Source organism: Plecotus auritus (genome assembly GCF_963455305.1).
Source record: "Plecotus auritus genome assembly, chromosome: 6".
Classification (NCBI taxonomy): Eukaryota; Metazoa; Chordata; class Mammalia; order Chiroptera; family Vespertilionidae; genus Plecotus; species Plecotus auritus.
In genome coordinates this window covers 110,408,161-110,684,491 of record NC_137773.1, presented here as the reverse complement: position 1 = coordinate 110,684,491, position 276,331 = coordinate 110,408,161, and the positions used below count along the sequence as shown (strand labels likewise).

The 276,331-nt window shown below is 45.0% G+C and overlaps 5 protein-coding genes and 1 pseudogene across 13 annotated transcripts; 2 read left to right on the top strand and 4 right to left on the bottom strand.

Annotated features, from left to right (window-relative positions):
* Positions 1–3,861: 3,861 nt before the first annotated feature.
* SMIM43 (small integral membrane protein 43) lies at positions 3,862–4,050 on the bottom strand (the record flags this gene model as incomplete). The annotated part of the gene is made up of 1 exon (XM_080673987.1): positions 3,862–4,050. The coding sequence occupies one exon, from the start codon at positions 4,048–4,050 to the stop codon at positions 3,862–3,864; it is 189 nt and encodes a 62-aa protein (XP_080530113.1).
* A 36,707-nt stretch (positions 4,051–40,757) lies between these two features.
* Positions 40,758–62,987, top strand: EXOSC9 (exosome component 9). Of its 2 annotated transcripts, none has more exons than XM_080674685.1 (12): positions 40,758–40,932; positions 41,224–41,318; positions 42,322–42,441; positions 42,554–42,656; positions 43,757–43,894; positions 47,237–47,319; positions 48,855–48,987; positions 49,992–50,080; positions 50,676–50,822; positions 52,098–52,282; positions 56,800–56,878; positions 62,874–62,987. In XM_080674685.1, exons 1-12 carry the CDS (start codon positions 40,867–40,869, stop codon positions 62,884–62,886), a joined length of 1,251 nt encoding a protein of 416 aa, XP_080530811.1. In that variant the 5' UTR covers positions 40,758–40,866; the 3' UTR covers positions 62,887–62,987. The 2 variants fall into 2 exon arrangements, with proteins under 2 accessions (XP_080530811.1, XP_080530810.1); XM_080674684.1 differs by lacking the exon at positions 62,874–62,987 and adding an exon at positions 57,164–57,306.
* On the bottom strand, positions 57,415–64,124 carry CCNA2 (cyclin A2). Its single transcript, XM_080674686.1, has 8 exons — positions 63,668–64,124; positions 62,686–62,926; positions 61,182–61,294; positions 60,771–60,994; positions 59,924–60,131; positions 59,240–59,353; positions 58,762–58,895; positions 57,415–58,047 (listed from the first exon to the last, which is right to left on the bottom strand). The coding sequence occupies exons 1-8, from the start codon at positions 63,866–63,868 to the stop codon at positions 57,999–58,001; spliced, it is 1,284 nt and encodes a 427-aa protein (XP_080530812.1). The 5' UTR covers positions 63,869–64,124; the 3' UTR covers positions 57,415–57,998.
* Positions 62,821–119,821, bottom strand: BBS7 (Bardet-Biedl syndrome 7). 2 transcript variants are annotated; one of them, XM_080674676.1, is made up of 20 exons: positions 119,585–119,821; positions 118,082–118,147; positions 114,486–114,548; positions 110,233–110,408; positions 106,216–106,402; positions 102,705–102,777; positions 102,176–102,292; positions 100,053–100,183; positions 92,687–92,771; positions 91,195–91,297; positions 89,802–89,994; positions 86,827–86,901; positions 84,904–84,969; positions 77,338–77,477; positions 75,457–75,621; positions 72,651–72,760; positions 72,431–72,534; positions 72,177–72,300; positions 66,861–66,997; positions 62,821–62,926 (listed from the first exon to the last, which is right to left on the bottom strand). In XM_080674676.1, exons 1-19 carry the CDS (start codon positions 119,618–119,620, stop codon positions 66,864–66,866), a joined length of 2,148 nt encoding a protein of 715 aa, XP_080530802.1. In that variant the 5' UTR covers positions 119,621–119,821; the 3' UTR covers positions 62,821–62,926; positions 66,861–66,863. The 2 variants fall into 2 exon arrangements, with proteins under 2 accessions (XP_080530802.1, XP_080530801.1); XM_080674675.1 differs by lacking the exon at positions 62,821–62,926 and adding an exon at positions 65,118–66,765.
* Positions 119,822–125,700: 5,879 nt separating this feature from the next.
* On the bottom strand, positions 125,701–206,640 carry TRPC3 (transient receptor potential cation channel subfamily C member 3). 6 transcript variants are annotated; one of them, XM_080671916.1, is made up of 13 exons: positions 206,281–206,640; positions 179,369–180,140; positions 172,837–173,025; positions 163,491–163,655; positions 160,624–160,840; positions 153,903–154,136; positions 151,684–151,948; positions 147,679–147,874; positions 146,195–146,404; positions 144,924–144,971; positions 143,231–143,314; positions 129,783–129,858; positions 125,701–127,428 (listed from the first exon to the last, which is right to left on the bottom strand). In XM_080671916.1, exons 1-13 carry the CDS (start codon positions 206,502–206,504, stop codon positions 127,286–127,288), a joined length of 2,823 nt encoding a protein of 940 aa, XP_080528042.1. In that variant the 5' UTR covers positions 206,505–206,640; the 3' UTR covers positions 125,701–127,285. The 6 variants fall into 6 exon arrangements, with proteins under 6 accessions (XP_080528042.1, XP_080528043.1, XP_080528044.1 ...); XM_080671917.1 differs by lacking the exon at positions 144,924–144,971 and having other exon boundaries at positions 163,461–163,655; XM_080671918.1 differs by lacking the exon at positions 144,924–144,971 and having other exon boundaries at positions 129,783–129,855; positions 163,461–163,655.
* An 8,648-nt stretch (positions 206,641–215,288) lies between these two features.
* On the top strand, positions 215,289–224,287 carry LOC308251807 (RNA transcription, translation and transport factor protein-like; annotated as a pseudogene). Its single transcript has 2 exons — positions 215,289–215,318; positions 223,491–224,287. The product of its transcript is annotated as an RNA transcription, translation and transport factor protein-like (transcript).
* Positions 224,288–276,331: the final 52,044 nt, after the last annotated feature.

Below are 276,331 nucleotides of genomic sequence, written 5' to 3'. Positions count from 1 at the left end.
GCTGGAGAGCAGGCCGAGTGCGTCTTCCTGGCGCACGCTCTGAGCAAAGCCTCGGTACTGGGCGCGGTGCTGGCGGTCAAACATTGTGCTCCTTTACAACTTCATTTCATAGCCGGGCACAGACTGTGAGCTGTGCACCCCTGATCCACCATCATCTTCTTCCTTATCAAGGCTCTGGACAGTGTGGCTCAGTGGGTTGGGCACCATCCTGTGCACCGAGAGGTTGCTGGTTCCATCCCCAGTGGGGTGCGTGCAGGAGCAGCCAATCAATGTTCTGCTCTCACATTGATGCTTCTCTCTCGCTCACTCTCCCTCTCCCTAAAAATCAATTTTAAAAATCTTTAAAAAATAAAAATAAATAAAAAAGAGGATTCGGATGTTTGTAGAAGGCAGTTGTATGTCCAGCTACAAAATCACCATTTGTCAGGCAGCTTTGCAGACACCATGGACCCCATCTGGCCGGGAGATGGAAGCAAAGGCTGCTGGGCAGCCGGGAAAGCTTGAAAAGGGAGCCCACGCAGACTGGCGTGTCCATGGGCTTCCTCTGCCTTCTCCCAGGGGCCCAAAGGAAAAGCCAGGGAGGCTCAGGGGCCACCTTGACCTGACGTGTGAGCTGAAGCGATACCGCATGGCCTCTCCCACTCCTCCTTTCAGGGAGACAGACGGAACCAGCTCAGACCAGGGCCTTCGGGACAGCAATCCGCCTTGGCGCCACGAGGAAAGTGAGATCTCCAGCTGCAAGTAAAAGGCACCTCCCTGAAGAATCTGTGCACAGCAGTCCGTGCCAGTGAGTCCAGGCCATGCCACCCAGCTGGAGCTCAGCACAGCATGTGAACTCGACCCACCGCGCCCGCCAGACCAAGCGGAGGAGACCCTCGGCTTATTATGTCAAGTAGCCGCCATGGAGAAAAACGGGCGGAGTTGCAGCTTAGTCCGGCAGGAAGCTTTTTCTGGTGCCCATTGCGTTCTGGTGACTTCCACACAGGTCTGCCCGGCGCACCCAAACGCCTACGCGTAAGATCCTCCCACGCAGACCATTCATGGACCACCGTTTAATGTTTACTTCATTCACTTCGTGTGAACAACATATGAAATGGAAAACTGAGAATGTATTTCACTGACTCAAATGAACAAACAAAAATCAACGCCAAGCTCTGCAACTTGACTTTTTCCCCTTGTGTGCGACACACACACCTGGCGGTGATTCTGAATGATCCCAGAGTTTTAATTGCGGATCTAGCTTCAGTAAGCACCTCAGAGGAGCTGCGAACATTAGAAACAGCCCAGCAGATACTTCCCATGCACACACAGCACCACAGTGCTCTACATGACCCTAGCTGGGCAGTCACGAGGCAGAAAAACAAGCCTTTCCCATGGTCCTAAATGGTTTAAACCAGGGGTGGGCAAACTTTTTGACTCGAGGGCCACAATGGGTTCTTAAACTGGACCGGAGGGCCGGAACAAAAGCATGGATGGAGTGTTTGTGTGAACTAATATAAATTCAAAGTAAAGGAGCGGAGGGGAGAGCAAGAGAACCCTCCGCTTTTTCGGCTCCGCGGGCCGGCTAGAACAGCCGAACGGGCCGGATCCGGCCCGCAAGCCGTAGTTTGCCCACGGCTGGTTTCAACATTCACAATGTTTAAAATTTGGCCACTTAAAACATGTAATGATTGCACGTGTGCAGACCAAGCTGGAAACATGAAAGCCAGGCTGCAGATTCCCACTCACCTACTTCCAGGTTCCCACCCCGCGAGTGAGGCAAGCACGGAGCCCGGCACCGCGCACGGTGCTCCGGCGAATCTTCTCTCTGGCCTGGGAGTCGCACGGCAGCATCAGTCCTGTGCCTGCAGCGGGGCCCACACCTGTAGTCCCGACAAGGACCCACTCCACTGGACAGTGTAGATGTTGCAGGTGTGCAAGTGGTGTCGACGCGAGTGGGCTTCTTTCACGGAGAACTGCAGTTCATTGCACTCACACATCTGGTTATTGGTGAAACACTCAAGGTCACCCTAATAAGATCTGGAGTCATTTCAAACAGCTGGAATGCAGAAACAGTAATGAAATAAGAACACTTGAAATAAAATACTGGCATTACGTACTGATCAAATTATGGCCCACTTCCTTATAACGCAAGAAATTCAACTCCTCTGTTCCAGGTCTTGGCTTAGACTGAGCTGAGGCAAGTGAGTGTGTGAAAGACTGTGAGGCCAGGGCGAGGCCAGGGCGTGGCCAGGGGCAGAGCCGCCAAGGTGTGGACCTCGTGGCGGTCGGAGCTTCCCATGGAGAGTGTACACAGGTAGCAAAAATGTGAGTTCAAAAGTAGTTTAATCAGTCTACGTTGAGTTTTGGAAAAACTATGATTGAAAAAATACTAGGAAAAGGTGGCTCATACGCAGGCGTCAGAGTTTCAAAAGCAAGGCAGGAGACCCCAGCACCCAGCTCTGAGAGCAAAGTGAGGAACCCAGCCTCTCAGAGCATAGGGCCGGCTCCAGGCAGAGAGCGGGTAGATGGGAGCTGAGTAATGAATGAATTCGATTACAAGGAGGGTATAGAGTGGCACAGGGCACAGAGAGAAAGGCAACCAGTCCTTTTGTAGGCAACTACATCAGTAGCACCAGCCGAGAGACAGGTCTAAACTCTCACTCCATCCTGACCTCTCACCTCCACCCTGACCTCTCACCTCCACCCTGACCTCTCACCTCCATCCTGACCTCTCACCTCCATCCTGACCTCTCTCCTCCACCCTGACCTCTCACCTCCATCCTGACCTCTCACCTCCATCCTGACCTCTCACTTTTTTAGACCCTGGTCTTCCACCCTCCTTCCCCGCCCTGCTTACCATTTGTGGAAAACTGGCGGTTCCCACCCTTCTGTGCAGGTTCCCGAGGCACCGGCTGTAACTGAGGCTTGGTCCTGGGCACACCTGCCCAGGGCAGCCGCTTGCCTCTGGATCAAGACTACGTTCGAAGAAAAGGCATCTGTAAGACGAAGTGGTTATTTCCCAAATTAACAATGCCTGGAGGCGCCCAGGGCGCACTGGAGGGAAGGCCACTCCTTCCGCCAAACCTCCCAAATGTCCTGTCCTGCTCCTGAGGGACAGCCTTGCTGCCTGGTCCTTGCTCCGTGGTCCCTCAGTGCACAGACAGCACTCTTTTCTCCAGCCTCCTAGGCAACCCCTGTGCACTCACTGTGCTCAGCCTCCAGATTCTAAACCCACCCGTGGCAACCCCGGGCACCAACGCGCTGGGGGCTAGAACAGGAGTGGGGATTAAGGGGAGGACAGGATTCCCCATAAAACCCGGCCACTGACTCCTCTCTCCCAGCACTGCAGGCCTCACCCCATTTAGCATCCACCAAGCGCACAGACCAGACCATAAAGCAGTGTTGGCGATACTTGAAGTACGACCTGCTTCCTCCTGCCTCCCACCCCCGAAACCACATTCTTTCTCGTAATTTGGATACTTAGATTGACGTTTGATTTTGTTTGGAAATGGATGGACTCAACTACCTGGTTTAGTTTTCCACCCCTTGGGTACAAGCTTCCAGCTGGACCTGGAAGAAGAGCTGGCTCCAAAGGCATCTCTCCCCGCCCCACAAAACGGAAAAGCTCGGTCCATCCCTCAGAACACAGCACCCGCCCAGCCCAGACCGGACCCGCGCACCGAGCCGTCCTGAGCCTGCGCCTCCCGGGGGGAGCGGAGACGCCCGCCCCCTCACCGCCCCCACCCTGCGCTGGAACAGACCTGCCCACGCCGCAGGCGCAGGCCCTGGAACCCAGCAGCCCAGCGCACAGAGTCCGGGGAGACCCGGCGGCGCCCACAGCCCGCAGCCTGGACTCTCCCGCCAGTCCGGCGGCGCAGGTCACATTTCCTGCTCGCGGGGGATGCCACAAGGCTCCCGCAGTGAGAGGCGTCCGGGCTGCAGCGCCCCGGCCGTGCTGGCAGCCGAGTTCATCAGCTGCTTGATGAGCAGGAAGAGCAGGAGGAAAAGTAAGAAGAGCAGGAAGAAGAAGAGCGCCAGGTAAAGCAGGAAGTTGAGCTCCCACTCCATCCTGCAGGCAGGCTCGGCGGGCGCCGTGCACTCCGCCAGGTGCCGCGGGCGGGAGGGGCGCGCCTGGCTCCCCCTCCTGTCTCCTCGGGCCGCGCCGGGAAAGAGCCCACGAGCTGGTGCGATGCCTGCCCGGCTCCCCCAGCAGCAGAGCCTCCCGCCTGCCTCGCTGAGGTCCTCTCCTGAGCTCCTGGGGACGTGCGGACTTCGCGGGAGGGGACACCCGGAGGAGAGGTCCCGACCCAGCCTCCCAGGGTTGCCCAGCTGGTGTTTTGCAATTAACCTTCAGATCCACCCCCAGCACCCGCCCTGGCTCTCCCCGAGGGCGGGAGATGCTGGCAGCAGGGGCGCTCCCCTCTCCCGCCCCCCCGCCCCAGCGCATTCTAGGCACAGCAGAGGCCGTAGAGACACATTAACAGCAAAGCGCCATTTCCAAAGGCATGCTGTACAGAGCTTCCAATGTTGGCTTGAAATTCAGTGTATTTTATGGGAAGCAAAACTAAAACACAACAAACTTAGCGCTCCTTCCAGGCCCTGACGCCTCTCTATCCATGATGGTGGCTCACGGCCCGCAGGGGCCGCTCAGGAAGAAGCCGGCTTACCCTTTGCTGTGTAACCAATCACCCTGAACTTGGTGGCTTAAAACATCAACGCTGGTCACCCCCATTTCTGCGGTAAGAGTTTAGGGGCACTCAGTGGCGATTCTGGCTTGGGGTGTCCCAGGAGGTGACAGATGTCAGCGGGGCCCAGTGGTCTAGAGCCCGAGGGCCCATTCGCAGGACTGGCGAGCAGTGCGGCTGCTGGCGGTTCCCTCGGAGGGCTCCCCCATGGAGGCTTGGGCGCTCTCACCACTGTGCTGCTTCCCCGGAGAAGTCGCCCACGAGACCAGGCAAAAGCTGCGGCTGCTCGGGAAGCCACAGCCTCCCTCCCGCAATGTCAAGTCACACAGCCGCCTGGTCACTGCAGGAGCCAGGCTGGACCCTGGCCATCAAAGCCGCTACCACAACAGTCCTCGCGCCCACTCGGGCCTCCCACCCAACTTCAGCATCATCTGTGAAGATGCAGGGAGGCTCTGGGTGAATTCAGGGAGAAAGGCCCCATGTACACGTCCCGGATTATTTCATGCGCCCCACAGAGGGCAGGGCTCAGGGAAGCAGGGTGGTGGGGAGCAGCTGCCAGCTGGCAGCCTCAGGGCCCCCACTCTCCTCTCAGCCCCACTGTCTGTGGTCCCGTCTGCCCTCTGACTCTCCGTCGCTCCCCTTGTCACACACCTTGCTTACCTTCCCTTGGGTTTGTTGTGAGGATAGAAGGTGAGTGGGAGGTTGAATAAGAACGTGTTTAGCCAGGTAAATGTCAGGTGCTGTTATAATTCTCTTACTGACTACTGTCCAAAACTAGACCCTTCCCCAAGCACCTTACTGTGTGAGGCTGGCACTCTCGCTCGCTCTCTCTCTTTCTCTCTCTGTCTCACACACACACACACACACACACACACGCACACGCACACGCACACGCACGCACAGGCATTACTGCAGTGGTGTACTGGTGCTGGCTCATACATTCCCCACCCCAAAATTTTGCAAGCCATTGTTAAAATATAGCTGTTATTACAAATTAAATCATATAAACTTGCAATTAAATTATGCTAGCAACAAAAGTAATAACTACTCAAAACTCATGAATTCCTAGTTACTGTAGGACACATCACTATCACCTATGGGGTGACCTGCGCTGCTGGAGCGTGTGGCTGAGACGCTGACATGTAATTACTGCACATCTCTCCCCCGTGTTGAGATGCCATGTGAGCAGCTTAAAATCGGCCATCCTGGGGGTGTCTGCCCTGTGGAAACGCACGAATGCTGCAAATCAGCCAGAGCCCGCTGCTGAAGGCTTGCCAGCACGCCACTGCTCACGGCGCTGCGGACGCGTGGAGTCCAGTGCAGGGAGCAGAGCTGGCTGACCTCACTACCCGGGAGGCACACTCCTCACTCTCAGCGCCACTTGTTCCTATGGTGGGGTGACTCCTCCCTTTTATGTAAATCTTGGCAAGAGGACTGGTCCCAGGGACTGTTTTCCATGACCCCTCCGGTACTGGAAACCAAGGGGGCGGTACATCTTTGACCCCCTCCTGACCCAGTGCTGGGAGGAGGACAAGAGGAGCTGCGCCAGAAGCACAGCCATGGTCCTGGGTGCTAGGGCCTGCCGCCTGGCAGCGGGCAGGGCAGGTGATGACTTGGAGGTCAGATGCCTCTGGTGGCAGAGGCCCTCCCAGAGCCAGACCAGTGTAGGAGTGACGGCCGGCTAGGCTGGCGGCCGCCTGCAGGGCATCCTTCGCTCCTGCCCTTTTCTCTTCTGGGAGCTGCCGCTGGTTTCCCAGTGACTCTCAGCAGCAGCAGGCACAGGGCTGGTGGCAGCTGGCACGTGAGCACGCTGACTGATAGAGCACGCTGGCTTGCACACCTCGCACACGGCGAGTGCTCGTCATCAACAAGGTGTTTGGTGGAAAAGAGTGCGCACCAGCCAGTCGGCACACCGCCATCAGACGTCCAGGCCATCTAGGGGTGGAGGTGGAAGTGCAGGCAGGTTAGGCACGGCCCCAGGCCATGCCACTAGTGAGTGGCAGAGTTGGGATGTGAGCCAGGGAGTCTGGCTCCGGAGCCTGCACTCTCAACCCCCCGGAGAGGCGCCTCCAGGGAAAAGCTCCCTTTCTCGTGCGTGACCATCAGATTGATGACCCTATTTTTTCCAACTTGAAAGAACAAACTTCAAGAGACACATACCTTCTGCCTACATACATCTCAGCTCCTTCCTTTGAAATCTTGTGGAATGAGGCTTCGGAGGGGCCGTGTTTGCCGGCAGGATGCTGGGGAGAGAGGCGGAGGTGGTGGTGCCAAGCTCAAGCCCACTTCGGCCTCCTGACCGTGACTTCTCATGCTACCCAGCTACCTGAGCGGCTTAACTAGATTTGTAAATATTAGCTAGTAAACCCTCATCTTCATTCGCAATAGAATTCATATGAAGTAATGTTGCTGTCACGAAAATAACTTATTACATTAGACGCTCCCAATGCTTTTTAGCTTCTGATCATAATTTATGCACCTCATAAGGTGGTCTGAATTTTAGTTTATGTTGTCATAAATGACTCCACAGATATGAGACTCAATCTTTCTCTGCCTAATTATGCACAATAATGGAAATCCATAGAAAAAAATCCCAGGCATTTGAAAGAACAGAAAGAAAGGACAGTCGCTATAGGTAGAGCGTGGCTGGTCCCAGCAGGTGCATGGACTGGGAGGGAGGAGGGAGGTGTCCTTACAGCCCTTACACTGCCCAGAGTGGACCCCACGTACACTCCCACTTGACACAGCAAGCCTCTCCGCCACTCAGTCACACTTCACACATCTTCCAACTCCTCAGTCCCCTCAGGCCTCAGAGACCTGGAGTGTTGCCCGGGCTGTTCCAGGTGCACACTTCTGTAGCGTGTATCAGACCGGGGTTCTCCAGGCCTTTGCCTAGTTTGCCCCCCCCTCCCCCACCCGGCCCGTGACTCCTCACCTCTGGAAGGGACAGGTCTACCATCATAACAAGCATCAAAGCTACATATGAGGATTGATTCGCTGTAGCCACAGAAGGGTGTAAATATGCTCTCTAAAGAGCCTAAAGGCCACCCTAGCTGGTATTGCTCAGTGGGCAGAGCATCGGCCTGCAGACTGAAGGGTCCCCGGTTCGATTCAGGTCAAGGGCACGTACCTCGGTTGCAGGCTTGAGCCCAGCCCTGATCCAGGCACTAGTAGGAGGCAACCAATCGATGTGTCTCTCTCACATTTATGTTTCTCTCTCTCTCCCTCTCCCTTCCACTCTCTCTAAAATCAATGGAAAAAATATCCTCAGTTGGGATTAACAACAACAACAATAATAATAATAAGTCTAAAGGCCTAAGGAGACACCCAGGAGGGCTGTGCAAATCTGCTTCCCAACCCAGGAGGGCACTACCTGGACGCACCTGCAGGAGGCCCCTGCAGGATGGAAGGCGCGTCCCCAAGGCGAGGGTGGGCTAAGAGTGGGAGACCAAAGGAAAAGGTAAGTTCTACAGCTGACTGGATTTGGCCTGAAATGAACCCAAAAGAAATGGAAGAAATAATTTGCACTGTGCTCTGGCCTCAACATGTGTGGCTGACCGTGATTAGTAACACAGGGTTCTTCTATACCTGGACCAAAACGGTCAGATGGTGCTGCTTAGATGGGATGCCCTTTACAGCGGCCACGCACATGCTGGGGACGAGTCTGTACGCTGTGGACGTTTCCAGGCCCTCACAAGCTCCGTCCTGGCAACCTTAGTGGCCCCCGAACGCCCCAGCCATACTATCCAGTTCCTCTGACACCCCATCTCCCTGCTGTTCCCACCCCAAAAACAAATACACCATGTTCATTTTTAGGAGACAAAAGCTGGGCCTCCTTAGAACTGTACCCCCTTTCTCATCCTGTGACCTCCAGTGCCTCTTCTGTACCCCCTTTCTCATCCATGCCCTCCAGCACCTCCTCTGTACCCCCTTTCTCACCCTGTGGCCTCCAGCACCTCCTCTGTACCTGCTTTCTCATCCATGCCCTCCAGCATCTCCTCTGTACCCCCTTTCTCACCCTGTAGCTTCCAGAGCCTCGTCTGTACCCCCTTTCTCACCCTGTGGCCTCCAGAGCCTCCTCTGTACCCCCTTTCTCACCCTGTGGCCTCCAGAGCCTCCTCTGTACCCCCTTTCTCACCCGTGGCCTCCAGAGCCTCCTCTGTACCCCCTTTCTCACCCATGGCCTCTAGAGAAGACTTAGAGAGTCTGGGAATGCTCGCTGCCATAGAGCAGAGAAGTAGGTCACTCTCCCTCAGGGAGCCGTGTAAAGCCCATGAACAGTTACTGTGACCCTCCCACCATGGGGTCTGCTCTCACACCCTCACCTTCTCCCCTCCAGCCTCAAATGAGTGACTTTAGCAGTTATGCAATGCTTCCCAAATGAAATACTCTGTAGGAAATAAGCAAATTCCTATAAAATAAAACCCTAACATGCAAATCAACCAAACAGTGGAATAACAGGTCACTATGATGCACACTGACCACCAGGGGGCAAGATGCTCAATACAGGAGCTGCCCCCTGGTGGTCAGTGCGCTCCCACAGGGGAGCACGGCTCAGGCAGAAGCCGGGCTCACGGCTGGTGAGCGCAGAGCAGCAGCGCTAAGGACCCCGAGGGGTCCTGGACAGCAAGAGGGCGCAGGCTGGGCTGAGGGACCACCCCTGCAGTGCACGAATGTCATGCACCAGGCCTCTAGTGTATGTGATAAGCTGCTTCAATCTCACATAACAACTCAGAAATTCCAGTGAGAAGGGAGGGAGGGAGGGAGGGAGGGAGGAAGGAAAGGAGGGAAACATAAGCAAGAAACTATTTGAGGGGTATGTGGGTGATCTTCCTATGTGGGCAGCCTCTGAACAAAACCCTCTAGACCCTGTCCTTGGTTTAGAATGTCTCAAATCACAACAGAAGATGCCCAAGTCTGTCCAATACTGAAAAAGAAAAATATTAAGTGACAGATGTAGTAATAGTCAAGCACTATTTTTTAAATTAGTCTCTTTCCAGTAAGTTAGCAGGAGGCCGGGCAGATGATGTGGCTCTAGACTTGATCAGCGCTAAGCAGGAGGAGCATCCTCTGTCAGCACCTGCGTTGGCAGTAGCGGCGGCGGAACCAGGAGGGGAGGCGTGGGAGTGACGTGGTCAGCGCGGTGGGCTTGCAGAGGACCTGCACACACGGGGCTAAGTGGACTGCCCCCAGGAAAGGAGCTGGGAACATGGAGGGTTTGTCTGTCACCCATCCTCCCCTAGTGACATGCCAGCTTTAAGATCTGGCGGCCCCAACAATATTCCATCGCATGTATATACTATGTACCACTCGTAAATACCTTTCACTTATTTTGAGTCAAACCAGGGCTTTCCCATAGGATCTACAACAGTAAATAACCTACTTGGCGGTCGTTTTAGGAAGGCACACACATCCCTCCTGCAGAGTTGAAATCTGCTCATAGCAGAAAGACACATGCTATTTAGTACGTGAAACATTCCTCCTCGGGGCTCCTGTATGTAGAGGGGCCAATTCCAGGTGGCCAAGGTATGGGTTTGGTATGATTGCCTCTGCCACATGATCTATTGGGAGCCCACTGTCATGAAATGGTTGGAATCTACAACAGAAACTCCTGCTGAGAGATCTAAGGCCTTTATCATCCACCACAACTCAGCGAATGGCTGCGCCCAGCCCCCCTGACCTCCGCGCCGGCTGTTTGGAAGCCACTCTGAATCGCCCAGGGGTCCTCGGCAACCTCCCCCTGAAGTCCTGCTTCAGAGAAGCTGCAGCTGGGAGAGGCAGTCTCTGCCCACCACCCTCTCCTTGTGCTTCCTTTCAGCGGAGCGCATCAGACATGAACACCAACATGGTCGGCGCCATAGAGGCAACGAGCTCTAACATGTTCCCAAGAATTCCAAGGCTGTGGGCTGTAAACCAGCCGCAAAGGGAGTGCCCGTCATCGACCCACAGGTTGAGAACCGCCAGCAGGGTCGCCTAAGACCATCGGAAAACACAGATATTTACATTACGATTCATAACAGTAGCAAAATTACAGTTATGAAGTAGCAACGAAAATAATTTTATGGTTGGGAGTCACCACAACATGAGGAACTGTATTAAAAGGTCGCGGCATTAAAAAGTTTGAGAACCACTGCTCTAGAGAAAGGACTCCCCAGAGCAGCACTCAGCCACACAGAAGTTCCGGAAGGGAGGCCGGAAGGAGAGTTTAGACCTCAGAGCAAACAAGTGTCCACCAGCTGGTGCTGCTGCTCCACAGGCCCTGCGTCAACGTCGGGTGTTCTCTCCTTTAAACCCTTCTCCCCAACAAAGGTATTACTTCCCTTCTTTTACTTTCTTTTTTAAAAATATATTTTTATTGATTTCAGAGAGGAAGGGAGAGAGAGAGAAAGAGAGAGAGAGAAACATTAATGATGAGAGAGAATCATTGATCGGCTGCCTCCCGCACACCCCACACTAGGGATCAAGCCCACAACCCAGGCATGTGCCCTGACCAGGAATCAACCGTAACCTCCTGGGTCATAAGTCGAAGCTCAACCACTGAGTCACACCAGCCGGGCTCCTTCGCTTTCTTTGTTGTGCAGGAAACCCGAGCCCCAACCTGCACTAGCTTCTACCAGTAGGTTTATCAAATTCTCCCTTAAATTTAATGGACCCACCCACAAGGAATCCTCCTGCTAGCCCAAGAAGACATTTCCCCCTGAGTATTACGTATAACTCCTTGACCTCTCTGAGCAAGCCTGAATCTTTCTAAGTAAGAAAGAAGGCGAGGAGAGCTGCCCTGCTGGTCAGACCTCCCGGTGGGCCGCTGAAGACAGACTTGACGCACAGTGGGCTGCAGGCCCTGGCTGTATTCTCTTCCAGACTAAGTAAAACTCACTGCACAGCCTTAAAACGAAGCTTTCTTCTCCCCCACCACCCTCGGGGAAAGCCTTTGGAACACAGATTGATCTTATCTTAAAGGTTATTCCATCCTAAAGAGACTGAGTGTTTTTGCTATCAAGCACTTGACAATCCATTATTTTATACCTTCCTTAACATCACAATTATTATTTCACGACAGTATTGTAATGCTAGTGCACTTGGTAGCCATGCTTTTTTTCTAATGAGGTCTGCAGATTTCCTCTGCTAAGAAAAAAATGTGACATTGCTTTCAACTTTGACACAAGCAGAATATTAACAACTGTTTGCCCATCATTCCATGATGAACTATTGGTAATCATGTCTGAAAAGTAATTCGTGCATAGTGGCAGTGTGTTTCTGAAGCTATTCTACACACTGTAATTTTTAAAAATAGAATAACATTAAATTGTGAAATAAGCCTTGAAAAGATGTCAAAATTATGCTCTCCAGCTGGTGGAGTATACACAGGATAAAATATCCCTGTTTCTTCAGTGAACTATTACATGAAAAAGGCTTCCTCTAAACCAAGCATGTCAAACTCGTGGCGGCCAGCGGGCTGCATGCCTCCAGCATGTGACCTCAATGATCTCATCTGTGACTCAATGACCTTGTCTGTAATATGAAGGTAATAACAATACCCTCAACATTGGGTTGTTGTGAGGGTAAACAGACCGATACATGTAAAGAGCTCGGAACATTGCCGGCGCTGAATACATGCTAACCACGATGCTTAGTATTATTTCACAACTCAAGGTATCAGCACCTGATGGCGGCGCCGTCCCAGCCCGCCCGCAGCACAGAAACAGCCTCAGGTCCCACTGCTCTGCTGCAGGCTCTTAGCGGGAAGGCTTCCGATAAATCTTGCTCTACGCCTCCTCTGGGTATCGTTCTGGTATTTGTGACAACCAATAGGCATATAATAACTGTTTCTCAAAAACATAATTATGCTTTTCTAATCAAGTGTATATTACATAGGTATAAGTCAATCCAAAATACTGCTTCAGCCCTAGCTGGTTTAGCTCAGTGGATAGAGCCCCGGCCTGAGGACTAAAGGGTCCTGGGTTCGAGTCCCCTCAAGGGCACATGCAGCCCAATCCCCAGTAGAGGGCGTGCAGGAAGCAGCCAATCAATGATTCTCTCTCATCATTGATGTTTCTCTCTCTCCCTCTCCCTTCCTCTCTGAAATCAATAAAAATATTTTTTTAAAAATACTGCTTCACACATATGGTTAGAGAACACACATCTGTTGTGGGAAGCAGGAGAAGGTGCAGTGAAAGACTAAGCCTTGAAGCCTATGCATTAGGTAAGAAGCTACGGGAGAAGTGGAACAGAAACGGAAGTTGAGAGAAAGGAACAACATGAAGTTTCTGAGTGTTGGAGAGGAGCTTGTTTATTGATGTTTTAATGGTTGAGTTCAAGTCACCGTGATCCTTATACCACTGCAGTGATAAAATAGCTTTATTTTAAAGTATAGATACTTGCAATATGCCATAACCACATCCTTTGCTACTATTTAAATTTCTAGTAAAAATTTTTAGATGTCAATTTAAAGCATTTTAAAAGGAATAGTTTTTCCAAAAGCTTTCAGGGTGACTGTGATAAAAAACAACCTGAAGTGCACCCTACAGTGCTTGCTTGTTTTCGCCCCTCCCCCCACCTGCCTCCATCCTTGCCCTTGGTTGGAATCACTTAGCTGCCTGAGGCAGTGTGTGTATGTGAGTGTCTAGAGTTGCAGAGTACAAAGGGTATGTGATATGAACCCAACTATCCCAGTAGTTGCTCTGTAAATGTTTCTTAAAATCAATAGAATTGAATTGAAAATAAAATGTTTAAAATTTAAAACAATGCACATAGGATATACAGAAAGGCTTCTTTCTCTCTGTCTCTCCATTTTCATACATTTACTGCAATGGTGGATATGGGTGGTCTGCTCTCCAAAGAACAGTCCTTGGCCTCACCCTGCTCCCTTTCCTACACCTTCTTTCTAACCAGTGAGCTGCATGAAGGCTGCTCTGTGTTTTCTGTGGATTGGCAGTTTGGCATTGCCAGGAAGCTTCTTGGAAATTAATGATACTAATACTATCTAATAAAGAGGGAATATGCTAATTGACCCTCACACCATCACAACGATGGCAGTGCCCACAGCCAATAAGGAGGGGATATGCTAATTGACTGCCCTGCCCTCAAAGATGGTGGCACCCACAGCCACAAGCTGGCAGCGCCCAGTCCCCTCAGCCCCGTCGGGGCGGCAGGCGGGCCCAGGCGCTCCGCACGCCTGCCTCTGGAGTCCCTCAGCCCCCCAGCTGTCCAGAGCCGGCCCGAGGCACAGGCAAGCCTCGGATGGTGGCTGCCCAGCCGCCCAGGGCCGCCTGAGGCTCAGGTAACCAGGGCCGGCAGAGGCTTGCGCTCCCGGCAGTGGCAGCAGCAGAGGTGTGATGGGGTGTCACCTTCCCCTGATTGCCAGGTCACCTCCTGCCTCTGAGGGCTCCCGGACTATGAGAGGGGACAAGCCAGGCTGAGGGACCCCCCTCCAGTGCATGAATTTTCATGCACCAGGCCTCTAGTGACATATATTTGTGGACCAATGACCAGGGCCCTTTCACCTACATGATCTAATCTGATCCCAAGTACAGTCTTCAGTTTAGGAACACAGTGCTTTCTGCAAAGTGCACAAATTCAATTCCAACAATGCGAGAGACCTGAGTGCAGCTTCCTGAATTGTTCTCAAAGATGAGCTCACTCTAAGTCCAAAGACTCGCTTGGAATTATTTTCAAATTTAATTACATCAAAACTCTTCCTTCAGATACATTTTCTTGTTACATTTCAGAAGACTGGGGGGGGGGGGGGCAGGGAGAGACATAATACGGCAGTGATTTTGGGACGGGTTGGTTTCACTGTTATATGATAAAAATCTTGATCTGGAAAGCATGTTAGTAAAACTATGATGAGAGAGGTCAAATGGCTTGTCTAAGATGAGTCACAGTCAAAACCACATCCAGACTCTTCTCCCACAGCAGCACAGGTTTAAGGTCTGACTGCATATGGACTGTCTCAGGCACCAATAAAACACAAACCCTTGATGTAAACTCTGCATGGCCTACAGCTCTCCCTTTATGCATTAGAGGGAATACCAAGCAGGAAAAGATGCATCCCCACCTGTGAGGACATTTCATATTCCGTGTAAGAAAAGACTGCATTCAGAGATCAAAGAAATAGATAACAATTACCCGGCAGAATGTGGAAAGGGCTACATAGCTTAATACTGTGTGTGTCACGGTGATTTAAGCCAGCAGAATGACATGGGACTGGAAGATAAAACTGAGAGAAAGGCCTTCTGGTCGGTGTCTTGTTATGGGGCAGCCACGAAGGAAGGGCGGCAGGCTGGTGGGCAGAACAAGAAGGCAAAGGGTGGAGCAATGCCTTTGCCAGGAGGGCTGGGGAGTAAGCACCGGAGGTGCGTGAGCCAGGCCATTATGGCAGGTCTGCTACTGCCCGGTCCGCATGGAGGGTGGCAAGCTGTATGAGTGAACTGCAGATAAGGAGCCACATGCTAACTATTGAAATTTTATCCCTCCTGCCGGGAGGCCCTCACTCACATTTAGCCACGTTCTGGCTAAGGGGGCACATCTGCTAGATGGGGCTACTCAATCCGCTTTGGCAAGCCTGAGGTCCCTGGGGTTCTACCAATATATCCCCCTGGGACCCAAGAAATGTCTTCGGCCCTGAAGTCAGCCCAGAGCCTGGCTAGTCGAATGGTGGCTTCTTTGTGTCCAGACTGTCCTGTCAGAGAGGCGAGGAGCCCTGTCCCAGTCTCCAAACCTCCCGTGTGGGCTCAGGGGGCCTGGGCAAAGCCTGCCTTGGCTGCAGTGAAGCTGGTCGCTGAGTGTTGGTGCCCAGTCCTCAGGCACGCCCACCTCACCACATAGTCTCTGAGTGCAGACTCGCCACCACACAGGCCCCCGGTGTGTGTCACATCTCTGCGGGCTTCTCAGGACTCCATTCCCAGCCCTCCTGGGACATGCGCTCTCATCCTCCCCCGTCCCCCCCCCCACCCCCCCACCCCCACCCCCCCGCCGCAAGTCCTCTATTGTATTGGCGGCTCTGCAGGACCTGGCACTCCCAATGCCACTGCCAACACGGTTCTGCTCCCCCAGATGAGGTTTGACACTGGCTCTGCTCCCAAGCTTCCTGCCTCCCTCCAGCTGTCCCGGTTTTGTTCTTTCCAGGCCTGAGACGCCCACAGGGAGGGGAGGAGGAATGCAGCCCCTGCATCCTGCTTCTATCCCTGGGCTCCGCTCCTAGGAACCTGGCAGACCATGTGCTACTGAGCACAGGGCTTGTCCCGTTTTGGCTCTCCAAATGAGCAGTTCCTTAGCTGGTGTCACAAGTCCTGAGCCAAAACAGACCTCATAGCCTAAGGGGACTGGCCCCAGGTGAAGCCACCTCCTGCAGGTCTGCTTTTGTTTAAACTGCTTTTTAGAGAGGAAAGAGAGGAATAGGAAGATAGAAACACTGATGAGAAACATCATAGATGGGCTGCCTCCTGCACGCCCCTACTAGGGATCGAGCCTGAAACACGGGCATGTGCCCTGACCAGGAATCGAACCAGTGACCTCATTGGTTCACAGGTAGACACTCAGCTACTGAGTCACACTGGTCGGGCCAGGGCTGCTTTCTGAGTCCAGATAGACAGGAGCCAGATGATGGAGTCTGCCTCCCCTCTTGCTCCCCCAGTTTGAGTGGCTAGGCGGACTTAGTATTTCTCTGATTTTTATCTACGCCACAGATAGTATTTCCACAAAATTAAGGGGGGAAACTTCTACCACTCAAATACGTTCACTGGTTTAAGTTTTATATAATTCTTTCCTGTGCTTATTGCTATGGATTTCTTTTACACAAAGTTTATCAGCTGCCTTGTAGTACTCTAGGACAAAGCTGAAAGTGTTGCCATTTAAAACCACCAACAGCCCAGCTGGTGTGGTTCAGTGGTTGAGCATCAACGATTCCCAGTCAGGACACAGGCTGGGATTTCTGGCTTGATCCCCAGGAGGGGGCATGCAGGAGGCAGCCAATCAATGATCCTTTCATCATTGATGTTTCTATCTCTCCCTCTCCCTTTCTCTCTCTGAAACTAATCCTATCTAATAAAGAGGGAATATTCAAATTGACCATCACGCCATCACAAAGATGGCAGCACCCACAGCGGAGGCAGGGTTTCTGTAACACAAGATGGCTGCACCTACAGTGGAGGTTGAGTTCCCATAACAAGCCTTAATGAGCAATCAGCAGGGAGCTGAGACTGCGTGGTGCTGGGCCGGGGCAGGGGACCTGAGGCTGTGCCCCCTGCCCAGTGGGGCTTGAAAGGGGACGTCAGGCTGGACTCCCCACCTGGCAGGGCTTGATAGGGGACCTGAGGCTGCGCCCCCTGCCCGGCGGGGCTTGACAAGGGTGGGGCTGGCTGGGGCTGGATCTCGCCCAATGGGGGTGGGGCTGGCTGGGTCTGGGTCTCGTGTGATTTTGAGGCACCGCAGGTGGTCAGGGACTTGACTCTGGGTCCCGCGGCCCGCCCCAGATTCTGACAGGAGGAAGGTTTTCATATACATTTTACTAATTTTCTTTCATGTCTGACACTTCTATTATAGAGAAAGGGCAAATAGCAATATTAAAATATTTCCTCTAATTAATTCCCTTTTAATGTACATGAATTTCATGCACAGGGCCACTAGTAAAAACATAAAAAAAGAAATAACTCCTTTTAAAACATAAAAATATGAAAAAAGACTGTGATGAAGAGAAACCAAGATGGCGGCATAGGTAAACACCTAAACTGCTGCCTCGCACAACAATATCAAAACTACAACTAAAAGACAAAATGGACACCATCCAGAACCACAGGAAAGCTGGCTGAGTGGAAATTCTACAACTGGAAGGAAAGAGGAAAGCACATTGAGAATCCGAGGAGCTGCAAAAGGCTGAGGTACAGAGATGCGTGAGCCTGTGGAGAGGACAGGCAGCTGAGTGCATGGGCGGCTGAGTGCGTGGCTGGCTTTCTAAAGCGGGAGGGAGACAGAAGCTCCCGACTGCACTGAACTCCAGTTCCAGGCGAATTTCTGGGAACCCAAACTCATTCGGGGAGAAACTGGACTGTCAGGAAAAGAGAAAGCACACTGAGACTCAGGGGAGCTGTAGAGGCAGAGGTCCGAAGGCACGCGTGTGCAGAGAGGACTGACTGCTGAGTGCACAGGCGGCTGAATGCGTGGCAGGCTTTCTAAAGGGGGAGGGAGATGGAAGCTCCCGACTGTGCTGTACTCCAATTCCGGGCGAGTTACTGGGAACCCAGACTCATTCGGGGAGAAACTGGACTCTCTGGCAGCGGGCGAAACTCGAGGGCGGCTTTCTCTCAGAGGTGCTTACAGTGATTATCGAGGGACACTGAGACCCAGGGGCCTCATAGGGCAGGGCTGACAGGAAGCCAAGGCTGTCTGCTCTGCCCTGAGACTCTGCCCCATCCAAGCTGAGCACAGAGGCTTTTGCAATTTTGTAAGTCTTGTCCCATAAGGGTGTCTCCAGCACAGAAGTTCTCCCATCATAGACACAGCTGATCCTCACAGCCAATTGGCCTGGAGGTCAATTCCTCCCAGTGACACCAACAACAATCAAGGCTTAACTACAACAAGGCTGTACACACAGTCCACAAAGGGGTGCACCAAGAGTGTCCATCTCAGGTAACTGGGGAGGCTGAGCCACTGGGCCATATAGGACACCTAGCACACAAAGCCACTCTATCAACTCAGGGAAGCATCGAAAATGTGAAGACAAAGAAACAGATCACAAACAAAAGAAATGGAGGAAAGCAAACGACTGGATATGAGTTCAAAACCACGGTTACAAGGTTTTTCAAGAATTTCCTAGAAAAGGCCGATAAATTTAGTGAGACCCTCAAGGATATGAAAAAGGACCAACTAGAAATTAAACATACACTGACTGAAATAAAAAATATTATACAGAGACCTAACAGCAGACTAGAGGAACGCAAGAATCAAGTAAAAGAAGCAAAAACACTCAACTGGAAAAGCAAAAAGCAAAAAGAATCCAAAAATTTGAAGATAGTGTAAGGTGCCTCTGGGACAACTTCAAGCGTACCAACATCCGAATTATGGGGGTGCCAGAAGAAGAGAGAGAGCAAGATACTGAAAACCTATTTGAAGAAATAATGACAGAAAACGTCCCCCACCTGGTGAAAGAAATAGACTTACAAGTCCAGGAAGCGCACAGAACCCCAAACAAAAGGAATCCAAAGAGGACCACACCAAGACACATCATAATTAAAATGCCAAGGGCAAAAGACAAAGAGAGAATATTAAAAGCAGCAAGAGAAAAACAGTTAGTTACCTACAAGGGAGCACCCATACGACTGTCAGCTGATTTCTCAACAGAAACTATGCAGGCCACACGGGAGTGGCAAGAAATATTCAAAGTGATGAATAGCAAGAACCTACAACCAAGATTACTCTACCCAGCAAAGCTATCATTCAGAATTGAAGGGCAGATAAAGAGCTTCACAGATAAGAAAAAGCTAAAGGAGTTCATCACCACCAAACCAGTATTATATGAAATGCTGAAAGGTATTCTTTAAGAAGAGGAAGAAGAAAAAGGTAAAGATAAAAATTATGAACAACAAATACATATCTATCAACAAGTGAATCTAAAAATCAAGTGAATTAAAAATCTGATGAACAGAATAAACTGGTGAATATGATAGGATCAGGGGCATAGAAAGGGAGTGGACTGACAATTCTCAGGGGGAAAGGGGTGTGGGGGGTGCGGGAAGAGACTGGACAAAAATCATACACCTATGGATGAGGACAGTGGCGGGGGGGAGGTAAGGGCAGAGGGTGGGGTGGGAGCCGGGTGGAGGGGAGCTATGGGGGGGAAAAAAGAGGAACAATTGTAATAATCTGAACAATAAAGATTTATTAAATTAAAATATATATATATAAAACCATCAACAGACACATCTTTTCTGTGGAAAGTAGAGTTTCAAACTGCTTTTTGAAACCTGATTACCAAAATATTGACTCTCTTGTGGAAAAACAGGCACTGTGCAGCCTGTGAAATACAGGTTGGATGGCTAAACATGCTGTGGGGCTGTTTGGATTCTGCAAAGTTTCCTAATTCTGAACACTTTTTTCTTTTTTTTAAGTGTGAGCATTTTTTTATTGATTGATTGGAGAGAGAGAGAAACATCGATTTGTTGTTCTACTCATTTATGCATTCATTGGTTGATTCTTGTATGTGCCCTGACTGGGCTCGAACCTGGAACCCTGGCGTAGCAGGATGATGCTCTAATCAGCTGAGCTACGGCCAGGGTTGCACACATTTCCTGATGCGCTGTCAGCAGCAGCCTGGCATGACTGTGCCGATGCTCCAGGTGCCTTGGCTGACTGCGGTGTCCTTCATCTGAGTGCAGATGACAAAACACCACCTGTCCCTCTCAGGAAGGCTCTGATACTATTTTGAATAAAGGAAGGTGGTTTCACTGAAGTTTTACATAATCTATATAATGTTGGCAAAGATTCTGGAAAAGAATTTTGTTGGACAGTTTTCTCATAACAAGGATGTATGGTGAAATGACTTTCTAATTTAGAGACTGGAGTTGTTTGATGATTTGTTTCAGAGAACCTGAGGCTCCAATCCGAAGTCTGTTGTAGTTATGCTACTGGTACTTTTTTGCAAAACATGATTAATGACCTATGTTGTTAGACACAATGTATACTCACGGATCCCCTACCAGAGAGGGGAAAGCACCACATTAATAATTAGCTGAACTTGCCCGGCTGGTGTGGCTCTGTGGTTGAGGGTCGACCTCTGAACCAGGAGGTTGTGGTTCAATTCCTGTTCAGGACACATGCTCGGGTGTGGGCTCAATCCCCAGTGTGAGGCGTGCAGGAGGCAGCTAATCGATGATTCTCATCACTGATGTTTCTATCTCTCCTTCTCCCTTCCTCTCTGAAATCAATTTAAAAAAATATATTTAAATAAATAAATAAATAAATGGCTGAAGTTTGGCAAGTTAACATATTTATCGAAGCATCAAAATCCTCCCCTACTTAGGATTTTTGAAAAAATTAAATGTCTGGAAGCTGCTTTGGACAGTGCCTGGGACGCAGTAGGAATGCAAGGTGACAGTGAAGGTGACTTGGCTAGGCCTGTGGCTGCAGGCAGACGTGCTCATCGTCATCCCATTCCTGCTCGCTCTCATGCGTCAGTGTCACCGAGCACCTGCCCTGTGCGTGGGTAACAGAGAAGCACAGAGATCCTCCCCTGGAGCCTGGAGAGACACAGCCAGGCAAGTGAGCCCACAGTGTCTGCCCTAGATGCCCCACGAGCACCGGGCACTCGGCAGTCTGAGGTCTCAGGAAAGACTCCCTGCTCTCTCTGAGCGCGGGAAGAATGGTTAGGAGTTGGCCAGACAGAAAATGCGGGGAAACGTATTTCAGGCTGGGGGAGAACCCCAAAACATGCCTGGGGATGAGAGAGAACCTGGAGCCTTTGAGTAACTGAAGATTATTCAATGAAGCTGAAGATTAGATGGGGACAGGAGTGTTTACAGATGCGACTGAGAAATCAACAGGGATTGGGTCATACAAGGCCCTGTAAAACAAGGGGTAGAGTTTGTGATTTATCCGAAAAGCCATGGCGAGTCACGGAAGGTTGTACGTAAACAGTGCGGTTAGATTTGTGTTTTAGGAGCATCACACATAATGTGGAAAATGAGTGGAGGTGGCAAGACTGGAGACTGGGAGGCTGACACAATAATGTACACAAAAGATGATGGTGACGTGGATTACGGCCATGGCGATGGGACTGGAGTTAGTAGGTGGCTGAGGGGGTTAGTCAGTGGCCTCCAACTGGACATGGTGATGTATGCGAGGGGGTGTGTGGTGATAAAGCAGTCAGGAATGATGGCCTGGCTGACTGACCACTGGGGTTTCTGTTCACCAGAAGGAACATGAGGAAGAACGAATTTGGGGAGAAAGATAAGAGTGAGTTTGAAATGTCCCCAGAGCATCTGGAGACATCCAGAGTCCAGAAGGGGCCTGGGGTGGTACAGTATATTGGGGAGTAATCAGCACCTAGCTGGTAATTAAAACCATGGAAATGAAAAACCAGGGAGCGATATAAAGAGATACACTTTCTGGATCAGAATCTCATAAAACTGACACTTATGAGATGAACTGAGGAAAAGAGATTCCCAAAAGGGATTGAAAAGGAATGTCCAAACGGAAAACAGAGAGATCAGGGGAATCAGGTCACCAAGTCAAGGGAGAAGAGTATTTCAGGAAGGTCATGAAAGTCACAGGGAAAGTATCTCAAGAAGGCAAATGATATCAAATGATATTTAAAAATCAAGTAAGAGACCCAATTATTGTTTTCAAGAACAAGGAGGTGTAAGCGCATCTAAATTCCACAAACATGCACAGACACACTGACATGCTCACATACATTCACAGCCTTTAATCCTCAAATAACAGGTTAGTGTTCCTCTGAGATTCACCCAGATCTGCTTGCTGTTTTCCTTCTTTCTGCCCACCCTTTACAGCTCACTGCTGCTCACCTGCTGCCCCCACCATGCCAGATGCAAAGAGGAGAGAGAACAGGGGAGGGGCGACTTCGGGTTCTGTGACCTTGGCTAAATCCACTTCAGTGGGACCCAGATTCTACCTGCTGTTCCAAAACCTCCCAGTGGAACGTAAAATTATCATTTTAAATGTAAATTATAGAGACGAAATGCTAACTTGTCCAAATGAAGTTATAAAGTTTAATTCTCATTTCCTAACAACTCAATTGACCTTTGAAAATTTAAGATCATGGACTATGCACTTTAATATTTCAGAACTTTTACTACTAGCTTTGTTTTAGACAACTACACAGAGAGAAAAAATAAAAATATGCATAGCTTAATTTCCTTGTATATTTAAGTGATCAAAAATTACTTATTAAGGCCCTGACCAGTTTGGCTCAGTGGACAGAGCGTCGGCCTGAGGACTGAAAGGTCCCAGTTTGATTCCGGTCAAGGGCATGTACCTTGGTTGCGGGTACATCCCTAGTAGGAGGTGTGCAGGAGGCAGCTGATCGATGTTTCTCTCATTGATGTTTCTAACTCTCTATCCCTCTCCCTCCCTCTTTGTAAAAAATCAATAAAATATATTTTTAAAAAATTACTTAAGGAAAAATGCAGTTGGAAAGGTTTATTGCAAAGAAAATGATGGACCTATTTCAAAGTCCCAGTATAACTCAGAAATGCAAATGTATAAAAGGTCTGATTGGTTAAGGGTTTCAATGTATAAAAATTTTACATTTCATTTTTTTTCTTTTAAAACATATGGTTTAGTTAAAAGAAATAGAACTTACTTGGATAGCAGAAGAACGTGAGATTATGTGACTCATATCCTAGCTAAATTTCTTGTGATGAGTAATCTTATCTTGGATCAACCCCACAATTTGATACAGTTATGGGTTGAAATAGGGGTTTCGAGTTGTATGATTCAAATGCTCTGTGAGTACAATGTAATCAACCCATCTATACTAATAAAAAGGGTAATATGCTAATTAGACTGGAAAGACCAGATGTCTTCCAGACATCCTTCTGGACAAAGCCATGGTGGTGGGGGCTGAGGCAGAGGCAGTTAAGAGTGATCAGGCTGGCAGGGGAGAACAGTTAGGGGCAATCAGGCAGGCAGAGGCAGTTAGGGGTGATCAGGCAGGCAGGCAGAGGTGGTTAGGGGTGATCAGGCAGGCAGGGGAGCAGTTAGGGGCATCAGGCAGGCAGGTGAGCAGTTAGGAGGCAGCGATCCCGGATTGCGAGTTGGACATGCCCCGAGGGGTCCCAGATTGGAGAGGGTGCAAGCTGGGCTGAGGGACCCTCCTTCCTACATGAATTTCATACACCAGGCCTCCAGTTACTTTAATAAAAATCTGAAACTATGCAGACAATTTCTAATGGTCTCCATCACCAGTAATGTGAGCCACGTTCCCATCCCGAAGAGGGCTGGGAGCTTCCCAAGTTCTAAAAATACAAAGATGGAGAAGATGAGCTTCCAGCAAAATCCTCCACCAGCTCCTCACACAGGCGGTCTGTGAGCATTTAGAAATGTAAGAGGTAACCAGCAGGAGCCAGCATGAGTGCAGTACAAACACATTTTGCCAGGTAATCCAATGTCCTATCAGAATAGGTTATTAATAGGTCATTAATGGGCTTACAGGGCTGATGGGATACAGGGACCCTAAAAAGGTGAAAAATAATTGAACTATTTAGCCATGATAGTATGCAGGTATTCTATTTACAATGACATAATTTACTATGACTTTGCGTAGTCAATCATTCAACAAATATTGACTGAGCTCTTACTTTGTGTCTTGCACTATGCTGAGTGCTATAGCCACCTCTTTCAATGTCATTCTGTGAGGCAGAAACTGTTATCAAGAAGCACCAGACAGTATCCATTAGGTCCTGACACTGTCGCTTACACGGCTGTGATGTTGAGAAAGCCACTTGCTCTCTGCGTGTTGCTCAGCTGTAAAATGGGGATGATGAAGATAAACCTACCTTGTATAGGGGTTGTGAAGATTAAATGAGCTGACGCATATAAACATCTTAGAGACTGGCTGGGATGAGTGTCAGCTCTCACAGCTCATGTAGAGAGGTGAGTGATGGCCCCAACACCTCAGGCTCCAGGCCAGGATCCCGCTAACCAGGGCTGTCTAATTTCAAAGCCCCTGCATGATCTCCTACAAAATCACATTTAAAAAAATTAGTGGCATTCTTAGATGACTTCAAAGGACCCACCACTTCATTACACCTTGTGTAATGATGTATGTGATGCCTAATGTGTCTGGAAGCTATGTCTGGCTCCTGTGCTGAAAGTTGCCCAGAGGCCAGGAAAGCAACTTAGGACATTGAGTTTGCAAATCTGAAGGCTACACAGCCCTCACATCTATAAAGGCATGTTGCTCTATCTCTGGAGAGTGACATGTGTTGACCTCACTTAAGAATATTGTCATAGAGCCCTAGCTGGTTTGGCTCAATGGATAGATCGTTGGCCTGCTGGCCTGCGGACTGAAGGGTCCTGGGTTCGATTCTGGTCAAGGGCACATGCCTGGGTTGTGGGCTTGACCCAGTAGTGGGGGTGCAGGAGGCAGCCGATCAATGATTCTCTCTCATCATTGATGTTTCTCTCTCCCTCCCCTGTCCATTCCTCTCTGAAATCAATAAAAATGTATTTTAAAAAAGAGTATTGTAATAGAGGAAACTCAGTAAGAACAGTAGCTAATGTTTATTATTGCTAAATATGGACTGAGGCCTGTTCATTTCTTTCTTTTCAGAGAGGTTTACAACTTGCCCAAGGCCACCCAGCTAGTACACTGCAGAGCTGGAATTTGAACCAAGCCTGGCCTCTTCATCCATGAAATTCCCACTCATGAAACCATGTACAGGTATGAGAAGTATTTGCCAAAGAACCTCAAAAAGTCACCTATTTGTCTCCAGTAACCTTGCTCACAGCCTCGGTGATCACTCTGAATCCTAAAGTCCACTTAATCAATCCTTCATTCCCACTTCCCAGGTTTGCTCATCAGACTGGCTCCTCCCAGATTATGCCGTCTGCACAGTGACCTCCTGCCCCTCTCACCGCCTGGTTTGATTCTCCTCTGTATCGCACATCACAGCCAGGCATCACTCATTGCTTCTCTGCAGATTACTGTACTCCACCGCCTCTATAACATAAGCTTCAAGGCCATTTTGTTTACTGCATTGTCCCAGTGCTTAGCATTATCCCGGCACATAGTGGGTTCACAGAAAATATTTACAAAAGTGACTGGACTCTTACAGATTTTTACTTGTTACACAATGTGATCTTTATCAGTAACATCAGAAACAATAATTAAAGAAAAAGGCCACCATCAGTCATAATATATAATCTCTATTCATTTCAATCTTCCCTTTGGTCCCTGTTTTTAATCAACACTGGTATTTCTTTTTACAGATAAATACTCATAACTGAGATTCCAATATGCATTCTTCCTGTAGATAACGCTATCAGATCAGATTTTTAAAAGTCCATTGCTGAATGGAATTTTGTTTGTTAATGACTTTCAACAAACTGTACTTGCAGGCTTAGTTTGTGGTGTTTTATTTTGTTTTTTTAAAGGAAAAGCAAAGTTGGTCCAGGCTTTTCCATTTGAACGTTAGAAGTCATTTCCCCTGCGTTTTATACTCCCAGAGGTAGAAATTACAGTTCTAGTCCAGCAGTACTCAACTTTAGCAAGATCCTTGAGATACAAATAATGCTTCTTTTTCAGGCAACCTCTTAGAGAACATTTAAAAGTTTCCTGGTCACTAAAGAAAGCACACGTCAGTGTTACCCATCTAGCATTTTATGTGCAACCAATACCTTCCCAAAAATTTTAGCAGCATTCTGATGAATTCAGAGGTTGCAAGAATGCAGATGGAGATTTTCTTTGCACCGACAACACGATGGGAATAGGCCAGTGAAGTGAGAACTCCAGAAATAATGCAGCCCCCGAAGAGCTGGTGTTGGAAACTGCGCTCACTGCCTACTGCTTCTCAGCAGCGAAAACAACAACACATGTACCATCTGTTTCTGAGTCAGGAACCAGGCACAGCGGACGGGTCTGCCTATAGGCCTCTTTGCAGGCCGCAGGTGAAGCTGTCAGCCACCTATGTGACATTGGCTGTATTCAATTCCATTTGGGCTGTGGATCGTGGGCCTCAGTATCTACATGGCTGTTGGCTGAGGGTCACCCTTAGCTCCTTGCCATGTGAAACTTGCTTCATCAAAGCTGGCAAAGGAGAGAATCTTCTAGCAAGATGGAAGTTACATTTTCTTGCACTCTAATGCCAGAGATGTCATCCTCTCAATGTTATCTATTGGTTACAGGCACATCACTCAAAGGGGGAGGATCATAGAGGCCCTGAACACCAGGAGGTGGGAACCAGAGGGCCCAGCTTAGTGGCTGCCTACCACTGACTTCCTTTCTCAGAATAATATCGCATTGCTTGTTAAAGAGGTGGGCCCACCTGACACCAGCGCTGGCCTTGGCTGTCCACTGTGACCTCACCAGAGAGTCTGCATCATTTGGTATCTGCCCACTTCTGCTGAAGCAGCTGCTTCTGAAACAACCTAAGCCTCCTTCCTGGGCACCTTTAGGGCGAGGAAAACAAGGAATAAAGTAACTTGAATAAAGAGCTGATCAGGGATAGAGATGCAGCAACCTGGGCTTTGGGGCTCAAGGAGAATGGCTATGGTTGTACTATTGACACATTCTGTAAGAGTCTCTCAATCCAGAGCCAACAGTACTTTTGCATGTACGATGTCTATTGCTTTTAATAAGAGCTCCATGCCAATCTCACTCCTGCCTGTGTGCAAGCTCTGGGGTCACAAGTGGGCCTCCTGGTCTCTGCATTAATGAGCCCCACTTCATGACTGTACGTCTAATTGTGTGTCAAGTCTCAGGACAAGAAATGGAGATCGGGCACTGTAATAACAGCGACTTTCCTCTCTAAATAGATGTCAATTACAAAGCATTCGAGAGAGGAGGTCGCCATCCTCACCGAGAAAGGAAATGAGCTGGTTCAGTGTTAAGGTGAAGCTCCCATTTATGAGGAGTAGCATAGTGTAGTGGTTATAAATACAGCCTCTTTTTAAAAAATTTTAAATTTAAGTATAGCTGGTATACAATACAGTTATATTCGTTTCAGGTGTATAATATAGTGATTTAACACCTTACAATGTGGTCACCCCACTAATCTAGTAATCATCTGTCCCCATGTAAACTTACCACAATATTATTGACCATATTCCCCTCCCCTGAATTCAGTCCTCTGAGACCGGCTGCCTGGGTACGGGTCCTGCTCCTGTGACTACCGGCTGTATGACCCTCAGCACACTGTTCAGTCTCTCTGTGCCTTGGGTTTTCCCATCCGTAAAATAACAACTCTGCTCACCTCATAGGGCAATTATTAGGATGAATGGTTTACAAGTGCTTAGGTTAGGGCCTGACACACAATAAGGGTTACCTGCATGTTTGTTAAATAAGAGAGTCAGTCTTAGGCGTTCACTTCATGCGACTTCATTTCTGGTCCAGCGTGTAGTCAGCTTGGAAATAGTCATTCCTGTCCACACAACTGGAGCAAAACTGAACAAACTGCAAATAGACAACTTTTCTTAGACCCGTCACAGAAGTGAGGTCACAGGACAAACCACTGGCACAAGATCTGGAAGGTGGCAGGCGGCAGGTACAGAAAACGCAACTCACTAGAGCAAGTCACACACAGAAAGCACTCCATGAACCAGAGGCAGGAAACCAAGCCCAATGGACTAGTGGCTGGAGGTTCAGTGTAGACAAGTCAGTTACAACTCCAGTTGTGGGGGTGGGGGTGCACTCACAGGGTGGCTCCCACATTTCGTGAGCTTTATCTCCAAAAGCCCTATCAGGCTCTCACAGTGAAGATTGGGGGGGGGGGGGGCGGGGGAGCGGGGGGGAAATCTCATGCTCTGGCAATGGGAGGGGAAAACATCCATTTTGACACAGGGACAGAGCATTCCCTTCTTAACGAGATCTGCCCTAAGAGAATCTATTTCACCAGAGCACAGCAGACTGGGGGCTTACCACAGCCTAACCGACCTGGGGGAAGAGGAAGACCCAACTCCATCTATACCCACCCCAACTCCCCCAGACTTCCTGTCTCAGCATAAGGAGCATGGCTGGGGAGACTAAGAACAGCCTGTAAAGGTCACGGACCCAGAACTCAGGCTCACTAAAGGACTGAGAGCAAATCACAGGACTATAGAATAATTCCCTGTCCCCACACCTTACCAACACATCACTAAGGGCCCATGTAACTCCCTTTTATTCTGTACACTAGAGGCCCGATGCATGAAATTCATGTAAGGGTAGGTCTTCCTTCCCCCAGCTGCCGGCTTCGCAGCCCCAGCTTTGCCGGCCCCCTACCTGCACCTGCCTTGGTCTGGCGCTGCCCGTGTCCACAGCCACACACCCCCTCCTGGTTCCCTAGTTCCGCCGAGTCCCCTTTCCACCCCCCCACCCCCGCATCGATTGCCCTGCAGAGGGTGGCCTGGGCCTCCCTCTTTGGGGCAATCACAGAACCCCCCAATCTATCGCCCCACTGGCTGGTAGCCTGGGCCTCCCTCTGCTGGGCGATTGTGGGGCGATGGCGGGGCCCCCCCCCACCAATTGCATCGCACCTGCCTTGGCTGGCCTGGCGCCAGTGCGTGTCATAGCATGGTCGTCTGGACGGTCGTTCTGCTGTTCGGTCAATTTGCATATTATGCTTTTATTATTATAGACTAGAGGCCTAGTGCATGAAATTTGTGCACGGGTGGGGGGATCCTCAGCCCGGCCTGTACCCTCTCTAATATGGGACCCCTCGGGGGATGTCTGACTGCCGGTTTAGGCCCTATGGGATCGGGCCTAAATCGGCAGTCAGACATCCCTCTCACAATCCGGGACCGCTGGCTCCTAACTGCTTGCCTGCCTGCCTGCCTGCCTGCCTGCCTGATTGCCCCCTAACCCTTCTGCCTGCTTGCCTGATCGCCCCTGCCTCTGCCTCCGCCTGTCAGCCTGATAGCCCCTACCTTGCCCCCATGTCGGCCTGATCAACCTAACTTGCCCCCCTGCCTAATTGACCCTAACTTGCTCCCCTGCCAGCCTGATTGCCCCTAACTGCCTCTGCCTCAGCCCCTAGTCTGGCCTCCCTCTGTGGGAGGTGATCTGGCGGATCAGGGGAAGGCACTGCCCCCATTACCCCACTGCTGCTGCCACTGCAGGCCTGAGCCTCAGCCCTTGCCGCACACGGCTGCCTGAACCTCGGCTCTCGCAGCCGCTGCGGCTTTGTCTGGAAGGACGTCCGGAAGATGTCCACTCTAATTAGCATATTACGCTTTTATTATTATAGATGATGCCTGGTTTTCAACAACAAATTTTGAGGCATACTAAAAGACAAAAAATACAGTTAGAAAAGACAGAGCAAACATCAGAACCAGTCTCAGATATGGCAAGAAAGTTGGAATGATCAATCCAGAAATTTTTTAATACAAACATATCCCAGGCAATATTAGGAACAAATCAGACATACTTAAAGAAAACATTTTGTTGTTGATCTGAAACTCATTGCAGCTTAGCATCCTGAGTTTTATCTGGCAGTCTGTTATTTATCTGGCAGTTTCCTGTTGCTGCTGTAACAATGACCACAAATTTAATGGCTCCAGGCACATAACTTTATCACCCTGCAGTTCTGGAGGTCATCACCTAAAATGCGTCGGCAGGGCTAGTTCCTTTTGGAGGTTCTGGGAGAGCATCCACTCCCTGCCTTTCCAGCTTCCAGAGGCTGCTTGTGTTCCTTGGTTCGAGAACCCTTCCTGTCTCCAAAGCCAGTAGCATCGTGTCTTCTCTCCTCCCTGACCTCTGCTTCTGTTGTCACATCCTCACATTTTTCTCTATCCCTGTGACTCTAACTGTACCACCTCCCTACCTCTTGTAATTACATTGGGTCCACTTGGATAATCTTCCCATCTCAAAATCTTCAACCACATCTGCAAAATAATCTTTGCCCTATAGGGTGTTTGTTTTGTTTTAAATCAGTTCCTGGGGTTAGGATGAGGACATCTTTCCGGAGGAGGCATTATTCTGCCTACAACATACCCCATAATAGTTACTTGCATGACAATGAGTTCAGCCCACAATAACACATTCTACTTTTATTATTTATAATTCTATTTAAGATAGGATTTTATTTGTAGAAACTAATTGGCACAGAACTTTTCGGGGATGTACTGTTTAGATACTAAGTCACATAATTTCCTGCAGCTTTTTATCAATGCGCCTGAATCTTCCTTTCACCCATGAGAATAGATCAAAGGTCTTCAGTCATGTGCCTGAGATAGAGCCATTTGCCTAATTTTCTTTGTGTCCAGGGTTACCATTCTACAACCGTCTGAGTACAGAGGAAATCAAAATGTCCCCTGCTGCCAAAACCGGTTTGGCTCAGTGGAAGAGCGTCGGCCTGCGGACTGAAAGGTCCCAGGTTCGATTCCGGTCAAGGGCATATAACTTGGTTGCGGGCACATCCCCAGTGGGAGGTATGCAAGAGGCAGCTGATCGATGTTTCTCTCTCATCGATGTTTCTGACTATCTATCACTCTTCCTTCCTCTCTGTAAAAAATCAATAAAATATATTTAAAAAAAAAAATGTCCCCTGCTTCCCTTCCCCCTCATTTGTTGTATTTATGATAACCTGAATACTGATCATTTTTTGTTCCTCTAAACAACTGATCTTCAACCAATGAGACTCAGCACACCGGTGTGTCGCAAGAATTTTCAAAACAGGCAATACCTGTTTAGTCAGGGGCACCGACCTCTTTTCCCTTAGATTGTCAGATTAAAAAAAAAAAAAAAAATGACAACAGCCAACATAACAATAGCCGTCTGGTATGAATGAACCAAAATTATACCTTATTTTGGTCAGATCGGCAAAAAAAAATATTTTTTGGTGTGCTACAGAATTTTAGTCATTAGTCTATGTGTGCCATGAGATAGAAAAGATTGAAAATCACTGCTCTACACAAACAGAAAAGCTTAGTCATAGGAGATCACATTCCTGAGCATAGCAAGTAAGATAAGAATGAAGGGGGAAGCTCTTTTAACACTCAGTAGAAACGAGACATGAACTAGATAATCTAGGGTTTTAAATATCTATTATATGGCCCTAGCCAGTTTAGCAGAATGGATTCAGGGGTCCTCAAACTACGGCCCGCGGGCCACATGCGGCCCGCCGAGGACATTTATCCGGCCCGCCGGGTGCCGCTGCCTGTCCTGCTTAGCAGCCGACTCGTCCCGGGCCCGCAGTGCTTATAGGAATTTGTTCATAGTTTTTTTTTTAAACTATAATCCTGCCCTCCAACGGTCTGAGGGACAGTGAACTGGCCCCCTGTTTAAAAAGTTTGAGGACCCCTGGCGATAGATAGAGCATTGGCCTGAGGACCAAAGGGTCCTGGGTTCAATTCCAGCCAGGGACATATACCTCAGTTGCAGGCTCCTCTCCTGCCCGGGCCCTCGTCAGGGCGCGTGCAGGAAGCAACCAATCGATGTGTTTCTCTCACATTGATATTTCTGTCTTTCCCTCTTCCACTCTCTCTAAAAATCAATGGAAAAATATCCGTGGGTGAGAATTAAAACACAAACAACAACAAAAAACCCCCACCAAAATGAAGTATCTATTACATGAAGAAAAAATATGGAAGGGAAATATATACTACACCATACTACATCTAATTATCAGTGTTCAACTGTTGTTATCTTGGTCCCAGGGGGCTGCTAAAAGCACATAACCACAGACCGGATGGCTTATAAACAACGGAAATGTATTGCTCACAGTTCTGGATGCTGCAAGTTGGGGACCAGGTTGCCAGCACTGTTGGGGGGGCTCTCCTTGGAGCTGCAGCCTTCAGGTGGTGGCCTCACCTGGCAGAAGAAGGGGCTGGGGAGCTCTGTGGGACCGCCTTCATAACATCACTAATCACACTCATGAGGGCTCCACCCTCACCTCCCTAAGGCCCCACCTTCTCACTCCATCACCTTTGGGGGTTAGGATTTCAGCATATGAATCAGGGGGAACACAAACATTCAGACCATAATAACTGTCAATGTATAAAACCTTTTCACATCTTAATTATGTGGTTTCCAGACTGATGTTCCAGCGCTAGCTATTATCAGGGCTACCAAGCAGGATACCAGGCTTTTCCTTGGCACTCTTATTGGCTTCAAGTCTTCAGAGTTCAGACAGGGTTCTTTAAAACATAATACTCCAGTCAAAGTTTTTGGTCAATAAAACCACTATTGGAAACCGGTCTTACTGAATTTATGCAAAGAAATGTATTGCCATGATTTATTTATTAAGTATTGCCAAATTTCAGAGGAATTATATAAGGAGAAAAAAATATACTGACCTGCTTTAAGATCTTCTGATTTTCCTTGCCAGTCCTTTTATGGACTTTTTAGAGTAAAATATTTTTTAATGTATTATAACCAAACAGTAACTGTCTTTAAATGACAAGAAGAAGTTTAAAATGTGTAACCTCCTTCTAGGATAGCTAATATATGGCCATTAAATATGGTGCTCAGTGTGGGAAACTGGACACTTGCCAGTTACTCCCAAAGACTACTAAAGTCTGTCGACCAACATAGGTCTATAGTAATTGGTGGCAGCTGCATTCAAATCTGTAACAGAATCAAAGGTTAATATAACATACTAGTGGCCTGGTGCATGAAATTTGTGCAGGAGTGGGGGTGGGGGGGAGGGGGTGTCCCTCAGCCCGGCCTGCACCCTCTCCAATCTGGGACCCCTTGGGGGATGTCCGACTGCCTGTGGGATCGGGCCTAAACTGGAAGTCCGACACCCCTCTCGCAATCCAGGACCACTGGCTCCTAACCGCTCACCTGCCTGCCTGCCTGATCGCCCCTAACCACTCTGCCTGCCAACCTGCTTGCCCCCAACTGCCCCCTCACTGCCTTCTCACCCCCAACTGCCCCCCTTGCTGGCCTGATTGCCCCCAACTGTCCCCCCCTCCCCCCGCCGGCTTGCTCGACCCCAACTGCCCCCCCTACCGGCATGCTTGACCCCAACTGACACCCCCCCTGCTGGCCTGATCACCCCCAACATCCCCCCCCGCCAGCCTGCTCGCCCCCAACTGCCCCCCCCCGCTGGCCTGATCACCCCCAACTACCCCCCTGCCAGCCTGTTAGTTGCCTACTGCCTCCCCAGGCAGCCTGCTCGCCCCCCCTACTGCCCCCCCCACCGACCTGCTCGCCCCCAACTGGCCCCCCCTGCTGGCCTGCTCGCCCCCAACTTTCCCCACAGCTGGCCTGATCACCCCCAACTGCCCTCCCCTCCTGGCCTGATTGCCCCTAACTGCCTCTGCCTCAGCTCTGTCACTATGGCTTTGTCTGGGCAGCCGCCACGGAGCCGGCTGGGGCGACCAAGGAAGCCAAGTCTCCCGCCCGCTCTCTGGCTGGCTTGGCTTCCTCAGATACCAAGGAAGTCACACCTCCCACCCGCTCTCCAGCTGGCTCCGTGGCTCTGGCCGGCACCGCCATCTTTGTCACGTCAATTTGCATATTCCCTCCTTATTGGCTGTGGGCGCCGCCATCTTTATCACAAGTGATGGTTAATTTGCATATTACTATTTTATTAGATAGGATTAACATAATGAAGTACAATATTGGCACTGTGGCTACTTAAGGCAGCCAAACTTTTTGCTACCAAACATGAATCATGGTAGAGCTATCAAACATCTCAGGGAGGTGACTAACATCTATTTTTGACCTTCCCACACAAAGCAAAATTGTCCTTGTCTCTCTGGAGTCATGTCCATGAAGACGTAGGTATCATCTATTATACAGTTTTCTGCAGGCCACTGTCAGGGCTGTGTGTGGTGGCCAGTTTTTCTTTCTAGCCACAAATACAGTCTGTCCAATTTCCCTAAAATGTATTCTGGCATGGGAGAAAGTTGTTTTGCTGTACACAGGCAGCTTAACCCCTACACAACCAGGCTTGTACCTCTGCCCAGCAAACTGCAGTCTACAAGTTCAACATGCAGCCTCCAGTCCTCCTAACCCAACGGGGTCTCGGCCAGTCCCTCAGTCAGACTCCTCCTCTCTGGGAGAGTCTGTAAGTCTTGAGCTGCTCTTAGCTCTCTTGTTCAGGGAGAATGCCTTCCCTCCACCCTCTGCAGTTAACCCTGTTTTCCAGTTACAGGGCCTTGCCATCCTTGTCTCTAACCACTGCTTGGCTCCTAGAGGCAAGCCAAACACAGCCAGGGCTACAGAGAGAGACAGTGTCCACATAGCAGTGGTGGCTTGAGCTTTAGACCCTACTATGCCGCCTGTCCTTCTTCCTGGCAGCAACTGTGGCCTCTCCTGCAGTCTCTTGTAGGAATGTTGCAACCATCCCCCTGCCCCCGACCAGGTGTCTTGGCCTACCCCTTGGTCTAAGAGGTTAACTCTCTCCACTTCTCTGGGAGAGTTCAAAGTCCTGAGCCCTCCAACTCAAAGGAGTGTCTTCTCTCCCTTTAACTCCTTGCTGTACCAGAAGTTGCTGCTGAAGTCTTAACCCTTTTAGCACAGTTGCAAATGGGAAACTTTACCAGCTTTATTCCCGGCCACTTTCACAGATCCCAGGGCCCGTTGCTTGTCTCCCTTTAACCAGCAAGCCAAATGCTTAGGGCTTTTATTATGTGTTGTAAAACACTCATAACTTACTGGGCAGCAGCTTGGGTGTCAGGTCACTGCCTGGCATCCCCCATTTTCTCACTTCTGCTTCTCCAGGTGGCTGCAGGCGGCTTGGGTGTGGACAGCAAATGACACTGATTGGATTTTTCCTATTAGTCTTTTTTAGTACTTTGACATAAGTTATTTATCTTTTGTTTAGGGAGGCAGAATGTAAATTATTTACTCTTTCTGGCTTACTGGCCTGTATTATTTAATCAATTTCCTTCTAACATTTCTCTTTTCCTTTTTATCACATACACAACCTTCACAAATTTCGTACTTTCAAATCAGCCTTCAAACCTTCTTTCTATATCCTTCAAAAATGCATAACCATGCCTCAGTCCTTCCATTAAGTATAATTCTTCACTTTTAGAAACCTTAATTTTTCAATGATTACCAAAAAGTAAACAGTCAGCATTTCTTATATTAACATTTATGAACACACCTTAAACACAGTCTTACTTTCAAGAAAATATACCTTCAACAAAGTACAAGAGACCTTCTGTGATAAAACTAAGAGCAGGTAAATTAAAACTTGTCTAGTAAAAACTGCTACATTCTTCCTTATGCAATTTCAAGTATATTGTATTGGTCTAATTTAGTTCAAAAACATTTCTTTTTGAGAGAGAGATTTTTAAAACTTAAACCAGTTATAACATTAAAGATATATCTTAAAGTTCCTTTGCTGAACATTCCAACATAGCCCAAGAAGTACCCAGTAGCCCCGCCCTGCCAGGCTCGGATAATGAGATTTTCTCTATGTGTATTGGAAGGGTTAAAGAGAATAAAACGGGGCAGAGAAAGATTTATTGTACTTTGCAGAAAGCTTGTGGCCTTGAGTCCAGCATAGCTCAGATAAGATACCTGGTAAGAAACCAAGGACAGACCAGACCCCTACGCCAGCAGAGTGGCTTGCAGCAAGCAAAAATCAACAAAAACATATCTCTCCCTGCTTTCCCTGCTGACGCGCCCCCTGCTTCTTTCTGCATTAACCATTTACTCTGTCCTTAACAGGGGAAACAAGGCAAGAGGTCTGAGATCCTGTATATCCAGGCTTTTTACACTTAAGGATACATCCTTCTGTCTGTAACAGGTGCTCTCCCTTCCAGATTTTTCCTTATTTACTCTAAGCCCCCAGAGGATCTCAAATCCTCCTCCTTTACCACTTTTGATCTCTCCGACCATCCCCCTGACCCCCAGCCTAGGGTTCTTCCATCTTAGCAGGCTGAGAGCCCACCACCCTACCCAGCGAATCCCACCGCCACTACCCCATCTCACACCCGCCCCGGAGCAGTTTTTGGCTCTCTTCCTCCCCCAGTCAGAGTGGATGCTGTCCCTAACAGAGACCTACTGTAAATCCATCAGGAAGGGTAGGCAGGTTGCAGGTGTTGGGACCACATGATTCTCTGCTTGCTACAAGGGCTGAAAAAGACAGCCCACAAAGCAGTTAATTATGAAAAGTTAGCAGAAATCACCCAGGAAAATCGTAAAAATCTGGCAGTCTTTTTCTCTCGCCTTACACAGGCCATGAGAAAACGCACCAGTCTTAACCCAACAAGCCTTAGCAGGAGGGAAAAGGGTAGTGGTCTAGCCTTTGTTTAAACTTCTCTGGGTTGCAACCTTTACAAATTTTATACCTTTAAATTAACCTTAGAATTTTAAAATTTTTAACCCAATATACCAAAATCATAAATCAGGGAAGAGCAAATTAAAAGTTCTCTACTGTACAATCGTAGACAGAAATTTCATTAGCTAAGCAGACTAATTCCCTTCATGATAGAGAGCAAGAATGACCTTGATAAAGAATTCTTAGCAGTTGCTTGAGACAGCGGCAGTCTGTCACAGTGTTCAGCCTCATCATACACAATTAGGCTTCCCCCTAAAGCAGGGTTTGCCCTATCTTTATTTTTTTTTTATTTTTTTAAAAATATATTTTATTGATTTTTTACAGAGAGGAAGGAAGAGGGATAGAGAGTTAGAAACATCGATGAAAGAGAAACATCGATCAGCTGCCTCTTGCACACTCCCACTGGGGATGTGCCCGCAACCAAGTTACGTGCCCTTGACCGGAATCGAACCTGGGACCTTTCAGTCCGCAGGCTGACGCTCTATCCACTGAGCCAAACCGGTTTTGGCTGCCCTATCTTTAAATAAATTAAACAACAGAAAGAGATAACAAATACTCTCATGTGTACAGCCAGACAAAGTAGCTTTCGCTTCACACAGGCTCTCACACTTACATTCATACACCAGACAGTCTGAGTTTTGACTTTCACCCACAGAAAGTCCCTGAGGCAAATATTTTGCCTAAGTAGTGTTCAGCTACTATTTTTCTGCCCCTAAAGGCATGCTTGAACTTGGACTGCACTTTAGTAGACACTTACTCAGAGTTTAAACAGTCCACCCGATTCCTGAATGATTTACCTGAGGAAGTTGTATGACTTCCCTGGAAGTTGTAAAGCTCCCCTTCCACTCATTCGGAGTGGGCCTGACTGGGGCCCCTACCTTACCGATTCTGTCGACAGGTCCAGAAGTGTCCGATCACTTTCTCCAGATGCCGTCCAGGTCCTAGGCTGAGGTCCGGGAGTGCCCGGAGTTCCCCAGTTCAATTCTGCTAAATCAGCAGAGCCGGCGCCTCCCGGAGGCCTATCTGGTGTCCCCGGGCCCCAAACCCGGTCCACTCACCAGAGGCCAAAAGGCCAGAGTGGCTGGTTTCTCGAGCAGGGGACCATTAATGTTACAGAAGACTGAGAAAAACAAAGCAATGCTTAGAGAAATGGAGTTACACTTTATTATTATTACACCGGTGGGTTCAGAGAAAAATGCCTTTCAAATTCTGGGCCAACACATGGAGGAAGCTTTCCCTATTTATATGCTTCTCCCAAATATGGGGGTTCCAGACCTTCTGCAGACTTTACAAAGAGCTTTGTGTAAGTTATTATTGTAGCTTGTAACCTTGAGCATAGTAAATAACTAATAGGGAGTAGCATCAGCCCCTTACGTCAGATGGCTAGCCTGCAAGGTCAGACAGCTAACTTTATCTTCCCTATTATTCACTCAAGCTAAAAAGTAACATTAATTTATAGAATAAGGGACTGTCTGAAAAATAACAGAGTTTACTATATAGGACAAGGGGCTATCTAAAAATAGCAAAGAATTTCATTTCATAGATGGAGGATACTATGCTTCAGTATCATCAAACAGGGTTTCTCCATGTGGTGGCAAGATGGCCCCTGACAGTTCCAGACTTGTGTGGTCCTTAGGGTTTATAATTCTAGAAAAGGAAAGACCTGTGCTCTCCAAGAGTTCACATGTCAAGACAGAAGGAGCACTCTGTCTGGCCCTGCCTGGGTGAACAGTTAAAGAGGAGAGAGGGATGGGTGTCATGATTGGTAAGGCCTAGTCATAACCATATCCACGGTTAATAGTGACATGAGGATCACATAGCATCAGAAAAGGGCATTTCTCCAAGAAACAGAAGGCGCTGGTCAAGACAAAGCAACAGATGTCCAATAAAGAGAGATGTGTATTCGAATATTCTTTAGAAAACCAGGTTATGTTTAGACAGATCATCTGGGTTAATATGCTGACTCAAACTGACTCTGTTAAAGAGCAGACTGTACAACATTACCTGAACCTCTTCTCAAACTTCAAAAACTTTTTTCCCCTGAAAGCATGAAACAAAGGTCCCTTTAGTGTTTCAAGTTTCTTACTGAAAACAAGGCTGTAAAGTCAATCTGTTTTCTGATGGTATGCAGATGTGAATGGGGATGGGCTATACACCTTTGGATTAACTTCAACAAGAGGCAAGTGCTGCAGTGTTAAAATTATAACAGTGAAAGTAGGAAAGAACCGTGGAAATTCTACAAAAGTGGAAGGAAAGCCAGGGCAAGGTAATCAAGGGCAATCTCAGGATAGCAAGCTGACATGGCGAACTTGGGCAGTTTCATGGGAAGCCCTGTCAAGCAAAAAAAGGATGGAAACATTTCAATAGCTATTGTGTCCAGAACATTGTATTAGTTGCTGTCATTCTGACCACTTAACACAAAGTAATTATTTTCAACCTAAAGATACAGAAGCTAAAGCTCAGGATTATTTAATTCATCCACAGTCCAGCTGCCTCCCAGGAAAGGATAGACTGTTTCAATAAAGGCCTATTTCATTTTTTAAAATATATATTCTTTTAAAAAATATATATTTGTATTGATTTCAGAGAGGGAGGGAGAGATTGGAACATCAATGATTAGAGAGAATCACTGATCTGCCGCCTCCTGCACGCCCCCTACTGGGGATCAAACCCGAAACCTGGGCATGTGCCTTTGACAGGAATCGAACCCAGGACCCTTCAGTCAGCAGGCTGACGCTCTATCCCTGGCTAGGGTGGCCTATTTCATTTCTGAAGGGAAAGAGAAATTACCTAAGTGTGCACTAAAAGAACCCAAGGGTTTAAATGATGAATTTAGCCAGTTCTGTTGTGAAAATGTAATATAAATAGGAATGCATGTTGTTAAAGAACTTAAATGCCCTGTATCCTGTAATCCCCTCCCTTATTTTGAACATCAATAGAGCATGTGGACATAATTTCTGTGCACTTTCCTCCTCCTTGACAATTCCTGTCTCCAGGCCATGTGGAGCTCATCCTGTCTTGGCTCAGGTTGCTTTTTCTGCTTGAAACACGTTTCCTTTCCTCGAGATCAGTGGTTCTCACCCTTCCTAATGCCGCGACCCTTTAATACAGTTCCTCATGTTGTGGTGACCCCCAACCATAAAATTATTTTCGTTGCTACTTCCTAACTGTAATTTTGCTACTGTTAATGAATCGTAATGTAAATATCTGTGTTTTCCGATGGTCTTAGGCTCTACAGCAGCGGTTCTCAACCTGTGGGTCGCCACCCACAGTTTGAGAACCGCTAGCAGGGTCGCAACAGAACTGGCTAATTAGCCGCTAGGGTCACAGAATAAGCCCATGGCAGAGTCTGAATCTGAGCCCAGGTGGTTGGAGTTCCTACTTATCAATACTGCTTGATGCTGCCTCTCCAAAAAAAGCCCAGTAATTGGCGGCACCGACACACCAAGGTTCCTCTGTGCCCACCAAAGTAAGTCTATGTGTTTAAAATAACTGGAGAGCCCGCCAGTGTGGCTCGAACCATGCACCAGGAGGTATTCGGCTCGACCCCCCAGCAGGGGGCGTGGAGGAGGCAGCCCATCACTGTTGATGTTCTCTCTCAAACCTAGAAAAACATTAAAAACAAACTGAAAAACAGGTAGCAATAATTATAAAAAAAAAACAAACACAAAAACTGGAGAGACTGGAAGACTTAACAGTCAAGGGTAGTTCCGACACCACTGGTTACGAAGGACGTTCTCAGTTCTCATCTCCCTCTCGGGCCTCCGAGGTCCCACCCCAGCGCACCCTCCTTCTCCCCACTCTCCACCTCCGCCCGTTCCTGCGCCGCCTTTGCGGCTCGCTAAACCTCGCGCGCGTTCCAGCGGCCACACCCCGCCTTCCTCACCTTCCTCACCTGTGGGGCGCAGGGACACCTGTCCAGCCTGCCCCGCTAGAACTGAGGAAAGGGTGCGGGGCGAAAGCGCGGCACTGACGTTAATTTCTACGACTGGTGCTTATTTTGGGGCCCTCTCCGCCCCTACACTTTATGAGAAAAGTAGATATTTCCACTCATAGACGTTCAACCTTGGGCTATGGGATTCTCACGGCCACTTCCGCCCGCGCCGTCGTCGCTCTAAGCATGAGCAGTGGCGCCTCCCAGCGTCGGCTTCCGCACGTTCCGCCACCGAGCCAGATGACGCAAGCGCCTGCGCCGCTCTGATGACGTAATACCTGCGCCGCCAGCGAGCGGGACGCGCGTGCCGAGGCTTGGGTTCCCTTTTCCCCACGGATTTTCGCGCCCGTGGGTCCCGCGCCCCGGCAGCATGAAGGAGACGCCGCTTTCAAACTGCGAGCGCCGCTTCCTCCTCCGCGCCATCGAGGAGAGGAAGGTAGACGGCCCCAGGAGCTTCGGGCTGCGTGGGCGCTCGGTGGCACGGCCGCGCGCGGACCTGGCCCTCGCAGGGCCAGGGAACCCCTGGGGGATGTTCCCAGTCTCCCGGGTTTTGTCTCCAGTGGGTTCTTCTCAAGGCTCGAGTTGGCTCCAAACTAAGAAACTACCACTTTTCTTTGGGGGTGGTCAGACTCCCACTTCCCTCCAGGAGCTTAGCCCAGGGCCTGCTCAGAGTAGCTGTTCACTAAATATTGCTGAGGAACTAAACGAGTGAATGTTGTGCTTTCAGCGGCTGGATGGCAGACAAACCTATGATTATAGGAACATCAAGATCTCGTTTGGAACAGATTATGGGTGCTGTATTGTGGAGCTTGGGAAAACAAGGTAACAGCCTTCGCATTAGAAGCTCAGTGGCGGGAAGTTTAAAAGAACGTAATTGACTCAGTTGTTGACCGAGCAGCTAGAAGTCTGGACTGGACTTTGTTTAGCTGCCAAAAATAAATATAGTTCCTTTAATGCAAGATTTATTTTTTATTTATAGTCACACTTAAAATTTTTAACCATAACTATATTTTCTGCCACATGGGTATCATATAGTTCTTGATTGCACCGAGTTTCCTGCACGTCGTGTCAATAAGTAGGTCCTACTTACCTGTTTTTCATGAGTGACATGAGAATTAGGTTTTTGGTTTTTTGTTTGTTTTTTTTCTGGAGTGTTTTTTAAAGGTGTGTATTAGCTTACTAGGGCTGTCATAAAATACCACTACGTGGGTGGCTTAAATGACATAAATGTATTGTCCCACGTTGTGGAGGCCAAAAGTCCAGGATCCAGGTGACAGCAGGGTTGATTTCTCCTGAGACTTTTCTTCTTTGCTACAAATAAATGCATTCTCCCTGTGTCTTAACCCGGATTTTCCTCCGCGTGCCTTCATGGCCCTGGTGTGTCCGAGAATTAGGTTTTTAATATTCATTTGGAAGTTGTGAGGACATTGGTGAGATAATTTTGGTGAACTGGTGCCATAGGAAAATTTCTTTCTTAAGAAATCTCAAGTTTTCAAGGTATCTTGTATGAATAGATACTTATTTTAGAAAAGAGAAGGTAAGGTCATTGATTTTTTTTTTTTTTTTTTTTAAGGATCTGTGGAATAATCAGTATTGTAAATAAGATTTTTTTTTCTTGTATCTCTTTGGGTACACCAATATGTACTTTTTTCCTGTATATATTCTACTACTATACTTTATATGTAATATAAAGCCTCTAATGATGTATCTTGCCGAGTGTCTTATTACTCAGAGTAAGATTGAAACTTAATTAGTATTTGTTTCAGATTTTTTTAATTGGAAAGGAAATGTATTTAGTCAACAGATTTGTACTTTGTCTTTGCAGAGTTCTTGGACAGGTTTCCTGTGAACTTGTTTCTCCAAAACTCAATAGGGCAACTGAAGGTATACTCTTTTTTAACCTTGAGCTCTCTCAGATGGCTGCCCCGGCTTTTGAACCTGGCAGGTATTTAAATCTCCTTCTTAAACTGCTTTCATCAGAGACGAGAGCAGCAGCCAGGTATTGTTCTAATGCCTAGTGTCATATTCATGACATTAGCCCATTCCTATCTTCATAGGCAGTCAGACCTCTTGGTGAAGTTGAATCGTCTCTTGGAAAGATGTCTAAGAAATTCGAAGTGTATAGACACTGAATCTCTCTGTGTTGTTGCTGGTGAAAAGGTGGGGAGTATGCCCAAAATTCTTAGTTAGGATGAATATTGTTGATTCATGGATCCCTGTATCTCTACATTAATTCTCAGAGTTTCACTTAACTTATTTTTATACTGGTTCACTTTAGTTCAAATGTTCCTGGGTGCCACCTCTAGAATTTCGTGTATCTCTTTCTGAAGGGACAAAAAACATTGTGAAAATAGCAACTTGAATTTGTGTAAAAATGTCTTATTCAGAGAACTGGTTTTTCATATATTTTTATTTTCTTATGTTATTTAAATCAGTTGATGGAAGCAGGTAATGTTTTCCTTATTGGATGAAGAACTGAAGAACAGATTCAGTCCTTCATCTGGATAAGGCCACACAGTGAGTCGGTGGCAGGCTGGTATTGAAAATCTTATTATTGTGCATGATGGTATTAGAACTTAATTCTTGATTAGGGTATTTTGACCATCTTCCTTTTTTTTAAATATATCTTTTATTGATTTTAAAGAGGAAGAGAGAGGGAAAGAGAAACACCCATGATGAGATAGAATCATTGATTGGCTGCCTCCTGCATGTCCTCTACTGGGGACCAAGCTGGCAACCCAGGCATGTGCCCTTGACTGGCATCAAACCCCAGACCCTGCAGTCCTCAGCCCAATGCTCTATCCACTGAGCCAAACCAGCTAGGACTTTTGACCATCTTTTTTACTTCAGAAAAGTCCTTGAGCCTTTCCCCATTCCAAGCTTGAATGTGACACTACTTGCATTACTTGTAGGGTTATCATAAATATTGTCAAGTAAAACCTAAGAGGTTGAGGTTTTTGAGTTAGGAGACACAATACAAATATAATTAGGCTTGTTAGGGAAATTTTAGTATTAAATGAAGAATGGTTTGTATATTTTGAGCATATGTTTTACTGTTGTCAAATGACTCAAAGAATGGTGAACTATTGGTATTTCAGATGTTGGTCTGACAACATTTTTCTAAATATAGTTTTGTTGATAACAAGAGAAGAAATAACCCTGTTTTAACAGCAAGAGAAAATTTGGCACATAATGTTACTTTTAAATAGCCACTGGTTGTGATCAGTTAGGATTTATTTTTGTTTTAAATTCACATTCAGGTTTGGCAGATACGTGTGGACCTACATTTATTAAATCATGATGGAAATATTATTGATGCCGCCAGCATTGCAGCCATTGTAGCCTTGTGTCACTTCCGAAGACCTGATGTGTCTGTCCAAGGAGATGAAGTAACACTGGTAAGCTCCCACGATGTGAGCCATGCTCCCCTCTGAATGAGTGAATATCCTTGATGTGCAGGCAACTTGTTGGTCAGGTCTTGTTGTAGATGGAAATTAGTTATATTCTAAAATTTGTTAGCAAGGCAAAAACTGCGTATCGTCAAAATTGTCCTTGAAATCTCTTAAATATCCTATATTAAAGTATCTGTTAGTAAAAGCACACTGTAGCCTGGCTTTCTAGAATAGAACTAGATGACTTCTTTGGATTGAGCATAGGTGAACTAGTTGTTTTACGTTTAGACCATATGTGTGAAAAATACATGAGTCTCAGCACAGTGAGATGCTGTGTTTACTTTGTGGCAGAGTCTCTCAGAAATACCTGTAAGGCTTGTTCTAACTTATTGCTAGGCTCCACCCTCAGAGGAGGATGCGGTAAAACCTAGGACAGTGCACTTCTATCAGCTCCCAGGTGATACTGATGCTGCTGGTGCAAGGACCACATTTTGAAAACCACTGTTGAGTATGTCCATTTTAATTTATGTAAATTACATGCTAGAGTTGTGAAAGTGTATGTGGTGGTAATTTGAGTCCTGGAGTTAGAAAAGCAAACATCAGAGGTCCAGATTCTCTAAGCAGTCATTCATGATGCTGCTCTTAGGCATTAGAGGGGAGCAGATTCTTTAAAGACTTAGAGGTAGGGACAGTAGAGATGTGGTCTTTTAGAGAAGGGAGATGGTATAAAGAAGTAAAAAAAGTGATTAGTAGACAAAAAAAAAAGGTATCAATTAAAAATACTGTAGAGGGGCATTAAAAATGGTGGCAGAGTAAGTGGATGCTGCACAGACATGCTCCCAGGACCAAACTGGAATTACAACTAAAATACAGAATACTTCCTGAATAATCAACAGAAGACTGGCAGGAGAGAACCCTAATACAGGAGAATCGAAAGTGCAGATCGCATAGAGACTGATAGGAGGGACGGAGGTGTGAAAGGGCTGGCAGGGTGCCCAAAGATAGCAACTGAAGTTCCCGAGAGATATCTCAGTTGTTGGGGGTTGCCACAGAGAACTCTGGATCTAATCCCCAAGCTGGTCCCCCCAGCAAAGAGCCACAACTGAGAAGGTAACCACATAACATCTGGCTGTAAAAAGCAGTGGGGTTGCTGTCTGCCAGGGAGTGACGGCTGAAAATTCAGGCACCCTGTTAAAGGGCCAATGCACGAAATTCCCTGTGAAGCCACCCACCTGGTGCTGTGGCAGAGCGGGGCAGAGTGGACTGGAGCTGTGTGAGCAGAAGCCAGGATTGAGAACTCCAGGGTTAGAGCTTAGAAAGCAGACAACCCCCAGTATCCTGTGCTGAGTCATTTCCTCACACAGCGGAAGACATCTTTCCCAGCACACATCTGCCTTGCCTGGGGGAGAAGACAGTGGACACACCTATTGGAAAACACCTTGCCCTGAGGCCACTTAAGAGATTAAAAGTAACAATTAGCCTCCAGGCAGAAGCAACTGCCCCACCCTTTTGAAAAAAACTCGCCACACCTGAGGACAATTGCCTGGGGGCAATTCAAGTCAGAATCCTATCAGTCTGTAGGTAGAGGTGGTCTCTGGAGGTTTTGAGTCTTTGCTTGATCTAATTAGCTAGAATTAGTGTTTGACACTGTCCTGTACTAGAGATTGAGAGGCGTAGAAGATCTACCTAATACATACTTAGTCAGAAACCCAAACGAACAGCCAAAATAAGGAGACAGAGAAACAACCCAATGAACAAGAGAATTCTCCAGAAGAAGCGATAAATGAAGCAGAGATAAGAAATTTATCTGAAACAGAGTTTAGGGTAATGATGGTAAAGATGGTCAACAGCATAAAATATATAGTAACTATGAAAAAAGAACAGTTGGAAATAAAGAATGACATAATACAAATAAAGAACACAATGGAAGGAATACACAGCAAGTTAGGGGAAGCTGAGGATCAAATCAATGAATTAGAAACAGGGTTGAAAAAATCAGAGAACCAAAAAGAAAAAACAATTAAAAAACAGGAGGACAGCTTAAGGGAGCTGTGGGACAATTTGAAACATAACAATATTACAATAACAGGTGTGCCAGAAGAGGCAGAAAGGGAGAATGGGATAGAGAAGGTGTTTGAAGAAATAGTGGTAGAAAACTTTCCTAACATGATAAAAGGAAAAAGCCACACAAGTTCAGGAGCCACAGAGAATCCCAAGCAAGAAGAACCCGATAAACCCATGCCCAGACACATCGTAATTAAAATGCCAAAAATTAAAGACAAAGAATCTTAAAGGCAGAAAGAGAAAAACAAACTGGAGAGTTATTGCTGGTGGTAATACAAAATGGGACAGCCACGATGGAAAAGGTTGGCTGTTTCTTAAAAGTCTAAGTGTAAATGTATAGAGTCCAGAAATTCCATGCCTAGAAATCTACTCAAGAGGAAGGAAAGTGTATGTTCACTCAAAGACTTTCATGTGAATGTTCATAGCATATTTGTAATAGCCCCATACTGGTAATAGTCCAAATGTTTATCACTGGAGAATGGAGAAACAGAATGTGGTCTGTCCATACCATGGACTACAGTTCAGCAGTAAAAAGCACCAACCTGCGGATTCATACTACAGAATGGGTAAAACATGCTAAGCTGAAAGGAGGCGGATGCTAAAGACTAAAAATTGTTTGATTCCACTTATAGGGAATGCCCAGAAAAAGGCGGATTTATAAAGACAGAAAGTAGACCGATGGTTGCTTGGGGCTGGGAGTGAGAATTGACTGCAAACAAGCTCAAGGAAAGTTTCAGGGGGAGGATGGTCATGGAAATGTTAAAAACTGGATTGGGGTGATGGTTACATAACTGTAAATGTATTAAAAATGTACTAAAACGTGAATCCTAGCCTTCCGATGAGTGGACTTATATAAAATATACCTCAATACAGCTTTTTGACAAATGCATAAAGTTTTTTGTTTTTTTTTAAATATATTTTATTGATTTTTTTTTTTTTTTACAGAGAGGAAGGGAGAGGGATAGAGAGTTAGAAACATTGATGAGAGAGAAACATTGATCAGCTGCCTCCTGCACACCCCCTACTGGGGATGTGCCCACAACCAAGGTACAAGCCCTTGACCGGAATCGAACCTGGGACCCTTCAGTCTGCAGGCTGATGCTGTATCCACTGAGCCAAACTGGTTAGGGCCAAATGCATAAAGTTTTAAGGAACATTAGCGACAAAGGCAGATAGATAATAGAAAGTTATTTAAGTACTCATTGAGGATTGAGGGAAGTTCATTTTTTATTTTACTGTGTGATGTACAAGATGATTTTTGTATGTTCTCTTATTTTCAAACAGTACACTCCGGAAGAGCGGGACCCTGTCCCATTGAGCATCCACCACATGCCCATCTGCGTCAGTTTTGCCTTCTTCCAGCAGGGGTGAGTCTCCTCCTCACGTGGGCTGAAGTGAGCAGCGTGGCTGGGAAGTGTGCTGTGGGCAAATAAGCCAACCCTCCCTCAATGCTACAGCAACTCACAGTCCAGAAAGAACTGTGCATTTCTCACTTTAGCCCTGTCTTGTAAAAGCTGTAGTTGGAAAAGAGCTTTCTCCATAGGAGAGACATTTTTCTTTTCATGGTGTATCATAAATTTATGAATTTACTACCACGTGGTAGCAGCTTCTGTTTTCTGGAGGTGTGCAGGTGTTTAGAGAATTGTATGCTCAGCTCTGACTTGGGGAAGTGGGGGGAGAATCAGGATTAACAGAAGCAGGACTTTGGAATACATTCAGGGGCTTCGTTCTAGGATCAGGCATGGGAAATGGTTCTCGCCTGGTAAAGTCGGCTCCTTCAGCTCCCAGTTTCCTCACAACTCCCTGCTGATTCCTCCCACGGCAGCAAACCTGGGGGCCTGGGGTCATGTCCATGCCTTCACATGAAAGCCTGGGCCTTCCTTACATCTTTGTAGAAACCAAGGGAACTATACATATTTTAACAGTTTTATGAATTAAGAACCAGAGGAAAGCTTTCACCTTTCAGTCATTGTAGTGTAGAATTTCATTAGAGGGAAATGGACCAGCAACATCAAGCAGAAAGATGTGAGTCTGCCCTAACCGGTTTGGCTCAGTGGATAGAGTGTCAGCCTGCGGACTGAAGGGTCCCAGGTTTGATTCCGGTTAAAGGCATGTACCTTGGTTGCAGGCACATCCCCATTAGGAGGTGTGCAGGAGGCAGCTGATTGATGTTTCTCTCTCATCGATGTTTCTACCTCTTCTTTTCCCTCTCTGTAAAAAATCAATAAAATATTAAAAAAAAAGAAAGACGTGAATCATATATGTAATTTAAATTTTCCCAGACATTAAAAAGGTAAAAATAGGTAAATTTAATTTATATATATTTAATTTTACTTAATATATCTAAGGTATTACCTTATTTTAATATGTAATCATTATCTTAAATTTGTTCATGAAATACATTTTATTTCTATTAAATCTTCGAACTCCAGTATTGTGCTCTTAGCTTGGACTCACTACATTTGAAAGGCTCAGCGAACAAGTGACTGAGGCTACCATTAGACATACAGAAATAGTGTTTTCTAAATGAGCCATTACCAGAACCTGAAAGACATTCAGAGTACAGGCCATTAAGGAGACTCTAAGATTAACCAAATTATCAAGTTTTTATTAATGAGCCACAAGTTACTTAATCCAAGTGATAGCATTAGATTTTGATTGTATATTATTTAAAAAAAAAACTATTATGAACTTGATTTTACTGTGATAGCTAGCAATATACACATAGCGTTATTTTGGATCCATAAAAACAGAAATTCTCTTGTATCTTTTCCCATTAAAGTGACTCACATTCACAGGCTTAGGCCTTTACTGTGTTGACTTTATTAATGCCATCTTTAAAAAATATCCATTATCTTAAAATTGACATGATTTGTTCAGGTCCATTTAACATTCCTTTCAGAACATTTTTATTGGTGGATCCCAGCGAGCGTGAGGAGCGTGTCATGGATGGCTTGCTGGTGATTGCCGTGAACAAGCACCGAGAGATTTGTACCATCCAGTCCAGCGGTGGGATAATGCTGCTAAATGAGCAGGTTAGTGCTGTGGTTAACATCCCATTTAGAAGCTTTTTCTCATTTTTTTTTTTAACTAAAATCCAACAAGGGCATTTCCAGTGATTCATCCTCGGCTGTGTTGGAATCTGGTTTCAGTACTGTCATCACCCTGTTGATGAGACGAGTTACCTTCCTCTTCCCTGCTGCGCCCATGCATGGCCTCCAGAGTCTAACCTTTCTAGGTAGAGAGACATGGTACTTTCCAGGGAAGAAAGAGGTTCATATTTCTATAAAAAAAAAGTGTCACAGATAGGAGTGAGGTTAAAAGTAAAGTACTTGTAGAATTTGGGTATAATAAGTAGTTCTCAAACCCAGCTCCATATCAGATTCCCACGGACTTTTAGAAAAGAGGCTGCCAGGTACCGGAGGTGCAGGTGCTTGAGCACAGCCTGCTTTGTTGGAGCTCCAGCTCTGCGTTAGACTGACTGGCCTTGGCCAATGATTTCAGATCTTCATGCCTCCACTTCTTCATCTGTAAAATAGGAAGTAAGTTCCTAGTGACACCTTATTGGTAGAAGAATATAAAGGTAAGTAGGCGTGTGACACTGTAGCATACGTTAAGTGTGCAATAAATGTAAGTTTTCTCATCACTGCCATTCCCAGCTCCCTAACTCCAGAGACACATCCATTAGGCGCCGACGCCCGAGAACCTTGCTTTCTGAAAGCTCCAGGGTTGCTCTGTGGCCTGGTGCCGTGGCTCACTCACACAGAGGTAGTCAGTGCACCGAGCATGTGTGTGTCCTGGCCTTTCCTGGGGTCTGTTAGTGCTTCGGGAATGTTTTTGGGTCTGTTTCCTTAATGTGAGAGTCCTTCAAATATTCTAAAACAACTCTCACAACTTGCTTTATTTTATGTCTACATTACATTAGGAAACAAAGGCAGGCTTAAGTTGTAAAGTTAGAAAAGCTAATCTCGTTCTTGATTTTGTTAGAGAAAGCTATTTGGTTTGCTGTCTTTAAATAACAGCTAATTTTTATAAACAGGTTTTGAGATGCAGTAAAATAGCTGGTGTGAAAGTGGCGGAAATCACAGAGCTAATCCAGAAGGCTTTGGAGAATGACCAGAAAGTTCGGTAAGTTTAATTTTGTTAGAACCAAGTGGTCTTTTTATAGTTTTTTCTGTTAAGGATTCTTCTTGCACAGGGGTAACCACACACTTTCCTTATCTGTTAATCTCAGTTGAATATACTAAATGTTTTTTGAAAGTTGATTGAACTGTTTGTTGTATTCCAACTTAAACAATCTGTATTGAAAAGCCACATAATATTTTTCTTTAAAAAAAGTAACATGTTCTTAGGAAAAAGAATCTGGTAACGCAAATTTACTGAAAGGATACACACTGGGTTGATTCCCATCTTCTCCCCATGTGACATTACAAAGGATCTGTAGCCCCGCATCACTGTCTTCTACAATGTGGGAGGTTAATGCCTGCCTGTATGGCTGGTTTGAGGATTAGAAAATAACCTACTTTAAGCCCTTGGCATGTGCCCAGCACATGGTTCAATACATGGTAATTACAGGAACTTGTCTCTTGATAGGCATAATAAATTGGTGAGGATAAGTTAGTCTCACCAAAGGGTAAAATAGTTAACATTTTTTTCTTTTTTGTCTTCTCATTCATCTATCATCCACCCCCGCCCCTTTTCTCCCCCCAAATACCACACACAGGAAAGAAGGTGGAAAGTTTGGCTTTGCAGAGTCTATAGCAAAACAAAGGATCACAGCATTTAAAATGGAAAAGGCCCCTGTTGACACCTCTGACGTCGAGGAGAAAGCAGAAGAAATCCTGGCTGAAGCGGAGCCTCCCCCAGATGTGTATCTTTACTGGTGCTGGGGTTTGCTTTTCCAGTAGCAACAAGATTCATTCCACTGTGGCCTTACTAGGCTGTGGAAGGGGTATATACTGACATTTCTCTGAAACACTGTGCTTTGTTAGAAAAAACATTTAAGATACCAGATAGTGAAGAGTCAGTAAGTTGATGGTCTAATGTCCACCTTCTCTTCAGCTATCCTACAAAATCCAGAAAATTCTCTAAACAAACCAATTTATAACGTTTCATTTTCTTTTGAAAAATTAGTCTTTAATCTCAATGGCACGGTCAACACTACACTATTACACATTGTTCTTGAATTTTTTTTACATTCACCAAATTTATTAGTATCCTATCTAATAAAAGAGTCATATGCAAATTGACCATCACTCCAACACATAAGATGGCTGCCCCCATGTGGTCAAAGATCCTGCCCCCATGTGGACACAACATGGCCGCCACAAGATGGCCAGCAGAGGAGGGCAATTGGGAGGGAGCAGGCCTGCAAGGGAGGGCAGTTGTGGGCGATCAGGCCAGCAGGGGAGGGCAGTTGGGAGGGACCAGGCCTTCAAGGGAGGGCAGTTGGGGGTGATCAAGCCAACAGGTGAGGGTAGTTGGAAGGGACCAGGCCTTTAAGGGAGGGCAGTTGGGGGTGATCAAGCCTGCAGGGGAGGGCAGTTAGGGGTGACCAGGCCTGCAGGGGAGGGCAGTTAGGGGTGATCAAGCCTGCAGGGGAGGGCAGTTAGGGGTGACCAGGCCTGCAGGGGAGGGCAGTTAGGGGCAAACAGGCTGGCAGGGGAGCAGTTAGGCATCAATCAGGCTGTCAGGGGAGTGGTTAGGGGGTGATCAGGCTGGCAGGCAGAAGCGATTAGGGGCAATCAGGAAGGCAGGCAGGTGAGCAGTTGGGAGCCAGCAGTCCTGGATTGTGAGAGGGATGTCCGACTGCCTGTTTAGGCCCAATCCAGTTAGGATCGGGCCTAAACAGGCAGTCGGTCATCCCTCGAGGGGTCCCAGATTGGAGAGGGTGCAGGCTGGGCTGAGGGACACCCCCCGCCCCCCCCCCCCCCCCCCGTGCACGAATTTCGTGCACCGGGCCTCTAGTACAACTGAAATATTCAGAGCCAGTCTCTTGATGTTTCTCACCATTATGTCCATAACAATCTTGAGTTATGTTTTTTCTTCATTGTTCAGCCACCTATAGCATAGCTAGTAAATTTCTTCTCCTAAGACTTTGAGGCACACTTCTGTCTTAAAAAGAAAACTTCCTTTAACTGTTAAGTGTTTCTAAACCTGTGCTCTGGACTCCTGGAACTGCCCAGATTGGAGAAGGAGTAGAGAACTCCTGGGGTGACCTTGAAGACTCTGAGAAGGAAGATGAGGATGAAGGTGGCAGCGATGAAGCCATCATTCTCGACGGAGTGAGGACAGACGTGGGAATGGAAGTTTTCAATACTGGAAGCCAAGGTGGGTGGTACTTTATGGCTTTTAGTATTAGACCAGAGGCCCAATGCACGAAAACCGTGCAAGAGTAGGCCTTCCTTCCCCCAGCTGTTGGCACCAGCTTCCCTCTGGCACCTGGGACCCAGGCTTTGCTCCGGCTGCCGGCAGGCACCCGGGACCTGGGCTTCCCTCTGGCCCTGGCTTTGTCCGGAATGATGTCCAGTCTAATTAGCATATTACCCTTTTAATTATTATAGACTAAAGGCCCGGTGCATGAAAATTCGTGCATTCAGCGGGGGTCCCTCAGCCTGGCCTGTGCCCTCTTGCAGTCCAGGACCTCTCAGGGAACGTCCAACTGATGGTTTAGGCCCGCTCCTCGGGGGATCGGGCCTAAGCTGCTAGTCAGACATCCCTCTGGCAGCCCAGGAGCCCTCAGGAGATGTCTGATTAATGGAGGGAGTGAGCCTAAGCCGTTAGTCAGCTTAGTGCTGCCGTGGAGACAAGAGAGGCTCCTGCCACTGCGCTGGCCAGCCATGAGCCCGGCTTCTGCGCCACATCCCAGGTCAGGGACACAGGCAGGCAGCGTCACATCTCAGGTCAGGGACAGAGGCAGATAGCGTCACATCCCAGGTCAGGGATGGAGACAGATAGCACCATGTCCCAGGTCAGGGACGCAGGCAGGCAGTGTCATGTCCCAGGTCAGGGACGCAGGCAGGCAGTGTCACGTCCCAGGTCAGGGACGCAGGCAGACAGCGTCACGTCCCTGTTCAGGGATGCAGGCAGACAGCGTCACGTCCCTGTTCAGGGATGCAGGCAGACAGCGTCACGTCCCTGTTCAGGGATGCAGGCAGACAGCGTCACGTCCCTGTTCAGGGATGCAGGCAGACAGCGTCACGTCCCTGTTCAGGGATGCAGGCAACAGTGTCACGTCCCAGGTTGGGGATGCAGGCGGGCAGCTTCACCTCAGCACTGGGCGGGGCCACAGGCAGGCAGTGTCACGTCCCAGGTCAGGGACAGGCAGATGGTGTCATGTCCCTGGCCAGGGATGCAAGCAGGCAGCTTCACCTCAGTGCTGGGCGAGACGTTAGGGCTGGGCAGGCCTAGGTGTGCCTCTGCTGGGGGCAGAAGTCCCCGCCCCCGTCCCTGCCCCCCAGCTCCTGTGCGTGTGCAACCTGTTGACTGGTCGTGACTCGGACACCGTTAGGATCAATTAGCATATTACCTCTGTATTATATATAGGATGTCATGTAGACATGTAAATTATATATGTAGTTATATGTGTATAGAATCTGTCCCTATTTATAGATTAAAGTACCACTAAGATACGGATTTATTTTTATATTAGTTCCTGTTTTTAGAGGAACTGAATTTCAACTAAACTATTGAAGCTAACCGCACTATTAACTCCAATTCTTTTCTAAAGGAATATGCTTATGTTTGTGGAGTAGTGGTAGCTCTTTGATATGTAAATGTAGTTGCATTTTTAATGTTTTGTTCTCTTTTCTTTTATGTATATCCATCTGGGCCAGTTTTAGGAGGTTTCTTAAAGATCTTATTCCTGCATGCTAATTTTTCTTTGTAGTTCTTAAGAGTGAAGCATAAAGCCTATAACATTAGTGCGTTCAAATAGAACTTTCTACAGTACCAGAAATGTCCTACATCTACACTGTCTAATATAACAGGTCCACTAGCCACCCACATGCAGCTGTTCAGCACTGAAATGTGGCTTGTGTGACCAAGGAACTGAATTCTAAAGTTTACTTACTTTTTTGTTAATCCTCATCTGAGGATATATTTTCCATTGATTTTTAGAGAGTGGGAGGAAGGGAGGGAGAGAGAGAGAGTGACATAGATGTGAAAGAGACACATTGATTGGTTGATTTTTACACCAGCCCCAACTGGGGCTCAGGATCGAACTTGCAACCCAGGTACATGCCCTTGACCGGGAATAGAACCCTCAACCCTTCAGTGCAAGGGCCAACATTCTAACCACTGACACATCAGCCAGGGCTGAGTTCTAACATTTAATTCTGGCTCCTATTTTGGTACAAAATCCTAGAGTTACCTGGAAAACGTGTAGTCTTAGGTGTTTCTTGCATTCTGAAATACATAGAACTGAAGCAATTGTTTTTACCTATGTGGGTGTTTCATCTTTCAAGAAAGCCAACTTCTTGCTTGGCTACACTAGAAAATAATCACGAGTTGTTTTTTATGTAGTAAAAACAAATCATAGGAAGAATCTAGGCATTAGGTGGGCAGGGAACTAAAGGATGCACTTACAGGGTCTGTGATGCACAGTCTGGCCTGCCTTTGAGGAAGAATTTAGTGCCTGTGAGCATAACTGAGCTTGCTGGGTTTTGTAGAAGAAACATCCCCATTGTTTGGGACCTTTATTCACTTTCCCATGGGTCACTGTTTGGCATCACTCTTCCAGAGCTTGGTCCAGATATTTATTTACTACTAGAGGCCCAGTGCATGAAAACCATACACTCAGTGGGGGGGTCCCTCAGTCGGGCCTGCGCCCTCTTGCAGTCTGGGAGCCCTTAGGGGATGTCCAATTTATGGCTTAGGCCCACCCCCCACAGTTGGACATCTTTAGCGCTGCCGCAGAGGCAGGAGAAGCTCCCACCACCACCTCTGCGCTCGCCAGCCGTGAGCCCGGCTTCTGGCTGAGCGGCATTCCTCATGTGTTGAGCATCTGCCCCCTGGTGGTCAGTGTGTGTCATAATGACCAGTCATTCTGCCATTCGGTCAATTTGCATATTAACCTTTTATTATATAGTATTTACAGCATATAAGCTGCTTCCACAGTGAGACCATGAATGAAGTTTTAGACTTTCCATGTAATTACATATACATCAACCAGTCTTGAATGCTGCATAGAATTCTGTAGTGTTGAATGTTACTAGTTGGTTTAGTTATTCCCTTATTGATATACTGTTTCAGTGCTACAGTGAGCATCCTTTCATATGTCCCTTTATATATTTGTGTACTGTTTTTCTAAGATTAATAAGACTGCTAGAATATTCAATTGCTAGCTTCAAGAGTAATATTTTCAACTGAATAATAAAGTGTACTTAAGCCAGTTGGGAGGACAGAGCAGGTAAAGCCTTTCTAAAGCGTATAAACCAGCCGTGGGCAAACTACAGCCCGTTCAGCTGTTCTATCCGGCCCGCGGAGCCGAAAGAGCGGAGGGTTCTCTTGCTCTCCCCTCCGCTCCTTTACTTTGAATTTATATTAGTTCACACAAACACTCCATCCATGCTTTTGTTCCGGCCCTCCGGTCCAGTTTAAGAACCCATTGTGGCCCTCGAGTCAAAAAGTTTGCCCACCCCTGGTATAAACAAAGTGAGAAACTAACTGAAAATTCAAAACATAAAGACCTAATATACCAACAGCCAACTGGGAAAAGGGATAATCCACATTATGTATGATTAATGAAGGCTCAGGAGAAAACTACAAAGTAATTCTCACATATAAATGGCCAGTTACATATGCCAACCGTGGTAGTAATGAAGGAAATAAATTCAAAGCAAAAAGATGAGAGCATTTTTTGACTGCTGTATTGGGCAATATTAAAAATACTAGCATTGGCAAGGTTGTATGGGAAAATGGGTTCTTCATAGACTATTTCTTGGAATGTAAATTGGAACAATATTTATGGAGAGGTTTGGCAGTATCGTTTGTAATGTATATATACCTTTTGGCCCAACCACTATGTTTCTAGGTATTTCCTTTACACTGTTTATAATAGGGAGAAATGAAAATTTAGATCTCCAAAATTAGCAAATTCTAAAATAAATTGTGGTACCTTTTAGAGTGGCACGAGCACTTTGATGGCATCTTGTTTCCAAATTGGTTCTACAAGATGATATATACACACATATACATATACACCGAGTGGCCAGATTATTATGACCTCTGAACGCATAATAATCTGGCCACTCAGTGTATATAGTATATATATTAGAGGCCTGGTGCATGAATTTGTGCATGGGTGGTGTCCAGCCAGCCTGGCCAGGGGGAGGGGACATGGGCGGTTGACTGGCCTGCCTGCTGGTCGAACTCCTGGTTGAGGGTACAATTTGCATATTAGCCTTTTATCACTGAGTGGCCAGATTATTATACGTTCAAAGATCATAACTTTTCTATTATGAATGTACAAAATGATGATGTAGTTAAAGACATGTTTGGGGAATCAAGCATACAGTTTCAAAGCTCCAAGAAGTTACCTGAGGGAAGGAAAGAACCAAGTAGGCGTGGCAGCCCGCACTCAGAGTAACCCGGGCTCTAGTTGTATGAAATTTTTAGAATTGCTGCTATGGAAACCAATTTGGAAATTTTTAAAGAGATTACAGGCCCACCTCAGAGGGTTTGCTTCCAGACCTTCACAGTACAGCGAGTTACTACTTTAATTTAAAAACAACTTATTGCTCAAAAATGCTAACCATCACCCGAGCCTGTAGGAGAAATAGCCTTTCTGAATACAGTGAAATCAGGTGTGCCTGTACTTACATTGTCTCCTGAACATTTTCTTAAAGAGGCCCCTATCGTGGTGTCAGACAGTGAAGAAGAAGAAACTATCATTTTAGAACCAGACAAGAATCCGAAGAAAATAAGGTAACAGTTTCTTGTTTATTTCTCTGGTTTTATTCTCCTCTTACCTACTGTAAACAAAGAGATGTCTCTTTCTCATTAGAAGTTTATAAACATTAGGACCTAATTCTATAGAATTGTTTGGATGCCTTTCAAAGTCACTATTTTACTGTCATAGTTGGCAAATGTTATATCCTACTGGGAAAAAGGCCTCCTATTTTTGTGATCCAGAAGTTAACAAGCACAGTGGGGTGAATCAGCTTCTAGTACTAGTACTGTTCGTAAACTCTTAATTGACTTTATTCTCAGAACACAGACCATCAGTGCAAAACAAGAAAAAGCACCAAGTAAAACAGCAGTGAAGAAGAGAAGAAAGAAGAAAACTGCTAATTAAAGCTCACATGGTTGTATTTGTGTACAGAACTATTAAAAGGATATTTATTTAAGTGCTAGCAACCTTGAACGTTTTTTATTCACAAATCCATTATAAACTGTAGTCATTTCTTTCGTTTTTACATTATGCACTTAATAAACCTTCTGGAAAACTTAACAGGTTTTAAATAACTGCCACATCAGCCATGTCCAGGTAAACGAGGAGTGGAGAGTACTTTCCTGGTGTGCACCAAGGACCACGACTGGTCAGCAAGTAGATCCACTCCAGACATGCTGGTTATGCGAGCCAGCAAATGGTTGGATGCTCAGGAAAGTGAATGTCAGAACTACTGTCTGTTTTCCCGAAACTATAAGGTAGTTGAAGTCTTTTAAATTTTAGGAGAACCCTTTCCAGTCCCCATAGGAGAAATTAACTTTTCTGTGAAACCCTGAAGTCAAATTTTTACCTCAAATTAAATTTGACTTACAAACTAAGTTTTCCAAATCAATTTATTAATTCTTATTCTTATTATCCTGACAGCTGGCATCATTAATACTTTAACAAAACCACTCATAATCAGCCACATATCTAAGATACGATAGTACATGTACAAAAGATATACAAATTAAAACCATTAAAAAGGAATAGAGACCATAATTTGTACTTGACCATAACTTTTGTATTCAGAAATGATTGTAAATTTAAAACTTTAAAAACTGTACACCATATACGTTGATTTAACTCTTAGAAAACAAAGTCAGTCTCTCACTGTTACACATGTAGTGTCTCTGGTGGGATGAGGAGAGAAACACCATGATACCTGTAAGCAGGGGAAAAAATCCACTTTTAGTCAACATTCATTGAGTGAAGGAATATACTAAGAACTCAAAAGTGCCGTTTCTACCCGAGTAAGCAATGATTACAAAACACATACACACATGCCCCTCCCCTCTTCTCCCTCAAATAGAGGACAGACACATAGCCCTGCCAAGAGAACAGCCCCTAAGGAGGCTGTGCCCAATTCGTGGACCCTTTCATAAAGGTCAAATGTCATGGATCTCGGAACCATAGGACACCCTGGGAAGAGAGCTCCTTTAAATCATGCCCTAGCCCGTTTGGCTCAGTGGATAGAGCGTTGGCCTACAGACTGAAGGGTCACGGGTTCAATTCCAGTTAAGCGCATGTGCCTCAGTCCTGGCCCATGTGGGAGGCAACCAGTTAGTGTGTCTCACATCGATATTTCTCTCCATCTCTCCCTCTCCCTTTAACTTTAAAAACCATGGAAAAAATATCCTCTGGTAAGGATTAACAACACAACAAGGTTTGGCTCAGTGGACAGAGTGTCACTGGTCTGCGGACTGAAGGGCCCTGGGCTCGATTCTGGTAAAGGGCACATGCCTGGATTGTGGGCTCAATCCCCAGTAATGGGTGTGCAGGAGGCGGCCAATCAATGATTCTCATCATTAATGTTTCTCCCTCTCCCTCTGAAATCAATGAAAATATATGAAAAAAAAATTCTAATGTTACATCTTACTTGGAATGTTTGTACTTTTCTCTGATCGACTGCTGCGCATGCTGTGGCGCTCTGAGGTAGGTCTGGTGCAGGTCCAGGAGACAGGGCTTCAGACTCTCCAGGGTGTAGCCAGTCTTCTGTGCCAAGGATTCCGGCTGCAGAGGGAGCAGAACACCGCTGAGTTGATTTCAGGAGCAGACACAAGTTAACAGTTGGCACTGAGCTGGAGTTGTTAAATTTCAGTCCTAACAGCAACTGACAGGTCTACCAGTTTTCTAAGCCAGCATTCCAACGCTTTTATGCTGATTTGGATCTATTTCGACTACTTTCCCTGCAGCAGGTTGGGAGGCAATGCTTTTAGCACACCTTTTAAATCCAAGCAACAACAAAGCTTTCTACCTAACACGCTTAAACTGTGTTAAACAGTTTTCCCAGGTCAGTCAGTTAATGGCACAAGCGGTTAAGTCCCAAGGTATATGTGTGATGATGTAATACATACCCAGCTTTGTCCCGTGACTGTGTAGAGTGCTAGATGAAAGGCCGCTCCGGCAATAACTGATGGCAAATACTTAAGGTAGGGGTCAGCATCTATCAAACTTAACTCTCCCAAAAACTGGAATGAAAAGTAATATGCTTTATGGTCATAAGAGCTCTAGAATTCAAACCTCACATCTCAGCCTTCTGACCTATTTCCCCTGAAGACTGATTGTAGAGCAACCATCAGGAAAAATTCCCATAGCCTCATCTTTTAGATACATTCACTATCTTAAGTGTTTTCCATTCTCTTCCTCTTAATAACTTTTTTAAATCCCCACCCAAGAATATGTTTTTATTGATTTTGTAGAGGAAGGGAGAGAGAAACATCTATGTGAGAGAAACATCAATCGGTTGTGTCCTGGCTAGGAATTGAACCCCCAACCTTTCGGTGTTTTGGTGTACGGGATGAGATCCAAGCACCTGAGACACCCAGCCAGAGCACTTTTAATAATTTGAAAAATAATCTTCTGGTTACCATTTCCCAAGACTTTATTTCTATTATCTTTTGCCAATGGTAGTCTTTCTTCCATACTGCAGCATGAATCTGTCCCTGGAATATTAAATCCCTTGACCAGAGCTGCATAATAAAACTAGGGCTTGTCCCTAATTGTGACCTAACAATCTTGCATCAACAAAATGAACTTACCATCGCTAAACTTTCAACTTTGCAGTTCAAAGGCTGCTGGTGCAGAAAGTACTGGGTGAGGAACTGATTTACAGTTGGTGCCGCTAAGTCAAAAGAAAGGACTTTCAGAACGAGGTGCTCCATTCTCAGAACTTGTTTCTTGGTGTAGGTATCATCTGTAATGTACACAAACTCTGCTACCTCTGGGGGGTATATTTCTTCAAACTTTCTACAAGGAAAAAAGTTTTAAGTAATCAGTCCTAAAAGAGAAGCAAGCATGAATATCCCAATTCTGAAATCCCTCTAGCAGATTGCACAGAACAAATCCAATTGCCCATTTCTGCGGAGACTGGGTAAATGCTAATTAGAAGACCCAGATCAATGAAGGACTTTTAAGATCTTTCTCCCAGTGCAGTCAAAGGAAATAAATGAGAAGCATGAGACTTCTTCCCAAGACAGGAACAATGCTCCCAAGACTTCGCAAGGACACCACGTAACTGAAAATTTAGGAAATTTTCTTAGAAAAATAAACATGTTATATTTCAGTTTTAAAATTTAGTTTTCATGTCTTAATGAGATTTTGCTCATATGCTGGAAAGCACTTTTTAATGGAAGGGACCACACTTTAAAACTTTGTAATCTAGTATTAAAATGTAGCCAGTGTACATGTTCACTCAACAAGGTACACTGGGATCCAGCTCTGGAAAAGTAATGTCCTAAATTAGGCAGGTTTCATCCACACCTGTCACCACTGAGGTAGGCACCGACTCTCTGCCTTGTGTAGTATTGTCACATGTTAAAAATCACATTAGTTCCATGCACAGAAAGGAACTGATCCCTTTTAACCGAACGAACCAAGCTGACTTACGAGGCCAACAGCATAGCAGCAGTGCCCACCAGCTGAAGTTTTCCTCTCAGCACAGACATGGAGGAAAGGAACCTGTCAATGTAGTTCACCGCCAAGTGCAGGGTCTCATTCTGTAGTTTATATTCTTCTCCTACTTCAACTAACCAGTCCACGAGGATGGCCCTCATGCTGTTGTTGATGTCTGGCTGCTTCTTCATGTAGCCCACTTTAGGCTTACATTTAATCTGTTGAGAAAGTCACTTAGCATAGTGTTAATGCAGTTAGATTATTCTACGCTAGCAAAGTATATGCTAGAAACCTAAGTACAGCATTACAGTACTGCACGGGAAGTTAAAAAAGCTCACAAACGCCCTCAATGCCATCTCACCACACTGAGTAAATAACATAGAAAGTGGTCCTGAGAGCCTTTACCTCCATTTCCCTGAGGTATGTGTGAATATCCTCATGGTAGTCTGGGACTTCATTAACACTCACTGGCTTTTCCTCTTCCAACACAATTGACATGTCCATAGCGTGTGGTGACTCTGGGAGAATTCAAAAGCACGATTGAGTTCCTCATTTAATTTTCTTTTTTTATATTTCCATTTATTTCAGAGAGGGAGAGAGATTGGTACATCAATGATGAGAGAATCATTGATTGGATGCCTCCTGCATGCCCCCTACTGGAGATCAGCCTACAACTCGAGCATGTGCCCTTGACAGGAATCGAACCTGGGACCCAAACCGGCTAGGGCCCTCGTTTAATTTTCTATTTAATTGCCAAAAGTGATTGCCCTTGTAGGCGTCCCACACTGCCAAAGCAATTATTTCACTGATGACAAAGTATACAGACTACCTCACTCTGGTTTTAGTACCTGTCCACTTAGCTTTAGAACGAATTTAATTAATAAGAAAAAATGATAGGCCAATCACAGGTATTATGTTAGAGTATCACTCATCTTCCATGAGAGACAGTGGCACGGTGGTTCTATTAGGACAGGATTAAAATCCAAGTTCTAAGATAACACACAGGATTTGCTCTTAAGAATTTGCAGACCCCCAAGTCGGATATATTCAAAGCACAATCTAGGCAATAACTAGAAGCAAGGCCAACACTACGTTTAACAAGTGATTCATCTTTTGCAATTTTAAATTATCTTTTGAAGCAAAGAATATCATCCATTTTTGTTTTCATTTCAAGGTTCACTTTGAGGTTAAAATTTATTGCAAATTTTAAATAAAAACATGTAAATTATTTTAATTCCAAAGGATCACCTCTCACCAACAGAACTAAAAGTGAAATGAGTTTGGATTTAGTGAGCTGTCCAGTGACTCAACAGCCCCAGGTACAGAAGCAGTCCACTGTGGGCACAGCTGCTTAGATCCGCTATAGATTCACTACTCTCCTTACAGGTGGTTACGTACAAATACCTATGGTTCAACCTGACTCACAGGACAGCGTTCTTCTCTGGTGTCAGAGGATGGCTCAGACTGGTTTCACAGAAACAAAATTTTAAAGCCGGAAGAGATGTTAGATATCAGGGCAAGTCAAGCTGCACGCACACACAGCACTCTCTGGAGTGGAATGCACCAAGGGAGTCTTAGGAATGAATAGAACTGAAATCTATTCTCCCAACCCTGGGAACATCTCTAGGGTCAGATTAAAACCAGGGTTTGAGATCTAGTTAAACTGATGAGACTGGCAATGTACTGGAAGGAGCACCCAATTTGCATCTGGGTCTTTTTGTTGGCCACTGGGTCATGTATTAGCTGTGAGGTCTGAGATAAATCACACCCTTTCTAAACTTGTGACATTAAACCAAACTCATTATGTAGAAAGGATAAGATAATGCCTTACAATTCAAAATATCATGAACCCAACCTATTTAATAATTATGATTACATCAATTTGATACAGATGTTCATTAAAACTTACCAAAGCTATCATCCATTGGATAATCAAGAGGTACCAATGGTTTTCTTGGTTCAGGTAAAGCAATAGCTGAATTAAACGCCAGGACATCTTCGCATTCTGTTTCTTTAGATTCGTCTGGGCTCTTCTGAGTCTCTTCTGGTTCATCCACATGAATGGTAAATGCAGGCTGTTTGCTGTTTGCTTTCCAGGGAGGAACAATGACACGCTCATCATTTACAGGAAGATCCTTCAGAGGAGCAACCTAAGAAGAAACCAATAACTGACTTTGAGCTTATTAAATGGAGTGTTGCTTTTTTCCCCTTATGGGTCTCAGCCACCGCTTTTACTCCCAACTACTCCATCAGGAAAAGAAACTTTCTGGGGCAAAATCCAGGCAAGGAAGTTTGGGTAGTCAAGAAAAAGAAGGGATGGTTCAAAGGTTACGTCGTAGGCACGTATACAAAGGTTAGAGAGAGTCATACTGAGTGGAAATATGAAAAATTAATCAAGGCCACAAGAGGAATGGAGAGGCCAAAAGATGACAAGCTTAGGAAAGAGATGGCAAAAACATGTTGGTTCACCACGTTCACCCCGGGGTGGAGCAACAGAGCAAATCCGGTAAAATGGCGGAATTTACCAAAAACACAGTATTTTTATATCCTTTCCTAAAGTAGAGGTAACCTCCTAACTTCCCTCTATGGGGAGGCGGAAGGAGGTCCTAGGGTTTAAAGGCTAAGAGTAAGGCGTGGTGGTGGGCACAGACCACACATGTGGCAGTGCTTGGTTTGACCCCATTATCTGCAGAAAAATAACCCAATAGAGAACAGACAAGCAGCAAACACACAGTGCTGGCCGGGAGTAATGGGAGAAACCTCCCAGTGGCCTCCCAACACGCCAGAAACCAGGGATCGGAGGACCGCAGACCCAGACCTCCCCAAAAGCCCAGCGTGCCCTCTCGCCCCTCTCCCCTGCCTAACCCCTAGCAGAACCACGCTCATTGTACCCGTCGCGTCTTGGGCCTCTGCGGCGGCGCTGGAGCCCGCTGGTTCCCGGCCTTCAGTACCGCCAGCCGGGCCCGGGTCCGGGGCTGCTGGGCGGGAGACGCCTTCTCGGGGTTGATGTTCTCCTGGTCCTCGTGGGGTACCGTCTGCTGCAAGGTGAGCGGCGCCGAGCCCGCCTCGCGGGCCGCAGAGGAGCCCAACATCACTGCTCCCAGGCCGCGGCGGGATCCGCCTGCGGCGCCAAGCAGCGTGCACTCGCTCCCGCCGACCGGCCGCGCCGAGGAACGCTCCCGCCGTGGGCGCCCGCCTCAGCCCAGCCCGCCCGCCCACCCGCCGGGGATGGCCGAGAGCCGAGGAGGCTGCGAAAGCGCAGGCACGGCCGGGGTGGAGAGTCAGGGACACACCGAGAACAAGCGAGCTGCCCGCCGGAGCGGCGACTGTTCAGGCAGTTCAAGTATCCCGCGACTATTGAAATGGGCCAATGACAAGGGCCGCAGCCCGTGACGCCATCCGAGCGACCCGGCGCCGGGGAGTGAAGGCAGCCGCGCCCGCAGAGGAGCAGGGGCGTGGCAGGGTGTGGCTGGAGGGCAGCGCCTGCGCGGGCGGGGGCGGGACCTGCTTTAGGCGGGAGGCAGGGCCTGCTTTAGGCGGACTTTAAACGGAGCCCGCCTGGCTGGCTCCGCGCCCGGCTGCTGCCCGTAGGCCAGTTTAACGTCGGCAATGAGCCGCCGCTGCCTTTGGCCCTGGGGCCTCAGATAGCTTCACGACGTGTTTCCCAAGGTCTAACTGGCCTGGCCCCTCACTGGCCTGCTAGTCTTGGTCAAGTTAGTCTCAGTTTTCCTTATCTGTTACATGTCATACACTTGTCATTAGGGTTAAATTATGTGCACAAGTCATTTAACACGCTCCCGTTGCAGTGGCAGACTATGTCATCTACCATTTAGGTGTTTCTTCAGTCTCAGGCTTTTCATTTTTCCTAATGAAGATGCAATTAATTTGAGGTGCCACCTTGAATGACTGTTGATCTGTATAACAAATAGTAATGTTCTACAAGAAATTCAACTAGACAGCCATTAATTCCCATTTCCCCCCAAGCTGTAACAGCCAATAAAAAGCACCCAATGGCCCTGACCGGTTTGGCTCAGTGGATTGAGAGTCGGCCTGGGGACTCAAGGATCCCAGGTTGGATTCCAGTCAAGGGCATGTACCTTGGTTGCGGGCGCATCCCCAGTGGGGAGCGTGCAAGAGGCAGCTGATTGATGTTTCTCTCTCATCGATGTTTCTGACTCTCTATCCCTCCCCCTTCCTCTCTGTAAAAAAATCAATAAAATCTATTAAAAAGAAAAAAAGCACCCAATGACCTACAGATAACGGTGTTCCATTTAGAAATGAAGGTTGTTTGAATATAATAAAATATATGACCTTATTAAAATAAAACTCTTAGCGATATGTGCCTTTAACAATTTTTCACGTTTAATATACAATAAGGCTCACACATAACAAATATAATGGCATACAATTAAGAAGCATGATTGTTTTCTGACAAATTCATGGATGTGCCCTTCTTAAAAACATAATAGCTTATTTTCCATTATAATCTTTATGCCATTTTAAAGCAACCTTTACAATATTCCCCTCGAATATGAATAAATATGAATTAAGTTTAATAAACAAAATCCCCATAGCCTTAAAGTCTTATTTCCCTTCACACATGATATAAAGGAAATGCGTGGATGCTAGTGCAGGAAACTCGAAGAAGCAATCACTGCTCCTGACTATTCACATGGGTACTCGTTAATTCTACTGGTTACAGAGCGTCACCTTAAGATCACCCCACCCCCTCCATCTGTGCAAGCTCTGCTCATTTCTCTGTCCACACTTTATACCAAACTGAACCTGGTCACAGTGCTCATTATCAAGCAAGAGTGAAATCAGCTGCAAATCAATCTCAACTCCTAGAAAAAATAATTGGTAGGTTATATCCACTGGCTGACAACATACATAATAACCAGGACACCAACCAGGCACCGAAATGTGGGTTCTAGTCCCCAGTTTACAAAATAATAGCATTTCCTCTTCATCACTTAACCTCAGGGAAAATGAGCTTTCTTATATGATTTGAGAATATAACATATGTTGTGAAAGTCAAATGAGTTAACGAATGTAAATACATTCTGAAAAATGTAAAGCAGTTTATACATATACTGTGTGGGAGTAGCTTAAATATTTAAATACAGAGTGGGGCAAAAGTAGGCTTACAGTTGTGAGTATGCAAGTTTATTCTTGTATTATATTTTTAATATATTTTATTGATTTCAGAGATGAAGGGAGGAGAGATAGAAATATCAATAATAAAAGAGAATCATTGATTAACTGCCTCCTGCACACCCCCTACTGGGGATTGAGCCTGAAACCCAGGCATGTGCCCTGAGCCAGAATTAAACCATGACTTCCTGGTTCATAGGTCGACATTCAACCACTGAGTGACAGCGGCGGGGGTCTTGTGTTATTATTTATTATTACAATTTTCCATACGAACAACTGTAAACCTACTTTAGACCACACACTATATAGTTTTATTTTTCAAATATTATTTCTCAGCATAAAATTTAAAACACCACTTGCAAAAGAATTCATTAAAATCCCTTATAATCATTCTACTTGTATTTTAAGAATAAAAATGCTATTTTTAAAAGGTTGCATTCATCAAAAGAAATGAAGAATTACTAAAAAAATCATTTATCTCAAATATTTTTAGATAATACTTAAAGGTATCCTATATAATAACAGCCTAATATGAAAATTATCCCCTGGGCAGTCATTGACTGAGAGTTGGACTGCTCACTATGACGTACACTGACCACCAGGGAGCAGTGTGGTACATGGCAGCCATTGGCGATGCAGCACTGGCAGCGGGTGGCAGTGGAGGTGCTGCCAGCCCTGATGGACCCTGATGACAGCAGGATGGTGGAACAAGCGAGCAGGCGGCACCAGGCCAACGTGGGGTGCCAGGTGGGGCTGCAGGGCACAAGCTAGGGCCCAATCTCCACAGGCCATCCTCAGGGACCCCACCCGTGCACAAATTTTGTGCACTGAGCCTCTAGTTTGAAATAAAGGTATGCACAGTTAGCTTGTAATTTTATTTTAACATTTTCATTTAAAGACACAACGTCTCCAGAACTTTACCTTACTTACATTTCATGCAGCATCAAAGAAAGCAATCAGTGTGTTTTGGTCATAACTGTCCAGAATCTCCAGTAAAAGAGGTACTTTGGTTTTCACATTGGTGCCTTTGAACTTGAACTTATCTATAAAAAGATCGGTGATCATCCCTATAAAGAAAATGTTAATTTCCTGTCATTGATTAGTTCTAATTAATGACACAATATTTAATGAAAGTAAATGATTGCTTGATAATCTATTTCTAATCACCTGAAATTCCATTATTTATAAACAAATCTAAAAGGATTGGTGCTTTAAAAAATACTTATTTTGGAGAGATTTTAAGGCAAGTTTCAAAATATAAATCATTTGGCTAATAACTCTTTTAACAACTGGTTATGGCTATTACTTCAGGTAATCAACTGCTGACCAGTTCTGAAATGCTCTTGGCATATAGGGTGGTTTGCTTTTCACTAAGGCTGACCAGATGACATAGTGTAGAGCAAGCATGTCAAACTCGCAGCCCACAATGAATATTTTTGCGGCCCAGCCAATATAACGGTATGTAAGAAACGTGTTAATAAAAATTTCATAACTTAATTTTTACAATATCCTGTTATACATAATTACTGATAATGAACTACAACGTTTGCTAATGACTGATTACTATAATCATGTTGTATTCACTTCCCTTACGCGCCTTATGCACAGGCACACCATTTCTCTCCACTAATACTAGCAGCGAATATTTTAGCAGCAGATTGCCACGTCATTAGTCTTGTGCTGACTTGTTTGGTGTGAGCAACAGGAAATATTTCACTTTCGAAGAACAAGAAAAATAGGTTTATTTGCGTTACGCTTATTAATTTGTGTAGTTATTCAGTGTCTGGTAAGTTAATGTTCAAGAAAAAATATTAATTGTTATTAAAATGTCCTATTATTTTATGTTAATGTTTACTCATTTATTTCAGCCCTTTGTATTCAGCATGTCTCTATTAAAATAAACCTACGTTTCTATGAAAATTGAAGCTTTTGTTTTTTTTTGTGGCCCACATACACTTACATCTTAGCCTTTGAGTTTGACATGCTTGCTATAGAGATTCGGTTCTCAACAGGTTTATTTAGATTAAAATATTCCACCCTGGCTAGTGTGGTTAAGTGGTTAGAGTATCAGCCTGAGCACCAAAGAGTTGGGGGTTTGATTCCCGGTCAAGGGCATGTACCTGGTTTGCGGGGTTTGCTCCCTGCCCCCAGTTTGAGACTGTGTGGGAGGCAACCAAACTATGATTCCTTCTCTCTCTCTCTCTCTCTCTCTCTCTTCTCTTCCCTCCCTCGCTCCCTCTCTCCCACGTTCTCTGAAAAAGCAGTGGAAAAAATATCCTCCGGCGAGGATTAGCCAAATAAATAAATAAGTAAATAAAATTCCATCTATATGTGGACCATTCTTGGGATTTGACCTAAAGGCAAATATTTCTAGGTTCAAAGATCTGGGCAAATTATTGTACCTTTAAGTTCTCTCATATGTACAACGGGGTTAATTCAAGCTGTCAATCCTTTATCCAAAACCCTAGCTACAAGAGATATTTGAAAATTTTTCAGTTTAGAAAGACAATAAAAGGAATACAGCTTATATGGCGTATAATCCAAGGGGGTAATATCCAAGGGGGTAAACAGAACAACGTTTCTGCAACAAAATACATAAAGAACCACACTAGAGAGAAACCAAGATGGCAGCATAGGTCAACACCTAAACTTGCTGCCTCGCACAACCACTTCAAAACTACAACTAAAAGACAAAACGGACATCATCCAGAACCACAGGAAGGCTGGCCAAGTGGAAATTCTACAACTAGAAGGAAAGAGAAAAGCACACTGAGACTCACAAGAGCTGCGGAAGTAAAGTGCAGAGGTACAGAGGCGCGTGCGCCTGTGGAGAGGGCTGGCAACTGAGTATGCGGCTGACTTTTTCAATCTGCAGGGAGACACAAGCTCCCGACAGCTCTGAACTCCAGTTCCAAGTAAGACTCTGGGGTCCCGGACTCATACGGGGAGAAACTGGACTCTCTGGCAGCGGGCGGAACTTGAGGCCGGCTTTCTCTCAGAGGTGCTTGCAGCAATTACCGGAGGACACTGAGACCCGGGGGCCTCATAGAGCAGGGCTGACAGGAAGCCATTGCTGTTTGCTCCACCCTGAGACTCCGCCCCACCCCAGCTATGTGCAGAGGCTTTTGCATATGAATGGCTGTCCTTTGAAATCTAAAATTACCTAACAAACTGCAGCTGAGTCAGTGAGACCCAGAACATCCAAAAGAAGGCCCAAGGCCCCACAGCAGCTTGCATTGCTTCACAGCTGGGACTCATCTAGGCACCTCCAAACCCCAAACAAAGAAGAGGAATCTGCAGATCTCTCTGTAGCTCCTGCTGGGTGGCCTCAGGCAGAGGCTAAATTAGCACTTCCTTGGAGATCCAAGAACCAGTGTACCCAGGGGTCAGAGTGGGACCATCCAGATTACAACTCCTCAGATCCATAAGGGACACACTCAGGGGCAGACTCAGTGAGCACCAAAGCCCCAATGAAGCAAGTCTTGCCTCAGAAGGGTGTCTCCAGCACAGAAGTTCTCCCAGTGTAGACACAGCTGATCCTCACAGCCAGTTGGCCTGGAGGTCAATTCCTCCCAGTGATACCAACAACAATCAAGGCTTAACTACAAAAAGACTGTGCACACAGCCCACAAAGGAGTGTACCAAGAGTGTCCATCTCAGGTAACTGGGGAGGCTGAGCCACTGGGCCCTATAGGACACCTAGCACACAAAGCCACTCTATCAACTCAGGGAAGCAGGGAAAATGCGGAGACAAAGAAACAGGTCACAGATGAAAGAAATGGAGGAAAGCAAATGACTGGATACAGAAGTTCAAAACCACGGTTATAAGGTTTTTCAAGAATTTTCTCGAAAAGGCTGATAAATTTAGTGAGACCCTCAAGGATATGAAAAAGGACCAACTAGAAATTAAGCATACACTGACTGAAATAAAGAATAATATACAGAGATCCAACAGCAGACTAGAGGATCGCAAGAATCAAGTCAAAGATTTGAAATACAAAGAAGCAAAAAACACCCAACCAGAAAAAAGAATCCAAAAATATGAGGATAGCGTAAGGAGCCTCTGAGACAACTTCAAGCGTACCAACATCCGAATTATGGGGGTGCCAGAAGAAGAGAGAGAGCAAGATACTGAAAACCTATTTGAAGAAATAATGACTGAAAACTTCCCCCACCTGGTGAAAGAAATAGACTTACAAGTCCAGGAAGCGCACAGAACCCCAAACAAAAGGAATCCAAAGAGGACCACACCAAGACACATCATAATTAAAATGCCAAGGGCAAAAGACAAAGAGAGAATATTAAAAGCAGCAAGAGAAAAACAGTTAGTTACCTACAAGGGAGCACCCATACGATTGTCAGCTGATTTCTCAACAGAAACTATGCAGGCCACATGGGAGTGGCAAGAAATATTCAAAGTGATGAAGAGCAAGAACCTACAACCAAGACTACTCTACCAGCAAAGCTATCATTTAGAATTGAAGGGCAGATAAAGAGCTTCACAGATAAGAAAAAGCTGAAGGAGTTCATCACCACCAAACCAGTATTATATGAAATGCTGAAAGGTATTCTTAAAGAAGAGGAAGAAGAAAAAAGTAAAGATAAAAATTATGAACAACAAATACATATCTATCAACAAGTGAATCTAAAAATCAAGTGAATAAAAAATCTGGTGAACAGAATAAACTGGTGAATATAATAGAATCAGGGGCATAGAAAGAGAGTGGACTGACAATCCTTGGGGGAAAATGGGTGTGGGGGGTGCGGAAAGAGACTGGACAAAAATCATACACCTATGGATGAGGACAGTGGGGGGGCGGGGTAAGAGCATGGGGTGCGGTGGGAACCGGATGGCGGGGAGCTATGGGGGGGGGGGGGGGGGAAAGAGGAACAACTGTAATAATCTATACAATAAAGATTTAATAATAATAAAAAAGAACCACACTAAGTGGAATAAAAGAGACTATAAATAACCTCATGCCAGTTTAAGTGAAGTTTTGCCATTACATTAAGTCAGCCCAAGTCACATTTGATGCAAAATTAATTATGAAAAAAGCTTTCTTCTCAAAGCTTCCTGGGTTTTGGAATTTGTGATGAGTGATGTTGGTTCTGCACCATGCATCTGCTAAGTTGCTCTAAGGATGAAAGTTCATGTGTTTGCCATTTAGTAAATACTAAGATATTAGGTCTTATTATTACAGTTTGTGAGCAAGTCTCTTAAATTCATTACGCAGGCTGAAGGGTCAATGTAGACTGATGACACCAATTAACTCTACAGAAGACTTGACATAGTGCAAAAAGCAGGCACTGGGGGCGAGGAGGTTCTGCAGGCTTTGCCACTTCCTACCAATGTGACTGTAAATGCTTTAGTCTCAGACTTCACATTTAAAAATGAAAAAATGGAGATGACATCATCTACCTTGCAATGCTGTGTGAAGGATTAAATATGCCACCTGATTATGAAGATGCTATAGATAAACTGGTGTGCTATGCACAATAGGTCTCAGGTAAAGATGGCAAAACAGAAGTTTTTCTTAAGCTGTTCCTTCCAACCCACTCTCGCTCTCTTTTAATATAATTTGTGAAACACCCAATTTCTACCACCAAAGCAAAATGAGTTTTGGGTTGACATAACACATATATATCCCTTATTAAATTACGGTAAAATTATTAAATGTTGCATGTTGATTTTCACAATAGCAACAAAGCCTGAAAATTACTGGTGTGAATTATAGCCTAAACTATAATGCTTCATAAGTTATATTCATTTCACACCAGGTTCCTTCATATATATAAGTCCACTGCATTAAACTTATTTTACTTCCTAATTTTGCTTGCATTTTATTGAGTAAAAATATTAAATAGTAGGTCCAGCTGGTATGGTCCAGTGGTTGAGTATTAACCCATGAACCAGAAGGTCACGGTTCAATTCCCGGTCAGGGCACCTGCCTAGATTTTGGGCTCGATCCCTAGTTGGGGGTGTGCAGGAGGCAGCAGATCAATGATTCTCTCTCATCATTGGTGTTCCTATCTCTCCCCCTTCTCCCTTCCTCTCTCTGAAATCAATAAAAAATATTTAAAAATATTAAATATTAGAGCAAACTTGACAAAATTAATATTGTAAGCAACAAATTGGCTGTCATAGGTTCATGATTGCTGTAATCTTTGCCTTTCTCCTCTGCCCAGCTTCCCTCAAACAGCCAGAAGCACAGAGATATGGCAAGGTATTCTAAACAGCCCACTAACCATAGAGCCTTTCAAGGTGTGCAGGCTGCTTCTTGTACTCTTCCTGCAGGCGATCTGCCTCTTCTAGAATGCAGCGATACTCTGGTATCAGAAAGTCTGTATTTCCTTCATGAACCTGCAATTCCTTATTTTAAATTAAAAACAGAAGAAACTTAATATTTAAATTCAATCCAGCGTAACTTTAAAGTCTTTACAATTTTAGAAATCCCATTACAACAAAATAGTGATCATGAGTCCAAGACACATACACTTACTTTTAAAGCATCAATTAACTGCACTTTCTTAGCCAAAAGCAACTGGTACTCCAGCTTCGGGTGGATTAGCTCTAGAGTATGCTTAACTGACATTTCATTGATCTCTAGAAGGAGTCGAGCCAGACACAGTTAGAAAGTCATTTTGATTAGAAACATTCTTATTGTAACAACAACCAAAAAATAAAAACAAGAAAAAGATTAATTTTTCTTTCTTTTTTACCGTATGAAATGTTGAGGTTAATTTTCTTTTTTGTAGCTTCTTTAGAGAGCACATCTTTTAGGATGGATATAGTTGAAATGTTGTCAGATTTAAAAACTCCTTCTCCTTTTCTACAAAATTAATATACATTTTTAAAAGGAAAGCTTTAGAAGGAAATACACCCCGTAAATACTTATTTTGTAACTAGTGTTTAGATTTCATTTTATTTCTCTATATATACATCTCATTATTAATAGAAAACATATTTAAATGTGTAAACTTTTACTGTTATATTAATTCAAGTTCTGAACATACTTGTAAAACGTAACAAAAGATGTCAGATATATGTCTCCTAAAGATATGCGAAGTCATAATACGTCCTTCATGTAAAATAGCGTATATGTTTTCACAAATAAAATTCCAATAGCTAACCCTTCATGTATATAAAATAGAGGTACTGTTTTTCTCTGATGTGCTCATGTAAATTACAGCATGACCATACCCTTCATCCTGATGCTGACAGCAAACCTAAGAGTAACAGCTTCTGTGTCAGGCCGGCATCCATCGCGTGTCTTATGGTCCCAGGACCCTTTTCCTTTGGGGGAACCACTCCCTCTCTCTATCACCTTCTCAATCCACAGGACTTCACTGGCACTGGCCTCAAACCCATTTCTGGGACTCCAGGAGGAAGCATTTAGCAGTGTATCCCAGACCACCACCGACCACAGCGGGTCACGGCTCACCAATGGTACTCAATCCTGGGATTTTTTTTTTTACTGGAACAAGTGGGAAAGAGACGCTATGGTAGCTGAGGGCACTGCTGCCACCATGGCTACACAGGACAGCCAAGACGACAGAACAGAGCCGCGCAGCGGAGAGATCCGCCTCTATGACATCAGCGAGGGCGCTGACCCGCGACCTGAGCCCAGGACTGCGCCCTCTGACGTTACAGGCGCTGGGAATGCCGTTTACTAGGTTAAGCCGTTTGTGCTGGTTCTATTTTCTGATGACCAAATATTTCCGTTTCCTAACTAACATCTACCATTTTTCATGCATTCAATGTGCCTTTTGGTTTGGCTTTCATACACACAAATAGTTTATATTGACTAGTTAGAGGCAAATACCGATTTCTTTCTTTTAGAAAGATGACTAAAACATGCACACAATTTTGATCCCAATTATAGTTTAGAAATCATGAGACTTTTCACTGGTCTTTAATTCTAACTGATGGTACTTACTATTAAACACACAGTACCTGACACTGGGGGTGACTTACATGGCTTGTTTTCTTTTAATCACCACAATTCAATGAATCTGTGCTACTATTGCCACTCCTCAGAAGAGAAAACTACAGGTCAACGAGTGAAGTAATCTAGCCTATAGAGCCGAGTCACACCCAGTAGGGCCGCTTCCTCCACACATATGCACTTTACTTAGATGCCTGAAAACATTTATTGAGAACCTCTATGTTCAAAGCCATGTGTTAGGCACTTGGAGGACTCAGACGAAAATAATTAAGAAATAGACTCTGGCCCTGGCTGGGCAGCTCAGTTGGTTAGAGCATTGTCCTGATACTCTAAGGTTGAGGTTCGATCCTGGTCAGGGCACATACAAGAATCAACCAATGAATGTATAAATAAGTGGAACAACAAATCAATCTTTCTCTCTCTCTCTCTCTCTCTCACTCCCTCTCTCTCTCTTCCTCCCTCACTTCTCCCCTCCCTCTCTGAAATCAAAATACAAAAATTAAAAAAAAGAAATAGACTCTGCCCATGAGGAGCTTATAGTCCAATTTAGAGATACAAGCTTACATAAAAACATTATTATATACTTCAAATAAATAACAATAAATACCTAAGGAAGGTAAAAATAAAATGCCATGAGAATAGAGAAGAGAATCAAGAAAAACCTGAAAATGTAGCTATGAGTTGGGCCTTGAAGAATAAGTAGTGTTTGACTGGTAAGGGGAGAATATTAAAGGACACAGTGTGGTAAAGAGCAAAGATATGCTATTACACAAATATACACTCTGCTTGCTTCGGCAGCACATATACCAAAAATATGCGCTATGCCAGGGCACGTGGAATTGTCAGCTATTCCTGAAGCGTGAGGTTCACTGTAGTACTTCAAACAGGAGTCATTCATTGCTCCAGGTTTGGACACATGAGATGCTGGAAGGTACAGTGAAACAGGTCCGAGGACTGATCCTAAAACCAATTAGATTTCTGGAGAGCTCCAGGTCCCAAAAGGCTGCGTTCTGAGGTAACACGATGTGTGTGTTCCCGGCTGTTTCCAGAATTAGCATGCTAAAGCTCAGCTAGGAGGCAGAATAGTTCAAGAATCTGCTTAGGAAAAGAATCCCTAAGAGACAGAGACAAGGAGAGGAGAAGCCACCCAGTCCCCTCCAAATAAAAATCTTTATTCAATCATTTAAAAAAATTCAAAATTCATTAATTCTGCTTGTTTTTCAATAGATTCTCTTGAATAGTATAGGTTTCAAATCTATTATTTACAAATTGTTCCTGCTTTAAAACAAAGAAAATGTAGAAGCTCATTTATATCAAAACACTTGTGGGCTGGCTGGCTTAGCTCAGTGGTTGAGTGTTGATCCACGCACCAAAAGGTCACTGGTTCTGTTCCTGGTCAGGGCACATGCCTGGGTTTCCAGCTTCATCCCCAGTACGGGGCGTGCAGAAGGCAGCCAATCAATGATTCTCTCATCGTTGATGTTTCTCTCTCTCCCTCTCCCTTCCTCTCTCTAAAAATCAATTAAAAAAACATACTTAAGCACCCTACACACGTGTGAACCAGTAACGAGATGTATTACCTGTAGGTGCTTTCCAGCTGTGTGTCCAGGAAGGTGTTCTGGAAATAAAATGTCACACATTCTCCGGCTGGAGGTTTCTCGGGAACTTCAGGAAGGCAAAACACCACCCAGGAGTGAACTTCCGCAAAACTGAACTGGCCCGTTAAAGTCAGTGTGTTCATCGGTCTGTAATTCACAGCGGAGGGACACATTTGTGTGTGGAAGTGTATTTGATATACACAAAACATTATAAACAGAATTTTGAAGTAACAGCTAAACAAATATAAATTTGTTTATATTTGTTTAATTTTTCTCAGATTAATTTTACCCATCAGATAAATGAACATTCTGATTTCATGGAAGAGAGAAGGAATATCTATACCTCTGCTTTTACCAGTCAGGGGACACAAGTAGCTTGTTTTTATTATAACATCTTTACAAATAAAATCCAGTTTACCCAGGCATATTTCATTTTTTAAAAGTTCACCTAATACTCCTACTGTACAAACTACCAAAACATACAAGAATCTCCTTATGGAAATAATGAGGTCATGTGACAGCACAGGACTGGGCTTCTGAGTTAGACGAACAAGGGCTTGAAACCTGCTCCACGGCCTACCAGCTGCAGGCCACGGGGCAGGGAGGGGTCAATACCTTCTATCTTGCAGGGATGTGGAAGGGTCAGAGGAATTCTAAGAAGATACAGAATTAAGAAACCTAAAACTAGAAGAGATTTTAAGATCATCCAGGCCACCGTCTCATTTGCAGATAAGAAAACTAAAGCCCAGAGAGATCATGTTATGTCCCCAAAGTCACACAGGAATGAGACAAGATTCGAACCTGGTCTCTCGCTTCTCTGTGTGCTGCTCTTTGCAGCACGCCATGCCACCACCATCCACAACTTTGACTTTGAAGCAGGGAGACATACCCAAAAGAATCTCTCCTCTTTTAATGTTCTAAAAGAAATCCTTAGGAACATTTCTCCTTACATCTTATTTAAACTACCTACCTTTACCATTACAAGCTGCAATAGGAAAGACATGGGCGGTGGTCTCACATTATAGCTGTTTCTTATGTCAGCAAGTTACTTCCTTCCCAAGCATCCCAGTCTCATTTGTAAAATGGAGACATTTCCACCTGACTTGCTGTACGACTTAAACGATACCTAAGCCCCTACACAATGCATGGTGCAGGGCAAGTATTCAATAACTCATTTCTTTCCCTTCTCCCTCGTTTAAGCCATGTCTCTCATCTTCAGGAAGTGAAAAACTACAAACAGGAGGATGCTTAAATTATAGGGGAAGTGGGAAATAGCAGATTATCGCAGTCAATGGCTTGAGTATTTCCTGAGGTGGAACAGAGAGGAAATAGAATGTTTGAGGCTCACGCACCAAGGGCCTGTTCACAGGAAATGCAAAAGCGAAACAGTGACTCTGCTGGTCGTGGGATGGCAGTCCATGCGAAAAAGGAAGTCCAGCTCCAGCCAGCCTCCGAAAGTAGACAGGGACCCTAACATCAGTAGGAATACCAATCCATAGCCTTAAATGAAAATGGGCACATATCTACCAGAATTTACACCATAAAAATTAAAGGCAGGTTGCCCTGGCTGGTGTGGCTCAGTTGGTTGAGCGCCGTCCCATGCACAGATACGTCACCGGTTCAATTCCCAATTCAGGACACACACCCAGGTTGCATGTTCAATCCCTGGTTGGGGCGCATGTGGGAGGTAAAAGATGGATGTTGCTCTCTCACATTGATCTCTTTCTCTCTCCTTTCTTCCCTCTCACTCTCCCTTCCTTTCTCTCCAAAACATCAATAAAAACATATTTTTAAAAAATTATAGGAAAGTTTATCTACATCATGTAATATCCTAAAAGTGAACTGCTCCTGCCTTGGTCCTACCTGTCACGATCGATACAGTGGGTTCTCTGATGGAGTGAAAGGGGTTTGATAAGGTACTGGCGGACCTGACAGGTTTTGGGTTGAATTCTTGGAGTCACGTATGCTTGAAGTGTGCCATACTGGCCTTCAATTGAGCGAATCTGATTCAACACAGAAGAGGAGAGAAAATAAGAATAACCCAGCAACGTAAGCATTATCTTTAAAATGGTCAACACAAGTACTCAAGTACGTAGGCCTTCATCTCTTCTGTAATATTTTGAAGAAAATAGTGACATTCTAATAAATAGCTACTTTTTATCACTAGAGTAAAGGAAGATTTTGGTAGGGGAAAATAAAATTAACCCATCTATAGAAGCTGTTCCCACCACGTTTTCAAGTCATCTGTCTATACCATTCCAAAAAACATACATTGTCACATACTACCCTAGTACATTTAAAAGCACTATCTATAGCCCTAGTCAGTTTGGCTCAGTGGATAGAGCGTCAGCCTGTGGACTGAAGGATCCCGGGTTCAGTTCCAGTCAAGGGCACATCCTGGTTTCGGGCTGGATCCCCAGCAGGAGGCAGCCAATCAATGATTCTCTCTCATCACTGATGTTTCTATCTCTCTCTCCCTCTCCATTATGTTCTGAAATCAATAAAAATGTATTAAAACAGAACAAAACAAAAAACACCATATACTATATTTTATAAGATTCACATAAAAATGGTTAGAATTTAGACATTTTTGTTGAAGGGATGAGTGAGTTTTTCAAATAATGAAAACTTACATGGACTATCTCATTTTATCAGAAATGGGGGAACTATAGCATAAAGCAGCTGTTATAAAATCTACTGACAGCCCTAACTGGTTTGGCTCAGTGGATAGAGCATCGGCCTGCAGACTGAAGGGTCCCAGGTCCGAGTTCAGTCAAGGGCACATGCCCAGTAGGGGGCGTACATGAGGAAGCCAATCAATGATTCTCTCATCATTAATGTTTCTAACTCTCCTTTCCTCTCTGAAATCAATAAGAATATATATATATTTTAAAATCTACTAACAGAAAAGAACTTAACTCTTGACTTTCTATGAAAATAGCAGACTCATAATCTATTATGACATATTTATTTATTTAATTTTTAATAAATCTTTATTGTTCAGATTATTACAATTGTTCCTCTTTTAACCCCACATAGCTTCCCTCCACCCGGTTCCCACCCCACCCTCTGCCCTTTACCCCCCCTCACACTGTCCTCATCCATAGGTGTACGATTTTTGTCCAGTCTCTTGCCACACCCCCCATACCCCTTTCCTCCTGAGAATTGTCAGTCCACTCCCTTTCTATGGCCCTGATTCTATTATATTCACCAGTTTATTCTGTTCGTCAGATATTTTATTCACTTGATTTTTAGATTCACTTGTTGATAGATATGTATTTGTTGTTCATAATTTTTATCCTTACCTTTTTCTTCTTCTTCCTCTTCTTAAAGAATACCTTTCAGCATTTCATATAATACTGGTTTGGCGGTGAAAACTCCTTTAGCTTTTTCTTTGCTGTGAAGCTCTTTATCTGCCCTTCAATTCTGAATGATAGCTTTGCTGGGTAGAGTAATCTTGGTTGTAGGTTCTTGCTGTTCATCACTTTGAATATTTCTTGCCACTCCCGTGTGGCCTGCATAGTTTCTGTTGAGAAATCAGCTGACAATCGTATGGGTGCTCCCTTGTAGGTAACTGTTTTTCTCTTGCTGCTTTTAATATTCTCTCTTTGTCTTTTGCCCTTGGCATTTTAATTATGATGTGTCTTGGTGTGGTCCTCTTTGGATTCCTTTTGTTTGGGGTTCTGTGCGCTTCCTGGACTTGTAAGTCTATTTCTTTCACCAGGTGGGGGACGTTTTCTGTCATTATTTCTTCAAATAGGTTTTCAGTATCTTGCTCTCTCTTCTTCTGGCATCCCCATAATTCGGATGTTGGTACGCTTAAAGTTGTCCCAGAGGCTCCTTACACTATCTTAATATTTTTGGATTCTCTTTTCTTTTTGCTTTTCCAGTTGGGTGTTTTTTGCTTCTTTGTATTTCAAATCTTTGACTTGATTCTTGCGATCCTCTAGTCTGCTGTTGGATCTCTGTATATTATTCTTTATTTCAGTCAGTGTATGCTTAATTTCTAGTTAGTTCTTTTTCATATCCTCGAGGGTCTCACTAAATTTATCGGCCTTTTCTAGAAAATTCTTGAAAAACTTTATAACCGTGGTTTTGAACTTCTATATCAGTCATTTGCTTTCCTCCATTTCTTTCATTTGTGACTGTTTCTTTGTCTCCGCATTTTCCCTGCTTCCCGGAGTTGACAGAGTGGCTTTGTGTGCTAGGTGTCCTATATGGCCCAGTGGCTCAGCCTCTCCAGTTACCTGAGGTGGACACTCTTGTGGGCTGTGTGCACAGTCTTTTTGTAGTTAAGCCTTGATTGTTGTTGGTATCACTGGGAGGAATTGACCTCCAGGCCAACTGGCTGTGAGGATCAGCTGTGTCTACACTGGGAGAACTTCTGTGCTGGAGACACCCTTCTGAGGCAAGACTTGCTTCATTGGGGCTTTGGTGCTCACTGAGTCTGCCCCCTGAGTGTGTCCCTTATGGATCTGAGGAGTTGTAATCTGGATGGTCCCACTCTGACCCCTGGGTACACTGGCTCTTGGATCTCCAAGGAGGTGTTAATTTAGCCTCTGCCTGAGGCAACCCAGCAGGAGCTACGGAGAGATCTGCAGATTCCTCTTCTTTGTTTGTGGTTTGGAGGTGCCTAGATGAGGCCCAGCTGTGAAGCAATGCAAGCTCCTGTGGGGTCTTGGGCCTTCTTTTGGATGTCCTGGGTCTCACTGACTCAGCTGCAGTTTGTTAGGTAATTTTAGATTTCAAAGGACCAGGCCATTCATATACAAAAGCCTCTGCACTCAGCTTGGATGGGGCGGAGTCTCAGGATGGAGCAAACAGCAATGGCTTCATGGGGCGGGATCTCAGGGCGGAGCAAACAGCAATGGCTTCCCGTCAGCCCTGTGCTAAGAGGTCCCTGGGTCTCAGTGTCCTGCGGTAATTGCTGCAAGCACCTCTGAGAGAAAGCCGGCCTCAAGTTTTGCCCGCTGCCAGACAGTCCAGTTTCTCCCCGTATGAGTCTGGGTCCCCAGAGTGTTGCCTGGGACTGGAGTTCAGAGCAGTTGGGAGCTTCTGTCTCCCTCCCGCTTGAAAAAGCCAGCCACATACTCAGTTGCCATCCCTCTCCACATGCGCGCTTCAGGACCTCTGCTTTCCGCAGCTCCTGTGCGTCTCAGTGTGCTTTTCTCTTTCCTTCTAGTTGTAGAATTTCCACTCAGCCAGCCTTCCTGTGGTTCTGGATGATGTCTTTTAGTTGTAGTTTTGAAATTGTTGTGCGAGGCAGCAGTTCAGGTGTTTACCTATGCCACTATCTTGGTTTCTCTCTTTATTTTGACATATTTAGATTAGGAAATTCTTTTGAGCTATTTTGAATGTGGCTGGTGGGCTATCCTGGGAATTTAAAACTGGTTAACAGAAGACATTAATTCAGTGAACTAAGACCTAATCTCAGAAGAGGTGGAGAGCTGCCCAGTTCTCCCTCCTGCCCCCTCAGCTCCTCTCAGCTGAAATCCATGTCCTGTGTGGTACTCCCTCTTGTATTACAAAGGTGGCTTCTCTAATCTGATATTTTAACTCACACTTTTCCTGGAATGTGAGGGGGGAAAAAAAATCAATGTTTTCCCTGAATGGGAAAATTAAATACAAGTTTAAAGCAAGATTTTTTTGCAAACGTTACACTACAAATATTGCTCTCAATGGGAAGACAGAAAAGATAAAAGGAAAAGAAATAATGAATGAAGAAAATAAAAATTATGATAAAGCTATATTTTAGGTTTTTTTTTCTTTCTTTTTTTTAAATATGGAACAATTCACGAATTTGTGGGTCATCCTTGCACAGGGGCCATGCTAATCTTTTCTGTATCGTTCCCATTTTAGTGTATGTGCTGCTGAAGCGAGCACTAGGGTTTCTTTATAAAGGATAAGGGTACACATAATCTTAAAGAGGAAGCTGCACATAACTTTTCCACAATAAAAGGTCATAATGCTTTCTCTGGTTACATAATTCATATTCCTTATTTTAAATATCCTAATGATCAAGAAAGATGATCATTATTGCTATTTTGGTAGCCATCCTTTCATATCTCTCTATACAGATGTAGAAAAACAAATATATAATTCCACATAAATTCTATTTATATAATAAACATCTTTGTTTTTACTTTTAACAATCACATTTTCCCCTTATCGCTGCCTGTCCTCATACCGTCTTCACCTCCCTGCCTTCCCCCACTGTGGAACCTGTCAAACAAGACAGGTGAGTTTCTTACACACCTTTCTTCATATTTATTCATTATAATAAACATATATACATATTCAGAGGTTTCATCTGCGGTATGTGTTTTTCAGGAATCTGCTCCATGTTACCAGGAATACATCGACTCACTATCAAAGCTGTGTAATATTCTTTGGAATGAAAAGTAGCTATTTAACCCACCATTAAATTATCAAGTGTCCATTTTGGTTCCACTTTTCTGCCTCTACAAATGATGCTGCAATTACACTTCCGTGTGTACAACACTGTGATCCTATTGCTGTGAAACTGATTCCTCCAAATGAGTGACTGTAACACTTGTCCTTTTCCTCATCCCTGCCACCTGGTGATGTTGCTCTGTACAATTTTTTGCCAACCTGTCAGATAAGCAGAAACTGTTTTTTGGTTATTTCAATTTGAATTTCCCTAATAATGAGGTAGGACATTTTGATCCCCTCTTCTGTGAATTGACTATCCATATCCTTTGCCTATTTTCCTTATTCGGTAGTCCTTTTAAAAAAAAAATATATTTTTTTATTGATTTCAGAGAGGAAGGGAGAGGGAGAGAGAGAGAAACATCAATGATGAGAGAGGATCATGGATTGGCTGCCTCCTGCACGCCCCCCACTGGGGATCCAGCCCTGACTGGGAATGGAGCCGGGATCTCCTGGTTTATAAGTCGAACGCCCACATCAGCCAGGCTTGGTAGTCTTTTTATAACAACTTACAGGCAGTCTTTATATTTTATTGATATTCACCCATTACCTGGAAGACAAGTACATTTCCTTTTTTAAATAACTAGGTACTTAATTCATCTAAATATTTTTATATATGACATAAGTAGCTGCTTAATTTTCTTCCAGATGAATGCTAATTGTGCTAACACCTATTTTTTTTTAAAAAAATAGTAAGTTAGTGAATCTTTTCTCTACATACAAATGTCACACATTACATTTCCATAAATGTGTGCTGGGGTCTATTCCTAGACCATATTTTGTTGGATGGCCTATTTATTTAGGCCTTATAAATACCCTGCAATAGCAGGCATCTTATCATAGTTACACAGTATGTTTTACCACATGGCAGGATAAGTCCCACCTTTTCTTCTTTCTCAGTTCTCTTGCCTCTTTCAGGCATTTATTCTTTTTTTTTTTTAAAAAATATATTTTATTGATATTTTTACAGAGAGGAAGGGAGAGGGATAGAAAGCTAGAAACATCGATGAGAGAGAAACATCGATCAGCTGCCTCCTGCACACCCCCCACTGGGGATGTGCCCGCAGCCAAGGTACATGCCCTTGACCGGAATCGAACCCGGGACCCTTCAGTCCGCAGGCCGACGCTCTATCCACTGAGCCAAACCGGTTTCGGCCAGGCATTTATTCTTTTCTCTGAACTACAAAAATTTTTGTACCCAATTTGAAAAAATAACATAGCTTTTTAATATTTTATTAGGCCTACTTCCAAATGTATTGGCACCATCTTGCTCAGTAAAAATGTAACTTAAAATGTTTAATTAGGTCACATAAAATATGCTTAAATATATTCCTTTAGTAATAAACTTATTCCAGTTTTCAACTTTTCTTTTGAAATACACGAAAGGGGACTTAATGTAGACTAAAATAAATAGTTTAGAAAAGAATTTTGTTTAACTGAAACTTCCTTAACTCTATGTAAAAAAATTGTGTAGCAGCATCTCTCTTGAAAAAAACACTCAGAAGATCCGCAACACCAGAAAAACATTATTGTTCTCCTTAACTTTTAGATCATAAATGTATCAAAAATAAAAAAAATTAAATCTCACATTATAAATTAAATAACTAAAATAGATTTATGTACTAAAATCAATATTTAATTATAGAAGTAATTATGTTGCTAAAATACTTTAAAATATTTTCTCTAGAATAAATAGTAATAAATTATATCACTGGAATGGAACCAGAAAAATCCAGGTAGTAGGAAAATATAGATACCTCAACAACCAAATGACCTGACCTGGCCAGTTTGGTTCAGTGGTAGAGCGTCAGCCTGTGGCCTGAAGGGTCATGGTTTTGATTCAGGTCAAGGGCACGTAACTTGGTTGCAGGCTCGGTCCTTGGCCCTGGTCAGGGCACGTGTGGGAGGTAACCAATCAATGTCTCTCACATCAATGTTTCTCTCTCTGTCTCTCCCCCACCCTTCCATTCTCTCTAAAAAAATCAATGAAAAAAAATCCTTGGGAACAAAAATCATCCCAGCCAAGTGGCTCAGTTGGTTGGAGTGTTGTCCTGTGCACCGAAAGATTGCTGGTTGGATTCCTGGTCAGGGCACATACCTAGGTTGCCAGTTCAAACACCAGTCAGGGCTCATATGGGAGGCAACAGATGGATGTTTCTCTCTCTCCCTTCCCCTCTCTAAAATCTATAAAACACAGCCTCAGTTGAGGATTAAGAAGAAGTTAGTGAAATCTGAACAGTAAATATTTGATGACATCTAGGAATTACTGTAAATTTTTCTTAGTTTATGTTTTCTTGTGGTTATGTGTTTTTTTTAAAATATATTTTTATTGATTTCAGAAAGGAAGAGAGGAGAGACAGAAACATCAATGATGAGAGAGAATCATTGATCGGTTGCCTCCTGCACGCCCTCCACCGGGGATCACACCCACAACCCGGGCATGTGCCCTTGACCGGAATCGACACGGGACCCTTCAGTCCGCAGGCTGACGCTCTATCCACTGAGTCAAACCAGCTAGGGCCTGTGGTTATGTTTTTAAAATAAGAGTTATCTTTTAAACATATGTACCAAAATATTTATTTACAAGTGAAATGATAAAATATCCTTCAAAATATTTGCTTCAAAATGATTTGGAATGGAGAGTGAGAGGATAAACAAGATTACTGTGAATGGAACACTGCGGGAGCTGGAGTCCTTACGTTTACATGTTTGAAACTTTCCGTAAGAGAAAATTAGAAAACAAATGTCCAATTGCAGGAAATTAAGGACTGGTAACTTCAGAGAAGATGCTTGGTTAAGTGATACCAGCAGAGATAGTGGTCTGGGCTGAATTAAAACCTAAGAGATTATTCAAATGTCATTACTCAAAAATGACTCATTTCAGGGAGAAATTTAATGCAAAGAAATGATATCTTATGTTATACCAGTATAAAAAACAAAGTTCTGACTTTCAAGTAAAGGTAACTTCAAACACTTTACCTTGAGCTCCAGCCTTGTGGTATTTGCCTGGCACCGGTAAGTGGCGAGAAGGAAGTTGTCGCTGAACTGGGTAGAATTCAAAATTAAGGAAAAGGATGAATCCTTGTTTTTAACAGAATAAACAGCATCAGTAATGGTTACCATTTGCTGAGCACCTCTCATTTGGGTGGCACTGTGCTAAAGGCTTTTTGCTTATTCCTATGCAGTAAGTTTTACAGATGAAGAAACTGAGGCATGAGGGGTTGGGTTAATTTCCCAAAAGCCGGTAAGTAATAAAATTGGAATTCAAATTCATGTCTTTTAAGACTCTAAAGCTCATGCTCTTTCCATCTTGAATATCTACAATAACATTTAAAAATATTGTTTTCTAAAAATTTAATGGATAGTAAAAACTCCTAATGTTTATATTATAAACACAAAGACATCAATGTTTGGAATGTCTTTGATTTTCACAAATACTTACAGAAGACTGAGAATATCTCATCTCTGTATTTCCACCAATGGCTTACTGTAGGAATTCAATGTTTGCTGAATTAAATTGCAGAGGTAACTTCAAGTATTATAACTTCTTGAAATTAAATATTAAACGACTAAAAGAGCATAAAATAAGACTGGCCATATGTTGAAGTTGGTGATGAGTACATGAAGATAATTCTACTATTCTACTTTGGTATGTACTTGAAATCCCCACAGTAAGGTTTTTATAAAGCTATCATGCCTGAAAGTAGGTTTTAAATTAGTATAAAATACTCATTTCCAAGAATCCAGCAGTGATGTAAATAATGTTACTCTTTCACAGTAAATTACGAATGAAAGATCTTACGTTTATATTAACTTGATTTTGAAAATGATGATAAAAATGTAGGCCCTGATGTTTTATGTTATAATTTGCAAACAGGGATGACAAGCCATATATAACACAATACAACCATTATAAAATTTCTTATCAAGAAAAAAAGCTTTATGTTATATTGAAAATTATTCCCTAATATAGCTATCAACTTTGTTCTTTATCTATTGTTCTTATTCCTCCCTTTTGTAAATGTATAACCACATGCCCGCTGCGGCCCCGTCTGTTGCTCAGGCTGCTGGGCACGCAGCCATGGCAGCCCTTGCTTCCCTCCCTCCTCCTCAGGAGCACACCCACTCTGAGGCTGCTCCCCAAGGGCACAGTACGTCCAGAAGCTCCAACACAATCTCATCCCTGGTACTTTGCACCAGGGATGCTCGATGTGCTCGATAAATGTCTGCTGAATGAACATTAAGCAAGATTCAACAAGCCCAGAAAAGGCGAGGAAGAGCTGGCAGAAGGGACTGATCACGTTCAAATGTAGCAATGTGTAAGACTATATCGCATTTTCAAGAAATGTCGAGCACTTCAGCGTGGCAGAAATAATGTGCATGGAAGGAAGGTCGCAGCTGTGAGACAAGTGGGAGATGGAATCAGAGCTGCATCCTGGAGGAATCTAGCTCACATGCCACAGGAAACAAGGAAGCTCTGACAGGTTTAGAATGACACGGTGATGTCTGTGTTTTAGGAAGAGCTGTCTGGTGACAGTGCACAGCACAGCTGGAAGCGAGGGCCATCCTGGCGATAGAGAAAGGGGATGAGGGAGTGGTTCAAGCAAGCACGGGGTGGACTGGACAGCTGAGAGCAGTGGAAGGAAGCAGAGCGGGGCAGGACAGCCGGGAAGGACTGGCAGGAACTAATTGGATTTCATGGGTCAGAGAAGGGAAGGATCTAGGACAGCCGGGTTTCTGGATTATCTGAGGATAAAGAAAGAGCAGAAGCAGATTTTGAGGGGAAGGTTATGAAATGAGAAACTGATGAAGAAATACAGAACCCTAATGGAGTTTGTAGGCTTTATTCAAAATAACAAAGTAGAAATGAAATCGTCTGAAGAATTCTTTATTTTCACTCACCTCAGAATCACAGCTGCTGAAGCTGACAACAGCAGAATTTTTGTCCACATCAAGCAAATCTATTGGAACATCACTCTACAGACATTAAAAAAAAAGGTTCAGATGAAAAATTAAAACTTGTTTTCAAAACCCATTTTCTTTTAAGGGTTTCCTTATGTTCATCTTTAAAGTTGAGAGTATGAATTCTCTTAATTTACATTTGACTAGAGGCTCAGTGCATGAAATTCATGCTCTGGGGTGGGGGGAGCATCCCTCAGCACAGACTGCGTCCTCTTGAAGTCCAGGAGCCCTCGGGGGAGCCCTCCAGGAGCCCTTAGGCAGGGAGAGGGCCTAAGCTGTCAGTCGGACACCCTTACCACTGCCACGGAGGTGGGAGAGGCTCCCTCCACCGCAGCTGTGCTCGCCAGCCATGAGCCCTACTTCTGGCTCAGTGGCACTCCCCCTGTGGGAGAGCACTGACCACCAGGGGGCAGCTCCTGCATTGAGCGTCTGCCCCTGGTGGTCAGTGCACATCATAGCGATAGGGGAGGGCAGTGGGAGGCGACCAGGCATGCAGGCACTGTTCGGTCAATTTGCATATTAGCCTTTTATTATATAGGATAATATGTTCTTCTAGAAAATAAGTAGAGAATAATAATAGAGAATAAGTATTATTATGACCCATTTTTTTCTAATTTGGAATATCAGAAGTCATAGAATATCACCTCACTCTCCCCTTATAAGTATAATCTTCCTGTCTATTTCTGTCAGTGCTAAAAATGTTACCATAGGCTGCAAATAATCACATGGCCATTCTGACTATATCAGTTCATTTTTATTGATTTTAACCTCAGCTGTAACACAGACAGGAGAGAATTTTTGTTCTCCTCTGGAAAGGTAGTTTCTTTTTATTATTTTATTTTTCAATTACAGTATATATTCCGTATTATTTAGTATGAGCTTTAGGTGTACAGCACAGTGGTTAGACAATCATATAAGGTACAAAGTGTTCCCCCCAATATTCCCAGTACCCACCTGGCATGCCACATAATTACAATATTATTGACTATACTACAGGCCCAGTGCCCGAAATTCGTGCACAGGGCAGGGGGACCCTCAGCCCAGCCTGCACCCTCTTGCAATCCGGGAGCGCTGGCTCCTAATTGCTCTCCTGCCTGCCTGCGTGATTGCCCTTAACCGCCTCTGCCTTGGCCCCCACTGCCACAGCTTCGTCAGGAAGGACGTCTGGAAGGTCATTCAGCTGTCTGGGCTAATTAGCATATTCCACTTTTATTATTATAGATTCCCTATGCTGTGCTTTATATCCTGTGACTATTTTGTGACTACCAGTCTGTACTTCTCATCCGCTGCTTCCCCATCCAGCCCCTGCAGGCAGTCTCGAGGCTGATGCCTGCGCTGTGCTCTGTGTATGTGGTTCCCGAGTTGTTCCAGGTGGCAGTCCTGAGTTAGAGTTAGGAGAGATTTCTGCCTTTACGTTTTGATTAATAATCTGATCTCTCATCCACATCTTTTTAAAGCTTATGTACTTCCTCCCCTTAGTCTTTTCTCATTTTCTGATGGGTTTTCTATCATTTCCTTGTTTTCCATTCTTTGTACTATCATCCTTTTCACTCCAACTAAAGAAATAATCCTATATATATAAAAAAGAGGTAATGTGCAAATTGACCATCACTCCAATGCACAAGATGACCACCCCCATGTGGTCAAAGATGGCCGCCCCCATGTGGACACAAGATGGCCACCACAAGATGGCCAGCAGGGGAGGGCAGTTGTAGGCAATCAGGCCAGCAGGGGAGGGCAGTTGGGAGGGACCAGGCCTACAAGGGAGGGCAGTTGGGGGTGATCAGGCCTGCTAGGGAGGGCAGTTAGGGGTGACTGGGCTGGCAGAGGAGGGCAGTTAAGGGCAACCAGGCCTGCAGGGGAGGGAAGTTGGGGGGACCAGGCCTGCAGGGAAGGGCAGTTGGGGGGGACCAGGCCTGCAGGATAGGGCAGTTGGGGGCAACCAGGCCTGCAGGGGAGGGCAGTTAGGGGTGACCAGGCCTGCAGGGGAGGGCGGTTGGGAGTGACCAGGCCTGCAGGGGGGACCAGGCTTGCAGGGGAGGGCAATTGGGGGTGACTGGGCAGGCAGGGGAGGGCAGTTAGGGGCAACCAGGCTGGCAAGGGAGGGCAGTTAGGGGCAACCAGACCTGTAGGGAAGGGCAGTTGGGGGCGACCAGGCCTTCAGGGAAGGACAGTTATGGCGAGCAGGCTAGCAGGGAAGGACAGTTAGGGGCGACCAGGCCTGCAGGGGAGGGCAGTTAGGGGTAATTGGGCCAGCAGGAGAGCAGTTCAGCATTGATCAGGCTGGCAGGGGAGTGCTTAGGGGGTGATCAGGCTGGCAGGCAGTAGCAGTTAGGGGCAATCAGGCAGGCGAGCAGCTGGGAGCCAGCAGTGCTGGATTGTGAGAGGGATCCCAGATTGGAGAGGGTGCAGGCTGGGCTGAGGGACACATACCCCTCCCCCCATGTACGAATTTCATGCACTGGGCCTCTAGTTAAATATAATGAAGAATGAAGTTGTACATTATTATCCCTACATTTCACCTTTGGGATTATGTTCTTTGCCTACTGACCTCCCTAAGAACTGGTAATGCAAGCTGTACTGCAGGCTATTTATTTCAATATTTGAAGTTTAAAGGTTCTAATAAGGGCATTAAACACTGGAGTTTTCTAAGTTGCATCTCTATTACGATTCTCTTAAAGGTTAGCCAAAGTATAAAATCCTTGATGTCCTTTCTGACTCATCCTCAAACTTAAGTGCATCAGTCTTTTGTTTAATATGCATAGGATAAATAAAGTAAAGCTATAATTTTGTTAATTTATGAGCAAACTGATAATCTAATAGAAGACTAAAATAAGCCTTTAAAAGTACTATCTAAACTAAATACAATATTTAAAAGACCAACATTTACATTACAGGTTAGACATTTTGCTTACCTGTATTAAGACATTGTCTATAGCAGTCTGCACCTCCAAGATAAGGCTGTAGCTGGCATCGTCTTTATTTAATGTAAACTTGTCATTTATGCTAAAGGAAGGGACTGCTGATTTTGCTTTGCTTGACTGCGAAGACTGTTGATACTTCTCTCTTTCCTGTGTTACTTTAACCTGAAGTTGCTCCAACTCAGTCCTAGAGGAAAACAGATACAACTCTGTCACCTGTAAGTGTAAATATTTGAGGTCCTTAAAATGTTTATCAAAATTTGAGACATTTACTTCTGCAAAATGGATTTTTTTAAGCCTCACCTCAGGACCTATTTAGATAGAGGAACGAGGAGAGGAACTTCGAGAGAGAGAGAGGAGAAGAATGAGAGAGAAAAATCGATGCACCCTAACCAAGGATAGAAACTACAATCTTTTTGGTGTACGGGATGACACTCCAACCAACTGAGCCACCCAGACGGGGTGGCGAATGGATTTTTATTGATTGAGCTAGAACTGTAACACTAATAGGAACAAAATTTTTGCTTATAGGACTGACTAAACAATTCCATATTATTTATCTCTAATCTAAAAATTAAAACATCTACTCAGTCCCACACGAGCAACATAAATACAAAGCTTTAAGTATCAAGGAAGGCTGCAGATAGCCAATGCTCACACACCAACCTGGTCATGGTACCTACAGCACCAATCGGAGGAGAACCTGACTGTCCGGGCACAGGAACACATCAGACGTGAGAAGAAGAAACCAGTGAACATACACCTTTCAGTAAGACATCAGGGGAGACAGACAAAATAAGAAGGAGGCTGCAGAGTTCTAACATTTGGGGACCACAAGGGTGATCATGAAGCGTGGAGCAGCACACACTCGGTCCAGTACTGGAGAGGATGCTGGGACTGAACTGCATGGGCAGTGCTGGCAGTTGCTCCTGTTGAACTGAATGGGTTACAAAGCAATCCCTGGGTCTAAGGAAGTCAACATTATTCATTTCCACTAAGAAAACTTATAAGCCAGAGTTAGAGATTCAGAAAGGCCCGCAGGAGCAGTGAGCATTAGATGAGTGAGAGCAGAGCCATCTGTGTTAGCTGCTTTAATGCCTATAAAAAAACAAAACATGACGACTACCTATCACCACACAAACAATATACTTCTCTAAGAAGAAGCCAATATACAATACAGCACACAAAAAGTTTATTTCTAACTCCAAAATACTAATCAGCATTTACTGCTAATTTTCTCAAACTGATAAACTTTCATTTAAAAAAGTGATAAATTACTGTGTAATTCCTTCCAATATAATATGCTGCATCTATAAGTAACAAAAACAACAACCATTGCACACTTCATGAAATGAAAACTAAAAAGGCAAACAAAATGCAACGTTACCGTAAAGAGGAAAGTTTGTTCTGCATCTCCTGGTTAAGCCTGAGCTCTTCGCCCGGCCCGCTTTCCTTGTGCGCAGGCTCTGTAGTCAGCCCCGTAACCCAGCCTGCAGGGATGGATTGCAACCGGGCACCATGAGTACTGCAAGGGCTAAAGAAACCCAGTCCACTGCCCCGTCCACCAACATCAACCTCACTCCACGACATATTCCCCTTCAAAAACCCAAACTAAACAAGAACTAAGAGAAATTAAGCTGGAAAATATTCAAACCACAAGGAAATTACTTAAGCATTTTGTGATACCTTTTTTGCTTTGCCTGAAATACTATCAAACTATGATTGAGGAGATCTTTCACTTAATTTACAGTTTTAGTTTTCAAGTATGAAATAAGTCAACACATTCTAACAAATGCAAAATAGCTGATGAATAAGAATCGTTTTTCAAAAATTATTTTCATGTTGTTAAACTCTTGTATAACATTGTGAGAATGTAAAAATGACCTAGTCAAAAGCAAGCAAGATTTTATAACAAATGTGTATTTCTTATATTAATGTATATTAAATAATAAAACATACACTAAATTTCTTTTTAAACCAAAGAATATTATTCAACTTTCAAAGATACTAGTGATATGCCAAACATTCTTTTTAAAAAATATATATTTTTATTGATTTTAGAGAGGATGGGAGATGGGGAGAGAGATAGAAATATCAATGATGAGAATCACTAATCGGCTGCCTCCTGCACGCCCCACACCAGGAATTGAGCCCACAACCCAGGCATGTGCCTTGACTGGGAATCGAACCATGATCTCCTGATTCATAGCTCAAAACTCAAACACTGAGCCACACTGGCCAGGCTTAAAAAGTATTATTTAAATATTAACTGTTTTATAAATCAACTAGAGGCCCGGTACATGAATTCGCACATGGGTGGGGTCCCTCAGCATGGCTGGCAATCGGGGCCAATCGGGGCCATCTCTCCTAGTCCTGATTGGGGCGAATTGGAGCCGGCTGGCTGGGAGGAGGGACCGCGGGAGGTTGGCCAGCGCAGGAGGTTGGAGTGAACTGACCACCAGGGGGCAGCTCCTGTGTTGAGGGTCTGCCCCTTGGTGGTCAGTGCGCGTCATAACGACCAGCTAACCAGTTATTCAGTTGACCAGTCATAACGGTCACTTAGGCTTTTATATATATAGATATACCCTTATTTTTTAACCAATAATTTTTTTAATACTATAGATAGGATTGACTTACTATTTGGGATAAAGAACACACAGTACAATACAGAGATTATATATTATAGAATTGTACACCCAAAATCTATATAATTTTATTAACCGGTGTCACCTCAATAAATTCAATAAAAAAAGTAAAAAATATGTTAAAAAAAGGGACTTATTAATAACACATTAAAAAACAGGTGTCAAAAGCAATTAATTACATTTATATTTTTATTATCCATTCTTCCTTCAATTGCCTATTACCCTTTACCTTACCTGAATATGTGGATACTACGATTTCGTCATAGCCATCTTTCCCCACACAACCTCCCTGGATAGATGTGACACTTTCAGACAGCGCCTAAAAGAAATTTAAGATCAAGCACTTCCTTAGTAACTAAACATTTCACAGATATGTTACAAAACATTCCACATATGTTTACTGAACACTCAGTACATGTAGACACTGAGATTGGAAAGGCAAAAACCCTGCACAAATGTCAGAAAATTCCAGTGTTGTTTTGTTGTTGTTGTTGTTAATCCTCACCCAAAGATATTCTATTGATTTATTTTTTTCTTTTTAGAGAATGGGGGTGAGAGGGGGGGAGAGAAAGAGAGAGAGAGAGAGAGAGAGAGAGAGAGAGAGAGAGATCTCTTGGTTGCCTTCCAAACACACCCAACCAGGGGGCCAGGAACCTGGGCAGGGAATGAACCTGCGACCCAGGTACACGCCCTTGACGGGAACTTGAACCCAAGACCCTTTGGTGCATTGGCCAACCACTGACCCACACTGGCTAGGGCAAATTCCAGTGTTTTTAAATTTGAGGAAAGATTGAAATGACTCACATATTTGCATGTACCACTCAACTACAATAGTCATCTAATGAGCAAATATCATTTATTAATATAAAAAATAGTTTTAAAAATTGCATAAGCAAAAATCTCAAAACATGTGTAGCCTATTATCTGAATACCATAGATCCTATCTCATGTGTTTTCTCCAAATAGCTTTTTATTTTTATTTTTTTTAAATAAATCTTTATTGTTCAGATTATTACAGGTGTTCCTCTTTTTTTCCCCCTAGCTCCCCTCCACCTGATTCCCCACCCCACCCCATGCCCTTACCCCCAGCCACTGTCTTCATCCATAGGTGTAAGCTTTTTGTCCAGTCTCTTCCCGCAACCCTCACACCCCCTCCCCCCTGAGAATTGTCAGTCCACTCCCTTTCTATGTCCCTGATTCTATTATATTCACCAATCCATTCTGTTCTTCAGATTTTTTTATTCACTTGATTTTTAGATTTACTTGTTGGTAGGTATGTATTTGATGTCATATTGTTGTTCATAATTTTTATCTTTACCTTTTTCTTCTTCTTCCTCTTCTTAAAGAACACCCTTCAGCATTTCATGTAATCCTGGTTTGGTGGTGATGAACTCCTTTAGCTTTTTCTTGTCTGTGAAGCTCTTTATCTGACCTTCAACTCTGAATGATAGCTTTGCTGGGTAGAGTAATCTTGGTTGTAGGTTCTTGCTGTCCATCACTTTGAATATTTCTTGCCACTCCCTTCTGGCCTGCATAGTTTCTGCCGAGAAATCAGCTGATAGTCGTATGGGTGCTCCCTTGTAGGTAACTAACCGTTTTTCTCTTGCTGCTTTCAAGATTCTCTCTTTGTCTTTTGCCCTTGGCATTTTAATTATGATGTGTCTTGGTGTGGTCCTCTTTGGATTCCTCTTGTATGGGGTTCTGTGTGCTTCCTGAACTTGTAAGTCTATTTCTTTCACCAGGTAGGGAAAGTTTTCTGTCATTATTTCTTCTAATAGGTTTTCAATATTTTGCTCTTTCTCTTCTTCTGGCACCCCAAAAATTCGGATGTTGGTACGCTTAAAGTTGTCCCAGAGGCTCCTTACACTATCTTCATATTTTTGGATTTTTTCTTTTTGTTTTTCTGGTTGGGTGTTTTTTGTTTCCTCATATTTCAGCTCTTTGGTTTGATTCTTGGGGTACGTTGATCTACAGTTGAGTTTCTGTATATTCTTTATTTCAGACAGTGTATGCTTAATTTCTGACTGGTCCTTTTCCATTTTTTTGGCATTCTCATTAAGGTCCTTGAAGGTCTCACTAAGCTCCTCGGAGGTCTCACCAAGTTTCTCGGCGGTTTTTAGAAGATTCTTGAGTAACCTTATAAATGTGGTTCTGAACTCTATGTCATCCAGTAGTTTGCTTTCCTCCATTTCTCTCATTCGTGACATGTTTCTTTGTCTCCGCATTTTGCTGCTTCCTTATGTTGATGGAGTGGCTTTGCGTGGTAGGTGACCTATAGGGGCCAAGTAGCTCAGCCTCCCCAATCACCTGAGGTGGATGCCTTTGGTACACCCCTTTGTGGGCTGCGTGCAAAGTCTTGGTGTAGTTAAGCCTTGATTGCTGTTGGTACACTGGGAGGAATTGACCTCCAGGCCAATTGGCTGTGAGGACCCGCTGTGTCTATTATGGAAGAACTGCTGCACTGGAGACACGCTTATGGTGCAGGACTTGTTTCAGTGGGGCTTTGGTGCTCACTGAGTCTGCCTCTTGAATGTATCACTTATGGATGTGAGGAGTTGAAATCTGGTGTCTCACACTGACCACTAGGTACACTGGCTTCTGGATCTCCAATGTGGTGCAGGTCAGCTACTGTCTGAGGCCACCCAGCAGGAGCTACAGCAAGAACTACAGTTTTCTCCTCTTTGCTTGGAGTTTGGAGGTTTTGGAGCTGTCTGACCTGGGCTGCAAGTTTGCTAGGTTAAGCTGCGATAGGGCAGGCCATTCATATGCTAAAGCCGCTGCTTGGAGCTTGGGTGGGTTCGTAGATTGTGCAGGGCGGGGTCTCAGGGCGTGACTAGGCTAGGGCGTGGCAAACAGCGATGGCTGCCAGTAAGCCGGCTCTGCGTCTCCCACCGTGTCCCCACGTCCTGCGCCGCAGCACAATAAACAATTGTTCCTGCGCACAGCCCTGCAAGCAAGCCTCCCTCACTTTCCGACTGTCCTGCGCCGCAGCACAATAAACAATTGTTCCTGCGCACAGCCCTGCAAGCAAGCCTCCCTCACTTTCCGACCCCACGGCCGACAGTCCAGCTTCTCCCTGTAGGAGTTTGGGTCCCCCGCGTCTCCCCAGAAACGAGTTCGGAGTAATCGGGAGCTTATCTCCCTTTGGGTTGAAAACAGCAGCGCTTTCAGTCACCTGTCGCCAGCCCCATTCCTGCGTCTCCGTACCTCAGCTTTTCAGCACTTGTGCACCCCTCAATGCTGTTTGCTCTTTCCTTCTAGTTGTAGAACTTCCACTCAGCCAGCTTTCCCGTGGTTCTGGGTGATAGACGTTCTGTCTTTTAGTTGTAGTTTTGAAATTGTTGTGCGAGGCAGCAGTTTAGGTGCTTACCTATGCTGCCATCTTGGTTTCTCTCCCCAAATAGCTTTTTAGATGAATAAAAAAGATGATGGAATAGATGCAACCTTTGGGGAATTTGCTACTATGGAGAGAAAGCAAGCTTTTCTGAAAGTTCAGGGTTTACATCTTTTTAAAGCAATACCTACTTTCCCAAACTTTCTGATAATAATCACTTGGATGAGTCAACTAGCAATCTGTATTTTTAACCAGCACTCTAGGTCAGTAGCTTTTTAAAAAGAAACTTTTTATTTATTAATTTTAGAGAGAGAGGAAGGGGGGAGACAGAGAGAAGAGTGATTTGTTGTTCCACTTATTTATGCATTCATTGGTTGCTTCTCATATGTGCCCTGACCAGGAATCGAACCCGCAACCTTGGTGTATCGGGACGATGCTCTAACCAGCTGAACTACCCAGCCAGGGCTAAGTGAATAGCTTTTAAGCTGTTTGAAAGCAAGCAATGTGTTTTATATTGCAATCTAGAATACATTCACACATGAAAATATACAGCAACAGATATAACTTAAAAGGTTTGTGTTGCACTCTGATATATTCTAATCTATTCTAATTAATTTAAAAAATGTTTTAGCAGCCCTGCTGGCGTGGCTCAGTGGTTGAGCCTTGACCTATATGAACCAGGAGATCACGGTTCGATTCCCGGTCAGGGCACATGCCTGGGTTGCGTACATGATCCTCAGTGGGGGGCGTACAGGAGGCACCTGATCAATGATTCTCTCTCATCATTGATGTTTCTATCTCACCTTCTCTCTTCCTCTTTGAAATCAATAAAAATATGTATTACATAAATAAATTTTTTAAAAAATGCTAGCGACTGCAGGGAGAAAGGGGGATGGCAGGAGGTGGAGGAAGGTCTAGGTGGGATAAATGGTGATGGCTGGAGACTTGACATGGGGTTGTGAAATTTAACCAGTGTCACCCAAATAAATTCAATATAAAAGGCAAAAAAATAAAATCCAAAAATAAATATATACCCAATTTTTAGTGGTTTTTTTTTTAAGTTAGTTTTCTTCACCCTCCCTATAAGAGCTATCCTGCAAATTAGGCGTTTCTTAGCCTTTCTTGAGACTAATTTCCTGAGACCTGAGAAAGTCAAGTTACAAAGGCTTGATTACAAGTTTGCATAAATTTAGGTTCACAGGTGCATTTTATTTATTTATTTATTATTTTAAAATACATTTTTAAGATTTCAGAGAGGAAGAGAGGGGAGAGAGAGATAGAAATATCAATTATGAGAGAGAATCATTGATCGACTGTCTCCTGCACGCCCCCTATTGGGGATTGAGCCCACCCTGGGCATGTGCCCTTGACTGGAATCAAACTCTAGACCCTTCAGTCTGCAGGCCGATGCTCTATCCACTGAGCCAAACCAGCTAGGGCCACAGGTACATTTTAAACAAGTAGATCTCGCACACAATAGAAGTCTCCAAAACTTTTTGCTCATGTTCCCACTAAAGTAATTCTGAAAAAAAACTATGCACCCCCACTTCCCATACATATTTAAGTTGCCTTTTAGAGTTTTCATTACAACTTTAAATAGTTACAAAGAAAGTAATTTTTAGAAGTTTTAAAGATTATCATTTTAAAATACAACTGTCATCCTTTAATCAAATCCAATGAATCTAAATACCAGAACTTTATATACACAATCACTGACTTAAAAAATGGAGAAATAAATCCTTCTTTAACAGCTGGAAATTTTACATTATTCCTTTTTCTCCTTGAACCCTTATTTTCATTCCATTTCCATCATATATATTTATCTTTTTGTTGTTGTTGTTAATCCTCACCTGAGGATACTTTTTCCACTGATTTTTAGAGAGAGTGGAAGGGAGGGAGGAAGGGATGAGAGAGAGGGAGACAGAGAGAGAAACTTTATGTGAGAGAGATATACCAATTGTTGCCTCCTGCCCTTGCTCCCACAGGGCAGGGATCAAACTTGCAACCCAGGTAAAATGTGCTCTTGACCCTGAATCAAACCCGAGATCCTTTGGTCCCTTGGCCAATGCTCTAAATACTGAGCAAACCGGCCCCGGACACATATATTTATCTTAATGAAACATAGTCATATGCTTGAAATTCTTTTATACTTCTTGCAACCAAGAAAAATAAATCGAAATGTTTTATCTTTTGTGATCATAAAACTCTAAGCATTAGAAATTTCTATCATTATAATTAGTATTACGTAATTGATTGAAATGAATATACAAGATTTAGTAAATAATAGTTGATACAAAAGCAAAATTCTATAGGAAATGTATCTCATGAGATGAATAAAATATTTTTTCTTCCAAATTACTCATATAGCACAATGAAAATTATTTACATAATAGTGGCCTGGTGCACGAAATTTGTGCATGGGGAGAGGGGGTCCCTCAGCCCAGCCTGCACCCTCTCCAATTGGCGACATCTCTCTTGCAATCTGGGACCACTGGCTCCTAACTGCTCATCTGCCTGCCTGATCGCCCCTAACTGCCTCTGCCTGCCTGCCTGATCACCCCTAACTGCTCTCCCCTGTTGGCCTGATTGCCCCTAACTGCCTCTGCCTGCCTGATTGCCCCTAACTGCCCTCCCCTGCTGGCCTGATCTCACCCCTAACTGCCTTTGCCTCAGCCCCCACCACCATGGCTTTGTCTGGAAAGAAGTCGGACGTCCAGAAGATGGCCAGTCAACCCGGTCTAATTAGCATATTATCCTTTTATTAGTATAGATAGATTATATAGGATAAGATCACTTAAATGGCGGGGGGGGGGGAAGCTTTTTTCAGCAGGAGGAGATGCTCTTAGAAGACAAAAATACATAATCCCTATATCTGGACTGATAGCCAGCCATATGCATTATACTGCCAAATTGGTCATTAAAAAATTGAACCGTTTTCTTACACCTTACACCAAACAGCTGTTGCCCTTAAAACACCTCCTCAGCTCTCACCTTAGGTTCTGCCTTTGCAGTTCACCCAGATTTGGTTCTGATTGGTCAGTTTCTATGCTAGTTAGCATCAAAAGCTCCGCCTCCTAGGCAGCCATTGGCTCCTCGCAGTTCACCCAGATTTGGTTCTGATTGGTCGGTTTCTATGCCAGTCAGTGTCTCCGGGCCTATCTCCGGGCCTGATCAAAGAGGCGGGGCTGATCAGCAGCTGCCCCAGGCTGCTGGGCAGCAGGCTGAACTGCTGACCTCTCGGAGAGAGAGAGAGGCACAGCTGCTGTTAAGGCCCAGAGAGAGAGAGAGAGGCAAGAGCTGATCAGCAGCTGCCTCGGAGGTTGCGGATCAGACCCTGCTTCTCTCTCTGGGCCTCACCAGCAGCCATGCCTCACTCTTTCTTCGGGCCTCACCAGCAGCCGCCCATCCCCACCTCTCTCTCTCTCCGAGAGGTCAGCAGTTCAGCCTGCTTGCCAGTCCCTGCCCACCCGAGCCTGCTGCGCACGCAGCCTGGCGTTCGGTTGTCCCTTCCGTCGTTTTGGACATTACAGACCCTGGCTCTTTATATATAGAGATGGCTAGAATAAGACTGGATTCAACATCAGCTCTGGTCCTATTTTTCATTTTCATAGATATAAGCACTAATTAACCTTAGTCACATAAAGATGCTGATGAGAATAAAATAAATTTTGTTATGGAAAGTTTAATTATTTAAACATCTTCCAAGTTACATACCTAAAATCACCAGAATGCTTCTCCATGCGACTCTGTACCCTGGGATAAACAAGCTTAATGACATGTAAAATTTGTGAACTAAAAATTACTCTTACCTAGTCGTCCTTCTTACACAGTGGAGCCTTGGGTAGACCTAAGGGAAAGGGCTACTCTTCCCTCTCTGCTGAAGGATAATTTTACATTGTTCTAACAACCTGGAGCTTCCTCCTGAAACCTCACTGCTTTACAACAACAGTCTCATTTACATTACCCAAACATGTTACTCCCGTAATCTATTTTGCATTATAAAAACTAAGGCAAAATATTTAATACTTAGATATACAATATTTAGAAACCAAATGGAAGAGTAATTTATTACTCAGCTTGAAGGTAACACAGGAGTAGTCTAGAGATTTTGTAGCATCAAAGCAGCAATATTTTTAAAGCAGCAATATTTTAAGCCAAACACAAGATTTTAATATATTTCATTTAATAAAACCCAACTATCACAGTCATGTCTTTAATTAGTTATTTGACTAGTAAGAGGCATATAGTCTTTAACAATGAACTTACTTGATCAAAGCGCAGAACAGGCTCATTTGCATTATTAAAACTGTACACTTCCACCATTCCGTCATCTCTCCCAACAAGTAAATCTTTAACCCCATCACCCATAATGTCAAAGCTGTCAACACACAAAATACCTTTAAAAATGAAAAGAGAAGTTATTAATAATACCAATATTATAGTTAAGTTTATGCCAAGTAAGAATTAAAAAGTAGAATGGAGAAAAAAACACTAAATAACTGAGCATAATCAGTTACCCATCCTTTTCTTTTCTCTGCATTTGTCTATTTCTAAGGCTTTAAATATAGTTTACAGGGCAATGGCACCCCAATTTCCACCTCCAGCTCTGGCCTCTCTCCAGAGCTCCAGACTTACATAGCAAAGTCCCTCCTCAGCATCTTCTCCGAGACATCATTTGCACCTCAAACTTACCAAGCTCCCGACAAAACTCTCCTGGCACCCCCTTTCTCACATGTCAATAATAATGCTTTCTCTAGTCTCTCCTCATCTCGGTCTGATACCACCTAGTTGCTCAGGCCAAAAATCTAGACTACATCTCTAATTCTTCTCTTTTTTCTCACTTCCACAACAAACACATTAGCAAATTCTATTAACTCTACCTACAACTTTCCATTTGCAACTACCATTAGCCTAGTCCAGGCTACTGTATCTCGAGCCTAGACCAGGAGAAATTATAACAACTGCAACAATAATTTCCAAGCTGACTTCCGTGCTTCCAATTTTCACCTGCTTCCTTCAAAATCCATTCTCCATGGAGGGTTTTTTGTTTGACTTCCCACTGCACTTAGATTAAAATTCAAACCTTTTCCAAGACTCACAAAGACCTACATAATTTGGCCATTCCCTACCTCTCTGATTTCATCTTAAGCCATGCTAAGGCGTGTAGTCACACTGGTCTTCCGAATGCTTTTCAAATGAACCACGTTTACCTCTGCCTCAAGTCTTCTGACCAACTCCTTCTCTTATCAATCAGATCTGAGCTCAAATTTCACCTTTTATAAGACACCTTCCATGACCACCCACTCAGTCTAAAAGAAGCCCTTCTCCTCGCCAAAACCTGTTTGGCTCAGTGGATAGAGCGTTGGCCTGCGACTGAAGGGTCCCAGGTTCGATTCCGGTCAGGGGCATGTGCCTTGGTTGCGGGCACATCCCCAGTAGGAGGTGTGCAGGAGGCAGCTGATGGATGTTTCTCTCTCATCGATGTTTCTAACTCTCTATCCCTCTTCCTTCCTCTCTGTAAAAAATCAATAAAATATATTTAAAAAAAATAAAAATAAAATAAAAGAAGCCCTCCTCCTTCTACCCATCATCATTCCCTGTTATATTTTCTTCAGGTGACTACTTGAAGCTATCTTATTTATTTATCCTTTGTCTCCCCTAACAAGTGTTTGTTGAAGGAATAAATACATGAATGAACGATGCTGTCCTTATCAATAGCCATCTCACTACCTACCAAATCTGACATAAGTTACCCTTAGAATGTATATATTCCTGAGAAAACAGGAATAGTTCCCTCAGCCACTGCACTTCTTCCTTGCTTCAAACCAAGTACTCCATAATTCTAATTTATTCCCTACACCAAACAATGCAAAGTGGATTTGAGCATAGAATGACCTTATAGATGAACACTAGCCCATAAGAGCCAATCCATTCCAAATTACAATTTTCATGTCTTATTTTTTATTTTTATTTTAAATATATTTTATTGATTTTTACAGAGAGGAAGGGAGAGGGATAGAGAGTTAGAAACATCGATGAGAGAGAAACATTAATCAGCTGCCTCTCGCATACCCCCTACTGGGGATGTGCCCGCAACCAAGGTACATGCCCTTGACTGGAATCGAACCTGGAATCCTTCAGTCCGCAGGCCGATGCTCTATCCACTGAGCCAAACCAGTTAGAGCAGCATGTCTTATTTTTAACAAATTATACCAAAAATATGATAAACCCAATAAACAAATAGTAAATACAGCTGAGGTAGTTCTGTGAATTGCCAAGTCTGCTATATACATACTCTGAATGAATAAAAGAGAATGAACTATATAATCTAGGATACTTTATTCAATAATTACCAAAATTCCAGAATCTGAACGACATAAAAAACATACCTCCCCTCTTTTTCTCATTTTGAATTTCCCACTTGTGTGTTGGCATGGGTGGAGTGATCTGAACGAGCCCAAGTTTTCCATCTGATGTTCCAAACAAAATGTCTTCTCCAGAGTCACCTAGTCACAGTTAAAGCCAACATATGCTTACCCCACAACTCATCTCTTTAAAATTAAAATATTTTCACATATATTGACTTTCAGGTAAAAATCTCATTTAAAAACTTATATATAAAGACATAAAATTTAATTTAGTAAGATGGTTATACACTCACATAATTGTATAACCATTAGAGGTAAGACTCTTCCTTATCTAATTTTAAGATGTGAACACTCAAAATTAAGTTCAATAACCCATTACTGTTAGTGGCTGGCAAGATGTCAGATAACAACCATCTCAGTTCCAGTTCATGCTCCTTCCACAAGTTCCCATTTTCACTTTATATATGGTTAAATGATTAAGAACCTGAAATATCTTGATTTCACATAAAGCACTCTCTTATCTGATTGTGAAAAATGAAATGCTGATTACCGCCATTTCCATTGTGTAGAGCTAAGACAGTAGGTGGGCCAGAAACTTCAATTTCAAACATCACATCTGATCCCTGAAGGAGAAAAAGTATTTTAAAACAAACAGAATACAATTTTTTAAGAAAATTTTTTTCTTTATTTTAAATCTTCATCTGAGGGTATGTTCTTTTTTTAAAATTGATTTTTAGAGAGAGTCAGGGAGAGAGAAAGAAACATTAACTAGTTCCCTCTCATACGCACATGACCAGGGATCAAACCAGCAACCTAGGTATGTGACCTGATCTGGAATTGAACCCGCAACCTTTTGGTGTACGGGATGACACTCTAACCAACTAAGCCACCTGGCCAGGGCCAGAATACAAATTTAAAACAATATAAGCACTCAGAGATAACATCAATACTCATAATGAACTCTGGAATAAAACTGCAGAAAAAATTAGGTTGCTAATATTTACTTGCATGTTAGCAATTTTGCATGTGTTAATTCATTTTATTTTATTTTTTAAGTATTTTTTTGTTGTTGTTATTTCAAAGAAGGGAGAGGGAGAGAGAGATAGAAACATCAATGATGAGAGAGAATCACTGATTGGCTGCCTCCTACACGCCCCCTAGTGGGGATTGAGCCAGCCTCTTGGGCATATGCCCTGACTGGGAATCAAATGGTGACCTCCTGGTTCATTTTAAAATAAAATATAAAGTGTAAAGATCAAGAAGATAAATATTTAAAATATCCTCCACTTTCAATGCTTTTCATTTTAACTCCTCTGTTTGTCTGAAAATCTGACACTGGTCAGTTTTCCTAACAAAACTACCCAGGAACATTTTGCTTCTGTCCTTTAACAAAGAGCACATTCAAACGTGTGGACAGGCCTGAAGTTACTTCCTAGGAAAAGTTCTGGCCTTGCCTTTGGGTATGTCCAAAATCCGTCCAGTGAGAGGCAGGAGGACCTGCTATTCAGATAAGGAAACAAGTTAGGTCCTTTTGTCTTTTTTTCCATTTTGCCACTTGTAATGCTTTTATTTAGTGCATAGTATTTGTGAAACTGTAAAGAATGAGGCCGAAGTACTCATACTCACATGGAAAGAACATCTATGATAAATCACTCAATGACAAGAACTTGCAAAATTAGAGTAAAAAGTTTAAATACATTTAGAATATACAAGAGAGCCATATGCTTTATTTTTTATTTTAAATTAGAGGCCCTTAGCCTGGCCTGTGGGATCGGGCCAAAACCACCTCTCTGACATCCCCCGAGGGGTCCCGGATTGTGAGAGGGTGCAGGCCAGGCCGAGGGACCCTACCAGTGCACGATTGGGGCCAGGGAGGGACGTGGGAGGTTGGCCAGCCGGGAAGGGACCGCGGGAGGGCTCCAGGGCATGTCTGGCCCATGTTGCTCAGTCCCAATTGGCTGGACCCCGGCAGTAAGCTAACCTACCAGTCAGAGCGCCTGCCCCCTGGTGGTCAGTGCACATCATAGCGACTGGTCAACTGTCTAACCCAGGGGTGGGCAAACTTTTTGACTCGAGGGCCACAATGGGTTCTTAAACTGGACCGGAGGGCCAGAACAAAAGCATGGATGGAGTGTTTGTGTGAACTAATATAAATTCAAAGTAAAGGAGCGGAGGGGAGAGCAAGAGAACCCTCCGCTCTTTCGGCTCCGCGGGCCGGATAGAACAGCCGAACGGGCCGGATCCGGCCCGCGGGCCGTAGTTTGCCCACGGCTGGTCTAACCCCTGGTGGTCAGTGCATGTCATAGTGAGCGGTTGAGTGGCCTTAGCATATCATTAGCATATTAAGCTTTGATTGGTTGAATGGATGACCAGACACTTAGCATATTAGGCTTTTATTATATAGGATAACATTAAAAAATTTACAGACATCTATATATCCTATATAATAAAAGGCTAATATGCAAATCGACCAAGTAGCGGAATGACAAGTCGCTATGAGGTGCACTGACCACTAGGGGGCAGATGCTCAACGCAGGAGCTGTCCCTTGGTGGTCAGTGGAGTGCCACTCAGCCAAAAGTCAGACATCCCCCAAGAGCCCCTGAACTGCCAGAGGGCGCAGGAACCCCCCTCCCCTGAGTGTACAAATTTCGTGCATCAGGCCTCTAGTAACTATATAAACACAAAAGGTACTCTGGCGCAGCAGCCGCCTAGCAAGGCAGACGGGGAGCAGGGAGAAGAGGGAAGACTACACCTTTTTGCTTTCCATAAACCCCTGGGGATTTTTTTCCCTCTCCAATAAGCATATGGAGCTCTTCTTATAAACAGAGCAGAATCCTAGAATTCAGCCACATCAGTCTCTAATTGAGTGCCAGCCAGCTCCTAAAAAGCCTATTCAAACAACTCCTATCTGGGAGCACGGCGAGGGAGAAATGAATCTCTCTGGTCTCTAGAATGACCTTCAACACTACTTTAATTCACCTTAGGGAAAAATAAAACCTCACAGAACCACTGGATTTCCCTTTCATAAAAGGGCTGGTGTCAAGAAATGGCCATCTGGCTATGAAATCCCAGGGGTGGCCCGGAATAAACAGCTCGACTTTCATTCAACTGCTCTATCATCCGCCTGTTTCTGAACCAATTAATCCACCTGTTACATGTTATTTGCACTTAAACTTTATTTTATGGGTCCCGGTGTGTGTATTTTATTGAAAAGTTACTTTCTTTTCTAAAAAATATTTTTATTGATTTTTAGAGAGAGAGAAATGGAGAAGGAGTGAGAAAGAGAAACATCAGTGTGAGAGCAGCTGCTACCTCCTAAGGGGGATCGAGCCTACAACCTGGGCATGTGCACTGACCCAGAATCGAACCAGCAACCTTTCAGTGCATGGGACGATGCCCAACCAACGAGGCCACATCGGCCAGGGTTGAAAAGTTCCTTTCAAGAAGACACAGTTGACATGGTTATAACAGTTATTACTAGTAACAATGGCCTTAAGCAGTTGTTTTAGCCAATTATGGCTTTTAATTTTTCCCTCTATCACTCACTCATCTAACCAATATTTACTGAGTGCTTATTCTGTTCCACATACTGTCATAAACAGTAGATAAACTCAGATGATGCAACCCTGATCTCAATATCCCCTGTTAAAGCCCAAGAACCTCTCCCCAAACCAATTTCCTCCTTTAATTTTATTTGTTAAGAGAGGGGAGAGTGATGAAAAAGGAAAAGAAAAACTGGGAAGGTTTTTTATAGTTAAGGAACCCCATTCTGACTATATTAGCTCAATGCGGGGGGGTGGGGGGTGGGGGGGGAGGGAGCGGGAAATTACCCTTTTTTCCATATATGCCTCTCTAAAAACTTGCCAAAGATCTGAACACATTTGCCTTAAGTAAACAAAATTAGTTATAAATTAGAACATTTTTTAAAAATTTCCAGATATAATTTTAATTAGGACATTTAAAATGGTAGTAACCACTAAAATAATTTATCTTTAGTAGATATTATTTATCAATAGTCATTTATCTAATAATGAAAAATTATAAAGATGCAAATAGCAACCTGTAACACTCGAAGAAGTCTGTCCTGGCAGGCCAACACCGGTGTAATGTGAGGTAGTCTCTCCACGGGAAGGCAGATGACATCATTGATTTTGTCCCCAGAAAGGTAATAATGTTGGTCTTTGCAGTCACAATAATGGCTGTAGATATAACTCGCACTGAGAAAGAGGTCTGAGCCAGATATGTGCCTGAGAACAATAAAAGTACTTTAAAACATCCATATTTTTAAAAATAAGCATAAAAAACTATTTTTTTTGCACATGTAAAAATAAACGCTTATTTATACAGTGTTACTATCATTTTATCACAAACTTAAACAGGTTTTTTCATCTCTCCTCACTTAATTTCTAGCTTTTTGGTATAACACTGATTTTGAAAACTGAAAACAAAGACAAGATAATGATAATCATCTATATCTGAAGATAAATAATGTGTCAAAAAGTAACTGGTTTTGAATGCATACTATGTGCTAAGCACTGCCCTAAGTGATTTACACGTATTAGCTCAATCCTCAGACTGTGTAAACTAACGACCATTACCATCCCTTTTCACAGGTGAATAATAAAGTGTTAAGTAACTTGCCTCATGGTGCACAACTAGTAGACAGTGGAGTGGATTGCAATGCATCTCAGGTAGTTTTTAACTCTAGCATTAGCTTTCTTACTACAACACTGTATTGCCTAGAAAAGGCTATTTGAAATGAATCTACTTTAAATGATAACAGTGGGAAAAATGCCTTCATCAGAATTTTATCTTGAAAAAAGAAATGAAACAAGTGCATTTCAAACTACATTTACTACAATTTAGGCAATAAACACAACTATGTTCTAAATTGCAAGAATCCAGTTTTCAGTGGAGGAGCTGAAGTTTTTTGAAAAAATGTATAGACTAGTGTGTATCTTCCACTTCTATTACCATGCGATCATAAAGAGGTTACTGAGGTTTTTAAAAATTATTTTTAAAATATATATTTTTATTGATTTCAGAGAGGAAGGAGAGGGAGAGAGAGATACAGAAACATCAATGATGAGAGAGAGTCAATGATCGGCTGCCTCCCGCACGCCTCCTCCTGGGGATTGGGCCCACAACCCAGGCATGTGCCCTCGACAGGAATTAAACCTGGGACCCTTCAGTCTGCAGGCTGATGCTCTATCCACTGAGCCAAACCAGTTAGGGCTACAGAGGTTTTACTTGAAGGATTCACCTATTCACCTCTAAGGTGTACTTAAAATTTTTGATACTAAGATTATTCCTTATTCTATAATGATCCTCATTGATTTCCTCTTCTTTAATTTATTGCTCAGGTGGCCTTACTTTGTGACGCTGCATATCATTCCTATCCACCTAATGAACTTCCACATCTTTCTTTATTTGAAATTTCATTTTGAAATCCATCTGCATTATATTTGCATTACATTGTCCAAAGTGCTACTTGGCAATCGCTATTGTTGACAAAGTGAGGTACATGGAAACGTTAAGCCAGGAAGCATGTGGGAGTGGTAACCAATTTTATAGGTGTCAATTTCCTTATTGAATATTTTTAAGTTATAACTTTGTTTTCTTATGAAATCTTATAAAAATGTGGATTTTCAGGTAATTTTTCAAAAATTAAGTAAACAGCCTTTTCACCCACCTCTGCCACTCCAGTAAAAACAGTTTAAAAACTAGACTCCTAGCCCTGGCCAGTGTGGCTCAATGGTTGAGTGTCAGCCCATGGACTGAAGGGTCCCGGGATCTATTCCAGTCAGGGGCACGTACCTCGGATGCAGGTTCAATCGCAGGCCTGGTCAGGGTGTGTGCAGAAGGCAACCAATTAATGTGTCTCTCTCCTATCGATGTTTCTCTCTCTGTCTCTCCCCTCCCTTCTACTCTCTCTAAAAAAGAAATGCCTGGCTGGTGTGGCTCAGTGGTTGAGTGTGGACCTATGAACCAGGAAGTCATGGTTCGATTCCTGGTCAGGGCACATGCACAGGTTGCAGGCTCAATCCCCAGTAGGAAGTGTGCAGGAGGCAGCCGATCAATGATTGTCTCTCATCATTGATGTTTCTCTCCCTCCTTTTCTCTTCCTCTCTGAAACCAATAAAAATATATTTTAAAAAATAAAAACTAGACTCCTTATTGCAAAATAGTCATGGGTATATAAAGTACAGCATAGGGAATGTAGTCAGTAATGTTGTAAGAACTATGCATGGTCCCAGGTGGGCATTGGAAATATTGGGGGAGCACTCTGTAAAGTATATAACTGTCTAACCACTATGATATACACCTGAAAGGAATACAAAATAACATTAAATGTAAACTGTAATTGAAAGATAAAATTAAAACACCACCAGACTCCTTATCACCCCAACTCTGTCCACATACCTTTTTTTAAAATATATTTTTATTGATTTCAGAGAGGAAGGGAGAGGGAGAGAGAGAAACATCAATGATGAGAGAGATTATTGATTGGCTGCCTCCTGCATCCCCCCTCCCCACAATGGGGGTTGAGCCTGTAACCTGGGCATGTGCCCTTGATCGAAATCAAACTCAGGACCCATAAGTCCACAGGTGGACACTCTACCCACTGAACCAAACCAGAGAGGGCTCCACATACCTTTTTAAATGTGGAGGTATGTTAATAATTACTGTATTACTTTGATTGTAGTATTTCACGATCTTCATTGGCCATGTCTATCTACAAAAGCATTTCAAAAGTATTATATTTTTGCTAAAGCACTGAAGTACTTCCACTTGTCATTGTTTACTTCTTATCTAAGCTCAAGTTCTCCAGCCCTGAAGTCAGGGCATGCGCGTGCATGGAACAGAGCTGTGCATACACAGAACTCTGGACTGAATCAGTACTTTTTAAACTGAGGTCTGGCTGCTTACACATCGTGGCTGCATCAGATTCAGATGAAGAACTGTTTTCTTTTAACCTACTCCTAATAATTCTGATTCTGCAGGTACAACATAGGACAAGGAATCTCTCTTTTTAAGATATTTAATAAATTAATTAAAATATATTTTAAAAATTAATTTCAGAGAGGAAAGGAGAGGGAGAGAGACAGAAACATCAATGATGAGAGAGAATCATTGATTGGCTGCCTCCTGCATGCCCCCTAGTGGGGATCGAGCTGCAATCTAGGCAACGGGGACATGTGCTTGATGAAAATTGAACCCTGACCTCCTAGTTCATAGGTCAAAGCTCAAGCACTGGGCCATGCCCGCCAGGCAAGGAATCTATTGATTCAAGCTTCTAGGGGCTTCTCCTAAGCAGCAGGTTTGAGAAACAGTAGATGAGATGAATTTAAAGCCTTTCCAAGATTCCAAATCTAAAGTTTTAACTGCATCAGGAAACCACTGAAAGAGCTATTTGTCACTTAGAGTCTTACCTGATTCACCTGAAATTATACCCTATTGGTAGTCATCAACTTTGACGGCTAGCCTTCTAAGAAAATGATGCTAACTTGAAACTGGAACTAGCAGAGACAGCAAAGAAACAGAAACTTAAATATCTAGAGATTTCTTCCACTTTTTTCTTTTATCCCTTGATTATAAATCATAACTGAGTCAACCAGTCAAAATTAAATGTAGTTCAGCTAGCATGGCTCAGTGGTTGAGCATCGACCTATGAACCAGGAGGTCACAGTTTGATTCTCGGTCAGGGCACATACCTGGGTTGCAGACTCGATCCCCAGTGTGGGGCATGCAGGAGGCAGCCGATCAATGATACTTTCTCATCATTGATGTTTCTATCTCTCTCCCTCACCCTCCATTTCTGAAATCAATAAAATATATTAAAAGAAAATAGAATAAATGTATAAATACTATAAAAGCCTTAACAAGAAAACATTTCAATAACCCATTGATTTTATATTGATTTAAGATTAAATTTAATTTCCGAATAAATAAAATACCTTTAGTCAAATTTATTTCCCAGAAAACCTGTTATGATATGATACTTAATCAAATGTTTGTCACCTTTCCAAAATGTTAAAAATGTAAAAATAAATATTAAAAAAGAGAGTAAACATACATAGCTTTAATGCTTTCAGTGAGGTTTGTTTCAAAAGAAAGGAACTGTTTTCCTCTTTTTGTGAAGCCTCGAATCTCAGATCCTGCAGCAACAAAAATTTTTTCTTGGGGTGTGTTAAGAATGCCTCCTAGCTCCAGTCTTGCGATCTTCTGCCCTGGTAAAGTCTTGAACACTGCCTGCAGGAATCATTGGGGTGAAATTAAGTAGACAAAGTTACTAAAAGCATTTTCCTTTACTGTAAAAATGCTGGGATTTTAAATTTACAAAAATAGTATAGTTCTACTATATAGAAATACTATTAGATACAAATGATTTTATTTCAGTAGGTCTTCTGGTTTTTTTGCTAAATACCTTGAAATTTTGGAATACTTTTCCCACACATATTTCAGTGACATCATTAAAATCTAAACCCTTGCAACTCAAAGTAGAGCTCACTGAACAGTGGCATTCCATCACTACTTTGTAAAAAGTGCAGAATCTTAGGCCCAACCCCGATCTACAGAATGAGAATCTGCATTTTCACAAGATTCCCCACCTGGTTCCAATGGCATGCTGTTACACTGAATCTTCTTTTTAAAATGAACCTCTCCTAGTTTCTTCAAAATTTTTATAAATGTCAGTAGTATAAATAACTACATACTTTACTGGAAACCTTAACTTATTACTTCTCTATTAAATGGGAAACAACAGAGGAGAAACCAAGATGGTGGCATAGGTAAACACCTGAACAGCTGCCTTGCATAACAATTTCAAAACTACAACTAAAAGACAAAACAGACATCATCCAGAACCACAGGAAGGCTGGCTGAGTGGAAATTCTACAACTAGAAGGAAAGAGAAAAGCACACTGAGACTCACAGGAGCTGCAGAAGGCAGAGGTACGGGAGGGGCTCGCGCAGAGAGGGCTGGCAACTGAGTACACAGCTGGCTTTCACAATTGGGAGGGAGACAAAAGCTACCAACTGCTCTGAACTCCAGTTCCGGGTGAGACTCTGGGGACCCAGACTCATACGGGGAGAAACTGTACGGTCTGGCAGCGGGCGGAACTCGAGGGCGGCTTTCTCTCAGAGGTGCTTGCAGTGATTACTGCGGGACACTGAGACCCAGGGGCCTCTTAGGGCAGGGCTGATGGGAAGCCATTGCTGTTTGCTCCACCCTGAGATCCTGCCCCACGAAGCCATTGCTGTTTGCTCCACTCTGAGACTCCACCCCATCCAAGCTGAGTATAGAGGCTTTTGCATATGAATGGCCTGGTCCTTTGAAAACTAAAATTACCTAACAAACTGCAGCTGAGTCAGTGAGACCCAGAACATCCAAAAGAAGGCCCAAGGCCCCACAGCAGCTTGCATTGCTTCATAGCTGGGCCTCATCTGGGCACCTCCAAACCCAAACAAAGAAGAGGAATCTGCAGCTCTCTCCGTAGCTCCTGCTGGGTGGCCTCAGGAAGAGGCTAAATTAGCACCTCCTTGGAGATCCAAGAGCCAGTGTACCCAGGGGTCAGAGTGGGACCATCCAGATTACAACTCCTCAGATCCATAGGGACACACTCAGGGGGCAGACTCAGTGAGCACCAAAGCCCCAATGAAGCAAGTCTTGCCTCAGAAGGGTGTCTCCAGCACAGAAGTTCTCCCATCTTAGACACAGCTTATCCTCACAGCCAATTGGCCTGGAGGTCAATTCCTCCCAGTGATACCAACAACAATCAAGGCTTAACTACAACAAGAGTGTGCACACAGCCCACAAAGGGGTGCACCAAGAGTGTCCATCTCAGGTATCTGGGGAGGCTGAGCCACTGGGCCCTATAGGACACCTAGCACACAAAGCCACTCTATCAACTCAGGGAAGCAGCCAAAATGTGGAGTAAAGAAACAGGTCACAAATGAAAGAAATGGAGGAAAGCAAACGACTGGATATGGAGTTCAAAACCACGGTTATAAGGTTTTTCAAGAATTTCTAGAAAAGGCCGATAAATTTAGCTAGCCCCTCAAGGATATGAAAAAGGACCAACTAGAAATTAAGCATACACTGACTGAAATAAAGAATAATATACAGAGATCCAACAGCAGACTAAAGGATCACAAGAATCAACTCAAAGATTTGAAATACAAAGAAGCAAAAAACACCCAACCGGAAAAGCAAAAAGAAAAAAGAATCCAAAAATTTGAAGATAGTGTAAGGAGCCTCTGGGACAACCTCAAGCGTACCAACATCCGAATTATGGGGGTGCCAGAAGAAGAGAGAGAGCAAGATACTGAAAACATATTTGAAGAAATAATGACAGAAAACATCCCCCACCTGGTGAAAGAAATAGACTTACAAGTCCAGGAAGCGCACAGAACCCCAAACAAAAGGAATCCAAAGAGGACCACACCAAGACACATCATAATTAAAATGCCAAGGGCAAAAGACAAAGAGAGAATATTAAAAGCAGCAAGAGAAAAACAGTTAGTTACCTACAAGGGAGTACCCATACAACTGTCAGCTGATTTCTCAACAGAAACTATGCAGGCCAGACGGGAGTGGCAAGAAATATTCAAAGTGATGAACAGCAAGAACCTACAACCAAGATTACTCTACCCAGCAAAGCTATCATTCAGAATTGAAGGGCAGATAAAGAGCTTCACAGAAAAGAAAAAGTTAAAGGAGTTCATCACCGCCAAACCAGTATTATATAAAATGCTGAAAGGTATTCTTTAAGAAGAGGAAGAAGAAAAAGGTAAAGATAAAAATTATGAACAACAAATACATATCTATCAACAAGTGAATCTAAAAATCGAGTGAATAAAAAATCTGATGTACAGAATAAACTGGTGAATATAATAGAATGAGGGGCATAGAAAGGGAGTGGACTGACAATTCTCAGGGGGAAAGGAGTGTGGGGGGTGCAGGAAGAGACTGGACAAAAATCGTACACCTATGGATGAGGACAGTGGGGGTTGGGGGGATAAGGGCAGAGGGTGGGGTGGGAACCGGGTGGAGGGGAGCTATGGGAACGGGGAGTAAAGAGGAACAATTGTAATAATCTGAACAATATTTATTAAAAAATAAATAAATAAATAAATAAATAAATGGGAAACAACATTGGTAAAAATGTCTTCCTTATTTTCCATTTTATTACTGGCAGCAGATTCTTTCTTCTGTTACTTTAAAATATATGAGACAATGCCCTAGCAGGTTTGGCTCAGTAGATAGAGCGTCGGCCTACAGACCGAAGGGTCCCAGGTTCAATTCCGATCAGGGTATGTACCTAGGTTGTAGGCTCCTCCCTGGCCAGGGCCCTGGTCAGGGCAAGTTTAGGAGGCAACCAATTGATGTGTTTCTCTCACATTGGTATTTCTCTCTGTCTTTCCCTCTCTCTTCCACTCTTTCTAAAAAATCAATGGAAAAATATCCTCAGGTGAGGATTTAAAAAAATAATAATAAAAATAAAATATCTGAGAGTTTATATGAATAATGGAAATATTAATTTTCTGATAGTTTTCACTTTCTTTATCTTTTTGTAAATCCCATATAAAGTATAATGAATATCAGACTTCCCATCACAAACCCATTACTTGTAAATTATGATCTGTGGATATGATGTTGTAATAACCACTTCCTTGATTAGGTTACATGAAGTGGCAAAGGTGATGAACAGTCACCTCCATTTACACTATGTTATGTAAGCCTGCATCTTAGAGACTTGGAAGGTTTTCCTGCTGGTCCGAGCAGGAGGTCACAATGCTGTGAGAGGGCCTGGGAGAGCATCACACAGCAAGGAACTGTGGGGCCTCCAGAAGCTGAGACCCACCCTGGCTTACAGACAGCAATAAAGTGGGGGCCTCAGTCCTAGGTCCAACAGCAAGGAACTAAATTCTGCCAAAAACCCTGAGTTTAGAAACAGGATTTTGAGCTCTGGGAAGGAATAGGGCCTGGCTGACATCTCCATTGCAGCCATGTGAAATTTTGAGCCCAGACTCCTGACCCAGAGAAACTGTGAGATAATAAATGTGTGTTGTTTTAAACCCCTAAGTTTGCGGTAATTTGCTACTCGGCACACAAAACTAATAAATCACCGTAGGCTACCAAAGGTGTTTTACAAATAGCTGGCAAATGACTCTTGTGCTATCTGTAGCCTCGTACTTCATATAACTATTTCCCTCACAACCCATTTTTTCATTGAATTTTAGAAAATTTTTAACCTAGGATTATTCAATAAGTGGTGTGTTTCTCTTTTAGAAATTCCTGTTTTCCCCTAAAAATGCTGTACATACCACTGCTTCTCCTTTCTTCATGCCAAAGCACAAAACTACCCCTTCATGATCTCCAATAACCACCTGTAATAGATTGAAGAGAATCTACAATTACTATTATTATACCCTATTAACTATATATGGAGAAAACAATATTCTCAATATATAAATTGTGATTTTAAAAGCAGAAATCAGAAAATCTAGGACACCCCCTCAAAAATTAATCCTCCAAAGAATTATAGAAAAGGCTAACTAGAAGGCCATGGAGAGTGGTTATGAAAGGAGGTGGTCTTATGTTCTGTTCCTACAATGTAAAAGCACAAGAAAATAGGGACAGAGATGTCAGGGAGGTCATTTCTTTTTTTTCTTAACTGAAGCATAAGAACATTTTAAGATTAATTTTCAAAACATTACCCAATAAAGCGGTGACTCACTGATTTGATATTTTTTAAACTTGTTTAATGGAAAACTTTTAACATATGCAAATGTACACAGAATAACATAATGAATTCCCATGTATCCATCACCCAGCTTTAACAATGATCAATTATCCAATGTGGCCAATGAATTACTCTGAAATAAATAGAAAGGGAGATTTTAACATCTCTTTCTCAGCAATTGATCAAGAAGACAAAAGAAATAGATTAGAAAAACAATTACTTTTGATCTAATATATAAGCATCCTATATAGTAAAACCCTAATTGCAAATTGACCGAACAGTGGAATGACCTGTGGAACGACCGGTTGCTATGACATGCACTGACCACCAGGGGGCAGACGCTCAACACAGGAGCTGCCCCCAGCCTGCAGGCCCTGACCAGCAGCAGGGGGAATAGGGCCGGCGACCGGGCGGCGCCAGGCCAGCCAAGGCGGGTGTGAGCAGGGGCCCTGATCACACCGCTGGTCGCCCCACTGATCAACTCTGATCACCAGCCAGGCCTAGGAACCCTACCCGTGCATGAATTTCATGCACTGGGCTTCTAGTCGATTTATATATGTAGGAGTGTGTATGTGTATGTATGTGTGTGTGTGTGTGTGTGTGTGTGTGTGTGTGTGTGTGTATGTAAATAAATAAGTCACTCATCCCAAGAATCAAAGTATAAATGTTCTTTTCAAGCACAAAATTGGCCTACTATTAGGATGTAAAACAAGTCTCAAATATAGCAACGTTTATATTGTGCAGACTTGGTTCTTAGGCCACTGATTCTTAACTTTCTACAGGGGATCACAAACCCCTTTGTGTATTTGATGAAAATGTGGACTTTTTCCCTAGAGCAATGAGCATTCACAAATAATTATGTTCACATTTTCAGATTCATGGATCTTTGAAAAGATGAAAAAACACATAGTTAAGGTTTTGATTTTTTGACAATACACTACTCAATAATTTGTACAACAATCTATTACAGGGATTCCCAAAGTGGGTTCCTAGACACATGGAAGTCAACAAGAACCTTTTAGGGAATCTGCCCAGTCAACACATTTTTCTAAGAAAGACTTTATTTTCCTTTTTAATTAGGTTGATATTTGCAATAATGATACAGAACTGGTGGGCAAAGTTAACGGTATCTGACAAGAAATAAAAAACAATGACACCAAACAATATCAGTAACCTGTAATCTTCATCATCAAATGAGAGTTAAGGGGAAAACAATCTAGTTTCATGTAAGAATGTCCTTGATGAAGCAATAAAAATAACTAATCTTATTAAATCTTGACCCTTGAATACATGCCTTTTTAATATTTAGTGTGAAAAAAATAGGAAGTGTGCATTAAACACGTCTGCTGTATACCCAAAAAGCACTTGTATCATTGTTTGAGTGATGAGTGACACTATCCATTTTTTTCAAGAAACAACATTTTTAACTATGTAAGAATAACCAGCAACTGTTGTTATTAACACACGAGTATTTCATGGACTTAAAAAAAAAACCTGACGGAAGTGAGCTTATTATTTCAAAGGAAAACCACTGACAGTATTTGCTAATATGGTGAAGTTTGAGCTTTCAAGTGAAAATCAGTATTTTAGAAAACTTGTATCTGCCACTGTGAGACTGACAGCTTCAAAATTCTTAACTTTTCTGATGAAACCAGCAACACTAATAAATGCGACATGTTGTGTGTTTTTTAACTGATTTTGAGAGAGAGAGGAAGGAGAGAGAGAGAAGCATTGACCAGCTGTGAACCGGGGACCTTGGGTACAGGCAACGCTCAACCAACTAAACCACACCGGCCAGGGACAAATGTGATATGTTTGATATTCTATAATAAAACTAGAGGCCCAGTGCACGAAATTCATGCATGGGGGGTGTGTCCCTCAGCCTAGCCTGCACCCTCTTCAATCTGGAACCCCTGGAGGGATGTCCGACTGCCTGTTTAGGCCCTATGCCAGTAGGATCAGGCCTAAACGGGCAGTCGAACATCCCTCTCACAATATAGGACTGCTGGCTCCCAACTGCTCATCTGCCTGCCTTCCTAATTGCCCCTAACTGCCCGGAGTCTGATCACCCCCTAACCACTCCCCTGACAGCCTGATTGATGCCTAACTGCCCTCCCTTGCAGGCCTGGTCACCCCTAACTGCCCTCCCCTGCAGGCCTGGTCTCCGCCCCCCCAACTGCTCTCCCCTGAAGGCCTGGTCCCTCCCAACTGCCCTCTCCTGCTGGCCATCTTGTAGTGGCCATTTTGTGTCCACCTGGGGGCAGCCATCTTGTGTGTTGGGGTGATGGTCAATTTACATATTACTTTTTTATTAGATAGGATGTGTTGCCCTGGCAGACACATACACAATCTGGTACACACAAGTATACACATATATTATTTCCAGAAAAACAGAATACGATTTTAATAAGTTTGCTTATACTATTTATTAATTGTGCATAATCTATATAGATAAATGTTAATATGCTAAGTGTCCGACTGACCAACCGGCCGCTATGACACGCACTGACCACCAGGGGGCAGACACTCAATGCAGGAGCTGCAGTGACTTGGCAGCAGCAGTTCTCGGGTGACGCACCCTGAAACCAGAGAGGAGGGAGCCTGATTCTTTGTGGGGCCGCACAATCCCACCTTCGGCCATGGGTTATGTTGTTGCTGGGGCACTGTTGCCCCAAATCTGGTTTACTGCACACTTGCGTTTGCATTCCACACCCTGTACAACAGCAACTTTGCAGAGTGCCCTCTTGCACTCTGGGACCCCTTGGGGGATGTTGGAGAGCCGGTTTTGGCCTGATCCCCGCAGGCCAGGCCAAGGGACCCCACCTGCAGGAGGGACCCCTGCTCACTCTGCAGATGCTGGGGAGGGACTGCAGGAGGTTGGCTTCAGGGCGTGTCTGGCCCATCTCACCCAGTCCCGCCCCACCGGCCACCTTCTAATTAATTTCCTTTCAATGTGCACGAATCCATGCACTGGGTCACTAGTAAGCTTATAATGTTCTAGAAAATGACTGTTTGTAAATGTCACTTGGTATTTCAACCTGTGTTCTAATCTAAAGAACTTCATTGCCATTTTCACATTAGCATTGTAAAAAGAACAGCTTACCACTAAGGAAGGAAACACAAACCTCTCTGCTGCTGCAGCTAAGGAGATGTGCAGAAATCGCATCTCTACAGTACCTTTTGTGTAGCACTGCCTCTGGAGGCCGGAAGCAGCTTCATGGTCTTTTGAGATGTCACTCCCACCTGGAAACACAGCAGCACCCAGTGAATGTTCTCTCAACCGTCCTCTAAGTCACTACATCAGAAATTAGCAGGACCAGCAGATGCAAATCACAGTGAGTTTTACTTTTCACTGCAATGACTAGTGATACAAAGTAATTATTACTATCAGTGATGTACTTGTTACCTAATAAAATATGTCACAAAAGTCAGAAGACAGGAAATAACCCCCAAACAATAAAATTTACCTTTGTCAAAATTTATGCTGTCAAGCCAAAAAAAAATTTTTTTTGTGACCTTACTGACAAGCTACTTCATGAAAAAATATTTCTAGAAGCCTTCTTTTACAAGTTCATACAGTTGTTAAAGAGTTTTTTTTTTTTTAAAGGAATTTAAAAATCTTGATTGGACAGAATAATTATTAAAAAGACAACAAAGAAGATTTTTGCTAAAACACCAAATATCCTGATGGCAATGATGTCCAATAAAACTGATGCTGAAGATGGTTTTACAAAAGGTACAGAAGAGGAAAAATGGCTTGTTCCCCGGGGGAACTGTCACCAGAGGTGCACTGAGAGCTAGGGGAGGAGGACCAGAGTCAACTTGGAGAAAACAACCAATCCAGAAAGAATTCCCAGGCAGTGTAAATCTATAATGTTATTCTGCATGCCAGGGAGTGGTATTACAGTTTAAAAGCATGTACTTGGATTTGGACTTTGAAACATAAATCTAGGAAGGGACGTGAAGGACGGCAGGAGGGAGGTGGGACTGGAGGCTGGGAGCCCAATCCGAAGGCTGTTTCAAGTACCCGAGCAACGGAGGAGGCGGGGGCGGCGGGGGCAATGGAGATGAGAAATGGGACCTATTCAAGGGACGTTTAATTTAGATGAGCAAAGCAGGACGCGGTGACAGCGGGAGACGGGCGAGAGCCGGTGGGGAGCGCTCAGCATAACCCCCTGGCAGGTGACCTGCCACACGTGCACCGCCGGCCTGACGGGCTGGCCGAGCCGCAGGACGTGGAGCAGACGAGGGAACGCAGACGGCGCCAAGGCTGTTTCTGCAGCAACTGCCTCTTCCGAGCCCCGGGACCCTCATCCATCACAGGACCATTCAGAATGTCCATGGGGATTCGGTACTTGTTGGCTGCGGTCAGGTCGGACGGGCCCGGCTTACAGTAAGAAATAGGGGCGCTCCGGGGAGGGTACGGGGAGACAGGGACTCAGGGTCAGAGGGATCGGGGGTCGCGTCGGAGCCCTTGGCGCCAGCTTCCTTCCCAGGCGCCGTGGACCGTCGCGGACGAGCCGGAGCTGCCCGGGAGGAGGGCGACCAGAGGGCGGGCAGCTCCCCGCCCCGCATTCGCCACCGGCCCCGCTCCCGCGCACCGAAGTCAGTGGAGGACCGACCGCGGCCTCCGGGGAGCTGGGCCCACCGCACGGCGCCGCCCCGCCCCCTCGGGTTTACCTGTACATAATCCGCTCGGTGCAAATGCAGATCCATGACGGCGGCAGGGACGCGCCGGGCAGCGCCGGGCCGGGATCGGACGGACAGAGATGCCAGAACCCAGGCCTCCGAGGGGAAACTGCTCAACAGCTCAACTCGAGTCCCTCGGAGGGGTGACCCCAGCCCAGTGGCCGCAGTGGGGGGATGCAATCGCGGGCCTCAGGGCAACGGCGTCCGGTGTGACGTCAACACGTTCATGCGAGTGGGTCACCAACGAAAGGAAAGCCACGCCCCTTTCCCAACCTCTCCAATCAGAGGAGAAGAGGGACTGAGCGTGAAAGCGTGGTTTCCAGGGAGACCGGAGACGCAGTCTTGGCTCCATCCCACCGCTGCCCTGAGATGCACTTCTTAAGTCTTTTTGAATGAAAAGGACTGATGTGAAGAAGGGTACGTCCGACCTATTTCTCCGACATTGTAAAGGATCCCTCAACGAATTTTCACCGTTATAGGCGTTAGCTTATTGCAGCAGTTCTCAAACGTTTGGCCTTAGGATGCCTTTACAATATTCTTACAAACTTTTGAGGGCCCCACAGACCTTTTGTTTATATGTTATCTATTGATATTTACCGTATTAGAAATTAGAACTGGGAGAAACCAAGATGGCGGCATAGGTAAACACCTAAACTGCTGCCTCGCACAACAATTTCAAAACTACAACTAAAAGACAGAACGGACACCATCCAGAACCGCAGGAAAGCTGACTGAGTGAAAATTCTACAACTAGAAGGAAGGAGAAAAGCTCACAGAGAATTGGAGGTACGGCAAAGGGTCTTTGTGCGCGCAGAGAGGAAGGGCGGCGGAGTGCCTGGCTGGCTTTCTCTGGCGGAAGGGGGAAGGGAGCCCCCGACCGCATTAAACCCCAGTTCTGACTGCAGCGAACCCCAGTTCCAGGCGAGCCCCCGGGGACCCACGCTCTTGTGGGGGGAGTCTGGACTCTCGGGCGGAGACTCGGGAGCCGGGGAAGGCGGAAGACTGAAAGTCCGCTCGCGCCAGTGCGCACAAAGGCTGCGGGGGCTGCCACAGGCTTTCCCTAGCGGAAGGGAGTGAGAGGCTCCTGACGGCACCGAACACCAGTTCTGACTGAAGTGAGCCCCAGTTCTGACTGCAGTGAACCCCAGTTCCAGGCGAGCCCCTGGAGACCCACGCTCTTGTGGGGGGAGTCTGGACTCTCGGGCGGAGACTCGGGAGCCGGGGAAGGCGGAAGACTGAAAGTCCGCTCGCGCCAGTGCGCACAAAGGCTGCGGGGGCTGCCACAGGCTTTCCCTAGCAGAAGGGAGTCAGAGGCTCCTGACGGCACTGAACACCAGTTCTGACTGAAGTGAGCCCCAGTTCTGACTGCAGTGAACCCCAGTTCCAGGCGAGCCCCCGGGGACCCACGCTCTTGTGGGGGGAGTCTGGACTCTCGGGCGGAGACTCGGGAGCCGGGGAAGGCGGAAGACTGAAAGTCCGCTCGCGCCAGTGCGCACAAAGGCTGCGGGGGCTGCCGCAGGCTTTCCCTAGCGGAAGGGAGTGAGAGGCTCCTGACGGCACAAAACCCCAGTTCTGACTGAAGTGAGCCCCAGTTCTGACTGCAGTGAACCCCAGTTCCAGGCGAGCCCCCGGGGACCCACGCTCTTGTGGGGGGAGTCTGGACTCTCGGGCGGAGACTCGGGAGCCGGGGAAGGCGGAAGACTGAAAGTCCGCTCGCGCCAGTGCGCACAAAGGCTGCGGGGGCTGCCACAGGCTTTCCCTAACAGAAGGGAGGCAGAGGCTTCTGACGGCACTGAACACCAGTTCTGACTGAAGTGAGCCCCAGTTCTGACTGCAGTGAACCCCAGTTCCAGGCGAGCCCCCGGAGACCCATGCTCTTGTGGGGGGAGTCTGGACTCTCGGGCGGAGAATCGGGAGCCGGGAAGGCAGAGGACTGAAGGCACACACGTGCTAGCAAGGGCAAGGCTGTTGGGAAGCCAAGACTGAGACTCCACCCCATCCAAGCTGAGCACAGAGGCTATTGCAATTTGGCAAGTCTAATCCTATAAGGCTGTCTCCAGCACCGGACTTCTCCCAGCATAGACACAGCTGATCCTTACAGCCAACTGGCCTGGAGGTCAATTCTTCCCAGTGATACCAACAACAATAAAGACTTAATTACAACAAGGCTGTACACACAGTCCACAAAGGTGTGAACCAAGAGTGTCCACCTCAGGTTAACTGGGGAGGCAGACCCACTGGGCCAAATTGGAAACCTAGCACACAAATCTACCAACTCAGGGAAGCAGTGAAAATGCGGCGTCTAAGAATCAGATCACAAACGAAAGAAATGGAGGAAAACAAACGACTGGATATAGAATTCAAAACCACGGTTATAAGGCTTTTTAAGAATATCCTAGAAAAGGCCGATAAATATAACGAGACCCTCGAAGAGATGAAAAAGGACCAACTAGAAATTAAACATACACTGACTGAAATAAAAAATATTATACAGAGACCCAAAAACAGACAAGAAGAACACAAAAATCAAGTCAAAGAATTGAAATACAAAGAAGCAAAAAACACTCAACCGAAAAAGCAAAAAGCAAAAAAAAAAATCCAAAAAGTTGAAGATAATGTAAGAAGACTCTGGGACAACTTCAAGCGTACCAACATCAGAATTATGGGGGTGCCAGAAGAAGAGAGAGAGCAAAATACTGAAAACCTATTTGAAGAAATAATGACCGAAAACTTCCCCCACCTGGTGAAAGAAATGGACTTACAAGTCCAGGAAGCCCACAGAACCCCAAACAAAAGGAATCCAAAGAGGACTACACCAAGACACATCATAATTAAAATGCCAAGAGCAAAAGACAAAGAGAGAATATTAAAAGCAGCAAGAGAAAAACAGTTAGTTACCTACAAGGGAGCACCCATACGACTGTCAGCTGACTTTTCAACAGAAACTATGCAGGCCAGACGGGAGTGGCAAGAAATTTTCAATGTGATGAATAGCAAGAACCTACAACCAAGATTACTCTACCCAGCAAAGCTATCATTCAGAATTGAAGGGCAGATAAAGAGTTTCACAGACAAGAAAAAGCTAAAGGAGTTCATCACCACCAAACCAGTATTATATGAAATGCTGAAAGGTATTCTTAAAGAAGAGGAAGAAGAAAAAAGGAAAGATAAAAATTGTGAACAACAAATACATATCTATCAACAAGTGAACCTAAAAATCAAGTGAATTAAAAACCTGAGGAACAGAATAATCTGGTGAATACAGTAGAATCGGGGGCATAGAAGGGGAGTGGACTGATAATTCTCAGGGGGAAAGGGATATGGGGGGGTTCATGAAGAGACTGGACAAAAATCATACACCTATGGATGAGGACAGTGGGGGGTAGATAAGGGCAGAAGGTGGGGTGGGAAATGGCTGGAGGGGAGCTATGGGGGAAAAAAGGAGAAATAATTGTAATAATCTGAATAAAGATTTATTTAAAAAAAAAAAAAGAAATTAGAACTGAAACTTTTAAAAATGTTTAAAAATAAAATCATTAAATATTTTAATGAAAAATAATATTTTCCAAACCTATTTACTGTCCACCAGGATAGTAAAGAGGGGAGTCCCAATTCTACTTCTGCATTCAATCTATTGGTATATGTGTGTGGTTTTTTAAAGTATATGAAGAAAATTTGATCCAAACTCAACAAGTGGTAGTTTTTGAAAAGTTGGTTGCAATGTGGAATGTGGCTTCATCATACAACATTCAAAAATCCCATTTATTAATATCACCACGGATTTCATCAGAAAATATCTTAAGTATTGGAAAGCTGTCAACCTCAGATGGTGGATACAAATTTTGCAAAACTCTAACTTGTGCATAAAGGCTCAAATTTTAAGCATTGGTAACATATCCATTGTTTTCCTTGAAATGATAGGTTCACTTCAATTGAATTGAATGCCAAATAGCCAAATCCAAATAATCATAATTTGTTAATTGTGCTTTAAAAAAAAAAAAGTTCCATGAAAAAAAAATGAGTTCAGCTAGCAACCCAAATATAATCACACCAGTGCTTTTCCTTGAGAGAACTGATGTACTTTGGTATTCAGTAGAAATGATGTATGCGTATTGCCCATATCATCACCCAGAATACTTAAAGACACTCAAGGGTAAAGACTTAAAATTAACAATTTTTACTGCTTCATAACGCACATTTTTATATGAAACTTTTGTTTCCTGACAATGTGGGCATGATGAATAGGAGATTACTGCTATAGTTTGAACCCACTGCTTTGACTCATGCTTAAGAACCAGCAGTATTAACCTCCAAGGCTTTTGTACCATCAGTGCAAATGTCAACACAGTGAAAAGGGCAAATAACATTTTAGTGTTATGAAAATAGTTTCAAAATCAGAGACCTCCTGAAAAGGCTGCAGGGACCCTCAAACTACTGCTGACCTATGGGGACCTGGGATCTGACCTAGAGATGACATTCCTTGACTCCTATCCATCAGTCCTTCCTTATGCACACAGTGTGCTCCACCTACAGAAATACTATCGGTGAGTAAGATACTGTACCTTCCCTAGTTTCTGTGGTCTTCTAGGGAAGAGTTCACAAATGATTGTGAATCAAGAATTAGTCCTAGTTGGTTTGGCTCAGTGGATAGAGCATCAGCCTACCGACTGGAGGGTCCCGGGTTCGATTCTGGTCAAGGGCACATGCCCAGGTTGCGGGCTCATACTCAGTAGGGGGCATGCAGGAAGAAGCCAATCAATGATTCCCTCTCATCATTGATGTTTCTAGCTATCTCTCTCCCCCTTCCTCTCTGAAATCAATAAAAATATATTTTAAAAAATAATAAAAACATATTGATTAAAAAAAAATTAAACCCCTGAGCCTGATCAGCGTGGTTCAGTGGTTGAGCTTTGACCTATGAACTTGGAGATCACGGTTCAATTCCCCGTCAGGGCATATGCCCAGGTTGTGGGCTTGATACCCAATGTGGGGTATGCAAGAGGCAGCTGATCAGTGATTATCTCTCATCATTGATGCTTCCATCTCTCCCTCTCCCTTCCTCTCTGAAATTTAAAAAAAAAAAATTTGACCGGAATTGAACCCAGGACCCTTCAGTCCGCAGGCCGATGCTCTATCCACTGAGCCAAACCAGCCAGGGCAAAATATATTTTTTTAAAAAAAGAATTAAACCCCTGAGAAGAGTTGCTTCTTAGGAAGATAAATCATTTCAAACAGAAGAATCTGAGGTTTTGCCCAGGTTCCAAGCTGTTCCAGATCATTCTTTTTCTGAGGCTAATATAACCACATTAAAATAAATAGTAATGCCTTAAAATGGGTTAGCTCTGTAACAATTTGGGAAAATATATATTAATTTAGACTCAACAAAAATACAGATAAATTTTAGAAGTAAATTGAAAAATAGACATAAAGGAGATAGGATAAAACAGAATTGTATAGAATTTAGGGGATTGGAAGGTGTATTAGAAAGATAGGGCCACCATAACTAAGTACCACCAGCTGGGTGGCTTCAACAACAGAAATTCATTTTCTTACAGGATCTCACTGGCTAGGAGTACAAGATCAAGGTGTCAGCAGGGAACCAAACCAATCTCCTGAGGCCTCTATCCTTGGCCATCTTCAAACTGTGACCTCACCTGTCTTCCTTCTGTGTCTGTGTCCTTATCTCCTCTTCTAATAAGGGCACCTGTCATATCAGAGTAAGCCCTACTCTAGTGACTTCATTTTAATGTAATTATCTCTTAAAGCCCCATCTCCAAATTCAGTCACATCCTGAGTTCCTGGGGGTTAGGACTTCAGCAAATGAATTTGGGGTGGAGGGAGGGCACGCAAAATTCAGCCCATAACAGAAAGGAATGTGTTGAGAGTTCTACAGTTGTGGGAGGCATGGACTTAAACAATGCTGTTAGCTGTATCTTTATTCAAGACTCCGAGGACCCTAGGCTGAATGTCTCCAGCTGAATCGGACACGTTTCCCCAACCCCCAAATGGGAATATTACTAAATATTCCATTCAAAACGTCCACACTTACAATCCTAGACAATACTGTAAGACTGAGAGTATTGTTGTAATATAGTAGAGAAACATATAACAATGAAAAAAATCAATATTTTATTCAGTTCTGAGACTAACATTAAATACAGAAAGTTTGAAAAACATTTAAGACAAAGTACTATTAGAATAGCATAAAAGTTAGTGAAATAGTCTACAATGGTAGCAAAAATGTATAAAGTTCTTTTCTTAATTTTTTTAAGTCCCAAGAAGTAGAAATTAAGAAATCATCTTAAAGAGCTTTATGTGGTTCCACTTTTGTCTTCATGTCTAGAAAGCCTTGCTGTGTGAGAGCAATGATCTTAAAGTATCATGTTTTAAACCGGTGTTTAGGGCCTATAAAACTACCTTTGAGTTTTGGTCACAATTCGTATTCCTCTCAGTCTTGATACAAACAGATGGAACAGGAGGTTAAGCATAATTCTATGAGCCATTTAAGCCTAACTGCAGTAATGTATTTGAGTGTTTCGTGGTCTGTGAAGAGATGATGGAAGTTACTGGCCTGTATCCCCTCTCCTGTTAAAGCCCTGAGGCGTTGTAGATATTACCAGTATTCAGCTCAGTTGCACAATAAGCCGAGAACAGATACATCACAACCTGTTTTGTGTAGAAAGTATAAGCGCAATGCTTTGATCAGATAAAGGATGCCAAGCACTGTGAGCAATGGCAAAGAGAGGCCTCAAAGGGCAATGACACCCACCCGGTGATGCTTGGACAGATCGCTCCAGGTCCACAGCCACTACTCTGCCCTATTTCTTCCCATAAGCATGCCCTCCAAAATGCAGAGGCAGAAATCAGGAGGTCATAACAAAATAACAACCCTACACAGCCCCCTTAAAACAATTCACTGTCCTGCTGACTAAATTCACATGACTAAAAAACAACAAATGAAAATCTAAGACAGAAAACAGTCTATCCTTTAGAAAAATCTTTAATAAGTTATTTTGAGCAATTCTATGAAACTTTAACATGATATTTTCTATTAACCCATTTCATTGTTAAATTCTTCCCCAGGGCTTAAAGGTTCTAGGATTATTAGTGATGCCAAAAATTCTAAGAAAATCTGATCAAGTCATAGCTGCTTGTCAGTTGTCTTCAGTTTCTATTTTTTAAAAAACCGCTTCAGCAGTTGGACAAGAGAAGGTGTGCTACATAGTGATGGCCTTTTTATTTGTATTTGTCCATAGTTGGCAGTTCAGTTCAGGTGGTTTCAACAAATTTACTGTGCACCTCCTTTGTACCAGGCACTGTACTAGATGCTGGAGACACAAAGATAAGTAAGACATAGTCCCTGTCCCCAAGGAGCTTACTTACAGTCTCTGGGAGGCCCACAGATAGTGCAAAGATGTAGTAGAGTTCAATCTAAAATGGACAAATATGGCAGCAACCGGGCCTTTCCATACAATATCATGTCATTGTTTGTAATGTCAAGGCAGACAAGGCCAATGAAGACCATTTACACGTGATAAAACAGTTAAATCATGAAGACTTAACTTTCAAAGATTCACATGATAAAGGTAGTTAACACTGAAAATGTACACCATGGTTTTTCAAGTACTTCATACTTAGAAATATTATTGCCCACATTTGCGCTATAGTCCAAGCCGCAGTCCAGGCTCCACGTCATTCACACCTCGGCGAGCTGGGGCTCAGCTTCTCACTGAGCTTATGAATGAGAATGGCTAGCTCCTCTGTCGCCTGGCTCTTGTCCTCCAACAGTTCATAACGAAGGCTGGAGATATCTTGCTTGATTTCTTTTAATTCGCCTGAAGTATTGGTATCAAAGAAACACATAATCGGTCATTTTTTCTTTGGATTTAGAAGAGGACAAAGAGTGAAATTCCTACGATATAAATACATTTGCCCCATAACATCACCAAAATAGATTTTTCCCTTTAAGAAATGTCTGTCTTTAAAAATATGATGACCTTTGTAAAAAGCTATAAAAGTAGTCCAGCTATGTTTTTAATAGGAAAGCTCAGTGCGGGTATCGTCCTGTGGCTCAGCCAACATTGAATGCAGGGTGGCTTCCCTGTCATCTGACCTACAGGCAGGGGCCTCCTTCCTGTCTTTAGGAAGGCTCTTGGGTTCCCTCAGCCATGCAGATTGGCACCTACAGAGATCCTCTCCCATGGCTAGTGTGGAAGGGAATCCCAGCAAAACAAAATGCTACTAACAATGAATCAATCTATTTAACAGACAAAGACATGGAAGAAGTAAATGTAGGTCAAGGTTGAAGCAAGGGAAAGGAAGGAAAAGAAGGAGCGTGTTTATTTGGGAAGGCAATGGCAATGAACGTGGCGTCAAGGAACAACAGATTAGTCTGTGGTGCACAGAGGGTGGACATGTAAGGAAGTGAGGAGCAACGGTGAATTAAGGGGTTCAGCCAGGGCACCACTGGCTGTGTGGGCATCATGGGCGTCTCCATAGCAGATTTTTGGCCATTAAAACACAACTGTTCCCAGAACTCAGCTTGGCAGTATTTGGAGCATATGTCGATTGCAACGAAAAAACTGGATTCTCTTGCAAATGATTGCAATGGAGATAAGCCCTTGATCTTGAAAGTGGAACCCTGAAGCAGGAATTTATCTCGAATCCAAGAAATGATTCTTCAAATTATTGGCACTTTAACAGCTTTTTAATGAGAATCATATGTAAAGCCTACATTTCATGATCTTTCCTGGTATCTTTATGATGTTTTTAAAGTATCATAAAGGTCAGAACCTTTTCATTCTTTTAGGAATTCTAACTCTTCCCCAAGAATACACACAAGACATTTCTAGGTTCCTTCATGGCAGAAAACAAAAAAAGTGATTCTTCCTTTTTGCATCCGGCAGCATAGAGGGAATACTAGTAAGCTGATCTAATCTGAAACCCAGGCCAGGCTTTGGTGGAGGAAGTGGATTCTCACACCCTTCAGTGTCATATTTGGACCAGAAGCCCAGTGAACCCACAATGTCCTCCCTACAGTATCCTTCTCCCTTGTTTCTGAGTTACGGGGTACTGAACACTAAATGTATTCAGTCTGCCAACTCGGGGAAACAAATTACCCAACCTCTTTTGACTTTAGTTTCTTCGTTTATAACAGGAGGTGGTTCGGCTATGTGATACACTTTCTTAGTTAGAACTTGGTTCAAAACGCCAGTTCTCATTCATCCATGTTCCTCCTTTGTGCAGGCTGTAGGAGACGGCTCCTTGTTTCTGATGCTGCCCCGGCCATCCACGTTTCCCAGCACCTAGCTGTGTTTTGTTTTCAGGGAGTGACGGGAAAACTGATCAGATTTCCCAGTCCAGTCCTGTCTCCTTCACACTGTCTCTAGGTCCCCGTGGATTTTTGCTGGCTGTCATTCACATCTTTACAGATTTCTTTTCTACAGACACACACCACTGGATTGACTCAGATTTGGAAGGGTTTCCTTTCCTTAATCAAATACTAGTTTCAAAGCTCATCAACAATTTTTGTTGAGTTTAGCTCTTTTTTTTTCTTTTTCTTAACAGTGCCAACAGGTCTATTGGCATCTGATAGGTGTTGCAAACTATAGATTTGAACTTATTGCTCCAGGTTGATTTCTTTTCAACTCGGGGCGTTGGCCTACACCCCAGCCTTTGATGAAAACGTTTCTAGTTCACAACGGATGCCCTGCCTAGGATTTACCTGGAAAAGTAGGCACGTTGAAGTAAGGGGCCAAGGAGAAACGTGGAAGGCAAGAGAAAAACAGATGGGAAAAATGGGCTAGAGGTTTCTTTTTGGACAACAAAATGAAGATTTGTCTGAAGAAGTGTGGATTCTGTCTCAGTCAACCGTTATTTCACCTGCAACACTCATGTGAACTCACTGAAACTCCCATCTTACGTTAATAGAAAAAAGAAAGACGGCAGTCTTCACAATCTAACAATCAGGGCATTTGGAGTAGAGATAAATTGCCGCTGACTGACATTTTAAAAACTGTTTCTTTAAAAAGATAGCATTTTAGAAATGTAACATAAGATTCTCCTGTCAATCTTGGAAGGACCCAAACTGTTCCCTGAGATTGGATTTTTAAAGGATCCTTCACTATGCAGTTTTCCAAGTTCGTGCACTTAGTTGTAAAAGGATGTTTCTCGGTTTGGGGATGCTTACCTTCATTCACTTCATCATTCTCTTTGTCTACTTGTGCTTTCAGAACATACCGCTTTATGAGTCTTTTCATTATCTGCTGTTGGGAAAGAAGAAATGATTCCATCACCAACGGCACCCTGTTCTCCAAGGAGCTTTACATGCCTGCAAAGCAAACAGCTCAGGGGGGAGGCGTTTAATGTAACTATTTGCAGGAGAACCCCCCCAGGTTTCAGAATGTCACCCTTTCCCACCTTTTACTGAGACTGACTGCATACCTCACAAACATGTCCCCCAGCCCACCCCCAGGGACAGAAGGAGCTTTTCACAAAGGTTCAGTTGGAAGAGTTCAATTCATGGTTTCTCTTTCCAGCACAATTTATCTTTAAGGTGTGTTGACACTACATTGTCATCTATAGACACTACCTTGTTTCTCATTGCTTTGGTTTCTTTTTTTAAACAAAACCAAAACTATGCTCAATAGAGAGAACTTAGAAAATACAGAGAAGAACAACAAAGAAATACACAAAGTCATCGATTATCCCACCATCCGAAGAGAATCTCTGTTGGTATTTTGGCATATGTCCTTCCAATACCTTTTCTTTAAGTGTTGTACATATACTAATCACTATAGAGATTGTGTTTTATGTTTTTAAAATACCATATATTCTGTTATATTGTATGCTTTCCTCTCCTAGCAATATATAGTGTAAATATACTCAATCTAAATATATGCTCTTACAGGATAATTGTTTTCCTATATGGAAAAAATCACACTGGAGCCCTACTTCATATCATACGCACAAAAATTAATTCCACATGCATCTTAAATGTGAATTCCACATGCATTTAAATTCCTCAAAAGACAGTACAGGAGAATCTATTTGTAAATTCAGTGTAGAGCTGTAAGTTTTTCAATAAGATAAAAATTCTAATTATAATAGAAAGGATTGATAAATTCAACTTCATTACAATTAAAACTTCTGTTAATAAAGATACCATGAAGGAAATAGAAAGTCAAGCCACAAAATGGGAGAAAATATAGGCAATACTTGTAACTGATAATGAATTTGGATCCAAAATATATGAAGAACTTTAATACAATATGAAAAACTCAACCCAACAGAAAAATGGGCAAAAGAGACATGCACAGAAAAGGAACCATGAATGGTCAATAAGCACATAAAACAATCCTCAACTATTTTCTTTTTTTTTTTTTTTAAATATATTTTATTGATTTTTTACAGAGAGGAAGGGAGAGGGATAGAGAGTCAGAAACATCAATGAGAGAGAAACATCGATCAGCTGCCTCCTGCACATCTCCCACTGGGGATGTGCCCGCAACCAAGTTACGTGCCCTTGACCGGAATCGAACCTGGGACCCTTCAGTCCACAGGCCGACGCTCTATCCACTGAGCCAAACCGGTTTTGGCAATCCTCAACTATTTTCTTGGGAAAATGCAAATTACAATGAAAAGGAGATATAATTTCACATCTAAAAAGGGAAAAATTAACACATCTTATAATGGCAAGTGTTGGAAAGGATAAGGATCAATGGAATTTTATACTTTAGTGCTTTTATACTTTTTATAAAATTTTGTACTTTTTCAACCTTTTCCATCTCATGGCGCACATAAACTAATAACTAAAATTACCAAAATAGGTATGATTTTGACTCATTCACACTGGAGCCATACTTCAGACCATGCACACAAAAATTAATTCCACATATATCTTAAATGTGAATTCCACATGCATTTCAAATTCTTCAAAAGACAATATAGGAGAATATGTTTATAAATTCAGTGTAGAACTGTTTTTCAACGAGATAAAAACTTTTGATTTTATTGTTATTGCTATTATTGTGTTGGCTATTACCATTTTTTAATTTGACAATATAAGGGGAAAGACATCAGTGCCCTAAGTAGTCAGATAGTCCATGTTTTACCGACTCTTACAGCACACGGGTTGAAAATTGCTGCTTTAGAGGCATGCGTATAAATAGATCATTTTGACAAACACTTTGGCATTTCCTTTTAGAGTTGAACTTTTGCATGCATAGCCTTTCACTCAGAAAGTCTACTTCTTGGTCTAGTACCTAGAGAAGCTTCATACATGTATGTGGACCAGGAGGCATAAACAATGTTTATCGCAATCTTGTCAAAAATAGCAAAATAAAACAAAAGACGGAAAACAATCTAAACAAGTATCAACAGGAGACCAGACAAATCACGGTATATTACAAAATATAATGTCATTGTGGTCGCTTAATAAAAGTGATGAGCCATAGCCACACACAACAATAGAGATAAATCTTAGAAGCATAAATGTTGAATGGAAAATTCAAACTGAATTCACGAAGTATGAAATCATTCTATAAAGCTCAATAAGAAGCCTACCTAATGCATTTTTGGGATTATCTATATGTGCAATAAGCCTATATTTGAAAAGAAAACCAGAGTGAGAGGATGAGAAACCCCAACTTCAGGCTAGAATTACCTGGCGGCAAGGTGTGGGCCAGGGAGGAGCACCTACTGTGGAGCTGGTGGCAGATCATGTTGTCAGGTAGGAGGTGGCTTCATAGGTGTGCGGGTAGTTATACCTCATAACTTATTATGGGACACATATTCTTCTGCACATATCAAATATCACAAAAGATAATGAAGGAAAGAGAAAAATGGCCTGAACTAAAATGCAGATACAGTAGGTCCCCCCTTATCTGTGGGGGATTGCTTCCAAGACCTCCCACTGGATGCCTGAAACCACAGATAGCACTAAACTGAATATATACTGTTTTCTCTTACACAGAAAAACCTATAATAAAGTTTAATTTATAAATTAGGCAATTTCACGGAGAGAAGACTCATTCTTACCGTGGACCTTAGCAACCTCAGCATATGATTTTTTTTTTTTTCTTTACTTATAAAGTGGAGAACTTCCACATTTTCCCTTTACAGCTTCTCTCTATCATATCCAATTGCCAGCATCACTACTCTTACACTTTGGGGCCATTATAAAATCAGGGTGACTTGAACACAGGCACTGTGACACCACAATCCATCTGATGACCGTGGCGGCCACTAAATGACTTATGGGTGAGACGTCTATCCTGGACAAAGGGGTGAGTGATGTCCTGGGTGGGACAGAGCAAAATGGTGAGAGAGTTCATCATGCTACTTGGAACACACACAATTCAATTTATGACTTGTTTACTTCTGGAATTTTCCATATGATATTTTTGGACTGCAGTTGATGGCAGGTAACTGAAACCTCAGAAAGTGAAACCACCAATGAGGAGGACTACTGTATCAGGAGAATGGAAAATATGCCTCAGGTTTAAGGAAGCAGAAATTATGAACCTAAGTGACCTGTTAGAGGCGAAGGTCAAGTAAAAGGATCTGGGATGATCCAAAGCGTCTGTCACAGAGAATAATGACAGATCAAGAGGCGCTCATGCTATGGAGAAGGAAAAGCCCACCTTACCAGTCACAGTAAAATATAAAACCACTTGGGCTCTGTGGACTCCGGAACCCAGGACAGACTCACAGCTGAGTGGGCATTAGCCTGAACTCGCTCATTCAAGTACCAAATATTTACTGAAAACCAACTCTGCGCTAGGTAGTGAGCCAGGTAGTGAGTCTGGTACTGAGCCAGGTAGTGATCCAGGTAGTGAGCCAGGTACTGAGCCAGGTAGTGAGTCAGGGAGTGAGTCAGGGAGTGAGTCAGGTAGTGAGCCAGGTAGTGAGTCAGGTAGTGAGTCAGGTAGTGAGCCAGGTACTGAGTCAGGGAGTGAATCAGGTAGTGAGCCTGATAGTGAGTCAGGTAGTGAGCCTGGTAGTGAGTCAGGGAGTGAATCAGGTAGTGAGCCTGATAGTGAGTCAGGTAGTGAGCCTGGTAGTGAGTCAGGTAGTGAGCCAGGTAGTGAGCCTGGTAGTGAGTCAGGTAGTGAGTCAGGTAGTGAGCCTGGTAGTGAGTCAGGTAGTGAGCTAAGGAGTCAGTTAGTGAGTCAGGTAGTGAGCCTGGTAGTGAGCCTAGTAGTGAGTCAGGTAGTGAGCTAGGGAGTCAGGTAGTGAGTCAGGTAGTGAGCCTGGTAGTGAGCCTGGTAGTGAGTCAGGTAGTGAGTCAGGTAGTGAGTCAAGTAGTGAGTCAGGTAGTGAGCTAGGGAGTCAGGATGCAACAATGAACACAGCCCCTACTCCAGTGAAGCTTGTCTGGAACAGTTCACGCTGACGGGAGAACATATCGGGGGTAAAATTAAGGTTAGGGGACAGTGAAGGCAGATTCCTATAGAAAGAAATGTATATCGGTTAATGTATCTTGAAGAGTAAACTACTGTGTTCCCCGAAAATAAGACATCCTCCGAAAATAAGACCTACTTACAGGTTTCCTTCTGAGTGAAATATAAGGCATCCCTCGAAAATAAGGCCCCCAGGCTCTGTCTCAGAATGAAAATTAATTTACCGTAAACTGGTCACTAGGGCCGCCCCGACTGGCGTCTAGCAACCAGGGACGTTACGCGGAGTCCTGACGTCACTGCTGTGTGGAGGCGGAGCGGAGATCGGAGTGAGTGGTGAGCGTGGGGTGGGAGAGAGGAGACTTTCGCAGATGCATGTAGAAGAACAGGAGGATTAGAGTGGACGGGACGCGGCGAAGGTGGTGAGTGCTGGTCTGTCTCTGGTGACACTACCTGATGCTTGCGGCCGCCTTCATGATGACTGAAGGTTCTCAGTCAGTGGCAGACCCTGCTCCAGCCCAGAGCCAGGCCCCAGCAAGCCCAGTGACAGTCCCCAGGCAGGCCCCAGGGAGTAAATGTCTGATAAAGGGGTGGGGGGAGGGGGATCACTTAAAATGACACAGGAGGATCAGAGGGGGCAATCAAAATGACACAGGAGGATCAGAGGGGACAATCAAAATGACACAGGAGGATCAGAGGGGACAATCAAAATGACACAGGAGGATCAAAAGGGGTTACTAAAATGGTAATCCCCCCTCTGATTCTCCTGTGCCATTTTGATTCCCCCCTCTAGTCCCCCGTGTCATTTTGAGTGATCCCGCTCCCCCCACCTTGATACCCCAATTCCTTTTTTTTTTACCCCTAGAAATGAGTGCAAAAAGAAAAAGCTACTTTGTGGAGTACAAGAAAGGAATCGTGGAAGACTCTTGGGGCCAAAATCTTACTGCTTTCTGCAAAGAGAAGATGTTGAGTATCCGATTGGTCCGAAAATGGCGAGCAGAGTATGGTAACCTCATTGAACAAGTGGACAAGGGAAATGCTAAAAAGCGCAAGTGTGGATCAGGTCGGCAACCATTATTTTCCGAGCTGGAAGACCTGATCTGTGAATGGGTTGTTGACAGGAGAGCAAAGGCTTTGGTTGTGAATAGGGCTCAGATTCAAGAATTTGCCCTTGCAATGGCACCACAGTTTGACATAGCCCCCGAAGACTTCAAAGCATCACAACACTGGCTGGATAATTTCCTTCAGCAAAGTGAACTGTCTTTAAGAAGATCTACAACATTGTTTAGGTTGGAAGATACTCAAGTTATTAAGCGAGCACTTGCATTCAAGTCCTTTATTGATGATGCTGACTTCTCTAAATACAATCTTTCCAACATGATTGCTATGGATGAAACTGCAGTGTTTATGGGCCAATCATCTCAAACAACAATTGAACAGCAGGGTACATTCCCTCCACTGCTTACGAAAGTGCATGTGTTTCCTGTATTTTGGCAATTCATCTGGATGGCACTAAAATCCCACCTTTAATCATTTCTAAGGGCAAGAAGGAAAAGATTGAACGTGTTTTGGACATTTTTATTCTTGAAACTGAAAAAGCCTGGGCCACACAAGCAGTTATAAGGAAGTGGGTCGATTTAATGCTGCCGCTTGTTATGCGAGGGAGCCAAAGAGGTCTGCTAGTCTGGGATGCAGCCAGCACTCACCGCGCTAAAGACATGAAGACATTTCTTCACGAAAGAAAAATAGATCAGATAATGATTCCCGCAGGAATGACGGCCTATCTCCAGACTCTTGATATTGCAATAAACAAGCCATTCAAAGACAATTTGCGCATGGAAATTAATGACCACATTGAAAATAGAATGGAGAGAAATCAGCGTGGAAACTTTGTGAAACCTAAACTGCAAGAAGTTGTGACTTGGGTGAAGAATTCATGGGAGAAAATCACTGACAGTTGCATTGCAAATGCACTGCGAGCAGGCTACCTTGACAAGAAGTACTCATTTAAAGACAGTGCTATTGCTAAACATGAGAGATTTGGTCCACTGATTCTGAAAGAAATGGAGTCACAAGAAATTCACCAGGAAATTCAGGAATTGGATTGTTATGATGATGTTCCAGAAGATGATGACATGATTGTCATTGAATAAATGAGTAAATTCTTGATACTGTAGGATTCACAGTTTGTCTGGTTTGTGTTGATAACTACCGTACTACCGTACCGTATACAGGTAATAAATTTCCTTTATTTTCATTTAACAATAAATGTGTACCGTATTCTTCTTCATGGAAAAATAAGACATCCCCTGAAAATAAGACCTAGCGTGTCTTTGGGGGCAAAAATTAATATAAGACAATGTCTTATTTTCGGGGAGACACGGTATTTTCGGCAAATAGTGCTGAGACAATGGACTATCTCTGTGGGAAAGTTAAATTTTGGTCTCTACCTCGCACCATATGCTAAAAAGGAAAAGGAGCCAAATGGACAAAAGATTTAAATGTGACTAGGCTGCCACTAGCAGTTGGGGGCAGCCACGGCTCCTCAGGGCTTGGTGACAATCATAAACCAGTACTGGACTCACACATACTGCCTCCTTAACCCCACCAGGAAAAAGACTGAGGCATGGGAGGTGAGGAGAGAGGTTATTCTCTCCCTTCCCTGTGGAAAGGAGGGGGTGCCCCCCAGCCAAGGGAAGGGGGAGATCCAAGGCAATTACTCATAGAGATCAGGGTTGCCTAAACAAAAGGGAGCCTGGCATCCCGCTCCCTGTTAAATGTCCATTCCAGCAGGCCTGCTCCCAGCAACTGTCAGGGAGAAAAAAAGATCCAAGATAAGAGAGAAACAGCCATCGGATTAGCCTGTGTTTTCATTACTTGTCAAACACACATCTCCACTATGTTGCGTGGAAGTCAGTCATACCCATCAGTGGGAAAGGACAGTCTGTCCATAAACGGGACCATGACAACGGCTATCCCAATGGGAAGGGGGGCAATTGGATCCATGTCCAGTCAGAGCCAGATTTCCAGGCCAGGGAGCTGCGCAGAGGGGATGCAGCCCACGGGCTCTTCCAAGCCGTTGCCCGCCCCTCGTGGCCAGCACCCGAGCAGCACTGTGGTGCCTGCCACCCAGAGGACATGGCAATGCGGTTACTGCTGGGGTAGTGGTGACGACGCAAGGACTCAGCCACCACCACAGCTAGTCCCAGAGACAGGCTTTTCTTCTCCAGCTGAGTGAATGAAAGCTGCTTAAACTTGTGAAGCTTCCGTTTCCTCATCTATTTAATGGGGGTAATAAACTCAGCTCATAAAGTGTGCGGACTGAATAATCGAATGCATGTAAAAGCAACAGCTCCTGCTTAGAAAAGGTCAGCTCGTGGCTCAGTGCTTAAGTGTCGACCCATAAACAAAGAGGTCATGGTTCAATTCCCGGTCAGGGCACATGTCCAAGTTGCAGGCTTGATCCCTATTAGGGGGCGTGCAGAAGGCAGGTGATCAATGATTCTCTCTCATCATTGATGCTTCTATCTCTCTCTCTCCCTCTCCCTTCCTCTCTCTCTAATATCAAGAACATTTTTTTTTTTAATAAAGGCAAGGTTAGCTCTTGTTAGTATTATTTATAAAGATAAAAAATTGAAGATGAAGATGTCTACATTCCCTGGCATAATCTCTCTAAAATATTTATGTAATGTTATCTGAAACCATGCTGGAAAAAGTCTATGAAAACTAACATTTCTGGCCAGAAGGGATGATAATAGGGAAAAAAAAAAAAAGTGTTTTTTTTTTTTTTTTTTTTAATTCAGCCTCCCTAGAAACACCCTGGGCAAAGCCACTCAGATTAAACTCCCTCGTTGACGGAAAACAGGAAGCCTATTATCTCCATTTCATCTTTAAGCTGCAGGGAAACTGGCTACAAGCTGACATTTTCCCCTTCAAAATTAGATGTTTTCAGCTTTCCACAAAAATTTCTACCTTAATATTTACAGCTTAAATATACTCATCCACCAAGTCTGAGCCTGTCTATGAGGCAAGAAGACACTTCATGTCGGATTGAAATCAGGTTCCCCACATGTGACGAGACCTGGAAATAGTCCATCCCTTAGTTCATGTTGGAAAGATAACACATGTGAATTCCAAAATGCTGTGCAGCTCTAACTAGGGGCCAAGGTTAGCCATTTCCACTGTTAGTTAATTCTTTAGAGATATTCCAAAAATGCTCTGAATTGTGGCAGCAACACTAGAATTAGTGTCTCCCAAAGATGACCACTTCAAAGGAAAAATCCCCACACTTAGCAGATTAAGACCTGGAATTTCGTAGGTAAGTCATCTATTATAATCACACTGCATAAAACGAAAATCCATAACAACTAAACCAACTGTTGCTATCACTCATGGAGTCCATAATAAAGAGATTTTTATCTAAATGCAATCAAGTCCTTTTTGTCAAGTTTGTTTGGTGTCTGTAGAGCTGATTGAGACTTTTTTCTCAGAGTTCCTCTTTTGTACTATCACTTTTTGGGAGGCCCAGGAGATTACGCCACAGGCACAGGGAATTCTCCTTAGAAAATATGAAATGTACAGGATTCTGAGGTCGGCATTTAGCAAGGATCATCTCATTTAGAAGCATAATAATTTTCAGCTGCAAGAAGCTTGAGTTTGACAGTGAATTTGGGAATTTCTCTACTTCTTCCAAATTACTCAAAAGCAACAAGGAAAATAATAAACAGAAAAAACAAGCTCCTTCTTTAATGGAGCTTAGAGGCATCCTTACCTTTTTTTAGAAAGGCTATATGAAAAGGTCGACTGGAGGTGTGGGGCAATGTTAAGAGCAGACAGTCATGGCTGAGAGCTTCCCTTGACCTCGTGATATCAATTCTACAGAAGCTTGGACCACTGGGTTGAAGGAGAAATTATAGAGAAAAGTCATGTTTGCCAGAAGTACTCAGTGAGATAGAGATGACATATAAGCTGAAAATTTTCAAGAAGGGAAAAAATAAAATCATCATAGAAATGAAAGGTATATTAGAAGTAGCATACATGAAGATAGGCAGGATACAATACAATATGAGAATAAAAGAGAAGCCAAAAGGAGAAAGGGATGAAAATTCAAAAGGAATAGAGGAAAAAATGGTAGCTCTGGAAGACAGGCAAAGAAGATTCAGTGGGCATCCAATTGGTATCTTTGAAGAAGGAACCCCAAATAATGGAACAGAAACAATATTTCAAGATATAATTAAAGAAAATTATTCAGAGATAAAAGAAGACTTGAATGTGCAGATTGAATGGCCTTACTGTATGCCAGAAAAATTCACACAGATCCACCTACAGAACAATCAATAGAAAGTTACTGGATTTAAAAGATTGAAAAAAAAAATCTGGGTCATTCATACACAACCTAGGTCAACTATAAGCCAAAAACAATCAAGCTGGCCTCCAACTCTTTCCCATGAACATTCCATTGTAGGAACAGGGGGACAATGTTTACAAAGACATTAAGAAAATAAAGTCATTTCTAAGAGTGTTACAGCTAGTCAATATAAACACATAGAAAATAGGAAACAGCTGAGAACATGAAATAACTCAGAAAATATCATTTCCATGGCTCTCCTTGAAGAAGCTACAAGAAGACAAATTGACAACAGAGAGATTAATAGAAAACTATGGCCAAAAAAAGTAAAAATGGTGGTGAGTATTGACTGTTTAATTGTGGGACAAAAACGAAAATAAATGTGGGTTGTAATCCTGACAAGGTAGTGAAGGGGATCAGTGAAAGGTCAGAGACTCCATTTTTGTGCTAGGCCCTTCATCCTGTCCCCAGAATAACCTCCCTTCCGAGAAAAACTACAAGAAAGCAGCTAGGCCCAAACTGGGCTATACCGTAGCATGCTCCTTCACCCATCAGGTGCCAGGGCCAGCCTGACAGGTTGAACCGGGCTGAGGTAGGGAGGTGGGAATTAAGAAAAAAAAAAAAAAAATACAGGAGAGCGGAATCGGGAGGACTACAGATCATCGAGAGACTGCAGCAAATTTATTAACTGCGTAATGCCTTTTATACACAAAACACTGAATAGGAGGTCTGTCAAGAGGAATGTATTCTTTGTTCCTCTTAATCTCTAAGGGAGAGACAGAGCAGAAGGACAAATTCTCAGTACAGCAAATCTCAGTAAATAGTTACAGACTTCTTGGTAAGCTATGAAAGGTTGCTCTCATCCTACTGATAACCGCCATCCAAACAAGCCTGGGAAAACTGTATGGGTAGGGGACAGCCTTGCTAGTCCCTTCAGGTGACCTGGAACTGACCAATCGGGGTCAGCCAACTCAGGGGACCCTCCCCCTGTCCCAGACCCCTATAAAACCTTTGTCCTGTTGAAGCTCTCTCTCTCTCTCTCCACCTCGCTGCTGCGCCGGTGTGTGTGTGTGGGACTGAGCTCGAGCAAGCTCGAATAAAGGCTCTTTGCTTTTGCATCGGACTCGGCTCCCTGGTGGTCTTTGGGGATCACGAAATCTGGGCATAACAATCAGAACATGCCACCCCAAATATGTCACATCAGCATAAGGATTATTCTGAGCTAAAGGTTATTGAGAAGCAGAAAATGCAGAAACAGCTCTCTGCCCCCCTCCTATCACCTAACAGCAGGACGGGCATGTCCTTTCTGAAGGTCTGGCCCTCCACTGTCCCGCATCCTCACTAAGACAGGAAGCTGCCCTGAGACGGGTCTGCAAAACAAACCTTCCCAAAGCCACCTGCCTCTTCCATTACTTCCCCATATACTTACCTTCCCACGATTTACCCCCCGCCCCCCGCCCCACCCCACTCGGAGCCCAACCTCCTTTCCTTTGTCTTGTCACTTCCCAAGAGGGTATATAAGCCTCATGTTCTAACTGCCTCTTCGAGTTACTGGTCACCGAGTTCTCCCATGTGTATGGGCTCTGTGTGTGTAAAGAAGCTGTTTTTATCCCCCCTCTCCACCCTCCCCGTTAAGTTGTCTTCTGGTAGTTCAATTCGCAGGCCTTAGGTGCTGAACCTAAGGGGTAGAGGAAGGTGTTTTTTGGTTGTGTGTTTTTTAACTCTCCTATCGTTCTAGTGACTTTACTAGCAAAAGCTGGGAGGAGAAGGGGAACATGATAAAAGATAAAATAAGCACATTGATTTTCTCATATTTTCAGTGGACAGTCAAAAGACAACACTTGAAACTTGTAAACCAAGTAACAGAGCTATCAGGAAGTGTAAAGGCGTTTCTTCCCTATAGCCTTCTAATTGCATTGTGGAGGCAGAACTAGTAGCCAGGGCTCCGCTGGCTTTCTTGGCCCAGGCGATCACATGAGACTGAGAGATATGCACGCAGAGTGTATGATAGGAAAGGCCTGGGTCCCTGGCATTGTTAGTATCATCCCAGCCCTGGAATCATCACCTCCTGACTTCTTCAAGAGAAAGAAAGAAATCTCTATCTTCTTTTAGCCATGTAGTGGCTGGTATTTGGTGGGTCTGTGTGATTTGCAGAAAACTTTAATCCTAATAATATGAACATTAGGAGGATTATTTTGAAATGATACCGAGTACACCAAAGATCTGAACACTTGCAAAGGTATATCGTGTTTATGAAAAGGAAGACAGAACATTATAATGATGTCAGTTCTTAGGTTAACACAATCACAATAAGAATATCAACAGGATATTGTGCAAACTGGACAGGCTGACTCTAAAGTTCAAATAAATAAACAAGGAAGAAAAAAAACGGAAAAATTATGCAAAATAAGAGTCCTAAAGTAAGGACATAAGGGTGTTCATATTTTATGTGTTTTATTTTGTTTTAAACTGTAATAATTAAAATAATGTGGTTCTACAGCATCAAAAGCCTAGAAATTTATCTAAATAGATATAATAATTTAGTAAATAATAATAAAGGTGGTATTTTAAATCAGTAGAAAAGATGCCCAAGGGTGTAATCATCTGGAAAAAAAATAAATTAGAATCCCCACCTCACATGTTGCATCAAAATATATTCTATGTGGATCAAATATCTTCAGGTAAAAAGTTAAAGCCATGAAAATACTAAAGAAAATATAGGTTAAAGAAAATTCTCATGTGGTGAAAGATCTTTCTAAAAAGAACACAATACCTGAAGTCATAAGAAATTTGTAAAGTTGACTACACAAAAATAAAAAAGTTGGAAAAAACACCCATAAACATTAAAGAGACACACAACACACTGGGGGCAAGGAGGTAAGGGGAAATCCAATTCATATAACAGACAATGGACTGATTTTCTTAAAAGAATTAATTGATTCTTAAAAGAACTCCTCTTAATATATAGGAAAAAGCCCATCAAGAAAGGCAAATATATATTGGGTCTTAAGCATATATAACACTAAAAGTAAAGAGCTGGCCAAGTTCATTCATGGTAAAGAATGCAAAGCAAAACTGCACTGTGATGCCATTTTCACCCGTCTGGGCAAGGTAAGAACCACTGGTGACAAGCACACTGTTGGAAAATTAAGGAGGATACCGGCACTCTCATACATTTATTCTCAGAATATAAATTGGTACACGTTCCATCAAAATCAGTTTGATAATAGTTGAACATTATAGAATGCACTTGCTGCTTCCAAGGAAATTGTATAAAGAGAACTATAATCATTGACTGTCATCACCACATATTATAAAACTCCTTGCTCCTCATTCTTGTGATCTTGTACACATCAGAAATCTAAAGACTGGTAATCAAAAGTGGTCATCCAGACGGAAAATAGAGAACTATAACCTGTTGTGAGTTGGAGAATAGTATTCAAATGTCACATCCAATATCAAAATGCAAAACATATATTAAAGTAGCACGGATGAAACAGTATAGCCTAAGAAGCCACCTGAAAAATGGATCGCCTGCAAGGAAAACCTGGAGAAATGAGTCAAAGATTATTTTCCAAATATGCCGTCTCTCTCCCTGCTTTCTCCAGCTCAAGATACAAGTGTCCTTTGGAAATTGTGCCAACACTTTGCTTTCAATATAGCAAAACACTCTTCCTCCTCAACCAAAAAAATAATAATAAAGAATTTAGACTCTGAATTATAAAATTCCCTCCATAACTGAACCCAGTTTGTTCTATTCTATCCTCATAGTATATTTGGATGATCTAATTCTCCTCACTAAACACACACACACACACACACACACACACACACACACACACACAGATACTGAATTACAGACATAAAGAGATATGTCTAATGAATGCTTACCTGATAACGTGTTGGCTGATTGAGAATGCTGTTAAAACTGTGTGATTCAAAAACTCTCGAGTTAGACTGAGTGAAGAGGTTTAACTAGGAAAAAATACAATTAACCTAGTAAATTAGAATACATTCATTTGGAAATAACAAATATAATCTACTTTATTCTCCTTGATAACGTTTCTGGAGTCAGCACTTCTGAGGGACATTTTGTGGAAGTTGAGTTTTAGACGTGGTTTAATATATTTCCGAAGGTCAAAATTAATGGGAGCAACATGCTCACATTACTGACATGCTGGCAGCATGAACTGTCACAGAGCTGATTAACGGAAAACATTCTTTTAAAAATGGGCTCGTGCTAAGCATTCCTGATCCTGGGGACCGTGTACACTTTATCAACATGTATCCAGGGCGCCTAGAAGGCGAAGCAGCACAGAAGCAATTCTACCTGCTCCGAGCCTGGTTCCTCTCCCATGTGAACAGAACACGCATGTTCGGATGGCATTGTTTAGTATTTTCTAGCCCTAAAATATCTGCCCAAATAGGCCTTAGACTGAGTCAGAGTCACAACTTTGGAGGGAATTGGGCTAAAGAATTTAGGTTTTCTTTTCTTTCCAGGTTTAATTGCGGGGGGAGGGGGGAGGGCGGGAGAGGAACAGGAGGCGAGAGGCAAACGTGGTCACCGCCAGCCGGCTCTGTGCGCAGCCTCTTCCCCACGCGGTGGGCTTCAAAGGCGGAGCCCGCCACCCGCCGTCCATGGCACGGCTCAGGGAGGGACCCTCCTCACTACCCCGTCACAGCGATGCCAGGACAAAACCTCGCTGGCAGGGCACCGCTCCTGTGAGCCCCGAGGTCAGTGTGTGGCCGCTGGCCGCGGCTGCTGTATTACAAAAGGGGTCTGGAGGCTCCTTCCTCTCCTCTAAAAAAGAAAAACATGAACACAGGATTTCTCCAAATTTTTGCTAAATTTAGTACACAGAGAACATCTATGGATAGGAGAGTTAAACAGCTCCCCGCACAATTTACAAAATCAAAATGGCAACTGGAAGCAGATGTTAGAGCCTGGGAGGCTGAGGAGTGTGGCTCAGCCTTCCTTCTCTCTCAGCAGCCTCCCCAGGACAGCTGCTCTTCCAGCTGGCATCCCACATGGAGCATGCCTGCCCCTTACGGTCCTGGGCACACCCTGCCTTCCCCTGGCAGGGTCCAGGTAGCCATGTGCCACCTGAATGCCCTCTCTGTTAGCATCTTCCCTTCTACATCATGACACCATCAGGCACGAAGTCGGGGATCCTCTGCCTACAGAAAGACGATGCTAGGGTGTGAAGTGTAAGGGCTTGCATTCCCATCCTGGAGAGGCTTTCTTTGAAAAGAATAAAGCCTCAGTTACTAAATGCCCAGAGAAGCAAAGTCAATTTCAGCAGTAGCAGAATTTGCCCAAGATGGCAACTAGAGGCTGGCCCCTTTAAGAGAGCAGCCATCCTGCAGCTGAAGGTGCAGCTGGCGGGGAGGAGGTGGGCAGTAGCCAGGCCAGAGTGCAGCTGAGCGAGGAGGCGGCCAGGTGCAGCAGAAAGAGTGAGGCGTCTGGTGCTGCCTTCAGTCCCACACCTGCCCCGCTCGGCCGGCACCGTGCCCTCGCACAAGTGAGCGACTTTAGTGGCTTCAGCTGTCTCAGCTATAAAGTGGGAACAATGGTCATACCTACCTCACAGTGTTGCATGAGGGTCAAATGTACAGCAAAGCACTTGGCAAACTGCGGATGAGGAAGGGCACTGCTATTGTCGAGGCTGGAACTTTGTACAAGGTGTCTTTCTCACGAGAACCCTACGAGGCTTCCTCTTTCAGCTGCGACACTTAGGGCTCAGAGTGATGGAGCACTTTACCCAGGGGACTCGCTAATAGGCCGTAAGCCCGGAATTCAAACCCGGGTCAGACGCCCAGGTGCTCTTCCTGACAGTAAACTGCCTCTTGGTGGGCACACACAGGGTATTATTTGAAATCGTGGGATGCTGCAACCCATCACTGCCTTGCAGACGCATGGCCTTAAGAGCCCACACCCAGGTGTAAAGGCTTAAAAGGCCACCTTCTTGCAAAATGAGCTGCCAGGGGGTTACAAGACTTGGAAAGCACCTCTGTCTTCAAAGGTGAGAAATGAAGTCGCACGAATCCAGCCCTTGGCCAGCATCACTGAGAACCAGGTACAGCTCTGCTCAGAGGCCTGGATTTCCTGGAGATAATAACGTTGCTGTCTTGCGTCCCAGCTGCAGGCGGTTCTTACAACCCAGATAAAAATGTCAGCCCCACGCCTTTCCTCCTACCTGCCTTGCTCACTATTATTTGCGGTTCTGCCCATATCTTCCTGTGTCCTATGCCAATTCTGTCTCTGAAAACTGAGTTCATGGTAATAAACTGTTATCATGAAACTCATCTCTGTTGATGAGTTTGACTCGACCGGGGCCACTCAAGGACACACTGTTCTTGATTATTTCTGAAAGGGGCATTTATGATAAACACTTGAGGATGCTCTTAGGCCTGCATCAATTTTATAACATTGAAGGAAAAAGGAGTCTTTAGCCCAATAAAGGGTCGTACAAATAAGAAGACTATGGTGGTGTTGAACATCCATACAACCATAAGGAAAATGTGCAGTTAAAACTCTTTAACTTTGGAAGAACAGTTGAGAAGCATGGAACACAGGAAACCAAGTGTTCTGTTCACTTTTAAAGAGTTAAGGAATTTCTTGTTTGATTGTAATCGGGTAGTTTACATGAAATTATGACCCAATGCAAGGCGTAGATTAAGTGACCTCTTGACACATTAGGAAAGTATTAATCATTCGTCTATGAAAGACTGTGGAATGGACAATACTTTCGACATCTTCTAAGTTCACACAGAAAAATTATTGGACACACATCGAAAGACCAGGAGAAAGACACCACATTCCCCGTAAGGCCGCGGTGAGTGTCAGATACCTACCCTGGACTTTGAGTTCCCCAGCCCCATTTCTATGTCTTTCTGAAGCCTTCTCCTTCTGCATTTGGAAAAGTTAATGATCCGCATGATGAAATAAACAAATGACTTTGGACTAGGAACTAGACTGAAGGGTGGAGGTAATGTTTTTCCATCGTCAAAATAAGATAACCAAAGTTTCGAGCGAGCAAACTTCCATTCGACATCGCTGTCATCCTGTGTCACAAGACATAAAAGACAGAACTCATTTTAAAAACTAAAAATTCTAGTAATTGATTCTATAAGGTGTTACAATGAACCTAAATTATGCTTTTGAAATAGATAAGTGATTTATATACAATTATCTGCTTATAATTCCTATTGTTCTACATAATATTCTATCAACTTCCTTGATACTCATTTTTTATTTTATTTTTCTCTTCCATATGCTTCTGTGTGTACCCACTGAAATTTAACAAGAATTTCTGGCCCCCACCCAAGACACAAAGAAAAGCACAAGAAAAAGTCAGGGTCAGGGAAGGATGGGAAGATTATCCTCTCTCCCTGCCAATTCTGTATATCCATCAATAGTTCCCCACACTCTAGCCACCCTCCCTCCCTTCCAATAGGCTGTAGATACAGCATACTATATCCCCAGGGCAAAGGGAAAAACGGTACTCAGATGAAATTGCACTTTGGCGTTTATGTGTCTGCCATATGTCCTCAAATGTCACACAAGGCCCTCAGCGGCCTATTCCTGTTTTGTATCTCCTCTGGTCCTCAGAGCTGCCCCCTGGTGACGGTCGTGACCATCCTACTGGGAAAAACGATGGAGAGGAGAAACGACGAGGAGGGAGTTCAGAGTGGGAGAAGTTGGTTCCCTTGGTTCACACTCGCTAAACAAGCAGGAATGCAAAGTACAATAGTTCTCCTACATGGAGGACCTCACTTCAGCTATGATAACACTATCTGTGTGTCTCTAAAGCACACAGAGAGACTCAATGGACTTAACAAACAGCAAAGCCCTAAGAAGTTACTGAACACTAAACTGGAGGACATAGAAAACATACATACAACCGTGAAGAAAGGTTCCAACCAGCCCAATCCAAAACCCAAAGTAGGATGATTTCCACAAGAGTAAAAGTTCCAACTGGATAAAGAACATCATCAATGTTTGCCAGATGCCTAGCAATCCCCCCTCCAGGACCTTTCACAGCTGGCTGGCTAATGGGGAGAGAGCAACCTCCCAATGCCTACCACTTCTTCCAGCCGCCAATTTCAGAACTTCTGAAATAGACCCCGAGAGTGATGATAAAGCCGGGGGGAGCCCTGCTGTGCCCCTAGAAGACGCAGGAAGGCGCAGGCTGTTTGTCCTGGTGGAAAACCCAGAGGACGGCCTGGGCGCACCCCACCTCTTCGCTTCCAGGAGCTGGACCACCCACAGGGCACGATGCAGATGTGCTGTATTAGAATGACAGCAAGGACAGACCCACAGGTAGGAGTCTGCTTACCTCAATTTCTTGGTACGAACTGTTAATCATAGCAATTAACATGTTGAGCAAAACGACCACCATAGTCACATTGTATATTCCATAAAGTACGTATCCAATATTCTCTATGAACTTGTGATCATATTTGAGCACAACTGAAGTCACTTCAGACAACCCGAATATGGACCAAAACAGAGTCTTGAAGCTTTCTTCCACACTGTCGAAAGAATGAGGCACACAGTCAGCAAACGAACAGTTTTCTGTGTTAAAAAGTCAGAAGTGAAAACAAGTTAGGGTCTGGCCACTATACCAATGTCCAATGTCATCATAAAATACCATCATAAACCCCAGAATGGAATTATCTATCTATCTATCTATCTATCTATCTATCTATCTATCTAAACCCTAAGTGACCGTTTGACCATTCAACCAGTTGCTATGACACTCACTGACCACCAGGGGGCAGACACTCAACTCAGGAACTGCCCCCTGGTGGTCAGTGCACTCCCACAGTGGAGCGCCACTCAGCTGACTGATGGGCACCAGACACAACGCCCTTGACTGGCAAGCGCAGCTGCAGCAGCAGCGCTACTGAGTGGCCCTGGCTGCAGGCAGGCACAGCGGGGGACTGGGATGAAGGGGATTGGTGAGGCACCCGGCTGGGCTCAGGCTCCTCCCGGCCACCTGCCACTTTGCACACTACTACATCCCTGTGGGGATGTCAGACTGCCGGTTTCAGCTGATCCCAGAGGGGTCCCGGATTGTGAGAGGGCGCAAGCCAGGCTAATGACCCCACCAGGCTGAGGCTGAGGGCCCCGGATTCGTGCACCGGGCCTCTAGTTTTACTATAATGTTTAACAGAAGTTATTCTCGGGTTTTCAGGAGCGTGTGGCTACTTGGTGCTGACGCCCAGCCGTTCTGTAAGTTATTCAGGAAAAAGTCTCCGGAGTAGACTTTTTTGGGGAAAGAAGTTCTACCACGATGCCCATTCCTGTCTCTTAGAAGGATGGAAGTTTGGGGCGTGATCTTGTAGGTGGTTTAGAATCTCAATCAGGTTTTCTGAAGTAGAACAAGATCGGGATTAAAATTATATGCCCACTTCCAGAAAACTATGCACAGGCATCTTCCTTGCAGCGAGGCAGTGGGGCAGAAAGAGCACCCTGACATCCACCCATAGGGCGTGGGTAAACAGTTCTGTACATCCATAGGCGAAACACTATGACACAGATCTATCCTCCTGCGTCTATATAAAATGATATATTCTTAAGTAAAAAAAGTAAGAAGTAGCAAGTGTGAAACAGTCTACAATTTGAATAAAAAAAGAGGGGTATATAAACGCTTATATTCTTGTTTATGCAAAAAATCTCTGAAAGTACCCGACAGAAACCCCTGCCCCTGGGAACTGGGGGGCACTCAGAGCTGCGGTCCCAGGTGAGGGGTCAGGCTTTCACGGCAGACACTGCTCCCGTGAGTCATGTCACAGGGATTAGCACCTGCTAGGAGGTATGCTTGGCTGCAAACGAAGAGGAGGCAACAGAAGGAGAGATTCCTCTTCTTTTCCCTCAATTTAAATAATCTACTTCCTGACTCCTGGTCCCATGCAACAGTTAGCACATAGCCTCCCCAGCCACCCCAGACAAAGGCCCCAGTTTATCCCTTAAATGGGCTTTGCCAGCTGAATGTGGCTGGTCTCAGCATATGACCCAATTGTAACTGCTGGTCTGTGAGCAGCAAGAATAACCCTTAAATAACTACACACGTAACTTCCATCGCAAAGGTAAGGTCGAGAGCGAGTCCTCACGGACACTGAGCTTGTTTTCATTGCTGCGGTGCTATCCTTTTTCTGAGGAACAATGCCCTCCTATTATGAATCCTGTATTTCATTTGGACCATAGCATTTGTGTTACTCTGTACAACTTGTTCTGGGAAACTGTGCAAATAGCAATATGGAGGTGAATAAAATTCTTTCTTATCTTAAAAAAGAAGTGAGATCTTTTTCCAAAGAGATTTATGGAAACTTTTTAAAATATCTTATAACAGATTCTAAATAACAATTGTATAGATTTATAGGTTTTAGTACTAATTCATTCATTCAACTAATATTGCTGGAGCACGTATAATGTTCTAGAAGTTGTGTTGGGCCCTGGGGTAGGGGCGGAATAAAAATCCTGTTCCTACAGAGCTACTCTCTGTTATAGAACATTTGACCATGTGCTACAACCCCCTTGTTCCTGCCATTAATTTCACAGCCTCATGGAATTCCCGCCTTTTTCCTCTTGCTCCTTGCGAACCCCTCCCTCCCCCTTCATTCTCTCTGACTCTGTGTGAATCTACCTGGTGGGGAGGGGACAGGGAGACGGAGAGGGCGCTGGCGGGTCCTAGCTCTCACTGTGGGCAAGAGGCTTTCTATAAATTACCTCCGTAACCCGCCTGACAACCTGCCTTAAACCTCTTTGTGCATATTTTTAAAACTAGAGGCCCAGCGTGCAAGAATTTGTGCGTGGTTAGGGTCCCTAGGCCTAGCCTGGCCTCCATCGCATGGCCTCTGCCACCCTGCGACGCTACGTGAAGCTCCCCGCCCCAGGATGCTCTGCGACGCTCGCGGCCCCTCGACTGCTCTGTGAGGCTCCCCCTGCCCCTCGACTGCTCTGCGAAGCTTGCTGCCGCCCCACGAAGCTCACCACTGGACGCTCTGCGAAACTCCCCCCGCCCCACCACTGCTCCGCGAGGCTCCCCGACCCCACAACTGCTCCTCGAAACTCCCCTGCCCCGCGACTGCTTCGTGAAACTCCTGCCGCCTGGGTGACTGCTCCACTAAGCTCACGGCCACCCTGCGAAGCAGCCTGCCACCACCGCTCAACAGTCCCCAGTCCTGCCCCACTGCCAGCCCCCCGTCATGGTGAACGGCTCAGGGGCTGGGGGAGAGGGGGACCGAGAGGTGCTCCATGCACTTCATGATGACCGGTCGCCCATTCGGTCGTGACGCCACCGAGCTCTTTATATATATTAGGATAATGAAACTAACACAGAGACACATTAACTTGGCCAGAGGCCACGGCTGCAGGCCAGCAGGCTGCACTGGCAGCCAGGCCGCCTGGTTTCCGAGCCGTGTTCTCCCACGGTGCTCAGGTGCCTGTCCTCACACAGCCGAGGAGAAAACCTCAGGGCCAAAGCGCCTTCTGAGCTCCAGGCTCCCTGTGCGCCTCCCACTGGGTTCAGACAGACATTTTCTTCATTGAAAGCAAGAGCTTCAGGTCTCGTTCACACGATACCTGCTCTATATTGACGACTTGAAAGAATTCATTTCTGAACAACGTGATGCCTGGTAGGGCGTGAGGCTCCATCTTACTCTATAGGGAACGTGCTGATGTCCAGCGGGACATTGCAGGACACAAAGGGAGGTGGAGGGCATGACTCCCCACCTGCAAGGCCTGCAGTACAGAGGGAGGGCCACCCCCACGACAGCCAAACCCTGATGGGTGACAGCGAATCTCACATCTGGATGTCTCCATGCTGACAGAACTTAAAAGGACAAAGACTAAGGGAGCTCAATCAGGGAAGACTTCCTGGGAGAGGTGAGTCTGCACTGCGGAAACCAGTCTGACCAGAGGAAGGACACACTATTACCGTTCTAGAGGGCCGTACACATTGAGCTATCATTTCTCTTGCTTGACTCCCTCTACTTTTATGAAATAACAGTAATGGCTACAAAATGATGAAACTAAATTTAATGTCATACATAATGTAAGAGACATCCAGTATTAAAATTTTACTACTCAACTCTCTCAAAATAGCCCATTTTGTCTAGGATTTTTCCAAATTCTGATTCATCCTGTGGTCAACTGCTCACTAAGCTCAGAGCGGAATCTGTGGAGCAATGTAAGTAGACACGGACGCTGTTTCCAATGGAGTTTTTTCTTCTCTTAAAAACATCGTTATTACAGTCATTGAAAGTTTTCCTTTGCTTCATCTAGACGCGTTAGAATTTCTCCTCATCCTGCCATGTCTACAAGACATCTTACTTACGTGGTAAAAGCAGCATTTACTTTAGCCCCAAGGTAGTAAGAATACAGGATGAACATGCCAATCATAAAGGCAAGAAACACCATAATGAAGAGGACCATGAACTTGAAGATGTCCTTCACGGTCCTGCCCAGAGAGATCTGCAAGGGGCCGAAGCTCTCGTTGGCGGGGAGGATGTAGGCGATCCGGGAGAAGCTGAGCACCACGGCGATGGCGTAGAGCCCTTCCGATATGATCTGAGGGTCGGAGGGGAGCCACTTATCTCTGGCTGGAAACAGAGAGGGAGATTAAAAATGGGCCTTTCCATTCATTGCTAACTATGCAAAGCCAATACCTCCAATAGGAGCTACCTTGTAGGTAGGTGGTTAATGTCTCTGTCGAAACTATTCTAGATTTAATGAACGGTCTGAGCTCTATTTGACGTGTTAAAGCAGAAACGTATGAATCCTACACTCATGTGAATTAGTCCAGTGGAGAAAACACTATTGTGGAGATACTAAGCTGACTTCGCATTGAGCAGAAACAGAATTAAGTGCGAAAGATGGAAGTTAAACGCTTCATGAGACACAGGCGGTTGGGATGACGAAACGACAGGCCTGACTGATATCCCCTCAGTTACCAGGTTTATCGGCCAACAAGTCTGTCATCCTATAAACTTGGGGCACAAAACTTCTGTATACCGTGGGAATTAGTTCATCTCACAGTTAATGAAGTAAAACGTCATAATAAGAGGCGTGAGAATGTTCCGGATAACAATGGTGCTGTCAACGCGGTATCTGAACAAGATACCATGTTCCTGGAAAACAAAAACTGCTACTGAGCCACAGAGGTTCTAATGAGGTCCCCAGCACCCTTTCAAGGTCACTTCTCAAGGTCACAGCAGACTGTTTCCCTGGAAGGCCAATGAAGTGCAATGGGGCTGATTTTGTGTGAACTGGGCCACTCCCAGAAGAAGGCAGGCATCGCACACCTTTGCAACAACAATAAAAAGGACCATTTATTGAATGTTTACTATGCACCAGGCCCTGAGATTTCAATAGCCCTACAGACCTGGTGTTATTATTACCCTCCTTTCAGAGATGCAGACATCAAGATGTGGAAAGGTTAAAAACTTGATCAAAATCACACACATAATAAGCAGTGTGGTCTGAATTCACAAATTTCCCCTCAGATGACAGCCATTAACAACACGTGAATACATGTAAAGGAATGGGTGATTGAGAACTAAAGTATACATTACACAAAAATACAACCAAGTTAATTCTTTAATTACAAATGGCGATCACTTATTTCTTTGATCTGGTCTCCCTGGTACAGAAACCTCTTTGCTCACTGACTCCAAGGCAGCGCACTTAGATGTCACAATGTGTAAAATGTACATCTACGCGCTGGAGCAGACGCCTGCCCTCTCAGTGCGGTTAACACGCTGCGTGTCCGCGCTGCAAGGCAAGCCTCCATGTCACTTACAGACTACGCTTCACGTCGGAACATGCGTGAACTCTGCCCGAGTTTCCTCAGCTGTAAAACGAAGGCGAGCCCGTAATTCCTAAAGTCTTTTCCAGATTTGAGATTTTGCAATGATGGGAACATTTGCTTGTTGCGGGCGCCTGATCCTGCCTCAGGGCGAGGGTGGCTACGGTTCCCTAACGTGGGGCGTGCTGGGAGGGCAGGCATCGGGGTCCTCGCACACTGGGCATCGGCCGGGCAGCGCTGCTCTGTGACACAGACGTGTGGCACCACCCCTCCCACGCCACCTGGAGGAGGGCACGACCTCCTCTCCGAGATTCTGCCAGTTCTCAGAACCTGTGATCTCGTGGCCACTCTGTGCACCTCACCTGTACAGGTCAGCACCTCGAAGACACGCTCTCAGGGACTCATCTCCCACATCAATCACTTTCTCCAGCTACTTCTCCCTCATCAAGACAGGCTCACGTCCTCAGCATCCCTGAGAGTAAACTATGTTCTTAGACTTAAAGGTGATTTTTCTCCCACCTTGCAGCACCTTCTTTTTATGGATGTGAAAACTAAGGCACAGGGGAGTAAATGAACTTGAACACAGTCACCCAGCCCTGGAGAGTCAGCCTGGATAGGAACCCGGCTCTGAAGCTCCTGCTGTCTCCACCGTCCAGAATCACTCAACTCACCTCTCCCACGCACATCCCCTTCCGAAATGCGGGTCCCGTCGCCTCCGGAAACACGGGGACCCTGCAGCGAGGACTCACCGTAAGTGAAATACTGTATCTCCGGGGGGAGAGTGGCTTCGCTCAGGTCGCTCTCTTGGACGTAGCTGTCCACATACTGCTGCGCTTTCGTTGCCTGGAGGAAAGCCAGGAACCTGGCCGTGAACGCGGCGATGAAGATGGACAGCATCCCGAAGTCCAGCACGTTCCAGAGCTGCACGATGTATTCCCTCGGGCCTTCCAGCCAGAGCTCCTTGCACTCGGACCACATCATTCCTGCCACAACACACGGCGGCGGGGGGGGGAGGGGGGGAGGCGGGGACCATGAGGCTTTGCGGTTCAGCCTGAGAAGCTCCTATTGGGCCCACCATCAGCCCCATCTCTACACACGCCCCATCTGCGAAGCACCTTGCTAGGTACCACGGAGCAGACTGCCCAGCTCACTGGGAAGAGGTGATGGAAGAGGAAGGTCCCACGGGAATGACTCACTCCCCCAAGTTAGGATTTGGTGAAACACACCTCCACACGCGGGCCCAGCAACAAGGGCTGGCAGGAGGAAACACACCAGGAAGGCTCCCCAAGTCACGGATTGTACCCCAGGAGAATTTTGGAGGAGGAAGAATTCATCTTTATAAAATGACATTGGTTCATTATCGAGCCCTAGTGATTAGGGGAGAAATAGCCCACAAGTGAACGTCGTCCTGTAGACTTTTAATAAGAACAGCTTCCCTCCCACCTACCCTAGCCGGTCTGACTCAGTGGAAAGAACTTCAGCCTGCGAACTGACGGGTCCCAGGTTCGATTCCGGTGTAGGGCATGGACCTTGGTTTGACCCCTGGTCCTGGTCTAGGTGAGGATTAACAACAAAAGGACAGCTTCCCCTTCGTGCCTCCCTCACGCCCTACCCCTCCTTTCAGCTCCACGCTGGGGAGGGCGGTGTCGCTGGGAAAAGAAGCCCTTCAGCAGGGAAGCCCGGAGGCTATGAGGAAACTAAAGGCAGAAAATGCTGCCTGGGAGCAGAGGACACACCACTCCTTGCCTTGACGAAGTAAGGGGAAACCACTGTGGAATTTTTAAAAGAAATTCAATGGCTCAAAATAAAATGTCTAAAAGAACTACTTGTCCCAGATCAAGGCCACAGGAGTGAATGAGAGGGAGGAAGCAACCTATTAAATCAGGAACTGAGAAGACACCAGGAAACTTGCCGGGGGAAATAGAGAGGACATGTGAAAAGGGCTTTGGATTAGCGATCAATAGATAAACTGGCTCCAACCTCCGTTGTCTCTCTTACTTTAACGGCTAGCTATTCCAAATGGGCCCCTGTGAGACAAAGTAACTGCATTCTGAAAATGGACTCTCCTATCAGCTCTAAAACGGAAATGGTATCAATGTTCTTTAGCATCAGCTGATAGCCACCAGGTGACGCCACAAGAATTTCAGTGAAATATTTGATCATCACGGTGAGTCACATTTAAAAACCTTCATTTTATTCAATAATTGAAGTTAGATTTCAGGAACATAGTATATTAATATTTTTATGTTACTCAGAAACATTTTAAATTTAGTATTAGGATACCTGGTAGCATTATCAAGCTGTCAAATTATTGGATTATGTTGCTATTTGAAAGGGCAGGGAGACTCCATGTTCCTTTTGTTCCATGTCTTTCACCTCGTGGAGTCAGGTTCCCGCCCTAGAACCTCTCCAAGAGCCCAACCCACACCTTTGAATTAGCCAACAGAAATGCAAGGGGAAGGTAAGCCGCGCCCTGCCCCCATGTGCAACCTGATCCCGACCAATCAGCAGAGGCGACACTACCTCACCCCTCCTACCTCTCCCAGGCCCCCTATAAATCAGCGCATTTGGGGGCTGACTCTCGCTCTCTCTCTCTCCACCTCGCCGCTGCGCCGGTGTGTGTGTGTGTGGGACTGAGCTCGAGCTAGCTCGATTAAAAGGCTCTTTGCTTTTGCATCGGACTCGGCTCCCTCGTGGTCTTTGGGAATCACGAAATCTGGGCATAACATTTGGGGGCTCGCCCGGGATCCCCAAGAACCTCAAGGGACCCCCGATCCGTAGAGTCTGACTGGCCACGGTAGGTGTCTGTCTGTTCCTTGTCTCTTTTTTGTGTGAGCTCATTTCTGAATCTCTGGTAGTGCCCGAAGCGGTCTAGGTGGACGCACCGGAGGACCACGGGCGGGAGGAATCGGGAGACGTCCCGATCCTCCTTCAGGAGGGATGTGTATTCCCCTCAAGCCTCTGGGACGAGGTGGGTCGCTCCCACCGATCGGCGTGAGGCCGTCGTCCGCACTTTCGGTTTTGTCAGTTTTGTTCCAACGGACTCGCGTTGGAAAGCTTGTCTCAAGGGCCCTTTGTTTGTCTGTGTCTGTGTTTTTCTGTTTTGTTTTGTGGACTCTCTTGACGGACATTATGGGACAGACTCAAACCACTCCTTTAAGCATTATGGTTGATCATTTCAAAGAGGTTAAGGGAAGAACTAGCAACCTCAGTGTAGAGGTCCGGAAGGGCCGGTGGTAAACTTTTTTTCTAGGGAGTGGCCGACTTTTAGTGTCAGGTGGCCGCTGGAGGGGACCTTCGACCTCCCCACCATCCACCGGGTGAGGGACATCGTCTCTCAGCCCAAGAAGGGACATCCTGATCAACTCCCTTACATTATTACTTGGCAGGACCTCGTGGAAGATCCACCCTCCTGGCTTAAGCCCTTTCTGTCCCCGCGCCCCCTGGAGCTGAAACCCATACTTGCTTTGCAGGAAACGGAGAAGGTGAAGAAGAAGGATCTCACCCCGCCATCAGCTCCCCTCTACCCTGTCTTTCAGGGGGGAACTGAAGAGGAACTAATCTTCCCTCCCTCATATCAGCCCCCTAGGAGTCCACAGGGGGGCGATCCTCCCACGCAAAGGGAAGCGGCTGGGGGTGGAGTTCCGGGAGCAGCTGGGGGCGGAGTTCCGGGAGTGGCTACGGTTCCGGTGGGCTCCCAGATGCAGATGGCAATCAACCCCATCACTACTGGCCTTTCGCCACTAATGACCTTTACAACTGGAAGGCTCAGAATCCTAAGTTCTCTGAGAAGCCAGCAGGGCTTATTGATCTGTTAGATTCTGTCCTTTTCACCCACCAGCCCACGTGGGACGACTGCCAACAGCTTTTACAGGTCCTGTTCACAACTGAGGAGAGGGAAAGAATCCTCAATGAGGCCCGGAAAGTGGTTCCAGGCGTGGACGGGAACCCAACCACCAACCCAGTCCAGATAGATGTCTCTTTTCCCTTAACTAGGCCTGAATGGGATTTCAACACGGCAGAAGGTAAGGAGAGGCTCCGGGTCTACCGCCAGACTCTAATGGGGGGTCTCCGAATGGCTGCTAGAAAGCCAACTAATTTGGCCAAGGTAGGGAATGTTCAGCAGGAAAGGGATGAGTCTCCAGCTATCTTTTTAGAACGGATCATGGAGGCATACCACACCTACACCCCCATGAATCCAGAAGCTCCTGAAAACAAGGCAGCTGTGATCATAAGCTTTGTAAACCAATCGGCTGGGGATATTAAAAAGAAACTGCAAAAAGTAGATAGGTTGGGGGAGAAGAGTTTAAAGGACCTACTGGAGGTAGCCGAGAAGGTGTATAATAACAGGGAGCCCCCGGAAGAAAGGCAGGCTCACGCTGCGGCGGCTGCGAGCAGCAAACAAACCCGAGACCTAGCTAAGATCCTGCTCGCCACCACCGCGGACTCTTCAGAGGAACGGAACCGCTGTCTCCGCCGACTCGCCAGCAACCAGGAGGACGGTAAGGGGACCACCCGGGGCGGGAGGCGGAAGCTGCAGAAAGATCAGTGTGCTTACTGTAGGGAGATAGGGCACTGGAAACAAGAGTGTCCGAAAAGGGCCAGCAAAAAGGGAGGCGAAGCGGATCGAGTGAAGGTCCTGGAGCTAGATGAACTGAGTGATTAGGGGAGTCGGGGTTCGGACCCCCTCCCCGAGCCCAGGGTAACTCTTAGAGTGGAGGGGACCTCCATTGACTTCCTTGTCTACACCGGAGCGCAACACTCGGTCCTCTGTACGCCTCAAGGAAAATTAACAAATAAGTCTTGGGTACAAGGAGCAACTGGTATGAGCCAGTATTCATGGACTACCCGAAGAATGGTGGATTTAGGGACGGGCCGGGTATCCCACTCTTTGATGGTAATTCCGGAATGCCCCTACCCACTGTTAGGACGAGACTTGCTCACTAAGATCGGAGCTCAGATAACTTTCAGACAAGGGGGGCCTCAGGTTACTGAAGGCAAGGGCCACCCCATTCAGGTCCTGACCATAAGGCTGGAGGATGAGTACCGGCTTCACCAAAAAGCCTCTCCAATAGAGGGCTACAGCGGACAACTGACATGGACTCGGTTGCTCGGGTTCAAGAACTCGCCCACCATCTTCGACGAGGCCCTGCACGAGGACCTGGGAATCCTAGAGCAAGTGCATGGGCTCCGGAAGGACCTGACTGACCAGCCCCTTCCAGATGCAGACGTCACCTGGTTCACCGATGGAAGCAGCTTCGTACGGGACGGGAGCAGGTATGCGGGTGCGGCTGTAGTCACTGAAACGGACACTGTATGGGCAGAGGCTCTACCCCCCGGGACGTCAGCCCAGAGAGCAGAGCTTGTGGCCCTCACCAAGGCCCTGACACTGGGAGCTGGAAAGCGGCTCAACATCTACACAGACAGCCGGTATGCATTCGCCACTGCTCATGTTCATGGGGCAATCTACCAAGAGAGAGGGCTACTAACAGCAGAGGGGCGGACTATAAAGAATAAACAGGAGATACTCGCCTTACTCTCAGCCTTATGGCTCCCTGCCAAATTGGCCATCATACACTGCCAAGGACACCAGAAAGCTGATGACCCAGTGGCAAGAGGAAACCGCAGGGCTGACCAGGCGGCCAAGGCAGTAGCCCTTCCTCCGATCCTCACCATGGCCCTACAGCTCCCAGACCCAGTTCAGCCAGGATATTCCTTGGAGGAGTTACAGCACATTAGGAAGCTTCCCCAAGCAAAGGAGGAGACGGGGTGATGGTATATGCTGGAAGACATCTTGCCCAGGTATGGTTTTCCCGCTGAGATAGGGTCAGACAATGGACCAGCTTTTGTCTCGCAGGTAACGCAGGCAGTGGCCAAGGCCATTGGGGCAAATTGGAAATTGCATTGTGCTTATAGGCCCCAAAGCTCAGGGCAAGTAGAAAGGATGAATAGAACTCTAAAAGAGACCCTTACCAAATTGACCATGGAGACTGGCGGGGACTGGGTGGCTCTCCTTCCATATGCCCTTTACCGGGTTAGGAACTCCCCCTACACCCTGGGTTTTACTCCTTATGAGATCATGTTTGTCCGGCCACCCCCTATTATCCCTAACCTTAAAGCCGAATTTCTTACAGAATTTGAAAGTCAAGAACTGTTTCTTTCCTTGAGAGGGCTCCAGAGGGTGCACGAGGACATTTGGCCACGCCCCAGCGCTATCTACGAGACGGAGACAGACCGGCCCAGCCCCGACTCCTCATCAGCATAAGCCCGGGGACTGGGTCTACGTCAAGAGACACCGCCGGGAGACCCTCGAGCCACGTTGGAAGGGTCCCTACGTTGTGGTGCTGACGACCCCCACCGCTCTCAAGGTAGACGGCGTGGCGACCTGGGTCCATCACACTCACGTCCAGTCAGCGGACCCATCTGTGATCCGGGAAGACTTGGGGACTCCGATTTTATCAGTGCAGGGAATTTGAGATGGTGTACCCTCGTGACCCAGGAATGTTGTTCAGTAGAAATACAAACCGACCCATGATTGGGCCTGTAAGTTTCAAGACAAGGGGGGAATGAAAGGGCAGGGAGACTCCATGTTCCTTTTGTTCCATGTCTTTCACCTCGTGGAGTCAGGTTCCCGCCCTAGAACCTCTCCAAGAGCCCAACCCACACCTTTGAATTAGCCAACAGAAATGCAAGGGGAAGGTAAGCCGCGCCCTGCCCCCATGTGCAACCTGATCCCGACCAATCAGCAGAGGCGACACTACCTCACCCCTCCTACCTCTCCCAGGCCCCCTATAAATCAGCGCGTTTGGGGGCTGACTCTCTCTCTCTCTCCACCTCGCCGCTGCGCCGGTGTGTGTGTGTGTGTGGGACTGAGCTCGAGCTAGCTCGATTAAAAGGCTCTTTGCTTTTGCATCGGACTCGGCTCCCTCGTGGTCTTTGGGAATCACGAAATCTGGGCATAACACTATTCTGCTAATCTAACAATGGTGATACTGCCACCATATATGTAAAATAACATTTTAAATGGAAAATGACATTGGGGTGGTGAACACACAGCACAATATACAGATGATGTGTTATAGAATTGTATACCTGAAACCTATATCATTTTATTAACCAATGTCACCCCAATAAATTCAATTAAAAAAGAGGGAATATGCTGATCATTATGTAGATATTGGTTTTTGTTTGTTTTTTGGTTAATCTTCACCCGAGGATATTTTTTCCATTGATTTTTTTTTTTTAGTTTTTTTTTAAGAGAAAGTGGAAGGGAGGGAGGAGAAGGGACAGAGAGAGAAACATCCATGTGAGAGAGGCACATTGATTGGTTGCCTCCCACACATGCCCCGGACCAGGATTCGAACCTGAGACCCTTCGCTGCTTGGGCCGGTACTCTAACCACTGGACACACCAGCCAGGGCTAGACATTGTTTTTGACAGAAATGAGAGCACTTAAAATCCAAGGCTTACCAAGGACCCAAACCATTATTAGCATCTCAGTCCACGTGAACTGGGTGGTCTTGACCCTGAAGATCTGCTTGGGATAGTCGAGGACCGTGATATTGGGCAGCGTGCTGACGCCTTCGAACCTGTCTGAGGCGTTGAACACAAGCAGGCCCAGGAAGAGGATGAAAGAAGCTGCGTGCGCTACGAACTTCATGAAGGGGCTGCGCAGGACCTTCCCCAGCTGCGGTGAAACAAAAATAAATAAAAGAAAATTTACTTTTGCAAATCTGGCTCCTACTTATGGAAGTTACTATACAGGATAAAAAAACCCAGCAGATGAAATGAGAACACTTTCAAAGCTTTGCCTGTTTCTGAAAAGCTCTCAGTTATAAAAATGACTCCTTTTCGAGGATGCTTCCTCCAAAAAATAACTTAAGAAGACTTCAAACTTCACTGTTTCTAAATATCCAATTTGTCTTAGGATAGACCACATTCACAGATGCATTTCTGAAGTCACAGGGCACACCCTGGTGATTCTCATTTTCACATTGAAAGACTACGCAGTGCCAAGGTTCTCAGGGTCCAGGAAAAGCAGTCCCAAGTTTGTAGTGTGTAATCCTTTACTGCTGTATCATTGAAATGTTATGATAAATTTGTAGACTCGTTCATTTACAACTGAAATGTTATGATGTATCTGTAGCACATTAATAACACTTGGAAGATTAAAAAGAAATCTTACTACTGCAGAAGTAAATTTTAGTCCTCTTTTCTAAATATTCCAAAATCAAGGTGTGCTTCCTATGATAGAAAAAAAGGCAAAAAATGTTATAATCGGGATAAATGTTTTATCTGTTACTATCCCAATTAAAAGAGGGAGAAACAAATGATTAACCCTCTAAGTAGGTTAATTTAAGTGAAAGTCACCCATCCTCGAGTTGGAAAATCATATAAATAGTACAAGAGCACCTTACAGTTCAGTTTATAATTACTTTAAGGTCAATCCTTTCAAATCCCACGTGACAGGATGTCCTCAGAAGCCCCGTGTTCTGGGAGAAATGAAAACCATTCCTCCTGTCCCCAGGGCTTCCGAGCAGACTGGGTACATTCGGTAGGTTTATCAAATAAGTTCTCCATCCTTCACACTCAAACCCCACGGTTCAACTCAGTCTGTGACCTCAGAAAGCCCCAAGGTTCACATTGAAAGGACCGCAAACTCAAACAGATGTTTTCGACCATCCATGTCCTTAATGTGACGTCAACAAATAACCAAGGGCTGTCAAGCGCTTCTGGGGCCGACCAGGAAGGCACGCAGACCAACGCGACGTTTTCTACAGGAAAATGAACACGACTCTCACACATCACTGTGCTGCTGGGCAGCTGCGCATTAGGGGGTGGGTGGGTGAGGGGGGTACAATCGTTTCCTTGGGAATTGCCAAGTCTCCAAAAGGTTGGTCTTTAAAGACTTCAAATAACATAAAAGGGAAGCTGCCTGCTTGTACTGCAAATGGGGGGTGTGCAGAGAATTCTTGACAGGCTATCTTTTCACCATCAGGTAGATGGTATGTGGCAGGTATAAATGTGGGTAGGAACCACTCTGTCCCCTCCTCTTTCCTCCCTGCTGGGTGGCGTTCCCACACGGGGAGCTGGGCTTCTATGAGTGAAGAGAAAAAGGTGAGTGGACTGAGGGCGCCCACTCGGATTTGATGCAAGTTCCCACAATCAAGCCGCCCTGAGGAACAAACACGTATAAACCTGAGCTCCAGTTCCTTTGCCCCAGAAAGGGAAGCTATTTGGGTGGGATGTGACTGTTGCTTTAAGGCATGCTCTCTCACAGTATTTATAGTTTTTAGTCTTAAGCGCTCATGCATTTGAGGAATCATAAGAGACTTTTCCATGATACATAACCAAGGAACTCAGTCGAGTCACCAAAACGGATCAAAATGCAAACTTTCCACCCTGAATCGCATGGGCAGCTCCAGCAGGAGTGAGATGGATGGATACCCACCGCACATATACGGTGCCCACAGAACAGGACTCTGCCGGGAGGCTGCTGAGCCAGACGGGTGACGGATTTCCAGGGTCGCTTGTAAGTGGCCTTGACTCATTTTGCCTGAAACTGCCTCTGATTTAAACAAAACCACATTTGGGAATGTAAAAACAGGATTATGGGATCTCAGAACAGCGTCTGTCCCTGGCAGTGCCCTCTATGCACCTAACGCAGATTCCGTAAGCTGCCCAGCACTCCTTCCCCGTCTGGCTCAGTGGTCCTCTCAGGCACAGTCAGATGAGCTCCACACTGGCACTTGGAGAGAGGGAGAAAAGTCGGGAAAAAGATTCAAGCAAAAAAACAAACCATCTAAAATTCTGAAGCCCCCACGCCCCAATGCTATATTTTTCCTCCCTCTGAAGAACAAAGAGCTTGGGGAACCTGACGTGCACTTTCTTGGACTCTGGATAACACCACGTTGGCAACTGGGCTTAATACACTCAGCCACGTGGCGTGGACAGGTCCAGGCGAGCGCTGCCGGCTGTCAGGCTGATGGGCCGTGGTCCCCCTGCGGCAGGGCCGCCCCCTGTCCACCCACAGCTGGCTCAGCAGCTCTCTATGGATTAAGCTGCCAACAGAATGAGAACATATGCAGCTTCACTCCAGCAGCAATTTTATCTTAAAAGCCAAAGCATCATGTGACTGCAAAGGCCATCTATCCCACTGCACTGAGTCCTCTCTCATCCCCCATTAGAACTGACCCAGTCATTCAAAAGCAGCATTCGTGTTCTTGAGGCAATTAACACTTAGGGTGAAACTGACAAGAGCCTTAAGTAGGAAGCTTTTTCCTTTCAAGAGGACATGGCACACCAACCACAGAGGAAACGGGATCGGAGAGCTGTACCCGGCTGCACGGTGCGACCCAGTAGCCGATGGCGAGGAACGGAAGGCCCAAGGCCACCACCAGCACCACCAGACACTTGATGGCTATGGTCTGTTCCCGCAGTCCTGAGAGGTTCTCATACCAGATGGTGAGGAGCTGCTGCTGGCAGTTGGGGTGAGCCACAAACTGCGGGGAGAGAGAGGGAGGCGGGTTACCATACATCGTCCACAGTGCAACTGCTGAAGGTTAAGGTTAACATCCTAGATATTAGCGCACATGTTCCCAGAATGTATGCACTGCAGGGCTCAAGGCCCATTCCTGTTCACCTTCCCAATGACTTTTCCAAATTGCTTTGGAACTAATAGAAGAGCCAAAGTGGAAAGAGGAGGGTAAAACGGATGTTGCCCTGGGCCACGGTTCTTTCTACGTGGAGCTCTCCATCATGCAGGCTCCTCTCTGGAACCTGGTGGCACATTTCCTCCGTGGACAGGTGGCCCAGCTTGCTGCCTGCCAGCTTACCTGCATTCAGCTCCGATGGAAAGGAAGCAGTGACTTGGTTTATTGCAGACTATGGGCAAAAGCGAAATGGGCTACGTTTCACGAGCAGCTCCTAAAATGCTACTTGTGGGAAAATATATTCACGATGTGGCCGACATGTACGCACGCACGACCACTGCTAATCTGCAGAAGATTTGGGAGAAATCGGTGATCCTGCAGGCATTATGCTCAGTGCACGCTGCATGGGTCCAGGAGCTGGCGCAAATGTCACGTCCTTCCTATGCAGCAATCTGTCCTCTTTTCATGGCTTCCTTTATCACAGAACCCTCCCCTTCCCCCGCCCCAAACATTTATCTCCCATAGCGATTTTATAATTCTCATCAGGAAAAATGAGCAAATTATACTAACTTCATCCCTGTCATCATGTTTTATTTTGCCTCCTGGTTTTGCCAAGTCATCTGCCTGCAGCTCTCTGGAAGAACTGGGACTCCTTTAAGGCCCTGTCCTTCTTCAGGGAGCAGAATGGACTTGTCATAAGGCGGACGCCAAAGAGTGCCCTTTGGAACTGGGTCTGTCTCTTTGAATGGCCAGGTGCAGTTTGCCGAGGCTCAGGAATTATTCAGGGTCATTCACAAATCAATTATAGGTGCCAACGTATTTTTATTTATTTTTGTATTGATTTGGGAGAGGGAGAGAGAGATAAAAACATCAATGATGAGAAAGAATCATCGATGGGCTGCCTCCTGCACATCCCCTACAAGGGATTAAGCCCACAACCTGGGCATGTGCCCTTGACTGGAATCGAACCCGGAACCCTTTAGTCCACAGGCCGATGCTCTATCCACTGAGTCAAACCACCTAGGGCAAGTGCCAACATATTTTTAAAAAGAGTCTTTAGCGCTACTAAAGTCAAAGTATTGCTGTCTTCTACAAAACAGAATATACAATAACAATGAACCAGGTAGGAGGCACCCTTGAGGTGTTTGTGCGAAATCTGAGAGGAAAAGGGAGCAGCCGCAGTCCCCACCAGGCAGAGGGCTCATCTCTAATCAAGTCCTAGTTCCCGATCCTAAACTCCATAGTGGCTCTAGGTAATTCCAACGTTATTTGACTATTTATCAAGAGCATGCCTACAGGGCAATGAAGAGGTTTCCACTTCCTGGTTTATAGTTTCTTTTCATTAAAAAAATAAAATAAAACCTCATTCCCCAGGGTGGGCAGTGGAGAAACAATTTCCCCCAGACCTCCTCTCGCCCGCCCTCTGGAAGCCCATGGTAGCCACTCTGGCGGCAGCCACGGTGCCTCTTTGCAGGGAGACAGATGTGGTTGACAGATGTGGTTGAGAATAAGTCTCCAAATACTAGATTTGAAATACTTAACTGAATTTTTTCCCGTAATACAAACTGGTAGGATTTGGGAGTCAGAAGTACAAAAAAGAAGATGCTATCTTTTCTTGTTTGATGATCTCAATGTGAAAAAGAGTATTTGAACCTGTACATTCCTTTTAATTCACTTATAAAAATCCCAGGTCCTGAGGGTCAGTGGGCACTGCCAGCCACGAAGTAAATATGAAACCTTCTTTCCAAACTCAAGATTCTGTCACTTTTCCAACGTTCTGATTTTTGAAAATAGTATTTCAAGGTCAGTATTTGAACTCGTGATACATGTGTGGATATATTCAAGGTTGAAAGCTTCTGGAGGTCTCTGTGGCAATTTCCTAGGATTCTTGAGAACTCCAAATTTCCACTTCTTCCCTGTATCTGTTGGATCACTTCCTTCCTGCTTCACCCCTCCTTCTATGTGAGAAATCCTCATCCCCTCTACAGTCCCTGTCTGTCTCATTCACTCACTCACTTACTCACTCACTCACTCACTCACCCTTCAACATGTCATAAGTCCCTCCCATGAGCTTAGGCCTTTGGTATGAGGAGATGAAAATGGAAGCATTCAGCATTGCCTTAAGTGATGAGTGGTCCTAATCTGAGGCACACAGCAAGCCATCAATAAATGTGAGAAAAGCAGAGATTAAAAATGGCAGTGGAGTAAGTGGATGCTACACAGACACACTCCCAGGACCAAACTGGAATTACAACTAAAATACAAACCTCCCCCCCTTCCCCCACATCTTGAATAATCAACTGAAGACTAGTTAGAGAGAACCCTGATAACCACGGACTGAAAGTGAAAATCACATAGAGACTGGTAGGAGGGGCAGAGGCGTGAAAGGGCTTTCCCGGTTCAACAAATAGCAACTGAAGTTCCGGAGAGATATCTCAGTTATGGGGGTTCCACTGAGAACTCTGGAGTCTAATCCCCAAGCTGGGCCCCCAGCAGAGAGCACCAGAATTGAGAAGGGTACCCACACAACATCTGTCTGTGAAAAGTAGCACACGGGGTTGCTGTCTGCCAGGGAGAGAAACGGCTGGAAATTCAGGCACCCTCTTAAAGGGCTAATGAACAAAATTTTCTGTGTAGCCACCCACCTTGTGCTCCAGCAGAGGGAGGGCAGAGTGGACTGGAGCTGTGTGAGCAGAAGCCAGGATTGGGGGCTTTGGAGTTAGAACCCCAGTTTCCTGTGCTGAATCATTCCCTCACACTGGGGAGGTCATCTTTCTCACGCAGACCTTTGCTATGCAGGTGGTTTTTGCCTGGGGGGAATGTAGTTGCCCCACCCTATTAGAAAACACCTTGCCCCAGGACTTGGGAGTTTCTGAGGCCCATTAAGAGACTGAGAATAACAGCCTCCGGGCAGAAGCAATTGCCCCACCCTGTTGAAAACACTCTTGCCACACCTGTGGACGATTGCCTGAGGGCAAATCAAGACACAATTCTATCAGTCTGTAGACAGAGGCAGTCTTTGGAGGCTTTGAGTCTTTGCCTGACCTAATTAGTCAAAAGCAGCGTTTGACATTGTCCTGCACTAGAGATTGAGATGGGTAGCAGATCTACCTAATAAATAAATGTGAGAAAAGCTATTAGAATGGAGACCTGGACTCATATGCTTGTCAAGATAAATAGTCAGCATTTAACACAGTCTTAATTTGAATGTTGGCCCAAATGCCTTGGTGTTTAGAGGGTCTGCATTTGTGGGAAGTTGGATGGATGCAAATAAAAGGCAGGCCTGTGACTGCAGCCAGGCTTGGCTTGGCATGGGGAGTGGTGCACCCTGGGAAATCCACAGGTAGGGGATGTGATGTCAGCAGATCAGATTACCACTTGGGAAGCACTTTTTTATAGGCCGAGGGTTTGATCAAGTCAGAAAATGCCTATGGAGTTAACAGACAGGTGACATGTCTGTATGGAATTGGTGGACAAATGTCCCTCTTACAAGTGTCCTTGGTAGGCTTTGAACTCTCGAGGGTCTTTCATAACTTTTGAACTCTTGAGGACAGAAGTACTCATGTTGTAGTATGGCTCCCTCTTCCCACTCCTCCTCCTCTTTAAATTTGAAGATGTGCTTCATGGCCTTAATTACACTGTATAAGGTTACATAGCCTCAAAGACTTGATGGAAATCCATCCTCTCCATGTGGCACAAGGAGGTGATCCATCTTTGACTCAAGGTGACTTGTTCACATAGTGCAGATCCTTAATCTATGTTAAATATGATGTTTGCACCTTGTCATACTTTACTCTTCAGCTTAACAGATATACTTCCTATACTACTAATTTTTCCCTCTTCTTGAGATAATAAACACCACCATATGGCATCTGTTGACTCCCCCCCGCCTCATTTATTTTTAGAGAGTGGAAGGGAGGGGTAGAGACACAGAGAGAGAAACATCAATGTGAGAGAGACACATCGATTGGTTGCCTCCTGCACCTGCCCCAACCAGGGCCAGGGATTGAGCCTGCAACTGAGGTACATGCCCTTGACTGGAATAAAACCTGAGACTCTTCAGTCAGTGGGCCAGCGCTCCACAGGCTGACACTCTAACCACTGAGCCACAGCAGCCAGGGCTGTTGACTTCTTTTAATCCATGGGGAAAAAAAAAAACCGCAAATATTTTCCTCAGTGATTTTAAATCCTAACACGGGCACACAAGGATGAAACCGATGCAACAGTAGCAAGTGAGGGCAGAAAAGCTAATCCCTCTCGGAGATGAGTTTTGCTCTTTTTAATGACTTCAAAACAGGGCAGTGACCTTTATCTCTGGACTGGTTTACCTCCTAAAGCACCCCTGCCACTGCCCGCCAGTCCTAGAGGCTGGAGAGAACGTGTATGCTGTTTCCTAACGTCAGTGGACCAGCAAATTGAAACCATTCCAAAAATAATATCCTTATTCGAGGTTTCCTGATTTAAAGGAAGAATGATTGACACATAACAAAATCCCAGTCTTTCCATGGAACAAAATGACTGTAGCATTGACAAAACACCTTTTTCCTGCCAAGTTGACTAAAAGGTTGTAAACTGAACCTCCATTCGTGGCAGACTATTAAGAAAAAATTCATGTTACACTATGTTTTCATGAAACCCGCCTTTACCAGAACTATCTTCGTGGGGACACTGTGGTGCAGAACATGGTGAGAATGTTCCGTTTTGCTTTTAATTTCATTGTTGGAGCCTCAGTTCATACAATTTAAAAGAAAATATTCTTGTGGGTACAACCTAGATCATTCCATCTTCTTTTTAAAGTTCTTGAATTGTGATGTATAAACGGAAAACTTGCATGGTGCGAGTTTTCTGAATTTTGAACCCACCAGGTGTGAACTGCTCTGCCACCTCCCAGTGCCTGGGCACAGACCGGCGGAGGCTGCCCGGCGCGGGGTCAGGGCCCTGCTGGCACGGGCGCCCCAGAGTCTGCCGCATGTGTGTTGCCCAGTCTCGCTGCGAGGCTCCACCTCTGAGCTTTCTCTGCAGGTGCTGGGAATAACTTTATGTGTTTATATTGCCGCATGTCTCTTTTCTGGGTGGCTGTCTCCAGTTACACTTAATCCCACCATGGAGGAAAGAGGAGAGCGGCAGGGAACTGAGGAAATGTCCCCGCCTCCTCAGAGCCCTTTTTCATGAAGATCTGGTGTCTCTTATCTTTGTCAAGGGCTTTCTTAGAATAGCTACTAGCGACAGGCAGAAGTCTTGGTATGCCTGTGGGTGCAGGGGATTGGCATTCCTCTTTAAGTCACATGGAAGATGGACAATCAGTCAAAACTAGAACTCAGGACTTTGGGGAGGGGGCAAATAGTCCCTTATTCTAATTAAAAAATAATTTGTGGGGTTTTTTTCTTGTATGCATTTTCAAAAAATCAAATTTCATCTTCTGTTCTCTTATAGCAGAAGAATGTAGGTAACCCTACGAATAGTAACAGTATTTGCCATCTTTCCAGTTGTGTTATTTCCCTTAGAGACCCCTTAGGAATGATGAATAGTCTTCAAAATTCCTGATAAAAAGCACATTATTGTTTCCCGCCAGTAGCATTTGATAACCCGTTTCATCAGCAGCATTAAGAATCGTAAGTTTTCATTATTTAATAATTTAAGAGAGGTGAAATAGTATTTGTATTTTAATATTAATTTCCTTTGTTACCAAGGTGCTTGAATATTTTAAATGTTTGTTAGCCATTTTAATTTTCTCTTCTGTGAATTACCTGTTCAAGCTCTTAGCTTATTCTTCTATAGAGCTCTGGAAATTTTTCTCATAAATTTGTTTGAGCTCATTTGATATTTAGAATAGCAATCCATTATAAGTTATAACTGAGAAAAATATTTCTCCCAGATCTTTCCAATGTACAGGGTTTTAGGCTGCATGTGATCAAACTATTTATATTTTTGCTTTGTTATTCCCTCTACTGCTTTTATATTGGAAAGTTCTTTCCCACATAATCATTAAATTCCTGTTGAGACCCCTGCTATGCAGATCTTTCATATTTTTGTTTTCTTGATTAACTGCCATCGAGTCTCTAAGGCCTGGTTGAACCCGTGGTGCGATTCCCGAGCTCTGGCAGCTCCGAGCCCAGAGAGGAGTCATAGACCCGGAACCCGAGCCGGCGGGAGAGCTGGGCAATGGCAGGAGACACTTCCTGAGTCTCTTATGGACCCTAGCAGCCTGCCGTTACATAAAACTGGTTTTCTTGGTGGGATTATGGGCTGATGTGAATAGATGTGCGTTTATATTTTTATGAGGGGAAAATTCTATAACACATCAAGTTATCTTGAAATCCCAGTGCCTTTCATGTAGCCATCGGCACCTCAGGGCCACAGCGTGTTTGTGTGTGGGGGAGGGGGGAGGTTGGGCGAGGGAGGGGGGACATGCATTCTTATAATCTGAGAGGAGGTTTTTCTTGGGGAATAGAAAGGAGAAGGTGGGGGAAAGGGCTTCAGGAGTCGGTGAGTATTTTCCCTCTTTGCTGGAGTGGAGATGGGTGAGTGCTGAGAACAATTCAGGAAACCTCTGAGAGAAAAAAAAATAGAACTTGGGGCTTTGGGGGCATTCCAGAATAGGGTGCTTTTGTACATTTTCCAAATGAGTATTCCAAATCAAAGACTTTAATTAATATTCATTGTATAGCATAAAACAAACAAACCAGGACATCTCAAAGTCTTAACTCTCCTTTCAGTTCCACATATATTATTTTTAAAAAATATATATATATAATAAATATATACATATTTAATATATCTTTTTTAAAATGTATTTTTATTGATTTCAGAGAGGAAAGGAGAGGGAAAGAAAGATAGAAACATCAATGATGAGAAAAAATCATTGATAGGCTGCCTGCTGCATGCCCCAGATTGGAGATCGAGCCCGCAACCCAAGCATGTACCCTTGACCGGAACAGAACCCTTCAGTCTGCAGACCGATGCTCTACTCACTGAGCAATACCGAGTAGGGCCACATATATTCTTTTGGCTCTTGTTTCCTGATAGTTGACTGACAGCAAGTTTATTACTAATGACACCTCCTACACTGTGGTCTCCACACCCATTTATTTAAAATGGACATGCAGGAGGACCTGCACTCTGTGAGACAGCTGGGTAACAGACACACATCTGCAGACGAGCTGTCTCTACTCACGGGACACTTTCAAAGCCATGATTGAGAACCTGTGACAAGCGGAATCCCTGCTTCCCTCTCGGGTGCTCAAGAGAAGAGATGTGCACTGCAAGACCTACGCATAAATCCAGACAGATTTCCAAAGGCGTCTTAATATCCATCTTATCCAAAATGATCTTATCTTGTAACTGACAATGTCTTGAGAAGTGCTTTCACTTCGAGTTTCACTGTCCTGTTACATAGAGGGGAGATCTGTCATTGATGGCTGGCCACAATCTCGTGAAAACCACATGCGGAAGTTCTCTACATTGTGGTAGCATTGTGTACATGTGTGTGTACGTGTGTACGTGTGTGTGTGTACGTGTGTGTAGAAAGTGATCCTCACTTGCTGCAGGGGACTGCCTGGCCTAGCCTCCCCTCCCCGCCTCCCCCCTCCGCCCCGTAAGAGGCGTGTATGGGTGCCTCGGTGTGAAAGGGGCCGCGTCTATCAGGCAGGACTCGCATCCTCCAGGGGCGCAGGGCCAGCCACCTGCAGCAGAGGCGGAGTTGCTCTGTTTGGGCCACAGAAACTCCCTCACGGCATCAGCTCTGGAAGCACAGCGGAGAGAAGCTGTCCTCCGCGTCTCCTGAAAAATCCTCATTTTTTTAAATGGGGATTTTCCTTTCCGGAAACCTCACTCACTTCCTTTCGGCGTAAACTAGAACCAGTGCAGTGAACACGAAATCCATCTTCGATGACTAAGAACAGAACTTGCTTAAGAGCCATCATTCTGAGAATGAATTGTAGTAACGCAGAAATGCTATTAGCTACGACTTACTGAACAATCCCTGTGTCCTACACCTGTGCTGATTATGTCACCTGCAGCTGCTCATGCAATCCTGGAACCAGCTGAACAAGTATTTACTACCGTTGTCTGCACTTTGCCAACAAGCACACCAAGGCTCGGACTGGTTAGGGGACGCCTGTGGTCACACAGAGGCTTGAACCCTTGCAGGTTGGCTCTGGAGCCTGCCCTCCTCAGCTCCCTGACACACTGCATGACACCAGCTCTACTGATAACAGCTTACTTCTTTGTGATTTATCAGCGTCTCTTAAAAGCACAAAACAATTTCATTTATCTAACATATATAAGCTATTAGATTCTGGGTAAGACATTTTTATTACAGTAAAACATCATAACCTCAATTTTCATGAATTATTTAAAAGCCCCTTACAAGTAGCAGATAGATACACATAACAGTTTATCTAAAGTAACCAGATTAAAAAAATAATCATAATGTTATTTTTGGCAACTGCATGACCAACTCTGTAGCTATGTGACCTCAGACATGTCATTTAAGCTGGGAGAACCTTAGTTTCTTTGTAGAATAAAAATCTCATCATCTATCTGATCTATATTGTAGGCAAAATGTATAATAACATAGGTCTGGTGCAAGGATTAACGTGAGAATGTATGTGACAGTCCCTTCCAAAAGCGTGACAGTCCCTTCCAAAAGCGTGTACAAGTAACAGATTTTATTGTTATCAACTGCATCGTGACGGGCAGTTTAGAGTTCTTTGGCATATCTCAATCCATTGAAATTCCACCAAAACCCTGAGACAGATAAGAAACATTATCCACCATTTATAGAGGAAACGGAAATGTAAAGAAGTCCTATGACTTATCCCAGGTCTCACAACCCATCGAGAGTGGAGAGGATCAGAAGCTCGGTATTTGACTCCCCACTTTACCAGGATGCTTCGCTCATTCCTTTCATAAAGGAAAAAGGATCTTTTACCACAACATCTACTCTCATTACTGGAAAAATGTCCTGGAATCACAGCCTGGCGGGTATTCTGTGTATATTCCAACACGCTGGACAGGAGCAGCCACTCACCTTTTTGACCTCATACTTAATGGCAAGTTTGACGCGGCTCAGGGAGGCCTTGTGCTTGTGCGCCTCCGCAGACTCCGCCGATTCCAGGTCTCCATTCAGGATGGCTTCTACCTCTTCCGAGTCCCGGCACAGGTCCAGCACTCCCACCACGAAGTCTTTGCATTGCATGGACAGCTTCCGATAGTCGTTCTGAGAATGAGAGGTTTGGCGTTTAGTACAGAGAATTTGTTCTAAGTCTATGGGAACGGTGTAGGGTCCTCTGTGCATAAGGAGAAGTTCCTTCCTCTGGTTGGAGGCTGCAGCCCCCTGGGGATGCGAGGCTTGCTGCAGCTGGACTCGCCCCCTCCCACCCCGCAGCCAGGACCTTCTGCACCTGCCCACCGTGAGAGAAAGCCCCAAAGCGCTATGCACAGCAGTCCCTGGTTTGTATTAAGAGATGTTGCCTAAATGCTGATGCTGAAGGGCCAAAGGATCAAAAAGAATCGAATCTCTACATGATCGTTTTCTTAAAGCCAAAACAAAACCATTTCTATAATGAAAAAACATTTTTACATCAGTTATTTTATTCTACTTATTTCTAGTTGAGGGACAACAAAAAGTTTTTTAAATGGGGATTTTCCTAAAGTGGCGATTTGACATAGAAGATGGAGCACATTTGGGAATAACGTGTCCAGGTTGCTATCTCCTGCCTTGCTGGAGACGTTGCTGCTCCAAGTGCAGTCGGACCTCACCCAGCAGCCTCATCGCGCCGGGCCATGCGCCAGAAGGCCATTCCCACCCAGCCCCGAGGCCCTGATTGTTTCAGACAATGTCTGGGAATGACTGGCGTGCAGGGCAGGGCATGTGGGGAAGGACAGGTACCAGCAGAGAGGGGGTGTTTCCCCTTGTTGGTCTGCAGGGCACGTGCCCACGTCCTGAGGAAGACAAGTGTCTGATTATACATCATTGAAGTGCCAAGGGTTGCAGTGTACCAATGCCTGAGAGAAAAGATGCCAGGCCGCTGGAACTAACACCTCGCTAGAAATAACCTGTGAGTCTCCCCTTCCATTCGCATGTGTGTGTAGTGCATGGTCTGGTATGAGAAAGTCAGCGGGCAACCTCCCGTTACATCCTGATTGCAGCTCTATTTCTCGGCTCTTGGTTCCTGTCAAGGTGTCAACGACTATCGTAGGAAAGTGTCTCACTTACAGAAACCCCAGTTCCACTTCTATGCTCTCACTAAAATTATAGCCCGTTAAGGAAGTTAGCCAGATGATCATCTAATGTGGTGCACTTGAGGAAAATGGATTCCTCATTTCGACATGTCCTAAGACACTGTGTGTCTAATAACTAAACAATACTTTGCACAGCAGAATTTCCTTATTCTGGGCTTCCAAAAAGCATACCTTAAAAAAAGGCATGGCCCTAGCTGGTTTGGCTCAGTGGACTGAGCGTTGGCCTGGGAACTGAAGGGTCCCGGTTTGATTCCGGTCAAGGGCACATGCTTTGGTTGTGGGCTCCATTCCCAGTAGGGGGCATGCAGGAGGCAGCTGATCAATGATTCTCTCTCATCATTTATGTTTCTATCTCTCTCTCCCTCCCTTCCTCTCTGGAATCAATAAAAATATACTTAAAAAAAAAAAAGGCATGAGGGCCCAGCTGGCATGGCTCAGTGGTTGAGCATTGACCTATGAGCCAGGAGGTCATGGTTCAATTCCCGGTCAGAACATATAACCAGGTTGTGAGCTCGATCCCCAATGTGGGGTGTGCAGGAGGCAGCTGGCCAATGATTCTCTCTCATCATTGATGTTTCTATCTCTCCCTCTCCCTTCCTCTCTGAAATCAATAAAATATTACTTTTAAAAAAGGTGTTCTAATTTCATTTTTTAAAAAAGGCATGAGGAATTCCACTTTCCCCCTCAAATAATCAATTTACATGATGTGATGGGCAAAAATCACATCACCAACCAAAATAAACAAGAGGAGGAGAGAATGTGTAGAGGCTACGCAGACTAGAAGAGTTTCCATTTCAGACACCAGAAATCCAGATAAAGGACAGTTAGAGTTAATCCTCTTCCTCTCATAAAGGAACAGATAAAATGAATAAAAACTTCAATCTTTGGTTTCCATTCAAATTGGGACCAGGCAACTGATAAAATTAATAAAATGTTCAGTTGCTGGTTTCTATGCAGAGTGTCTGCCTTCCATGCCTGAAAGACTAATGAAATATTTTATTATAGCATCCAGAAGTATTAAATCCATGTCTGTTTCCATAGAAAGCTCCCCTTTTAATACAATTTTTTAGATGAAATTTCCTCATGTGCCTCTTCAGTTCAGACTGTTCTATAAGATTTGGTACAACATAGGACGGCCATTACTCCATTGAGCAGAAATAAAAGAGACTATTTCCTATGCTTGAAGAAAATGTGTGAATCACTTCTGCAGTAATACCTAAAATAATGACTCATTATCTTAAAACATTGTAATCTGTACATTGTCCAGTCTTAAAGAAAGCTATGTGGGTTGTTCACATCCACTGAAAGATCAGTCACACAGGTTGCAAGGACAACACTGTGTTTTCATAACTATGTAAACCTTTCCTGGGGAGAAGTCTGTTACCCCAGCACAGAAAACAGTCAGAGCTGGATAATGGACGTTTCTTTCACTGTGGTCATGGGATGGCATGTCTCATTATTTGCAGAGCTCCCCGGGAACATGGAGGTACAGACAGCCCTTCCCAGATGCAAAAGGAACCAGCCTGCTCTGACCACCAGGAGGTGCTGCCTCGTGTTCCTTCACCGAGACCATTTGTCTGCTCTGCATTTCCTAATAATTTCCCCCTAATTTAGTTGTGCTTAATCGTCTTCATCATGCCACTTATCCAACACCTGGGCCTGCCACAAAGTTATGGGATGGACCTGCTGCCCACTTGGCAGAGCAGCAACTCAAAAGCCCAAGGACCACCCTGGCCAGTGGCTTAGTTGGTTGGAGCATCGTGCCATCCACCAAAAGGGTTCGGGCTCTATCCCCAGTCAGGGCACGTACAGGAGGCAACCGATCGAAGTTTCTCTCTCTCACTCTCTCACTCTTCCTTCCTCTCTCTCTAAAATCAATAAAAACATATCCTTGGGTGAAGGTAATAAGAAAAAAAAAAGCCCAAGGACCTGCACAAGCCAGAGAAAGAACAATGGCGCTCCATCCTCATATGCCCTGTCTCCAGGTTTCAGCACTCATAGCAACTGTAAGGCTGACTCATCATTCTAATTCTCTTCTATCCTTTTTCAAAATCCCTTTTATCCTTAAGAGGAAAGCAGGAATTCAATTCTAAGTAGGCTGGGCCTTGTCCAATCCTTGCCCTGGTAACAAAGAGAGGGCAGTGGTTGAAGCGTCAATCTGAAGCCAGACTTCTTAGGTTCAAACACTGCTTCTACCACTCACTGCTGTGTGATCTTGAGAAGTTACTCAGCCTCTCTGATGAGAATAAGCCTGCCTAATGGTGCTACTGTGGGGGTTAAATGCTCAGATGCTTGGTACACTTCAAGGACTACTGAAGGGCTTCAATATTGCCACGTACAGCATGTGAGATAGAATATTGAGGACTGGACCCACGACTCCTACATCTGGGCCTGGCAGACGGAACCTTGGCTATGGGCCTTGTTTTCTCTGTAAAATGAGAGTCTGTCTATTCAGATGATTCCTAGAACATCTTCCTGCTGTAAAACGCTACCTTGCTTCAGCATTATATTCGTTCTCCTCTTCCTGGAAGCCCTGCTGTGGGAATAGTTGAAATTGCTCTTCTACTTTAAAGAAAGGAAAACTGAGGCACAGGGAGGGCAAAAAGGCTTTTTTCCCCCCTTTTTTCAAAAATGTGCACCACTGACTCAGAATTAGGAAATTCCACTTTGCGTTCTCACAGCTTAATAAATGACTAGCTTGTTGCCTCTGACATGCGAAGGATTAGACCCAGAGGCCATCCTGTCCAGGATTCTGTCTCTCAGAATAGCTACAGATAGCACTTGCACACCCAAAATCCGCCTGTAATAACCTGTCACCACGCTGTCCTCCATTCATTTTTCTAAATCTATATCCGAGCATGGGCAGCCTCCTAGGGTAATGACCTTCGCGTGTTTTTGGCACCAGGCCTCCTGCATTCTTCAAGAAGCTCTGGAAATTGCAAGGCGGCTGGGAGCCTTCTCTCAAGCACCTGAGTGGTGGCGATTTGAGGGGCGAGATGCCAGATCTCTGGGGCCATTCAGAAGATGAAATAGGGATAGGTGCCCACAAAGGGAAAAACCACCTCTTTTTCGCTAGGCAGCACATTGTCTATGTTTTCATTTCAGAGCTGGTACTTTGAGCTCAAAGTCTCTGTGGAAAGAATACAGAGAACACCACGAACCAGGGCAAATGAGGTGAGCTGCTTTCCTCCGCGATGAGCATCACTCCACCGCCCCTTCCAGCCGAGTCCGGGGTCAGAGCGGGGAAAGCTGTTTTCTCCGTCTAAGGCCCTGACAGATGGACATGAGTGTGGGACAGGAGGGCAAGGGGGTGAGGGGAGGGCAGGTAACCAGGCAACAGCAGGACAGGTAAGAATAAGGAAGAAAAGGAATATGCAATCAGGGGAGGGGACTTGTGGTCCCTGGACACCACGACTCAGAGAAGGCTACACTACCCAAGGGCTTTCCATAGAATTCAGATCAAGGCACAGTGAGATTTAGATGGTTGCCGCATATCCTTAGATATCTGGTAGCTTTTATGCGTGCCCTCTTAAACTCAATTGTGTTCTCATTCTCTCTCTCTACTTGCAATATTCCCCACCTTTGAAAGGTTATCAGAGGTGACTGTAGTCAGAGTAAAGGGGACTCTAAGTATTATCAATATAGATTTCGCCAGCTTCAGGGGAAAGCAAAAAATGACAGACTTTTCAACCATGGCTTTACTGAGATAACTTCTCTGGGCAGAATTGCATACATCATCATCTTATGCAAATTATTAAAACATATTCCCTTTTGTAGAATCTCTTTTATAGACTTTCAATATATGACAAGCAAAATGCATTAAAAAAGGTTGAGTGATATTTGAAAGGCAAAAAAATTTAGAATTATATTTTTATTACTATGCCAAAATAAAGAAATAGTATTTAGAACTATTTTACCAGAATGTTTTTCTATTCTCTCTAAAGAGAATTTGAGACTTTCAATTTGTTCTGAGTTCTGCCTAAAAACAAATTCATTTGGGGCCTAAGGAAATAAGTCTTTCAAACATTACATAATGAATCTCTTCAAAGGGACTAGATATAAGGTAAATATTTATTTTATTCTTTGTATGTTTGCACATTTTCCAAAATTTTTATAATAAATATGTGTAGCTTTTATACCAGAAAAATATTTTAATGGAATAACAAATAAAATTACCCGACAGCCAGAGCTCCACCAGCACAAGGTGAGAGTTGGCCGATAAGGAGGAATTTGGTGTGTACAGAAGGGGGAAAAGGCCCACCAAACTTTCCATTTTCTTGCAACCCCTTGGCCTGAATTATATTGCTAGTTGCATTTGTGTAAATCTCACTTAAGCATGAAAAAATGTACTAAGATCTGAAAGACAGAATAACCGCTCTTCCTTAATCTGCCATCACAGCACTGAACTGAAAAGCAGAGGAACTCAGCATCCAGAAAACAATTCAAGGAACTGAAATAGAGATAGGTGCCACAAAGAGAAAAAACACCTCTTTTTCGCTAGGCAGCACATTGTCTATTTTTTTCATTTCAAAGCTGGTACTTTGAGCTCAAAGTATAATCACCTCAGGTGGAGAACCGGAGACAGGGTCCTGCTGAAAACCCGCCTACTGACTCTGTCCACCGCTAACGCCATCTCCTTTCACCCAGGTTAATTGGTAGGACCATCCAAAATGCACAGGAGGACTGAGCAATTGAATCAACAATAACAATGTTCTCCATTAATGTGTACTTTTTATAAAAATGAATAACACTGATTAATTGAAGATGATGTCCAGGACAAAAAAAAAATCCATTAAAGCAAAACACTGGACTGCCCTTGCATTTCTGGTTGACCTGGTGTCTGTGGTCCACATTCGCCATGCTGAATACACATTTGTGGGTTTCGGGGAGAGGCACTCTGGTCAGATGAATGAAATGACTTTGGCAGCCTTTTATATTAGCCTTTTGCCTTTCAATCTAAATGTTTGGGCTAATTAGCAATGAACTAATCCTATTTGCATGCTGGATCCCATCATACAACTAACTACACAAGAGGGGGAAGAATTTGGAAGTGAGACATTCACACCAAATCCCTCCATTTGACAAAAGTGGACATAATGGTTATCCAGAAAAATTCCAGTTCTCAGATCCAGCCTATCCCAGTCCAGAAAACAAATTTTTCACAGCGCCAAGCTGAGCAGGGAAAAGCATCAGATCGCTTCTGAACGAAGCTCCCAACCGCTGGTGACTTAAAATCCCTGGGGCAACGCTGGTTTGGGAGCAAAGCAGGGCAGGCGCCAGGCAGGCAGGCAGCAGCCGCGCCGGGGCGCCCAGCTTACCTTGAACTCCTTTTCGATGTTGGCCAGCTTGGCCAGCTCGTTGCTGAGCTCCAGGGCGGTGAGCACAGGGTCCTCGCTGGACAGGGACAGGTAGGCCGGGCTGGCCAGCCCCTTGTAGGCGTTGATCCTGGAGCGCGAGTGGCTGAAGGAATCGCGCCGCTGCTTCTCGGTGCAGTCGCCGCACTTGCAGAAGTAGTCGTGCGGCCGCTCAATGCGCGCGCCGCGCAGCAGCAGCATGTGCACCACCTCGTACTTCTGGCAGTGCGCCGCCAGGATGATGGGCGTGATGTCTGGCGAGAAGCGCGTGCCGTCCTCGTCGTAGGCGTAGAAGTCGTCGTCCTGCAGCTCCTGCTCGCAGGGGCTGAGGGTCAGGCGCCCGCTGGCCGCGAAGCCGGGGTGGTTGAGGATGGCCTCCACGATGCGCACGTAGCCCTTGCTGATGGCCAGCAGCAGCGCGTCGCCGATGCGCGCCAGGTTCTCCTTCTTGAGCAGCAGCTCCGTCACCTCCAGGTGCTCGTTGCCCACAGCCAGCTGCAGCGCGTTCTGGCCCATGTAGTCCACGCAGTTGACGTTGAGCGTGTGGGACTCCTCCAGCATCTTGCGCACCACCGGGATGTTGCCGTACTCGGCCGCGTCCAGGAAGCGCTCCTCCTCAGCCGTGAGGCTGGTGCCGCGGTCGTTGAACATGAAGGCCGGGCCTCGCACGGCCTGGCGCCGGCCCTTCTCCCGCATCACCGTCTTGCGCCTCAGGGATGGGCTTTCATCCATGGACCTGATCAGCAGCAAAGAAATAAGAGCTGTAGACCAGCAGGGCGAATTGCTCCCTCCAGGCGCCGGGCCCTGCGGGAATCCACAGCACCGGGCTCAGCGCTAACAGCGCCCCGGAAATGCACACCTGTACCTGGGCGGCCTGAACCGGGGAGCAGCCGCCAGCCCCGCCAACCAGAGCTCCTTTCCACAGAAACCGCTTCAGGAGAGGCAGTGACAGAAACACTTGCCAGACACCGCGCCTCCCTGCGACCCTGGCAGAGACGGAGCTCAGGGGACCTGTGGAAATCGCCTTATGTATACTGCTCAGCAGTCTGGAAATACAGGCTAGCAGGTGCCTGAGGGCTGGAGAAAGTACATTTTCAAGAATTAGGCCAGAACATGCTCTCAAGTCATTGCACATTTTTAACTAAATACAATAATTGATTAAAAAGAAAGAAAAATCTCAGTATTTAGCCAAGTGTCATCTTTCAGGATCTTAGGGTATCCTGCCCCCTGCCCCCCACCCAAAAAAAACCTTATAAGATTAATTTTTTCAATAATACAGACAAGATTTATCAATTATAAAGTTAGAGCATCAATCTAGATATATGTTATTGAAAATAACTGTGCCTTTATAACGAGTTGCTTAATTACCAATATTAAATAGTTGCCTCTCTGAACTATGGTACGTTATGGCTTAAAAATCACTCGCATTACTTGTGAATAAAGTACCTGACACTAATGCACATCCAGGGCTGTGCACTGGCCCTAACACCAGCCACAGGGCTGAGTGTCCGCTGCCTTACAGTCAGGCTAGCGATCCATGTGCAGCAGCTGGAGTTCACATTCCAGTTGCTGTGGTGCTGGGCAGATACTTTGCCCCCTTGGGTCTCCTTACCCAGGGCTCACAGGGACATTTACAAAGCACTCCAGATTGTCCTCATGAGCTCATGAATAAAAAAGCTTTTCTAGAAGTTCTGAGTCTCTGAAAAATGATGTTAAATAATATCATTTTAAACATTTCAATGGTTATTATTGTAAGTACAAATCTGCATCTTTACCTTTGTCTAGTTCTAATATTCTTGCTGACTGAAGTGCTTAATATAACTTCCTTTTTTAAAAGTCTGTGATTTTTGTGTGTTTTTTGTGTGTGAGTTGCACCACCTGAGGTACCAGATAAAGCTCTTCTCACATTACTGACTTTTGAAGCAAGTAAGAGTGACGAGTTAAAAGTGAATGGCTGGGGGAAAATGCTTTCCTTCCACAATATGTGTTCCCAAAATACCTCTTACTATTGACAAAACAGTATTCGCAGGGTCAGGAGTTGAACAGCAACAAGAGAGGACACTGGCCTCCCCGGCGGCTGGAGGGGACCCTGGGCCTCAACCAAGGGACGGGCTCAGAGGCCACCGCAGAGGTTTCCAGACAGAGAGCAAGGGCAGGGGCCAGGCACACCGGCTCTGCAGAGTGAGAAAAGCAGAGGTCCCAGAGAGGCTTGTTAGCTAGTCCAGGGCAGAGAGGGCTGTGGCTGGTACCCATTCTAACAGCTCAACTAGTGTTGGGTGATCAACTTTATATTCAGGGTGGGGCAAAAGTAGATTTACAGTTGTTCAGATGAAAAATCTTTATATATAAAAGGCTAAGCAACCAGCTGACTGGCCAGTAGCTATGATGCGCACTGACCACCATGGATCAGACGCTCAACACAGAAACTGCCGAGCGACAGCAACTTTGCAGAATGCCCTCTCACATTCTGGGACTTCTTGGGGGATGTCGCACTGCTGGTTTCGGCCCGATCCCCACAGGCCAAGTTGAGGGACCCCCACCTGCCAGAGGGACCCACTCACTCCACAGACACCCTTCGAGCCCCGTCGCCACCCCAGATGCGCCAGTGGGGAGGGACCCATGGGAGGTTGGCTCCAGGGCATGTCTGGCCCGTCTTGCCTGCCACCTTCTAATTAATTTCCTTTCAATGTGCACGAATCCGTGCACTGGGCCTCTAGTAACACAATTAATTAATAAATAATAATACAAGAATAAACTGTTCCATGTCCGCACAACTGTAAACCTACTTTTGCCCCACCCTGTACACACATACACACACACATACTGTATATACACATATCTATGCACACATACAAATTTTGCTGCAACTTCTAGAAAGCAACTGAAGACTCTTGGGGAGTGGAACTGAGTATCCAAAGGGGGAGAGAGATTTTTACTTTTTACTTACAGCTTTAGCACATTTTGAATAGTTTTAACCACAATTTGAATATTTTTACTAAAAAATAAAATTCATGTTTTCAATTTTTATTTATTTTAATACCTTAGGTGCTTATTGGCAATTAATCTTTCTGAAGCTAAATAAATGCCCTGTGTTTGACTATTATTTGTAGGGTATGGATGTGCAGTGTGTAGAATAGTGTGTAGTGACTGGGGTGTGTGTGCTGTGTGTATATTTGTGTTTGTCTATGTATGGTGGTATGATGATGATTTTTAAGTGGGAAACAGCACTCACTGAGCTGCCCAGAAGAGAACTGTATTTTGTGACCAAACTCTATGACAAGGGTTTTAAACAAAACCCATATGCGAGAAGCCACGGCTTGCCGATACTGTCATGAGAGTGCACCAAGGAACGCAGAAGGCCAATGGACCTTGGGCATTAGCAGGGCTGATGCTAAGCACCGATTGTTCATCTTGAGATAGTGGTGGCTCAAGGCAATTCCCTAACCTGATAATCCCTTTACTGTTTACCAAACTTTACCTTTGATCTGCCTGTATGCATTGCTAAAGGGAAAATGTGTATTCAAGTAAATAAATAGTGGACCAGGCCAGAAGTTTGTGTGTCTCTTTAAGAAAGAGGCTTCACCTGGCCCCAATGCCTTCTAAATTCATATTTCTTGTATAGCATTTTCATTTGTGCGTCGGCCCCTCCTTCAGATCCTGAACCTTGTCTGCGAAGGTCACGGCACCATAAATGTTGTCAGTGTAAAAGTGAGTATGCTTTCTTATTATTAACTAGAGGCCTGATGCATGAAATTTGTGCAAGGGGCTCAGCTGTTGCAGCCCCAGCTGCCTCAGTCCTCTCAGCCCCGGCTTCGTCCAGAAGGTCATCCAGACGGTCGTTCTGTTGTTTGGTCTAATTAGCATATTAGCTCTTTATTATATAGAACTAGTGACTCAGTGGACAGATTCATGCATATTGAAAGGACATTAATAAGAAGGTAGCCAGTGGGGTGGAACTGGGCAAGACGGGCCAGACACGCCCTGGAACCAACCTCCCGCTTCCCTCCCCCGACAGCCACATCTGGGGTGAAGGGCATCTGCAGAGTGAGTGGGGTCCCTCCAGCAGTGAGATCCCTCAGCTTGGCCTGTAGGGATCGGGCCAAAACTGGCTCTCTGACATCCCCCAAGGGGTCCTGGAGTGCGAGAGGGCACTCTGCAAAGCTGCTGTCATACAGGGTGTGGAACACAAACACAGGTGTGCAGTAAACCAGATTCAGAGCAACAGTGCTCAGTAACAACAAAACCCATGGCCGAAGGTGGAATCATGTGGCCCCGTGAGGAATTGGGCTCCCTTCTCTCTGGTTTCAGGGTGGGTCACCTGAGAACCGCTGCTGCCAAGTCACTGTAGCTTGGCAGCTCCTGTGTTGAGCGTCTGCCCCCTAGTGGTCAGTGCGCATCATAGCTACCAGTCGGACGGACACTTAGCATATTAGCCTTTTATATATATATAGATAGTATGGACTTCATTGGTTAATATTTTTACCATTAAGCTGTACACTGGTACTCTTCAAATGGCTAGAATTTCCATATTGTGTAAAAGATGGATTTTGTACTTGCCATTGATATATTGACATTATCTATGACTATAGAATATATATACAGAGTATATGTCTGCAATTCCAATCTAAACTCAGATGGGTTATCTTTGGGGAAATAAACTCATTATTAGTTAATGTTACATCTTTTTTTTAAAATTTTTTTTTAAATATATTTTATTGATTTTTTACAGAGAGGAAGGAAGAGGGATAGAGAGTTAGAAACATCGATGAGAGAGAAACATCGATCAGCTGCCTCCTGCACACCCCCCACTGGGGATGTGCCCGCAACCAAGTTACATGCCCTTGACCGGAATTGAACCTGGGACCCTTCAGTCCACAGGCTGACGCTCTATCCACTGAGCCAAACCGGTTTTGGCTAATGTTACATCTTAATGGAAAGGGGTTTTTATCTAGTGTTGCTACCTACAAAGAACATCACTTTTTTAAAAAAACAACAAACCACCTTTTCTCCCAAAAGAGAGAAAATACTAGAAAATGATTCTTTCATAAATTTTTTCTTTGTATCTCAGTATCTAAAATTTTTTTCTTAGTATTTCTTCATTTTGGGGAACTTATGCCTCCATACCATATATTCGAGTTGAAATGTGGGATTTTAGCACTATACAACACAAGTCCCATGAGTCATTTTGATTTTGTCTTTAAATGATTCTAACACTGAGTTAAGTGTGAAGTGAGATTTCTCAATCAGAACAAATTATACTGCAATTTCATAATAAAAGAGCCAACTTAATGCTACTTAGAGTGAATCCACATAGAAAGTGCCTTTTGTAAAAACTTTCCTTACAGTATTAAGGTAAGCTTCACTAATGTGGACTGATAGAATGGCATGAGCCACATTTGATTCATCCACAATGCATAAACCTGGTGCCAATCTCAGCTGGTGTGGGCAAGCCTCTCCTCTAGCATGAGAAATAAGGAAGGAGAGAGGGTAAATGGGAGAGGATGCTTAACTTCAGTAATGCCAACACTAACATCATTTTGCCAGGCAGTTTATCTTCAGTTCTGCATCCAGTGGGTGGATGCATTCACGCTGCAGGGGCCTTCTTTCTGTAGAGCATCGGAGGGCCACTGACCTAAATCAGATGCTCAACAAGAGCTACGTGCAGGCTCCTTTGTGGCTCAAACGGATGCTGGTACCATCTGACTGCTATGGACTGAATTGTGTCCCTCCCACAAATCCCTATGTTGAAGCTCTAATCCCCAATGAGGTGGTATTGGAGATGAAGGGAATTAGGGTTAGATGAGATCATGAGGGAAGAGACCTCATGATGGGATCAGTGCCCTTGTAAGGAAAGATACCAGAAAGCTTGCTCATTCTCCTCCCAGCTCCTTCCCCCCATGTGAGAGGAAGGAAGTCAGCAGCCTGCAAGCCTGGAAGAGAGCTCACAGAACCTGACCATGCTGGCAACCTGGCCTCAGACTTCAGGCTCCAAACCTGTGAGAAAACGCACAGTTGTTGTTCAAGCCACCAGATCTATGATGGTACTTTGTTACAACAGCTCAAGCTAAGGAAGACACTGACCATACATCTTAAGGCAAAAAAACCCACAAAAACAACAACAAAAAAAAACACACCAACTTTTTCATGCTTTCTGAAACAAACCTTGGGTTCTTAGTAGTAGTTCAAACACTGAAGCAGATAAAAAGTTCTTCCTGATCCGAACCAAGATGGCGGCATAGGTAAACACCTAAACTGCTGCCTCGCACAACGATTTCAAAACTACAACTAAAAGACAAAACATCTATCACCCAGAACCACGGGAAAGCTGGCCGAGTGGAAGTTCTACAACTAGAAGAAAAGAGAAAGGAGCATTGAGACGTGCACAAGCGCTGAAAAGCTGAGGCACGGAGGCCTGCGAATCGGGCTGGTGGCGGGCGACTGGGTGCGCTGCTTTTTTCAACCCTAAGGGAGACAAGCTCCTGATTACTCTGAACTCCAGTTTCTGGGGAGACGCTGGGGACCCAAACTCCTAAGGGGAGAAGCTGGACTGTCTGCCATCGGGTTGGAAAGTGAGGGTGGCTTTCTTGCAGAGGTGCACGCAGCAATCATTGTTTACTGTGCTGGGGTGCGGGACGTGGGGACTTGGAAACGCAGAGACGCAGAGATGGCTGACTGGCAGCCATTGCTGTTTGCCATGCCCTAGCCTAGTTACTCCCTGAGACCCCACCCCGCACAATCTACAAATCACCCAAGCTCCATGCAGCGGCTTTTGCATATAAATGGTCTGCCCTATCGCAGCTTAACCTAACAAACTGCAGCTCTGGTCAGACAGCTCCAAAACCTCCAAACCCCAAGCAAAGAAGAGAAAACTGTAGTTCTCGCTGTAGCTCCTGCTGGGTGGCTTCAGACAGTAGCTGACCTGCACCCCATTGGAGATCCAGAAGCTAGTGTATCTAGTGGTCAGTGTGAGATGACACCAGATTTCAACTCCTCACATCCATAAGTGACACATTCAAAAGGCAGACTCAGTGAGCACCAAAGCCCCACTGAAGCAAGTCGGGCCCCATAAGCGTGTCTCAAGCACAGCAGTTCTTCCATTATAGACACAGCAGGTCCTCACAGCCAATTGGCCTGGAGGTCAATTCCTCCCAGTGTACCAACAGCAATCAGGGCTTAACTACACCAAGACTTTGCACTCAGCCCACAAAGGGGTACACCAAGAGTGTCCACCTCAGGTGATAGGCTGAACCACTGGTCATCTACCACAGAAAACCACTCCATCAACACAAGGAAGCAGCAAAATGCAGAGACAAAGAAACGTGTCACGAGTGAAAGAAATGGAGGAAAGCAAACTACTGGACATAGAGTTCAAAACCAGATTTATAAGGTTACTCAAGAATCTTCTAAAAACCGCCGAGAAACTTGATGAGACCTCCGAGGAGCTTAGTGAGACCTTCAAGGACCTTAATGAGAATGCCAAAAAAATGGAAAAGGACCAGTCAGAAAATAAGCATACACTGTCTAAAATAAAGAATATACAGAAATTCAACTGTAGATCAAAGGACCCCAAGAATCAACCAAAGATCTGAAATATGAGGAAACAAAAAACACCCAACCAGAAAAGCAAAAAGCAAAAAGAATCCAAAAATATGAAGATAGTGTAAGGAGCCTCTGGGACAACTTTAAGCATACCAACATCCGAATTATTGGGGTGCCAGAAGAAGAGAGAGAGCAAAATATTGAAAACCTATTAGAAGAAATAATGACTGAAAACTTTCCCTACCTGGTGAAAGAAATAGACTTACAAGTCCAGGAAGCGCAAAGAACCCCAAACAAAAGGAATCCAAAGAGGACCACACCAAGACACATCATAATTAAAATGCCAAGGGCAAAAGACAAAGAGAGAATCTTGAAAGCAGCAAGAGAAAAACAGTTAGTTACCTACAAGGGAGTACCCATACGACTGTCAGCTGATTTCTCAACAGAAACTATGCAGGCCAGAAGGGAGTGGCAAGAAATATTCAAAGTGATGAACAGCAAGAACCTACAACCAAGATTACTCTACCCGCAAAGCTATCATTCAGAATTGAAGGTCAGATAAAGAGCTTCACAGACAAGAAAAAGCTAAAGGAGTTCATCACCACAAAACCAGGATTATATGAAATGCTGAAGGGTATTCTTTAAGAAGAGGAAGAAGAAGAAAAAGGTAAAGATAAAAATTATGAACAACAAAATGACAACAAATACATACCTACCAACAAGTGAATCTAAAAATCAAGTGAATAAAAAATCTGATGAACAGAATGGACTGATGAATATAATAGAATCAGGGACATAGAAAGGGAGTGGACTGACAATTCTCAGGGGAAAGGGGGTGTGAGGGGTGCGGGAAGAGATTGGACAAAAATCTTACACCTATGGATGAAGACAGTGGCGGGGGGTAAGGGCATGGGGTTGGGTGGGGAATCAGGTAGAGGGAAGCTATGGGGGAAAAAAAAAGAGGAACACCTGTAATAATCTGAACAATAAAGATTTATTTTAAAAAATGAATAAAATCTCAAAAGAACAAGTTCTTCCTGAGAAATATTTTGGTGAACCCAAAGGCAACCCTTTTCTCCACTCTATTCAGAATGAAAAGTACAAGTAACACTCCTCAGTGTTTATAACTTTGCCATCAACGCCTCTGACCTCTATCAGTGTCTCTGTAAGTGTGCCTTGAGGAACACCTGCCTCCAGATCACTTGGAATTTCTGCTACAATGAAGATTTCTAGGCCCTGTTCTAGATGAAATGAATCAGAATCTCTCAGTAGTAGGTTCCTGGAATATCTGTTTTATATGAGCATTCACACTAAATGTTGGGACTCTCCCGTATAAAAACAATGGGCTATCCTGCACCAATGACCTCAGACTGTGAGGCCTTTAAACACTTGGCACACTGTCCCTGCCAAATGTAAAGCGGAAATAATAGATTTAAGCTGAGGGACAAGAAGACTTATGTTCATTTCGATTCTCTAGGCTTTATGACTATTTAAAATTTGAGCTCTAGGAAGCGACTGACTTGAGTTATAATAATAAGCCTGCAGAAATGCCTTCATCAGTGACCCCTTGTTTTTATCAAGGATTGATATTTTTTAAAAGATTTTCTTCAATATGGCATTGAAAGGATTAAAGAGGCTGTCCATTATAGTATTCATTGTACCTTTTATGGAGGTTTAAGTTCTAACGTCATCCTAGAATTGTGTAGCAAGAAGCATCTCTCTCTAGATGAGTTTGCTTCCTTTAATCTAATAATATTGACGATATAATCCTGGCCTATGTGGGGGTTTTTGCCCACGGTATCCAGGAACTTAGTTTCGATCTAAAAATGCTCAATTACCATCACATTTCTACCCCAGACTTCAGTCTCTCCCCTCAAGTGGAATGATTTCTCACCTAGATTTTAAATCAATGATCCTTTATTCCGTGTGTTTTAAAGCTATTTTATGGTTATCTAAACTCTTTAAAAAAAATAGAGTATTAATAAATACCTCCAGCCCTGACTGGTTTGGCTCAGTGGATAGAGCGTCGGCCTGTAGACTGAAGGCTCCTGGGTTCAATTCCAATCAAGGGCATGTACCTTGGTTGCGGGCACATCCCCAGTAGGGGGTGTGCAGGAGGCAGTTGATCGATGTTTCTCTCTCATTGATGTTTCTAGCTCTCTATCCCTCTCCCTTCCTCTCTGTAAAAAAATCAATAAACTATATTTAAATAAATAAATAAATAAATAAATAAATACCTCCTCACAAATGCCCCACTGCCAATCCCTGGATGGTAAGGTCATGCTTTATATATCATTAGCCTGTGCCCCACAGGGAGTACATACTCAATAAATACCTGTCCAGTTGAGTTCCCAAATCTCTTCCCAGGTCCTGTCCTCTCACTGGACCTCAGGTCTCACATAGACAACTCTCTGTCCCCTGGTCACTCTAAAACGCCCCTCTCCCTTAAGCCAGCACCCATCATCTCAGGCTGCTTACTCAGGGTTAGCAATTTCGGTCACCTGTGACTCAGTTTCCATCATGTCGGTCACTACATTCTGAAGCTTCTCCTTGGGGATGTTTCTCATCTGGGGCCCTTTCTTCTAGGTCTTACTGCCTGAACCCTCCTCCAGATCCTTCACAGGTCCAGGCTGGGTCCCGACAACAGGTCCAGGCTAGATCCTTGTTACAGTTCCAGGCTGGGTCCTTATAACAGCTCTCCAGCAGAGATGGCGTGAGGGAAGGCAACTGCCCTTTACTGAGGGCCAGTGTGTACATATGTTTTCATGCACTATCGTATTTAATTCTCAGAAGAATGCTAAGAAGCAGGCATTATTTCTCTGTTTCCTAAATGAGAACACTGAGCTCACAAGAGAGTGCCTAAGGGAACCCTCAGTAAAATGCCTAGGCTGAGTGTCACCTATAGAGATGCGTGGGTGGTATGTTTGGGGGGGCAGTGGAGCAGACAGATTTTAGAGGGCAAGTGCAAAGAGAATGCTCAAGGTAATTTTACAGCTTCCTGCAAGAAAGGGGATTTTGCGAGCAGAATTTAGGGAAAGGGGAATTGTCTCGAGGAAGGATTTGCTCCATTCCTCTTCACTCTAATTAATGCTGAAGGAGCTGGCCCTCGCACGCACACAGAAAGCTCGTCCACGCGGGCAGCACAGCCCGGTGCTCACTGCCCCGGAGAAGGAAGACGGAGCAGAGGGAAGGACATGTCCCCATGTGGGTCCAATAGGCTTAGGATCCACCGAGGAGGTTCTTATTCTGCTTACTCTTTTGAAGGTCTAGCCCAGCCCAGCCTGGTCAAGTAGCAGAATGGTGGGGCCTTCTCAAGCCACCCTCAGCTCCCCCGTGCCGTGGAGCCTGCAATGAGAGTGAGAGCCGGGGAACCTGCCCCAAGACTAGGGATGACCCCGGGTGCTGTGCGCTGGACCCGGGACATCTGCTGCAGGCACCGGGCTCTGCAGCCCGTGGGAATTGAGCGGAAACCACGGACACCAGGGAGCCCAGCTGGGTCCTGACAAAGGGAGGTCAGCCAAGATCAAGGCACTTCCGCTGACAGGCAGCACCAAATAGACAAGGAACATCGCCCAGAGATCAGAAGAGTCAGAGGACACCAACTCTGTTCCCCCCAGGGACACATGTGGCCCCTTCCTCAATGCCCAGATGCTACAGAGACAGCAGAGGGAGGAGCAGCTTTCCAAAAGCCTGAGCGATTTTATCCAAGTGAGAGATAATTTCTTTAAAAAGAAAATGCACTTTATAGCATCAAACTAAGATCAGTGAAATCGGCCCCAGAGCATCTCTCCGGAGGGTCCTAACCAGGGTGGACACTTGGACCATGAAGAGACACCGACCCCTTGTGAGGAATGAGCAAGCAAAGACACAGCTAAAGGCACAGGAGACTGTCATGGCTGAGCAAGTCCCTTGGTAACGCAGGGCAAGCCTTCCTTCCTGGTTCACGCACATAACTGCCTAATTGCTTAATTAACCTAATTGCTTAATTAATTGATTGTTTAATTCACTTGTTGAATGAGAATAAGTTTCTGTTGAGCAAGCAAAACACAATTGAGTTATGTCATCGCAACAGAGCCAAATACATGCAGTAGAGGCTCAAACTCCTGTGCGCTGATACTAACTCTACAGATGAAGAGCCCTGGTTAGAAGGACACCTTCTGGAAGGTCACTGAAAGGTAGAGAATTAGCCCTGGCCGGTTTGGCTCAGTGGATAGAGCGTCGGCCTGCGGACTGAAGGGTCCCGGGTTCGATTCCGGCCGGGGGCACATGCCCGGGTTGTGGGCTCGATCCCCAATAGGGGGCGTGCAGGAGGCAGCCGATCAATGATTCTCTCTCATCATTGATGTTTCTCTCTCTCTATCCCCCCCTCTCTCTCTGAAATCAATAAAGAAATATATTTAAAAAAAAAAAAAAAAAAAGGTAGAGAATTAGGAGATGATACTCGGAGGACCCGTGCCAGGCTCTCTCTACTTCACCGCCACCGCGCTGTATCTAGGGAGTAAGAAAAGTGATAACAGTTTGCAAAATAACAGCGTTACTACATGTTTAGCTATATGTTGGAACGTTTTGGTTCTATGAGGAACAGTTTCTGAAATGGCTCTCTGGACTGAATGACAAGGTCTTTCGCACCCAGCAACAATTGACATTATCAAAGAAGTCACCTTGTCCCCTGTTGGGAGGAGGCGAAGAACTAACCAGGTACTCCATCCATCAAGCAAGGAAGCAGGCCAAGTAATAACACAGCCAGGTGAGCCAAAGCAAGGAGAATCACACCCAAATTGTTTGGACTAATCCGTTCACACGCTGGAGAAAGTAAATGTGCCAATGGGCGAGGACTTGGTCTGTCATCCTGTGAAGGGCAAGGAGAGCAGACGGAGCCACAGAAGAGAAGTGGTGAGAAAAGCACAGAAGAGGGGACAGTGTGAGAGCAACCACATGCTGGCTATGGTGCTGGGATGGTGATAGGGAAGCGGTGATGACCGTGCACAGCAGGCGCTGACAAAGGGCAAGGAAGGCATAGAGGAAAAGTCAAAAATAACAAACCCCACTGTTCCCTGGCAAGCAGGCACCTGCCAGTCAATGTGGCCATCTCTCAGGACATCTGCCATCTATGTGGCGCACCTTACCCATGGAAGGAGGAAAGGGCATCTGACCAGGGGCTTCAATAGTATCATCAAAACACACGTGTAGACTGTCTGTCAATGTACGTGTTTGTGGGATGGGAGCCAGCTGACGCTCAGGAGCCCCTAAATGTGCAACGTGCAAGGATGCAAGAAGGCGCCCCATCAGCACCACTGTCTGGGGGACGGAATGGGGGGCTTCGGCAGGGCCATGGCCCACAGCCCTGACCCTGAGCCTGCATCCTGGCAGCACGAGCAAGTGGTAAGTGACAGGCTGTGACAGGCACAACCAAACCGGTACAGCACTCCTGTTAAACAGGAAAGCGCAGCATTCGTTCCTAAAGACTCTCATCAGACAAAAACCCAGAAGGTAGAGATTCCAGCACTTCCAGGTCTAGAAGACCCTGGCTCCACAGCCGTGAATTCCCGAGCGGTTCTGCTGGCCTGCAGTACATTCAGGACTCTCCACGCATCGGCTAGGAGACACGTGCGAATCCTGCCTCCCTGTCCCCATGCTCAGGAAAGCTATGCCAGGCCCTCAGCAGCGGAACCAGAGCAAAGCCACGTCACAGCGTCACAGTGCGCTCCCTCTGAAAGTCCACGGTGGGGGTGAGGGGGGGCGGGAGGGCCCCTGGCCATTGCCCGCAGGACTTCTCGATAATATTTCTTTCTTTTTTTTAAATATATTTTATTGATTTTTTACAGAGAGGAAGGGAGAGGGTTAGAAAGTTAGGAACATCAATGAGAGAGAAAGATCGATCAGCTGCCTCCTGCATACCTCCTACCAGTGATGTGCCTGCAACCAAGGTACATGCCCTTGACCGGAATCGAATCCCGGACCCTTCAGTCCACAGGCCAATGCTCTATCCACTGAGCCAAACAGGTCAGGGCTCGATAATATTTCTTAAATGTACTTGCCCAAGAAAGTGGTAGCGCAAATGCCTTCTAGAACTTCATGTTCCTGCTTCCAGAAATGGCATTTGGGGTGTAGCTCCATCAAGCCCACCATCCCGCACCTTGGCATCGCTGCTCTTCTGCCCGTATCCTCGACAATCCGTCAGCGCCCTGGAGAGCAGGGACTGGCTCTCTCCAGCTACCAGGGTCTGGCATTTAGGACATGGCTGGTGAAGATCTAAGTGAGACGGGTGGAAGCACAGAGGCACGCATGCTTAACCTGGAGACAGGAGGCCCGGGAACAGGCGATTTTCCCGTCCAGATCAAAGAACAAAGAACACCCTTGGTCACATATGATTATGTGAGGAAGTGGTGATGGAGGGGAATTGGAGCAATTCTTCTATTAAAAAAGAATGTCACGAGTACTTGAATATAAATTAATAATCTTAAATTAAAGCAATGTAAATAGCCATTCTCCTTTCAAAGCAGATTTCGGCTTCATTCCATTTAATTCTTAGTTATGCCACAAAAAGTAACAGACGGATTCTGAATCTCTTGATTTTGATCTTTCATAAAGTTATGTTTAGCCAGAATAATTTGGGGGCAAATGGAGGATTAATCTCAGAATTAATAAGATCTAATAATTATTACTTTCGAAAATAAACTAATTTTCACAATGCTTCCTAAATCTAATTTTTGTTATTTCAGGACAATTAGTGACAATGAAATTAGAAGTCAAATACAGTTCAGTCTGTAATTGAACAAGAATTGAGACACAATGAACTCAAAATATAAAAAACTTCTTATCCAAGAGAAGCTCATATTTGGCTATTTAAATATATTAATCATTATCAAATATATATACACTAAGTGGTCAGATTATTATGATCTCTGAATGCATAATAATCTGGCCACTCAGTGTATATCCTATATAATAAAAGGCTAATATGCAAATTGTCCCCTCGACCAGGAGTTCGACCAGCAGGCAGGCCGGCCAACTGCCCATGTCCCCTCCCCCTAGCCAGGCTGGCCAGACTCCACCCATGCATGAATTCATGCACCGGGCCTCTAATTATATACACACACACACACACACACACACACACTGAGAGGCCAGATTATTATGCGTTCAGAGATCATAATAATCTGGCCACTCAGTATATATACTAGTGGCCCAGTGCATGAAATTTGTGCACATTAAAAAGGAATTAAATATTTTAATATTGCTATTTGCCCTTTCTCTATAATAGAAGTGTAAGAGATGAAAGAAAATTAGTAAAACGTATATGAAAATCTCCCTCCTTTCAGAGTCTGGGGCTCGCCCCGGACCCAGAGTCAAGTCCCCGCCCACCGGTGCAAGCCTCAAAATCCCGGGAGACCCAGACACGGCTGGCCTTCAGGGGGGGGGTGCGGCCTCAGGTCCCCCATCAAGCCCCACTGGGCGGGGGGAGGCACGACCTCAGGTCCCCCGGCCCTGGTGTGGGGGCGTGGCCTCAGGTCCCCCACCCCTCGAGGGTGCAAGGGAGTGATGACCATTTGCATATTAGCTCTTTATTACATAGGATATATGTTACCACTAATGTTATTAGAAGCCAAGGGATCTCGTTTTCTATCATTATCATCCATATCCAAGGTCAGAAGTCTGAGGTCTGAAGATGCTTGCTCACGTCTCATCACCCTGTGATCTACTTTTCAATAGAGAGTCCAGACACATCAGTCCAACTTGACAAAATGTATTTAGAAATGCAGGAGAATCTTCCACTGTCATGCTCTCTCCTTAACAGGTCTCAACTTGTGGACAATGAAGTCTCTTTAAAAAGAGCTAGGACCAAATCCATATCATCACCTATTATTTGAATAGCGCAAAGGAAAAAAGGGGATTTTTTTGAACTAGTAATTATAGACAAATATCCCTGACCTAGATGCTAAATTAAAGACAAAATGCTACGAAATCTAATTATTCTCATAAAGCCACTGCTGAGGCCCTTATGAACAAGTGTGAAGCTAGCCACCCCACAGTTCACAACTCCAGACCTTCTACCCTGGCCAGACTCCTATGTGTCCAACCTGCTCAGGCCCCTACGCTGGTCCCCTGCCAGTGGTGCTGAGGGCACATTGAGAAGGAGACAGCTCAACGCCCTTCACTGTCACTTGAGCATGCTGCTGAGGGGCAGTCATCTGAGTGTGGGACTTGGTGGCTTTACATGGGGGACTTCAGATGGCCCTGCTATCACACTGTGCAGGTTACTATCTAAGGGGACTTCAGATGGCCCTGCTATCACACTGTACAGGTTACTATCTAAGGGGACTTCAGATGGCCCCCTATCACACTGTGCAGGTTATTATCTAGGGGGACTTCAGATGGCCCTCCTATCACACTGTGCAGGTTACTATCTATGGGGTCTTCAGATGGCCCCCTATCACACTGTGCAGGTTACTATCTATGAGGACTTCAGATGGCCCTCCTATCACACTGTGCAGGTTACTATCTAAGGGGACTTCAGATGGCCCCCTATCACACTGTGCAGGTTACTATCTAAGGGGACTTCAGATGGCCCTCCTATCACACTGTACAGGTTACTATCTAGGGGGACTTCAGATGGCCCCCTATCACACTGTGCAGGTTACTATCTAAGAGGACTTCAGATGGCCCTCCTATCACACTGTGCAGGTTACTATCTAGGGGGACTTCAGATGGCCCCCTATCACACTGTGCAGGTTACTATCTATGAGGACTTCAGATGGCCCTCCTATCACACTGTGCAGGTTACTATCTAAGGGGACTTCAGATGGCCCCCTATCACACTGTGCAGGTTACTATCTAGGGGGACTTCAGATGACCCTCCTATCACACTGTGCAGGTTACTATCTTTGGGGACTTCAGATGGCCCTCCTATCACACTGTGCAGGTTACTATCTAGGGGGACTTCAGATGGCCCTCCTATCACACTGTGCAGGTTACTATCTAGGGGGACTTCAGATGGCCCTCCTATCACACTGTGCAGGTTACTATCTAAGGGGACTTCAGATGGCCCCCTATCACACTGTGCAGGTTACTATCTATGAGGACTTCAGATGGCCCTCCTATCACACTGTGCAGGTTACTATCTAAGGAGACTTCAGATGGCCCCCTATCACACTGTGCAGGTTACTATCTAAGAGGACTTCAGATGGCCCTCCTATCACACTGTGCAGGTTACTATCTTTGGGGACTTCAGATGGCCCTCCTATCACACTGTGCAGGTTACTATCTAGGGGGACTTCAGATGGCCCTCCTATCACACTGTGCAGGTTACTATCTTTGGGGACTTCAGATGGCCCTCCTATCACACTGTGCAGGTTACTATCTAAGGGGACTTCAGATGGCCCCCTATCACACTGTGCAGGTTACTATCTAGGGGGACTTCAGATGACCCTCCTATCACACTGTGCAGGTTACTATCTAAGGGGACTTGAGATGGCCCTTCTATCACACTGTGCAGGTTACTATCTATGGGGACTTCAGATGGCCCTCCTATCACACTGTGCAGGTTACTATCTAGGAGGACTTCAGATGGCCCTCCTATCACACTGTGCAGGTTACTATCTAGGGGGACTTCAGATGACCCTCCTATCACACTGTGCAGGTTACTATCTAGGAGGACTTCAGATGGCCCTCCTATCACACTGTGCAGGTTACTATCTAAGGGGACTTCAGATGGCCCTCCTATCACTCTGTGTAGGTTACTATCTAGGGGGACTTCAGATGGCCCCCTATCACACTGTGCAGGTTACTATCTTTGGGGACTTCAGATGGCCCTACTATCACACTGTGCAGGTTACTATCTATGAGGACTTCAGATGGCCCTCCTATCACACTGTGCAGGTTACTATCTGTGAGGACTTTAGATGGCCCCCTATCACACTGTGCAGGTTACTATCTAAGGGGACTTCAGATGGCCCTACTATCACACTGTGCAGGTTACTATCTAAGGGGACTTCAGATGGCCCCCTATCACACTGTGCAGGTTACTATCTAGGGGGACTTCAGATGGCCCTCCTATCACACTGTGCAGGTTACTATCTATGGGGTCTTCAGATGGCCCCCTATCACACTGTGCAGGTTACTATCTATGAGGACTTCAGATGGCCCTCCTATCACACTGTGCAGGTTACTATCTAAGGGGACTTCAGATGGCCCCCTATCACACTGTGCAGGTTACTATCTAGGGGGACTTCAGATGACCCTCCTATCACACTGTGCAGGTTACTATCTAAGGGGACTTCAGATGGCCCTCCTATCACACTGTACAGGTTACTATCTAGGGGGACTTCAGATGGCCCTCCTATCACACTGTGCAGGTTACTATCTATGGGGACTTCAGATGGCCCTCCTATCACACTGTGCAGGTTACTATCTAAGGGGGACTTCAGATGGCCCCCTATCACACTGTGCAGGTTACTATCTATGAGGACTTCAGATGGCCCTCCTATCACACTATGCAGGTTACTATTTAGGGGGACTTCAGATGGCCCTCCTATCACACTGTGCAGGTTACTATCTAGGGGGACTTCAGATGGCCCTCCTATCACACTGTGCAGGTTACTATCTAGGGGGACTTCAGATGGCCCTCCTATCACACTGTGCAGGTTACTATCTAAAGGGACTTCAGATGGCCCTCCTATCACAAATCACACTGTACAGGTTACCATCTATGGGGACTTCAGATGGTCTTCCTATCACACTGTGCAGGTTACTATCTAGGGGGGACGTCAGATGGCCCTCCTATCACACTGTGCAGGTTACTATCTAGGGGGACTTCAGATGACCCTCCTATCACACTGTGCAGGTTACTATCTAAGGGGACTTCAGATGGCCCTCCTATCACACTGTACAGGTTACTATCTAGGGGGACTTCAGATGGCCCTCCTATCACACTGTGCAGGTTACTATCTATGGGGACTTCAGATGGCCCTCCTATCACACTGTGCAGGTTACTATCTAAGGGGGACTTCAGATGGCCCCCTATCACACTGTGCAGGTTACTATCTATGAGGACTTCAGATGGCCCTCCTATCACACTATGCAGGTTACTATTTAGGGGGACTTCAGATGGCCCTCCTATCACACTGTGCAGGTTACTATCTAGGGGGACTTCAGATGGCCCTCCTATCACACTGTGCAGGTTACTATCTAGGGGGACTTCAGATGGCCCTCCTATCACACTGTGCAGGTTACTATCTAAAGGGACTTCAGATGGCCCTCCTATCACAAATCACACTGTACAGGTTACCATCTATGGGGACTTCAGATGGTCTTCCTATCACACTGTGCAGGTTACTATCTAGGGGGGACGTCAGATGGCCCTCCTATCACACTGTGCAGGTTACTATCTAGGGGGACTTCAGATGGCCCTCCTATCATACTGTACAGGTTACTATCTATGGGGACTTCAGATGGCCCTCCTATCACAAATCACACTGTACAGGTTACTATCTATGAGGACTTCAGATGGCCCTCCTATCACACTGTACAGATTACTATCTAGGGCAGCCTTGGGCAAACTACGGCCCGCGGGCCGGATCTGGCTGTTCTATCCGGTTCTCTTGCTCTCCCCTCCGCTCTTTTACTTTGAATTTATATTAGTTCACACAAACACTCCATCCATGCTTTTGTTCTGGCCCTCCGGTCCAGTTTAAGAACCCATTGTGGCCCTTGAGTCAAAAAGTTTGCCCACCCCTGATCTAGGGGGACGTAAGATGCCCCTCCTATCACACTGTACAGGTTACTATCTAGGGGGACTTCAGATGGCCCTCCTATCACATATCACACTATACAGGTTACTATCTATTGGGGACTTCAGATGGCCCTCCTATCACATATCACACTATACAGGTTACTATCTATGGGGACTTCAGATGGCCCTCCTATCACAAATCACACTGTACAGGTTACTATCTATGGGGACTTTAGATGACCCTTCTATCACACTGTACAGGTTGCTATCTACTCCATTTGTCTAATAAGATCACTCATGATTCAGAATTTTCTTCCTTCTGTGATCTTGGTTCAGTTAATCATACTCTCTTCATTAAGGCCTAAGTGAATGCCTAAAACCCAATCATAGGGTGTCTGGTTTCAAGACGATGGAATAAAGTCCTTTCCTGCCCAATCTCCTATCCAAACTTACTCCCTAAACAACAAGGAAAACAAAGAACAGTAACATAGATTTCATCTTTCTGAAACCAAAGGGTGTTTGTGACCCGCCCACAATAGGTGAGGACAGAAAGGAGAGGAGTTGACAGATTGGTGATGACTTAGCAGAAAGGAGGAAGGTCCAACCACAGTGCCGGTAATAAGAAGCTGATCCACCTGCTCAGTACCAGAAAAGGCCCAGAAATTGAAGGCCAAAGAAATTCCAGAAAGTAGAGATGAGGCAGGAGCCAAAAATGGGGGAATTGGCTGAAAACCTGTATAAAGTGTAAGTAGAAACCCTTCCCCCAGATCTCCAACCCCCAACTCATATGATCAAGTGAAAACTCTCACCCTTTTAGGAAACAGGATATAAAATATCTGGAGAGCCCTAACCGGTTTGGCTCAGTGGATAGAGCGTCGGCCTGCGGACTGAAGGGTCCCAGGTTCGATTCCAGTCAAGGGCATGTACCTGGGTTGCGGGCACATCCCCAGTAGGGGGCGTGCAGGAGGCAGCTGATCGATGTCTCTCTCTCATCGATGTTTATAACTCTCTATCCCTCTCTCTTCCTCTCTGTAAAAAATCAATAAAATATATTAAAAAAATAAAATAAAATATCTGGAGAAATAGGAACAGAGATGCTCTAGATGTGGGGATACCAGGCCCAGGGAAGGGCAGGAACCAAGAACAGGGGATCCCTGCCCAGTTCCGGAGTAACAGCAGCAGGTTTACTTTTTAAAATACTGCATTTCTGAAATAAGACAAAATGCTACAACAAGGAATACCCATAAAACCAGAAAAAGCTCTTAGAGATAAAAAAATATATAATAGTTAAAACAGAAAAAAAATTCATGAGAGAATTGGGGGACAGAGTCAAGGGAACATTTCCCCCCTTTTTATTGTTTAAAGTATTACATATGTCTCCTTTTCCCCCTATTGACCCCCACCACCACTCCCACCCCCCAGGACAAGGCCCCACCGCCCCAGTGTCTGTGTCCACTGGTTATGCTAATATGCATGCATACAAGTCCTTTGGTTGATCTCTTACCCCCGCCCCTCCCCTGCCTTCTCTCTGAGGTTAGAAGGCCTTTTCAGTGTTTCTTTGTCTCTGAAGGGAACATTTCAGGAAGAACAGAAAAGACAAGCATTGGAAAACGGGATAGAAGATAGATCAGTCCAGGAGGTCCAACATCCAAATAATAGGAATTCCAGAAAGATAGACTGAACATAGTGGGTAGGAAATAATAACAGAAATAATACATGAAACCTTCCCAGACTATAGAGCATAATCTTCAGATATTGAAAAGGTTCATCAAATGTCCAGCTCACGTAATGAAAAAAGACCAGTCTCATTTATATGTGGAATCTAATGAACAAAATAGGACTAGAGGCATGGATATATGGAACAATTTCAGAGGGAAGGTGGGTGGGGAGAACTGGAAGAGATCAGCCAAAGAACATGGACACAGACAATAGTGTGGTGAAGGCCTGTGCGGGGGTGGCAGGGGCTGGGTGGAGGGGGGCTAACGGGAAAAGGGAGGAAATGGGGGACATCTGTAACAGTGTCAACAATAAAAAAAAAAAAAAAGAATAAAGACTGATACCAAGGCATATCATCCTGAAATTTCAGAATAGCACTAATGAAGAAACAATTCTTTTTATTTTTTCTAAAAGCTTCCTGAAGAAAAAAAAATAATTGAAAACCACATTCATAGGAAGTCAGAGGGTTTTAGAAAGGATCTCTCCAGGAAAACGTACAGGGGCTGCAGAAGATTTAGCTAAAGAAGCAAGAACTGATGAGACCAATATTTACTCCAAGAAAAACAAGTAATTAAAAAAGAAATGCAATCTTACTAGGCCACCTGACTCAGCAGTGAACAATAGTGACATGGTCATATTAATGAAGACTTTAAGATATTAATCAGAAATTGTGATACGCAGTGTAGTAGAGGATGGAGAATAAGAGGTATGAGTGAGTGAAACTCCCACCTGAGACTACTGCTAACATCTAAAGTATATGACTAGCCAGAGGTTAGTAGTTGAAGGAGCTGAAAGTGGGCAGGAAGAGAACCAGGGAACTAGGGGGGGAGGGCAGGGGGGCATGCTATTGTTCTTTAAGCCCTTTTATCACTAGCTAACTTACAAAACAATATTCGTGTATTACTTCAATAATATATAGAATAACTTAAAACAACCAACAAAAATAACAACTCTATATTGTGCATAGAGAAATTTACTCCTCTGAGGGATAAACTAATATTATAATGAAAAAGTTCAGATTATTAAAGGTCTCAAGTCTAATGCTGTGCTAGTCTTCAAAATGAAACCCTAACTGTGGAGAAACCTGCCTCCTCCTTAGTAAACTAGGTTGACTTCAGTCCTCAACATCCAAACTCCTGTCCCTGGAGATTTAACAGGTCCTTAGAGAATCTGAGTTCTGTCCCAGGGGCGGGAGGAAGATGCTACTTCCAATCTGATGCCCAAGCCACGCACCCCCCTGCTCTCAATCCCACAGCCGAGCTTAGCCTGGACCCGGACATTTAGATGCAGCCAGTGCCGCAGAAATCTGACCTCCAACGAGGTCCTCTGGGTGACAAGGCCAAGGGCACTCATCTTCAGCTCCCCAGTCACACAGAACTGAGCCTATTATTTTAATCTTCTAATCACTCTGTGACTTTATTTTTAAATAATTTTTTAAAAATAAAAATTGAATGTCAGGTGTAAAATATGATGATTCGATATACATAGTGAAAAAGGTTATTAACATACCCACCTCCTCATAAAACTCCTTTTTCTTTTTCTTTTCCTTTTTGAGGAGAGCATCTGAAATCTACTCTCTCAGCATATAGCCAAGATCCAAGATGTGAAAACAACCTAAGTGTTCATTGATAGATGAATGGACAGAGAAACTGACAAATGTATCTAAATCACACTGGAATATTATTCAGTTCAACAAAGGAGACCCTGCCATTGGTGACAACACAGATAAACCTGGAAGACATTATGCAACGTGAAATAAGGCAGACACAGGAAGTAAAACTGTGTGATCTCGCTCACGTGTGGAATCTGAAAACATCAGGTACATGAGAACAGAGAGCAGATAGGTGGCTCGGGTGTGAGAAATGCGAGGAGATGTTGGTCAAAGGGAGCAAAGCTGTAGGACAGGTAAGGGCAGAGCTCCCACAGCCAGCATGACAATCACAGTTAATAATTTTATATCGAATACAGAAGCTGTTCATCTGCCAAGTAACCCTTAGAAAATGACTTTATTCTCTGTGTACCAATGTCCTCCTTTCCAGATGATAAAACCTGCTTTAAAGAGGTGTGGTTCAAGTTAGTGAGTATAAATGACAGCCTGAAGTATTATGTAAACACAAATTACTGCTTTTATTAGGAAAGCACTTCCTCCAAAGAAAAACTAAACGGAATTCTCTTTCCTAGACATCTTTCTCTGTGAACATAACACTGCAGAGACCTAAGGTTTTGTGCCCCTGTGTTACCACAGGACCAATCCTTCTTCCAAAGAAGACTCCTAAGTTCCTCTCTTGGTTTATCGAGTATTTGACAACTGTGGGTCAATTCCTCCCTTTTCTTGAAACTCTTCTCTCTCTCTAGGCAGCCTGGCCGTGGTACCACCAGCCCCTTTATCATTTTCTGTGTCCTTGCTTCTCTCTCTCTCTTTCTCTGCCCTCTCACAAAATATTTTCCCTTAGATAAGAGAGCTTAGGCTCCCTTTGTTTTTCCCATCACATTTCTTCTTCGGTGACACCATATACTCTGTAACCATTCCCGTCAGATAGTAAGTAGACTCTCAGATTCTCCGAGCTTTAAACTTGCATTTCCATCTTTCTGTTTGACAAACCCTCCTCTTTGTTCTTTTATTTTCAATAATGACATCAATAATCTCCTAGTTATCTAGGTTTAAATCACCAAGTCATCTCCGACCCTGCTTTCTCTATAAACCATGGAGAAAGCAGTTAGCTGCAAATTCCCAAAGATTCTATCTGTATTCCCCCTTCTAATCTCTCTTCCTTCCATCCCATCAGTACCACACAGTTACAGACCCTAATCTCAGCCTGGATAGCCACAATAGCCCCTAATTTATTTATTCACAGTCTGCCAATTGCTGCTTCAATCCATTCTGCTCTCAGAGTGGCTTTGATCAAATTGCTGCTGCTTTAAAACAATCAATAACTTCCTATTGCTTCTTCCTGGCATATGGATCCTCCACATTAATGCCCCAAAGTTTGGGGCCCAAACCAACACATCCAGCTACATCTCACGGTTTTCCTACACATACCTATGTTCCAACCAAACTCAACTAATATATACCCTAGACATGCCTGGCATTTGGGGAGGAGAGGCTTGAAGTAATTACCCATTCTGTCTCTGCCTCATAGCCTATGCATCTTTTTCTAAAATATGTTTTTATTGATTTCAGAGAGAGGAAGGGAGAGGGAGAGAGGAATGGAAACATCAATGGTGAGAGAGAATCATTGATTGGCTGCCTCCTGCACGCTCCTTACTGGGGATCCAGCTGAAACTGGGGCATGTGCCCTGACCAGGAATCTCACCGTGACCTCCTGGTTTATGTGTGAGGCTCAACCACTGGGCAACACTGGCCAGGCACATCTTTTAAGGTCCACAACGGTTTCCTCAATTTCTCCACAACCTTAAGTTGTCCATCTCTCCTTTGCACTTGACCCTACATAGCTCTATCCTTGTGTATGTGTGTGTTTATGTTGCTTATTCTACTCTAAATTATAGCATAATTGCTTATGATCAGTTTTATTTCCACCTCTCTCTCATGAGACTTTAAATTTCTTTCTTGAGCGCAGACAAGTTGTCATACTCATCTTTGTGGCTTGCTGTACTTAGCCCACACTCTGCACATGTAAATGCTTAAGAAATATCTTTGAATTGAAATTCATGAGAATGCCTTCAAATGCCTTTTTGGAGTTTATCAGCTATATTACAACCAAATAGATTTCGGGAATGAGGTCATCTTGCCAATGATATATTACTTGGCCCTAGGTTGGCAAATAATTAAGATAAAGGAAGTTTCAATTTGAATCGCTAGTTGAAGCAAGAATTCTATCAAAGGTTTTTTTTTTTAAAAGTCTTGTTAGTGATATAACAGATGTCATTCTTCCTCCTAAATAAGTGTGTTTAAAATTTCCAAACAGCCCAGCCGGCATGGCTCAGTGGTTGAGCAACGACCTATGAACTAGGAGGTAGGAGTTCGATTCCCAGTCAGGGCATATGCCTAGGTTGTGGGCTCCATCCCCAGTGGGGGTCATGCAGGGGGCAGCCGATCAATGATTCTCTCTCATCATTGATGTTTCTGTCTCTCTTTCCCTCTCCCTACCTCTCTGACATCAATAAAATATATATATATTTAAAATTCCAAATAGCCTCCTGGGGCATGGACAGTGAAATGAACCCCAGGACTGCCCTGAGGAGTCTTCTTGGTGGAAGTGGTTCCACCCTCAGCACCCCTTCTATTCTGCCTCCTGAGGGTGACCTGGGGCCATCCTGCTCTGATTCCATCCTAGGGCTGTTTGTTTGTTCCCTGAGCTCTGAAACTGGGCATGTTCTACTCAGATGGAATAAAGAGCTAATCTCTGCTAGAGATACCAAGTTAGTCTCTGACGTTACCCAGTCACAGGCCTCAAATAAACACAGAGAGCTGGCTGCCCTGCCTCCAGAAGAAATGTTTCTTAATGTCTATCTCCTTAAAATGACCCCATCTTCTCACCCGCTTTAGGAATAAGCACAGGACAACACTTGCTTGTTGCGTTATGTAAACACCCCACAGATAGAAGACGTTCCATTAGCAGCTGGACAGCCAGTCTTCAGTGGCGTTTGCCCCGTGCTTGGGTTATCGACCCCCAACTTGGAAAGGCAGAGCGAGACTCTCTGTTCCGCCCCGCTTTCTCCGCTAAGAGTGCTCTAATTGGTGTCCAATTTAGTTTTAAAGAATCAAGAAATTGAGCAGGGTTCTAAAATCCAAATGGACAAAAGAAAAAATGTCTAAAACCCTAGGGAGGCAGGGAAGCGAGCTGGCGGCGCTTGAATCTCAACAGATCCCATGACTTCCCTCCATTTCCTGAGCCACCCACGTCCACTGCAGGCCAGTCTTCATCAACAACTAAACACATCGGAGTACGACGCTCATTTTAAAGCAGAAGCCTTCCCTGGGCCACCTACTGCCAGCCTCTGATGTCTGTTTTCTAGGATGGCTGGTGGGTCCCGGAGACCGGGCAGCCGGACGCCCGCGGCAGCAGGGGGCGCTGCAGAACCACCTCCTCCGGCCCGGGCCCGGGCGGGCAGGACCGCGGCCCTCCGACCCTCGCTTCCCACCTAGATCTGAGGTTCTTCCTAAAAAAGACAATACACCCCGCTACACGCCCAGGGTACGTAACAGCAGAACTAGGGAGCCTGCGCCCTGTGAAAGGAGTCGCCCTCTCTTTCATCCTCTCTGCGTCTCGAAGACCCGGGCATGAAGCGAAGTTGCTCCTTCTCACACTTAGCGCGCCGACCTCCACCTTCCTTTAAGAAGGCACCGCTGCTGACCCCGAGCCGCCCAGAGCCGCAGCCCATTCTCCAGGCCGCCCTCTCCCGGGGGACCCGCAGGGCTCAGGCTGCAGACTCCCTGTGAGCAGGCCGTCGGGAAACCCGCGGCCGGGCACACCGTCCACCACACTCTATCGCACACGGTCCCCTCCCTTCGCCCCGACGGCTCGAGCCTCCGAGGGGACCCGCATTCCCCGGTGGCTCACGCTGGGACGCGGGACGAGTCGGAGGTGCACGCGCGCCCTAGTCAGTGCGCACCTGGCCTTCCTTGACCCCCACTCCCAGGGGAGCGGGACCCCCGGCATTCTCCCGGTTTCCCGTCCACGGCTCCATGCGCGCCCCCGGCTGCCAGAGAGGAAGCGTCCTCGGGCTGAGAACGCGCCCGGCGTCCGCGGTGCAGGCTCGCGGGGCAGGTTCGCGCGCTTTGGCAGGGACAGGACCCCGCCATGCCGTCCGCGCCCCGGAAGTCCCCCAGGGAAGGGTCCCCGAATCAGACCGGCTGGGGCCTGAGGTCCCGGGTACGTCGCGGGATGGCGGGGGCGCCTCCCTCCGGGCCGCTGCGGCCGGTACTTACAGATCGGGCTCCGGCGACCAAGGCGGCGGGCGGCGGCCGTGCGGTTCCTGCGACGATGTCGCCGAGCGCAGCTCCAGCCCCCCGTTGACGCCCCTCCAGCCCCGCCGGCGGCGCTGCGGCTCGGCGCCCACGTTCTCGCCCTCCTCCTCCTCCTCCTCCTCCTCCTCGGGCGCGGGGAAGGTCACCCTCGCCTGCTCCTTGCACTTCTTGACCTTGGTGGACATCGCTCCGGCCGCGGTCCGAGCGGGGGAACGCCAGCCGCCGGCCTCCGCCTTCGCCGCGCCGTCTCCCCGCCGCGCCCCCGGCCCGCCTCCCGCGCCCCGCGCCCCGCGCAGCCCCGGACGGGGAGCGAAGAGGAGACCGCGGCGCGGCCCGACACCCGGCAGCCGGAGACGGGAGCCGAGGCCGCCGCGACGCCGCCCACCATCCACCCGCGGCAGCTGCGGCTTCGGCGGCGGCGGCGGCTGCGAGGACTCAGCCCGGGGCCGAACGGGACGCCGGGGCTGCCTGCTCTGCGGCCCGCGCCTGCTCCGACAGCATCGCTCGCTGGGATGGAGCGGTGCTCAGGGCCAGGGAGCTGGAGGGGGCGGGGGACCAACTCCTCCGACTGGGCGCTGGAGAGGAGTCGGGCCAGCAGGTGGGGAGGCAGAAGGTCTGAGAAACGCCCTCCTCCCCCTGCCATCCCTTCCAGAGGCTCCACAGCCTCCCCTGCAGATACAAGTTTCCTAAAGGAAGAAGAGAAATCGGCTGGCGAGTGGCTCATTGTCCTACAGCCCTGTTCACCCATCGACTACGGAGCGTCACTTTTCCTTGTTCCTCACTCTGAGACTTAATGGAACCCGCGGAGTTCAAGTGCACGACCCGAGGGCCTCTGGACCCGGGAATGGCGATGTATGTTTTTAATGCGCACGATGCTTTGGGTTGTGGTTTTTTTTGTTTGTTTTTATAAATGAATCTCAGAGGCATCTGACAGGATTATCTATACTTTCCAAGGAATATTTTCCAGCAAAATTTAAAGTCCTTTTAAAACCAAACCAAAAACAATTAAATAAATAAAGCATTTTAAAATACAAGAGCAGTATTTATTCTAGGAGAAAAGACTCGTGGCATTTTAGTCCGAAGGAGTCTTAAGCATCAAGGAACTTATCCTCATTTTAGAAATAAGGAAATGGAGGCCTAGAGAGACCGAGGAAACAAACAAGGCAGGTAGCTAGTGGGGAGACTCAGACTAAACCCAGGCGAGCGTATTTTCCAAAGTTCCTATTGCCTCGAGCAGGCAGCTCTCCAGCAAGTCCAACTTGGAAGACTCACAGAAATACCAGACGTGCTGTGATGAAATAAAAAGATATTCATTTTTTATTGTGGCCAATTTTACCGTATTTCTTTGAAGAGCAGTTCTTCCCAAATTTAAACAAAACACACATAAGGAAATGTAGCTCTTTGGAACTTAATTCCTTTAAAGTAAATAGAACATTGTGTGTTTTATTCAGATGATAATGAGTCTGTGTGCTTCAGGAAGCAATGATATTTACCCGCCTGATAGAGAAGAAAACAATACATCAGGTGCTTTACAGCGGAAGCACTTTTCCCCAGGGGCACAGATGGACTGAGCATGCGGAGCCCCACCTCGGAGTTCACAGCCCCCTAAACCCCCTCACCCCCACCCCCAATATCTCTAAAGCAAAGCTGCGCTCAGGTCATGCTCCCATTGCCCCCAACCCGCCTCTCTGTGCCCTTCATTCTCCTGGCTGCTCCGAGACCATGCTCCAGCTCCTCTGATCCTGACTTTCCTCTGGAAACAGCTCAGGTTGATATCCAGATTTGGCTGCCCAGCCCTCCTGGTCAGACCTCATCCTCCACCTCGCTTCCATCCTCCCCCATTCCACATCCTAACTTTGGTCACTGAGCCTTTCACTCATTGCCTGGCATTCTGGACGCTTCCCCACGCCCCTGCCTTTGTCTGTGGCATTCCTGTTACTGAACTGACTCTCTCTTCCCCCCTCCACCTGCACAGTTCTACTTTCCCTAAAGACCCAGGTGCCACGTGCTCTCAGCTGACACCCCTCGATGTACCAGTGGAGCTCACGTGGCCCCTGGTCCTCACTGTATTGGCCCTGTGGTACCAGAGTCTCACGCTGGTCACATGGTATTGAAATGATTCTGTGTCTGGCTCCTCTTCAGACTGTGACCTCCTTGAGGATGGTTTGGGACCTTATTTCCTTCCAGCCAGTTGGGGCTCATCTTTTTGCCTTTGACATTAGCTCAGCATCTGATGATGTGATGTGCATCACACGCTCAGTGCATGTCTGCGGAGTGGATTCAGGGAGTCTACAGGTTCTTTATAATTATGTTAACAAGTTGACAAGCTGCTCTGCAAGGTTCTGGATAGCAGCGCTGCAGGAAGCCTGCAGTCACGGGGTCTCCTCCTGCATGCTGGACCAGTTGCTGGGGCTGCCATAACAAGTGTCACAGGCTGGCTGGCTTAAACGACAGAATTATTTTCTAACAATTCCGGAGGCTGGGAGTCCTGGATCCAGATGGTAGTGGGGTTGGTTTCTTCTGAGGCCTCTCTCCTTCACTCATAGATAGCCACTCCCTGTCCTCACCGGCCTTCCCTCTGTGTCTGTGTCCTCATCTCATTTTCTTATAAGGACACCTGTCATATGGGGTTAGGGTCCACCCTATGACCTTATTTTTAACTTAATTACCCTTTTTAAGGCCTCATTTCCAAATATAGTCACATTCTGAGGATCTGGGGGTTAGGACTTCAACATATGAGTTTGCAAGGGGGGTGGGTGGCGCAGTTCAGCCCATAACACTGATTTGATTTATTTAATTTTTTTAGAGAGAGTAGAAGAGAGAGGGAATGACAGAGAGATACATCCATGTGAGAGAAACACATCAATTGGTTGCCTCCTGCACGAGTCCCGACCAAGGCCCTGGGCCAGGGAGGAGATACAAACAAGGTATGTGCCCTTGACCAGAATTGAACCCTGGACTCAAAGTGGTTGTTTGTTTATTAACTGAGTTTTAAGAGTTCTTTGAATAATTTGGATAACTGTGCTCTCTCTCTCTCTCTCTCTCTCTCTCACACACACACACACACACACACACACACACATAATACTAGAGGCCCAGTGCACAAAATTCATGCACTCGGGGGCGGGGGGTGGGGTGCGGGGCGAAAGGGTCCCTCAGCCCAGCCTGCACCTCTTACAATCCAGGAGCCCTCGGGGGATGTCCAACTGCAGGCTTAGGCCCGCTGCGGGGAGTGGGCCTAAGCCAGCTGTTGGACATCCTTAGTGCTGCTGTGGAGGCGGGAGAGGCTCCTGCCACCGCTGCTGCGCTCACCAACCGTGAGCCCGGCTTCTGGCTGAGTGGGGCTCCCCCTGTGGGAGCGCACTGACCACCAGGGGGCAGCTCCTGCATTGAGCGTCTGCCCCCTGGTGGTCAGTGCACGTCATAGCAACCAGTCTTTCCATTGCTTGGTCGATTTGCCTATTAGCCTTTTATTATATAGGAGGATTTTCTCCTAATCTGTGGCTTGTCTTCTTATCCTCTTGATTCTTTGCTTTTTTGTTGTTAATCTTCACCTGAGGAGATTTTTCCCATTGCTTTTCAGAGAGAGTGGAAGGGAGGGAGGGAGGGAGGAGTGGGGCAGGGATTGAGCCTGCAACTGAGGTAGGTGGCCTTGATCAGAATTGAACCCACAACCCTTCAGTCCTTGGACTTGACGCTCTAACTACTGACCCACACTGGCCAGGACTGTCTTCTTATCCTCTTGATTCTTTGCTTTTTAAGGTAAACTTAAGTAATTAATGTTCTTAGCAGCATAAACTAGTAAGATGGGAAATACTGCATATCAGAACAATTAAACCTGAAAACAGAGGATCCCTCTACTTACTAGTATATGGAGTAATTCACTCCAGTGCCTCTTACACAGTTTACAGTGTCCTATAAACAGCATCACTAACGCTTGTAATCTTTGTACAGAGCAAGCCAATCCAGGCAGTTTTCTAACTTAAAACAAGTACTTTGAAAATTGCTTCCTGAGTTAGAAGTTTGGAACTCCACATTTACTGTATTAGAGAAAAAAAAAAAAAGTTGTAAGTGATGCTTATATTTCCTAATGGCTCCCACATACCTACTTTTTGTTTCAGTGACAGTGTAGAGTGGCATCTGAGAACATATGCTCTGGGCCAGTTTTCAATTGGGCACCCTGCTGAGGGGAGTGATGAAATCTTGAGAGTCCTGCTCTGTGTCACCTGGGACGGGATCATCCTTGGTCCAGGTCTCCACCTGCAGACACCCCACCCGATGGCCACTCAGCAGGGAGGCATCGCAGTGCTTGTGTTCAAGTCACCCTTGTTTTACTTCCTAATGACCCCAAAGTGCCAGAGCAGTGCTGCGGCTTCGGTGCCACAGAGAAGCTGCTCAGTGCTTGCTTTAGGGGCAAGGTGGGTGCAGTACACGAAGATATTTTGAGAGCGGGGGAGAGAGAACATTCACATGTTTTGTTACAGTATATTGTTAGAATTGCCCCACTTTATAACTAGTTATTGTTGTTAATCTCCCACTGTGCCTAATTTATGCACTACACCTTATCATAGGTGTGTACAATAGGAAAAACCATACCACATAGAGGGCTTGGTACTCCCTGTGATCTCAGAGGCATCCATTCGGGGGTCTTGGAACGTATCCCACATGGATAAGGGGGCTGCCATGTCTGTAAGAATTAGCAACTACTACAGCAGATCACTGTTGTGAACTGTAGAACTAACAACACAGGCCTGAAGTCTGGGTCCTCAAGCGAGGACCTGCCTGCCTAACTCAGATGCCCCTCTAGTAGCGTTTATTAAATTGTACAAGAGTGGGCTTACTGGTCTGTCTTGCCCACTGGACTTCAAGGGCTATTGGGGCAGGGACAGCGTCTCATCCGACCTTGTCACACCCGTGGAATCATAAAGCTGGAAACAAAGGAGGTGTTCAATAAATGGTCACTAGTAACAGCAGCAGTCGGGACAGCAGATACTCAATAAATATTTATGGAATGAGGACCCGGGGGGTGAGGAGAAGGAGGAAGACAATGTTCTTCTGCTTTGGACATCATACCAACTTCAAGTTAAATCTGAGAATAGGTGGGATTTTTGGGGGGTGCCTTCCCATTCTTTCTTGCACACCCTTTCCTATGTTAGGGTGTCCAACTTCCCTGGCACCTACGGACTCAGGGACTTCGTATTATTTTAATTCTCCCATGATGTTATCTCTCTGGCCTGCCATGTCCCAAAGTGCTCCAGGCTTCACAATCCCCCTGTCTCCCCTGCCCGTCAAAACTGTTGTTCCTTTAGGGCCGCCACCGCAGCTGTTAAAGGGAGCGTGTCTTACACGAATTTCATGTGTATGAATACCTAAGAGTCCTTAGTGCTCCAAGAGATTTACATTTTTCAAAAGCTGCAATGAACATCCATTTAGTGGAATTGTCAGCTGTATGTTAAAATGGGGGGGTCTGGGTCAGGTGAGCTACCAAGGAGCAGACCAGCCTTGGGGTAACTTTCCTGCGGGGTTCCTTTCACCTTCCCAGCCATTGAAGTTGCAGTTCCAAAGGATTTGCGCTTGCCTCCCAACCCTGCCAGCATCCGCCCATGGTGTTGTCAGGAAGGGCTGCCAGCGTGAGGAGAGCCGAACATGGGCCAAGGGGAAGAGCTAGCAGCTTTCTGTACAGTCTTGACCTTGAGAAAATAGGGACAGAAGTGTATTACTATTGGAAGGCCATTCTCCACTAGTGCCTCAACTTCTGTACATCTTGCAAGGGGAGACAATGGCTGCCTTTGTCCTGGCATATCTTTTCAAGGGAATTTGGATGGCAAACAGCCTTGGAAGGCAGAGAGAGTGTCTTTCTGGAGCAAAGAGCAGGTTGGTGTACTGTCCAGTATAATAAAGGGAATGCTCCCCCTGGATTGCTAGAAGAGAGTCGTTGCCTAAGCTCGGGGTTTCTCTCTTGTGATGCACCCACAGCACGTGCAGGTACCATCAGCCCCCTTCCTGTCACTCTGGGAACGGGGGCTCGGGGAACTGGGACAAGTGGTGACACTGGCTACTGCCACTGCTGGGAGGAATACCCTGTCCTTTGCCTCTGATCCGGGACTTTCGTGCCTCCTGCCAATATCCATGAAACTGTAACTAACTTGTCAGCTTGTAAATAGTGTTAAATCTCAGACCCTTCATCGTTCTTGACAACTATTACAATTTAACAGATGAAAAAATTCCCAGCTCTCCCCGGAACAGATACCTCCAACAGTAAATTAGGTTCTTAAAGGGGTTATTGCAACTTTCCCATGGGACTGAATGCATTATTAATTAATTTTTCTGTGCTCAGGTACTCTTTAACGTCCTTGCTAATAATGATTTTTAAATGTGAAAACAGTACCAAAGGAAACCAATGCTCTTGACTCAGTGAGACACAGACTTGCTGATGCTTTGTTTTGTATTGGGAGTGTGAGGGGTGGGCTGGCACGCCCCCCAGCCAGCACAGAGATCACACTTGCGGTAAAAGAGGGTGAGTGGCTGGCGTTCCTTCCTCTGCATGTACCTACAGAAACCAAATCTGCCCAGCCTCTATTTTTGGCAAGGGTAAGAAGAACTCTGCTTTATCCTAATTCCTATTCCTGCCCACCCCCTTCCAAAGCTGATTTAAAGACATGTTCCTCAAAGTTATATTTGTCCTTCCTCGAGGGAGGAAAAAAGTCCTGATGACGTACCAATGGGAAACTGGCAGAAACATGTCATATAAGTCACCTGTCAGAAAGGGAGTTTGAGAAAATAGAGGGGTTTCACCTCTTCAGTATTTTTACTTGTAGTGAAATGAGCTGAAGTAATTTCTTATTCACATGATTCCTATGCAGGGTGAATCCTTAGGACATATTAAAAACGGTGATAAAAGCTAAAGTGTAATTCTCTCCCCTGCCCCACCTGTTTTTCTAGCCTTTAATGTCAAGTTTATTCTGTGCTACAGGCACATCTCTTGCAGCTGCACATGCAGCCCACCCTGAGTCTGAGTGGCTCAGGAGTAGAGTTGGGATAACGCTGTAGTCTCCACAGGACCAGGTTGCCTTCCTCTGCTTTGTTTAAAAGCACAGGCATCTCCTCACCACCAGTGGATGAGCAGAGACCTGGCCTGCTCACACCCTTGTCTAACCAGGTAGGGATTTAGGGAGGGGATGGGGGGCCTCACTTAAACACTCAAGATACAAAGGACAGTGCATCCCATTGCTTTAAGCCATGACCGTCCTACCCCTCCCCATTAGCCATCTTAATCTTCAAATGTGACCCCTTTATCTTGTCATTCTTCACTTTAGGCAGAAATGTTGAGAGAGCAAAAGGGCAGAGAAATAGGAGAGAAGACACACAAAGTCCTCTGCTTCACCCTATATTCACCTGGAATAAACTACCTTAAAAATGTATGAAGCATCCATAGATACAGGGATGCTCAATGGTCTTATTTTAATGCAAATTTCATTAAAAAATAAAATGACAAGATACTCATACAGCAACATAAACTAACTTTATTCATATTTTTAAATGATATAATCCTAATGTCTTTAAAGATTTTAGGGGTAAGGGAAAGAGTGAAGATTATACTATCTAGAAAATCATGAACTGTGTGGATTTGAAGCATATCTTAAAGGAATCTAATCTGATCACCTTATAATGCTTGAATCCCTGGGTACTGACTCCACTAGATGTTCATACATATACATTAACATATCTATCATGTAAACAGTATTTAAAAATATGACCCACTTGCCTCTGTAGATTCTTTTTTAAGGCAGTAAATCTTTTCTTAGAAGAGGTTTAGATGCCCGGGGTGGGGGGGAGGGGGGAGGGGGGGTGGGAATGAATGGTGTGGCTTACATCTTAATCAATGAGTCAGATTGAAGAGTAACTGCCCTTACAAGGAAAATGGTTGTGTCTCTCAGTGGTGGACTAAGTTCAAAGGGGGACTTCAGGTGATGTGTATGAGGGTCCTGGGGAGCACTGATGTCCAAGGCCATCTTTATCTACAAGGCCTGGGAAAGTCCACCTGGACATGTACAGATCAAATGCAGTAAACTTCTTTATAGTTATGAGCTGGGGATGGGAATGGAGAGCAATCAGTAAGGGTCTACATTATCATAAACCAAACAGAAGACAGGTTATAGAAGTTTGCATACAATAGATTTAGGCTTGACTACAAAACAGGAGCATGTTGTAAGATATAATTTGAAAGTGGATGCCTTGAATCTTGGCTTAAGTTTGATTTCTCCTGGAAAGGGGGCTTGGGCCTAAGTTCTTGGCTGGCGCCGTGAGGTGCTGCTTGCTGCAGGGCCCAGGCACGGTCACCCAAGAGTCGGTATCTGCATCAAGCAAGCAGTCCCCGCACACGGAAGTCTCTCTCATGCATTAGTCTTGCTACTGAGCAAAAAAAAGGACTCATTTCTTTAGAATGTTTTGTCTGCTTTATGAGGATTTCCCCCCAGTCAACTATTTCGCTACCAGCTCTCCCAAAGGGGGAGAGAGGCTTCTCACACACCGGGAAGGAGATGGCAGGCTCCCAAACCATCAATGGCTTCAATTCTCATGTAAAGCCAGCTTAGTGAGTCACAGGTGGATTTTTACCAAAAATGCACAGAAGGGCCTATGCTGCCAATATCTTATTTAAAAATAATCAGCTCATCCTTGGCTAGATATATTGTGTGTGCAATAGCCAAATGAATTAAAGCATCGACAAAGACACCTTTGGAGATAACTTGGCAAAAACCCAATATCCTCAAGTGAATTGATTTCAAGAGGAATGATGAAAACTCATAAGGAGCACAGCAGGCATTAAGGATTTATGTGTTACTACTGTTAAGTGGGAAAAATGGAATAGTTTATTAGGATGACTTTTGTGAGAACATGTAAGATCTTATTTATCAGAGTGAACCTGCTTTTGAAGCTACTTTTATATAAATGCAAAATATAATGCGGCCATGAATGACATGATCTTAAACATGGAAAATGTAAGACTGGTGTATCATGTGAGACAGTCATGATCAGAGTCCACATACTTGATTTCTCAGAATCTCAAATCATCATCATCATCATCATCTACTCTTTTCTACTATTCCTTTCTATTTAATGTGGAGTGAGCTCTTACAAGATGATGCACTGGAAACCTAAATTAAGTCCATCAGCATAGGACTTAAAACCCTGAAGTCTCCTCATTGTTTCCAGATAATGTCCTTTACTTAACACATAAGACCTTTGGTGATCTGGCCTTTGTCTATCTTTCTGGCCTTATCAACTGCCACCTTCCCTTTGAGACTTTGTATATGTGTATCCTCTGCCTAAAATATATTCATTCAAAAAAGTTATTTGAAGGTTTTTTTAGAAGCCATATAGAATTTTGCATATGACACAAGTCAAGATTGAAATTGACCAATGATCATATATCAGTGTATTCAGCGTTTATGTAATTTATCTACAACACACTGTCTTCAAGCTTTTCTGAATTTAGCAAAAATTCTTCCCATATTTTCTTTTTTTAGTAACTCACTGATATAGGTAAATGGTGCAGAAAATAAATGCTAAGCCTTTTGTTTGCTCTATTGTTAAATGATTTAAGGCTTTATTATCTAATCATTTTATACTCTCAAAAAGATATTAGTCACTTTATAAAGGCAGTTGTTTTCCTGTTAAATCTTAGTATCTTATTTCTTAGTCACACTTCAAGACTCAAGAGATTAGTAATTTTTCTATGTGAAAATGTTAAATATGCAATACATGATTGTACAAACCCATTTAATTTCATTCTTTATCACCTTTTAATCAAACATTCTCCCTTATCAGAGTTCAATCATTATTTGGTTAATTATTAATAGCTATGTGTATTTTATATGATGTGGACATGGATAGTCACAGTAAAATAATCTATATATATAAAAGCCTAATATGCAAAGTGTCCCCTCGGGAGTTCGACCCAGGGTTCGATCGCTCACTATGACGTGTGCTGACCACCAGGGGGCGGTGAGGAATGAAGGAAGGCCCCAGCTGGCAGCCAGCAGCCAGGGAAGGGAGGCCCCAACGGCAGCCAGAAGGAAGGCCCCGATCAGCCCTATCTCTGGCCAAGCCAAGGGACCCTACCCATGCATGAATTTCATGCACTGGGCCTCTAGTTTATAATAAAAAAACAAAAAATTGGATTTGGTAAAGAATTATCATTTCCCATGCAATAGAATACTATGCTGGTATAAAAGCCATGCTGTAGAAGAATATTTGTAGGGAAAAGTCCATGATATACATTAAGTAAAAATTTTGGGCTATTGAATTTTATGTATGGCATTTCCTCCCCATGCAAACCAACATAGCAAAAGGCCTGAGAATTTTCACCTATCCCTGGGGACAGAAGAGTGGGGAGAGATGTTTAGGATTTGTGATGACTTTTAAGTTTTCCCTTATGTTTCCTGTGCTTTTTACATTTTCTGCACCTACCATGTACCTGTGTTACCTGTATAAGTAGAAAAAAATATTTAAAAGTGAATTGCTGAAATAAAAAAATAGTTTTTGTTTAATTTCATTATCTAAATCAACAAATATTTTTTTAACACAACCTGGTGCAAGATACTGTAGAAGATACTTTAAAAATACTTTTTTTTTGTAGAATTAACATCATTAAAATGTCTATACTACCCAAGCAATCTATAAATTCAATGCAATTCCCATTAAAATGCCAATGCATTCTTCAAAGAGCTAGAACAAACTTTCCAAAAATTCATCCAGAATAAAAATAGACCCCAAATAGCTGTAGCAATCCTGAGAAAGAAGAACAAAGTTGGAGAGATCACAATACCAGATATCAAGCTATTCTCAAAACAGCCGGGTACTGGCACCAGAACAGACATATAGACCACAGAACAGAGAACCCAGAAATCAACACAAGCCATTATGCTCAATTAATATTTGACAAAGGAGGCAAGAGCATATAATGGAGTTAAGACAGTCTCTTCAATAAATGGTGCTGGAAAAAATGGACAGATACTTTCAAAAAAATGAAACTAGACCACCAACTTACACCATACATAAAAATAAACTCAAAATGGATAAAGGACTTAAATGTAAGACGGGAAACCATAAAAATCCTACAAGACTCCATAGGCAGCAAAATAGCAGACATTTGTTGTAGCAATATCTTTACCGATACAGCTCCTAGGTCAATGGAAACTAAGGAGAAAACAAACAAATGGGATAAAAAGCTTCTGCACAGCAAAAGAAACCATCACCAAAACAACAAGAAAGCCGACTGCATGGGAGAACATATTTGCCAATGTTATCTCCGAAAAGGGTTTAACCTCCAACATTTACGGGGAACTCATACAACTTAATAAAAGGAAGATAAACAATCGAATCAAAAAATGGGCAAAGGACCTAAATAGACACTTTTTGAAAGAGGACATACAAAAGGCTGAGAAACATGAAAACATGCTCAAAGTCACTAATCATCTGAGAGATGCAAATCAAAACAACAATGAGGTACCATCTCACACCTGCCAGAATGGCTATCATCAACAAATCAACAAACAACAAGTGCTGGCAAAGATGCAGAGACAAAGGAACCCTCGTGCACTGCCAGTGGGAATGCAGACTGGTGCGGCCACTGTGGAAAACAGTATGGCATTTCCTCAAAAAATTAACAATGGAACTGCCATTTGACCCAGTAATCCCACTTCTAGGAATATATCCCAAGAAAACAGAAACACCAATCAGAAAGGATATATGTACCCCTATGTTCATAGCAGCACAATTTACAATAGCTAAGGTTTGGAAACAACCTAAGTGCCCATCAGCAGATGAATGGATTAGAAAACTGTGGTACATCTACACAATGGAATACTACACTGCTATAAAAAAGAAGGAATTGCAACAGCATGGTTGAAACTGGAGAGCATTATGCTAAGCGAAATAAGCCAGTCAGTGAAAGATAAATATCACATGATCTCACTCATTTGTGGAATATAATGAACAACGTAAACTGATGAACAAAAATAGATAGAGGCAAAGAAGCATCGAATAGACTGTCAATCTACAGCAGGAAGCCAGGGGAGGGTTGGGGGGGAGGGGGAGGTAAGAGATCAACCAAAGGACTTGTATGCATGCATGTAAGCATAACAAATGGACACAAGACACTGGGGAGAGGGGGTGAGGGCATGTGCCAGGGCGAGGGGAGGCAGGGGGGAGGTCAATGGGGAAAAAAGGAGACATGTACTACTATTTGTAATACTTTAAACAATAAAATAAAATTTAAAAAAAATACTTTTTTCTCCCTTGCAGTCAAAGAACTTTCAGCCACATTTTAGAAGAATTAGATGTAAAAACATAAGATATTGCCTGGCCGGTGTGGCTTAGTGGTTGAGAGTTGACCTCATGCCCAGGTTGTGGACTCAATCCCCAGTAGGGGGTGTGCAGGAGGCAGCCAACTGATGATTCTCTCTCATCATTGATGTTTCTCTCTCTCTCTCTCCCTCTCCCTTCCTTTCTGAAATCAATAAAAATACATTTAACACATACGTAGGATGTTTAAAAAATCAATAAGGTTTAAATAACAAGTCAAGCCAGGAATAGAAAGGTAATGAGCATATATGAATTATAGAGAAATATTGCTATGAGGAGAATCACTTCTCTGTTTGACATTCCTGTGTTAATCTGATACACTGTGACTAACCAGCCCGTGCCTTTTTCTTTCCCATTTGTTGTGTTCCACTGCTGATTTCATCGTCTGTATATAATCCTGTTCCTGAGTTCAGTTTTGGTGGCATTTAGCAACACGCGGTTCTGAAACTTCCTTGTTCCCCTCCTGCAGGCCACTTAGTCACACAGAGGAACTTTACAGGACACAGTGGTCATTTCAACCCCTACCCTTTGTCTAGATTTCCATCCTATCTAATAAAAGAGCAATATGCAAATTAACCATCACTCTGCTACACCCACAAGCCACACCCACCAGCCAATCAGGAGTGAGAATGCAAATTAACCCTACCAAAATGGATGCACCATGGAGAGAGCAGGAGGGAGGCTTGGGTTTCCCCAGTGATGGAGGAAGCCAAGCTTTCCGCACACTCTGGCCGGCCCAGGGCTCTGCTTAAGGCTACAAAGTTTCAATTATAGAAGATACATAAATCCCAACAGAAATGGCTGCAGCCACGGAGGGAGCAGAAGGCTTGGCTCTGCTCCAGGCTACAAAGTTTCAATTGTAGAAGATAAATAAATCCCACATACCAGGGCCTCTGCTTGGGTTGCTGGGGGGTGTGGCCAGCCTGCAAACTACCACAGGCCCCTCGCCCAGGCTGCGCCACACCCCAAGGGAATCTCCACCCTGATCCAGGATACCCTTCAGGGCAAACCAGCTGGCCCCACCCATTCACCAGGCCTCTATCCTATCTAATAAAAGGGTAATATGCAGATTGACCATCATTCCAACGCACAAGATGGCTGCCTCCATGTGGTCAAAGATCCTGCCCCCATGTGGATACAAGATGGCCACCACAAGATGGTCAGCAGGGGAGGGCAGTTAGGAGGGACCAGGTCTGCAAGGGAGGGCAGTTGTGGGTGACCAGGCCGGCAGAGGAGGGAAGTTGGGGGCAAACAGGCTGGCAGGGGAGCATTTAGGCATCAATCAGGTTGGCAGGGGAGTGGCTAGGGGGTGATCAGGCTGGCAGGCAGAAGCAGTTAGGGGCAATCAGGAAGGAAGGCAGATCGAGCAGTTGGGAGCCAGCAGTCCTGGATTGTGAGAGGGATGTCCGACTGCCCGTTTAGACCCGATCCCACTGGGATCAGGCCTAAACAGGCAGTCGGACATCCCTCAAGGGGTCCCAGATTGGAGAGGGTGCAGGCTGGGCTGAGGGACACCCCCCCACCCCATGCACGAATTTTGTGCACCAGGCCTCTAGTTTAGATATAACATCTAAAACTTCCTTCTCTGTTGCCTGATGTGGATTAAACGGTGGGGGAGAAAAACTGTCCCATCTTCTCACTCTGGGGCTCTTGACACCTGTTCTCAGGTAGAGAAGGGGGTACGCTCTTCCCTGGGAGGTGCACAAGGCGCTGACCCCAGCACCTGCTGTGGGTGGGGCGGAACAAGGAGGGCGGGACCAGGGCTCCTAACTGTATTGCACATGAGGACCTTTACCTTGGGTGTTTCTCTCCCTCGGCATTTAATTGTTTGCCCATTCTTCCCCTGGGAAAGACTGGTAATGAATTATTGTCATTCAGAGAAGCTAAGTCCATCGTAAAGTAATATATTATTTAGCACCAAAAGAATATCCACATTCTTACCTCTAACGGTGGAAACTGAGGGCTTCAATTTCCTTGAACGCTATCTATGGGGTCAGTGAGACAAATAAGTATTGAGTCAGTGCTTCTGTTGCTCGATGTAGATTTTCACAGGTTCCCTCCGGAGTTTTATGATAATGTGGATTTCTCCCAGAGGGAGTTAGATAGGATAAGTTTAAAAAGTGCTGCACTTCAAAGTGATAACAGGGTCTTCATGACATTTCTTTATCCCTGATAAGTGAGAAAGATGCGGGGATAAATATTTCCCCATTGCACTTGTGAATTCTCTTTGTCTAATGAAAATTTTAATTTTTCCTTCTTATTATTGATTTCTCCTTCCCTCTCTCCTTCTTCCTGAATTATTCCTATTTTCTTTAATAAATTATGTACACATGTTTGAAGCTAGATTTCCATAGCTGGTGCTGAGGAGTGAGTGTGTCTTTTCTCATTGATTTAATGAATACAAACATTTATAAGTCCTCTTCCCCGGGGCAAAGCAATGATGAAAAACAACAGGAGCCTCCTTATTGAAACACAACTGCTCAACAGCTCCTGTAGAAGCTAAAAATAATTTCTTTGAAATTAAAAAGAAAGCATAACCAAATGAATGCTTTATTAGAGTAACGTATTTGATGTAACGAAATTTTAGATCACTGTTTCCCCATTATACTGGAAAGTTGTTTCCCTGAATTAAAAATCTCTACTAAAGGATGACTTCCTAACATCACACTCACTCTTACATAATTACAAGCCTGTTAAATGACACAGATTGTTCATTAAACAAAGAGATTACCATTTTCAAAAGTAATATTTATTGAGCAATTTTCTATACCTGAAACTAGAAATTCTGCTAATAAAAGTATTGGTGGAATAGAGAGAAAAGTTCTCCTCTGTGCTTTTATTTTTCTTCCTGGTAGTCACTGTTTACATTATTCACTTTATCTGAGGAGAATTTAGGATTTGTAAAAATGCAAGGGCGGTTGCCTTTTCTCTGACACTTTTAGCCTGCTGACTATTCTTGATATTTTATTTTTACCTGAAAATTAAAAAGTCCTGAATACTTGGCTAGCTCTAAATTTCCGGAGGACGAGAATAGAAAAAGGAAAGTGATCTTTCCCAGGGCCCTGGCTGCTCACAGAGGTCCGAGTGGAACATGCCCCGTGTGCCTGGAGGCTGGGAGGAAAAGCGCTGCTGGCACCGTCAGAACCTAGCCATCTCCTGGCCCACACCATACTTCACCTGTGGGAAGCACGAGGTGTAAAAAGCCAGGTGACATCCCCAAGGTGACTCTGCCAGCCAGTTCCCTTACAAGCCTGCCCTTTCTCCTTCATCATCCTTCCAGGCACTTGAGTAAGATGGCCCTAGGCTTCTTGTCTTGATTTCCTGAGCTGAGCAGCTCTTTAAAAAGCAGGGTATCGAACAGACTGTCAAACTACAGGGGGAAGGTAGGGGAGGGTGGGGGGGCGGGTAAGAGATCAACCAAAGGACTTGTATGCATTCATATAAGCACAACCAATAGACACAAGACACTGCGGGGGGAGGGGGAAGGGCAAGTGCGGGGCGGGGGGGGGGGGGGTTGAAGAGGCCAGGGGGAAGCCAATGGGGGGGGGGGGGGGAAGGAGACATATGTACTACTATTTGTAATACCTTAAACAATAAATAAATTAATTTTTTAAAATGTACATGTGATCAATTTCATAGCACAACTCTTTTGTGACCTCATAAACAGAACAAAAAAATGTTGTAAGAAAACTCAGAACTCTGACACTTTCACAACATAATAGTGTCCTCAGCTCTTCCTGCAGAGTGAGTGCTAAAAGCACAACCGAAGGACTTGTATGCATGCATAGAAGCACAGCCAATAGTCACAAGACACTGGGGGTGGGGAGTGAGGGCAAGTATGGGGGTGGGGGGAGGCCAGAGGAGGTCAATGGCGGGGGTGAGACACATGTACTACTATTTGTAATACCTTAAACAATAAAGTAAATAAATTAAATAAATACATACATACATACATACATACATACATACATACATAAACAAGTAAATAAATAAAGCAGGGTATTTTACATTTGTTAAGGAGTTGGCAGTATGATCACGGGCACCATTCAGAGTATCTGTTCTACCACACCCAGGCTTGAACTCCCCTGCCCTTTGCAGCTCCATCCTGCTGCTTCTCACTAACCCCTCCAAACGCCCCACCACACTCTCACTTCTGCCACCCAGTGCCAGCTGCCTTTGTGCTGGTGCCTTCATCTTCATTCTCCTCCTCCTCCACTCCCAAGAATGCATTTGCCTACTTTCTTTTCTGGAGAAATCCTATCTGTCCTTTAGGCCCAGTGTAAAGTCACCCGCTCTGTGAACCTCCCCTGACCACCCCTCACCGCACCCAGGGCACAATTATTCCTTCCCTCCTTTGTGTACTAACAACATTACCCTGGGTAGAGATCAGCCTGCCATTTGGTATTAAAGGACCTTATCTCATTCGTCTGTGTGTCCCTAATGCGATGTGGCCATTCACTAAGTCTTTGGAGAACTACATCTAATTGTGGGAATCTTGGTTGCCCAACTTCCCCTTCACTGTTCTGGGGCCTTGCCCCTATCACTCAGAGGAGATTTTCTTGGCTTTGGGGTCAGCTTTGTTTCTGTCATTGTCCTTCCTGCTTACAGAGAATCTCCTAATAGCGCTGTTTCTTTGTCACACTCCTTTCTGTCAGTAGTATTTAAAGTCTTTAAAGAAAATAGGGTTCTCAGTGTAAAACACCATTATTGTATAGGATGGCCATAGAACATGTAATTATTTTTATTTAATTGTAAGACTCCATTATTGGCCTGCACATTTAAAAAATATTTTTATTGGCCGCCAGCCGCTCCTCACCTCTCCTCCCCCGGCCAAAGCCCAGGGAACAGAGCGGGAAGCCAGGACCGTGTTCCGCTGCAAGCTGACTGACCCTCAACTACCACAACCCCGCCGGCTTCAACTGCAAAGATGAAACAGAATTTAGAAACTTTATTGTTTGGCTTGAAGACCAGAAAATCAGACACTGCAAGATTGAAGACAGAGGTAATTTAAGAAACATCCACAGCAGTGACTGGCCCAAGTTCTTTGAAAAGTAACTCACAGATGTTAGCTGTCCTTTCAAGATTTAAGATGGACAAGAAACAATTGACTGGCTTCTTGGTTTAGCCGTTAGACTTGAATATGGAGATAATGCTAAAAAATATAAGGACTCGGTATCTGATAATACAAAAAAATTCTGACAATGCAGCTAAAAATGCAGAGCCATTGATCAATTTGGATGTTAATAATCCTGATTTTAAGGCTGGTGAGATGGCTTTGGCTAACCTTCTTCAGATTCAATGTCATGATGATTACCTGGTAATGCTTAAGGCAATTTGCATTTTGGTCCAGGAACGCCTGACACAGGATGCAGTTGCTAAAGCAAATCAAGCAAAAGAGGGGTTGCCTGTTGCTTTAGACAAGCATATTCTTGGTTTTGACACAGGAGATGCAGTTCTTAATGAAGCTGCTCAAATTCTGCGATTGCTGCATGTAGAAGAGCTCAGAGAGCTATAGGCAAGAATTAATAAAGCCATAGTAGCTGTTCAGGCAATTATTGCTGATCCAAAGACAGACCACTGACTGGGGAAAGTTGGAAGATGAACCTTTTAGGATTTCAGCCTCTCGCCGATTTAGTATAGTTGGGAACCATGAATACCGTGGTATGTGTTTCAAAATCAAACATCACATTTTCAAGGGAAGAATCCCAGAAAATTGACTGTTTTAGAGATTTGCCATCATTGCTTTTTCTTTAATAAAGTTTGGGAAAGCGGAAAAAAAATATTTTTATTGATTTCAGAGGGGAAGGGAGAGGGAGAGAGAGATTGAAACATCAATGATAAGAGAGAATCATTGATGGGCTGGATTGAACCTGCAACCCAGGCATGTCTCCTGACCAGGAATCAAACCGTGACTTCCGGTTTCATAGGTCAACGCTCAACCACTGAGCCATGTCAGCCGGGCTTGGCCTGCACAGTTTTTCAGAATGATTTGATTCTTAAGAATTTTGAAAGCTAGGTAGGTGGTAGTTTTTATTTTTTAAAAATTATACATGTAATATAAAATATTTTAACTGTACAAAAATTTATTCTAACAATATCCATGTCTACTATTTCATACTCCTTTTCTCAGAATACCGCATCTTCCTCATAGGCACCACTTGTAACAATTTAGTGTGTATCATTCAAACATGGGTTTAGATGATGTTAATGGAGCCTTTGGGTCATGGTGTTGGTTCCTTTACTATAAAGAAAAAGATTAGGTTCCGTTAAGTCTCTTGGTTCTTCAAACTGCAATTTCATCTTTAACTTTTTAACTGAAGTAGAACATACATTCCAAAAAAGTACATAAATCACATATGTTCAGCTGGATGAATTTTCATGAATGGAATTCATGCTGTATAATCAGACAAATCAAGAAACAGAACACTACCCAGGACTCCCTTCACGCCCCCTCCATCGTTACCCCTCATTTCTTTTTTTTTTTTTAATTTGATGGGGAATATGTAACCAAATAGGAAACTGTCCCCATTGAATGTATTTCCTTTTTAAAAAATATATTTTTATTCATTTCAGAGAGAGGAAGGAAGAGAGAGAGAAAGATAGAAGAAACATTAATGATGAGAGAGGATCCTTGATCGGCTGCCTCCTGCACACCCCACACTGGGGATCGAGCTCACAACCCTGGGCATGCGCCCTGACCTGAAATCAAACGTGACCTCCTGGTTCATGGGTGGACACTCAACCACTGAACAACACCTGCCGAGTGCCTCTCTTTCTAACACAATAAAGTGTTGCCTGTTTTTGAACTTTATAGAAATGGAATCATACAGTACACATTCTCTTTTGTATCTGTGTTCTTTTGCTCAATATTATGTTTGTAAGATTCTAAAAGTGTTTTAAAAAAATGAGTAATATTGCAGTATCTAAGATTTTAATCAATGTCTATGAGATGTTTTCCATGTCGCCAGTTCAGAAAGAAGGCAACTATTATGAAGCATGCATGAAAATCCTCTCTAGGGGATGCCTGCTCAGCATTCATCCCTGTCATTCCTAATAGGAACCCAGTTTTAGTAGGGTGTTTGCACACCCCTTTCCTGTGCAATCTATGTGATTTATGGTGGGTGAGCCTGATTAGTAATCCTGCTCCTCATCGTCAGGGATTGGCTGAGGAATGGGAGTCCCCATTTTGACAATGAAACCTGAAGAGAAGTCTGCTGGGAAATATTCTGCCTACTACTCAAGAGATGCTAGCAGAAGTGACCCTCTAGCTCTTCTTCTGGGTGTGGTCATGTGTGTGTGAGGTTCAGACCTCCAAGGCTACCCCATCACCAGCCCTGAGATTGAAGTCAATACAAGGAGGAAGAGGGCCGAGAATCACAGGGAATAGGGCCACTACCGGACTGAGCCATCCTTGAGCCCATCCTGCCTCCAAACATCCAATTAGGTCATTCAGCATATCTCATCATTGTTTAATCCAGGTGGGGGTTTCTTGTTTGCTCATTTAAAAAAAAAATACTTAACACTAAAGGCATTTTAACCAATACATCTCCTAAGGACTTGGAGGAGGACCTGAAAGTGAGTCCAACTGGATTCCATGTATTTTTTAAAATAGTTTTTCAGAATTTGATGGCTAGAGTGAATTAATTTTCTAAGCTGGAAAACTCACTTGGAATTTCATTCTAAAGCATAATTCTCAATATTAATAAAGAGGAGGAATTGTGAATATGCTTCTTAAGAAACGGATGCTTGCCTAACCAGCATGGCTCAGTGGTTGAGCATCAACCTATGAACCAGGAGGTCACTTACTCTTTGTAATCTAAAGTTGTTATGGCACATAGTTAGAATGACTAGCTGATCCTCGAAGGATGATGTTGAATATACAAGTTATATTTTACTTTAGTGCAAAAAAATCAGTATTTAATGCAGAACAATTAGTAGCACCTACTAAAAATGAAAAGCATTAAGTAGTAATGAGGTAGTGTACCCCAAATCATCCTTCCAATACCATCAATTGCTGGAAATTTTCCAAAAGGAAATGGAAATAGAGAGATTCTATTTTACTTGCATACAACAAGGGGTAATCGTGTTCAACTGCCATAAATAAGAACATGTTGAATGTAGATGGAATTTGAACCAAAAAATGAAGGTAATATTATCCCTTTGGAAAGCCAAGGTCTCCACTGTGATTTAAAATGTTGTTGTTTATAGTAAGCATCTTGGCAAAAGCAGAACATGAATAAGAAGCCTGAGTCGTTATCATGAATCTATATGTCAAGCTGTGAGTAAGGAAAAAGGGCATAACTAGCTAAAATCCTCATTCAAGCCAGTGTCCTTTAAATGCACCCAGGCATTATTAGAAATAATGTCATCAGGAGAAGAGTCGCAAAGCATCATTACTCTGAGTCTGATCTAAAAACCAATAATAAAAGCTGCCCTAACCGGTTTGGCTCAGTGCATAGAGCGTCAGCCTGCGGACTGAAGGGTCCCAGGTTCGATTCCAGTCAAGGGCATGTACCTCGGTTGCAGGCACATCCCCAGTAGGGAGTGTGCAGGAGGCAGCTGAATCGATGTTTCTAACTCTCTATCCCTCTCCCTTCCTCTCTGTAAAAAATCAATAAAATTTATTCAAAAATAATAATAAAAGCTTTTCTCCATGTAAACTAATTCTTTCATTATGTGTTTCCCTTGGTCACCAATCAGAAATTTAATAGTGAATTGGATGTAACCTGAACTCCTTTCCTCTTTCTCCATCCCTTCCTACGGGAAGCTGCCCATTGTCTTCACTATCAGAGAAGTGTGGACAGGGATCCCAAAAGGCTGGTGACCCTTAAAGCTCTGGCAAAGGTCAGAACTATGCACCCACTGGTTAGTCGAGACAATGGTAGCTGAAGCAACTTCCCCACCAGATAGTCATATAAATCCTTACTGATAAGATAGTCTGCCTGTTACTGGAATTGCCTGCCTAAGGGCTATGGGTGTATCCCAAACCTGAATAAAAGGGATGACAAGGCCAGAGCAAAGCGGAGTCCTCTCTTGGGCTTCCTCCTGGCCCCCAATTCACAAATTAGTATTTTCTTGTCTTGTCTCTTTCATTTGTGTGCAGCCTCCTCCAGAACCCGAACCCTGAACCTGAACCCTGAACCACACAGGACGTTGGGGGACACTCGCACCTTCCTCCCTAACTTATTTCCATTCAAAAGAATGGAAGGGACAAAATAGTCAGAAGTTATCATTTCCAAAACCAAGGAAATCAACTGAGGGTTTTCATGGACTTGCTAGCTGCATCAATGAGCTATTGTTGCACAACAAACCATCTCAAAACATTATGATTTCCAACATTCATTTATATAGTTCATGATACTGCCAGTCAAGTCAGCCATGCAGGCTAGTCTCACCTGGGCTCCCTCGCCTGTCTGCATGCAGACACATGGTGGTGAGGGAACTATGGTTCGAGGGCTTGGTGGGCACCTCTTGGCTCTCCTCCATGTGACCGCTTATCCTCCAGCAGGCTAGCCAGAGTGTGTTAAAGGTGGAGGCAGAGGTTCAGCATAGAAAGAAGAAGCATGCAAAGTTCTAGAGGCCTAGGCTTAAAACTGGCACAGGTTCAGTGCTGTCACATTCTATCAGTCTAAACAAGTCACCAGGCCAAATCAGATTTAAGACGTGGGAATAGTCTCTACCTCTTGATAGGAAGAGAAGCAAAGGCATGAATACAGGAAGGTTGTTAATTGGGACCTTCAAGTGCTCAATCTGCCATATTAGCTACTGTTCTTCTAACACTTTAAAACAAGCATGTCAAACCCAAAGGCTAACATGGGCCAAATAAACAAGGTTTAAGTTAATGTGGGCCACAAAAAAACAAAAGCTTAAATTTTCATAGAAACATAAGTTTATTTCGATAGAGACTCACTGAATACAAAGGGCTGAAATAAATGAGTAATCCTATATAATAAAAGGGTAATATGCAAACTGACCCTAATGGTGGAACGACTGGTTGCTATGATGCACACTGACCACCAGGGGGCAGATGCTCAAAGCAGGAGCTGCCCCCTGGTGATCAGTGCACTTCCACAGGGGAAGCACCACTCAACCAGAAGCTGGCTCATGGCTGGCCAGTGCAGCAGAGGTGGTGGGAGCCTCTCCCACCTCTGCAGCAGTGCTAAGGATGTCTGACTAATGGCTTAGTCCCGCCGTTAGTCGGACATCCCCCGAGGGCTCCCAGGCTACCAGAGGGATGTCTGACTGCCAACATAGGCCCAATCCCCTGGTGGACATCCCCCAAGAGGGTGTGGGCCAGGCTGAGGGACCCACACCCCCTGAGTGCACGAATTTTCGTGCACTGGGCCTCTAGTCATTAACATAAAATAATAGAACATTTTAATAAAAATTAATATTTTTACTTGAACATTAACTTACCAGACACTGAATAACTGCACTAATTAATAAGCATAATGTAAATAAACCTATTTTTCTTGTTCTCCAAAAGCGAAATATTTCCTGTTGCCACACCAAACAAGTCAGTACAAGATTAATGACGTGGCAATTGGCTGCTAAAATATTTGCTGCTAGTATTAGTGGAGAGAAATGGTGTGCCTGCACGTTAAGGGAAATGAATGCAACACAATTATAGTAATCAGTCATTAGTGAAGGTTGTAGTTCATTATTAGTAATTATGTGTAACAGAATATTGTAAAAATTAAGTTACAAAATTTTTATTAAAATGTTAGTATATACCATTATATTGGCTGGGCCCAAAAAATACTCATTGTGGGCTTAATGCAGCCCATGGGCCGTGAGTTTGACATGCTTGCTTTGAAACATTTATTAAATAAATCTCTTTTTAAAATTCCTATTTTACCAAGAATTTTTATTCAGGAGTGAATATTCAATTTTATTAAATGTTCCCCCCTACCTTTGCATGAGTGAAGATGATCATGGATTGGAGTTTTCCTCTTTTGAAACATGTGATGGATTACCTTAATAGATTTTCTAATATTAAACTTTCCTTGCATGCTTGGAAAGCACCTTACTCAGTTGTGGCTATTGTTCTTTTATTACACTTATTAATCTCATTGTCACTATTAAAATTTGATAGCTTATGAATGGTCTGTAGTTTTCTTTTTTGTGCTAGATTTGGTATTAGAGTTATAATTCTCTGTCAGGGGGAAATTTCCAGATTTTGTCCTAAAGAATATTATATCATAGATTGCCAAATTCTGGCTAGATTTTTCATTCTATTGCTCAATCCCGTTATTGATGACTCACTCTGGTTCCCCTAAATTCTCTTACTTCCTCAAGCCTCCAAATCTCTTTTATTTATTCATAGTGTGATACAGGCAGTTTCTGACTTGGCCTCCAGAGATAACTACTTCCTGATATTTATACCTTTGTGTAATCCCCTCACTTGGATGTGAGAAGGACCTGTGACTTGTTTCTAACCAGTAGAACATGGCAAAGATAATGGGATGCTACTTCCATGGTTAGGTGACATAAGATAGTGACTTCTGTCTTATTAACAGACTCTCTCCCTTACAGACTGATCAAGCAAGTTCCTGTGTTGGAAAGGCCCCTATGGTAAGGAAATGAGGGTAGCCTGTGGCCAACAGCCCTTGAAAACTAATTCTTCCAACAACCAGGTCCTTCCCCAGTGAAGCCTTCAGGTGAGACCTCAGCCCTGGCCAAGCCCTACCTGCACCTGAGAGATACAAGGAGGCAGAGGTCTCTGCATTCTGGTTCCTCAGAAACTGTGAGGTTATGGCTATTGTTTTAAGCTGCTGAGCTTGTGGTAATTTGTGCCCGCTCCTAAATGTGGGCTGGGTGTGGGGTCAGCCACATGGACAGCGGCAATCAGTGTGTGTGGCATTCCTGCGTTAAGTCGGAGGGTTTCATGATGGTTCGGCTCAGGCCCCGTGTTCTCACCCGGCCTTTGCACATGTGGGCAAGGCAGATACCTGGAAACTGTTCTGGAAAATGAGAAAGAGGCGGTGACTGAGGACATCAGCTCCCTAACAGAAAAACTAGAGAGACAGCAGAAACAAATGAATAGCATGAGAAAGGAAGCAAAGAGGGGAGAAAGGGGGAAGAGATTTAAAATAAACAACAACAAAAAAAGCCACCTATAAGCAAATATAAGGATCATTGAACAGCTATAAAGTGGATTACAACTTTGCCTTGCTCATTACTGTAGAACTCAGCCTTCTTTTAATAAGGTTTAAGAGTGAGCTGTGTTGACCTGTTTGGGCTCATCTTAGGGTGACCATCTTTCTTGTCTGTTCCTGCCTTCTCCTTTCTATCTCCCTCCCTCAGCCCTCTTTCTGACCACTCACCTATGTGCAGACAGTTTCCTCTTTATATCAGTAGCTACTGGCTTCCACCTTGTTTTGCCTAATTTGGCTTCCCCTCTGCAGGGCAAATTTCATTTCTCATTCCTCCACGGAGAGTAGGGAAAGAAAAAGAAAAAGAAGACACTACCAAGTCCCTGGCATAGTCATTCAATGTGTCCGAAGTAAGACAGGCTGCATAATTTTCAGTGCCCCTTGTTCCAAATTTACCATGTTTCCCCGAAAATAAAACATCCTCCGAAAATAAGACCTACTTACAGGTTTCCTTCTGAGTGAAATATAAGGCATCCCCCAAAAATAAGGCCCCAGGCTCTGTCTCAGAATGAAAATTAATTTACCGTAAACTGGTCGCTAGGGCCGCCCCGACTGGCGTCTAGCAACCAGTGACGTTACGCGGAGTCCTGACGTCACTGCTGTGTGGAGGCAGAGCGGAGATCGGAGTGAGCGGTGAGCGCGGGGCGGGAGAGAGGAGGAGACTTTCGCAGATGCTTGCAGAAGAACAGGAGGATTAGAGCGGACGGGACGCGGCGAAGGTGGTAAGTGCTGGTCTGTCTCTGGTGACACTACCTGATGCTCGCGGCCGCCTTCATGATGACTGAAGGTTCTCAGTCAGTGGCGGACCCTGCTCCAGCCCAGATCCAGGCCCCAGCAAGCCCAGTGACAGTCCCCAGGCAGGCCCCAGGGGGTAAATGTCTGATAAAGGGGTAGGGGGGATGTCTGGTGAAGGTGTTCAGTGGCACAGGGGTGGGGGGAGGGGGATCACTTAAAATGACACAGGAGGATCAGAGGGGGCAATCAAAATGACACAGGAGGATCAGAGGGGGCAATCAAAATGACACAGGAGGATCAGAGGGGACAATCAAAATGACACAGGAGGATCAAAAGGGGTTACTAAAATGGTAATCCCCCCTCTGATTCTCCTGTGCCATTTTGATTCCCCCCTCTGATCCCCCCTGTGTCATTTTGAGTGATCCCCCTCCCCCCACCTTGATACCCCAATTCCTTTTTTTTTTACCCCTAGAAATGAGCGCAAAAAGAAAAAGCTACTCCGTGGAGTACAAGAAAGGAATCGTGGAAGACTCTTGGGGCCAAAATCTTACTGCTTTCTGCAAAGAGAAGATGTTGAGTATCCGATTGGTCCAAAAATGGCGAGCAGAGTATGGTAACCTCATTGAACAAGTGGACAAGGGAAATGCTAAAAAGCGCAAGTGTGAATCAGGTCGGCAACCATTATTTTCCGAGCTGGAAGACCTGATCTGTGAAAAGGGTTGTTGACAGGAGAGCAAAGGCTTTGGTTGTGAATAGGGCTCAGATTCAAGAATTTGCCCTTGCAGTGGCACCACAGTTTGACATAGCCCCCGAAGACTTCAAAGCATCACAACACTGGCTGGATAATTTCCTTCAGCGAAGTGAACTGTCTTTAAGAAGATCTACAACATTGTTTAGGTTGGAAGATACTCAAGTTATTAAGCACTTGCATTCAAGTCCTTTATTGATGATGCTGACTTCTCTAAATACAATCTTTCCAACATGATTGCTATGGATGAAACTGCAGTGTTTATGGGCCAATCATCTCAAACAACAATTGAACAGCGGGGTGCCTCCTTAGCGTACATTCCCTCCACTGCTTACGAAAGTGCATGTGTTTCCTGTATTTTGGCAATTCATCTGGATGGCACTAAAATCCCACCTTTAATCATTTCTAAGGGCAAGAAGGAAAAGATTGAACATGTTTTGGGCGTTTTTATTCTTGAAACTGAAAAAGCCTGGGCCACACAAGCAGTTATAAGGAAGTGGGTCGATTTAATGCTGCCGCTTGTTATGCGAGGGAGCCAAAGAGGTCTGCTAGTCTGGGATGCAGCCAGCACTCACCGTGCTAAAGACATGAAGACATTTCTTCACGAAAGAAAAATAGATCAGATAATGATTCCCGCAGGAATGACGGCCTATCTCCAGACTCTTGATATTGCAATAAACAAGCCATTCAAAGACAATTTGCGCATGGAAATTAATGACCACATTGAAAATAGAATGGAGAGAAATCAGCGTGGAAACTTTGTGAAACCTAAACTGCAAGAAGTTGTGACTTGGGTGAAGAATTCATGGGAGAAAATCACTGACAGTTGCATTGCAAATGCACTGCAAGCAGGCCACCTTGACAAGAAGTACTCATTTAAAGACAGTGCTATTGCTAAACATGAGAGATTTGGTCCACTGATTCTGAAAGAAATGGAGTCACGAGAAATTCAACAGGAAATTCAAGAATTGGATTGTTATGATGATGTTCCAGAAGATGATGACATGATTGTCATTGATACTGTAGGATTCACAGTTTGTCTGGTTTGTGTTCACAACTACCGTACTACCGTACCGTATACAGGTAATAAATTTCCTTTATTTTCATTTAACAATAAATGTGTACCGTATTCTTCTTCATGGAAAAATAAGACATCTCCTGAAAATAAGACCTAGCGTGTCTTTGGGGGCAAAAATTAATATAAGACACTGTCTTATTTTCAGGGAAACATGGTATTAAGTATTTCATGATGGTAGAGCTGGCCCATCCGGGGCTGGGCTCCGTGCAGCTGCCCGTCTGGGGCTGGGCTCTGAGCAGCTGCCCGTCTGAGGCTGGGCTCCGAGCAGCTGCCCGTCTGAGGCTGGGCTCTGAGCAGCTGCCCATCCGGGGCTGGGCTCCGAGCAGCTGCCCGTCTGGGGCTGGGCTCCGAGCAGCTGCCCGTCTGGGGCTGGGCTCTGTGCAGTTGGTAGGATGGATCCTCATGAAGCTGATCCTGGGTGGAGCTCTTTGGTCCCCTTCCCAACTGCTGTCCTCAGGTATCCCTCTATCTCTCATGGCCATCCTTTAGGGAGGCTGGTCCCATCCACGCATCCAGGAGGGTGGATTAAGCCAGTGGTGCATCCCCATTGCCTTGGTCAGTAAGGGGTTTAGGATGTACACATGGGACGGTTCTGGCCAATGGAGTCTGATTACATATTGACAGAAAGAGACACAGGAGAAGGAACGCTCTTCTTTTCCTACTCATTACCACCTGTGCAGTAATGCCTGGCATTGCCGTAGCCATGCGCTAAGTGAGGGACATTTTCCTGAAGATGGCCAAGGGGAAGGAATAGAAACCCATCGATTTGTTGTTGAATTAACTAGCCATAAAGCCATTCTTGCTTGGCTTCTTGGTGTGTGAAATAATAAAATATTTTTAAATGGATTTTTAGAGAGAGAGAGAGAAACACTGATTTGTGGTTCCACTTATTTATGCATTCATTGGTTGCTTCCTGTATGTGCCCTGACTAGAGATTGAACCCACAACCTTGGTGTATCTGGACGAGGCTCTATCCGGCCAGGGCTATAAGCAGCTCAATTTACCTATCAAAGCAATCAAACAAATTCTTACATAAAAGCAAATCCGTTCATAAAAACAAGACCAGAAAAAAAACAGACAGAAAAGTGAATCCTGGAGCAGAACAGGGGACAGGGCCTCTGGACGGCCTTCTCCCCCTGAAGAGGCCCATCGCCCACTGTCCAGTTTCTCGCCCTCTCGCGAGATGTTAAGCACATAAGTTTATAGGAAGTTTGGAAACCGGAAGGGAAGTAACAAACATATTAAACGGAATGAAAACCCAGATTTTAGAAACAAGTTTGATCATAGAAACTTTGATTTACAAATAAGATCTCCTAAGGGTAGCACGTGCGTAAATGTTGCCAGTTTAGATGCAGAAACAATAAACCCTTGAATGTGCTTTTTTGGGATCACCTTGGAAATCACCACTGTCAGTGACTTAGAGGTAAACTACCGGGAACTCTTCCTTGAGCTGCCGCTAAATAAATGTGTTCTGAAGCTATTTGTTAGGGTTAGGACTCTGTCTATTGTAAGGATGAGGAAGCCTAACTCGGGCTGACTTGGGCTTACATAACCAGAGACTCCAAGGGGTACTGGATTCTGGCCCAGTTGGATCCAGGCTCAAATAACACAGTCTCTCTCTCTCTCTCTCTCTCTCTCTCTCTCTCTCTCTCTCTCTCTCTCTCTCTCCATCTCTTGGCTCTGCCATCCTTGAGCGAGAAGGTGCTCTGATTGGACAGGTCTCCTCACATCCCTGCCTGGCTCCAGGAGGGTGGGGGGTGCACTACCGCAGGCCCCTGGACTGATTGCGAAGGAGGGGCGGGTTCCAAAGGGTTTTGTCTGAGAAGGTGGGGGGGAGGGTGCCAGGCCGACAATAACAAGTGTCTGTATGACTGTTGTGCAACCGATTCCTGGTGAAATTTTAGTTTATGCATAGCAAGTATTGCAGGGAAAGATGAATGTTACCTACAAGTCAAAATAAAGAATTCTGAATCCAACACTAATTTGCTTTGACCTTAAGGGTGTGTGTATGTGTGGGGTTATTTTTCTTCTTCTTAATATACCAAATAAGTTTTGAGGCTTGAGTTAAGAATTTAGTCTTCTGTCTTATTCATCCCAACGCTAATTCTGTTTCTAAATTGAAGGGGGTGTGAATTCACACATGTCTAATCTCAGACGTAAATTGGAAAAAGAATGAAATGAAACCAGAGACATAATGTGTGTTAGCAAATCAGAATGATGACAGATGAGAGATGACAAAGCAAGATTCTTGAGTGTAACTATCTATTATGCTCCATCAAAGTGACAATTTAAAAGCCCGGATGTGAATTCCCATAACTTGATTGGGTTCATACTAACATCTCTGAATGCTTGTTAGAGAAGATGATTCCGTGAGGGAGCTGGCTTCGTGTGTTAGAAAGCAACCCCATGTTCCTTCCTTTTCTCTTAAACATCTTGCGTTCTAAATGTCTCGTCACAAGATATTGAATGCATGGAGTTCCCATGAACTGGAAGGCATACTCCAAATTCTTAACTGAACTTTTTATTTGCTGGGAGCTCAGGGATTCACCTTTTCCAAGACCCAGATCTCCAGATCTACATGAATTCGAGATTGCCTCATTTTCATTGGCACAAAGACAGAGGCATTAGTTCCTCGTCCCAGAATAACAAGACATCCTTTATTGCCAGTGGAGGTAACTTGAAAACATTGCAGTAATTTATAGATGCTGTGTAATTGTAAGACAACGTGTTATTCCAAGGGCTGAAGAAAAATTAGCTATTTAAGAGGTGGTTTATCTGAGTCAAAATTATGGCATTGCTTTGCAAGGAGTTTTCCTGTGCCTCCTGCAAACCCAACTCCTTTTAAAGTTAGCACCTGAGGATTGTGCACTGTTGCAGTCAGGCTGGATGGCAAGGCCTGGGGTGGGGTGAAGGGCTTGACCAAAGACAGAGATATGTAAAAAATGCCTAGTTCATTCAGTATCATCCTTTTATATCTTATTCAGCAGGCAGCATCCATCACCACAATGTACAATGATAATATGTCACTGAGGGGAAATGTATCTGAAAGGAAAGCTGACTATGGCTGGTTTTCCCTTATAAGGAAGAGGAGGCATAATTCAGTGCAATGGCGAAATCAACCTCCACACATCCTCGTGCAGCTCCTTTCTCCTGGCAGACGGGTGGGTGGGTCGGGGGGGGTGGGGTGGTGAGACCCAGGCAGGGCCCATGGCTCTGAGAGTCTGTGGCCACTCAAAGGGCCTTGACCCCGAGTTGAGTTGGCCAATAGGGTCAGACAGAGCTGCAGCGCTCTTTCCCTCCCCCCCCCCCCCCCCCCCCGCATCTACAGTAGGAGGAACCATTGCTATTGTGGTTGTTACAGTTGCTTGTGGTAGCAAAGGAGCCAGAGCAGGCCAGGTGGCAGGTGACGGGAAGCTCTGAGAAACAAGCCTGGCCTTACATGCCTTACATGTTAAGGTGTCTGCCCTGGAAACCTGGGCTGTAACCGTCTTGCCATTCCTTGGGAACATGGGTAAACATTTGCCATACATCAAAATGCATGAATATTGGGGCGGGGGAAAGAGAGAGATGGCTGGGATTCAAGGAAAAGCAGCCTGAGTTCCCATCTAAGGTCGTGTGAGTGGGGAAATGGAGGCACGGTGGCGTAAGACTGAGGGCTCCGTAGAGTGGGAGCTGGGTCATGAGTATCACCCACCTTGGCACAGAAATTCTGGGGAGGAAATGGCCTGGGCGCTTGAGTTGGCATCTAAGTCACTAACATACTAACAGTTATGTCACAATTGAGACACTGTGTACCAGGCCTCAGACTGAGTTCTTATGTGCTCTCCTCATTCTGCACAATTCTGTGTGGTTTTCATTACTTTCCCTCGTTGGGATAAAGAAACTGAGGCATAGGATATTAAATAACTTGCCAGGGGCCATCCATCTAAGCTAAGCGGAGAGCAGACACCTGCAGGACCCAAGCCGGGTTCTCAGAGGTCCGCTCCAAGCCACTGGCCCTCGGGCCCACACGCCCCCCCCTTTAGTGGAAATAATTAAGTGCTGCCTGTCAGTGCTGCCCCAAATCCCTAGACCTTTTTAGTTTGAAAAGAAATCACTATTATCCATAACTGTTATTGATTATCTAATTAGTATGAGTGAAAGGGAAAAGGTATAATACCTAATTGCTAGCCTTTTGAGAATTATAATCAAGTGGGATACATCTGCTAAATATTAAAATAGAAATAAAAACCAACGTGGAACACTGTGAAGTTACGGAAGGAGAGATATTGCAGGGTTCTGGGGCAGCTCCCTGAAGCTGTGCGGGTTTGAGCAAGTCCTTAACCTCCCTGGTCTCAGCTGCCCACTGGTCCTACAGGAACAGTCAGAGCCGCGACGTGGCGTGAGCCCTAAGTAAATGACAAATGGAAAATTGCTCTGTGAACCACAAAGACTTACACAAATTCGCTGTCATTGTAGAATTCTAGTGCAAAATGACTGTCCATGGAGACTGGAAAACAGCCCACCTTCTCCCTCAAAGGTCAAATGCCAGTCATTCAAACAAGGAGCTCCTTCTACGCCATCCCTTACCTGCTCCTGTGGGCAGAGCTGTTGGCAGAGAGCAGGCAGCAGTTGTAACAAGAAATAAAAGAGGGCAAACACTGTCACCAGGCCCTGTCCCCTCCCGGCACCGTCCTGTCCTCTGTTGGTAAGGAGTCTCCGTGTGACACCCTGGGTGTATCTCAAGCACCCTCTTTTCTTCACTGCACCCACACGGCTCCCTCAAGCGCTCTTGGCCTCTTCCCAGGCTTTGCACCAGCCCCTCAACCCATTTCCCACACCACTGCCCCCGTGATCTTCCCAAGATGCAAATGTGGTCCCGTGGCTCTCCAGCTCCAGTCCTGCACCACCTTGCCCGGATGGTGTGAGCCCAGCAGAGCCCTCACTGCCTTCCCAGGCCCTGGATGAGTGAGGGTGTGAGCCCTGCATCGCCCTCACCGCCTTCCCAGGCCCTGGATGAGTGAGGGTGTGAACCTTACAGAGCCCTCACTGCCTTCCCAGGGCCTGGATGAGTGAGGGTGTGAACCTTACAGAGCCCTCACTGCCTTCCCAGGCCCTGGATGAGTGACGGTGTGAACCTTACAGAGCCCTCACCGCCTTCCCAGGCCCTGGATGAGTGACGGTGTGAACCTTACAGAGCCCTCACTGCCTTCCCAGGGCCCGGATGAGTAAGGGTGTGAACCTTACAGAGCCCTCAACTGCCTTCCCAGGGCCCGGATGAGTGAGGGTGTGAACCTTACAGAGCCCTCACTGCCTTCCCAGGGCCCAGATGAGTGAGAGTATGAACCTTACAGAGCCCTCACTGCCTTCCCAGGGCCCGATGAGTGAGGGTGTGAACCTTACAGAGCCCTCACCGCCTTCCCAGGGCACGGATGAGTGAGGGTGTGAACCTTACAGAGCCCTCACCAACAGCTCTCACCTCTCAGTGCAACCACCTCTCAGCGCTTCTCGGGTCGCACCGCAGCCAGCTGGACCTCCGGCCTTGCAGTCACACTCTGTATGTGTCCTTCCCCTCATCCTGGTGACGTGTCACCCACCTGTTCACACCTGTCCCTGCTCCACTCCCAGCCCTGTCCCCGCACTCCACCCGCAGAGGGAGAGTCAGGGTTCTCTTTGGCCCATTCACATGAGAAGCATGCTCCTCTCACAGCCTTCCCCGGGAGTATCATTATTTACTCTTCTCCCCAACTAGATTGGACTCCCCGAGGGAGGCCTGTCCTCACATCGGAACCCTCACATGGAGTCTGTCACAGCTCCTTCACACACGCCGAAGGAATCAATGCACTAACACCGACTTAAACACCCCATAGAGTGCAGGGTAACAACAACGGCCACATTAGCAATTCATTATGGAAGCGCAGCGTGCCTGTCATTGTCTGTCTTATTACTCAGCATGGACATTTTTTCACTCAGAATAACTGAAGTTGTCATATTCAAAAGAGGTGTCACTGGCTGGCTGGATGCTGATGCTTAGGAAATGTCAGCACAGGATCCCACCAAGACGTTTCTGTCAAATTCTCATGTCCAATGCCCTTTCTTTGGAGCCTGCAGAAACGCGTGGACTCTATTAATCATGGCATTCTGGCTGCGGCTATTAGCCTAGTGACTGTCAAAGGTGCAGCTGACGAGGGCCAGCCGGGGCGAAGGAGCCCGGCTTGAGTACGAGAAACTCTCGGCAGGAAGGAACCCAGGGCAGGGACCACTGTCTGGGGAGAGTGGAGGTCTGGCGTGGTGTCCGCCAAGGGCGCTTCATCGATGAGCGCCGGGGAGGCCAGTGCAGGGCACAACCGTTTTGGTGCTTTCCTGTGCAATGGCGAATGTCAGCGCTCCCTCCAGAAGCAGCAGCGAAAGGCGCCAACGAGCAGCTCGTGTCTGGGAAGCCACAGTTTACACTGGACAAGTGGTAACACCAAGGGCATAACCCAGATTGCTCTGCTTTCCTTACCAGAGGGGGTTTAGAAAGGGAAATGGGTAGCCCCTTCCTCTCCCTCCAGTTTTTAAAGGGGCTTCCTTAAGTAGCACATATCTGTTAATATGCATGTGTAAAGCTTGTTTTTCTGTGAAGGCTGGGTTATTGCTCACTTTGTTATTTGGCTTTTCATGTGGATGTGTTTATTTGCCCAACTACATTATAAATTCCCAAATGAAAAAGACTAAGACTATTATCATCATCATCATCATCACTGTTGGGCCTCGAAGCAGTTATCACCAATCTGTGTAGGTGGTGCATCAGGAATTAAAAGTCAGAAGTCAGATAAGGCTTACAATGTCCTATAAATACCGCTGTGTGCCTCTAGCGTGAGCTAAATAGGAGACTTCAACCCAGTGACTCTGGCTCACAGGTACAGCAATGAACTCTCTGAGGACAATATTAATTTCTATATATAAACGAGTTGTTCAGAAATCCATTTCATTTGCTTTTTTCCTCAGGGGCTAATTAATGTGAGCGTTTCCTCTGCCTCTCCCCGAAATGCATGTTGGACAACAGCCCAAATTGTGAAAGGAAGGATCACCAGGTGAGGCCTCTCTGAAATCCCCCTCACTCCTGGTTGCTCTCACCCATTTCAGTTCTCCTTTGAGATGAAAACCAGCAGGTTTAGTGCAATCTATGCTGGATTTTGTGAGTCTACTTTTTCGATAACTGTGAAAACAATAATAAATACTTCTTTACATTCCCGAGTGTCCTCTTTCCGACCCTAAATGGTAAACAGTGATCTCCATCTTTTCATCCTTTTCTAACTGTGACGGAGAAAGAAGCTGCTAATCTTTGTGGTTCAGGTGCTGGGACTTATGGGGAATGGCCTGTGTCTCCTGGGACGTGGTGCTGGTGGGTGGTGAAACTGGGGTCCTCCCTCTGTGAGCCCGGGATAGCCAGGGGCGCGCTTCTTCCCTCAGATGCTCTGTCCTGGGTGCTGGACTCTGGAGGCAGGGACACAACGAAGGAACGCAGAGCCTTGCTCATTTTGGTGCCCTGATCAGTGGGGAGACCCTCTAGGCTCTTCTGAGCTGCCTTGGCGCCTGCCTGTTTCCAGTGTGGTTGTCCAGCTTTCTGGCACTTGCGTCAGCCCCTGATAACCCTTCGCCAGAGCATGGTTTGCGCACTTGCCTTGCTCTTTCTGAGTCCCTTCTACATGCCCTCCACTGAAAAGTAGTTGCTGGCCGCCCCTTGCAATGCGTCTTTCTCTTCCTAGGAGGGCTTTGTGGCCCACTCCCCTTCCCTTTCTTCTCCCATGCATGCACTTCCCCTCCCTGTTTTCAGTGGCTCCTTCTGTGTCCTGCTGCTCTCCCAACGTGTCTCTGATTCTCTGTCCTCTGCCCGTTACCCCAGCAACCGTGTGGCAGTGTGTTGGCTTCAGTTGTCTGCAGAGGCAGGAACACCCACCCCAGGTGAAGGCAGAGGTCAGAGTGAGCCAGGGTCTCGGGAACGCAGGGTTGGCCCCTGAGCCGGGAGACAGGCGAGCAACGAGGTGGGAGGAGAGGCAGGGATCAGACACGGAGCCTCCAGGGGAGACAATCACTCTGAGCAGAGGTCTAGCTGACACAGGGACGTCTGTGCCAGGCAGGGCTGCTCTGGGGAGACTACCCCACCCCCTTTCCCGCCCCCCAAATAAAACAACATGGATTTTTATCCAAATTCTATTTGATCTGCATGGAGACAGTTCACCATTTTCTAACACAATGGGACAATGAGACCTTCTGGATGTGTTTTTGAATATTAATAGCTGTCATTTATTGAGTGCTTATTACTAATCACACATGCCAGGCTATTAGTCAAGCACTCTGAGGGTAAGGAGACTGGATGAGGAGGGAGGTTAAGTCACCCGCCAAGGTCACACACCGAATGAGCGACACAGCTGAGATTGAGCTCATGTCTGTCAACTCAGAGCCCCAGTTCTGACCATTGGGGTCCTGCCCCTAAATGCCTTCAATTGGCCTGGGCTCTAGGACACGCATGACTATGTCGTCCAGCTCCACGCTTCCCCCTGGCACAGGACAAGCTCAATAAATACGTGTTGCCCTAGCCAGTTTGGCTCAGTGGATAGAGTGTTGGTCTGCAGACTGAAGGGTCCCAGGTTCAATTCTAATCAAGGGCACATGCCCGGGATCGATCCCCAGTGTGGGGCGTGCAGAGGCAGCCACTCAATGATTTTCTCTCATCATTGATGTTTCTATCTCTCTCCCTCTTCCTTCCTCTCTGAAATCAATAAAAATATATTTTAAAAAAATATGTGTTAAGTAAACATGGACACAGAGCCTGTAGCTTGATTCTCATTCATTGCTGTAGAAACAGGCACGCCTTTGGCTTCTTTCTGGGCAATGCTGCCCCCCTGTTCTGACCACATGCAAACAGGGGCTGCCCTCCACTCTCACGCCTCCTCTGACTGGCCCAGTGGCCCAGCCTGGAGCTGATGGGCACAGATAGGGCCGCTAGGTGAGCACAAGCCGGGCCAGCCAGAGGGGCCTCCTCACTGACATTTCTACTGGGGCCAGCATCCAGTCTCATCTCCTCTGGCGGTGAAGCTGGTGACACGGGCATAGAGCACCGGTGGGCACACGTGAAGAGGCAGGTCTGAGCAGGAAAAGCTGGCCTGCGGGAGAAGATGAGATATGAGAGCTCGAAACCGCGAGGAGAGATGGAGTAAGAATGGCAGAGTCTGCGACCTGGTACCAAGTTCTTCTCAAGTCCCAGCTGCCCCTGTTGCCAGTCCATGTCCTTGGCCAACGCTAGGTTCTCAGAAACACAGTAAGTCCGTGTGTTACTGAGCAGAAGGGGAGAAGACTCTGTTTCGGATCTCTGCAGTGGTACGTGCCTCTCCATCTCTGCACTCAGATTGTGTAGAGGGAGAGCGCAGAGGGGCACAGCTTGGAATAACTAGCCGATAACACTGCTGTTTTCTTTAACTGTCAAGGCTTTTGTATGGTAAGGAAGCTTTACTGACCACTGGGTAGCAAAACACAAATTAGTTAAGGAACCCCATACTTCTCCAGACCAGCTGATGATGAAGGCTCTTTGCCACCCGGGACATGAGGAAGTAAGCCGAGCTTAATTTAATTCATCATTAAGTTATTCTATAATGATTAGTCAATTACTATATAATTAGTCATTACTAAATTAGTACTTAGTCATTACTATGTTATTTGATTTGTAAAACTGGTAAATTAGGCATAGCCAGTGTGGTTCAGTGGTTGAGCATCAGCCCATAAACCGGGAGGTCATAGTTCAATTCCAGGTCAGGGCACATGCTCGATCCCCAGAAGGGAGGGTGTGCAGGAGGCAGCGGATCAATGATTCTTTCTCATCATTGATGTTTCTATCTCTCCCTCTCTCTTCCTCTCTGAAACGATAATATATATATATATATATATATATATATATATATATATATATATATATAAACCCTGGTAAATTAGGAGGTAACTCTCCCCCTTATGAAAACTACATCATGGATAGCTGCAAATATTTGGTTTCAGGGTCGCAGATACTGCCCTGACAATGAACAAAATCTCCCCTTGTGGGGAAACTGAGGGTCACAGTGAGTCCACACACACCTTATTCAAAAACATATTTACCACCGAAGCAAGGCTGCCAAGTTCTCACACTGCCCAAGGACTCCTGGGTGGGGACCCAGGTGGGAGCCTAAACCCAGAAGCCCTCACTTCTCGCTCTATGCCATATGCCCAGGAGGCTGCCTTCACTCCCTCAAAGGCATCAGACAACCCGCAGCGGCCCTACCAAAGCAAAGCACACCTGCCTGGGACCTGAAACTCCTTTGAAAGAAAACGAATGACAGAGTAACATTCTTCCTATACGCATGAGCACACGCATGCCCGGGAAGTACTTATTAAACTCAATGAACACATTCTAGAATGAGGAAGGCTGTGCTTTTCTTGATAACATGCCAAAAGGACCGAGAGAGCAAAGGCCTTGAACTTTATTGTTTCTTTTCCTGGCTATTTCTTCCTGGGAGTTTGTTTTCTACTTGACCCAACAGCATTAGGACCGATGACAACCCTATTGTATCCCTTGTCAAGTGGGGACACCAGAAGCATAGGACACTTACATTAACTGAAAAATATTTATTTCCCATCAACGCTTCCCTCCTCCACCTGTAACTAGGGCTTCCCAGATCCTCATGGTGCTCATGACCAATAAGAAAACAGACCGGTGAGTTGTGCAATCCCACCCCCATTACTGGAGTTTGGGTTTGTCCACACTGACAGTGAGCACTCTCTGTGGCTCACCATCCCTTGCTTTTTATACCGCAAAAAGGTCCTGGGCATGCTCACGGTGCTTTCTATAAATAACAGCCCCACATTCCAGCTTTCGAAGGAGCTCATTCTGCTAAACATAGACCGTGGAGACAAGTCACCCCTGTTTTTCTGGCAGTATATCACGGGCGCTAATTCCGGCTGTTCTCCCGGCCCATCCCAGCGTGGCCTTGGTTATTTTGGGTCTTTCGCAGAGGTCAGCATCCCACTGCAAGGACTTCAGAGTTGGAGTGCTGACCAGCAATACCCAGCCTGGGATCCTGGCCTCCCAGCTGAAGTCACCATTACTCAGGGGGCCACGCCGTTGCTCAGTAGCCCCACGGAGAGCCTGGTCCCCAAACAAGAGGTTTGGGAGTCCCTCGATAATTGCAGGGGCCATAAAACCATTTGAAAGTCGAGGGCTGGCTGTTACTGACCTTGAACTTCCCCAGCTGAGATAGGAAGACAGGCGACTTGGCATGAAAAGCTAGCGGCAGCCCAGTGGCTCTGTGGAACATGGGACTAATGCAAGAGACTTCAAGGGAGATGTGGGCAGCCTCGCAGCCAGAGCCAGCCACAGGAGAACCTGGGTGTTACGGGGTGTGACTTAAGTCTCTCTTGCTTTTTGCTTGTTCATTTTATTTTATTTGCAAAAGTGTATGCCATTCAGCACCAGAAATCTGAAATAGAAGTCTTTCTGGAGTTACTTGGTATTGGGTCTTTATTTTGGATACACTTTTTCCTTCAGATGCTTGGCTCTCTCAGTCTGTAATCTCCGATTTGGCTCTAAAATGCAACAGGTCCATCGGTCACACCAGAGCTACTGCAGGAGGACTAGCGGTCCGTGTAGTGCTTCTCATTTACAAAATGTGACATCACACCCATCCCATCACTGTTCCCAGAACACAGATGGGCAGGACGCGTTCTTCGGGTTTGGAATTGAAGAAACTGAAATCAGACTGATTTTATGACCAGTCCACAGAGGACGGCCGGAACCCAAACCCTAGCCTAGCCCTCCTTGCATTTTAAACAGAGCAGCTTTTGCCTTAGGAACGGGTGTAACTTGCACGGTGGAAGGGGGCGCTGGATCAGAGCCCCAGGACTTCCAGCCAGATGAGCTTGCAATGGTTGCTCAGTCTTTCTGAGCCTTGGTTTCCCTTCCTGTACAATGCAGTCCCTTTGGCTCCCGCATTCTGTGATCCACCGATAGGCAAACAGGGCAGCAGGAGTCTGTCTTTGCTCCACATCCCATACGAACGTGACACGTGCACTGTGCGAGCGGAAGGAAAACACACGGGGAGAAAAGAATGGAGTAATGTTTCTCCTCTGCCTCTTCCCCTTTCGCTGCCCCCTCGGCCTGCTGCCCTAGTGAGTGACTTACTGCTGCTCACAGCCTCATCTTCGTCAGCGGCCACGTGGAGAAACGGCACTGTTCCCCGTGGCCTCACGGAGCGGCCCAGCTTCTGTCTCCAACAAGCACCGCTCAGCACAGGCGGGCAGCACACCGGAGTCGCGCGGGAAGTGAGGATGGCGGCTTTGCTCTGACTTTAGGTTCATCTTCCACGTTTGTGTTGAGGATGGAGAAGCAAACACTGCTTTCGTTTTTGAATCTTGATTTTAACTTGTCCTGCGTGTGAAACCAGTACTTGCTGGAAATAAGTGGAGAAGAAGAGAGCTTTCCTGGGGGAGGCTCGCCTCAGGCACAGCACCTGCCTGCACAGTTAGGTCAGAGGGTATCAGTGTCTCCCCTGGGCCGAGGTCGCTGCCACGTCCATCAGCTGGAAATGGGGTGGGAAGCACATTCTCAGGCCTCATCTGAGACCAACTGAGTCAGAAACTCTGGGGTGGGAGCCCTGAAATCTGTTTTAAAAGCCCGCAGAGAATTTGAAGCACTTTCAAGTTTGAGAGCTACAGAGTTTGATCATTCTCCTAGCAGGGTATTTTTTCACTCCAAACTGCCAGCAAGGTTCTGTGGGAGTGAAATCACAGAGGTGTCTGTTGGTGGCACGCCAGGAACTCTATGGGGCGAGGAAGGCCTGGCTGGCACTAGAGAATAAAACCATTAGCTACACCGCAGCACTCCATTACGTTGCACCTGCACTGCTCATGTCCTTTTCTATGTCTTACAGATGTGCTGCACCAATCGGATACGCAATATAAACCTAAACCATAAGAGACTTGTAACTAGCAAACTATGTTCGAACCTTAGTTCAAGTCCACAGAACTGTTGTCTCCTGTGACAATCCCATCGGGCTGGTACTACAGTGATCCACCTTCGTCTCTCAGGTCTTGCGTGACCCTGGGTCTGTGGGATCTGTCCCGCCAGAGATTTCTCCACTCTGCCCATTGCAATTCCACACTGTTTTACAGGTGAATGAGCCTGATTACCCTGAGGACAAGCACCCTCCACAGGCGCCTGATCTGGCTCGTTAATGCAATTAATCATAGCAGAGGCTTTGTCTGGGGGAGATATTCAGTATTTTGATCAGCACGTCAATTTCCAAGGTTAATATGTGCTCACAAGCTTCCCAAATGTGCAAGTTCAACGTGAACTTACCACAGGTGTCATATTCACCTAGAGAGAGCGAGCATTTGGGGTGAGCTGCTTAACAATTGTGTGACATTGAGCAAATTACATGACCTCTGAGAACCTTGCTTCCTTATCTGCAAAATAGGGGCCTCGCAGCCAGGCTGCAGAATCCGGAGGGAACGCGTTTGTTTTAAATGCTGCTCACTCGCCTCCCTGCCCCCTGAGTTTTCCAGCCTCTCAGCCTTTAAGGGGAGAACCGGGCCTTTCCCTCCCATTGGTCATGGGAAGGCAGTGGGCGTGGCGTCTATACCGCAGGCTTGGGTCTGAATCCTCCACATTGACTGCACTGGCCTTGCGACTCTGGGCAATCTGCCTAAACTCTTTGAGCTTTAGTTTCCCTCTCCACAGCCGGAGGTGCTGACAATACCTTCAGGTAGAGCTGGGAAGATAAGTTTGTAAGATGTTTAGCCTGTCACATGGTGAGCCTTCAGATGATTATCATCATCCCCTCTCTTTCTTAGCATGCATCAAACCTGGTTGATTTTTTTTTTTTCTTATCATGAGACAGAAATTGTAAGACATGACTTCCTTCCACTCTTTTTTATCAATTCAATGCCTGTCTATATCTGGCTATCAGCCATGCTGTTTGAAGCATACTCTTTGAAGATGAAGATGGGATGTCTCCATCGATGATTGGTTCTGATCTCTGGAACAGGGTGGTTCATTTATGGTCATTCAAACACGGTAGATGAGAGGAGTTTAGTGGAAGGACTGATTGCAAAGTGCATGCTGGGTGAAGGCGGAACCCCCCAGGACAGGGAAGTACCCTGGACTAGCAACTGCAGGCCCATTGTACCCCAGGCTGGAGGGGGGAGTAATCCCAGACCTGGATGGAGTGACAGCCTTGGGCGGAGAAATCCTGCCATGGCCAGCACAGCCCAGCACTGTCCCACTTCCGATCTGCACACTCCCAGCGGCTGCCTCCCACTGGCTGGCTGCCTCACACTGTCACCCACCAAGGCCTCTAAGAGTTCGTCCATGAGTCGTGGGACTGTTGTAACGACATACCCCAACAGGGTGGCTTAGAAAGATAGAAACTGCCTCTGTCCCATTCTCATCTTTCCTCCTTACTCATTAGTCCTTTCCCTTCAATGCCTTTCTTACCAGTTCCACAGTGCCCACGTGAACCAATGCCCTGCTCACTCACACATATGTTCATAGCCGCTCTGCTGGCCTCCTTGTCTGTCTTCTCCCCGTGTCAGTTCACCCTGCACATACAGAATAGCTTTTATCATCTGCTTATGAAATGATAGAGGTTTCCAACTGCCAATCAGATGCTGCTCAGTTCTGCCCAATCATATTTCTCCTTACTTGGCGTCATAGCTGCACCCTCCCCGTAGAACCAGCTTCTCGCATCTTCCCCACTGCTATTATTACACCTCTGATGGCTCCCTATTGGACATGAGGCCTATACTTCCAGCATGACCTGGAACTGGCCTTTCAATGACAAGGTAGAGGTAACCTCAAAACACAAGGCTTAGCAAGTGTATTTTGATAGCACTTGCTATTTTGATAGCATTGTTATCCTTAATTTATACAACTTCTCAAACCTAGGGTTCATCTGGTCAAGCTGTTATTTGGCAACTTTAAAAAATATGTCCTGTCCATGGACAATAGTGTGGTGATAGCAGGGATAGGGGGGTAGGAGAGGTAGAAGAGGGCTAGGTGATGGCGGTGATAAATGGTGATGGCAGTGTTGCTCAGTGGTTGGAGCATCCTCCTGTGCACTGAAATGTCATAGGTTCAATTCCCAGTCAGGGCATGTACATAGGCTGCAGGTTCAATCCCTGATCAGGGCATATGTGGGAGGCAACCCATCAGTGTTTCTCTCTCTCTTCCTCTTTCTCTAAAATCAATAAAGAACATATCCTCATGTGAGAATAAAAAAGAAAGAAAATATATGTCGCACCCCTGGAACTTTTGTTTCATATGTAGGCATATTCCCACTATGAGTACATGAACTCAGTTTTAATCATATTGATCCTTTATAAATTAGATGGGCTAAATGTGACTAACAGCCCTTGTTACTAAGTGGAAATTAAGTCATTTAACAGTGCCTGAGCAGGTAATCATTTGGAAGTAAACTCTTAGCTAGCTTACACTATATAAAAGTATCACATGTTTTTGCAAAAAGGCTACAGCATTAAAAATTGAAGGTTAGAACCCAGAGTCTTCTCTTTTGTCATGAATACATTTCAATTTTTACAGTAGAAACAAGAGATTACTTTCATTATACTATTTATGGTAGCCAATTATCTCCCTGTTGAAAAAGGATTCATATAACCTACTTTAGGAAAAACGGTTAAGAGGCTATTTTGGTTTTCAGTGTCTAGGGATTTTGCATCTTCATTTTCTATCATAGTTTCATATTGTCGTCAGAGTGGGTTTTTGTGCACACTTTAGTTGGGAGGAAGTTACTGTAATTCAGAAAGCATATTACTCCCTGCCAATCACCACTAGGAATGTGGCTCAAGGTTGGTCAGTGGTTGCCTGTGCTGTTTGCAGGGACAGATTAGGACAGAGCCTGCTGGGGCGGACTGGCTGGGGCATCTCAGGGACAGTGGCTTTACTTCATGAACACAAGAAGAACAGTCTCGTACATGCACATTTGCTGTTACTTGGTTTTGTAGCCAAACAGTGCTTCTTGGGTTTCTTGTCTTCTCCACGAAGTCGAAGAGGTCCCAGTTTTCTTAAATATATTTTTATTGATTTCAGAGAGAAAGGGAGAGGGAGAGAGAGATAGAATCATCAATGATGGGTAAGAGGGAATCATTGATTGGCTGCCTCCTGCACGCCCCCTACTGGAGATCGAGCCTGCAATCTGGGCATGTGCCCTTGACCGAAATCAAACCTGGAACTCTTCAGTCTGAAGGCCGACGCTCTATCCACTGAGCCAAATCGGCTAGGGCAGTGGTCGGCAAACCGCGGCTCGCGACCACATGAGGCTCTTTGGCCCCTTGAGTGTGGCTCTTCCACAAAATACCACGGCCTGGGCAAGTCTATTTTGAAGAAGGGGCGTTAGAAGAAGTTTAAATTTAAAAATTTGGCTCTCAAAAGAAATTTCAATCGTTGTACTGTTGATATTTGGCTCTGTTGACTAATGAGTTTGCTGACCAATGGGCTAGGACAACAGTATGTTCTAATTGCATATGTTTTCCATCTGAGATACTTCAAAAGTTAGCATACATTTATATTCTCTCTGGACGTTGTTCAATGTCAGCATGGACCTAGTTTAGTGCCTCTAACTTCCGTAAATCAACTCACCAAAAAGCAATGCTTTGAAATGTAAGATTTAAGTCACTGGCCCTGGCTGAGTAGCTCAGTTGGTTAGAGCGTTGTCCCAATATGCCAAGGTTGTGGGTTTGATCCAGGGGTGGGCAAACTTTTTGACTCGAGGGCCACAATGGGTTCTTAAACTGGACCGGAGGGCCGGAACAAAAGCATGGATGGAGTGTTTGTGTGAACTAATATAAATTCAAAGTAAAGGAGCGGAGGGGAGAGCAAGAGAACCGGATAGAACAGCCGGATCCGGCCCGCGGGCCGTAGTTTGCCCATGGCTGGATCCCTGGTCAGGGCACGTACAAGAATCAACCAATGAATGCATAACGTAAGTGGAACAACAAATGGATGTTTCTAGTTCTCTCTTTCTCTTTCCTTCCTTCCCCACCCCCACTTTCTCTCTCTCAAATCAATGAAAGCATATACTTGGGTGAGGAGTGAAAAACAACCACTGAGGTTTATCCTCAGCGCAGGGTGTGGCATAGAGCAGGCACCCAGAAGACATTTACTGCCTTAAATCTGCAACAACTGTTGCGGGAGCTGCGCCCCACCCGGCTTACCCTGGACTTTGTGCTCATCCTCCTCAGAAACACTGACCTGGTTTCCATTGCCCCTCGTCGGTCGGACATGTCTGGACTCATATTGTAGAAAGTGTTGCATTTTTTCCCCTAAGAGGCTCCTCAGCCCATTAAATCTGTGGTTCAAAAAGATGCTATCGCTGCTTCCTGTGTTCCAGCCCATCCCAGGGAACTTGTTACCCTGGGGTCGCTCAGGCTGGTGATGAGAGTCAGTTACTGAGTGACTGACACGCACAGCATGAGCCGCTGAGGATGCGATTTATGAAGAGTCGGGAAACTGGTACAGAAACGTGTCCCAGCAGAGCCGACGGGCCTCTGTCCAGTCTGCACAGGCTGGGCTGGGACGTCCTGGGTGACCTCGGGCGCCTCGCTGCCGGTCCCTGGTCTCGCGGGCTGTGTGGCAGGAGGGACAGCCCCTTACCTGTCATATCAGGAAGAAAGGCGCCTGTACAAAGCCTTTTCTTTTCAAAGGGAGAGTTTTGAAAGCATTGGACAGGAGCAATGGGGAGGCGGCTGGGGTGCCTGGCTTCCCCCGTAGGCCTCGGGTGTATTCAAGGCCACTGGGGGGAGGGGGCGGGAGCGGAGAGTGACTTAAAGGGAGCATCTTCGGACTGAAAGGGCGCCAAGAGGTTTGGAGTTGGGAATGCTGGCAGGACCGGGGAAGGAAGTGGATGCTGTTTCATCTTCTGATGTGACATAAACGGAAGTAAATAGTCTCATCGCAAAGTACAAAGCACTCTCCACCCCCTCGCACCTCCCATGGGTATGACTGAGGGAAAATAAAGCCACTGAGTGGCTTTCGTTAAATTCTCAGGGTACAGGATGTCACCGCCATCTACTCTCTACTTTCATTTTGCTAGAATAGAGGATATAAAAACATTGTTTTCCAGTTTAAATGGACAAAGTGATTGCACCCCGGAGTGGTTTCCTGAAGAAGCAGGCCAAACAGGAGAAAAAGCCAGCGATCTCTGGTCTCTTAAAGCAGCGGTCACCAACCGGTGGTCCCCACTTTAAGACTTAAAGGAGCCCGAGGAAGGACAGCCGTCTGTGCCAGCAGCCCCAGCGCGGAGACCCCACCGCGTGTGGGATTGTAAGGAGCAGTGAGCATGTCTGCACACGTGAGAACTGAGCTTCGCTGTCTCATTAGAGGAACGAGAGATGAAGACAAGGAAAGGCCAGCACTGGGGCCACTCGCACGCGACCCTGATGGATCCCGTGGGCCCTGCTGGGGACCCTCACACCCACCTTCCTTTTCTCAAGATCCTAAATAACTGACCTAGCACCAAGCGGGCCTCCAAGAGACCCGGCTGGGTGCGGCTGACTGCAGAGAGCGTGGCCGAGAAACAGACCAAGCAGGTGCTCGTGCCACAGCACTGCCGGAGGCACAAGATCAGAGCAACTATCTGTTTTTTTCTTTAAGTTCTTTGGTTGATTTCTTCCCTCCCACTCACCCTCCCCCACCTTCCCTCTGAGCTTCCGCTTCAGTCTGGTCCATGCTTCCATGTCTCTGGATCTATTTTGTTCATCAGTTTTTTTGTTCATTAGATTCCTCATATGAGTGAGATCATGTGATACTTGTCTTTCTCTGACTGGCTTATTTCACTTAGCATATTACTCTCCAGGTCCCTCCAGGCTTTCTCAAAGGGTAAGAGATCCTTCTTTTTTATAGCTGCATAGTATTCTGTGGTATAAATGTATCACAGCTTTTTATCCACTCATCTGCTGATGGGCACGTGGGCTGTTTCCAGATCTCAGCTATGGTAAATTGTGCTGCTATGAACATAGGGGTGCATATATTCTTTCTGATTGGTGTTTTGGGTTTCTTAGGATATATTCCTAGAAGTAGGATCACTGGGTCAAATGGCAGTTCCATATTTAATTTTTTGAGGAAACTCCATACTGTTCTCCACAGTGGCTGCACCAGTCTGCCTTCCCACCAGCAGTGCATTAGGGTTCCCTTTTCTCCACATCCTCACCAGCACTTGTCATTTATTAATTGTCGATGGGAGCCATTCTGACAGGGCAACTATAATTTTTTTAAAAATATATTTTTCAGAGAGGAAGGGAGAGGGAGAGAGAGATAGAAACATCAATGATGAGAGAGAATCATTGATTGGCTGCCTCCTGCACGCCCCACAATGGGGATCGAGCCCGCAACCTGAACATGTGCCCTGACCAGAAATTGAACTGTGACCTCCTGGTTCATAGGTCAATGCTCAATCACTGAGCCATAGCAGCTGGGCAAGAGCAACTGTGGTTTAGTGGAAAGCATTTTTCTGGGCTGCAAGTACTTGCTATTTTCATATTTATGAAATGACCTCACAGGGAGAGGGAAAGCAATTCATGATCAGAGTAACTTCAAATGGCAGCGTTTTAAAATTCAGAGTAACAAATGCAGGGCAAAGTGGATGTCATTAACGAACCACCATGCCAGGAGGAATGAACACGCTCTTTTAGAGTGATCAGAAAGTAGTCAGAAATACCCACTGTTTGCCCAGCACGGTGGAGATGAAGGAAGTCATATACAAGCGGATTCCATCTTTCAAGGAGATGCAATACTGACATTAAATACTTATTTACAAAAGCATCTCGAGGGTCAGAGGCGCGTTTAGAAGTGTGTGTTACAGACAGTGTGTGCTCTTCTCAATCAGCTCTCCTAGAGCTCTGACTCACAGTGTCTGCCAGCTCCTCTGGGGTAACCTCTCCCACCATGGCCATCACCGAAGGCAGAGTTGGAAAGAGATGAGAACGTTTCTGGGAATTTACCCGAAGAATCCCAAAAAACGAATTCAAGAGAATATATGCACCCCTGTGTTCATTGCAGCATTAGTTGCTACAGCCAAGATGTGGAAGCAGCCCAAGTGCCCATCAGCAAGTGAGTGGATAAAAAGGCTGTGGTGCCCCAGCCGGGTTGCTCAGTGGTTCGAGTGTTGGCTAGAGGACAGAAGGGTTGCAGGTTCGGTTCCGGTTGAGCACATGGGAAGGCAACCAACTGATGTGTCTCTCTCACATCGATGTTTCTCTCTGCCTCTACCCCTCCCTTCCACTCTCTCTAAAAATCAATAGAAAAAATGTGACAACGTGGATGGACCTGGAGAGCATTATGCTAAGTGAAAAAAGCTAGAGAAAGACAAGTACCATATGATCTCATTCATATGTAGAGTGTAATGAACAAAATGAACAAAGAAGCAAAATAGAGACAGACTCATAGAGCAGGCAGACAGCTCTGGTGGGGTAGGAGTTGGGGGGTGGGTGGGTGGAGGGATTGAGAAAAAAAGAAAAAAGAAAGAGAGAACTCATGGACCTGGACAACAGTGTGGTGATTGTGGGGGTGTGGAGGTGAAAGAGGGCATAGAGGAGATAAATGGTGATGGAAAAAATAACACAAATAAATAAATAACTAGAAAGCAGCCAGTACAAGCCAGCTCCAGGTGGCCTGGCCATTGTCCACATGGAAGCACCCCAGTGCATCATTGATTGCAGGTGTCCCAGGCGTCGGGAGGAGGGCCAGCTGCCAGGTTCCTGTGAGGACGCCTTACCAGGAGGAGGTGGGGTTGAAACAGGGAACTTATGAAGGGAAGGCGCTTGGTCTGTTCTCCCCACCACTTCACACCCTGGCAGAGCCTCTGACGGAGTAGATACTCAATAAAGAAATGCTTGTTGAATAACACAAACAAGTGGTTAGACTGGAAGGAAGTGGAAGGATTTTTTTTTGAGCAAAACTTTTTTTTCTTAAAAAACATAGATAAAGCTGGAGAGACCAAAATTGGTCCGGCCAAATATCAATGTCTACCCAAACTGTGGGTAGATGCATACATACTGTTATTTGTTATTTTCTGATTTCTTCTGTATATTAAAAATATGTCATAATAAAAACATTTTTAAAAGCTGCGAGGAAAGGGGAATTATGTGAACAAAGGCTCAGGAGTCAGAATGAACACAATACCATGGGTTCTGAGTAGACCTTAGATCTAAGCAGTGTAGCAGGGAACAGCAGGAGCCAGGCTCGGGGGTAAGAACGCAGATGAATGGGACCCCCGGTTAACTGCTGCCTGTTATACTTCGTAAGTGATGCTAAAGAACTCAGTCCATTCTGTCTCCTTAGAATTATAATGCATTTGTTCAATTTTGAGGTTCTGTATTTGTGGGGGGAACTTAGTAACATTAATCAAAATTAGCATTAGAAGGGGAGGGACATATTTAATTTACTTCATAGGGAAATGGACAGCTTAAATGAACATGCTTGTTATTGTGAAATGCATCAGCGGCGTTTATCAACGCAGCTGCCTCCGGATTGAATATCATCCATGACGCCCAACCCCTTCTCCCAGCCCCAAACGCACACATACTCTGAAATGGCCTAAAGCAGTGTCCACTGGGACAAGCGTATAGGATGGCACAGGGGCCCCCGAATGAAGGCTCAGTGTTCTATTCGTTGCATAAAATGAATAATAATCATACGTAAATGTACACTCGGTTGGAAGTCCACTGTTGGTGAAATGAAAGAGGACTGCATGTGATGGGCACAGCAAGCTGGCACCGGGGCCCTGGGAGCTAGAGAAGGGCGCTCTCGCCTCTGCCTGTTGTCACACCGCTGCGCTAGCACCTTGTGGAGTGAATGACGCCTTAGGAAGGGGCTCAGGCACCCGCTCTCAGGAGGCCCTCGTGTGTCGCCGTGCACTCTGCACACTGCACTTAGCGCCCTCAGACAGCCGCCAGCCACAGCAGCAGGGAAACAGCCACCGCCAGCCTGCCATGCGGGGCGTCTGGAATCCAGGACGCACTTATTTATTCTCTCAGGCCCTTGCTATCGAAAGCTGGCCCAGGTTCGCTACATTAGAATCCGGGTTAAAATAGGGGCGACAGTGATGGCTACCAATGGAGCAACCGGGGTCACAAATCAACCACGAGACACAATCTTCTAAAAGGGGAATTCGTAAAAGTTTACCAACTAGCACGCAACCAGGATGCATCTGGCACGCATTTCACTGGCGCAGCCATTGGAACACACCGCCCCTTCTCTGGCATTTCCCTCTTCGGCAGCTACGTCCAGGCCGAAGCTATGACAGTTCTCTCCCACTGTCCGTACGTGGTACCGGCACATACTCATTGCCCCTGGGTAAGACTCTCTGAGTTTGCCTTCATGAAATTTTTAGAATACCTTCAAGAATAAACCAGGCAATTATCATGGAATTTCCAGGTCAGATGGTTTTCCTCCTACCAAACATTAAATCGTGTGATAAAGGAGAAGACTCCCTTCTTGTTCTGTTCCAGCATGCTTACCCAATTCTGCTTTCCAGCCACCATTTTGGAGACACCCCCCGCCCCGCCCCGCATCCCCCTTCCCTGGTGCATCAGGTCTGCCTTCCACACACACTCATTGTGTCTCCCGTGCAATAGAAGTGCCTTTGTAGATGGATGGCACTCACTGCACTTCATCATTACATGTTTGTGAGATACTTTGACTAATGTCTGCTTTCCCATTAAGTACCATGAGGTTAAGACTTTTACTCAATAGCATCCGTATCCCCTTGCTTTACACAGCACAGGACTCAATGCACTTCTGCTAAACGGGTGCTCAGTTACAAATGATTTCTAACCTTCACTCCTACATTTCCATAGAATAGTATTTCCATCAATAGGTCTATACAGTCTTACTACTTAAATCCAAATTACTTAGTAAAGAATTTCCATTTCCAAACACTTCCCTACCTAGGCAAGCCTCACATTAACTTTTTTTCCCACCAAAGCCAGGCAAGTGATTTGTCTATCCAGTTATTCCGTAAGTACCCAGAAAGTGAAAAGTTTATAAAAACCAGCCATATAATAGAATTCAAACAATATGCTATGGTTATATTGTTGGTCATTTTTGGAACTTGGGTTGTTAAATATAACATCTATTTCCATAGCGTAATATACTGATGTTTATCTTTGCCAATATATTTTCAGTTTACTTGATAGTAATTGAAATGTATTCTTAAAAACACAGAGAACTTTTGAATAAAGAGAAAATATCAAAGTCATTATGGACCATTGTGTCCTGTTAGAAAATTATCTAGTAAAAGCTTTCAACTTGGATAACCTTTTGAGCTCATTAGAGCTAACAGTTATAAAATACTTCCTTGTACATCTTTCTGGATGCTTCACTGTTAGCTCTTTTCAAAAGAATGAAACACTTTACTTTTTGGATTTGTAGACTAAAAAGATAATGAAAAGTAAGATATTTTGAACCAATAATAAAAGGATGTTATCTCAAATTTTTTGATATGTGGATGACCCTGCTACATATTCTACAACATAGAGTGACAGTAACCCACGCCCCCCCCCCCAGCTGCTATGTATGAGTGCAGTTAACTATGATCTCTTTTTTTTTTTTTTTTTTTTAATAAATCTTTATTCAGATTATTACAATTATTTCTCCTTTTTTCCCCCATAGTTCCCCTCCAGCCATTTCCCACCCCACCTTCTGCCCTTACCTACCCCCCACTGTCCTCATCCATAGGTGTATGATTTTTGTCCAGTCTCTTTATGAACCCCCCCATACCCCTTTCCCCCTGGGAATTATCAGTCCACTCCCTTTCTATGCCCCTGATTCTATTGTATTCACCAGATTATTCTGTTCCTCAGGTTTTTAATTCACTTGATTTTTAGGTTCACTTGTTGATAGATATGTATTTGTTGTTCATAATTTTTATCTTTCCTTTTTTCTTCTTCCTCTTCTTTAAGAATACCTTTCAGCATTTCATATAATACTGGTTTGGTGGTGATGAACTCCTTTAGCTTTTTCTTGTCTGTGAAACTCTTTATCTGCCCTTCAATTCTGAATGATAGCTTTGCTGGGTAGAGTAATCTTGGTTGTAGGTTCTTGCTATTCATCACATTGAAAATTTCTTGCCACTCCCGTCTGGCCTGCATAGTTTCCGTTGAAAAGTCAGCTGACAGTCGTATGGGTGCTCCCCTGTAGGTAACTAACTGTTTTTCTCTTGCTGCTTTTAATATTCTCTCTTTGTCTTTTGCTCTTGGCATTTTAATTATGATGTGTCTTGGTGTAGTCCTCTTTGGATTCCTTTTGTTTGGGGTTCTGTGGGCTTCCTGGACTTGTAAGTCTATTTCTTTCACCAGGTGGGGGAAGTTTTCGGTCATTATTTCTTCAAATAGGTTTTCAGTATTTTGCTCTCTCTCTTCTTCTGGCACCCCCATAATTCTGATGTTGGTACGCTTGAAGTTGTCCCAGAGTCTTCTTACATTATCTTCAACTTTTTGGATTTTTTTTTTTGCTTTTTGCTTTTTCGGTTGAGTGTTTTTTGCTTCTTTGTATTTCAATTCTTTGACTTGATTTTTGTGTTCCTCTTGTCTGTTTTTGGGTCTCTGTATAATATTTTTTATTTCAGTCAGTGTATGTTTAATTTCTAGTTGGTCCTTTTTCATCTCTTCGAGGGTCTCGTTATATTTATCGGCCTTTTCTAGGATATTCTTAAAAAGCCTTATAACCGTGGTTTTGAATTCTATATCCAGTCGTTTGTTTTCCTCCATTTCTTTCGTTTGTGATCTGATTCTTAGACGCCGCATTTTCACTGCTTCCCTGAGTTGGTAGATTTGTGTGCTAGGTTTCCAATTTGGCCCAGTGGGTCTGCCTCCCCAGTTAACCTGGGGTGGACACTCTTGGTGCACCCCTTTGTGGACTGTGTGTACAGCCTTGTTGTAATTAAGTCTTTATTGTTGTTGGTATCACTGGGAAGAATTGACCTCCAGGCCAGTTGGCTGTAAGGATCAGCTGTGTCTATGCTGGGAGAAGTCCGGTGCTGGAGACAGCCTTATAGGATTAGACTTGCCAAATTGCAATAGCCTCTGTGCTCTGCTTGGATGGGGTGGAGTCTCAGTCTTGGCTTCCCATCAGCCTTGCCCTTGCTAGCACGTGTGTGCCTTCAGTCCTCTGCCTTCCCGGCTCCCGATTCTCCGCCCGAGAGTCCAGACTCCCCCCACAAGAGCGTGGGTCTCCGGGGGCTCGCCTGGAACTGGGGTTCACTGCAGTCAGAACTGGGGCTCACTTCAGTCAGAACTGGTGTTCGGTGCCGTCAGGAGCCTCTCACTCCCTTCCGCTAGGGAAAGCCTGTGGCAGCCTCCCGCAGCCTTTGTGCGCACTGGCGCGAGCGGACTTTCAGTCTTCCGCCTTCCCCGGCTCCCGAGTCTCCGCCCGAGAGTCCAGACTCCCCCCACAAGAGCGTGGGTCTCCAGGGGCTCGCCTGGAACTGGGGTTCACTGCAGTCAGAACTGGGGCTCACTTCAGTCAGAACTGGTGTTCGGTGCCGTCAGGAGCCTCTCACTCCCTTCCGCTAGGGAAAGCCTGTGGCAGCCTCCTGCAGCCTTTGTGCGCACTGGCGCGAGCGGACTTTCAGTCTTCCGCCTTCCCCGGCTCCCGAGTCTCCGCCCGAGAGTCCAGACTCCCCCCACAAGAGCGTGGGTCCCCGGGGGCTCGCCTGGAACTGGGGTTCACTGCAGTCAGAACTGGGGCTCACTTCAGTCAGAACTGGGGTTTTGTGCCGTCAGGAGCCTCTCACTCCCTTCCGCTAGGGAAAGCCTGTGGCAGCCTCCCGCAGCCTTTGTGCGCACTGGCGCGAGCGGACTTTCAGTCTTCCGCCTTCCCCGGCTCCCGAGTCTCCGCCCGAGAGTCCAGACTCCCCCCACAAGAGCGTGGGTCCCCAGGGGCTCGCCCGGAATAGGTGTTCAGTGCAGTCAGAACTGGGGTTCAATGCGGTCGGGGGCTCCCTTCCCCCTTCTGCCAGAGAAAGCCAGCCAGGCACTCCGCCGCCCTTCCTCTCTGCGCGCACAAAGACCCTTTGCCGTACCTCCAATTCTCTGTGAGCTTTTCTCCTTCCTTCTAGTTGTAGAATTTTCACTCAGTCAGCTTTCCTGCGGTTCTGGATGGTGTCCGTTCTGTCTTTTAGTTGTAGTTTTGAAATTGTTGTGCGAGGCAGCAGTTTAGGTGTTTACCTATGCCGCCATCTTGGTTTCTCCCCTAACTATGATCTCTTGTCAAAATACTTGCTATAGCAAAGATAAATTCACCCCGTGTTGGTGGAAGTGGAACTGGCTTTGTTGAATGAATGTTGGTCAGTAAGTTTCTCATGATTTGTGGGATTTACTCCAGGAAAAATGTTGCCACTGCAGAGGAACATAAATGCCTCCTTTCCTCAGAAACAACAACCGCCGAAACAACAAGAAATCATCTCTGATTCCATTTGTCATGTTAGCTGCCAGAAAACGAGAGTGAAATTCAAGTTCCAAGTTCTCTGCTCTTTTCAGGGGCCTGTGAGCATTTATTGTAGAATTCAGATACTTTTGAATATGTGCAGGCATCACTGGGCTCGTTGCTTAAGGTCACCTGAAGGGCAGGGCTTGCCTTCCTGCTGTCGGATCTGTGCACACCACAAGCAAACCGGGCAGCCTCGGTCCGGGTAAGGCTCCATAAGGCTGGCCCCCCAGTGAGTGGAATTCTATAAGAAAGTCCTGGTGATGTCTAATCACCAGCCTTCTAACTGGAGCCCAAACAAGCCGTGATCTGTGCCACATTTCTGCTTTCTGCTTTAGCTAATAAATCCAGGTGGGATCTGAATTTTTAAAACAAGAAGGCAATTTATCTCCACAGAAGGAAACGAAAATGATTTTCAGAACTTTCCAATTCATGCCTTCCTGTGATTAAGTGCTTTACAGAGTCTTAAAAACACCTGTTGGGGTGAATGGGAGTAGGGTGCATATGTTGAAGCCATGACTGCCTCGTCCTACTTGCTGAATTTCACAATCAAGCAGCCACGTCAGAGCACAGCCCTTCCCTGGTTTTTTACCCAGGGAGCTGTTTGAAGTGCTTTCAGGAAAAATCGTAGGTGATCACAAACACCAAAATATACAGGTTCATAGACCTGGTGTTTCCCGACATTCTGCAACGTTGGTCCATATTAAAACGGGTTCCCCGTCCACTGTGGGACTCACAGCTGGCCAGTGCCTTTCGTTTTTTTTACTGGCAATTGTTAGTAATTGCCTCCTTTTACTAATTTTGTAGCTTACAGTTACTTGCTTAGTTTGAGTGGAACTGCGGATTATGGACTCATTAATGTATCTACTCAGCCACAGACTCCCACTCCGCTCCACCCCTCTTCCAGTTCTGACCCGAGAACCAAGCCCTTTCTTCTAAACATGCACACAGAGCAAGCCCTTCCCATGTGGGGAACACGGCAGGCAGGTTTAACCCCGTACTTACAGGCACTTCCTTCCTCTGGCTCTCAGGGCAAGCTGTGGAAAGCAACCTGTTCTCCCAGTTTTCAAGCATTTCCGGGAAGAGGGGAATTTCAGATTCCAAATTTATATGACAGTGAAGTTAGGATGACGACTCTCTCTCTCTCTGAGTGTTAATTAGTCATTGAAAAGCTTTTTAAAGACACAGTTCAATATTTTGTTCGTGATTCACTGCTAATAAAATTATGTCAGGAGTCTCGATTCCTTATAATGGCACTTAACATTCGTTTTATTCCCAAATCACATTTAAAGGGATATTAAGCAATTTTTTGGAAATGTTAAAGTGAAGTATTCCGTGTACTTCAGCTACCATCACTACCAGCCATTAGAGGTCTTTTCCAATCATTATTCCTGTACTTGTGCCAAATTAATGTTGACCTATCCACTTTCTTCTTTCTTTTTATTGTGGAAAGAGCACTTAACATGAGGTCCAGTTTCCTCGCAGGTTTCTAACTATGCATTTGTTATCTGTAGGTACAGTGTTGTCTGTCTAGCTGAGCTATAGAATTTAGTCATCTCGTGTAAATGAAACTCTATAACCATTTATGCTAACTCTCTACTTCCACCACCACCCAGACCCTGGCAACCACATTCTAGTCTTTATTTCTGAGTTTGACTATTTTAGATACTTTCTCACCTTGATTTCCACACAAAGTTAGGCAAGGATAGCACATAGAATTATTTTGAAACAAAGGGATATTGGGTTTGAACTTTGAAGCTGACAATTGGCAGCAATTGCCTATTTCTACTGATTTCCTGTCCTGGTTCCCTCCCCCTCCCTCCCGCCCACCCCCCCGCGCCCCGCCCCGTGCTGAGCTTGTAGACCTGAGAGAGACGAAGACAACAGCCGGCTTTGGTGACAGTGAGTCCTCACGTATAGCAAGTCTGAAATTTCATTATGTGTTGTTTGGGATGCACGTTAATGCTATTACTGTAACACAAACATCAAAGAAAATCAGATCACTCAGGGAAAGCCCCCCCGCGGGAAATTCTGTTATGGGGCTTCAATCACGCTGCGCCTCCTGGTTCAGAAGGCCGTGGCCGCCCACGAGCTGCTCTCCAACCCACCCGCCTAATCAAAGTGCACACATTTGAAACACATCCAATCAAGTAAAATAACATTTGGAGCATGTGCTTGTTGGGATTCAGACTGTAGCAATATCAAAATCATTCTGATTACTAGCAGTGTGTCTGGGGCTGGGGGCTAAGAAGAGCGAAAGGTAGGAGTGAGCCAGCATTGGAAAGAGAGCCTTTCCCACGGAAAGCCTAGAGCAGTGGTTCTCAACCTTTCTTTCTTTCTTTCTTTCTTTCTTTCTTTCTTTCTTTCTTTCTTTCTTTCTTTCTTTCTTTCTTTATTTTTTAAATAAATCTTTATTGTTCAGATTATTACAGGTGTTCCTCTTTTTTTCCCCCTAGCTCCCCTCCACCTGATTCCCCACCCCACCCCATGCCCTTACCCCCCGCCACTGTCTTCATCCATAGGTATAAGCTTTTTGTCCAGTCTCTTCCCGCACCCCTCACACCCCCTTCCCCCTGAGAATTGTCAGTCCACTCCCTTTCTATGTCCCTGATTCTATTATATTCACCAGTCCATTCTGTTCATCAGATTTTTTATTCACTTGATTTTTAGATTCACTTGTTGGTAGGTATGTACTTGATGTCATTTTGTTGTTCATAATTTTTATCTTTACCTTTTTCTTCTTTTTCCTCTTCTTAAAGAACACCCTTCAGCATTTCATGTAATCCTGGTTTGGTGGTGATGAACTCCTTTAGCTTTTTCTTGTCTGTGAAGCTCTTTATCTGACCTTCAACTCTGAATGATAGCTTTGCTGGGTAGAGTAATCTTGGTTGTAGGTTCTTGCTGTTCATCACTTTGAATATTTCTTGCCACTCCCTTCTGGCCTGCATAGTTTCTGCCAAGAAATCAGCTGACAGTCGTATGGGTGCTCCCTTGTAGGTAACTAACCGTTTTTCTCTTGCTGCTTTCAAGATTCTCTCTTTGTCTTTTGCCCTTGGCATTTTAATTATGATGTGTCTTGGTGTGGTCCTCTTTGGATTCCTCTTGTATGGGGTTCTGTGTGCTTCCTGAACTTGTAAGTCTATTTCTTTCACCAGGTAGGGAAAGTTTTCTGTCATTATTTCTTCTAATAGGTTTTCAATATTTTGCTCTTTCTCTTCTTCTGGCACCCCAAAAATTCGGATGTTGGTATGCTTAAAGTTGTCCCAGAGGCTCCTTACACTATTTTCATATTTTTGGGTTTTTTCTTTTTGCTTTTCTGGTTGGGTGTTTTTTGTTTCCTCATATTTCAGATCTTTGGTTTGATTCTTGGGGTACGTTGATCTACAGTTGAGTTTCTGTATATTCTTTATTTCAGACAGTGTATGCATACTTTCTGACCGGTCCTTTTCCATTTTTTTGGCATTCTCATTAAGGTCCTTGAAGGTCTCACTAAGCTCCTCAGAGGTCTCATCAAGTTTCTCGGCGGTTTTTAGAAGATTCTTGAGTAACCTTATAAATGTGGTTCTAAACTCTATGTCGTCCATTAGTTTGCTTTCCTCCATTTCTCTCATTCGTGACATGTTTCTTTGTCTCCACATTTTGCTGCTTCCTTGTGTTGATGGAGTGGCTTTGTGTGGTAAGTGACCCATAGGGGCCAGTAGCTCAGCCTCCCCAATCACCTGAGGTGGACGCCTTTGGTACACCCCTTTGTGGGCTGAGTGCAAAGTCTTGGTGTAGTTAAGCCTTGATTGCTGTTGGTACACTGGGAGGAATTGACCTCCAGGCCAATTGGCTGTGAGGACCCGCTGTGTCTATAATGGAAGAACTGCTGCGCTGGAGACACGCTTATGGTGCAGGACTTGTTTCAGTGGGGCTTTGGTGCTCACTGAGTCTGCCTCTTGAATGTATCACTTATGGATGTGAGGAGTTGAAATCTGGTGTCTCACACTGACCACTAGGTACACTGGCTTCTGGATCTCCAATGGGGTGCAGGTCAACTACTGTCTGAGGCCACCCAGCAGGAGCTACAGCGAGAACTACAATTTTCTCCTCTTTGCTTGGGGTTTGGAGGTTTTGGAGCTGTCTGACCCGGGCTGCAAGTTTGCTAGGTTAAGCTGCGATAGGACAGGCCATTCATATGCTAAAGCCGCTGCTTAGAGCTTGGGTGGGTTTGTAGATTGTGCAGGGCGGGGTCTCAGGGCATGACTAGGCTAGGGCGTGGCAAACAGCGATGGCTGCCAGTAAGCTGGCTCTGCGGCTCTGCCTCTCCGACCGTGTCCCCGCGTCCCTCGCCCCAGCACAATAAACAATTGTTCCTGCGCGCAGCCCTGCAAGCAAGCCTCCCTCACTTTCCGACCCCACGGCAGACAGTCCAGCTTCTCCCCTTAGGAGTTTGGGTCCCCCGCGTCTCCCCAGAAACGAGTTCGGAGTAATCGGGAGCTTATCTCCCTTCGGGTTGAAAACAGCAGGGCTCCCAGTCACCCGTCACCAGCCCGATTCGCGCGTCTTCGTACCTCAGCTTTTCAGCGCTTGTGCACCCCTCAATGCTGTTTGCTCTTTCCTTCTAGTTGTAGAACTTCCACTCAGCCAGCTTTCCCGTGGTTCTGGGTGATAGACGTTTTGTCTTTTAGTTGTAGTTTTGAAATTGTTGTGCGAGGCAGCAGTTTAGGTGTTTACCTACGCCGCCATCTTTGGTTCTCAACCTTTCTAATGCCACGACCCTTTAATACAGTTCCTCATGTTGTGGTGACCCCCAACCATAAAATTATTTTTGTTGCTACTTCATAACTGTAATTTTGCTACTGTTATGAATCGTAATGTAAATATCTGTGTTTTCCGATGATCTTAGGCTCTACAGCAGCGGTTCTCAACCTGTGGGTCATGACCCACAGGTTGAGAACCGCTAGCAGGGTCGCCTAAGACCGTCAGAAAACACAGATATTTACATTACGATTGAGGTTGAGGCAGGCTCTTTCTTTGTTAAAATTTTAGGCTGGAATTTGTTTGATACTAAAGACCTAGGTAGACAATGATATTTAACTAGAATTTAATACTATCAATTTCCTTTAGTTGAATTTACTTTTACAGTTTTATTCTATTAATGGCAAATTATACTGTTTTTCTATTTATGGTAATGCCAAAATTTCCACTTTTTAAGTAAAAAATGATTTCAGTTAAAGATAAATGTTGAGTAAATATTAGTGCAGCTGGGATGTGGATATGGTAAACATTATGAAGGTGACACAGGGATAGCTGAAGTTTGGAGAACACTAGCCTAGATGTTTGATAAGCCAGGGGTAGAGAGGATACAGAGCCCTACATATGGCCACCTTTGCAACAGGACTGTGTACTGGGATCTTTTATATTTCATCTCAGATGGATTTTCCAAGATCAGTTAGTTCTGAATACGGCATTCTCAGTGTATCCACAGCAATTCCACAGCGCCATCCTTATCCTGGTCTTACTAGATCAGCTACTCCCTAGATTGTGATACCTCCATGACAAAGAATTGGAGGGTCATGCTCTTGTTTGGGGCTTTTTTATTACTATTATTACTTTTAGTACCTTCCCTTGCCACACTCTTTTACCCTCCACTCAGCTCAAACACTTATTAATTCCAGATTTTATTAACTCTGATCCCTTTAAAAGGAATCTTAGCAGTGTTCCTCCGCTCTAACCCTACCAACCAAAGTCCTCTCCATCCTTCCTTCAGGGACCAACTCAAAAGCCAGTTTCTCCATGAAGACTTCCCGAAGCTCACTGCAGTCAGGATTCCTCTCCTCTACATCACACTCTTCAAATGCTCTAATAACAGTATGTTTCACAAACTGCCCTGTGGACTGAGCAGATAGGGAACAAAGTGAGGATGAGGAGTTTGTCATGATTATCTTCATCTTGTTAGTAAACACCCTTAAAAAATGTTTAAACTGCATTGCACCATTATCAAATCATGAATTTAAATTACCTTGAAATAATCTTGTCATTATTATTTAAAGTGCTCTTTTGTCCTTTTTGTAATTATGTCGATTTTTCTCATTATTTTTTTTCTCCAAAAATGGGTTAAAGAATCTCAGTAGTGGGAAAATCTTGAGGCATTATATAATAGTGAAAGGATGTCAATTTAACTCTCCAAGGGACATTTGGGATTTGGGGAGACATTGAGAAAAGGTTGTGTTATCTTCTTTAGCAACTCACTTCAGTTTTTTGCATCTTTTATTCACAGGAAGTTATTCCTCCCTTTGAACCTTAACCACTCCAAGCTTCAGTTTAATTTGTTTCTTATCATTTAAGTCTCATCGTCTCCATGAGAAACAGCCGGTCACCATCCATTTCATTTGTTCCCACCACAGTCAAAAGCCAGCCGTCTAAATATCCTTTGGAAAGCTCAGGCAAGTTTTCCTTTCTAAAGGAGAGTCAGAAGGCATCCCACTCTAGCAGGGTAAGTTACTAAGTTTTTCAGTGATGAGCCTGGTGAACTCTTGTAAACAGAGAGTTCCTAAGATTACTGTTGAGAGGACAGTATTTCAGAGTAGAAATTCAAAGGACACTCTTATATGGGATTTGAGGAAGAAAATGGATCAAAGTTAGTTTGTAGAAAAGGAATGTACCAAATTATGAATTCAAAGGAATGTCTGCAGGTCACTAATATTATGTGGAAAAAAAAAAGATGTTGAGAGAGAGACTTCAGAAAGTTTACATTCTCATGACCCCAGACATGATGTGGTCCAAGTACTCAGCTGAGGTTTGGCCAAAGAAGCCGAGGGTCCAACTGAAACTTAACTTGGAGCATGCGTTGTCGCTGGGCACCCTGCCCACAGGACCAACTCCCACAATGATGATCTTATAATGAGGAAAAAATGCACGCAAATTAGTAAAGAGTAATTAGAAGTGGAGCCTCCCATAGTCTGCTGTGGAGAGAGATTGTGGGAGGAGTTGGGAGGGGGTTAGAGGAGATAAAGTATGAGGTTGGGAGAATAGGGAGCTGAGCTGCAGACGGGAGGTCAGGAGCTCGGGAAAACACTGGCTGTTGCTCTCACTGAGTGTGGGAACAGGGTAGACCAGTGGTCGGCAAACTCATTAGTCAACAGAGTGGCAAACTGTGGCTTGCGAGCCGCAGTTTGCCGACCACTGGGGTAGACAATAAAGCACAAGCCCAGCCTCTCTCTCCTCACCATGGGCCTCACTGACTGCTGACCGTACCACAGAAAGGTGGGGAGCTCACTTTCCTGGGGCCCACTGGGATCTCACTGGGGCTTACTGCCACTGCACGTTTACAGCTCAGATCACGTGGCCTGCCCAAGAGAGGCAGGACTTCCAGAGAGAGAGTGAGCAGAGGGAGTAGAAATGAGAGCCAAAGCATACCAGCAATAAAAAGGTATCCTGATAAGAGGAAATAAGAATGTCATCTATTATTTGTTGCTTGACAAAGTTATAGACTTAAACAGACTTCACAAATGTATTGAACTGATTTTTCTAACTTGCTTCAGATTTTACCTAAGCATTGCAGGTAAACAATTAGTGCATGTTTATGCGCTATCCTAAGATATTTATCAGGTGCTTCTTATTAGAAGGTAAGAGACATAAAGTTCTCAGAGCAATGCCTGGCGCACAGACCCGGGGCAGGTTAGGCCGTGGTCTTGGCTGCTCTCACTGAAGGTAATGCTCTGGGCTAGGGAGTGGGGTAAGGTGGAGGGCAAAGGCATGGGCTGGCACGTGGAGGTTAGATCTCAGGGCGCCACGGAAGGCAGTTCCATAACTTCTCTAGGCATGCACTCTACTGTGAGTGCCCAAGTGCTGAGCTTGACACCCGCCCATTTTCTCCCACCATCCCTCACCTGACAGTCAGAGGCTTTCCTAAGCGGGAGATCACAGGCTGCATCTGTTCTTATCTCCTTCCTCAGCAACGTGCACAACCACCTTCCCCCAACACATACACACGTGCACACAAAGACACACACAGATACACACATACACATACATGCACAGACACACATAGACACACACATACACGCACATGCACAGACACACATATACACACGCAGACACAAACACACAGGGACACACATGAACGCACACACATATATACATACACAGAGACATACATATAGACACGCACAGACATACACACACACAGACCTCCATGCTATTGTTAATTATGACTTTGGGATGGTAAGATTTCTTGTCTAGAATGGTATCCGTGGTTTTACAGTACTGCATGATGTAAATAAGATGGGTAGGGATAAAAAGTGCTGAAATGTGTTAGGCAGTGCTTGAAAGACAGACTAATTTTCAAATATACTTTTATTTCTCAGGAGATAGCACCACACTCACATGGACCCCAGTTTTTCCGGGAAAGCGAAGGTTAAAGGCTTTAGAAAGGCAGTGTGTTTGCAGCTCTAAAGCGTATTTAATACCAAGAGCTGACTTCAGTGGCAGCGCACCCAGACAGAAGGAAACGCCCGCCACAGTCCTGACGGGGACCCAGCTGCAGCAGAGCTCCGGGACGGCGCCTCTGTGGGGTGACGATTGAGCACAAATGAACGAAACTGAGAGAGGAGCAGATCCCTGCCTCAGGGTTAATTTGGAGTCAACCCATACAGTGCAGTTCTGTAGCCAGACTCTGATTTAAAGCACTCTGTAAATAGCTAGTTTCCCTGCTTTAATTATGGCCAAATAACGTGCAGGACTCCACACTATGGCTCTCTCATCTGAGTTGTATTATTTTAATATATATATATATTGATTTCAGAGAGGAAGGGAGAGGGACAAAGAGATAGAAACATCAATGATGAAAGAGAGTCATTGATTGGCTGCCTCCTGCACAGAATAGAAACTGTGACCTCCTGGTTCACAGGTCAGCGCTCAGCCACCGAGCCCCGCGGGCGGGCTGAGCTGCCCTCCATGCCAGAGGAGTGCCGCACCATAGGGACGGGGTTTCAATCCCTTCAGGACACAGGTTCACTTGGGGAACCCCGAGAAGAGACTTACTTCCTAGGGAAGCGCCAGAGCAATGCTTTCTGCCCTGGAGAGAAGCAGCCAGGGCCGCTCCTGGTTGACCAGCCCTGCCCGTCACTGTGTGGCTCCATTGCACAGAAGCTACAGTGAACGAATTTCCAGCAGCAACGACTTCTGTGAGCCTCGTAGGGTTTGTATCATGAACAGCATCCTCAGACCTTTAAATGATCTTGAGGAAGGCCCAGAGCTGTGCTTGCTACACAATGTCAAGTCTAGTGGCTCCGTGGAGAGCAGTTTTGCTCACCCCCGCAAGAGGCATTTGGCAATATCTGCCGACATTTTTATTTCCCCGACTTTGCAGAGGCTCTTGGCGCTGGGTGGGCGGAGGGCAGGGATGCTGCCCAGCCGAGAGTTTCCTGTGTGGGTGACGATGTTGTTCAAGGTCACTCCCAATGCAGACGTTATGTGATGCCGTGATGCCGTCCCTTCCATTGCTGCCTGGTCTCCCTCAGTCCCGACCTTCTAACACTGCACTGTTGTTGGAAAAGTTGAATGGAAATGGAAATTTTTTTTTAATTTTTAACCTCAGCAGTAGAAAGTTATTGAGTTGCTGCTGAGACAGCACTATTACTAATTTAACTCTGTTGTCTGGTGAATTTTAATATATGGAAAAGATTAAAGTCATGGCACATTTTGTTGTTGTTGACTCTATTACAGATGCCCCCCCACTCCCCCCGATTTGCCCCCCTCTCCCCAGCCCCCCATAGGCCTTCACCACACTATTGTCTGTGTCCATGGGCTATGCATATATGCATATATAGTCTTTGATCTCTTCTAGCCCTCCCTCCACCCACCTCCCCTCTGAGATCCGCCGTCTGTTCCATGTACTCATGCCTCTGTTCTTATTTTGTTCATTAGTTTGTTCTTTAGATTCCACCTATAAGTGTGATCAAAGAGGACATGCAGATGGCCAATAGACATATGAAAAAAAAATGCTCAAGGTCATTAATCATCAGAGAGATGCAAATCAAAATGACAATGAGGTATCACCTTATACTACTCAGAATGGCAACTATCAACAAATCAACAAACAACAAGTGCTGGCGAGGATGTGGAGAAAAGGGAACCCTAGCACACTGCTGGTGGGAATGCAGACTGGTGCAGCCACTGTGGAAGACAGTATGGAGTTTCCTCAAAAAATTAAAAATGGAGCTGCCTTTTGACCCAGTAATTCCACTTGTAGGAATATATCCTAGGAAACCAGAAACACCAATCAGAAAGAATATATGCACCCCTATGTTCATAGCAGCACAATTTACAATAGCTAAGATCTGGAAACAGCCCAAGTACCCATCTGCTGATGAGTGGATTAAAAAACTGTGGCACATCTACACAATGTAAAAAAGAAAGAACTCTTACCATTTGCAATAGCATGAATGGACCTGAAGAGCATTATGCTAAGCAAAATAAGCCAGTCAGAAAGGTAAGTATCACATGATCTCACTCATCTGTGAAATATAATGAACAACATAAACTGATGAACAAGCCCTAACTGGTTTTGCTCAGTGGATAGAGCGTCGGCCTGTGGACTGAAAGTCCCAGGTTCGATTCCGGTCAAGGGCATGTACCTTGGTTGCTGGCACATCCCCAGTAGGAGGTGTGCAGGAGGCAGCTGATCCATGTTTCTCTCTCATCGATGTTTATAGCTCTCTATCCCTCTCCCTTCCTTTCTGTAAAAAATCAATAAAATATTTAAAAAAAAAATAAACTGATGAACAAAAATAGATCCAGAGACATAGAAGCATCAAACAGACCGTCAAACCTCAGAGGAAAAGCAAGGGAGAGTGGGTGGGAAGACGGGGGCGGGGGGAGATAAGAAAAGCAAGGGAGAGTGGGTGGGAAGACCAGGGGTGGGGTGGGGGGGTAAGAGATTAACCAAAAAATTGTATGCATATAAGCATAACCAAAGGACACAGAAATCAGAAATGTGTGTGTGTGGGGGGGGGGGGATTGGGGTGAAGGCCTGGGCTGGTGGGCGTGGGCCAGCTAGGAGAGGACAATGAGGGGGAAAGGGGACATATGTAATACTTTCAACAATAAAGAATTTTTTTTTAAATTAAAAATTAAAAATTTTTTTTTTTGTTCTCAGTGGTGGTTGTGTTTTGTGTTATTTTTGGAATTGAAAAAAAAAAATCCTACTTGGCACTCAGTGGGCTTTTAGCAAAAGAAAATCCATCTTTGCTCTGACCGGTTTGGCTCAGTGGATAGAGCGTTGGCCTGCAGACTGAAGGGTCCCAGGTTCGATTCCAGTGATGGGCATGTACCTTGGTTGTGGACACATCCCCAGTAGGGGGTGTGCAGGAGGCAGCTCATCGATGTTTCTAACTCTCTATCCCTCTCCCTACCTCTCTGTAAAAAATCAATAAAACGTATTTTTTTAAAAAGAAAAGAAAACACATCTTTCATCATTTTGGAAATTACTGCCTACTGACTACTGCCTCCCTCTTCTGTCTTTCTGGAATCCCATCGAGGCCAAAAGTTGGGATGTGTGGATCTTGACTATAATACAGGCAGCACCCGGCCATGTGCTGATATGTCACAATATCAGAAGAGGTCTTAACTTTTATCTTTTTGTTCAGGTTTGCTGCCTTTTACTGAGTCCTGCGAGAGTATTTTGTCTTGATCATAAGTTCATTAATTCATTTCTTCAGTTATCTGATTCTTCAGAAATTATTCTCCACAAAAATCAGTAAATCACAATACGAATGTCACTAGCTTATTCAAAGAAACTCTAAGACTATATGAAATAAATCCAGCTACAAGCTGTTTATAAGAGAGATATTTATAAAAAATAATTTATGAAGTTTGAAAATTAAGGGATCAAACAAATATCAGAAGCTATGGGAATAGAAAATTATAATTACCATTTATTTTTATTTCATTCTTGATTAAATGGCAATTTAGTGAAGAATCTTGAAAGTAAGGGAGACCATTAGCAGATGCCATAACAATGAATGCAAATTGCTGAACTAGCCATTACCTCCAGTGATATGAATAAATGTAAAAACTGAAAATAATTTCAAAAGGTTGCTTTAAGGGCACTAAGAAAATTAGCATTGGCCAAGTTAAGGTGAAGGTCCTTTCTTGTCAGTTTATGCTTGTTGTATGTGTTGCTGACGTAAAATTGAGTTTCTGTCTAAGTCTGTCTACAACAAGAAAAGGGGTTTCTGATACTGTTGAATGGGTTGTTCTAATCATCCCAAAGGTGGTGAACTATGACCTTGAGACCATGAAGAGCTAGTGTGGTCTGCTGTAAGATCAGACTTGTTGAAATAGTTATCATAGAAAACATGCTTGCTCACCTTATGCTGTAAGCTGGTTTAGGAATAAGTTTTGGTCACCAATCTTGGGATAAATATCCCACTACTGGTATCTTGTGTTGCTGTTAGGACTACCTCGACCATTATGTCAAAGATGGTGCAGATGTTGTCAGTATTGCGAATATACATAAAGGCGATACTTTTTTTCAAACAGCTAAAGTAAATAAGTAACTTTAAAAAAATAAGTATAAAGACATATTTTTACAAGTAAATAAGCAACAGGTTAACTTTTTAAATATTTTATTAATTTACAAATTTAAATAGATAATACATACTCAAAGTTCCACTTTATGAGTTTTACATGAGGCTATACTGAGGTTTGGCTTGGGCCTCAGTACTGTGGATGCCAAGAAAGCAAATACCTATTTCAGTGTCATTTATTATTTTACCCCGGGGTGTTTCTGAAATTGTTATGTGTAAAGTGGGAACTGAGATGCGGTGGAAATTCAGAGGCCATTTTATTATCCTGAAAGCTCGTTTTGTTGTTCTAATGCTACATTTTGAGATCCAACATCTCATGACAATTTTTTTCTCAAGTAAGCATGTTAGGGATAAAAAATGTAAGTAAGGGTTACAATCAGAAGTCTGTCTATAGACTTTGTGGGTTTGCCTCACTGAGATGCACTGTTACCACTGACCAGACCTCCAAGTCCATGAGTTGAAGAGAAGATAAGTTCTCATTTCAACTGCTATTCAGGAAGAAGGCAGCATTAATAGCCCAGGGGCAATAGCACCATTAGCAGATATGTCCAGATCCGGCCCAAAGAGTTACTCCTACACTAACTTCGGGTGGGAGAATGGAACTGTTTGGTATTTAAAGTGTCCAGTATAATTTCCCATAGCTGCTCACAGTGCTGAGAAAGAATTATTGTCTCTGCACTGTATCATCTAACTTGTAAATTGTGACTAATACATTTTCATAATAAAATTGTAATTATAGCAACAATTCAAATCTGTCTTCATGTACTTAGATCCCGGAAGGTCATTGTGTGATGGTGATATTCTGCTTCAGCCTTGAGCTTAGCCACCTATGGATTTTCACAGTCAGCCATTTGGCATGTCGCCAAGATGTGGAGTTTGTACATCCCTAGTTTCCTGGGTTCTCTTCTTATATTTTTAATGCAAATACAAGCAAATTCTTGACTATATTCTTATTTTTCCCTTTACTATATTAGCTTCAAAATACAAAGGCAAACACTAAAAGAAAGCTGTTGTAGAATATCATGTCAGACATGGTAGAATTCAATGAAAAGCCTTATAAGGGCAAAAAAAAAGACATTTTATATTGGCAAGAGGCATTATTAACCAATGAAAATAGCCATGAATTGGCTAACAATATGGCTTCAAAATACTAACTAAAAGTTGACAAAGCTACAAGGAATGACAGATTCACAATCCTACCATGAGACTCTCACATACCTCTCTCAGAAAAGACAGGAAGTAAACAAAGTATAAATAATAAAATAGAGAATGTTGGATGATCCACCTGCCAAACTTGCTCTAGTAGATAGGCATAGAGAAAACACTGTACCCAATAAAGAAAGACAGCACATTCTTTTCAAGTATACTTGGAGCATTCCCCAAAATTGTCCATGTATTGATGAAGGAAATAACAAACCCAAAGGTTTATACCACATCGGCCACATTTACTGACCCCATGGCAATACAATCAGGAATCGGTAACAAAAGCATATTCAGAAAACCCACCTCTGTAAATTAAAAAACTAAACATTACTTCTAAATATTGGCTGAAAAAGGAAGTCAAAATGAAAAACTCAAAGGATTCAGTACAGAACAAAACTAAAAGCTCTAACTATAAAAGGTAATAAAAGAACTAAGCTTTCAACTCAAGATGTAAATATATGGCCCTGGCCAGTGTTCTCAGTGGTTAGAGTGTTGGCCCACGCACCAAAGGGTCTCAGGTTCAATTCCCGGTCAAGGGCATGTACCTGGGTTGCAGGTTCAATCCCCAGCCCGGTCGGGGTGCATACAGGAGGCAACCAATCACTGTTTCTCTCTCTCTCTCTCTCTCTCTCTCTCTCTCTCTCTCTCTCTCTCTCTCCCTCCCCCTCCCCCCTTCTACTCTCTCTAAAAATGGGAAAAATATCCTTGGGTGAGGATTAACAACAACAAAAAATGCAAATATATGCAAAAAGTAAGAACTTAATGAAACAAAACAAAAAGTTAACCAATAATTAAAATAAATAAAAGAGAAATAACACTAGGACAAAAGAAGTAACCACAGATACAGGGGAAATTTTAAGTTCTAAGAGAATAATCATATTATTCAATTACTTTTTGCTAATAATTTTGAAAACCTAAATAAAAAGTTCCTATAATTTTGTAGGAAAATGTACATTTCTAAGATTGGCTCAAGAAGATACAGAAAAGTGAGTGTTAGAAACTGGTTGACCGCCTCCCTGCTCTGCCCTCCCACCAATGGCGCCAGGACCTTTGGTAGGTCACTCTCACCAGGCCTCGAGGGAACAGCCAGTTCTTTTTATCCAGCTGTTTAGGTCAACGTGGGAAGCCATATAATTCATTTTATGAGGCAGACCCCTGCTCAAAACAGCCCTCAAAGAAACAATAAGCAAATATCTTATATGGATATAAATATAAAAATATGTAAAAATATTAATAAACTAAACCAGTGGTCGGCAAACCTCGGCTCTCGAGCCACATGCGGCTCGGGAACTGCAGTTTGCCGCTCTGTTGACTAATGAGTTTGCCAACCACTGGACTAGACTAAATGTTACTGTGTAGTTGGAAGCTGTGAGGATTAGGCAATTGTGGCATATTGTGTGCAAAGAGGTAAAGGATAGTATACTAAACCATATAAAGCATAAAAAATGGGATTAGTGTCTCTTGAAAATAAAGCAAGTAGGTTTGTCCCAGGAATGCTGATAAGTTTCAGCATTTGACAAGATTTGAACCAATGTAACTCATTTCAGAAGAGATTAAAGGAGGAATTCATATAAACTTCTCAAGAGAAGCCAAAGAAGCTTTTGATTAAATTCAACAGCCGTTTATGAACTCTTATAAAACCAGGAAACAACCTTGATAAAAGTTAGCTGCTGAAACCCAGCAGGGATGCCATACTTAACGAAGACAGGGCTGGGACTGGGGAGAGGCAGCTATGCAGGCTCAGGCACAGCGTGTGTGGGACACCAACAAATCAATAACAAGAGAAATAGCACTACTGCAGATGGAGGCAGAGGACTATGTGCCCGGCACAGGTGCCTTTATGTGTTGTTGTTTTTCAATGATAATTCCCCCCCAGAGCATTAATTTTCTTAAATATTGAAAATTAAAAAGCAGATGTATTAAAACTCAATATTATTTTAAATTTAAATATTTCATTTACAACAAAACCAGAATTTTACAAATTTACTTTCTTCATTTTAATGGAAGTGAACACATTGTCAAAATCTGTTTCTTTGCTTCTCTCATTTTCAATTGAGAGCTTGATCATTTTTAGAATTTTTCTTGGCCAAGTGATGATCTTAAAAAACCACTATTAGGATAAATAATTGGATGCAGTACTTCTAAATTAATAAAAGGGGGGGGGGAATGTCCAAGAAAAATTGAATAATTATTGTGAATTCAGAAAAGAAGGAAAGAAAAACTCGAAGAGGCATCAATAAGACGACAAGAATCTGATTATACATATTAATTAAATAATAATTGTAAAGTGGCTAATTTCTTGATTAACAAAGATTGTTAGACTGAGTAAGAAAGATATCCTGTATGTGCTACTTGCAAAAGACATGCTTATAACTAAGAGACCCCTAAACATTGTCAATTGATTGACAAAGAATATCAATAAATATAGACAAAAAGAAGAGAACAGGGTGGCAGGGATAAGTTAGAAAAAGTAGAGTTCAAAGGAAAATGTACTAACTGGGAAAATGCAGTAGAATTCAGCTAGCATAGAAGTGAAATATACAGCAACACCTTGATTTAGCTGATATATTTAAACTCTACAGAGGGTTTACGCTCGACTCCAATGCCCATGAAACATGTACAGTACATAGTCACAAATACGGGGGGAAAGGAGACATATGTAATACT

Excerpts from the sequence above, each read along its gene's own strand:
- EXOSC9 (XM_080674684.1), top strand. The coding sequence starts at position 40,867 with ATGAAGGAGACGCCGCTTTCAAACTGCGAGCGCCGCTTCCTCCTCCGC. Across the intron at positions 50,081-50,675 it reads GAGAATGACCAGAAAGTTCG|GAAAGAAGGTGGAAAGTTTG; the intron begins GTAAGTTTAATT and ends TACCACACACAG. Across the intron at positions 56,879-57,163 it reads AAGAATCCGAAGAAAATAAG|AACACAGACCATCAGTGCAA; the intron begins GTAACAGTTTCT and ends CTTTATTCTCAG.
- CCNA2 (XM_080674686.1), bottom strand. The coding sequence starts at position 63,868 with ATGTTGGGCTCCTCTGCGGCCCGCGAGGCGGGCTCGGCGCCGCTCACC. Across the intron at positions 61,295-62,685 it reads TCCAATGGATGATAGCTTTG|AGTCACCACACGCTATGGAC; the intron begins GTAAGTTTTAAT and ends GAATTCTCCCAG. Across the intron at positions 59,354-59,923 it reads AAGTTGAAAGTTTAGCGATG|TTTTTGGGAGAGTTAAGTTT; the intron begins GTAAGTTCATTT and ends TTTTCATTCCAG.
- BBS7 (XM_080674676.1), bottom strand. The coding sequence starts at position 119,620 with ATGGATCTGCATTTGCACCGAGCGGATTATGTACAG. Across the intron at positions 89,995-91,194 it reads AACAAACTTTCCTCTTTACG|GACTGAGTTGGAGCAACTTC; the intron begins GTAACGTTGCAT and ends GTTTTCCTCTAG. Across the intron at positions 75,622-77,337 it reads CACTGTATCGATCGTGACAG|ACCGATGAACACACTGACTT; the intron begins GTAGGACCAAGG and ends TGTGAATTACAG.
- TRPC3 (XM_080671916.1), bottom strand. The coding sequence starts at position 206,504 with ATGTCCACCAAGGTCAAGAAGTGCAAGGAGCAGGCGAGGGTGACCTTC. Across the intron at positions 147,875-151,683 it reads GTAAATGCTGCTTTTACCAC|TGTGGAAGAAAGCTTCAAGA; the intron begins GTAAGTAAGATG and ends TTCTTTCGACAG. Across the intron at positions 129,859-143,230 it reads ATCAGCCAACACGTTATCAG|CAGATAATGAAAAGACTCAT; the intron begins GTAAGCATTCAT and ends CTTTCCCAACAG.